The 287768-nt window shown below is 35.7% G+C and overlaps 27 protein-coding genes and 3 long non-coding RNA genes across 58 annotated transcripts; 12 read left to right on the forward strand and 18 right to left on the reverse strand.

Moving 5' to 3' along the window:
* Positions 1 to 14602: 14602 nt before the first annotated feature.
* LOC117793872 (nuclear exosome regulator NRDE2) lies at positions 14603 to 18093 on the reverse strand. The gene is made up of 3 exons (XM_034634305.1): positions 17929 to 18093; positions 17224 to 17873; positions 14603 to 17154 (listed from the first exon to the last, which is right to left on the reverse strand). Exons 1-3 carry the CDS (start codon positions 18014 to 18016, stop codon positions 14872 to 14874), a joined length of 3021 nt encoding a protein of 1006 aa, XP_034490196.1. The 5' UTR covers positions 18017 to 18093; the 3' UTR covers positions 14603 to 14871.
* Positions 18094 to 18237: 144 nt separating this feature from the next.
* LOC117783705 (malignant T-cell-amplified sequence 1 homolog) lies at positions 18238 to 19273 on the forward strand. Its single transcript, XM_034621238.1, has 4 exons — positions 18238 to 18367; positions 18423 to 18575; positions 18642 to 18944; positions 19002 to 19273. Exons 1-4 carry the CDS (start codon positions 18357 to 18359, stop codon positions 19081 to 19083), a joined length of 549 nt encoding a protein of 182 aa, XP_034477129.1. The 5' UTR covers positions 18238 to 18356; the 3' UTR covers positions 19084 to 19273.
* A 555-nt stretch (positions 19274 to 19828) lies between these two features.
* On the forward strand, positions 19829 to 34639 carry LOC117793515 (brefeldin A-inhibited guanine nucleotide-exchange protein 3). The gene is made up of 10 exons (XM_034633837.1): positions 19829 to 20130; positions 20887 to 21219; positions 21679 to 21812; positions 23365 to 24008; positions 24784 to 25104; positions 25175 to 26432; positions 26494 to 26861; positions 28344 to 28785; positions 29207 to 30460; positions 30554 to 34639. The coding sequence occupies exons 2-10, from the start codon at positions 21135 to 21137 to the stop codon at positions 32192 to 32194; spliced, it is 6147 nt and encodes a 2048-aa protein (XP_034489728.1). The 5' UTR covers positions 19829 to 20130; positions 20887 to 21134; the 3' UTR covers positions 32195 to 34639.
* Positions 34640 to 45225: 10586 nt separating this feature from the next.
* LOC117794194 (troponin T, skeletal muscle) lies at positions 45226 to 54779 on the reverse strand. 16 transcript variants are annotated; one of them, XM_034634729.1, is made up of 10 exons: positions 54658 to 54779; positions 52166 to 52213; positions 51196 to 51237; positions 49303 to 49326; positions 48093 to 48465; positions 47455 to 47673; positions 47278 to 47370; positions 47128 to 47208; positions 46939 to 47017; positions 45226 to 45757 (listed from the first exon to the last, which is right to left on the reverse strand). In XM_034634729.1, the coding sequence occupies exons 2-10, from the start codon at positions 52186 to 52188 to the stop codon at positions 45507 to 45509; spliced, it is 1185 nt and encodes a 394-aa protein (XP_034490620.1). In that variant the 5' UTR covers positions 52189 to 52213; positions 54658 to 54779; the 3' UTR covers positions 45226 to 45506. The 16 variants fall into 16 exon arrangements, with proteins under 16 accessions (XP_034490620.1, XP_034490609.1, XP_034490606.1 ...); XM_034634718.1 differs by having other exon boundaries at positions 48096 to 48465; positions 51196 to 51240; XM_034634715.1 differs by having other exon boundaries at positions 51196 to 51240.
* An 11968-nt stretch (positions 54780 to 66747) lies between these two features.
* On the forward strand, positions 66748 to 71580 carry LOC117794191 (late secretory pathway protein AVL9 homolog). The gene is made up of 4 exons (XM_034634709.1): positions 66748 to 68025; positions 68090 to 68491; positions 69946 to 70120; positions 70193 to 71580. The coding sequence occupies exons 1-4, from the start codon at positions 66942 to 66944 to the stop codon at positions 70773 to 70775; spliced, it is 2244 nt and encodes a 747-aa protein (XP_034490600.1). The 5' UTR covers positions 66748 to 66941; the 3' UTR covers positions 70776 to 71580.
* Positions 71581 to 72602: 1022 nt separating this feature from the next.
* Positions 72603 to 74946, reverse strand: LOC117794193 (coiled-coil domain-containing protein 39). The gene is made up of 2 exons (XM_034634713.1): positions 74812 to 74946; positions 72603 to 74750 (listed from the first exon to the last, which is right to left on the reverse strand). Exons 1-2 carry the CDS (start codon positions 74889 to 74891, stop codon positions 72845 to 72847), a joined length of 1986 nt encoding a protein of 661 aa, XP_034490604.1. The 5' UTR covers positions 74892 to 74946; the 3' UTR covers positions 72603 to 72844.
* Positions 74947 to 78100: 3154 nt separating this feature from the next.
* On the reverse strand, positions 78101 to 120464 carry LOC117794192 (solute carrier family 41 member 2). 3 transcript variants are annotated; one of them, XM_034634711.1, is made up of 9 exons: positions 120259 to 120464; positions 118142 to 118249; positions 83820 to 84175; positions 80772 to 81096; positions 80557 to 80703; positions 80337 to 80484; positions 79484 to 79689; positions 79270 to 79418; positions 78101 to 78538 (listed from the first exon to the last, which is right to left on the reverse strand). In XM_034634711.1, exons 2-9 carry the CDS (start codon positions 118209 to 118211, stop codon positions 78335 to 78337), a joined length of 1605 nt encoding a protein of 534 aa, XP_034490602.1. In that variant the 5' UTR covers positions 118212 to 118249; positions 120259 to 120464; the 3' UTR covers positions 78101 to 78334. The 3 variants fall into 3 exon arrangements, with proteins under 3 accessions (XP_034490602.1, XP_034490603.1, XP_034490601.1); XM_034634712.1 differs by lacking the exon at positions 120259 to 120464 and adding an exon at positions 118617 to 118704; XM_034634710.1 differs by lacking the exons at positions 118142 to 118249; positions 120259 to 120464 and adding an exon at positions 86758 to 87789.
* On the reverse strand, positions 87882 to 99153 carry LOC117794199. 4 transcript variants are annotated; one of them, XR_004618382.1, is made up of 2 exons: positions 98588 to 99153; positions 87882 to 88028 (listed from the first exon to the last, which is right to left on the reverse strand). It is a non-coding gene; the product is annotated as an uncharacterized LOC117794199 (long non-coding RNA). The 4 variants fall into 4 exon arrangements; XR_004618385.1 differs by having other exon boundaries at positions 87882 to 88109; XR_004618383.1 differs by having other exon boundaries at positions 98625 to 99152.
* Positions 99605 to 131055, forward strand: LOC117794190 (protein ovarian tumor locus). Of its 5 annotated transcripts, XM_034634705.1 has the most exons (10): positions 120816 to 121143; positions 122269 to 122520; positions 125480 to 125577; positions 125643 to 125797; positions 125882 to 126313; positions 127344 to 127480; positions 127635 to 127766; positions 127879 to 128022; positions 128083 to 129189; positions 129827 to 131055. In XM_034634705.1, exons 2-10 carry the CDS (start codon positions 122299 to 122301, stop codon positions 129992 to 129994), a joined length of 2595 nt encoding a protein of 864 aa, XP_034490596.1. In that variant the 5' UTR covers positions 120816 to 121143; positions 122269 to 122298; the 3' UTR covers positions 129995 to 131055. The 5 variants fall into 5 exon arrangements, with proteins under 5 accessions (XP_034490595.1, XP_034490599.1, XP_034490596.1 ...); XM_034634704.1 differs by lacking the exon at positions 120816 to 121143 and adding an exon at positions 99605 to 100324 and having other exon boundaries at positions 127879 to 129189; XM_034634708.1 differs by having other exon boundaries at positions 120811 to 121143; positions 127879 to 129181; positions 129827 to 130000.
* A 2448-nt stretch (positions 131056 to 133503) lies between these two features.
* Positions 133504 to 135036, reverse strand: LOC117794196 (chorion protein S38). Its single transcript, XM_034634730.1, has 2 exons — positions 134929 to 135036; positions 133504 to 134536 (listed from the first exon to the last, which is right to left on the reverse strand). Exons 1-2 carry the CDS (start codon positions 134971 to 134973, stop codon positions 133640 to 133642), a joined length of 942 nt encoding a protein of 313 aa, XP_034490621.1. The 5' UTR covers positions 134974 to 135036; the 3' UTR covers positions 133504 to 133639.
* A 1872-nt stretch (positions 135037 to 136908) lies between these two features.
* Positions 136909 to 138000, reverse strand: LOC117794198 (chorion protein S36). Its single transcript, XM_034634731.1, has 2 exons — positions 137883 to 138000; positions 136909 to 137799 (listed from the first exon to the last, which is right to left on the reverse strand). The coding sequence occupies exons 1-2, from the start codon at positions 137928 to 137930 to the stop codon at positions 137002 to 137004; spliced, it is 846 nt and encodes a 281-aa protein (XP_034490622.1). The 5' UTR covers positions 137931 to 138000; the 3' UTR covers positions 136909 to 137001.
* A 2660-nt stretch (positions 138001 to 140660) lies between these two features.
* LOC117793987 (protein kinase 4) lies at positions 140661 to 142186 on the reverse strand. Its single transcript, XM_034634452.1, has 3 exons — positions 142011 to 142186; positions 141238 to 141942; positions 140661 to 141102 (listed from the first exon to the last, which is right to left on the reverse strand). Exons 1-3 carry the CDS (start codon positions 142095 to 142097, stop codon positions 140767 to 140769), a joined length of 1128 nt encoding a protein of 375 aa, XP_034490343.1. The 5' UTR covers positions 142098 to 142186; the 3' UTR covers positions 140661 to 140766.
* A 1592-nt stretch (positions 142187 to 143778) lies between these two features.
* Positions 143779 to 146207, reverse strand: LOC117793741. 2 transcript variants are annotated; one of them, XM_034634124.1, is made up of 3 exons: positions 145799 to 146207; positions 145668 to 145728; positions 143779 to 144213 (listed from the first exon to the last, which is right to left on the reverse strand). In XM_034634124.1, the coding sequence occupies exons 1-3, from the start codon at positions 146124 to 146126 to the stop codon at positions 144171 to 144173; spliced, it is 432 nt and encodes a 143-aa protein (XP_034490015.1). In that variant the 5' UTR covers positions 146127 to 146207; the 3' UTR covers positions 143779 to 144170. The 2 variants fall into 2 exon arrangements, with proteins under 2 accessions (XP_034490015.1, XP_034490014.1); XM_034634123.1 differs by lacking the exon at positions 143779 to 144213 and having other exon boundaries at positions 144329 to 145728; positions 145799 to 146204.
* A 1457-nt stretch (positions 146208 to 147664) lies between these two features.
* Positions 147665 to 150581, reverse strand: LOC117793742. Of its 2 annotated transcripts, none has more exons than XM_034634126.1 (4): positions 150377 to 150581; positions 149963 to 150304; positions 149086 to 149177; positions 147665 to 148297 (listed from the first exon to the last, which is right to left on the reverse strand). In XM_034634126.1, exons 1-4 carry the CDS (start codon positions 150431 to 150433, stop codon positions 147772 to 147774), a joined length of 1017 nt encoding a protein of 338 aa, XP_034490017.1. In that variant the 5' UTR covers positions 150434 to 150581; the 3' UTR covers positions 147665 to 147771. The 2 variants fall into 2 exon arrangements, with proteins under 2 accessions (XP_034490017.1, XP_034490018.1); XM_034634127.1 differs by having other exon boundaries at positions 149086 to 149180; positions 150116 to 150304; positions 150377 to 150580.
* Positions 150582 to 154309: 3728 nt separating this feature from the next.
* Positions 154310 to 155491, forward strand: LOC117793483 (sepiapterin reductase). The gene has a single exon (XM_034633805.1). The coding sequence runs from the start codon at positions 154448 to 154450 to the stop codon at positions 155252 to 155254; it is 807 nt and encodes a 268-aa protein (XP_034489696.1). The 5' UTR covers positions 154310 to 154447; the 3' UTR covers positions 155255 to 155491.
* Positions 155492 to 156686: 1195 nt separating this feature from the next.
* On the forward strand, positions 156687 to 157803 carry LOC117793452 (sepiapterin reductase). The gene has a single exon (XM_034633765.1). The coding sequence runs from the start codon at positions 156780 to 156782 to the stop codon at positions 157563 to 157565; it is 786 nt and encodes a 261-aa protein (XP_034489656.1). The 5' UTR covers positions 156687 to 156779; the 3' UTR covers positions 157566 to 157803.
* A 343-nt stretch (positions 157804 to 158146) lies between these two features.
* LOC117793451 (splicing factor ESS-2 homolog) lies at positions 158147 to 159946 on the reverse strand. The gene is made up of 2 exons (XM_034633764.1): positions 159511 to 159946; positions 158147 to 159444 (listed from the first exon to the last, which is right to left on the reverse strand). Exons 1-2 carry the CDS (start codon positions 159854 to 159856, stop codon positions 158309 to 158311), a joined length of 1482 nt encoding a protein of 493 aa, XP_034489655.1. The 5' UTR covers positions 159857 to 159946; the 3' UTR covers positions 158147 to 158308.
* A 2752-nt stretch (positions 159947 to 162698) lies between these two features.
* LOC117793308 lies at positions 162699 to 163226 on the forward strand. Its single transcript, XR_004618248.1, has 2 exons — positions 162699 to 163052; positions 163116 to 163226. It is a non-coding gene; the product is annotated as an uncharacterized LOC117793308 (long non-coding RNA).
* A 9431-nt stretch (positions 163227 to 172657) lies between these two features.
* Positions 172658 to 186200, reverse strand: LOC117793883 (T-box transcription factor TBX1). Its single transcript, XM_034634318.1, has 8 exons — positions 184666 to 186200; positions 180054 to 180378; positions 179987 to 180020; positions 178320 to 178552; positions 178090 to 178246; positions 177692 to 177853; positions 175366 to 175433; positions 172658 to 174379 (listed from the first exon to the last, which is right to left on the reverse strand). The coding sequence occupies exons 1-8, from the start codon at positions 184832 to 184834 to the stop codon at positions 173458 to 173460; spliced, it is 2070 nt and encodes a 689-aa protein (XP_034490209.1). The 5' UTR covers positions 184835 to 186200; the 3' UTR covers positions 172658 to 173457.
* A 6742-nt stretch (positions 186201 to 192942) lies between these two features.
* LOC117794250 lies at positions 192943 to 194145 on the reverse strand. The gene has a single exon (XM_034634834.1). It carries the CDS (start codon positions 194033 to 194035, stop codon positions 193190 to 193192), a length of 846 nt encoding a protein of 281 aa, XP_034490725.1. The 5' UTR covers positions 194036 to 194145; the 3' UTR covers positions 192943 to 193189.
* A 4219-nt stretch (positions 194146 to 198364) lies between these two features.
* On the reverse strand, positions 198365 to 203682 carry LOC117794252. Its single transcript, XM_034634836.1, has 3 exons — positions 203512 to 203682; positions 199016 to 199129; positions 198365 to 198954 (listed from the first exon to the last, which is right to left on the reverse strand). Exons 1-3 carry the CDS (start codon positions 203567 to 203569, stop codon positions 198482 to 198484), a joined length of 645 nt encoding a protein of 214 aa, XP_034490727.1. The 5' UTR covers positions 203570 to 203682; the 3' UTR covers positions 198365 to 198481.
* Positions 203683 to 205075: 1393 nt separating this feature from the next.
* On the forward strand, positions 205076 to 206503 carry LOC117794251 (uncharacterized protein F58A4.6). The gene is made up of 2 exons (XM_034634835.1): positions 205076 to 205582; positions 205652 to 206503. The coding sequence occupies exons 1-2, from the start codon at positions 205196 to 205198 to the stop codon at positions 205931 to 205933; spliced, it is 669 nt and encodes a 222-aa protein (XP_034490726.1). The 5' UTR covers positions 205076 to 205195; the 3' UTR covers positions 205934 to 206503.
* Positions 206504 to 207455: 952 nt separating this feature from the next.
* On the reverse strand, positions 207456 to 214375 carry LOC117794249 (bleomycin hydrolase). Of its 3 annotated transcripts, XM_034634830.1 has the most exons (6): positions 210713 to 210747; positions 210570 to 210647; positions 209875 to 210506; positions 209326 to 209801; positions 207825 to 207945; positions 207456 to 207755 (listed from the first exon to the last, which is right to left on the reverse strand). In XM_034634830.1, the coding sequence occupies exons 1-6, from the start codon at positions 210720 to 210722 to the stop codon at positions 207540 to 207542; spliced, it is 1533 nt and encodes a 510-aa protein (XP_034490721.1). In that variant the 5' UTR covers positions 210723 to 210747; the 3' UTR covers positions 207456 to 207539. The 3 variants fall into 3 exon arrangements, with proteins under 3 accessions (XP_034490721.1, XP_034490723.1, XP_034490722.1); XM_034634832.1 differs by lacking the exons at positions 210570 to 210647; positions 210713 to 210747 and adding an exon at positions 214083 to 214375; XM_034634831.1 differs by lacking the exons at positions 210570 to 210647; positions 210713 to 210747 and adding an exon at positions 213855 to 213983.
* LOC117794253 lies at positions 213220 to 213717 on the forward strand. Its single transcript, XR_004618402.1, has 2 exons — positions 213220 to 213368; positions 213425 to 213717. It is a non-coding gene; the product is annotated as an uncharacterized LOC117794253 (long non-coding RNA).
* Positions 214376 to 214442: 67 nt separating the features above from the next.
* LOC117793430 lies at positions 214443 to 219969 on the forward strand. Its single transcript, XM_034633742.1, has 4 exons — positions 214443 to 214862; positions 214957 to 214992; positions 216838 to 218530; positions 219201 to 219969. Exons 1-4 carry the CDS (start codon positions 214668 to 214670, stop codon positions 219374 to 219376), a joined length of 2100 nt encoding a protein of 699 aa, XP_034489633.1. The 5' UTR covers positions 214443 to 214667; the 3' UTR covers positions 219377 to 219969.
* A 2653-nt stretch (positions 219970 to 222622) lies between these two features.
* LOC117788966 (protein quiver) lies at positions 222623 to 223483 on the reverse strand. Its single transcript, XM_034627929.1, has 3 exons — positions 223330 to 223483; positions 223001 to 223174; positions 222623 to 222934 (listed from the first exon to the last, which is right to left on the reverse strand). Exons 1-3 carry the CDS (start codon positions 223394 to 223396, stop codon positions 222711 to 222713), a joined length of 465 nt encoding a protein of 154 aa, XP_034483820.1. The 5' UTR covers positions 223397 to 223483; the 3' UTR covers positions 222623 to 222710.
* A 1992-nt stretch (positions 223484 to 225475) lies between these two features.
* LOC117782679 (cytoplasmic dynein 1 light intermediate chain 1) lies at positions 225476 to 237039 on the forward strand. The gene is made up of 8 exons (XM_034619709.1): positions 225476 to 225710; positions 226174 to 226345; positions 233486 to 233676; positions 233742 to 234142; positions 234209 to 234438; positions 234512 to 234623; positions 234695 to 234886; positions 234955 to 237039. The coding sequence occupies exons 2-8, from the start codon at positions 226239 to 226241 to the stop codon at positions 235228 to 235230; spliced, it is 1509 nt and encodes a 502-aa protein (XP_034475600.1). The 5' UTR covers positions 225476 to 225710; positions 226174 to 226238; the 3' UTR covers positions 235231 to 237039.
* LOC117784339 (armadillo repeat-containing protein 2) lies at positions 227779 to 231278 on the reverse strand. Its single transcript, XM_034622051.1, has 7 exons — positions 230866 to 231278; positions 230773 to 230796; positions 230490 to 230688; positions 229931 to 230068; positions 229241 to 229848; positions 229000 to 229180; positions 227779 to 228931 (listed from the first exon to the last, which is right to left on the reverse strand). Exons 1-7 carry the CDS (start codon positions 231276 to 231278, stop codon positions 227804 to 227806), a joined length of 2691 nt encoding a protein of 896 aa, XP_034477942.1. The 3' UTR covers positions 227779 to 227803.
* A 13410-nt stretch (positions 237040 to 250449) lies between the features above and the next one.
* Positions 250450 to 251376, forward strand: LOC117793692 (farnesol dehydrogenase-like). The gene is made up of 2 exons (XM_034634076.1): positions 250450 to 251065; positions 251137 to 251376. The coding sequence occupies exons 1-2, from the start codon at positions 250490 to 250492 to the stop codon at positions 251311 to 251313; spliced, it is 753 nt and encodes a 250-aa protein (XP_034489967.1). The 5' UTR covers positions 250450 to 250489; the 3' UTR covers positions 251314 to 251376.
* Positions 251377 to 257983: 6607 nt separating this feature from the next.
* Positions 257984 to 258891, reverse strand: LOC117793855 (farnesol dehydrogenase-like). The gene is made up of 2 exons (XM_034634285.1): positions 258281 to 258891; positions 257984 to 258209 (listed from the first exon to the last, which is right to left on the reverse strand). The coding sequence occupies exons 1-2, from the start codon at positions 258854 to 258856 to the stop codon at positions 258042 to 258044; spliced, it is 744 nt and encodes a 247-aa protein (XP_034490176.1). The 5' UTR covers positions 258857 to 258891; the 3' UTR covers positions 257984 to 258041.
* Positions 258892 to 287768: the final 28877 nt, after the last annotated feature.

Here is a 287768-nt window from a genome sequence, read left to right on the forward strand (position 1 = left end):
AATATATGTTTACACTAAAAGTTTTAGTCGATATCGATTTGAATTTTTGCAGAAAATTACTTGGTCACACTTGGTGTTAGTTTTATTATGATTACAATGGGGAAATCGTTATAAGTTTCCTGCATTTCTAGTTTGAGTAATGTAGTAATCTATATCTATATATATAAACCTGTTTGTCCTGACTGACTGACTGATATTAGTGCAGCCCAAACGGTGAGACCTAGCAGACTGAAATTTTGGCACAACATAGCTGGGAAAAATTTTTCGTGCAATAAGACGGCGTTCGAAATGGAACGGGTCTAAGTATGTGGTATTAATACACACTTCAGAAAAAAGGTAGTACGAATAAATTTGGAATAAATGAGAGTTCTATCTTCCAAACGTTAAGTGGATGGAATTTAAGCGATTTTACAGAGCATAAGGGCATGGGGGTTCATAAAAGTCAGACAGACAGAATGTCGACCAGTCTGTTAATGATGATCAAGAATATATATACCTAATGTGGTCAGAGATGCTGCCTTCTTAATGGAACATACATACATTTAAACAAATACAAATACTTTAATACTTTTCAAAGTAACGGGGATAGTAACTATGGAAATTCTAAATAATTATTTTTCTAATCTTCTTAAATAAAAGTTCTGTTGCACAGTAGTAGATTTTGAATGTAAACATTTATATATAATGGACTTAATTATAGTTAAAATATTGTCAACTACTCTTTTATGTTCGTCTTTTTAAAGTCTTTTTGTGCTTAGCCTCCATTTTTCTTAGCTTTCTTTTAAGCTAACTTTCGTGAATATATTTATTTAGTTATTTTTCTGCATTGATTAAATAATTATTTCATTATTTAAAATTAAAATAAAGAAAACTTTTAACGCTCCCCATATTAAAATTTCGTTTTCGTTTAAACATTTTGTGGGAAGAGATATCCCTCAACCGCAGCCAAAAACTTAAAGTTGATCAAAAACTCACAACTTCTTAAATTTTCTTTCAGAAACATTTTCAAGTTACTTGTTTAAATATTTTACCCATGAATTAGGACGAGCATACGGACTGCATCTTTGAATAAATTCAGTTTTTCAATACTTTTGCCTGTTTTCTGAAAAATTTACTTCCAAAATGGAGTGTTTGCATTATAATAATTATTTGACGAAATCTCACAAGCTTATGAAAATGGAAAGAAAACACTTCAATTATTATAATAACTGAATGCAACTTCTGTTTTTGTAGCATGCTAAAATGTATTTTGGAATATGGTTTTTTTTTCACTTTAAGTGCGTACGAATGTCAAGTTCAATATTAGAGATGCCCTTATTATATGGAGCAACTGTAAACAGCTGATTTGAGAACTATTAGGCCCGGTTTTTCATTGTCTAGTTAAGGGGTTTGATAACTATATTAAAAATATATTTTGAAGTAAAATGAATAGAATTTAATGCCAATTTTGAAAATATCTCTTTGATAAAATTTAAGGAGACATTTAAAAACCGGCCCTCAAAGTTAGAGACTTAAAATTTAGTATGTAAGTTCCTGGAAACCAGACGCAGATCAAGATTGTTTTTATTTTTGGATTGGTTTACTATATCATATAGCTGCCATAGAAACGATAGGTAGAAAATCAAGTTTTAGTGAAAAAAACTTTTTTTTGGTTATCCCGACCAATCTGACAGAATAAACATCTGCGCTTGACTGTTACACCGCGAGCAAATCGAGCCGAGTGTTGACGAGAGAAGCGAGCAGAGGGCGGAGTTCCCTAGTCTTGCATAGGGTGAATAAAAAAAACTTCCCTACTTTGCATTCTAAAAAAATAAGTGACAGAATTAAATTTGATTTCCAAATGAACGCATTATAAAAATGATTAAAAAAAAAAAAAATTAGTAAAATTCGCTTCATTGCTTCCGAGTGGCATATATTGTATTGAATAAAATATCAGTCAAACTGCAGTGGTGGATTTATGACTTTTATCTATCTTCAGTTTCAGTTTTTTCTCGTATAATAATCTCAAACAAACCCTTCAATTCACATCGGCCAGGATTGCTGATATGGTAATATCTCATCCGAATTTCGATAGACTATTATGTTTAATATCTTATCGGATGGTTAATTAAATCAATTATGTAAGCACCGAAAAGAGTAAATTATTAATTTTCTTATCTTATTAATTAATATATTATAAGTTTCTCAAAGTGTAATGCTTTTTTAGGATCGGCTGCGTGATATTCTAGTAATGTTCAAAAATCCAAGCTAACCTCTGAAAATAAGCTTTTAAAAAATACCAGATATAACAAATTAAAAAAAATTCAATTACCGAAAACCATTTTAAGTAGTTGTTTTAACTAGGGCCCCAGAAACTTTTTGGTCTTCGCAAGCATAGTCAAATTTTCCTTATATTTTTTTTTTCATTACGCTTAAAATTTCTTGAAATGATAGTATTTTTTTAACTGATTGTATTGTTGCACAGATTTTAATATTTTTGAGCTGTGATATCATTTTTTAAAGCATATTATTTTCAGTTTTGCCCTTGGAATAACATACCTAATAATTTTATATATATTTTTTCATTCAAAAACATCGTCTTTACGAGGAAAAGTCTAGTGACGAAAAATTTCTGATATCCAATTTTGTCACGAACAAATTAAATTTAATTTATAAATTTAAAAACAATATATATATTAAAAAAATAGTGACGTTCTGCACTGTGTTGCCAAAAAGGTTAAGCTTCTTAGTACATAATAATAACTTTTTACGGAGTGACGAATGTAATTTTTTTAAATTTATATATTTTTTCAAAATGAAAAGAAAAGTTTGTTTGTTTGTATCAAAGCGCTTAAAAAGCTTAGATTTAATGATGGGGATTTATTTCTCTTTGAAAATCTAGAAATGTTTCTTTTACGACTTTTTAAAAAACCCGCTTGGTTAGCGGAAAAACGCTAAATCCCGCTAAAATTGATATCTTAAAAAAACAAACAAGTTTTTCGTAGTAAAACTTGATTTTCGACCGAACGTTCCTGTTGCAGCTATTTGATATAGTGGACCGATTTGAACCAATTTTGATAAGGATGTATAAGACTGACTTAAATGCATTATCTGTCACATTGGTTAAGATATCACAAAAAACAAAAAAGTTTTTCGTATCTTAACGTGATTTTTGACCGACTGTAAAATGTATATATTCAGTTAACAGGTAATATCTTCCAAGCCCCTCAGCCAAATGTTATGTATCATATACCAAATAACGTATTACAGCATATTGAAAATAAATAAAAATCTGTACAGCCAGTTTGTCATAAATCGCCAAAATGTAAGCTAAAAAACCTTATTTCACCTATAAAATTTTACCTGAGTACTTTAGAAAAAGTTTAAAGGTGCGCCTAAAAGCCCTTAAACATACCTGTAGCCTCTTTAGAAACTGATGGGATTTTAATTTTAGCGCGATTTTGCGTTTTCCAGCTAAACTAGCGGGTTTTTTTCTTGCAAAAGTCGTAAAACAAACATTTCTAGATTTTCGTAGAGAAATAAATCCCCATAATCAAATCTAAGACTTTTTAGCGCTTTGATGCAAACAGACAAATAAAATGACTTTTTAATTAATTTTGGAAAGGCCACTAAAAATTTCAATTTTATTTATCTTTTGAACCAGTGACAGAATTTGGGTGATCGAGGTATCAATCGTATATTTATGATAAGAATTTAAAAGAAAATAAAAAATTTTACTGAAAGGCCCCAGCGGCCCCATTAGCTGCAATCATTTAAACTTTGCCCCTGCCACTTACACCCCCTTATCTCATGAGACAGGTGAGGTAGCAAAAGTTTTAGTATGCCATTTTTTTAGGTAGGACTAAACCTTTCGAACGGTATATAACTTGAACTGATTTATCGTAGCAAATTTTCCATATTAGCTGTATATATGTATCCCACAAAAAAATCTCTACACGAGGTAAAAGTCTAGTGACGAAAGCAATTTCTAGCCCTAAAATTTCTGATATTCAATTTTGTGACGAACAAAATTCAGTTTAATCTACAAATTTTAAATAAAAATATAAATTAATAAAAAAAAAGCGAAAATTGGCATTGTGCACGAAATTGTACGTATTACAACATATTAAAATTTAACAGAAATCGTTAGAGCCGTTTTGTCAGAAATCGCCAAAATGTAAGCTTAAAAACATTATTTCAACTGCAAAATGTTACCTGAGTACTTTAGAAAAGGTAAAAGGTTAAAGGTACGCCTAAAAGCCCTCAAACTCACCTTTCCAATGATATATAGGACATATCTGTAGCTTCTATGGTTTAAAAACTATAGGGGCTTAAATTTTAGCGGGATTTTGCGTTTTCCCGCTAAACTAGCAGTATTTTCAAAAAGTCGTAAAACAAACTTTTCTAGATTAAATTAAATTAAATTCCCATTATTACATCAAAGGTTTTTTAGCGCTTTGATGCAAACATACAAACAAACAAAAAATACTGACCTTTCATCTCATTTTGAGAAGGCTACTACAAATTTCAAATGTAATTACACTATGTAACAAGATTTTTGTCCTTGGGATGTAATTGTTATTTCCTAGTCAGTTAGGTCCCAAAAGTATAGAAAACAGCTATTGTCCCAAGATAACTTTGCTTTTGTGACCATGGCAGCGCTTTTTTGAAAAATACGTTATGTTCATGTTCAATAAAGCATACCAATTAAAGAATGCATTTGAAAACTATTTTACAAACATTGGTTAAACCCTAGATGCAGTACACACTACATTAGAGATTTGTTGTGGTTTATTGAGAGTTTTTTCTTATTTTATTACATATAATTTCGTTCAAACATGGCTTCACGAGGCTGCAAGTATCCTGCAGATGCCTGGAGACAAAAGCAAAGTTTTCGAGGAATATTAGGTGGTTCCCATACTTTTAAGACATAACAGACTAGGAAATTACAATTACATCCCAAGGACTGAGAAATTTTTTATTTTTTTTACATAGTGTTATCTGTTGAACTAGGTGTCGGATTTTGGTGATCAAGGTATCAATCGACGCGTATTTTTTAATAGAATTTAAATTTAATTATAATAATTATTTGACGAAATCTCACAAGCTTATGAAAATGGAAAGAAAACACTTCAATTATTATAATAACTGAATGCAACTTCTGTTTTTGTAGCATGCTAAAATGTATTTTGGAATATGGTTTTTTTTTCACTTTAAGTGCGTACGAATGTCAAGTTCAATATTAGAGAGATGCCCTTATTATATGGAGCAACTGTAAACAGCTGATTTGAGAACTATTAGGCCCGGTTTTTCATTGTCTAGTTAAGGGGTTTGATAACTATATTAAAAATATATTTTGAAGTAAAATGAATAGAATTTAATGCCAATTTTGAAAATATCTCTTTGATAAAATTTAAGGAGACATTTAAAAACCGGCCCTCAAAGTTAGAGACTTAAAATTTAGTATGTAAGTTCCTGGAAACCAGACGCAGATCAAGATTGTTTTTATTTTTGGATTGGTTTACTATATCATATAGCTGCCATAGAAACGATAGGTAGAAAATCAAGTTTTAGTGAAAAAACTTTTTTTGGTTATCCTGACCAATCTGACAGAATAAACATCTGCGCTTGACTGTTACACCGCGAGCAAATCGAGCCGAGTGTTGACGAGAGAAGCGAGCAGAGGGCGGAGTTCCCTAGTCTTGCATAGGGTGAATAAAAAAACTTCCCTACTTTGCATTCTAAAAAATAAGTGACAGAATTAAATTTGATTTCCAAATGAACGCATTATAAAATGATTAAAAAAAAAAAAATTAGTAAAATTCGCTTCATTGCTTCCGAGTGGCATATATTGTATTGAATAAAATATCAGTCAAACTGCAGTGGTGGATTTATGACTTTTATCTATCTTCAGTTTCAGTTTTTTCTCGTATAATAATCTCAAACAAACCCTTCAATTCACATCGGCCAGGATTGCTGATATGGTAATATCTCATCCGAATTTCGATAGACTATTATGTTTAATATCTTATCGGATGGTTAATTAAATCAATTATGTAAGCACCGAAAAGAGTAAATTATTAATTTTCTTATCTTATTAATTAATATATTATAAGTTTCTCAAAGTGTAATGCTTTTTTAGGATCGGCTGCGTGATATTCTAGTAATGTTCAAAAATCCAAGCTAACCTCTGAAAATAAGCTTTTAAAAAATACCAGATATAACAAATTAAAAAAAATTCAATTACCGAAAACCATTTTAAGTAGTTGTTTTAACTAGGGCCCAGAAACTTTTGGTCTTCGCAAGCATAGTCAAATTTTCCTTATATTTTTTTTTCATTACGCTTAAAATTTCTTGAAATGATAGTATTTTTTTAACTGATTGTATTGTTGCACAGATTTTAATATTTTTGAGCTGTGATATCATTTTTTAAAGCATATTATTTTCAGTTTTGCCCTTGGAATAACATACCTAATAATTTTATATATATTTTTTCATTCAAAAACATCGTCTTTACGAGGAAAAGTCTAGTGACGAAAAATTTCTGATATCCAATTTTGTCACGAACAAATTAAATTTAATTTATAAATTTAAAAACAATATATATATTAAAAAAATAGTGACGTTCTGCACTGTGTTGCCAAAAAGGTTAAGCTTCTTAGTACATAATAATAACTTTTTACGGAGTGACGAATGTAATTTTTTTAAATTTATATATTTTTTCAAAATGAAAAGAAAAGTTTGTTTGTTTGTATCAAAGCGCTTAAAAAGCTTAGATTTAATGATGGGGATTTATTTCTCTTTGAAAATCTAGAAATGTTTCTTTTACGACTTTTTAAAAAACCCGCTTGGTTAGCGGAAAAACGCTAAATCCCGCTAAAATTGATATCTTAAAAAAACAAACAAGTTTTTCGTAGTAAAACTTGATTTTCGACCGAACGTTCCTGTTGCAGCTATTTGATATAGTGGACCGATTTGAACCAATTTTGATAAGGATGTATAAGACTGACTTAAATGCATTATCTGTCACATTGGTTAAGATATCACAAAAAACAAAAAAGTTTTTCGTATCTTAACGTGATTTTTGACCGACTGTAAAATGTATATATTCAGTTAACAGGTAATATCTTCCAAGCCCCTCAGCCAAATGTTATGTATCATATACCAAATAACGTATTACAGCATATTGAAAATAAATAAAAATCTGTACAGCCAGTTTGTCATAAATCGCCAAAATGTAAGCTAAAAAACCTTATTTCACCTATAAAATTTTACCTGAGTACTTTAGAAAAAGTTTAAAGGTGCGCCTAAAAGCCCTTAAACATACCTGTAGCCTCTTTAGAAACTGATGGGATTTTAATTTTAGCGCGATTTTGCGTTTTCCAGCTAAACTAGCGGGTTTTTTTCTTGCAAAAGTCGTAAAACAAACATTTCTAGATTTTCGTAGAGAAATAAATCCCCATAATCAAATCTAAGACTTTTTAGCGCTTTGATGCAAACAGACAAATAAAATGACTTTTTAATTAATTTTGGAAAGGCCACTAAAAATTTCAATTTTATTTATCTTTTGAACCAGTGACAGAATTTGGGTGATCGAGGTATCAATCGTATATTTATGATAAGAATTTAAAGAAAATAAAAAATTTTACTGAAAGGCTAGCGGCCCCATTAGCTGCAATCATTTAAACTTTGCCCTGCCACTTACACCCCTTATCTCATGAGACAGGTGAGGTAGCAAAAGTTTTAGTATGCCATTTTTTTAGGTAGGACTAAACCTTTCGAACGGTATATAACTTGAACTGATTTATCGTAGCAAATTTTCCATATTAGCTGTATATATGTATCCCACAAAAAAATCTCTACACGAGGTAAAAGTCTAGTGACGAAAGCAATTTCTAGCCCTAAAATTTCTGATATTCAATTTTGTGACGAACAAAATTCAGTTTAATCTACAAATTTTAAATAAAAATATAAATTAATAAAAAAAAAGCGAAAATTGGCATTGTGCACGAAATTGTACGTATTACAACATATTAAAATTTAACAGAAATCGTTAGAGCCGTTTTGTCAGAAATCGCCAAAATGTAAGCTTAAAAACATTATTTTGTTATGGTCGGCGCTGAGCTATCGATAGACAAACAGCTGTTGCTAGCGCCACCTATGGCATGTGGCGAGAACTAGCCCATCACCGCCGACCACAACATAAAAGCTTTATGCTTTTAATAGGAGGAATAAATGATAAATCTAGGAGAAGGAGGAATCAGGGATTTGACAGATGGGTTGCAGGTTAGGAAAATTAGAGAGGAAGTCAGTCTGGTTCGCGTGATGGCTGCTGCAAGGCAGAATTCTCTTAAGCGCGAAATTTGAATGTTCATTAAAGATAGTAAATTAAGTGATAAAACAACACGAACAATACACAATCAGCCGCAGCAGCCAAAGACACCGCAACACATCACACAAACACCTCCACAACACGCAAGCAGCGCAGCGACAACCAGCGACACACAACACGAAGCACAACAGGCAGCAACACACACATTGAGACACCCGAACACAGGCAACCGGGAACACAGTGAGTCGTCCCTGCGGTAACTTGGCGCAGTCCCATGCACACATGCGCGCCAAGTGCCACAACAGTCCCGTTGTCACGTCCCACAGTACGAAGCAGCCAGTTATCAGGCGAGTGCGCAGCCGTCACCTGCGTCTTCCTCCTTGTTCACCTGCTCCATCCGCTGCTGCTTTGGCCAGACACCCACCGAAGAGCGTTGATTGAGGTCCCCTGCTGCAGATAGATTATAAATTGTATCAATATTGTTAACGTAGATGTGCGCCCGTATATGGATATATGTACTTAATTTGAAATTGCCATTGTTGATGCCCCCCCCTCTGACCCACAAGAGCTCTTTTGGTTAGGGAAGGCCATATTACACAAAACATATAACATTTACAATTTAAACACACAATCATATTATTTATACAACACACAAACATATTATAATTAATAACACTTAGATTTTAACACTTACTTGTACATTTATTCACAATTACGCACTTTACATAATTTGTTCACTTTTTAACTCGCGCCACCAGCGAATACGGGGTTGCCAGATAGTTGGGTTTTGTTGTTTGTTTACATTGCTTGTTAAGGGTATTCCGTGAATTTTGTTAGGTGTTAAATGTTAAATAGTTAACACGAAATATCGGGTACAATTTAAATAATGAAATCTTAAAGATAATTATAATTAATAATATTAATTAAATTTTATAACGTTTAAAGAAATGATTAATTAAATTTATTTATTCGGGTGAGATGGGTATGTGGTGAGGTTGGGTAAAGTTTGGAGTAGGGAGTCGGCACGAACTATTAAAAGCCGACTATAGGTTGGGAGGGCGATCGTTGAGGTGGATAACAACATCTGTTCACCTAATCCTTGCCAGCAGTTGTCCGTGAAGGTGTTATGAGACCAAAGTCTGAGTATTATTCCGGTTAGTAAAAATATAAATTATTGTTACCCGACTCGCCAAGTATCGATGGTCGTACTCATCCCTGAGTATACCGATTGTTAGCCGGCAAATCGATATTTGGCTGCGATTGATAGGTCGGTTCATAACAAATGGCGCCCAATGGAAAAGGATGCAAGGACGAAGGATTCCGCCTAAGCAGGCGGCCAAAATTGATACAATTTTTTAAATAGAAAATATCGTCGATCTTTACCCAGCGCACATCGGACAACCAGCTTTGATTGGACCGCGGGGAGGACCACAATGCCTCACCTGTCGCTGCCACGGTTGGGATGTCAGGTGTCGTGGCGGGAAGAAAGATAACGATTATGAGTAGTCAGGCCTAGGAGCTGGTCCCAGAATGGAACCCTTCATGTCCAATCTGCGTTGCCGTTCCTAGACCTGATGAAGTTCAAATGGTTTGCTATTAAAGCTCAAAATATTTCGTAGAATTATGCTAGGGAAACACCAGTACTGTGGTCCACGTTTTGGATTTGCTTGCCATTACGCTTGTTGTCCAGTCTGGTCAGTGTCTAGTATCGCTACCGTACCATAGACCAAGTGAAGCCGACGTGTTAGTAGGAGCCTGCTGGCAAGCGGCAGCAACGATTATTACCGACAAATACCCACACCCGCCCATATTCATCTCACCCAATTTGTTTATGATATTCGATAGTTCGTATTTGATGTTTATGTTTTTTTTGTTTATTTATTAGATGCTCAAAATTAATAACCGAGCTAACTATAAACATAATCGCTTATTACAGGGTATATAAATTTTGAAATGTTTTGGTCTAATAAATATTGGTAGAAGTTATTTTAGGAACATTTTCATATTTATTTATATAGGGTATAATATATATTTACACATATAAGGTGGAAATAAAATGGCTCGTCTAGTTTTTGTTATTTATTAATTTATTATGCTGAATGTTTTAGGAGATATTTAAAATAATAGTAATATAAAAAAAAATTTATGATATATTAAAATGGTTAGGAGAAAGGCAGGTATCAATGGAAAGAAAGGAATCAACGAGACCACGACGGATTTTCTTCGGAGTAGAGGGTTAGAAGGAGTGAGTCCCACGACGTTGACGCATGTCACCAATCACTCCGCTGATTTCGAGACGACGAGGCAGAGTCATTTGACTACGGTGTCTCCACAAGATGGAGTTGGATGCGCACGTCAGGAGTCCGGAACAAACTCGAAGGTGTATTACTCCGAATGTCCTATTGAGGAAGAATCTCGTGGACACCAGGATAGCCCCAAGAGAAATGTTGAGCTCCCGAGCGAGATACGATCCGCGATCAATGTTGCAGTGTTTCAGGCGCTGGAGACGGAACGTGCAATAATGTCGACACAGGTCCAGGAACACTTCCAGGAGTTCCAGGCACAGATGCGCCAGGATATGCTGGAGTATATGAGGCAGATCCGGGAAACGGTGAGGATCATGTATCCAGGGACTGACACGACAGCGAAGCCACACACATTCCAGTCCACAGACGCTGTGCTGATGGCTCCCACAACTGAGCTCTCGCATGGAGAAAATGCTGAAACTGAAGATGCCCCTCCCGCGAACGAAATAGAGACGGAGTGCGTCAAAGGAGCGATGGACGCCAGTGTACAGGAGGTACAGCAGGAAGCGCAAGCGAAGCTTGATCCGGAGTCATCACTACCATTAGTGCTTCCCATCTTTGAAGCAGCCCCAGATAGCTCCGGCAACTTAGGGTACGTCACGGCACTGGTGCCACAACTGGGAGCACCTGCCAAAATATCAGATCAACAGCATGCGGAAGAGCATAAACGCATCCTAGACGATTCCTCTTCAATCACCCGAACTGAACTCACGGAGCCTCTTTCGGATCTGTTGAAATCGCAGTTCTGGAATGGGGCTTTTAAAATCGAATTGACGTCTCCGGTGAAGCAGAGGCAAGCAACTCACCAGGGGAAGTGGGCAAAGGCGATTAGCAATTTTCGACTCCTTGTGAACGGTGATACCAATGATTGGTTCACTAGAAAGATTATGGATTGCTCCACCGTGCGAAATTTGTCGAAGAAGCAGCTGCACCAAGCCCTTGATTTCAGTCTCAGGCAATTCCAAGTACGGAATACTTCGGAGTCAGGTGGAGTTCCAGGGATAGATCCCGTAGTGGAAGCCTTATATCGGCCGCGTGAAGGCGGCGGAATGAAGCATAAGTGTTAGGCTTGGAATCCTCGACACGAAGTGGCACCTTTCCTCCACGAGATATTCGTTGTTGGTCTAGAAGAAAGATCAGGATCGAGTAGCAGGAGCAATCGGGAACGACACTCACCACATATCACGAGAGGAATCCGAGAAAAAGAGGCCAGCTGTAGTATAGCCCGGCTAACTCAGTCAGAGCATGACACTCTCTGATCTCAGGGTGTGGGCGGTGGCCTGCGTTGGCGCCTGGGACTCAGGATCTCCACTTCTCTATCCCCGGTGGTGGTGTGATGTTATGGTCGGCGCTGAGCTATCGATAGACAAACAGCTGTTGCTAGCGCCACCTATGGCATGTGGCGAGAACTAGCCCATCACCGCCGACCACAACATAAAAGCTTTATGCTTTTAATAGGAGGAATAAATGATAAATCTAGGAGAAGGAGGAATCAGGGATTTGACAGATGGGTTGCAGGTTAGGAAAATTAGAGAGGAAGTCAGTCTGGTTCGCGTGATGGCTGCTGCAAGGCAGAATTCTCTTAAGCGCGAAATTTGAATGTTCAAAGATAGTAAATTAAGTGATAAAACAACACAGAACACATACACAACTTGGCGCAGTCCCATGCACACATGCGCGCCAAGTGCCACAACAGTCCCGTTGTCACGTCCCACAGTACGAAGCAGCCAGTTATCAGGCGAGTGCGCAGCCGTCACCTGCGTCTTCCTCCTTGTTCACCTGCTCCATCCGCTGCTGCTTTGGCCAGACACCCACCGAAGAGCGTTGATTGAGGTCCCCTGCTGCAGATAGATTATAAATTGTATCAATATTGTTAACGTAGATGTGCGCCCGTATATGGATATATGTACTTAATTTGAAATTGCCATTGTTGATGCCCCCCCCTCTGACCCACAAGAGCTCTTTTGGTTAGGGAAGGCCATATTACACAAAACATATAACATTTACAATTTAAACACACAATCATATTATTTATACAACACACAAACATATTATAATTAATAACATAGATTTTAACACTTACTTGTACATTTATTCACAATTACGCACTTTACATAATTTGTTCACTTTTTAACTCGCGCCACCAGCGAATACGGGGTTGCCAGATAGTTGGGTTTTGTTGTTTGTTTACATTGCTTGTTAAGGGTATTCCGTGAATTTTGTTAGGTGTTAAATGTTAAATAGTTAACACGAAATATCGGGTACAATTTAAATAATGAAATGTTAAAGATAATTATAATTAATAATATTAATTAAATTTTATAACGTTTAAAGAAATGATTAATTAAATTTATTTATTCGGGTGAGATGGGTATGTGGTGAGGTTGGGTAAAGTTTGGAGTAGGGAGTCGGCACGAACTATTAAAAGCCGACTATAGGTTGGGAGGGCGATCGTTGAGGTGGATAACAACATCTGTTCACCTAATCCTTGCCAGCAGTTGTCCGTGAAGGTGTTATGAGACCAAAGTCTGAGTATTATTCCGGTTAGTAAAAATATAAATTATTGTTACCCGACTCGCCAAGTATCGATGGTCGTACTCATCCCTGAGTATACCGATTGTTAGCCGGCAAATCGATATTTGGCTGCGATTGATAGGTCGGTTCATAACAATTTCAACTGCAAAATGTTACCTGAGTACTTTAGAAAAGGTAAAAGGTTAAAGGTACGCCTAAAAGCCCTCAAACTCACCTTTCCAATGATATATAGGACATATCTGTAGCTTCTATGGTTTAAAAACTATAGGGGCTTAAATTTTAGCGGGATTTTGCGTTTTCCCGCTAAACTAGCAGTATTTTCAAAAAGTCGTAAAACAAACTTTTCTAGATTAAATTAAATTAAATTCCCATTATTACATCAAAGGTTTTAGCGCTTTGATGCAAACATACAAACAAACAAAAAATACTGACCTTTCATCTCATTTTGAGAAGGCTACTACAAATTTCAAATGTAATTACACTATGTAACAAGATTTTTGTCCTTGGGATGTAATTGTTATTTCCTAGTCAGTTAGGTCCCAAAAGTATAGAAAACAGCTATTGTCCCAAGATAACTTTGCTTTTGTGACCATGGCAGCGCTTTTTTGAAAAATACGTTATGTTCATGTTCAATAAAGCATACCAATTAAAGAATGCATTTGAAAACTATTTTACAAACATTGGTTAAACCCTAGATGCAGTACACACTACATTAGAGATTTGTTGTGGTTTATTGAGAGTTTTTTCTTATTTTATTACATATAATTTCGTTCAAACATGGCTTCACGAGGCTGCAAGTATCCTGCAGATGCCTGGAGACAAAAGCAAAGTTTTCGAGGAATATTAGGTGGTTCCCATACTTTTAAGACATAACAGACTAGGAAATTACAATTACATCCCAAGGACTGAGAAATTTTTTATTTTTTTTACATAGTGTTATCTGTTGAACTAGGTGTCGGATTTTGGTGATCAAGGTATCAATCGACGCGTATTTTTTAATAGAATTTAAAAAAAACATACCAAGAGACCCAAACCCTCCAACTTACACCCGCGTATCTTATGAACCAGGTGAGTTAGAAGAAGTTTTATGCCATTTTGTAAGTTAGGACTAAACCTTTCGATCAGTATATAACTCGAGCTGATCGGACAGTCATAGCAAATTTTCCATATTAGCTGTATATGTTGCTAGTCGCCTTTCGCACCCTTTGTGATGCTTTCGTTAATAGCGCGAACTGCCGTCCGCAGTGATGCCTTCTTTTTAAGACCCTGTCCAGCCGGAGCTCGAAACCAAATTTGAATGCCCGACCCGGCTCGGTCCGCTAAAACTTTCAAAAATCCCGTTCCGGTCCAAAAACGCTATCAGGGATGCCACAGAAAGCGAAACCACAACTTCATTAATTTTGGGGAGATTTTCGTTTGGTTTCGTTTTCTGTGGCACCTCTCTATAATAAATTTGATAAAGGAGGTTTCATTTATTTTTTAAATATATTTTTTAAATCTCTACTTACAACCAGTGATTTACATACTCTTATGTAGAAAAATTATGCTATCCAAATTAGAGCTATTAAACTTGGTGTGTCTACTGCTTAGAATATTTTCGGATGTTAAAAAAAATCGCCTTTCGTTTGTGGATTTCAGGTCCGAAGCCCGACGATTTTTGAAGCTAACCGCGGGCCGCGAAACACGAAAGTTTCCGCGCACATCACAAAATTGTTGATGTTATGCCTCGCGTAAGACGTTGAGTTCCTCGGGTATTGCATATATACGTAGCTGTTTTTCAGTCATTACATCCTGGAGATTGCCGACTTCCTGGGGCACATAAGTGACGCCATCCATGTAGAGTGCCTTATCCCAGGGGCACTCATCCAATGCCATTAGGAGACACGATTTGCTTCGCTCAAAGCTAGTGCGCTCATTCGAAAGGCAGCGCAGATAGCAGCGCCAATACAAGGAGTTACGACGGAGGATCGCATACTGATCCGCCTCCTCTTTGGAGCGATATGGGTTAGTGGGCAAAAATGTCTCGAACATACTAAGCACTCGATTGCGAACCAAATTCTCTAAATATCCTTGTTGCAGTTCCTCGCTAAACAGCTCGTCGATGGCACTTGATTTCTTCGTCTTGGATTTGATCTGATGAATGAAACGGCAGCGTGCCGCAATGACCATATGGAGTAGCGCCAATATTCCAGCTCTGGTATGTACAAGGTGTCCACGCAGCTTGTACCAGGGCAGAGAGCTAAGCGTTGTCCACCGATGCAGCATGGCCAGATTCCTGGGAAACTCGATCAAGGATTGTTCCAGCATAGAAACCAGTTGCTTTCGTCCATCCCGAGGAGAAAATAGGGAGAGAAGCGGCAACTGCATGATCACCAACTGCAATTCACGCAGTTGCTCACGCATAAAATGACATCGCGTCCATTCCAGTTTCATTTTCAGCTCTGTCTCGGGAATATCCACTTTGGCAAAGATGCCAAGGTTAAGGTTATTATTAAGCATCTCAAGAGCCTCAACTGAACGACCGTCCATGCAGAGCAACAAGGAATGGATGCGCAGCAGCAGCATCAGCTTGTTGGCTATAAAGTAGTTCTCCAACGGCATTGGATGTGTTGCCATGGCGGCATCCTCATTCGCCGTCTTCAATGCCACACACAAATGCCGACTGCTCTCACGAATAGCGCTTTCTAGTTCCACTGGAGCACTGTTCTTGGGTGATTGCTGAACTACCAGGGAACTGAGAATGTGCTGCGCTTGCTTGTACTGCTCGCGTGCAAATAACATTTCAGCATAGATCACATTGGCATGCAACAGATCAACATCGTCCACATCCGCGGGCATGTTCATAATTTTGTCAAAAATGCGCAAATCGCTCGACTTGTCCTCATCATCCAACGCCTCGTACTCAAACATGCCCAGTTCTGTGTAGAAGCGGGTCACACAACGATTCTCCTCCAGGCTCAACAATTGACGTTGACGTTGACGCGCATCTTTAACATATCCATCCGTCAGCTTGCCGGTGAGCTTGAGCAGCAATAGACGCAGTCGCTCGAAACGAAACCAGAGTATAATGAAGACGCGTCGCTTGGACTCATCATTGGGATCGATGAAGGCTTCGCTGCATTTGAGCAGCAGTTGACTGAGACACTGTTCGTATAGCTCGTTGCCAATAAAATGGGGCATGAAAGTGGGGCTAACATACAGCTCCTTGGCCAGCTGCAACATGGCTTCGGTGTAATGATCGCCACTATTTAATGGCAGCATATAGCTGTGACGATCACCCAGACTGGCCAGCAGCATTTCGACGGCTTCCGATTCACCGATTTGATCAATGCGTGCGGACAGGCGATCTGCAAGGCTGTTGGTCCGCACAAATGGTAATTTGGTCAGCTGAACGGCCAGTAGCATAAGGTGTAGTTGATTATCTTTTGATTTCAATGGATAAATGTAGCGACACACATCCTCTGTGTAAACGAAGCGTTGTGGATCTAGTCCAGCGTTGGCTGCCTCCTCGATTGGGCCACGCAACTCTGGATATGGCAAGAAATTGAATGCTTGACGCAAGCGCTCGACGCGTGTCCAAATCTCTGGCATGGGCATGCCTGATCGCAATACCAGCTCCTCATATTCAACCAGCGGACGTTCAACAGCTGCACGCGCCACAAGACAATCAAAGCTCAAATGCTGCGTATTGAGTTCCAGAGCCAATTTGAGTAGCGCAAACATGCGATCACAGTTAGCCGACTGGCGTAGGAAAAGCACACAATTGTGAAAGAGTTTCAGCATAAGATCATCCGTATCTGTATCTGTATCGTTATTGGTATCTGTAAGCATATCCGTATCCTTCTGTCCCAAATTCATGCGACGCATGCACTGCTCGTATATATTAAGCACGTCCGGAACATTGCAACGGGCCATGGTGCCTTGGGTGGTCATTATCAGAGCAGTCCATAATGTGTACTCAAACGGATGCCGCTCCAGCAGTTGCTCAATCTGGCTGGCCACCTAGTTAAAGTAAATATATATATTTAATTTATTTTCCATATATGAGTTTTGTATATTCTATTAGGTTACCTCGCTGTCTGGATATGTGACACTTAAAGTGGCAACATACAGCTGCAGCAGCTTTTCATTGCCGGGTAGCTCCTGTAGCGCTGTTCCCAACATATGCAGCTGATGCTCGGCCACAGCCAGTCGATTGGTCTTGGACAAGTTGTAGCTTAGCAAGTGATGCAGCTCAATCCAGTTATTTAATTGCTTCGGCTCCTTGGCGACAAGGTTTTTAAGTTTTTTAATGCGTTGCATGATTTGAGTGCTCTCTTCATCAGACAGTGTGTGGTCAACACTGGGCACAATCAGCTTGAAGTGACGTAAACTCTTCTTGGCATATCGGCGGTATCGTGGTGTCTTTTTTGCGTCTGCTAAACGTCGTTGATTTATTTTGTATTGTGGCCGCGATAGACGTGGTAAGGTGTTCAACTCTCGTTGCGCTTTGTTTGGTGCCTTATCCACGTAGAATTCCACAGTGTTATCAAACTCCAAGGGACGCTGCACGGGGACGACCGGGATTCTAGCTGGGCTGGCACTCCGGCTAGAAGATTCCGATTCTGTATCGGAGTCGAATTCCGTGGCTGCACCAGTATTAAACGACGGCAATGCAATTTCAGCAGGCAACTCGTAGCTGTGGTTGCTCTTCCAATTTGTCTCCTTATCAGTAGAGTTATCTATAAAAGGAAATCAGAATATTTGCAATTTATGTAAAACAGTAAACTACATTACCTGTAGCTGGAATCGGCTGAGCGGGAGCATCCACAACATTCGGTTCACGGTTGTCCCCACCGTCACCGTAAGCCGGAAAAAGAGACATTTTCACTTGTTACAATGCAATTATTGTTTTATTGTCGCCTTTTGAAAAAAAAAAAAACATTAAAAACATTGCATCCAAATAAGTTTTAAAAACAATCGACATGTCGTTCTATCGATATCTTAATAGTATCATCAAATACCAAAGTTGATATTCTCGCTATCGATATATCGATAAAGCGATAAGAAATACTCACGCAATATTCAGAAGCGATACTATCTGAATTTTATTAGAACGGTGGCAACGCCGTTGTTTTGTCAAATTCGCTTATTGCTCGTGCCGATTCTCGGCCACCTTAAACTGAAACTAACTTAACTGCGGCCATTGGAAAAGATTTCTCAAAATGTTCAAAAAGTATGTATAAAGCAAGCTGCAGATCAACTGACAACTAACATATGTAATTATATAGATTCGAGGAGAAAGACAGTATCTCATCGATACAACAACTCAAATCGTCAGTACAGAAAGGTATACGTGCCAAGCTATTGGAAGCATATCCTAAATTAGAGACTCACATTGATTTGATACTTCCCAAGAAGGATTCATATCGCATTGCAAAATGGTAAGCCGCTTAACTACCATACTCGAACTCGATTATTAATGATGGTAACCAATTTATTATTCTTAGCCATGATCACATTGAATTGTTGTTAAATGGTGCCGGTGAACAGGTATTTTTCCGGCATCGTGATGGTCCCTGGATGCCCACGTTGCGATTGCTTCACAAATTTCCATACTTTGTGACCATGCAGCAAGTGGACAAAGGTGCCATACGCTTTGTGCTAAGTGGCGCCAACGTCATGTGTCCCGGCTTGACATCGCCGGGCGCCTGCATGACAGCGGCAGATAAAGGCACTGTAGTGGCCATTATGGCCGAAGGCAAGGAGCACGCGCTGGCGATTGGTTTACTCGCGTTATCTACTGAGGATATGTAAGAGAATCGATGGAAACCAGCAGCTGCTTAAACTACATCTATTTCTCATTGCAGATTAAAAGTCAACAAAGGCATTGGCATAGAGACGTATCATTTTCTCAACGATGGCCTCTGGAAATCGAAGCCCGTCAAATAGACTCCTCGCATGACAGTTTCGGAGCAGGAGCAGCACCAGGAGCACTCACCATGCATTCGTCCTACGTAGTCTTCGTCATTGTCATGAGAGCAAAGATTGGTTTTGATATGCAATTTGTGTTTATTTTTTTTATTTAATTTAATACACGAGTAATGCGCAAGTTAATCTATTATTAAATAATTCGAAATACATTTAACTAATAATTGCAAAGAGTGAGCTCTAGTTGCCAACATGCGCACATCCAACTGCATGCTGCATAAACCACCTGTAGAGATGACCAGTGTGTAACACAAATGGAATCCTTTAGGCCATGTTATTTGGCAAACCAAACATTTAAACATTGTTAAACATTTTGTGTTATTTTATGCATTCGCTTAACATTGTTGTATTTGTGACAGTTCTTTTGCTGCCGGCATGCATTTTATATGCTCAGTATTGATTTTCCACTATTTGTGCAAAACAAATCAGCTGTTTGGTAGAAAAACAGGTTGAACGGACTGCATCAATATTTTGGTATTCCTGTGAATGCTTAGAAATGTGACGTCACAATTGTAACATCGACACTGGGGTGGCAGTAAATCGTACCCCGATTTTATTGTATTTGAGATAAATTATGTAAGAAATGATCGATAAATACACCATATATTTACATATGTCTGTGTGTTTGTTCATGTTCTGCTTGGAACAAAGCATTGTGACGTATGTTATAATTAGCGTTACCTTATTATTCAAAATGTGAGCGCGCTTTAATTTTGTATGGAGCATGCGCATTGTGCACATGTAACGGTTCATCTGCATGTGCGTGTGACATTTGTGTGTGTGTGAGTATGCATGATTGTGCGTCAGAAGCAGCGTAAAAGAAAATTGTTTTCAGTTTCAGTTGCTGCCAGCATTTGTCGCACAGCGCGGACCTAACGACAAAAGCAACGTTATTTGTAAGGAAATATAGACATACGACTAAAAAATACAAAAAAAAAAAATATAGGAAAAACTTTAAACCACAAGTGGTGGACAAGAGTTGAACAATAAACGCTACAAAACGGAATAGTAAAAGGCTAGAGATAGACGTTGAAGGCTGTCAAAGTCTTGGAACGGTTGTGAATTGTGTGCTGCATATGGGAAGAAAAAAAAGGACATTTAAATTTGAATTGCGTACGATGCAGCCAATGCACGTATACGTACATATACATATTGTGTGAGTGTGTGTATGTGTGTGTGTGACTGTCGTTGGCGGTGTGTAGGTGGAGGTGTATGCGCCATTTAGTGTACGAAAAGTTTTTCAAGGAAAACGGATACACACTGTTTGAACTTTCTGAAGGTGCAAAATGCAAGAGTTAATTTTTTTTTTTAGTTTTTTATTTAAATTCTTATTGTGTGTGTTTGTTGTTGCTGAAGTGGGCGTGTGAGTCATGATCAAAAAGGGACAAAGACTTGCGAGTGGTCGCCAAGAGCAACAGTAATAAATACAGTAGCTCACAGCCTATTTGATACACTAATAATATAATATAATATATACATAAAAAAAATAAATAAAATTAATACCTTAAGCTTAAATATGAAATATCAAATCTGCACTTAAATTATATCCTCTCTTAATTAAAAGATAAATTCATTTAAAATGTGTAATATGTAAGAGTAGTGGGTGAAATAAGCTTGGAGCCACTGTATTCATACACACGTACGTATATAGACACACATGCACTACGTTCAATACATACATATGTTATATTAATATGGTCACAATATGTTAAATGCATTCTGTTTCCTTTACATTTATTGATTTAACTTCACTTTTTTGGGCAGACGTTGGTGCTAATTGAGTTGATGTTGATGACATGCAAGGGAAAAGAATTTGCGCCTTCCGTTCGAGTTTACAACTGAACAACAGCAACAAGAACAACGGCAACACCAACAACAATAAATAATCAAGTACAACACAGAGGCATCAGCGAGAAACAGCGCGAGAGAGAGAGAGAGAGGGAGAGTGCTGTACACCCACATAGAGTGAAGAATCGGATGTGTGTGTGCGTGTGTGTGGACGCCTTTTCAATATGGAAGACCTTTTTCTGCTAATTATCAAGGAGTCAACGGGCACCAAGCACAACGCGCTGCGACAAACGGCGCAAATTGCTTACGGTAAATACTACTTGCATATGTGTATATGTGTACATACTTCTAGTTGAGAGTTGTAACATAACAACAACGACAACCACAACAATAAAAGCACAAAACAGCAAAGCACATTGAAAACATGCAAGAACGCAATTTCCTTCCATCGTTTTTCAGTTATTTGGTTGTTTCTGCTGCTGCTGTCGTTGTTGTTGTTGTTGTTGTCGTGTCCGCCCTTTTGCACATCCGTTGTCGTTTCCTTTGTTTTTTTTTTTGTTCTTTTCGGTTCGCTCTTCGCTACTTTCAACCTCAGCAGGAAAGTAGGCAACGATTTGTTTCTAGTTGTCAACCTCTACTCTCTCCCTCCCCATCCCCTTGTCCATTATCAGTCCTAATTGCTGCCCAGCTTATCTGTAATATTTTAACTGGGCCTGGGTTTTATGATGACAATGACTTGGAACGTTTCGATTTGCCATTTATTTGCAGATAAACTTTATCGACAACATGGCATACATAGAGATCCGTCGCATGAGCTGCGCTCCGTTTGCTTTACGGCACTGCAAATGGCCTTGGACACGAAGCGGCCAAAGTTCATCACAATGGGGCTCAATGGTCTGCATGTAAGTACTAAATGAGAGGCGGACGAGTCATTTATCGAACGGGTTCTCAGGCAATTGTGCGCCTGTTTCCGTACGGAAATAATGTTCAGACTGACTGACAATAACTTTGAAATGGGTAAACTAATTGCCCAGGTCAGAGCGCAGTGGGCAGTGTCAAGAATGCATCACGAAAGTGAATTATTTTAATTTAAGGTCATGACACTACAAAAAATGAAAAGAACAAACCATCTCTTTGACATGTTCATTTGAATGCATTCAAATCAATGTGATGATGATTTGTAGAAATAAAATATTATTATCAAAGTAAAATTATAAGACTGACTTGAATTAAAAAAAAAATCAGAAATTTAGGGTTACATAAGGGTTGGGCAGCTAGTGGCTCACAGAGCTCACCAGGCTCTTTCCGTTCTATTTGCAAATTGAAGCCATAAATTCGCCTGCTTCTTTATCTTTGAATTATAATATTATTTCTGATATTAATGATATTATATTTCACAAAGACTTAAGAAATCTTACAAATTAATGCACTAGTCACTACGAATAAATTATTTTTTGAACACATATTTATACTTTCAAATTAAATGCAAAAAAAGAAATTGACCATTTATTTTGTATATCTATAATTTTTACTATTATATTACTCTTATTGTTATTTTTTTTTTATTTTGAATTAGTTTATATCTTCCTGAACCTTCAGAAACCTTACTAGATACCAGCATCAGCGAGTCCCCTTTGTCAACCCCTTAGATGTCCTTTGTCCTAGGGTTAAACTAGGATACCCGTTACTTACTTCAATATACAATAGTACTTTAAAGAAAATACTTGTTTTGCTCTGAAAACTTTAATTCGCCGATCTTAATGCGAATTAGTGGGGTTATAGATAATACTTATACATAACGTTAATTACCACAAAATACGTATTATCTTAAAAACTGTGGGTGTGGTGGTTTTTCGCGATTTGCGGGGGCGGATAATGCTGATCAAGAATATATATACTTTATAGGGTCGGAGATGCTTCCTTCTCCCTGTTACATACATTCCAACGAACACAATACAATCATTTACTTATTTTTTAAGTAACAGGTATAAAAACCAGATAAATGTATGGCTATAGAAAAATTGTACATACAAGATAAAAAAATGAAATTTTAAGATTGAAATTTGATGTAATACCATTAGGTTTGTTGACAAATTCTTTTAAGTCAATTAGTTTTTTATTTCTAAAAATAGTTAGACCCAATTATTTATCGCATTATTTATCTACTTTCAACTTGTTCTAAGAGAATCATAGCCAACGATAATAAAATAAGGAATATAAAGAAAGGTTAATTAACTTAGTAAATTTTTCTTTGCCGACTGCTTTTAGTCGTGCATAAATAAATAAATAAAAAATAAGTTAACTGTGTATAAATAAATAATAAATAATATAAATAAAGTTTAATTGTATATAATTATACTTTAAGAATACCAGAAAAATATATTACGAAAAAAATTGAGCTCTGTTCCAATATCAGTGTTTGCTTTATTTATATTCTATATTTTCTGTTGACAGCGCGTCATCAAGGACGAACGCTTCTACATCGGTCTGGAGCCGGAAGATGATTCAGTGTGGCTACCATCGCAACTGCTGCGTGCCACAAATGGCATTCTGCCATCGACGAGCAGCGAGGACACTGTGGTGAATGTGTTGCGCCTCTTTCTGGCCATGGCCTGCTCACCGGCGTGCACGCTAAATGGTCGACTACTTATTGAGATACTTTCACGATGTGGTGAATGTTGGGAGATGGGTTCGAGAGCCACCAAGGCTGCCTCGCTGGCCGCTGCCTCCCAATGTCTACGAACATTCTGTGCATTTCTTATCGAGGAGGCCGAGGAGGTTAAGAAGACAGCGCCAGCTGGTCTAATGACACAGACTCAGGCCTCGGCCGTTTATAATGAGGTGATACCCGTGATGCAGTGGCTCTGTAGTCGCCTTGTAGAACCCAATGTCAACAATGCGTCCCCGAACAAGAAATGCGAAAATCCCAGCTCGCTTTATCTCACCGAATGCATACTAACGCTCAGCTCGGCGCTACCCCGCAATGTGCACGCCAATCCACACTTTACTTCATTCCTCTGGCAGAAATTCTGTCCTACGCTGGCCGCCGCCCTCGGCTCACCCGGTCGGATTAACTTGGACAAAAAGTTTACTTACAAGTGAGTTCAGCGCACTGTTCACAAACTCTTTTTCGCATTAATTAATCAGAAATTTTTGATTCTACAATAGAATTGCAAAGCGAATATTAAATATGAAATATGTGATAGACCAGATGAATGTTCTGTAGATGTTTTTTTATAAATTGATTCGAAAGTATGAATCGAAAAGTCCTATTATCCGTTAAAATTTCATATATTTGAATATATTTTTGTAGTTTTTTAGTAAGAAAAACTTTCTTGTATTTTGATGTATCTTTAACCAGGGCCCGTAACGATTATAAATCTTAAAAAAATTGCAAATTTTAACTTAATTTGTGATTTAAATTAATCAAAGACAAAATTGAAAAATACAAATTATTCTTATTATAAAAATTAGCATTCTAAATTATTTTTAAATTATTATTTTTATTATAAAAACTAAAATATGATTTAAAAAAAATGGAAATTACAGTTACATAATTTTTAAATAATAATTGAAATTTTGCTGTTATTTTAAAACTTTTATAATTAAGATTAAAAATAAAGAAGCTAAATTTTATATTTATGATAAAAATTGAAAATAAAAGGTTATTCTTTTTTCAGGGTACTTATTTCACAAATAGTATTTCTAAGATTTGTTTGCGATCCCTGATATCAACCAATCTTATACATCGTGATTAAACTTAGTTCAGATATAACTTGTATGTCATATTGCTGTCTATGATCTAGAGATTTAAGTATTCGGCGTGCCGAATTCTTTTTGTTTTTTATTACTAATGGTTATTTTCTTGACCAGGGATGCTCTACACATGATTGAAAATGAGGCGCGTGGTTTTTTCACTGGACCCGGCTTAGATGGACCGCAAGCGCGTTGCGTTTACTTGACGGCTATTCAGCTACTGCGCATTGCCGGTGCACATGGATCGCTGCGACCGATGCTGGAGGCGTTGTTCCATCGCATGGTATTACTGCCGGCACCGCTGAATCGCACAGAGCCATTAAGATGTGTGCGTGAGATCTTTAAGAGTCCCGAACGGCTTATAGATCTAGCCGTGATACTTTATGTGGACAAAAATACGGCGCAAGGCTGCAGCGATGAGATGGCGCTTTTCCGACTGTGCGTATAACATACAAACATGAACAATTGAATGATTTCATAAATTATCTTGTCTTTATTCTCTTTTTAGGCTGGTGGATGCTATGGAGGAGTGCGCCTATGGGGCCAGCGCGGGTAGTGCCACTGAGGCAAGTCTGCAAGCGAGCGTGGAGTGCATGGTGGCGCTCTTGGATAGTCTACAGGTGTTGTGCAGCGGTGAGCTGACAGAGTCCATGATAAGCGATCAGATTGTGCAGGTTGTGAATGCGCGACATGAGCTGCTAAAGGATGCGGACTACTCGGGACCGTTGACATACCAGAGCATGGCTCGACTGCCGGCTCCATATCGGGATGCCATTGTGGAGTTTCGGCAGAATGTGTTTGAGACGTCATCTGGATCAGAGAGCGAATGCGATCCGCCACATGAACAAGATGCGGCTTCAAATGGTTCCGGTGACACCGAAGGTCCTGAGGATGATGAGCCTAGCAGCTCGAGCGATGAGACATCTCGTGTGGAAAATCGATGGCCGTATTCCCACCTCGAGGCGCCTGTCATGCCCATTCGAACGGACAGCGACAACGATCGTCAGCATGCACGCGATTTTGCCAAGGCTTTGCGCCAGGATCTGGTGCCGAAGCTACTGCGTTTGCGCAGCTGCGTCGAACTGGATGAGGCAATGCAGGAGTTTGCATCCGCTGTTTGCCAGGAGAACAGCATGAATTTCTCCGACTTTGATTACAATTTGACGGCAATCAATGCGGATGGCATTTATTTGGCCATATATTCATCGTTGTTGCTTAGCTTGCAGCTAATGCGTGCTGGCTACTATGATCAGCAGCCGTCCAAGGATATACTGGTGCCCATGTCGGAGCAACAATTCGTTACCTCCGTGCAGAACACTGGGGTGCTCGTCTACCTCTCATCGCCCTGGCTGTGCGAGCTCTATCAGTCGGTCATCGTTTGCAATATAATGGAAGCCATGACCCGACAACAGTTGGAGGGCAGTGGACCACGTTGTGCGTTGGTCGACATGCTGTGCGATGCTGGCGGCTTGGCCACCACTCAAATGTTATCCGAATGGCAGCGCCTGCAGACGGCAACGGTGAAGCACAGTGACAATGAGCAGCATGACAAACGGCGGGAGGCGGCAAAGAAATTGTGCCGTCGTCTGTTGACTTGCTGCTGGGATTCTATGGTGATTGTGCTTAGCTCGGGTTTGGGCGATCTACAAAGCACTGCATCCAACAAGCTGGTGGCTCTCTCCAAGCGCACACTGCGCGTCAAGGCAAAAGCCAACAAGTCCAACGGCGAAGCTCTCTATGCCATGTGCTTGGACGGTCTACATTCGGTAAGGTGTGAAGCTAAGCAAATTGATTCAACCTAATCAAATCATTTAATTATTATCTTAGGCCGCAACACTTAGCAACAGCCTCAACCTGCAGCATTTGGCCGGCAAAATACTCAATTTGTTGGCCTCCAATGTTTGCCAGACAAGTGGACCACGCATCTCTGCGAGCCAAGCCATGTCCATGGATGTAGTGCTCACTGGTGGTCTCAATCTAGGCAGCTACAGCGCTGATTGCTGGCAGAGCATCTTTGCGGTGTGCCGCCATGTTAGCCAACTGGAGCACGAGATCTTCAGCATGCAGAATCCGTCAATAGCCGCCTCGCCAGGCAGCAGTCGGCGGGATCTGGAGACGGGTGAAAAGCTTAATAATGGCAATGCTTTGGATAAGTTAAATCTATCCTCTATTCCCATTGATGATGATGAAACGTGGTGAGTGATGCTACTTTTATTCTATTACAGCTTATAGCTACAGTCCCATAAATAAATAAGAAACTATCGACACTATAAATAGCACCAACTGCTTCCAAATATGTAAATCGAATACCTAAAAACACAAAAAACTTTGAAAAAAAACTGATGCTTTTTTAAGTTTAATAATATTAGTAGACAAAAGCGTAGGCAGATTTGTGCGAAGGGGCGGGCCCAAATTCTTTTTCATGATTTATCACACAAGTTGTTAAAAAATTGTTTGAAAACCACCGTTCGAAATTTCGGAGTTCTGTAAATGTCAGAGATTTTATTTTTTTGAACATATTTCGAACTCACTTATGTCAACTACGATAAATGAATATAAAATTTCAACAGAAGTTTTAATTTTAGGTATATTTTATATAATTAATTATTAAATACAGCATACATTCTTTAAAAAAAAATGCACAAAAAAGTAAAGTTTGTTTTTGAAAGTCAAAATTATTGAATTACATGATATTAATTTTTAATTTGAGTAAAATGATATGTTACGCATTTTGAATTTTATAATATATTTTTCTTTTACCAAATATTAGTTAATAATTTTGTTAATATCTGAAATGAATTAATGGCAACCGATTTCAACAAAATTATTGCTCTGACACCTTTAAATCTTTTATATACTTCTATCAAGCAATGAAAGATCCAGAGTTTGAAGTTTTTTGCGTTTTGAAGTGATGTGACACAGCTATGTGTGGATTTAGGAAGGTACAAATTTGTTAGCGGTGAGTGAAGGGTGGGGTAAGTCACGGGCAGAAGCTTATTACCTCTGTAACTAAATTATAAATTCTAAATTATAATTCTGGAAGCACAGTCTGTTTTGGTGATTCCTTCCTAGGTATATACAACTATATTTTTATTATTCCTTTCATATTAGTAGTACCATTAGCTCAAAAATTTAAGCGTGCCTCTGACATGTAGTTATAATGAATTAATTCAACAAAAACAATAAAACTGGAAGGGATGAGTTCAAGTTTTGAAAACAAAGTTGCAAGGTGTTATTTTTATTTCCTTTTTTTTTTTTTAAAGAATAAGTACTGGGCGTCTCACAGTTTAGCTTAAGTTTATGGGGTCTGTCTCGTTGTCTTTAATGCATTACACATTTCGTGATAGATTTATAATACCCTGTTCAAGTATATAAGGTGTAAAGTTAATAGTATTTAAAATGTAACATCTTCGGTCATTATAAATTTATGTCAATAAGGACCACAAGCATTCTAATCTAATTTTATTATTTCTGTAATGTAATGTTTGTGTTGGATTACATTTCTGGGTGTAGTGCGCAATTACTGTATGTTACTCAAACTTTAAACTTATTTTTAGCTAAGCTGTGAATAGTTTTCAATGAATCAATTCACACTTCCTTCTGGACCGCTAAATCAATTCACATTCAGTTTATATAAATGTGCTCTTACTTTTCTCTGTTTTCTTTTCTTTGAACAGCGTGGATGTGTATAGCTTCTTGCAAGCACCATTGCAGAGCCCCAACACGAATATCACATCCATATTGAAAGTGTACTCGGGCACCAATGAAACTGTGTTGCTTAGTCAGAGCGATACATCGAAGGTGCTCTGTGCACTCTCCCACCAAGCCGAGAATCTGTTTAGCGATGCGGCCGAAAGACTTAGCCTTCCGTCATTGTGTCAATTCCTGAAGCATCTGTGTCGCGCCTCACGTGATCAGCTCTACAAGAGTCAGGTGACACGCAAGGGTGGCAGCACACGCATTTGGTGGCCAAGCAAAGGCTGGAAAAAGTTGGATTCGCTACCCATGTCCCTGCTACTGCATCGCATTGGCGATGTTACGCTCAAAGTATTTCGCAGCTCACGACCCCTACTACATGTATTAAAAGTTTGGGCCATAACAGGACCGCATTTAATGGATGTAAGTTGTTTTTCTATATGTTTCCAAGAAGAGATATAAATAATTGTAATCGCACAATTTAAATTGTTTTTTTTAAATTTGTTTATTGATTAAAATCAAAAATAATTAAATTTTCAATCATAATAAATAATTAAGTCAATTTTTAATTAAATCAAAATTTAGAATTGCAATCTCATGGCTTACAAACCTACTTCATCATTTCAAAAATTGAAATTAAAAAAAAAAAAAAGATTGTAGTTCAATGAATTGATTATAATTGGCTTTAAATTGATTTCCGATAATAATTTCTAACTATCATCAAACAAATACAATATGAGCAATTGTGATGCAATCAAAAATTGATTGATATTTTTTTCAAATTTATTTTTTAGTATGGAAAAAATAATGTTATATTAATAATTTTGTGTTTTTGTGTTTATAGGCTGCCTGTCATCGGGATCGCATGATCTCGAAGCGTGCCATCGAGTATATACATGATATAATAACAGCATTGCTGGTGGAGCAATCGGAGCTGCCATATTTCCACTTCAATGAGGCTCTGCTAAAGCCGTTCGAGAATCTACTTAGCATGGACACGTGCGATGTGGATGTGCAGGACCAAATTGTGGCCTGCTTGTATGAGATTGTTGAGGCGCATCGCACCGAGATACGATCTGGCTGGAGGCCATTGTTTGGAACGCTTCGAAATGCTCGCAGTCGCATGTTAAACATGAGCAACATTATCGACATCTTTAGGGTGTTCCTGGACTCTGATAATACGCTAGTCTTTGCTAATGCTGGACTCGACTGTATACTTTGTCTGTTGTCCTATCTGGAGATCTCTGGTGGCGGTGGACCCAATAATAATGCCTGCGGCGAAGATAATGATAATACATTCAGACCAACAGATTTTTTGCATGAGACATTGCGCTTCTTGGAGCGATGCTCGAGCATTTTGGGCTTTATGTACAGCATGCCCAAGTGCCCAAATTTTCATTCCACATACAAGATCAAAGGCATCTCGTATACACATATCATAGACGCCAACATACCAAGCTCCATGGAGAATTTTACATATTTTGGCAACGATTATCTACAGACAAAGAACGAACAATATATGATCTCATATCGATCGCTACACATTGACAAGGACACGATTGTGAAGATTGATGAAATGGATAAGCCGTCGGGAGTGCTCAAAGTGTGGTTCTTGCTGCTGGACGGCTTAACAAATTCCCTGATTGTCTGCCCCTATTCACATCAGGCGCCAATTCTGCAAACGATCTTTAAGCTATTCAAAAATCTATTAACCACTCCAGGCATCGATTTTGGATTTTATTGCATTAATCATCTGTTGATACCCATGATACAAGATTGGCTGCGTTATATTAACAAAACATCAGCCAGCTGGCAGCTGATAGAGAAGAATTTTAAGCATTGTTGCTGTATGACCACCGATTTGGTTGTGGAGTTCATTGAGAAATCTGTGCCAGAACAACGACGTCTGGGTGCCAGTATTAAGACGCGTTTAGCACAAATCGTACATCCCGCCGATAATCTAATTTACTCCAAGCTCAAGTTTGTCACCGAACAGGTGCCAGCGACGGAGCAGCCCAATAGCACCCAGTACGATAGCAGCTCCAGCTGCGCCAGTGATGAGCACAATAATTGCAACAGTACCAGCAACAGTAACAACATCAACAGCAATAGCAATAGCAACATTAATAGTAACATTAATAGCAATAGCAATTGCAACACTACAAATCCAACCAATGTCTCTGTCAATCACAATCCGATTGAGTCACCCACAAAAATATCTAGCTCGGCAACGTTGGCATTAAAGCAACTATTGCTGGTGCTCATTGAGTGTGCGGCACAATCGCAGGAGGCGATTGCCAGGATATCAGTTTCCTGCTTGAAGCATGTTATACTCTCCACTGGCATGCTGTTTAACGAATCACAGTGGATGATTGCTTGCTCGGCTATACATCGAGCGTGTACGGTGACTATTGCGCCTCTGCGTCAGCTCTCTTTTGCATTTCACGAGAAATCCAATAGCTTCTATGGTGACTGTGCCAATGTGAAGGTTGCCGCACGACGTGATAGCACACTCGAGGAGCTGGCACGTATCTATGCCCTTGCCCAGCAGGTCTTTCTTTCGGACAACCAGCGTGAGCCGAACCAATCACAGGGACCGGGTCAGGCAGCACCACCTACAGCTCCTGGTGGAGGCGGTGGTGGCCAGTGCAAAAGCAGCTCATCCAGCTCTGCCCAGCTATCGGATGATCGCAGCTATTCATTTCTCTTATATCCACTGAACAATGGCTTCAATTCAAATCTGGATAACTTTGTCATACGTATTCCATTCAAGAATCTTGTGGTGGGTCTGCTGGCAAATCAAATGTTGCTTCAGCTGGTGGCAAAGTTGTTGCTATCACGACTCAAATGTGTCCCCCAGGCAGTCTCCACTTGTATCTTTGATAATTACGCGGCATCGGCATCAACGCCCAGTCACGATTACGATCTGGATTTTCGCTCCAAGGAGATCTTGTTGCGCTGCGTCAAACAATATCTAATGTCCGCCTTGGAGTTTGACTCGCGTCCCGGACTCAAGTTTCTAATGCAGAAAGTGTCAAATATTGAATACGCCGCCAATTTGTACAAGCAAATGACCTCATCCTGGATGATCTACTACATAGCATTGGTTGACTCCCATCTTAACGATATTGTGGTATATAATTTGGGTGCCGAGGATCTTAATTTCATATTGGAATCATGTTCAAGGCTGAACACCACCACAGTTAAAAAGAAGGAGAATTTTGTGCGCTACTTGTTTTGCCTTCAGGACGCCTGGAATTTGGTGTGTGAACTCTATCTGAGCAATTCGGCGTTGCATGACATCGAAAATGGCAAATTCCGAACCCAGCAGAAGCTGCCTATGCACATGGCCGCCAAATCCATGTGCATCGCCCTCAATGGCAATGGAGATGCGGCCAGCAGCAGCGCAAATAATCACACGGATGCCACCACCGATGGCAACGGATCCTTGGGTAGCGGTAGTGGCAACAACTCAACATCCCCAAGCAAGTGTGTGCAGCTGGAGGAGGAGAATGTGACAATGACAACGCTAATAAGTGAATTCCAACCAAAGTGTCGCAGCAATCCATTTGATACAAATCGCCAGGCGGCCAAAACGGAGGCGGAGTCCATTTCACCGGAGATCGAGCAACAGCGGGCGACGAGCATTTTAAAAGATTCGAATTATAAGCGAGCAGCGCTCGCCCAACTGGTGGTGGCCTCCATGGAGCTGCTGCGCTCGTTGCCCAACGAGGCTGAGGATAATCTAAAGCTGCTGATGACGCCCACCATTAGGGAAGCCTTTCGCCTTGTCCAGCTGCAGGGCAATGAGCTGAAGGTTAACCAGTTTTAGGCAATGCTTGTTGAGTTTTATTTTGATCTGTAGGCGCAACTAACACATGCCCCTACACCCCTTTCTATCTATCTCTATCTCTCTCTCTCTCTGTGTTTTCCTCTCTTTCTTTCTGTTTACATATGCATTATACTTTGTATCCTTCGTCTGCTTGCAAGGTAGGAAAGGAATAAATCATTTACACGCTGCCCAACGACCTACATACTATATCCACATTGTCTTGCTCAACAAAACCTAAGTTTAAAGTTGCTTTTTTGATCAGGCGTGTAGCAGTTTTGCATAACGGTTAAGGTCAAGGCTACGTTAATATCGCACGCTTTCTCAATCTTTCTCTCTCTATTTCACACACACACACACACACACAAATTGTGTCTCGTACTCAACCTATCTAACCGCCGCCTGCATTTTCTACCACAGCAGGCAAACCATTTCAAAGTAAAAGCTCAACATGTCGGCACAAATCAAACTGAACGAAAGTACAACTCAAAAGCTGCTATATAATAAGAAAAGAAGTTGAGGAGAAAGTAGATATAGATAAACATAGATGATGATGAAGCTGAAGCAGCGTAAACAACGTAGTCCTGTACATTGTAACTAATTAGCAACCTTAGCACTTTTTCTATTCCAACCCAAAACAACGCCACCACAGCACTATCCCATAAAATCCATTATAGTTAAATATAGTCGTCTGTTTCTTATGTGCACTTCCAAATGCTATAAAATTCTTTCCCTCCTCTCTCTCTCTTTTTCTCTCTACTTATTTCAAATCTTTTTTACTAAAGAAGCTTGAAAGTTTTAGAACTTTTCTAATGCGTAATGTGAAATCAAAAATATTTGTAATAGTGGAACATGTGTACTATATCATCGATCGCTATTATGTGTTGTGCCTATGTAGCTAACCTAAAAAATTAAAAGAAACCAATGAAATATAAAAGGAAAACAAAATATTTTTGATGGCCTTTATGCGTAGAGCAGCGCCATAATCGAGTTATAAATGTATGAATGTCAGCCTATATAAATACAATTTTATGTATCTTAGCTTAAGAACCGCTTCAAACTTCTATATAGCTCGTATAATTTAGCTATAGCTACAAATTATATCAATTTATACTTAAAGTCCTATAATGAAACTGTCAGCCACAAAACTGTATAAACGATGGTAAGGCAATTACTAATTATAAGGTCTGCTCCTTTAATTGTAATCAAATTAAAAGCAGATCTTAACTTATAATAAAATGTAAAAAAAATATACATACTAATAATATTGTACTTACATACATATATTGTATTTCAGCTCAATGTTATATACAAATGCTACTTGAAAGGACTAAGTGTATACTCTCTTATTATAGTTATTAATTTGCATAAAAAAACATAGTATAACATAAGTATGTATATACATACATACATCAATAACATTATATGAAACAAACGTAAACATAAAGCGAATGTTAACTAACACAAAATCAGTGCCGCCCATTAATCCACGATTACCACCATTAATAATTAGTCAAAGACATACACATACAACTCTACACACACAGACACACACACACAGACACACATACATATACATAGACAGACACACATACACACACAGACCTATAAAGCCTAGAGTACTTTATGCATACGTTTCACGTATATTGTATGTGACCAGTAGTCCCGCGCTGCCTTTAAACTAGCATACATGTTGTACCAGTGTGCGTACCTAAGAGAAATACAAACCTTACAAAATCTCAGACACTTTGCACTATCGTCGCTTCTTAGCCTCTGTTTAATATTTAATAGCTTTAAAATTCGTTTTTGCCCAGCTACAAAGCCCCTTTATATGAAATAAAAATTAGAAAAATCCATACGTAAACACACTTGAAACTACATATTGATAAAAATATATATATACATTTATATCTTTATATATACTTAGTTATATGCATATTTAAAGAGCTAAAAGAGTTATATAGCTTTATATAAATGTACTTATATGTAATATAGTTGCTTCCGGGATATATACTCTTTGTTGTAAATGTCTAAACGAAAGAAAAGATACAAAATCTTTTTTATATAAGTATATAAAACTATAAATGTATATGGAAACTATATTAGGTACAGTACTACAAATCTATACATACATGCAAGTACTATATACATACCTACTTATACATATATATATATTGTCGCTTCTTGTGTTATATACCTGGCCATCTCTAACTCTCTCTATTTAACTATTAACTTGTACTATCTTGTAACTATATACTTATAAGTGCGAAAAGTATCCATAGGAACTGTTGATACCAGAAAATGAAAGAGAACAAAGAAGCGAAGTTATATGAATTATTTAAATGCAAGCTACTTAGTATGTACTTTAACTCTCCAAGAGTGCATTCGTAATACATATGGATGAAAATACAAAATTAAACAACGCTTTCGCCACTTTACTAAAACACATTTCAGGAGTTGTTTTATTTTCAATCAAAACAAGCATGCCCTGGGATTTTAAGGAGTATAAATCATGGCTGCAAACCTAAATTTTGGGAAAGGTTTGTGTCGATGGCTCGAATAAATCGAAAGGTTTCGATTTGCTTTGCAAAACGTTTCATCTCTTAATTGTTTTTCCATTTTCCTTATCTTTTTAGGCTAATAGAATTATTTAATAAAAAAAAGATTCTTAACTTTAAAAAGATTCTAAATTAAGATAATGATTTTATTATAATATTGTTCTATTCTATTTTATTATTATATATCTATTGTTTCAAAAGCTACTCTCTCTTCGCTCGCGGTGCTACACTCAAGCGTACTCGTCTGTTGGAGATCCCGTAACTACCATGGAAAAAGCTGAAACTAGTAAGAATTAAAAAATATTTCGTACTTAGATACTTACCACGCAAAAGATTTGATACACTTGCAAAACGCTGCATTACATTTTCGTCTACTTGTTCCAATAACAGCTATATGATAAAGATAAGCCGATTTAAACCAACTTCAGGAAGGATGTGTAAGACCAACTTAAATGCATATTCTATCAGCTTGGTAACAATATCTCATAAAACAAAAAAGCTATATGATATAGTGAACCGATTTAAACAAACTTCGGTCAGGTTGTATAAGTTCTGCCACGCCACGTCATGCCTGTTACGAACAATTTTTTTTTAAATAAACTTAACAGACCCATATTCTTTTTTATGTACGGGGTCTAAAAATGTATAACATTTTGTTGGAGTTTCGAGGGGTGAATTGTTTAAGGATTCGATTCATTATCCAGCTCTAGTAACCAGAAATCTGAACCAAACCGGTTTTGTGTGATTAAATTAGAGCCGGATTGCAGAGTTGTTCTGAAAAGATCATAGTTTTTGTTCCTAATTCATCATTATCAATTTTGATCAGGCCTTTTCCGGTTTTCTCTTTTTATTTTATACCTTTTAATAAAATGTATCTTTTCACGCTGAATTTAGGATGTTTACAAATGATTGTTTTTCAATTTATCAGACTAACATTCACCAAGTAAAAATAAATTTATCCGGCAAATTTTTTTGAAAGTGAAAACCGAGCACGGTCTGTATAATAAATTCGCAACTTAAACTGTGGATATTGTTTTTCATTTTAAGCTTTAAGTGTGCGAAAAATAATTTACAACATGTCGCCCTGATTACAAAAGGTTACTCCGGTGATTGAAAATGACCCATCGGTCATAAACTTATTTGCAATGCTCCAATATAAAATTTGTTTTACTGGTGAGGTACAAATATTTTAAAATAGGTACAACTGTAATACATATTTAGTTACAGTCAATTGTTGCTATGTAAGCTTGATGACACTGTTACGCAATTTAGGGCCGGCTTTTCATTGCGTCCTTAAATTTTATCTTAAAGATATTTTTAAATTTGACATTAATTTCTACAAAAAAAACTCTGCGAGGAAAAAGTCTAGTAACGAAAGTCATTTCATACCTTCTGATATAAAATTTTGTGACGAGCAATATTTAATTTAATATATAATTTTAAAACAAAAATATATAATTTACCAAAAAAAAAAATGACAGTCTGCACCATGCGCAAAAAGGTTGAGCTTCTCATATCTACCTTTCTAACGATATATAGCTAGTTGTCGGATTTGGGTGTTCGAGGTATCAATCGACGCGTATTTTTGATAAGAAATTAATAAAAAAATAAATTTTACCAAAAAGCATCAACGGTCCCATTAGCTGCAATCATTTAAATTTTGCCCCTTCCACTTACATCCCTTATCTCATGAACCAGGTGAGTTAGCAAAAGTTTTAGTATGCAATTTTCTTAGTTAGGACTGAACCTTTCGTTCGGTAGACAACGATCTGATCGGACAGTCGTAGCAATTTTTCCATATTAGCTGTATATATTGCTAGTCACCGCTTTTCGCACGCTTCGTGCTGCTTTCGTCACTAGCGCAGACTGCCGTCCGCAGTGATACATTTTACGTCAAAATATCTTTTACATAGGTGCGGATTATTGATTGTTGATGCCAGGTTGATGCCGCGGTTGAAAACCTCCGGTGGACTTCTTTATATGCGAGCAAAGTGGAGAAAAATGTTGGTGCTTGATTTTGGTTTTCTTTAACTTAAAAATAACTAAATAATAATTCGCTAAAATTCAAATATGCCCACAAATATTATTTAGCGGGGCCCCGATTAATATAAGGCACAAAACTCACCAAAGTTCCTTTATTTTTGTCTTGAATTTTGTCATATATTTTCATTTCGATGTTTATGCCGATTTTCATGCCACCGAATGAGATGGCTGAACAAACGGACAAAAACACTATTGAAGCTACGTCCCGAGTTTTAAAAACAACTTACCCAGACGGTTTAGTTCAAGATTAGCTAGGTAGGGAAATTGGATTGTTAAAGAAATTAAAACTATTTATGAAATGAAATACCGCGGGAGTTACCGCCAACCGTTCTACATCACCCCCACCTTAAACCCCTCGGACAATGTCAATGGTCTACTGAACGACTATGTCATTCAACCCGGACATTACTTTGTCCATCGCAACAATTTGATTACATTGCCTACCACAGCATAAACCGCCGACACAACACACTTGAGATTCAATGTAAACAACATTGAATCTGGGACTCGATATCCGACATAAAGTCGACTCAGCGGTTTCGTAATACATGAGCCCCAACATAGCTCTATATTCATATACTTTGTTCTCTTATATACTAAGCCACAGAGCCTCTGCGAAAGGCTTCTTAAAACTAAAACGGAATAAACTCTGTACACTTGGTTTTCGAATCTTGCCAGAGGCAGTCAGTCTTTATTCATTTCTAATAACAAAACTTTAACATTCAATGAACACTTAACATAATACTCAACAAAAGCAACACCTAGAAGGATAACCCAAGGACGGAACTGGATACACCAGCAAGGAACTGGTAATTGGCGCAGCCGGACTAAAGAACCGAGGATCGTTCCCTGGAGAAAATGGAAATCAACTTCGCCTTATTTCTCACATTGTAATAATACCAGGTGAGCACTTAGTGGCAATGATAGGCAGGAAAAGTGAAATGTGAAAAGTGCAATAATGAACAAACTCGCCCGTGAAAAAAAAGTATAATGAAACAAAAATAATAATAAGTGAATAGTAAATTATATAATTCCTCGGCATGAAAAAAAAAAAAAACTAAAACCTAAAACTTGTATTATCGTGCGGAAATTTAGTGCAGATAACCGTCGGTATGCAAATACATACATACAATAAATTAAAACCTAAAATTGTATAACCGTGCCACGTATCTAGTGCAGATCACGCCGGTATGCAAACGCACACACATATAAAATAAAATTAATTATTAATTACTTTGTGACCGTGCCAGATTCTAGTGCCGATCACAAATCATATACACAAAAAAAAATTAATTATTAATTATTTTGTGACCGTGACAGAAACTAGTGCAGATCACCGCCGGTATGCGAATACATATCTACAAAAAATTAAAAAACAGAGAAACCTTTTAACTGTGCGGACATCTTATGCAGATACCGTCAGTAAACAAATACATATATACAACAAATTAAAATAAAAATTTTCTGACCGCACATTTAGTGCAGATATACATATATACAACAAATTATAAAAAAAAAATTTTTTTCTCATATATTCAATCTTTATTACCATTCTCTGTTCATATATAGCTGCCTAAATATCAGGAATAAAATAACATAATTAAAAGTAACGAATTATTCATCCTCTCTTGCCCCACTGTTCCTACATTGTATACTTATCATCGCAAACATATACACCAAATATTTCCACTTTGCAAACATCGAGATACGATCTTTGACAAGTGGTAAGTGTGAGCAAAGTTCACACTGTAGCCTTTAAGTTCTTAAAAGAAAAAAAAAATGCTTAAATTGCACTTTGCGGTTGCAAGGACCACTCGAAATTTGTATATAAGTACAATTGTAATTGTATTCAACAAAACTCGAGTGGACGTCCCAAATGTAATATGAAACCCCAATATCGACATAGCTAAACAAAACAAATAAAAAGAAAATATATATAAAATAGAAAACATATAACCACTTATATTCAAAAAACATAAACGAACAGGAACAAAGCACTAAAAATACACATTTTTCCCTATTCTATTGCCATTGAGTTCACACAAAATATCTTATAACACACACACACTATTTACACATTTCTTACAGACGTCAACAATAATATCGTCTACAAAAAAAGAGATAAGTTATATTGCAAAGTTACACATTACTTTATACATACATACACTATAATAATTTATAATAGATTATATATCTAAATATTAAGCTACATTTTGCACTAACTTGTCTCTTTTATACACTATATATATTACACTTACAAAATTATATATAATACCTATAGCAAAAAAAACAATTCGTTAAATTGTAAATGTCCCAAAGAGGTTTGGTGGCCAAAACAAAGTCCAGATAAGGTCTAAGAAGTAGAACCCTTAGAAGTATCATTAGCTTACCAGAAATTAGGGAGGAAGAACCCTTTACGCCTGAAACTCAACGAAATATGAATTCAGGAAACGGATCTGGAGCGACCGGGAATGATAGTCCTGCAACTAGTGGGGCGGGTATAGGAGAAGGTAGCACTGTACTAAACACTTCTATAAACATGACTCTCAACCCAACTGATATTCTCGCTCCTGCAACTAGTGGGGAGGGTATAGGAGATGCTAGCACTGTACTAAACGCTTCTATAAGCATGACTCTCAACCCAACTGATATTCTCGCTTTCGTAGAGCAACTTCCTACCTTTGAAGGAATCTCGGGAACATTGGAAAAGTTCATAGTTAGCGTTGAAGAGATAATTATGCTCATTAGGGGTACGGACCATACACCTGACGGACAGTTCCTCTTACGAACATTGCGAGACAAAATAATAGGAAAAGCGGACCAGACATTGAACATGCTAAATACTAGACTTGAATGGGACCACATTAAGGAAAATCTAAACCGCATTTACTCATGCAAGAAGACCGAACCAATGCTCATTAGGGAAATGCAAACTCTACCGGACGGAATTTCCTTTGGCAAACTTTTCTTCGATATCCTGAGAATTAGAAATCAATTGCTGAATCTTCCTTGCACGTATGACCATCAAGGTGTTAGCCCGATGTCCAAAAAAGCGTTGTATGACAAGATTTGTCTCCATGCTTTCTTGGTCGGACTTCGCGATCCCCTTAAGACAATCATTAGGGCTAGGAACCCGACCACGATCGAAAAAGCATATGAGTGGTGCCAAGCCGAACAGGGCTATTACACGTATAACCAGGTACAAAACAGGACTAAAAATTCTAACAATAACGGAGGTAGGACCAGGCCATATGACAAAAATTCCACCCAAAAGAACCATGGAACTAACTTCAACAATAATAACAACAGGACGTACAACCGTAGGGATACTAATCCTTCAAATCAAAATCCATTCAGACGGGAGGGCAACCAGACACAAAACAGTAGCAATACCTTCTTGCACTAAAATTTCCGCTTTTACTCATAAGATTCGTAACTATATATCAGAGCCTTTTTTCGGCCCAGTTAAAGCCTCCAACATCTTAAAGTCATTACTCATACCCAACAAAACCTTAGCTGTTCACACAAAGGACGAAATATTCAACTTAATAAAGATTGCCTACCTAAAATACTTCGCAGACACTAAACGTTTCAAAATCCTTAGGTGCTTGATTTTCTTATCCGACTCAACAGACCCGAACCAAACTGACAAAATAATTAAAACCTACCATACTAAAAACCAGGGACCGTAAATAAGTGTTATGTTAGCAAATTTTAACTAAATAAATCAATAGGATGGAATTATGTTAGGATAACATGCAACACACCAAAATTTCTTAATTTTGTCCTAATTAGCAATCTAAGCTAAAAACTTTTATTTCCGATTAAAAATGATAAAAAACAAAAAGTGTTATTTTTGATTTTTATTTTAAATGACACAAATAAGAGTTATTCAATAACTTTTTAGTGAAAATCAAAAACAAAAAAGTTCAGTATTAAAAAAATTTAAAAATATTCTTACTCTGGGCTTTAGCAAAAAAAACACCAAGTCCGGTTGGCACAAATAGAATGAGAATATCTTTAAATTTTCTTAACACACCGATTGGTTCAAAAGACATTCAACTGAACTTTTTATTTTTGATTTTTACTTAAAGGTTATTGAATAACTGTTATTAGTGACATTTAAAATAAAAATTAAAAACAACACTTATTTTAAATTTGTATTGAAAAAATTAAGAAGAAGTGTTATCTTTCAACTTTTAAATAAAAATTATTATTATTTAATTATTATTTTTCACTTTTTTAATAAAATCAAAAATAAGTGTTATATAGTAACTTTTAAATAAAAGTTTGGAAATTACTGTTAAGTTTCAATTTTTATTTTTAAAACTTATGACAGTTACGGTCCCTCCTAAAAACAATCACAGGGGTATTGACGAAACATCCAACCCCTGAACCGAGAAATCTATAAAAATATTTTTTGACTTTTGCTTACAAATATATCTAATCAATTGCAAATGCTTAAAGTCCCTCAGAAGATTTTAACGGTACTTTTATTTTTTTCTTGCACATGTCATGATTTTTTGTGCGTTGCATTCCATCTTTTAAAATGTGAGTTTTTTTTACTTAATTCAACTCAAAAAATAACCCACCAATTTTATTTAATCTTTTTTTTTTACAATCTGACAATAATTGACAAATTTTCTAAATTTACACAAGCTTGCCCACTGACAATTAAAAACTTTATTAGCGGCTCGAAAGCTTTTTAGGATTTCATGAAACAATTCGGCTTACCTCAGAAATTAATACTCGACCAAGGTGCCGATTTTTCGGAAGCTGTTGAACAATATAATATCGAACTTCACGTCACATCAACACCAGTTGAACGGCTGCATTCAACACTAACGGAAATATACAGAATAATCCTCAATAAGAGAAAAGAATTGAAATTAACCCAAGACCATGACGAAATTCTTGACGAATCTATAATAACCTACAACAACGTCATCCACTCTAGTACTTACCTCACACCTTAAGAATTATTTAGCTTACAAACACATATTTTTGACAAAACAATTAAGTTTAACAACGAATTTGACTATTTGACAAAACTAAACGAATTTCGAACTACACTTTACCCCGTCGTTAAGTTAAACATGGAAAATGAGAGCCAAAAACGGACGGAACAGTTGAACGAATCCAGGACAGATCACCCTGCCATACCAACGGGCAACTTGATATTTAGGAAGGAGAATATAAGGAACAAAATAATACCTCGCTTCAGTTAGCATAAAGCTTTAATAGATATCGGGATAACAATATAAACATAAAAAAGACAGAAACTATACAAGCAAAAAATTAGGAAAATAATAAAGCAAAAAACAACACTTAAGCACACTACTTAACTTACTTCTTACTTAGCTGCTACTAAAATTAAATTCTTACAGGCTAACAAACCTTTTTGAAAATCTAGAACTCGATCAAAAATTCCAAAAGGAAACACAAATTAGATTTAAGAATATCATAAATCATAAAACAGTTGCACAAGAAACGATCAATAATTTCATACACACTTATCAAAACAAAATTTTTAAAGAACTAGATTCAGAACAACATAATATAAAATTTATCCAATATATTGACCGAATAAATTAAAGCATTGACATATTGTATAACCATTTGAATAACATAGAGGAAAGCCTGCTTTTTACTAAATTAAAAATAATTCCGAAATATATCCTAAACTCAGATGAGATTCACAAAATGAAACAGTTACTACAAGAGCAAAATATCGAAATAGAATTGGATCATGAAATGTAAAATATACTTTCATTAGATTCAACAACAATAAATAAAACACTTATATTCAAGATTAAAATACCAATTTTGTCACAAGAACTATACCGGTTATACCGCCTAATACCCTTACCATTTAATAACACCAAATTTGTATTACTTTCACAATACATTATTAAAAATAAGTTAGAAATTAAGATTTTAAATTTACCTTGTATTAAACTGGGCAAATTACATGAATGCGAGACCCCGGCAATACCAACTAATTCCGTTTGCCTACATAATCTACTCAACGACAGCAAGGCGACTTGCAACATCATCGACGGCGGACATCACCCACAAATCTTCGTGGCAAAAAAAGGACTACTTCTTATCTTCTATCTCCAAAAATTTGAATGTCACTTCTGACTGCATGTCTGACAAGACCTTCAGAACTGCTCAATCTTCGCGGATGGCATCAAATACGTCGATGCCGCCACCACCATAACAGACAAAATCGAAATCAACCTACCACATATTCACAACCTGACGACAATACCCGCAACTAAGGAGCTGAATCTTCAAGACCTATATATAAGTGACCTGGAGAACGACCTGGAAGTAATTCGGATAAAGGAACAGCCACTGGACATTTGACAACCGTCTATGTGCTCATCGGAATCTTTCTCTTAGCCACAACCTTCGCATGAATCTTCAAAAGGAAAGCGATTATCTTCACACCCAACATCCTGGATCCTGTTGTCACTCCTTCCATGCCGTCGTTTGCCATGCCCTCATTATGGCGGTCGTTGCAAGTTGAAGGGGGATGAGTTACCGAGAGCCGCTCTACATCAACTCCACCTTAACCCCCTCGGACAATGTCAATGGTCTACTGAACGACTATGTCAATCAACCCGGACATTACTTTGTCCATCGCAACAATTTGATTACATTGTCTACCACAGCATAAACCGCCGACACAACACACTTAAGATTCAATGTAAACAAAATTGAATCTGGGACTCGATATCCGGCATAAAGTCGACTCAGCGGTTTCGTAATTCATTAGCCCCAACATAACACTATATTCATATACTTTGTTCTCTTATATACTAAGCCACAGAGCCTCTGCGAAAGGCTTCTTAAAACTAAAACGGAATAAACTCTGTACACTTGGTTTTCGAATCTTGCCAGAGGCAGTCAGTCTTTATTCATTTCTAATAACAAAACTTTAACATTCAATGAACACTTAACATAATACTCAACAAAAGCAACACCTAGAAGGATAACCCAAGGACGGAACCGGATACACCAGCAAGGAACTGGTAATTCGGGCTTCGGGCCTGAAAATAGTGCGGTCCCGAGCCTCAGCAAGAAGCCCAAAGCCCGGTACGCCCGAAAAAGCGCAAAATGCACTATTTCACGCTTACTTTTATTTGGATTCAAAACAATATTTCTATAAAAATTCATTGCTATTATCATTTACACATTTTTTGTATCTACATGCATCGATATGTTTATCGAGCTTAATTTTACATACCTACACATAACGAGAAAAAAAATCGAAATTGCTTAAATTAGCAAAGAAAAGATCATTTTAACCTCGTAACTCTACTCTAAACAAGTAAATTAATTTTTTTTAGAATTTGTAAAAAATTAAGGAATTTGGAAAAATCGTTTAAAGATTAATTTTTTTAATAATTTCGGTCGGGGCCGGGCTGGCCCTTTTGAACATTTTGATAGGGCCGGTCTTAAAAATTTATTGCGTGCTAAGAAGGCCCGTGTCTTTCAACGTCTTGGAGCTTTTGAACCTAACTCATAATTGTGGCTACGAGAACATATTACCTCAGATATGCATCTTTTGTAGACATTTGCTCATTCTGCCTCCACCTGTGGCTTCTGGAGAAAGGGCTTTCAGCAAATTAGCTCTATTAAAAAGTAAATTAAGGACTACGATGAGCGAAGACAGACTAAATAATTTAATGACTATCTCCATAGAGCACGAGAAAGACAGCACAATTAGCTACGAGGAGATCTTTAAAGAATTCAGCGCCATGAAGATCAGAAGTCCCTTATTTTGAGATTTTATAATTAATTTAAGAGAAGGAATCAACAAATTTAGAAAAAAGGACCCCCCGGGCCCCGAAATGGCTAACTGCGCCCCTGGTTGATGCTAGACATTTTTACAGAGTTTCGAGGTTAAGAAGGAAGGAATTGTGTTAATTTCGTTACCATACACGTACATACGCACAGAAGCGGCCAGATTGATTTCCATGCTGATAAAGAATAAATGTACGTGTAGGTATATACCTCAAAGAACTATAACACTGTGACTAGCACAATTAATATTAAGTTTTTACTTGCAGCGCTGGGAAACACATTAAACACATACGATCTGCCATGCTTCCTTCTCCCTACATTGCACCAAATACTGTATACCTGTTGACTCTTCAAGTAAAAGTATAGCCAGTAGTATGTTGAATTTAACAATTAATTTTATCAAGTTGACCACAAATATATGTTTGTTATCCGGTCTCCTGGCAAAATTTCAATGTCCGTATCAGTTTTATGAGAGTCAAGCTTGCCGTTGCTGATGTGCCACCATTATTTAGTAAGAAAAAGGTAGCCCGGATATCTATGTAGAATTCAGTTAATAATGCTAAAGCGACCCAGAACAGTGGTACAGCATACACACACACAAACAAAATAAATTGTTCATAGATATGATGGTATAACACTTTAATTATCTTGATATAGGTATTTATCTTTCTTTAGTTTGGTGTTGTTGATGTTTTATTTGGAAGAAATATACATTTCTCGATCAATGATCAATAAAAAAAGTGGTTTCATTTCATGTTTGCTTCTTCTTGAGTATTTTGAATAAGCTAATAATAACTTTTTAGTTCATTCTTTTACTTTTATTTAAAATTGTTGGCTTTTGGTTTTTCTTGTTTGGTTTTTGTTTAAATGTAGTTTTACGAAAAAATTTATTTATTTATTTATTCTTCTTCCTCCTCTTCTTCTTCCTCCTCCTCTTCTTCCTCCTCCTCTTCTTCTTCCTCCTCTTCCTCCTCCTCTTCCTCTTCATCTTCCTCGGCCTCCTCGTCCTCTTCCTCGACGACCTCTTCCTCGACCTCATCCTCATCTTCGACGATGTCCTCATCGGCCTTGGCATCCTCCTCACCCTCGGGTGTCTCGGGCTCACCGGCCTTCTTGCCTGGTCGTTCGCCGAACCACTTTGGCAGTTTGGCTGTATATATAGGGGGTGGGAATCAAAGCATATTAAAATTAGCATATCACATCAATTTATAATTGAAGTTAATTCAAAATTAAAGGACATGGAAAACGACATGACACGACAATGCACAAATTGATGACTGTAACTACATATATGTATGTATGATTCTATATGTATATACAATTATGTTGTGTCGCTGTTGTTTTCTCTGCGGTTCGGTACGGTTAGGGTAACCATATTAAGGGGTGCAGCACCATGCCAAGTCTACAAGTCTAGACCTAGGCAATTTACATACATTTTTGGCGGCCGGTATATTGCTCCTTCTTCTCATTCCAGATCTTCTCGTTCACATCCTTGGTGATCTCATCCCAGCCCTGTGTCCCAAATGTGTACGCGTTTATTATTGTGTATGAGTTTTTTTTTTCAATATTTTGAGGTTATGCGAATGTGACGAAACAGTACGAAACACGCAAGTACAGTTGACAACAATTATTAAATAAAGTGTACAGAACATAGAAAGAGATAAAAGAGAGTAGACGTTAAGTGTAAAGTCGTTAGCTACATACGAGTATGTATGTGTGTGTGTGTGTGTGAGTGGTTGTGTACAGTCCCCCCTGTCCAAAAAGAACTAAGATTCACTTTATTAACCGACTGACTGACTGATTGACTAACCCAAAGGTAAACGGTTAAGTTGTTTGGCAATATGACACAATGGATACGGGTTTGGTCACTTTGGCGGTGCCTTTATAAAAACATTGAACATAAGTACGAGTATGTATGCGAAAAAGGTACGAGAAGTACACTAAAAGACATATATCAAGTTTATACGACAGCTTAAGTCCGTTTTTATGAAATCGAGTTGGGTTACTTTTTAAATGCGATTTAATGGTAAAGTGATTTCGAAATTTTTAAAGTTAATTAAAATTGTTGTACAAGCACTTATCACTTTGAAATAATTTACAAAATCAACTGACATGAGAACACTTTAATACCACAAGCAAAACTCTTGCCGCTGTTATACAAAACAAAAAAAAAACAATTAGAATTGTCAGTCAAAACGATTTTGTTTAAATCAGATTTAGCTGCCTTATAAACTTGGTAAAAGACGTAATAATTATAGATAATAGGTACATAAACGTAAGACATTGAGATTAAAGAAGAAGATCGCAAAGTTTTGCACATTGAGCGCTTACATTTTGTGCGCTGAGTAAATCTTTCCTGTTTCTCTTGCCATGTTTTTTCTAAGTTTTCCGCATACACCGTATTATAGCCCTATATAGTGGTATATGAAGAAAAAAAAAATACAAAGAACAACCCAAATATGCTAGAGTTTCCTTAGAATAACCCATAGATAACGAAACCCTGGCAATCCGAATACTTACACCCTCGAAGAGTTTCTTCTTGTCATCGTATGAGCGGGTATCCACACGTCGCTCATATTTAGAGGCGACTTGAATCTTGGGCTGTATGAGAGTCAAATGAGAGCTACAATCAGATGGATATAATTAAGGTTGTGAATAGGTGCTACGTACCGGGTATTTGCCGGTCAAGGCTTCTGGGTCGAGACCCTTCTTCAAGGCTTTGTGCCTGAGCTGTTGCTTCTGTCTTTCCTTCAGCTCTTTCAACTATAATTGAGTTTGAGTAAGTTATTGCTTATTGCAGGCACTGTTTTGGGGAAGAAGATATGGAATTAAATTTGAAATACTCACATCGTAGTCCTGACGTTTCTGCCTTTCTTCCAAGTCATACTTCTCAGTTTCCAATTTGACGATGAGCTCCCACAGTTCCTGGGCCTTCTCACGCAGCTTCTGCTCGCCAAAGCCTTCGATAGCGAGGGGCTTGATACGGAACGACAACGAGATCTTCTTCTCCTCCTCCAATTGTTCCTTAGTCTTGTTACGTTCCATGGCGGCGGATGACAGTCCCAACTATATGTGCGTGCAATTTTCGATTTTTTTCCATTTTAAATTGACACATTTCGTTGTGTTTTTTGTTTTTTTTTGTTTTTTTGATTTTTTGTGTGTTTGTTTGTTTGTTTTTTTTGTTTTTTTTGTAAACATATAAAATACACATTTGTGGGGGGTTTACAGGTTACGGTGGTACGTGTGGAACAGGTACAGTTTAGAGTGAAAGACATGTATTGCAAATGATAGATTAGAGACATTGTGGTGTGTGTGGTTGTGTGTTTAAATGAGATTAAAAATTTATATGGCAACGAACGGATACGGAATCGAAAATAGTACGAAAATATACATAAAAGTAAAGGTAGAAACGACGAAACGAAAATACGAGAATGGTTTGGGGAAGTGTATCAGTAGGCTGCATTTATGAAGTTTAATATAATTACCACGCCTGTCTCCTTCTTGGCAATGGTGAAGTTGGGGCCCTTCTTGTCCTTGTCCTTCATGGCCTGCAACATGGCCTGACGCTTCTTTTCGGCCTCCTCGAGACGCATGCGCTTCTCTTCGATTTCGCGCTGCTTCTTCTCTTCAGCCTCGCGGACGCGACGCTCTTCCTCCTCCTTCTTGCGCTGGGCCATCTTCTGCTCCTCTTCGGCACGCGAGATCTTGCGCTTGGCCTGCTTCTCCTTCAGTTTCTTCAGCTCATCCTCCTCCTTGGCTCTCTGTTTGCGCCATTCGCTGATGTATTCTTTCAGCTGTTCATCGAGATCAGAGCGCTTCTGGTCCTGACGCTTGATGAACTCTGGATCTCCCTCACCTCTGCACGGCACATCAAAGAGGATAAACAAAAAAATATATATTAGATATCTCATAGATAAAAATACATTTCAATAGTTTGGGTCACTATGGTAACTACTTATTTAGTACAACCACTAGTAGTTGTTATTATTATCTACAAATGTATTATATGTACGAGTATATTCTTATATATGTACTAGTAGTAGGCCTACTATTTAATTAATTAATTACATTGACATCAATTAAGTAGCTTTTATCTATTTATTGCTAATTATGGATAGCGCTCTGCTGAACTAAGTACGATTATATACATATGTATGTACATATTGATACATATTTTTATACACATATATAATTATCGACTGGTTAAGATCTTTTTTTAGTAGCCATTTCTCGAAAGCATTATTAGATCTACTGAGTACAGTGAGTACAACAACTACTGGACGACCCCAGGAGTCGTACCGCATGAATTTTTAGACTACACTATTTAAAAAGTAAGGCAAGAACTCACAAAAATTTGAATTGACGATATTATAAATATATTTGGATGGGATATGGTATACATATAAGTTCGAGTGACTTGTGTTATAAATTCGCATTTATATACAATGTACAATCATATACATATAACTAGATATCTCTAGTAATCATACATAGGATATTATGTATGTGTGGAGAGAAAATGTCTATGTCATCTATGATTACGACTATGTTGTGTGAGTTTCAGGTGAGTTTTTGATTAATAATAATAGGTACTTGTAAATGGGGACATCTTAATATATCACTAATTATTTAGTACGGGTTAAATTTTACATTTCATTTTATTTTTTGTACACATTTCGTATGGCATAAACTTACTCGGCTGGTGTCTGAGGTGGTTTTCTATACGTGAGGCAAACATGGAGGTGGTTTTGATATATTTGGTGGTTTTGTGTTTCAAAAATTGTTTGGTTTTTATTTATAGATTGGCACAAATTCACGATGAAGTACGCAAAAACACGTGTTGGGTTGAGAGATTTGTTTTTTTTTTTTTTTTTACATGTAACAAAAATATTTATTTTTTTTTATACAAACAAAAAAGTCGTTGAAAAGAAAGAGAAAAACATGTATTGTTTAAAAAAAATTATTGAAAAATTATTGTTGTAAATGAACGAAAACAGTTTAAAAACAATAAATTAAATGTAAGTACGTATTTGTTGTTTGTTGTTGTTTTCTGGCATGTTGTTGTAAATTGTAAATTCTAAAACTAAATTCCAAGCAACGAACTGCAAGCTCTTTATACAAATTGTTCAAAACTCAAAACTGAAACTTGAACTTGGGCTTGAACTGGAACTGAAACTGATCTCAAATGAATGTTTTGTCGTTGGAGCATACAGAAATTGAAAATATAATAATATCGTTGTGCTTTATACAAACTTAATGGAAAGGTTGTTTTGTATTGGAAATGATTGATTTTCGAGCAATTAATCTAAATTTTGACTAAGCTTATTTTGGTTATCAAACATTCCGATTTTTCTTAAGGACTGCACACATTATCAATTATTTTATAAATATTCATTCTTATTTTGGTTTTCGCTTTTTTGGCATACACAAAGCACTTGAAAAAATTTTAAATGATTTGAACTACTGTTGCTGCAATATCTTAAAAGTCTTTGAACAAATCTGTCAAGTTTCGAAGTAGCAATATCACCGATTACTTGCATCTGGATACTACAGATGTAAGTATTAAATGTTTCTATAGCGGCACCCGAACCGCTCTAAAATGATCTCACACTACAATTTCGACTATGAATTTGATTTGTGGTAATTTAAACAAATATAAATAGTTATGATTTGGTAACGCATTTACTTACTTCCTGTAATAAGAAAGAGAAACAGAGAAACGGAAGAAAGAGAGAGAAAAACAAATTGTGATTTAAAATATTCCATGTCTTAAATTCTTAATTGATGAACAAGAAGCCAAGCCAGCGATAGGCGAAATTTTACGTTTTGCTTTTATTTATTTTTTTTTATTCTTAGAATTTTCGAATGGTTTTACTCATTTTTCAAAATTGGAGGAGAGGGATAGACATGTTACGAATACGATACACAAAACTATATATAAATATATATATATATATATTTTTTAATATATACTAATTTGGGGGACGGTTTGGGACGGTACACATAAATACAGCTTTATATACATATCGCTTGCCAATTTGGTTTTTGGAATTTACTCGAATGGTTGGGGTGGTTGTTCAGTGGGAAATATGTAGTTTTTTTTTTAAATATTATTATTGGATTTTGTGTAGGTGTCGGGTTGGAATCTAAAAGATGATTTCGTTGCTTGTTTGGTAGGTATGTGGGGGTGTGGGTGTTAGTACATTTTGTACACCAATTTGGTTCAGATAAATTCAAATAATAATTTATGCATACATATAGTGGTATAAAATATCAGACGAGTACAACAACACTGAAAACAAAAACGTAAAACAAAAAATAACAAATGTACAAAATAATAAAAACGAAAGATAAAAATAAACAAAGTTAATTACAGACAAAACACACACAAACTAGAAAATTTACTTGGGGAAATTTAGGCAATTGCACATTGACTTGTTTTTTTTTTTTTTTGGATTTTTTTTGCATAACAAATACAAGGACAAATACACACATATAGAAAGTTTGGTATGAAATTAAAATCAAATCATAATTGTTAAAAACACCAATCGAGTCTCAGTTGCTCAGTTTGGTCACAAAATTACTTACGTCTCCTCTCTGGTCTCCTCGACAACCTCCTCCTCCTCGGAACTGCTGGCGTGTTCGTAATTAAACGATAATCGTGTATGGTTTTGTGCAAAAAACAATATCACAGGTGCAATTTGGTGATTGGTTTGATTCGTGTTTATACAAAATAGTTGTACAAGTTGGTTGTGGTGGTTGTTGTTTTTGTTGTTGTTGTTGTTGATATTGATGTTGATGTTGTTGTCAAAGTTGTTTGTTATTATTGATTTCGAGAGAAACGAAACGACAACATTAGCAGTTGATTGATTATAACATTTGGGATATTTGGTGTACATGTGTATGTAGTCACGATGAGGGGTTTGGTTGGTAGTGGTTTGGTGGGGTGGGGTTGTCCATTGGGTCCAAGGAAGGTATAATGAAAAAATAAAATGTGTAAAAGGAATACAAATCAAACATGTGCCATAAAAAAAGATACACAATCCAGTTATGGAATACAGACACATACTGTGCAGGGGGGAATGCATGTTGTGTTATGTTAATAAAAATTGGTCAAAAATATTATTACTAAATATGTACTACTTGTATATGGTATATACAAAAATAAATTCTCAATCGCCTTTACTTTGGGTAGATGTACGCGACACTTTATTCATTTCGATTTCCTTATAGATTTTTTTGTTAACTTTATCATTAATTAATTATGTTTTGCAGAGATTCAAAATATTGTTCAACTTACTACTCAATCAAACAGAGAATGTCAACTGGCGCACATAGCGCATACTTAATATTCATATTGATTTTATTAAAATTATTATATTTATATGCTTTTGTTGTTCAACTTACTACTCAATCGATCAGAGAATGTCAACTGGCGCACATGGCGCATACTTAATATTCATATTGATTTAATTAAAATTATTATATTTATATGCTTTTGTTGTTGTTGCTGTTGTTGCAATTGTTATTGTTATTGCCTGCCCAGTAGCATACTTACGTGTATTCCTCATCGTCGGACATGGTTACGGTTTAGGGTTGAAAAAACCTAAAATAAACAATAACGAAATAAAAACCAATTAGTTTATGTTATATTTTATTGTTAGCTGCTAACAGTTACTGTTTGTATATACATCTAATGGACAATTGCAGCCAACGTCAGCAGCAGCAACAACAATGGCTAAAATTAAAACAGCAACAGCCTCCTCTTTTTTTATTAATGCTGTTGTTGTTGTCATTGTTGTTTTCGCCTTGATATCGCACTATATTTAGACACAATATATTTATACAGGGCAATATCTGTATCTCTATCTGAATATGTATCTGTATCTGTATTTGTATGTGTATCTGTATCTGCATGTGTATCTGTGTCTTTGTGTCTCTATGCTGTCATAAGAGCTACACATAGATGGTACCATCGTTATTTTTATATAGCCGGCGACAATGTTGTATCACATCATAATTTCCGCGCCTCTTACAAAATTCAGTTATTTCATTTTATTTTCGCTCTCTTCTTTTCTTCTATTCCTTTTCGTATGTGTGTATTTCTTTCTATCTTTAAGTAGGTGTACACATATATCTATATATATTTATATCTATATCTATATGTATGTATGTATGTATGCATGTTTATATAAACCTGCCTATATACATATACTTTTTTTTTGGTAAATTTTTCTGTTGAGTTTTGTGTGAAATACTTTGGCTTTCGACTTTCAGCTAACTGTTAAAAATAGATGCACGTATTGAATTTCTCTGACGGCAGACGAAAGCTTTCGAACGGTACGCAGCACGAGCTTTTACGATGCGAAGTCTTTATAGCTTTGGGAACGTTGAAATTTTTACCTTGGCACTAAATCAAAGACACTGCTAACTCTCTGCTAAACCCCAACAAACTGAACTAAACTAAACTAAACTAAACTAATCTGACAGGCAGATGTTAAAAGTCAAATGCAATTGTCAAAATGATAGACAGAGAGATGCATTGTTGTGCAAATAGAAGTAAGTGTGTGTGTGTTTGTACGTTTGTGGGTGTGGGTTCATCTATATGAGTAAAAGTATATAATGCAATTTAACAATATGATTTCATAATTACAGAATCTTGTAGTTCATGCACATTTCTTGCATTATTTTTACTGCAACAGAATTGGGTCAGATAAAATCATATATATTATATACACAGTTGTATATTGTATATATAAATATATATATATACTTTTATATAGAATAGATAAAAAATTGCATAGATTTTGGTGCATGTTGCGTATACGTCATAAAAATTGAACTTGCATTTGAATATTTAATGCAATTTTGGAAAATCATAGCAGTTAATCCTAATAAATGCAATCTCATGAGATTTGATCCCATTCATTGGTATATAAGAGATGAATCTCTGAATTTTTGTTATCTCTTCAAAATATCAACTGGTGATCTTTTTCTTTTTGTTAGTATTTTTGTCTGAACAGCAACATATTGAAAATATCTTGAAACTAGAGCACAGCCATCTGATGAGATTTCGTGCTATAGCCTAAATTTAGAAATATTCCAGCACCGATTTGGATATGTCAGATATCAGTATCATAGAGAGTGTATCTCTGTGTTTGTGTGTGTGAGTGTATGTGTATGTGGGAGTGTGTGGGTGAGTCTATGCTTGTCCAACTCGTGATATCGAGAGACGCCTGCGCACTCTTCAACACCGATGAATATGTGTTGGCCATCTTGCCAAGGTAAGAACATACACAGGAACACACACACACACACACACACACACACACATGCTCGCACACTGCTTATTTTTAAAATTCATAGAAAAAAGAATAAGTTTTATATCTGCGAGATCATATAACACTTGGCTCTCAGGGTGTTCTCATTTTGAGATGAGTTTTATTTCATTTTTCTTTTTTTCTTTTGTAATCCTGCTCGTTGCTGCTGCTTAAATTGTTGTTGCTGCTGTTGCTGCTGCTGTTGTTGTTGCTCCTGTTGTTGTTGTTGCTTTGTTGTTGTTGATTGGTATATGCCCTAGGGCACTTATTTTTAGTCTTTTGCAGGCATTGATAAAAAAAAATGTACAAAAAATACAGAACAGAAAAAAAAAATATATTTAAGTCAAATTCCATTTTGGAAATCGTTTGTGTTATACTTTGTTTTTAATTTTAATTTTTTTTAACACACTGCGTATGTAAATTGTTTATATTTTTGTCACTTGAAAAAAAATGTTTAAAAAAATTTGAAAAAAAAGACTAATTTTTCGAAACATATGCGAACACAGGATTATATAATAAAATAATAAAAAAATGTCGAATGCATTTTCTATGCATTTAATGTTAAATCAGTTTATATTTTATCTTATTTGAATGCTTTTTTTTTTTTGATAAGTTCAACTCGCAAGGATTTACGTTTATGATGACATAAATTCGTTGAAGATTTCTCATTAATTTTTGGTTGTTCGGTAACTTTGTTGTCTGTTTTGGCTATCACACTTGGCCAACTTACTTAGGGAAAAAGAAACAAATTGAACTCTCAACTAAAGTCCGAGCAGCTGACGTCGTAGGAGCGAATGCTGCGGTTCGACTAAACAGACTGACGATCCAAAGCGATGCTACACGTTATGTTAAAGAATTTTTTTCAGCTTGCGGAAAATGAAAAGCATTTCCCACCACTACCACTGCACGCACGCTATATACACGCATCTACACACACGTACACACACACAAACACACACACACATCGTGAGACAAGGCAAAGGCACACAGACACACACTTATTTATATATATATAAATATATATCTTGGCAGACTCTATAAACGAACGGGCGTGAAAAGGCGCGCTATATGCCGGTCCACTGGCGATCCCCAACGATGGCTAACAAGTGGTGGCGGGTGTGCGGGTTGCGGGGTGCAGGGGCAGACAACACGACAGCGACAACGACAACAACTGCGACTACAACTACAACTACGCAATCGAGCTAGAAATGCTTGGCAACCATGGCGCAGGAGCGCATAGTTATGCATGGACTGAGCACTGAGTTCTGTGGAACTAAGGAGATTACAGGGGGAATGGGGGACGGCGGACTGGGTGAGACGTGGCAAGATGTGGGCGGTAAGCGGCAATGTGTGAGTGTGTGAGTGTGCCGGCCTAGGAGCACTAACAAATTCAGGTGGGCCGACTGCCACCGCCTACATCCGCCCGACACGTCGCCTTCTTGCGGCTGAAACATAAACTTGTTGAATAAACAAAGCGAACACACACACACACACACACACACACACACACATAAACATACAGCTAAAGATACAGATACAGATTCATAGCAAAAGTTTTCCAAAACGAATACTTCCAATTGGCTGTATTCTATATACATACATACGACATACCCATACAGTGCATATATATATGTATAGTAAGATCGATTATATACTATATATATATATATATATATGTGTGTGTGTGTGTGTGTATTACGAGTGCTGGCATATATCGCATCTATGCGTTGGCGTTTGCAGTTGTTTTTGGAATCAAATATCGTTGAACATAAATTTCACAGCCATTAAATTGTTGCGATACATATTAATACATATGTATATGTACATACACACATAATTAGGCTACAGTGCTGTGCATAGAATGAAATTTGTTTCGACTACGTGCTAATACATTTAAATATTTAGCTCAAATCACATTGCACGCTGACTGCCATATACTATACTATATATATAAATAGTACTGTACTGTACATATTTATATGTAACATATATTTATATATTAAGCATTGCAGAGTTGCGACATCTCAGGGCGCAGTGCATGCCCTTAACGCCTACACATTTTGCCAATATAGAAATCTAATATATAAGTATATGTATAGACAATATATATGTTGATATGTGTAGAAATAAATACATACACATATATATAAATATATATATATATATATGCTGACGTCGATATTGGCTGCCAAATAGCCGGCCTTAGTGCACATCGGCCGTCTGTCTGTCTGTTTGTCTGTCCGTCTATAGGTTCAATTTATTCGTCATTGTTCTGCTTTTGATTTCTGCATCCCCCAACTTATTTACTAACAACTTAATACCTGGGCAGAATAGCCCACGTTAACTGACAACATATTGATTTTTTTCAATTGTATAGAAATATAACTTCTATAAGTGTGTTCTACAAGTCTCCATCAGCGCAAAACCAACCGAAATACAATAGTTGATGCTCAAAAACCACAAAAAAAAAAAAAATTTTTTTGAGGGTTTTGAAAAACGTTTTAAGTTTACTGAATTAAATTAAACTAATATTTGAAATAGAATACATTTTTGAATGAATTTGTTAATAAAATTTTAGTTGAAATTGTAAATAAATGTGTGGCAGTCGATTTTTGTGATTTCAGAAATATGTTTGAAAAAATAAAATCTCATAAGCAATTCTGTTCAAAATTAAACATTTGTGAAACACACCTGATAAGCTTCCCATTGATTTTATTAATTAAATTTTGTGTTCATTTTCCGAAATCATGTCTTAGAAGAAAACCGAAAAGGCTTTCCATTTAATAAAGAGTTGCACAAAGAACATTTACAATTAATATACTCATTATAATAATATAATAATAAATGAGTAGTTGAAGTTTAGGTTCCATTGTTTATTGTTTCAATAGCTGCCCTATAAAACATATGGGCATTTCTTTACTGTCGAATGCGATATACGTACGCATGACGATTTTTTTTTAAAGAAATTAATAACTCGAGAACGAATGAAGATTTTTTTGGTCTAGTCAGTCACTGGACTTATAATATCAATACGCAAATGGCCTAGAAAAGTGGGAGTGGTTCCGCCTTTATTTTGGATTCTGCGATATGCTAATTTTTTGTTTTTCAAACTATCCTCACCAAACTTGCAAGTTAGGCGTGTTACTATGCTCCTTACCTGTTGATAAAATTTGAACCAAATCTGACAACTATATCATATAGAAATAATAGGAATTATCTGTTGATATGTCACTTTTTGTATAAAAATCATATTTTTTCCAAAATATCTGACCAAACTGGACGCACGTATGTGATACTATGCTCATCACATTCTGGCCAACATATATCAAGATCGGAATACTATCATTTATAATATCATATGGTTCCATTATAAGAATCGGTCGTCCCCTGACATTTTGTATAAAACAAGAAATTGTAAAGATTTAATATTAATTCAATACGTAAAGACAAGCTATTGTAATTTTCAATGGGCACATTAAAATAAGCCAAAAAAATCATAATTTTCGTCCCTTTGTCTTATGTGTTGTCGCCACACTTCAAGCAATTCCGCATTTCTCAAAGTGAGGTTAGCTGCAGTTAAATGAAATTTTGAGAAATGCGTAAAAGTGCGCAACTAAAGCTTACACAATTACACAGTACATTTTCAGAATTGATTACTCTACCAAAGGCATATAGTCGCATTGCTAGCATATGCTAGGAAAAAAAATTTATTTCTTTTCAAAAATAAAATTTATTCAGAAAAATTTTTGAACGAAGCAACTTTTTAAATTATAAATAACAATACGTTGCACGTTGATTTTCTACAACGCAGATATAAAACACAAAGTAGAAGCCACAATAAATATAATCCATGTAAAATTGTATTAAAAAAGCTTCATATTTAGTGTTGTAATTTGAACAACTTTAAAAATTACTTTTATTCCAAAAAAAATCGTCATCCGGACCATAGTTCATTGTCAAGAAAATTACAAAAAACCCAAGCATTCGCAAAAGACAAAAACAGAAATTGATTTCAGCGAAGCCTACGGAAAATCTTTTAACTCGACTAATTTTAAATGTTATGCAATGATTCATCTTAATATTTTTTTTAATTTGATTTAAAAATTTAAAGTAGTTTATTTTTTCTTTAATTTAAATCGCTGTTGCAATATCATATTTTTTATGTTTTTTGTTTACTTTTTTTGAATATATATTAGTTTATTTATTCCTTAACAAGTTTTTTTCGGAATTGAGGTGTTGTCTTTGCATTCACATAAACTTATTGATGCTGGAAGAGAAAATTTGTCGAATAATCAATATAATGCATACACTCCATTTTGGAAATAAATTTTTAACAAAACAGGTAGAAAAACTATATTCATTCAAAGATGCAGTCGGTCCTATCCTAGTACAAGTTTTTGGCTGAGATTGTAATTTAATTGGAAATGCCCAAATTTATATGTATGTATTTAATACCAGCTATAAATTTAGTGGGTTGAACTTTTGGGTCTAACCAAAAACAGGGCATTTTCTGAAAATAAAAATCGATAATTTATCGAATTTAGTGGGCATTTTCTGAAAATAAAAATCGATAATTTATTGAATTTAGTGGATCGATCCGGCTGAGCTGAGCTTCGTACACTATATAAAAAAAAAAAACAATATAATCGCACAGGGTAAAACAAAACTTAATAGTTTCAACCGACATAAGAAGTTTTTAATTAAGATGCCTTTGATTGAAGTCAAGCAGACGGATGTGTCAAATCAGCCATTGATTAAGAGATCTTTTGCTGTATGTTATATATTTGGTGGTAAATTTATAACATGTTAATTTAAGCCATAATGTTGAATAAGCCATAATGTTGAATAATTACTATGATTTGATTCACTATTTACACTATGACAAGAAGCTGCTAAAATAACCACCACAATTGTTTTAAAATCTTGCGACATTTGTATTTAATTTTCATTAGAATCAATTAATAGAATATAATAAATGTTTTAGAATATAATAATACTTGGTACGCCGAATATTTTATGCCTTTGTAGAGTCTTGCGAGTTTGGTTGAGATATTTCCAGAAAGTATTATGCAACTATTATTATATACTTTATAAGTCTACCATGCGTGAGATATACATTTCATTACAGAAACATAATACATAAGTACAAAGAAATAAAAATTACTTATTAATTAGTGTTTATTGATGTCAAATATAACTTTTATTTAACTTATCATTAATTCTAAGGTCCATCATTTCATGGTCTAGTTAATATTTATTTGAGGAAATTTTTTTTAATTTGACCGCAATTTCTATAATTTTGTCGTCAAAATTTCTTTAAATGTTAAGTGATTGATTAATTAAATAACACCTTAACTAGACATTAAAAAAATATACGAATAAGTAAAGTAATGTAGTTTTTAAATTTATGATGAATGAATAACTCAAATAAAAAAACATATTCAGAATAAACTCTTCGATACCCTAGCTTTTACTTTATAAGGTAGTTAATTTAGGCTCAGTAGTATATATTTAGTGGCATTATGTTGATAATTTATAATTATTTTTCAGTTTTTTTAAATTAATATACAAGTTTTTCAGTAAATTCATGCAATCATTTGACATCTACTGGTATTCCATGATATTCCATTACACTTACTAAATTATACATATAAATACGTATAAACAATTAGGGTATTAAAATAGAGTACTATCGTTGTATTTGTGTAAAAATACTAGAATTGACAAAAACAATTTGTACTGAAATAATGTACACAGCAATGTCAGACCCTGACTACGAAAAAGTATTGTAAAGTTACACAAGGTGTAAAATTTAACAGATGTTAATAACATTACAAACGATGTTTTATGCGAACTTTGGCATATTTAGTATTATATTATAGCAGCTTTTGCTCAAAATGTCTGTCGCTAAGCGGCATGAAAATATATTTCAATTTTTAAAATCAAAACAATTATTGCAATGAGTATATAGCTTTACACCTTAAAAAGGGCTGTTGATTATTTTCTCTAGTAAATTAACACAAATTCACTACATTTTGTGAATACCCTAATTATAAAAATAAAAATAATTATGATCTTAATCGAGAATTTTTTGGTTTCGCCTTTCCAGTGACTGCGTTAATGTATTTCTTAGATATTTAATTGGGAATTGTTTGTACTGTATAACTGCATCTAAGATACAAAAATGTATAAGTTTATAAAATACATAAATAAATATGTATTCAAGTTTGTTTGCAACGAGATAACTAGGTCATTAAAAGGGAATGCATACACCTAAGGCATGTGTCATGAAAATAAATTATCGATTGATATTTCCTTAACAAATTATTATAACAATTATGACGACCTGCTTACATTAAATTTTGATTTATTTAATGAGGCTTTAATAAGGGTCCTTAAATGATTATAACGTATTTGGTACTCTTCCTATCAGGTAACATAAGCATTCTTTTCTTAGGATAGTTCTGTGCACGCGAATTTGTATGAATAAAAATTTATATCAATTACAAATAAAGCGTATATATTTGTACTATAATTGTACATATACCATATGCCAATCCTTCAGTTCGTGCATTAAAAACTTTGAACTTAAAAAGACCCAGCCAAATATTTCAGCAATCTGTTTCACATATAGTACACGTATGTGCATATGCTAGATACAATATATGGCATGTAGATAAATATATATACAGATATTTTTGTTGCCTTCAACTAAATTTCAATTCGCATCATCTTCAACATCAACAATTTCAAGAAAAACAAATAGCAATGTTTCGGGTATGGTTCTATTTTTGGGCGTTTTATGTGGGCGAAGATGCGCTCGGCTAGCCTTCGGTTTAGTTCGTCTCAGCAATACTTATTAACATACATACGTAACATGCATACATACGTGACATATGTGTGATAATGTATGTACAACCATATATTACTATATGTGTAGCTTTTACTCACGACACTGTGCTTAAATATCTATCTATGGGGGCTGCTCTTTGTACTGATTTAACGGATGCACAAAAATCAAAACTTCGAAAAAAAAATTGTGATCAATTGAATGTTGCATATTTTAATATCTGCTAAAATCATTTTGAAATTTGTATTCCGGATTTCAATGCCAATGAAACGTTCTAAAAAACAATAGTGTCGAGTTTGTATAAGACAATTCGTATCCTAAAAGTTAAATAAAGATAGTCCCATGTACTTTTATTTTATTTTAAAATCGGGTTGTCGTTTTGGGCTCATTTTCCTGATAGGTTTATAGCCCAAATTTGCAGTAACAATTCCTTTATTTCATTGTGCTAGGAATGACTATATCGCATAGGTTGGGCTAAGGAAGAGTTAAATTTAAGAAAGTTTTTGGCTACTTCTTAAACTTACATATGTCGATGATTTTAAAGAATTTTGTTGTTATAGTCGCTCTTATTTGAATATATTTTGAGTGCATTGTGTAAGTAGGTCTATAAATCTCGGTCACAAAGTGATCATGTATGTAGCCAAAACATTTTTATAAAAATGACAATAGTTGTGACTCAGTTGATACATAGAATGAAAGATACATTACAAAACAAAAGTATAGATATACAATTTTATAAATATTGAACACAAATTTCATATAAATCATTGAATGCGTTTTGTTTTCGTTAATCAAGAAAAGCAAACATATTTTGTAACGAACAAACAACTCGTTGTGTGCCAAATTTAGAATATATACTTGCGACGTCCGATTTAAAAATAAGCTCAACCAAATTAAACGAAATGAAAGAACAGAAAAATATAAAGCATTTAAGAATGAAATTATAGACAGGAAATCACACAAAGAACTACTCGTAAGGAGCTATGTGAAAAAGTAAGGATTTCATATTTATATTTGTTATTTTTTAGATATTTTAAGTTTACGTTGAGAGCTCTTAATTTATATAATTTTTATTTTCTTATTTATTATTAATTATTAACTTATCCTAGCACTAAAAGTATTGTACATTTAGACATACCTTAGGTATAATGTGCATATTTATAAATGGTTGGGTATTTTTAAAAGAAGCATAATGCCTGCTGGCTTTACGTCACTTTTCTGTGGGCTTTTAGGCACTAATATGATTATTAAAGCGCGATGATAAAAAAGGAAGATCAGCCCCCTGCTAGTTTCGTTCGACTACCCACGTCGACTGCAGTCGAACGCACTTGACAGTATGATCCAAGCACTTGCATGCCGATTAACACGCCGAAGACTTAAAGCACTTTGTGAGCCCTGTATTCAATTTTCAATTGGATTCTTCCAATGACAGCCACATTGTATAGTGAACCGATTAGAACTAAATTGATTAAGATGTCTCCAGAAATTACATCAGTGTTCATCAAGGGCGTATGCAGGTGAGGACAGCGGCCAGCAAAATTTCTGATATCCAATTTTGTGACGAACGATATTCAATTTAATAAATAAGTTATATAAAATTATAATTATTAAAAGAGATATCAAAAATGATTATTATTTAAAAAAATAATAATAATAAAGAGACTATAAAGCTAACCCCCAGTATTCATTTTTTTCCCCAATAAATACTTTTAAAAATTAATTGATTCATGCGTTAATTAGTTCATGTGACGGTTTTAAGAACGTGGGCGTACATGTAATTTTATTGGCTTATTACACTAGGCAACAGCCCAAATCTGAACATAACTAAATCCACTTTTTTTTATAGATATGGGGCACCATGGGAGTTTTTTAAATAGTATGTGTTACATTGAACGTTTAAAACATCACCAGCAAATGGTACATCGAGGCCACAAGCTAGCTCTCTTGTTCGGACAAACCATTCGGCCCCACAGATGCCTCCCAGAATTTTGGCTTGCAGGACTCTTACTGCTTGTAAATGGCACTTTGCAGCAATGCCGTAGACCTGCAAGTCATAACGCCATTTTGGGGCAAGGATGCAATTATAGAGGAGCACCTTGTTCCTCAGTGAGAGCTTGTTTCGGGCTGCCAGGACATCTTCTTGAATTTTTCCCTATATGAGCCAACAACTTGCTTGACATGATCCTTGAAAGTTAGTCGGCGATCCAAAGTGACCCCAAGGTATTTATGACATGAAGAATGTTGAAGAAGCTGTCCATGTAGGAACAACCCTGAACAAGAGTCTCTCCTTAACGTGTGGGTGACTGTGGCACACTTCTCGGCATTGATTCCTATATTCCAGTTGAGGGCCCAATCTTCAAAACATCCAAGGTATTCTTGTAGGTTGTCTGTAGCCTCGTATATGCAGGAGCTCTTAGCTCGTATTGCTGTATCATCAGCAAATGTAGCCAATAAAAGATCGCGGCGACAAGCCAGGGGGACATCCTGACCGTGGGCATGTCATGTGTAAAAAGGCTGTAAAGCGTAGGGCCCAGCACGCTGCCCTGTGGAACACCAGCTTGGATACACTTGGGGCTAGAAGAACACCATAATAAACAACCAATATATTAAGCAAATAAGTTTCGCTTTGCACGCCGTGGTTCGCACAGTCTGGAGGGGTGGGGGTAACAGCAAGTAAACATGTTATGTTAATGCTATAATAAAATCATACAATTTTAGTTATACATGTTACATCAATGTTATATTTTAAAAATTTATTTTAGACATGTTATATGAATTATATGTTAAATAATTTAATGTTAATATACATTTCTTCTGTTAATTCAATTGCTCATTGAATTATGTTAGTCTATGAATGTTACATTTGAATATATTTATGTATGTTTGATGGTTAGTATGTTAAATTTTCTTTTATTTTAACATTTTTAAAGTTAAAAGTGCCAGTTGAAATAAGCCTCTGTACGAATTTAAGTTTTTTAAGTAATTATATATTTAATTATTGGTCATTAAATCTAACTGCCGCGAAGATGTGGGTAACGAGCATATAACTGTCGAGTGGGCTGAACAGTGCAAAGCGAAACTTATTTGCTTAATATATTGGTTGTTTATTATCCGACCACAATGAAATTTTCAGCATACATCATAAAGATGGTAATCTACACGTTAAATCTCTAGCTATTCTTGTTATTGGATATTTTAGTTTTTTTGTCAATAACAGGAACATTAGGGGGGCGTGGCAAAATTCTAAAGCAAACTTGATCTGTGTGCGCAACATAGCAGTATTGTCACTGAATTCGGCTCTAGCTCTTATAGTCTCTGAGATCCAGGTAATTATATGTCCTCCATATATCATATATCCTCAAATATATTCTCTGTTTATTAACCGATCTCGACTAAATTTTCATCACACCTCAGGACACCCCAATCCTGTGTGCCAAATTTCAAGGCTATAGCTTTAAAATTGCTCTTGTTATTAGATTTTATATCGTCTACGTGGGCGGAAGTGGGCGTGGCCAAAGTTTAAAATAGACTTTATATAGGTCAACATCCTCGGAGTATTGTCAACAAATTTGGTTGCTCTAACTTTTATAGTCTCGGAGATAAAGGTGTTCAAAGTAGTGTATCATAATTGTCACGAATCTAATAGGCTCTAGTACCCTTTACCCGAGCTAAAAACATCTTATGACCTAACAAACAAATCATATTTAGCGGGCCTGGGTCTATGTTCACCGTTTGCTACCGTTTCTGCAGTGTCGATATGCGTGGGAACTGAAAACGTTTCTTACAAAGATACCCATACCCCCTAGGTCAAGCAGCTTGAAGACAAATTCCGGCTGAAAGATCTTATGAGCTTCAATAATCCCGTTTACTTTTATTTTTCAGCTTCCTTATCGGCGTTTCGGTGATTTCTTTTTTTTTGAGGGAGTCAGTTAACGTTTCTATGCTCTGCAACTTTTGATTCGTTCTTTGAATTTTTTAATTTCTTGAAATGTATTGGACAAATTCTATTTCTTTTATCTAATTTCACTCCAGCTGCATCTGTCCATAGCTTTCTCTTGTTCCATCTCTTGGAACACGAATTGCCGCGTTTGAAAGAGAGCTACAGATTTTGCATTAATAAGGCATTTTCCAGGGGTACTATTGTATTTGCACAATTAAATAATTTGAACAAATTTTTTTTTTAATATTGACAACCCACTTTCACCACGAATCATGGTGAACAAAATTGGCTCCGAAAATGAGGCCTGTGGTGAGTACTCCACCTTGTTAATTTCATCATGGATCAAACCATTCGTAAACATTTTTTACCAAATTTTCAATTTTAGCAAATAGTTTTACAGCTATTAAGTGTCGAGATAAAAAAATATGATTATTTATTTTTGTATATTTGCTTAACTTTAATAATCGATAATTATCAAATTCAAGACCGAATAACGATTGTTTTGTTTTTATCGTGGCTCAAACGAACGAACAAATGGAGAGAATAAAACAACTGAACTATATTTTCTACAATCAGGGACGCAGCTCCACTGTTGCCAACTTAGCTATTTTCTTGCTAGCTCTGCCTATTTTCAGACTTCGATTGCTAGAAAGCGGGCCAGTAGTGTTGGGTTAATTATCATTTAGTTGAACATGTTCACTTCTTTTTTTTTTTGAGCGGAGTCAACTCAGTCAGATTGCTCACTTGCTCAGTTGTTCACTTGCTCACTTATATTGATCAGCTGCTCGCTCGTTCAATCCTCTTAGCACCTCACGCAAATGAACAAAATTAACATTTCAATTCAAATATGCCTCTTTAATTCATAATTATATAAAATAAATTAAAAAGTAATTGTATTTTGCTTCCAAAATTGGAAATTCTTAAAATACATAAGAGTTGAATAAAAAAAAATAAATAATAAAATAGTTGCATCTAGCTTCCTGGCTTCCGACAACTTTAAAATGGTTCTAAAGTTCGCTTTAATCTCCAATTAGCCACTTTCAAAATTTAAGTTTAGTTATGGCGCTAATTTAATAAGCGTGCATTTTCGTTGAAAACAAACGCAAAGATGAGCAAGAACGCAAAATGCATATGCCTCTTTAATTCATGATTATATAAAATAAATTAAAAAGTAATTGTATTTTGCTTCCAACATTGGAAATTCTTAAGATAAATAAGACTTGAATAAAAAAAAATAAATAATAAAATAGTTGCATCTAGCTTCCTGGCTTCCGACAACTTTAAAATGGTTCTAAAGTTCGCTTTAATCTCCAATTAGCCACTTTCAAAATTTAAGTTTAGCTATGGCGCTAATTTAATAAGCGTGCATTTTCGTTGAAAACAAACGCAAAGATGAGCAAGAACGCAAAATGCGCTAGCGAACTACGAGCACAGAGGAAAACTTAAACGAAATGAGCAAAAATTAGCAATATTGAGCAAGTCAGAACAACTGAACAAGAATGAACAACTGAGCAATACAGAACAACTGAGCAAGAAAGAGCAAGTGAGCAAAAAAGAGCCTGTGAGCCATAAAGAACAATTTTTGTTCACTCACTCATGAGCAACAAAACACTAGAGATCAGTGATAAATGACAAATGTTGTCACAATTATGATGTGCCCGAAAACAAGATGTATTTTATAAGGTGACCTGTTCAACACTTTTGCCCTCTTTTGAGTAAGCTAATTTGACAGCTGGGATTTTGCCCGAAAAGCACCTACGCAAAATTGGTACATTCCATACCTACAATATCGAAATCGATAAGGATTTTGTTGAGTACGGCAAAATAAATAAATGAAAATGTGATTTTGCATCGCAATTTTATTTTATTTTTTTGATGCTTTCCAGCCAGAAACAGCTATTTTTCCTCTAAAGAGTTGGCAGCACTTCGTAGCTCGCTCGTTAACTTAAGTAGTAGTTCAATTGAACTTATTCTTAACGATTCGATAGAACTCTCCTTTGTACACACATACATGTACACATTGATATGAACGTGTGGTTTTACATTGTTGTGAATGCGTTGTTTTCGTTTTGATTATCGTTTTTGCTTGTGACAGTGACGCAGCAAGGGAGCGCTTTAATTTCCCCCGTAAAACCGTTTTGCCGTTTATCCGTCGTCATTGTTCCCGTCTGACTAAACGCATCGTAAAAATTGTGTTGAGTTTACGTCAAGCTAAAGCGTTAATATGGCCAGCGAGCCAGAGAACAAGCCGCCTATATTGCACATTCTGGTCGTTGGTTTCCATCACAAACTGGGCTGTCAGGTGGAGTTCTCGCATCCACCACTAATTGCCGGCTCCACGGGCCGCAACGAGTGTCCATCCGGTTGGAAATATCTGCCGACGTTGGCCCTCCCAGATGGCTCACACAATTTTGTGGAGGACACAGTATTCTTTAATCTACCCAGTCTGTTTGAGCCGGCTGAAAGCATATACGGTGTGTCATGCTATCGCCAAATACCCGTAGAGAAGCTAAAAATACGCACCGCGGACGTGACTCGCAGCACCGTACAAAAGTCTGTATGCATCTTGGCTCGACTTCCAATATATGGATACATTGAAGTGAAGCTGTCACTTATTGCCGACGCCTTCTTTGACCAGGGTGATTTTAGCTGCACTGATCTGCTGGTGAAGGCGTATCAGCAATTAAACGCCTGTCTGCTGGACGAGGAGACACGCCGCCCACTTCGTCACTTTCATGTGGGTCTCTCGCTGCGGGAGATAGTGCTCCACTGGCGCCACAAGACACTGATGCTGTTTAAGCTGCTGCTACTGCAGCGTCGAGTCGTCTGCTTTGGTTCGCCAGTGCGTGGCATGTGTGTTCTGATCTTGGGCATGGCCTCGCTAATTCCACGATTACTCGAGAAGGGTTTTCAGGAGGTGGCCTGTGTGCGAACTTCTCGACCTCTCTCCCCTATGCCCGATTTTACAGACTCGCTGCAACGCGAAGCAGATGCCGACGTTGAGGTTGAGGTCGAGGTCGAGGCTGAAGCAGAAGTAGAAGTCGTTCCGGAAGCGGAGGATTTAACACTTGTATCGTCGGCAGCATCGGCTGGCTCTCAGTGCTGCAATAGTAGTGGTAACACCTCACCGCACACAACTCCAAACTCACAGTCACAGTCGCAGGATTCCAGCTGCCCGACCACAACACCAACACATCACGAACTGCAGCGTGTGGACTCGACGGAAAGTGGCGCCAGTGCAGGCGGTAGCAAACGTAGCGGACGCAGTAGCTCATTGACTCGCGAGGCGAGTGTAGACACATTAGCATGTAAGCATTCATGAATTTAACATAATCATGCATCCCCTATTAATGTTGTATTTATCCTTATTAGCCAATCTTGCCGCATTATGCGCCATTAATCCAGACGAGTACCGAGCACCTGTCAGCATCTTTGCAAGCGGTAATCTGTGCCTGCCCTACTTGTCGCTACCGTACATGGATCTGCTCAGCGATCCAATGGTGCTTTCCTATATCATCGGTACCTCCAATGTGCTGTTCCAGCAAAAACGTCAGCTGGCTGACGTACTCGTCGATATTGAGGCGGCCAATCTGGATGCGCACGATCCGGATTTGCGGCGACAGCTTGTGCTAAGCACTGAGGATCTGCGCTACATGGACTACATATTAAAGCACGTACAAGCCCCAAAGGAAGATGCCGAGGGTAGCGAATACTGGATACGAGAACAGTTCCAGGGTTACATACTGGCACTTCTACGCACTGCGGTAGCGCCTGGTATGTTGAAACGAGGGTACTGTTTCAGCCAGTATCTCTGACTTGTCTGTATGTCGAATTTTGAATCTCAATGCAGTAGCTCGATAAAGAGATCTGTTCATGCATCGTCAAAATGACGTCAAAAAATAGTAATCCAAATTCGTAATATAAGGTCAATTCTAAGATGTATTCAAAAAGAAACTATAGTTCTAAAATCAATTCCTAGTCCCCGCTTTTAAATTAAAAAATTTCATGTTTGTAGTCGTTACATGGACGAAAGTTATGTTTTAAGGACAATTGATCCTTTGATTTTATTAAATCTTGGAAGTCCTGGTCCTAACAGTTTTTTCTTATTAATCTTCTTATAACAATCGGACTAAAAACACTCAATATTGCTATAACAACATGCTAAAAATAAAAATAAAAATATTTGTTTTTTAACTCACAAAGCGGGGACTAGGAATTTATTTTAGAACTATGGTTTCTTCGTGATAACATCTAAGAACTTGGGTTAAAATTTGTCAGTAATTTTGTGCCCATACAAATCGATGAACCCTAATAAGGTTACTGGTTCATTCAGTATCTCTGACATGTCTGTCCGTCAAATTTTAATCTCAATGCAGCAGTTCCGGACCTCGAGGAAAAGTTGTGTTATCCATGCGGAATTGTCCCTAATCGATAGAAAAACCTTGAGGACATTGTATGAAAAACGTTGTAGACTTTAGCATTGTGAGTTCCTAGGAACGAGGAAAGAGGAAACCTCCTTAAGTATTCCTCACATAAAACGTTAGAAACTCCTCGTGGAACTCTGCCGAAATATCACTAAGCGTTAAATTGAAAAAAATTTCAAATTTGTTGTTTTTCTTATATTGTTTTTTCGCCTTTTTTATTTTTAATTTTAGAATTTTAAACTACATGTATGAGTGTGAGATACTTTGACGACGGGTGTATATTTATTAAATTTCTTTTATTCATGGCTGTTCAGAGCGGAACTTGAACCCGGGATTCCAAACTGAATAGGTCTATTTGTGGAAAGTAGGCGACTCTAACCATTACGCCACTGGGATTAAAATTTCTTACCTAACAATAATGTACCAATTGACTCCAATTTTGTAGTGCGAACAAGCAGCGGCCAGTTGACGCTGGCAGAATTATTACAAAAATAGCAACAAAACGTCAAGAAATGACAACAACATCAGGGACAATCAAGCAAAGGGAACTTTCGTTCTGCAGGATATCTAACCCTGTCAGTATGTACCCTAAGCTTTTTCTGCTGTGACCTATCAAAGACAACTACTAAATTGCGATGAAATTCACGCTAAATGATTAGTAGCTAAATTTGGGTATACCCACGATATAGTAAGCAAAGATCTTACCTAATTTAACATTTATAATTATCCCATTTTCATTGGGTTCAATTAGTTTTGTAAAAGTAACAGAAATCCCATAATAAATTTTCTTATTATATTGCACAGATGTCAAGGACAATGATCATTTCAACACGCACTTTATGAACGCCTTCAAACGCACACAGTGCTATCAGGAGTGGTTTGATGTGCGACCTGAACCCGAATTTTTCGATGCACTTCCCACTGGTCATCCATTTTCGGGCACTTTATCCGTCGCGGACATGAAATTGAAGCTAGCGCAGTAAATACTTAAATAATATTTTTGGCCTTAGTTTGCATAATTTGATTTACATAATTAATTGCTTCCATATAGAACCATGCAGAACAGCGAAAGTGGACGCAAAATCAACCAGGCTGTTAATACAACTAGTCGAGCCGTTGGCGGTGCCATTTCTCAGGCCAAAGGGGCCTTCTCTAGCTGGTGGTCCTCCATTACAACTGCGCCCGCAAATAATACAGGCCCAGCGGGCTCCAGTTCCGTTGCTGGTAGCGATGAAAGTCAGATTCACAACCTCAGTCACATTGACGAGGGCATTGACGGTGCTGCGGTGTCACAACAGCCGCAGGAGATCTCAGTTACATTCCAGAACCACAAGGACGAGGCGGAGTTAGATGTGGCTGGCGTGAGCATACACATTTCCAGCCAGATCGGAGAGGATAGGCTCGAAGAAGCTCACGACTCAAGTGGTATTTCGCCACAGAAACAACAGGGTATTGTTGAGATTGGCAGAGAGGCCGAGCTGTTAGATAGGGTCACGCATGGTGAAAATGCAACGGCAGCGCCATCTCAAGCACAATCTCAATCATTGCGTGCTGGCTGCGGTGGTGATCTTGCACTATCTAGCGGGTCCACATCCGCTGTAGAACGCAATAACGGGGATGTTTTCATAGTTTAATCAACAGTCGCACAAGAGCAGCAGCTGCAGTAGCAACAACAACAACAATAATAATTAAAAACAAACAACACTGTATAAATTTACCTAAGCTATACTATGCATACTTATTTATTACAACAAAAGTTTTTATGTGCATTTTTTTCTCTTCTGTTTTGCATTACTCAAATTGGCCAAATATTATATGTATGTGTATTCGTATATTTGTAAGACACCCAAAGAGCTCCCACACACCCACTCCCACGCCCATAAATCCAATGTACTCGGATTTATAATAATACTAGTACAATGTAAAGCTATCCCGTACCAAGTACAATTTGTTACCATGAATACATGGAACCAACTTATGTGGCAATACCTCTGCGCAAGAATATCGTATATGCCATCTATAACGACACTGACATTTATATATTATAGTAATATTGTTATTACAAAGACAATAAAGTCTTCAGAGAAGGTGAAAAGCCCATACGATGTTACATTTTACTATTGTAAAATACGATATATTCGCGCAGATGGAACGCAGTCGAAAATCCAAATCTAATCCGATAGTAGCTCTATCTCTCTCATATTGATATTTCATGGGGTACTTCAAAGTCGTCAGTACAACCAGCTTCTCAGCTTAATTACTTATGTACCTGCGCGTACAACCCATTGAAAGCTGTTTACATCTTCGACTTGGAGTTACCCCAAGCATGAATTTATACATTCATTAAAAAATACTTATAAACGAAATGTAATTATTTTATTCGTACGTTTCCTCATGCAAATTAAAACGTTATAGAAATTAATAAATAATACAACCCAATATTACCAAGTGTTTTACTAAAATACGTACACCCCTTACCTATGGTGTGGTTAAGATTACAAGATTTATACATCTGCCACCAAGTGTTTTAAGCCATTAGCAGAACGAACTCTAGAGCCAGATTTGACACTTTCCACTAGTGATTGGATGTGAATCCTAATGTAAGGGAACGTATCGAGTAGACCAGACAATGTTTTGGTAGGTCGAAATTTCGCCAGCGGAAATTTTTGGTCAACTCGAAACTGGCCTTAAAGATAAGAGTACGTTAGAAACACGAAAGTATTCGTCGTCATCTGTGCTTGTGCAAATTGATTAAATGAAATGTATTTGGGGGCTCCCGTATAAAATAAGAGACTTGAGTAGAAACTGCTCATCCGCATATGGCCATTTCCAGAGATGTCAGCCGCAGTCAAAAATTTAAAATTGAGTAAAAGACCACTTATTGTAAATTTGTATTCTTGAAGCATTTCCAAGTTACTAATTTTAATAATTTACACATGAGTTAATTTACTAGAAAAACATACCGACTGCATGCTTGAATAAATTAAGTTTTTTTGTATTTTAGCCAGTTTTCTTAAAAATTGACATTATAATGATTATTTGACGAAATCTTTGCTCTAAAAAACAATTTTATTCTGATAACAAAGCTAGATATTGACTTAAGAAGTTAATATATATTTTAAACGAAGTAAAAAAAAAACTTGTCGAGTACTTTAACTTAATGATTTTTCTATTTCTATGTAAAGCTCGATCTAAAGTTTGCATTTACATCACTAATAAAAAGCAATAAGATGCATAACATAACATAAATTAGTCGCATTAATATATTACCGTAGGTTGAAATCACTGTTTGAACATTTCGCGATGGAAGCGCATTGGTTGTTTGCAATTATCTTGAAAACTAACAATTTCCCAAAATAAACCCTAGCATCAACTAAAGTGCTAATCAAGAGCTTCGTATTTTTTCAAAATAAATAAATGTTTTGGCATGTTTTTTTTTTCACTTTGAATGCGTCAGGATATCAGATATTGCTTTCTTTATTAATTATTTGTATATAAAAAAAATGTTAAAAGTATAAAAAGAAACAATTTTGTAGAACTTAGGACAGATTTTTTAAGCGCTTATTAAACCCATTATTAAATGGTTCCACTTGATAAACATCAAGTCACTGCTTAATAATGAGTAATACTAAAGTTTCTAAATATAAATACAATAGACAATTTAAAACGATGTATAAATTTTAAATCAATATTAATAAATTAATCATTTGGGTTCCTTGAGGGTCGCTTCAAGTTCTTCTTCAAAAAAAGGCAGCTTGTGCCTTTGCACCCGTAGCTTGAAATTGGCCAGTTTTATGGAGTTTTCTGTAACATTTGCTTTGGCCTCTTTAAGATTTTCTTTAGCTTGTGTCAATAACTCTTTGTATTCCCCTATATATGCATATTTGGCACTTAAACGCTCCTTTTGCTGTTGCTCAGCAGCACTGAGAAATTCTTGAATTTGCCTCCATTTGGTTTGCACAAGATTTTCCAGCTCTTTATGTTGTCCTTGAAGACGACCGATTAATGTGTTAAGTTCGAAGTGACGGTCGATTAATTGCTGATAATGCTGAGAACTCATGGAAATTTTGGTTTTATAGCTAAGTGGTAGTCGGTCTATTTGCTGGCCACATGACTCGATCTGCTTATTCATTTTATTGTGGTTCAATTGAAGTTGTTCGTTTAAAAGCGTCAGCTCCGTATTGAATTGCTCCAACTGTCTACACCTCTGCTCATGCTGTGCTCTTCGTTTAGCCAGTAACGTGGCGAGTTTGGTCAGACTGTCACTACGTGCTGCAATATCGGAACATAACGGCCGCAGTGGCAACACCAGCTCCATCTTTTCTTTCTCGCTTGCGCTGCATATATCCGAATCGAGACCAATGTTTTGCGCCTGCGAATTGAACTTTTCCACCTTATCCAGCAACTGTTTCTTCGCACGTGACAGTCGTACCTGCTGATTATTACCACGCTCCAGGAAATCTTGCATTTGTCTCTTATAAAATTGCTCTTCATTCCTCAGGTCGCTCAACAGAACCTTCATGCTTTGAAACTTTTCGACTGTGTACCTTTGTTTGTCTACTTCACGCTGCATTTTCTGTGCTTCCTTTCGCTGCTTCATTATCCGGTTAGAAATTTCTGCGCGGAGCTCACATAGTTGTTCAATCTTTCTCATTTGTTCTTTTGTACTGGTTTGTTTTGATAACAGTTCCTGTTTCAGTTGCTCTTCCTGAGACTTTATCTGTTCTAGTTGATCGTGCTCGTTGTCTGCCTGCAGCTGAAGCTGATCTTCTAGGTGTTTTCTCTCATTTTTGAGACGAATCAAGTCCGCATCTAGAGATTGGGTATCGGGTAAGTCGCAGAGGCATTTTATAATTTTATCGCTGACACTGCGCTTCAGCACATTATATTCCTTATCGTTTTGGGTATCCCACAATCCAAAACTCTCGGCAGCACTGGGAAACAACAAATGATTAGTCTCTTCGGTAATAACGACGTGACTGATCTGCAATGTCACGGGATCCAGGGTGTTTTGCATGTAGCTGGGTTGCTCACTGGTTTCCATAAAGGGGAACTCATCGTATTGGCCATGTTCCTGCTGCATTGAGGACGATGAGGGCAATGCAATGTCCTTGAGAAAGTCGAACATGACCATGACATGGCCAAAAGAGTGTTGTGTTGTGGGTGTCACTAGCCAGGACTTGTTCACCTGATACGGATATTTCAGTTTATGCAGCGCATTCGTGATTTCCTCAACATGGTTATTGCCCACATTGATTCGATTTCCGAATATCAATTGTAAAAAGAAATGCACAATGGTGACAAACTGTTTTATGGTCATTTGGCGAATTGAAGCTGCACCGCGACTAAAGAAATCACTGGAAATCCCTGGCAATGGATGATACCGCAGCACTTGGTCCAGACATTCGGCAATCAACTGTGCCTGCTCCTGCACCCATTTCTTATCCTTGTGCAGCACCATAGCACGCTCCGTCGACGCTCCTTGTCGATGGAGCAGGGGCGTCGCACTGCTTACACTGCCATTGGCTTTATTATTCGGGGTTATTCGCGGCTGGGTCAGTCTGTGGCTTGGTTTCTTCATTGGTGTTATTGTGGCGCGCAATTGCGACCTAAAAGTTTGTTAAAATCATTTAAGTTATATATTTTAAAACATTCCGGAGCCTCACTTGCCTGGTTTGTCGCTTCTTCAGGAAGCTGCCATCCTCACGGGCGTCCTCATGGAACTCTGAGGTTCGTCGTACCTGATACATTCTCCAATAACTATAACGCAACAATTACACGCAATACTCAATCAGATATAATACATTTAAACGATTAAACAATTATTTTGTGTGCGGATCGTTTGGTGGCTTTAAAATTTGGCATCAGTGCTAGGGTTGTCAAAATATCATTGATTCATCGATATATGTTTTTGCGATGGTATTTTATTGGGTGATATTTTTTTATGATCATAATATCAATATCGATATAATTTTGCGATATTATTGTGCGATACTTGTAGTTTTTTTTGCCGTTGCCGTCAAAATATTTCTTCGTGAAACATTGAAGATAAATTGTATTTTGACAAAATTCAAGCGCAAATCATGCAATAAAATAGTAAAAACTAGTGAAAACACGTAAAATATAAACTCCCGCCCAGTTATTTATATCATCGATGTTTTCTTTCGAAAAATATCCAGTAGAAATGATATTTTTTATATCGATTTAATTTGACATTGATATTCTTAAAATTATCAAAAATTGAGAAAAATCGACTTAAATATCGATCCATCGATATTTTCGGAATTTTGGAAATCATCGATGATTTTTAAAACATCGACATCGATGATTTTTTTGTTGCAAGCTTGCATTTTAGAAGGCGTCATTTCTTTGAGCATTATTTTATAAGCGCGAATTTAAAAGCGTCAATTCAAGAAATTTTGAAAAGCAATAGTTTGGTGGTGGTGTTGAGAGATTGTGAAGCGTGCGAAAAATAATGGATAGGTATATGAAAAGTAAGTAAATTTTAAAATGGGTAAAATATGAGTATATGTGTGTGTGCTCATAAATGCAATGTTTTTTTTATTTGTAATTTGAGCGACGAAAAATAACAAGGATTTGGACTACAATGCGGGAGAGGACGTAGAAATTTCTGATAACGAACTTCTAGAGGATCCGCCAAGGAGAAAAAAGGATGATTCTGTCGCTTGGAAACATTTCAAGATATGCAAAACATCAAATGAAGCAGTTTGCAACTGGTGTGGTCGGGAAATAAAACTGATATGTGGACGTCGAAAGCCAACGAAGGTTATCTGACCGTTACACTTCACTATTGTTACCAACAGTTTCCAATGCAGATCAAGCTGCTCTAGCCTTGGAGAATGAAGTCTACTCTATCACTGCACAAAGTTCACGGCCATCTGTACTATCAGCACCGCCACAACAAAACCCATAACAAAAGGAAAGATTTTCATATATTCAATCGAAAATTTCGTCAAAAGTGAAATCTTGCCGAGCAGGCGCATTTATTGTTTTAAGACAAGGCATTTATTGTTTTAAGGCACTTGCCTGAGGATGAAAATCCATTAGTATATTGGAGGATAATATTCGTAACCAATACTTATAAAACATATTACTAATTTAATTTTCTTTAGGTAAATACGGACGAGAATACGATCCCCCTTCAAAAAGTGGCCAAGAAGCTTTTGTGCGTCCCAGCATCGTCCACTGCATCGGAACGCATGTTTAGCAACGACGGACAAATCGTATCCGAGCGTAGGTGCTTCCTGAAACCGGAGGCTGTGGATCGACTTCTTTTTATAAATGAAAATATATATGTATACACTTTATCCTAATTTTGACGAGCTATTTAAATGATGAACTATTTAATATTCTAAAAGCCCATGGAGGGATATGTATTGTTAAATCATTTTTAAGTTTCGATACGATACTCTTCTTACTAATGTTAATGTTTGGATCTCAAAAATCCCAGGAAGGGATGTAGAAATAAGATTAAGTTAACTTAACTTAACTTTAAACTTACAGCCCATGGAGGGCTTTAAAATGTTAATAATGTTATACAATTAAAGCTTACAGCCCATGGAGGGCTTAAAAATTTTATGTAATAAAACTCATTTACTGACAATAAAAAATACTTTAGTTTCATAGTGATGTTATATTTATGTACATTTTTTAATTTAAAAAAAAATATATCGATGTTTAATTATCGATGTTTTTGGCTTAAAAAATTAAATCATCCGTTTGTCGAAACATCGATGATTCTCCAGCTCTACTAATCAGAGCGAAATTGTGTGGCATCAGTGGCATCACCAAGCGCAGTTTAGGGATGGGATTATATAGTGATGCAGTGCTGCCAACTTGTTAGGGAAAAAAATAGATGTGGTGGTGAAAAAGCATCACGGACAGAGTTGTTAAATTTTCTAATTTTGCACACGATACTTGTGATAAGTTGTGGGTATTTAAAATTTTGATAGCTTTGTAATAAAATACACAAGGACTTGTATGATTACGATTTTTCTTCGTTTATTCCAACATTTTTATTAATTTTAATTATTGTATTCTGTTTTACACAATAATCATTCTATGTTTATGAATTACATTAATTTATAATTATTGTTATTAATATAATTACAAATCGATCACATTTCCTTTTAGAACGTCTCATCATTCCCTGTTCGCTTCACATAACGCAAAAACAATATAATAATTACATACATTATCATTTTATATACTTAATTTTCAATACATACAAATACACAAATTATGATCTTAAATTATATTTTACAGGTATTAAAAAAAATTCACACACTTTTGCTTCTAAATTGCGGCAATAATAAATATGTATAGTTTTATTGTTGTTTTCTTATAGTGGATGGTGCGCATAGAAAAAAAATATTAATACTAATGTAAGAAAAAAAAACTACATAATTTAACATAACGCCAAATTTGCAAAAATCAAATCTGCGCTAATACTATAAATTTTATTATATTACAATTTTGTAAGCCATGTTTAAGACTATATTTATAGTTTAAATTATATTTAATTTAGCTGCTTAAAATGAAACGCGCATAATGAAAACAAAAATAACCCCAAAATAGAAAAAATCCGGTATTGTTTGGTTTTTAGTTTAACTATTTTTATGCACTTAGCTGCCCTGGTTGTCGAGCTTATTTTATGTGTATAATATTGTCCTAAAAGCTTTAAAAAATATTACGCAGCGGTCTGGCCTGTTCTGTTCTGTTCTGTCCTGATTAGACACAATTATTTATAATAGACTCGTGCATACATAATATCTTGGTGGAACAAAGGAACACAAGCAATAGCCATGTGAAAGCTACATTTAAGGATTTATCCTCGGTTAAACATTCGAAATATTTAAAAAATATTTGCATAAATATTTGTTTTGGTTTTTGTGTACTTGGATTGTTGAGTGTGTGTGTGTTTGTGTGTATTGTTTTGTTTTGGTGTCTTTCTTTGTGTATGCATAGATACATTTCTATGTTAGAATTTAGGTACATTACAGTTCTTTGTATTGTGTTGTTGTTGTGTCCGCAATTATCGTATAATTTTCAATTTTGCAATATCTTATTGCGTGCTAACTAAGAAACTGGGCGCCATCAAAAGCGATGCCACCCCACAGCTATGCAATTTAGTATGTAGGCTACCATGTGAGGAGGAGTGAAGAGTTGGGCGCTAGTTGGGCGCATTTAGTGTATCCAAATTGGAGCCGTATTGCATGTTAACCGACATCGTAAAGAGCCACGCGACTGCCAGCAAACTGCTGCCCAGCAGATCACCCAGCGCAGTCAGATATGGTATGGCCGAGTTATCCGGATCGATCTTCCATTTCCACATGGCGTGCACTATGATATGCGCAATATAGAGCAGCAGCATTACCTGTTAACAATTCGATTTACATAAGTTATACTATGTACATAAACATACAAAATGAGTGGAATGAATCCCTAGACGAATGTCGAAAATATTGTTTACAATATGAAAATTCGGAAGAAAAAATTAGGAAAACAAAGTAAGGAATCCAAAAATGAAGAAAAATAACAAAATTGGGAACACCAAATAAGTAAATAAAAAATTTAGAAAACCAAAATTAGGGAATAAAAATTGGTAAGACAAAAAAAAAGTAAAAACCAAAATTAAAAATATTATAGTTTAAAATCGCGTGTTTTCTTAACTTTATCCTATTAGCAAAAAGACAACATTTTGTTGAACCAATTAAGTAGTGATGATACCCTTTCGTAATTTAATTGCTTTCATTCGCGCCTTTCTTAGGCGTGTATTAAATAGGTTTAAGATATTTTTCATCTAGCTTTTTTATTATGAAGTTTAAAAATTTGAATATAACGGAACGATTGCACCCGGCGATCGAATTAATTTTCCTAATTTTTGTCTTACCAATATTTTTTCTTCTAATTGTTTAAATAAATTTGGCATTTCCTTATTTTTGTCTTCCTAATTTTAGATTCTGAATATTTTTAATAGTTGAAATTCCTAATTGATGATTCCTATTTTTTCTTCCTTATTTTGGTTTCCTATAATTTTATTCTTTGATTTTATTTTAATTTCTTTTTTTCCAAATTTCTAAAAAAAAATTTCGTAAATTGACTCACCTGTATCAAACTGGCTATTAGATATGATAGCATAAACACCCACGTGACAGTCGTCGTGTTCATGTTTATATAGTCGGCAGCAAATATGAACAATACATTGCCTGGTATCGACATGGCGATAAGAATGCGGGCCGTCTTAGCATAGGGAACTGTAACGAAAATAAATTATATGATTATATTCACATCTTCAGAAGGGATTTTGGTATTTACTTACCGCCCTTGAACAGTGCACGCCACGGCCACTCGACGACCTTCGTGTGCGGTGGTATAATGCCAATAATTGAGCTCTGATGCAGCATGGTTGATATCTTGCTGGCCTGTACTGATACCAGATTGCCGCCAATACCGTTAATGATCGGCTGAAAGACCACAAAGCCATTGAATACCTCAACAGCCGCATCCAATACGAGGCCTCCGAGCCTGTAAATAAGTAAAAACATAATCCAATTAGAAAGCAATTTTAACAGGCAGCCACAAGGTACACCTTTTTGGATATTTTAGAAAACAGAATGCAAAATGTAAGGATCTGATTAACTTAACAATTCCGTACAAGTTTGGTTTAGATTTTAGATAGTTAAAACCAGAGAAAAAATAAAACTTTGCCCGTAAAATCTGATATTTGTAAAAATGGATCGATATTATTCTTTTTGGTTGACTGACCGACTGACTGAGAGTCTAACATTTTCGTAGGTGTGTATCTCGCTGACTGTCATGTTCAGAGTCAAGGACAAGAGCTAACAATTAGAATTGCCATTGGCTAAGCTGCCACAATCGTCGTTTTATAAATAACTCAGACAATCAATCAAAGTAAATACATTGCCAAATTTAGCACACCTAATGCTGCTTCATGTCTGTCCCCGCCTGCTGGAAATGGATCGGCACAAAAAAAAAAATATACGAATAAAATATGTTTGTAGTCGAACGAACACGTATGTGGATAGAAAAAAAGCAGAAATTGTGCTTATCATGGCCCCATTTAAGTGTCGGTCTCTAAGTGCACTCCATATGAGTATGAGACTGCGACTGAGGCTGTGAAATGTTGATGTTCCAAGATGTATGTTACCTACCCGCTTATACAGAGCGCCGAGAGGACCGGCACCCAACCGCTCTTTAGCACCGGTCGAGTATACTCATTTTTGAGCACAATGACAACCCACATGGGAAGCAGCACCAGATAGCAGGTGACCACGATGAAAGTGATCCACAGATGGGTCTCTGAAAGAGATAAATACCATAGATTTTGATTATTGATGAAATTCGAATTGAGTTCGTGCAAGTGCAACTTACTTATATTCTCATAGAGTAGAGAGGCAATGAAAGACAGTAAACTGATCGACACAACGTCTCCAATAGAAGCAGCCAGTGGCGTGGCCAGGTTATCCGGATTCAGGCGATACTTTTGAGAGAATAAAATCACAGCGACCAGCACAAAATCTGCAATGTCAAAATGATACGGTACAATAGTTAAACAAAAGCTCAAACTGCTGTTATATTTAGCTTACCTAGGACAAAGCACGACGATGTTGCCGTAAACATGGCCGATGCGGTCAACAGCATCGCATTCTCAAAGTGGAAGCTACCTGTCATCGCCGCACCCACGCTCATTGCAAACATGGCCACCAAGAAGGAGGCCACAGTGGCCTGCACTTGCACCAGAGCTATATTGCCGACGATCATACGCACCACATTCGAACGCGATGTCATATTGCCCAGATTGACCTGAGTGGAGAGACGCGAGGCTAGACACATGTCCAGATTACCCTTCAGGCCAAGCAGTGCTGGCACCAGGATAAATAGCTCACTAACATTCTTGAAGACGTACCATTTCTGCAACATTAAGCAACATAACAATTAGATATAACTTGTCAAATAAATGGGAGGTATAAGATATAGTTAAAATATAATAAGAAATCAGTTAGTGACGTCACCGTTCTAAATTTTGAGATGCTGGTTGATTCAGATCTGAGTTTGATGTTTTTTTTTACCTTAGTTTTGAAACTCTGTGAACGTGGAATCGGTTATTGGCGGACACGGACTGCCCTTAACTGCCCCCAGACCAGAATTTATAGTTAATTAGCAGTAAAATAAATGAGTATAACGTGTTGAAAACTTTTTTTTAGCTGTTATAAATACATGAGTAATCGGCCGAAAATACAATTCATTTGCTTTGATTCTTTTGGCTTGAGTCAAGTGTATCTCAATTGATTTTTCGCAACACAACTCAACAGACACAGTATTACTTAGTTTATTTGTTGTAGAGCTCACTTATTGGAAAAATTCTTTTTTTTTTCTTCGACTTTCTCAAGTTTGATGCATTTCTATTTGAAATTTCAGAACTTTTTAGTGATCTTAGTTCTAAAGTAATCCTTCAACCTGATTGACGCAAGTCGAAATTTTTAAAATTGCATCGTTTTACTTTTTGATTGAAATTGAAATTGAATGATAGCTATAATTCACGATTTATATGTTTACAATTTAAAACTCCATCTATTCACAATTTGTAATTTTCTTGTTCCATTTGCAATCAGCTCTCGGTGTTTGGACACATTTTCTCAGCTATATTTAGGCAATTCTCTAATGTCGAATGCGACATTTGTACGCATTCAAAGTGAAAAAATACATATGCCAAAACATTTTTGAATGTTGACAAAAGTCGAAGCATACAGCCATTGATTAGCACTATAATTGGTGTTAAGGTTGATTTTGGTCAATGGTTCGTTTTTAAGAAAATAACAAAAAACCAAGGCATTCGCATGCGACTCAAAACAATAGTCGTTCAAACACTGATTTCTGCGAAACCTGAGGGAAATTTTTAATGCGACTATTTTTTAAAAATGTTGTGCATTGATGCATCTTATTATTGTCTAATATTTGTTTCAAAAATATGAAGTAGTTTATTTTTTATTTAACTCCAAAGACTTTCGCACGCGACATTTTGTTCCATCATGTTTTTTATGTGTTTTGTTTTCTTCGTATGAATTATATTTAAACTTTTTAAGTCACTAAGAAGCTTTATTACTAAAATTCAAGTGTTTTCATTGCATTTTAATTAATTTTTTTTTCCTAAAAGAAAGATATCTTCGAAAAATCCCTATAATACAAACACTCCATTTTTTAAGTCAACTTTTGGCAAAATAGTCATAAATATGGAAAAACTTAATTTATTCAAAGTTGCAGTCGGTATGCTTAAACTAATGAACTAATTCATGTGTAAAATGTTTAAGCAAGTAACTTGAAAATGTTTTTGCAAGAAATCTTCACAAGATTTAAGTTTTAGATCAATGTTACGTATTTGGCTGCGGTTGACACTTCTGGAAAATTGCACATATATAGACTTTTATAACTATCCAAAAATGGTTTCAACTCAATTAAGTCAATTAAGAAACCTATTGGCATAAATTAGAGAAATGATATAGATTTAATCATAATTTAATATTATATACTATTATTAATTTTAATTAAATGTGAAATATAAAGCTGCGGTTACCAAGGTTAATGTTTTAAGTGGGAATAGCTGCAGCCCATTTTAAAGGGTTGGTGGTGGGTCTGTTTTTCCTTTGTTATCTTCTTGATTTAATTTGAGTTTTTCTCAGACTGAGTCGGTCGTTGAAGAGACTAGAAGACTATAAAATTCTTTTGTTTGACTTTGTGTCTGGTTTTGGTGCTTGGGTTTTTTGCTTTGTTGTGTGTAACTTTAATGAGTCGACGACTGTTATTAGATTTTACAATTTAATTTGCGTGCCATTTTAGTTGTGCGCACCTCTTTTATCTACATCTTTGCATTTGCGCAATGTCAATGAAACAATTTATGAGATTTATCAGCTGTGTTTTACTTCTCCCAACAATGGGAGAGAATCTTATAAACCAACCAGTCAACCAGCCAGGTCAGCAAACCAACCAACCGACGAATCGAGTCAACCTATTTTCCAGGCCGTAACACACAGTGCCGGAGCACGCGACAATTGTGGCGTGCTTTGATAACCGTAGGCAATAAAATAACATTTTGTATGTATATGCTACCAAACCTACATTTCTTAAAACAACTTTTCTATAGTAAAACTTCTTTTAAATTTGGTTTTTTGGTACTTTTTGGAAGATTTCTTTAGAGATGCGTTTGCATTTTTGATCATTACTCGAGAAAGTACAACCGATTTTTAAAAGCTTTGCGCTTCTTGATATTTATACACAATTTTAAATTTATATAACTAGTTTTGAATTAAGAAAATTATGTTTATTACAAATATTCACGATTTTTGACTTCAAACCAGACTTAAGCTGATATTTATATAAACGAATTAATAAGACTTCATTTAAGATATTAATCATGGAAATCGATGAAGAGCCGGCTGAGTTATTCTCGAGTAATGATTAAAAAAGGAAGCTTACTTTAAAAAAAAGATTTTAAAATACCAGATTTAAGAAAGGGGTTTTTTTTTTTTATCTATTTATCGACCAATACTTTCAATAAGTAGATTTGTTAACGTATGCATTTTGGCTGTTGCCAAGTGTAGTAGTTTGAGTGAATTGATAAATTGATTGGATTACATTACCTCGACGCGCCCAAGTACAATGCCAGCTCCAATGGTTCCAATGCCAGCCAGAAAGAAAGGTATGGACACCTGGAGTAATATTGTTGTCCATTTCTCCTGCTTGATGCCCGGACGATTGAGTGCCAACTTTTCCTCGGAGCTGCCATTGATGCCCGCAATGCTGCATGCATCTGCTGCGAGAGCGCCGGGTCCGCCGCTGCCTCCATGACCGCCCCCACCTCCACCGCCGCCACTGCCACCGCCACCGCCCGCCGCCCCAGGATCCGGTTCGGAGGATGCTATGGACGTCGTGATGATTGAGCTTAGTGAACCAGTTGTTGAATGTGGAAGCCCGGACAACTTCTCATTGTCGGGGTCTGTGCAGTACAGTGATTAGAATGGTGTAACAAATAGAGGTAGAAAAAAGGGGAGAAAGAGAGAAAAAAAAGTGATCCAGTTAGTAAGGCATTGCTATCTACAGTTGTAATCGAGTATATCAGACTAAATAAAAATAAATATATATAAATGTGTGCTTGTGTGTGTGCTTGTGTGTGTGCTTGTGTGTGTGCGTGAGTGTGTCGCATGCAACTACTAAAGTCAAGAGCATTGTGTAATTAGCAAGACAATTAATTAACATCACTATAAATAACGAGTATTACTTATGAGCACCCCTTCAAAAGGCGGGGTAAGAATAAAATATGTATTTGTGTTGTTGTTGTCTGTTTGACTGACTGACTGTCAGTTGTTGATGCTGTTGTTGTTGCCGTTACGTTACGTTTTTTTTTTTTTTTGTCCAGTGGCCTAAGCACGTTTTCAGCTGCCAAATTGATTTAACATTTTGTTTTTGTGTCTGATTCTAATTTTGTTGTGCCAAGTTAATAAATTACAAATCGTTCGTCCATAAAAAAACAACAACAACAACAATACAAAGAGTAAGCAATAATTAATAAATATTTAATATGATTATCTTCCATAATAAACATGCATAATATTTGCGATTGTGCAATTATAAAATAAGGTAACCATAATAAGTGTCTGTCGCAATTTTTAATTAATGCGCTCTCTTGAAAATCGTACGGAATAACTTGTACAATGTGTGGGCTTATCATTGTTGCAATACTTGTCACTGTTAACGTTTTAATGGTTTTTCGATTTTTGTGTTTCTATATGGAATATAGGCAAAATGTCATGAGAAGTATAAAGAGAATGTTATATTGGTAATATTAACTGGAGAGCATTCATATTTTCTAAAGATTTGTTAAGACTGTAGCTTTATTAATGACCTGTGCAAATAAAAAAGGTTTTCTTGCAATTTTTCTTATGAACAATCAAGATTTAGCAACATCCGTGTTTGTTCAATCGTATATACCAGGACAAGCCGACCAGAAAAAAAAGGATACAAAAATTAACAAAGAGAACAGAATATATGACATTCGAACGCATTCAAAGTGAAAAAAACGTATGCCAAAACATTTTTGAATTTTGACAAAAGACGAAACTTATAGCTATTGATTAGCTGTTGATGTTGATTTTCGGCAATGGTTCGTTTTTAAATAAAATTACAAAAAAACAAGGCATTCGCATGCGACTCAAAACTGAAGTCGTTCTCGCGGCTCACAGTTAAAACACTGATTACTGCGAAACCTGAGGAAATATTTTAATTCGATTAATTTATGAATGTTATGCATTGATGCATCTTAAAAATGTCTTTTATTTGATTCGAAAATATTATGTAGTTTATTTTTTATTTTGCTTTAATCACTATCGCACGCGACACGTCGCTTGCCACATTTTGTTCCACCATGTTTTTGTTTACTTCGTATGTTTTATATTTTAACTTTTTTAGTCCCTAAGAAGCTTTATTACTAGAATTAAAGTGTACTCTTTGCATTTTCATTACCATTTTGTTTCTAGAAGAAAGATTTCGTTAAAAAATCATTATAATACAAACACTCCGTTTTGGAAGTCAAATTTTGGCAAAACAGGCAAAAATATAGAAAAACTTAATTTATTTAAAGGTGCTGTCGGTATGCTCAAATTAATGAACTAATTCATTTGTAACTTGAAAATGTTTCTGCAATTAAATTTCACAAGATGTGAGTTTTTTTTATTTGTTTTATCAATTTTAAGTTATTGGCTGCGGTTGACATTTCTGTAGAATTCGGAAAGTATTTAAATTTGACTTTGTCAATTTAAGAAACACCTTGGGTATCTTCTCATTAGCATTATACGCATTTGTATCCATCATTCGTTAATAATTATTCTATTTCATTTGTCGAAATAGGCTGAAAATTACGTTTATTTTGTTTTGACCAAACGTGCACAGGTTTGATAAATTTAAGAACTTATAAGAAAGCATAAATTTAAAATAGGAAAAGTTCATATTTTTTCCCTCTGAAACAAATCAAAAACCAAATCAGGAACCCCAAGTGTTATCAATCTAGCACTTATAATTGAATTATAGCCTTGATAGGGAAATCGTAATAATTCAAACTGATTTATTTTCTATTATGTTCGTTAGTAATGTCTTGGTCCCGACCCTTGAGACTTATAAGTATGTGTTCTGTAATGATTACGAATAGCTTAATTTGAGTTCTGCAAGACTTAAATTTTCAATATAAAGTTAAAAAGTTGGCATAAAGATAAGAAAGGTAGAGACACAAAAGAATGGAAAATAAAAAGATAGCGAGAAATAGAAAAATAGAGAGTGAAAGATTGATATATGTATATACATTTAATAAGAGCAAGATTGGAATAAGAAATCAACGGGGCAACAGTTTTTAGCACTAATATCGCAGCAGCATATCGTTATCGTTATCACTATTTGTATTGATATCAGATAATTAGTTACAAACTGAGGTGATGGTAACTGGTCTATCTATTAGTATATATTTAGTGCTAATGATGCTGCTGCTGTTAAATAATTGCTGCCTCAATTGTCTGTTGTTGTCACACTCACCGTTTCCATTGAAGATGGTAAATAACTTGTATTTATCATCCACAGCCGCATCTAACGGTGTCGTTGTGGTCATTGTTGATAATTGTTGTTGGTATATTGGTGGCGTGGAGTATAATGAGGACGTTGATGATGTGTTATTGTTGTTATTGGTATTGGTGTTGTTGTTGTTGTTGTTATTGTTGTTGTTGATCGAATGTATATTGATGGTTGTGGACGATGGCGGCAGCACACCATCATCTGCCCCAATATCGGCGGCTTCATTGTGGGCGGCATAGGAGGAAAGTCGTCGCACATTCAGCGGTGAGAGCGAAGATTTCTGTCGCTGCTTCAGCTCATTTGGTATGGATGGACTGGGATTGTGGGATTGTGTGTTGCCTGTGTTTTGGATGGTGTGGTCTGTGTGGTCAGTATTGCTTGCTGTTGGGTTCTGCGGTTCGTTTGTCTGCGACATTTTTGCATTAGTTCGGTTTTTGTGTCAGCGTGTTTGTGTGGGCGAGTTTGTTTTGGAATGACTTTAAGCGTGCCCAGCAGCTAAAGTTTAAGCCAATTATGCAACTGTGTGTTTGATGTGAGTATTCTCAGTTGCACAATGGAAATTCATTAAGTTAACTACAATTGAAACTAAACACTTGCTAAAAAAATAATTTTTTTGTTAAACAGTTGCAACTTATAAAGGTGCAATAATATATTATGTATATTTGCGTATATCTATTAAGGTTTTTCTTTTATTTTTTTTACTTAGTTATGCCCCATTAATGTTTTGGCATAGTTTGCAAGTGCAAAGGTTTCTTTTAATTTAAGGTTCTCAGAGTTGGAACTATCACTGAACAGAATCGAAAATCGAAATATCACACAAAAATTGATTGACTTCCTTGCAAATTTTAATAAATTAAGTTAGATGTAAGTGAGTTATAGTTTAAATACTTCTTTTAAGTTATTAAGAAAATGCGTGAAGAATATAAATTGAAAAAAAATGTTTTTGAAAGAGCCAGAATTATTTGGATTACATTGTATGTGTGTTGTCGGGTGCGTGTGTGTGTGTGTGTGTGAGTGTGTTGTCGGGTGTGTGTGTGTGAGTGTGTTGTCGGGTGTGTGTGTATTGTCGGGTGTGTGTGTGTGATGTGTGTGTGTGTGTGTATAGTATAGTGTAATAAGTCCTGTGTCCAGTTCGTTGTTTTGTGTCCTGTTCTTCGAGGCGGGTGGGGGATGGCGGGTTGAGTTGTTTGAGGAGCAGAGAGGACAGAGCTTTAGTCACCGGACCGTTGATATGGCTGCAAGCAACAACATAACGTACATATTGTTGATCTTCTTGTTGTATTTGTGTTTGTATTTGAAAGTTATAGAATTCTTAACTAAAATTGAGACACTTCCGTTTATCAATGGAAATCAATGCAAAAATCAAAATACATATGATTGAAAAATATTGTTGAGCACCCATTCATTACACGAACCAGGAGTTCCTAAAAAGGTTGAGTTCGAAAAACAAATAAATGTATATACCTCATACATAGTATATACCATACAAACATACTATCTATATCCCAGAATTTTAAATATATAAAAGTAGTACATATTAATAAGGGAAAAGCAATTAAAAAATTATTAAAATAAAGAGTCCCCTGCAGATTGATCCAGTAACAGCATTATACAATTATAGGTTATAGGTTTTTCCAGTTTTGTGTCATTGCTGCAGACTTAAGTAGGAACCAAGATATTTATTATTTCTACATTAGGCTTGAAAATCAACCGAATTGTGAGAAAAGTCTCTTAAGCATCTAACGGTAAAACTTTTGACTTGAATTCTGCACTGCAGAAGCATCCTGCACTTCCGTCTTTCGAAAATTGTTTCTCTTTTATAACATACTTAATACTTGTATGTATGAATGTCTGTTACCATCTGGTTATTTGATTTCTTTTATTTATTGACTTATATATGTATATTTTATTTTATTTATCTTCAGTTTTTGATTGGAAGTAGGGACCTGTTTTCATTCAAGCGGGTTTACCAGCCCACGCATTTTGCATTTGCATTAATGAAAACATTTAGCAGCGCATTGAAAAGCAACCAGTTTCGGCCATCCAAAAACTGTGCTAAAAAGAAAAACCTGCAGCTGCAATAGCCAAGCCAAATGAACAATCTTGCAGCCAGCGAGCCAAAAGACCATCTGCGTCAATTCGACTGCAACTAATCCTACAAATTGAAACGACAAAACACTATTGCCAAGCAATGGCAATTCAGCGTGTGTCGATTTCAAGTTTATGGACTTTTGACAAGTTATATGATTAGATTTCGGAGCCCCAACAATCATTGTTAAGACTGTTGTTGCGACAACAAAGTCTGCTATTTATAGCATCAAGTCAGCTGGTCAGCAAATCTTTCAACTTATCAAGGTAATCGGTAACTCGGTCACACGACATACGAGCATCGCAAATCCACGGTAGTAAATAAGTAATAATTAAATCCATCCTTCAACGCAGAATAAAAGACGCAAAGGAGATTAAAAGGATCGCTCCTAAATATCATATTTGATAGCGATTATAAACATTATTTTAAAATCTTCATAGCTCAATAGACAAGTTGTAAAAATCTTGGAGAGTCACTTAGAAGACTGAGATTTCATTTATATTTCATAGACCAATAATAAATTATCTCATATTCGAGTTATATTTTAAAAAAGCACGTGTAAAAGTACTACTCTTTCAAAATAGTAAAATATATTCTTATCAGTGTATGGCTTATTTCTAATCGCTTTATTTATGGTAAAAAAAAAAACACTTTAGCTTAATTTCTATGGAAAGTGTCGACATGTGCGAATTCTTTCAATAATAATATTAATGCACTTCAGATTGTTAAACGTTTCCTCAAACTATAGGCACATAAAGTAAACAACAACTCGGAAGAAGTACTGATAGAGACGGTCATTAGTCATTCCCCTGTGTATGGAGTGCCGAAATTAGTTAAAAAAAAAAACCCGTGGAAAAACCTACAACCGCGTAACAGCTTGAATGAAATCACCTACAAAAAATCCATAAGTTAGGCAATAAGATGTCGAATAACATAATTTGATTGAGATTCTATTTAACTCGGCATGCAATTAATCGAAATCGTAACTGTCGAATAAATAAAAATCTTTAAAAAAAATAGAAAATTTTTGTAAAATACATCAATATACCATATATCTCATGATCCCATGATCGTTAATATAATATTGAAATATTTTGATTTAAGTGCGTGAGTCGCCCCATCTACAGCTAAAATCTTTTCGCTCTTCTTATCTCTCAAGCAACTGACATTGGCAACATTGAAGTGACACGTTACATTCAGTCAGTCAGTCCATTCACTGTACTTTGAAGTGCTTGTGACAGAATTTAGTTTCATTTTTTCTGATATCTGTGATAACAATTGCCTCAAAGATCAAGTAGTCGCTGTTATTGTTATTGTATTTTTCGTATAATCATTTATTTTTATTTGTTTGCTGAATACAATTTTATTTGTAGACTGGCTCAAGCATTACGAATAAGCCGCATCAATCGGACTAGTCATTTGTTAAAGACAGCTGAAACGACAACAATTTAACTAATAATGACAACTTTAATGTTGTCACGTTCAAGTTCAAAGTCAGAGAATAGTCAACACGTTAAGCGTTATGCGGGGGAGCAACTCACACTTGCTAGTGACAAATTGAAAAATTGAGAAACAGACTCACAGTCAAACTGTATTACGAGTAATTTAAATAAATGTCGTTGGCCAGCCGGGTTTTTTACTATTGCCTTTTACTGTTGCTATTGCTAAATGTTGCTCTCTTAATTGTCACATAATTAAGTTGATTTAGATTCGATTTTCAATGCGGAACTTTTCGACGATGACCAAATAAATTGTGTAATTTTTTGCTTTTAAATTAAGCGAGCTTTTACACACAACTGCAGCTCATTCATCGTCAACGCTGCAGTGTCTCCTATAAATTCGCGTATTTATATGTAGCTCATTTAGTCATAACTCAAAAAAGAGAATTATTAGAAAAAAAAACTTGTTTAAAGTTTTAATTTATTGCCACCTTGCAGTAAAAACAAGAATTTCATTTGACCTGCTCTTGAAAAGTATAAAAGTTCTGAAAATGTATTTAAGAATATTTCTGTATCATGAACTCTTACTTTTTTGAAGTCTTGAAGTAAATAAGGGATATGTGTGTGTACTAGTGATGTAAATCCAAACTGAACATCAAATTGAAAATTAGGTTTTAAACATCGCCATTAAAAAAAGCAATTTTTTATTCATCAGAAAAATTATACAAATTTATCGATTTTCAATACCAGTTTTCAAAAGTAAAATAATATTTTTTAATTTTTGGGCATATTTATGGATATTACTTATATGCAACTTTTAGGACTTAGTAAAATCTCAGCTTCGTTTTTATTGCCTTTGCAAAAAAAAATTAGAAATTTCAAAGAGAAAGAGTTATTATAGACCTTCGCTCAACTGAAAGTCAACATTCGATTTGAAATAGCCGCCATGTCGTCTAAAATATTGGCCAATGTCATGGAAAATACTAAAAAAAAAAAAGAGTGCATTTTGCTATCATAGCTATGGGTGTTCATTTACGCGATATCCATCTCAAATATTAGCTGAAACAAATCTCCTTGAACCCCACTAAATAAATTTCCAAACGGGAAAAAATTTTTAGTTTTAACTGTTTTTTTTTTTTCAAAATCACTTGGGTCAGTTCTAAATGACCTAACCTGTAACACTTGTATGCTAAATTGGGGAAAACATTGCTGTGGTGCTATTTGTATGTAGATATTGTATTTTATATTTATATAACTATAGGTAATAGAGGCCCTAAAAATTACTCTGGCTCCTAATGGATTTGTTATGCGTATTGTTAATTGCTGCCATTTGTTAAAATTGTCAATTTATTGCTTTATCTATTCGTTTGCTTGTTTTGTTGTTGTTGCCTATCTGTTTAATTGATTGCCTAAATATTAAAAGTTCTGCTGATGTTTTGTCGATTTTGATGTTTTGGGAAATTAATTTTAAATCGCAACTTTAATGATGTGATTGTAATTCTTTAATTGATATAAGTATTAACGATGTCTGTTACAAAAACTTGCAAAACTCATTAGCCACCCAAATAGTGATCTTTAATGGGTGCAGGGAATAAAAAAGGGAATAACGATTAAGTTAACTAGAAAAACACAATAACATGAAATTACTTATTATGATAAATATAAACAAATCTAAGATCGTATCAGGCACAGCATATAGTGATTAAACGAGTACTTAATAAACTATATGCACATTTGTGTTCGAGTATACGAATATATGAGTATACTTGTTTGTAATAAATTAATCGCACATTAGAACTCTTTTTTTTTGGCATATTAGATTTGAAATTGTTGAGATTTGATCACTTTCAGTACGTTAATTCATATCTTTTAACAACCTATAGAAATCAGTTGGTATTTGATATTTGTTTAGCACCTGCCTTTTTGATAAGATTACAAATAATCGCAAATGGTAAATGTGCAAACGCAGACTCAGATTGACGCAAAGGGATGGCAGGCAAAACACTCCCTGATAAGGCAAAGGAAATCATCGAAAGAAACAACAAAGATCGCAAAAATACAAGCAATTTGCTACTATTTCATCTTTTAAATTTATACTAACCAATTATTGCTATTTGTTTCTTTTGTTACCATTTCTTTGGAATGGAACCATTGGTACTCCTTATATGAAACTTTCACTACAAGGGTTGATACAAGGGCAAATAACAATAGTCAGCGAGTAAAAGTATTTTTTTTTTTTTTTTTTTTACCATATTTATCTTCCTTTAACGAGTATATAACACTTCACACTTGTTATTAGCTCAAGCCAATAGGCACTTTGAAAATATTCATGCCTCTTGCATAAACCCTCGCGTACCGCGTAAGCTCCCGATATAAAATGTAACAACTGTCGCCGCTTAATGGGCTGCACAATCCGGAGACCGGACTACGGGCTATCCCCAGGAAACTCGACGACATACTGTTGACGTTAATTTGCAAACCGTGAACAATATGTGCGCTGCCTGTTAATTTCTATTTATTTCTATTTATTGTGATTAAGTCGCCGGTGTCGTCTTGAGAACATCGCCACTATTAACACATTTGAACATATACATATATACCCATATATGTGTGTATATGTACATATATGTTTAAAGTTCCCAGGTTTTTAATTAAGCGATTTGGTTTGCATTCTCAACGTTTCAGTTATGTTCTGTGTCGACTTGTACTAATTTGTTACTTTGGTTTTTGAATTATCTTAAATTGCACAAATTAAACAAGTGAAAAAATGCACATAATGTTAATATTCTCAAGCAGTTTTGTACAAGTATATCAAATAATGACATTTACATTTAAATTACAAATAAAAAAAAAAACTTAATAAATAATCTGTCTTACATTTTTAAATTTTATAATAGTATTAGACTGTCAGTATTTTGAGTAAAGGGTCAAGTATTTGAAGTGCGTTAATTACGCATCTATCTAATGCATATATGGGACGAATCAACGAACGTGCGCTCAACTTAATCATTTAAATTTATTTATAGATATTTAGCCCGTTTTACTATCAGGCATCTCTGGTGATGCTGTTCACGAGTTGGGGATTAAAACGTGCGGCGAACATGTCGGCTACGTAACGCAGCATTTCATTGAGATAAACCTGCACATATGCAAATGAAAATATTGCAAACACGTGAAGCGGCAAAATGTGGCCATCTAGATTGCTCTCAGTTCTCTCAACTCTCAGTGGAGCAGTTGTTGCATATATAGAGGCCCCAACTAATTTGAATATGAATTACATTTGCATTTGCATTTTGATGTAAACGAACTTTTAATAAATCAAATCATCATAATTGTTAGCAAATAGCACCTATTGCCGCGAGAAGGAGCCACACAAGACTCTAGAGACTTGGACATTAGGAATAGGTATGACCGATATGCTAATAAGAAAAATATACAAATATCTCTATGTATATTTGCATACTTATGTACACACGAACATATATTATGTCTATATTATTCTTGACGCCTTCGACACAATAAACGTTTCTATTGAAATTTAAATATTATTATGTGGCTCGTCGTTTCTGTTTGCTTATTTAATTTTATTTCACTCAACTTTATTGAATTTTATTTGGCAACAAGTTTTTTGACAGATGCTTAGTTTATTTATTTATTATATGAACTTATTCGGGTAGATGTATTTTTATCTGAATATGTATGTGTGTCCATATAGGCAAGCCTTTGTTAAGGCGATTCCGATGACGCAGGTGGAACAGATTGATTATTGGCTCTTTGAGCTCAAAAATTTTAATTTACCTATTCAATTATATTAATTTATGAACCTACCAACATTTTAATGAAAGAGACGAGCTCAGACGAAAGAAATCGACAAAATAAAAATAATTAAATTGTATAAAATTTAATTGGTCAAAACAAACAATTATTTGGTAGTCACAATTCGACGTTAACTACGTCATCGGCCTGAGAAAAAATGTCATTTGCAACAAATGATTGAAATTTGATGAAACCGAAACTGGAACTGTAACAAAAGTCATTCAACTTGCGAAAAGTCAACAAAAAATAAATAAAATTAAATAAAATAAGACTGCATGCCTGTTATAGTACACAACTAAAACGACAATATATCGCTTGAGCTTAGGGCCATTAACTCATCAAAGCGTTTACTACTATGGCTTACTACCAAGACAGCTTAATCAAATTATGGTCAAGAGGGTGTGCGTGAGTGTGTGGCAACAGTGATCTCATATACAAATACAATATGAAGTTGACTTAACTCATCATATAAATATCGATACACAGCTAATGCTATAATTTATATAGTATACATGTATAAAAATATTAGCAGGTGCATTATTATCTAATCTAATCAGATCAAAGATCATGATGCAATCTTTCTATAAATCATCTACAAATGAAACTTTGCTCGTAGATACATCTTTGGACAGAAGTTCATAAAACGAGTAAAAGCATTTCCATAAAAGAAACGTAGAAATTTAATCAAGTTATAAGAATAGAAATTCAATCAAGTTATAAGAGTACGAAGATTACTCTTGACATCGTTTCGTATGATTTAGATAGGTTTCTATATATGAGCATATTTTTTTCTAGCGAATATCAATCCTTTTTTATCCATTATCCTTATTAGAATAATATAAATTGCCACCTTCTTGAATGGTTCTCATATAAATTGCTATTACTATTATTACTACTAGTTTAAGTGGACCAGGCAAAAGAGAAATGAATAATCCTAAACAAGTGCAGGTGATCTGGGAATTAAGAATATACAGCCGAGAATAAACGACAGACCCCAAAAGGGGTCTGGTCATATGGCAAAGCTGGGAGAGGGGATCAGCTCATTAACAACACGCAGCAGTTCAACAAAGAAAATATAATAATGAGAAATTGCACACAAAGCAAACAGCTGAGGTTTTGTTTTGTTTAGTTTTGCTGTGATGTGTTTTTGTTTTAGATGGCGAGGGGTAAAACAGTTCACTTAGCTAGGCTAATGACAATTCTAATGCCAAACCATATTTTGTAGGCTAATTTACACAGTAAGACTTGCAAACACCCTGTAGTCACGGATGCAACATTTGGTGCATTTGTAAAAAAACTGGCAATATTTATTGGTACATTGTATTAGTTTTGTTCTACATATATGGGCTAATCCTGCGATACGGACGTTACATTCGTACGTAAACTTGCACGTTTAAATTAACACAACTGGCGTGCACATTGATATATTTTCATGAAATTTTAGCAAAATGCAGTTCATTGGAAGTACTTTTGAGCTTATAGGTAGGTTAACTGTTTTGGAAGAAAAGTTGTGCATGCTTAAAGTTCCGTTACGCCCGTTACCAAAAATGGAAATCGACTTTGAGGTTTATGTGCATTTGCTAAATTTTTTTTAGCGAATTTTGCATGATAACAAAAAAAAAGTGCGAATACATAAAATAATGTGTAATATATGACCATATCAATCCAGCTGAGAAAATACAAATAAGTAGTCCCGCTAAAAAAAAAAAACGTAATTTTTGTCTGTTACGGACGTTAAAAATATTTATGGATTCAAATGTCTTTATAAACTTGTAACCAAGTTGGTTTTATTTTTGGATCGGACTACTATATCATATAGCTGCCATAGGAACCATACGTCGAAAATGAAGTTCTAGTATGAAAAAGTTTTTGATTTTTGAGATATCTTAGCCAAACTAATAGAATGTGCATATGGACTGGTATTATACATCGTGACCAAATTTGGTTCAAGTCCGTCCACTATATCATATAGCTGCCCTAGAGCCGCTCAGTCGAAAACTAAGTTTTAGTATGAAAAAATTTTTTGTTTCTTCAGATATCTTAACCAAACTGATAGAATATGCATTTAACTTGGTTTTGTACATCTTGACCGAAGTTCGTTCAAATCAGTCAACTATATCATATTGCTGTCATAGGACCGATCGGTCAAAAATCCAGTTTTAGTATAAACATTTTTTTTGTTTTTTAAAAGATCGCAACTAAACTGATAGAATATGCATTTAAGTTGATTTTGTACATTCTGACCAAATTTGGTTTAAGTCGATTTTATAAATCATATAGCTGCAAAAGGAATAATTGGTCGAAAATCAACCTCAGTACAGAGTACCTGGGTACAGGGTATCCTTTTGTCGAGCGTGCTCGACTGTAACCGCCCACTTGTTAACATAATATACTTAAACTTATACTTAATTGAACCAGCTGTCCGAGCTACTTTTATAGAATCATCATTGGCATAGCCAGAAATATTTTTTACAGGCGAGAAACAAAAAGCTGAGACCGTTAAAAAAAAAATCTTTAATTTATGAAATTTTTCGGGTTCTCGGCAACATGTAGTAATTGTAGGCCCAGATTCTGATTTTGCATTTGAAAATCTATTATAAACACAAAAAAAATGAGAAATTTCATGCGTTACACAATTAATATTTTTCAAAAAAATTTGTAATAAAGGTATTTTTTTTCTTCATAAGATTACAGTGCATAAAAAACTCTGTTTACAAAGCTAGTTTAGAAAACAAAATTATTTTAATAATAACATAATTAATATTAAATTAAGTTACAAGTAAAAAAAATGTTTGGCCTATGAATATCGCATTTTACTTAATTTTTATCCGTTACCACCCAATACTAAGAAATGAGACAAGTAAAAAAGATAGTTTCAAAATGTCTCCTTCTGCCCAGCAATCATATCATAGAAGTATAAAACGAAGGAGAAATGTGAAGCGAATAACAAGAATATCACAATTGATCATTCTGATATCTAGTAAAGACAAAACTCATACAACTCCATAACAATACCAAAGCAGCAGGGCCAACTCAAGCCATTGAAATTGTCCATAGAACTTGAGTAATTAGCAGGCGAGGCAATAACAGCTACGGACTACGACGGGTGGATTGGCTTGGGCGACCCCAACGATTCACCGATTATGGTTATGGTTATGCATAAGATAAGGCAACCCCCCTGCAAACTACTCGACTCGAATGCAATTTGGCCGTGAAAACGAAATGCCAGCAACATAAATTAATTATTATTATTTGTATATTGTATTGTTTTTCGCTTTTTTTATTTTTTATTTATATCTTGGCAAATTAATATTAACTATGCATTAATTAAAAGTTTTATTTTTTCCTTTGGCGTTGCCTTGCCTTTTGTTTCATTTGGCCTGTGTTTGGGTCTGGGTTGGGGCTTATTTTGTTTTTGGCTTGGATGGTTTTGTTTCACTTTGATTTTAATTTGTATACTCTAAAGGGCAGGGCTCGTCTACCAAAAAAAGCGGTGCGAATGTTAAGGTTGCATTTAAAAATTGTATAATTAATAAATTATTGTTAGCAACAATGAAATGTTTGTAGTAGTACCCAGTGAACTGTATTATGTTAAGTGTTACCACGGGGCATTTTAATTGCTTTTTTTTATGTACTTGTATATATTTCTTATTGTATTTTTATTTATTGCATACGAAATGACTGCGGCTTCGTTTTTTTCTTTCTTCACAGTTGCATTTATTTATATAAGTTAAGAATTGCCTTTTTTATGTTTTTACAAGTTCAAGTTGCAATTTTAAGGTCAAATACAGCAATGAAGTTGAGCTTAAAGCTGTGAACTGACTGTAAGCCCCGAAGATCGTCCGCAAAAAAATAAATAAATTATCAAGACAGATCGATAGAATGTTGTTATTAACTAATGTTAATGGCATTTAATTCCATACATCCATAATTAATAACACTCAGAGTTGAATAAGCGATCTTAGAAGAATGGTGAACTATGGAAAAACTACAACGATTTAGAAATTCGCATAATCTACTCAAATTACTTGGGCCAAGGTCGACAACAAGACGTCTAAGAGGTAAAGGAGAAGAAAAGCTTATTGTATTTTAAAGATACTAAGCGCCTAGCACTCGATTAATGTGCTTAGCTATTTATTTAATTAGTCTCCTAAGTAGTTTATTAAATATTCTCATTCTTTTGTTTATATATAACTGGCAACACATGTGGCCTGTTTTTAATAACCTGGTTGCGAGTGTAAAGTTGTAACTTTATTTCATATTGCCAATTATGCGTTAAGTGTGCTATTTTCCATTGATTTCCGCCTGTCTTTCTACTGCCAGCCGCTAGCCAAGTAACTGGCAGAGTCTGTAACAGTTTTAACTGTTGTTTCAGTGCTTAAATTTGCTATTTTATTTTAGTATTAAGTATTATTTCTTTTCTTTAGCTCGTTACTTATTACTTTCTTACTTTTGTTAAAGCAACTTTACGCTCACTTCGCACTCACTTTGAACTTTTCGTGGGCGCTATTTAAATTTTACGAAAACTTAACACAATTTCGGCACTTAATTAATTAATTTTTTTTTTTTTTTAAATTAAATTGTATTTATTTTCTTTTGAGCACAAACAAAAACAATAAAAAACACAATTATACTGTCAGTATAATAACTGGTGACAAAAGAGTTTGCCTTGTGGATTTTGTATAAGGGGGTTCTGTAATTTTTGTTTTTCGTTTTTTTTGTTTTTGGTTTCGGTATTTATTTTTTTTAATCTTTTTCTCTCTCTCTCTCTCTCTGTCGACGTTGTCTGCACCGTACGCCGGGATATCGTACACTGAATGTCCAAAGACGGCAAACAGTTGTTATTATAACGCGTCAAAGCGTTTCATTTAGCGTCGCAGCGACGCCGACGCCAACGGCGGCAGCGATTTTAGCGACCGGTGAGCGGACGCGTTGAGTACCGTCGATCTGGTCGAATCAATAAGCCAAACGACAGACTAAACCTCCGACTGCCGCCGTCGTAGCTGGCTAAAACTTCGAGCCACCCAGCCAGAGGCACTTGGACTTCGAGGCAGTGGCATTGGCTGTTGATAAGCTACCCAAAACTTGCTCTCAACATTGTCGAGAGCAGCGTCGGCAGCGATGGCGGCAACCCGATAACGCAGTCGTTGTTGTTGGCATCACTGCTCACAACTTGTTATCAATAGAAATCAAGTTCAGTTGATGATAGCCGAAACCAAAGGCAAAGCCAAAGCCAAAACCAAAGCCAAAGCCAAAGAAATCAACAACGATACAATTGACAAGATCAATGAATGAAAATGCTGCCAACGTAAGCGGCAGCGGCAGCGTCAACGCAACGTCGACGTCATGGAGCTTCGTGTGCACCGTTAGAACGAACGTTGACGCTCTATCGATTCGGTAACGTTCGGTTAACTTACTTTGACAATCATCATTTTTGACAGTTAGTTGGCTCATTACTCATAATTAATTGTCAGTTTTAGTTTGGCAGCACATGCGGCGTATGAGTGATGCTACAAATTTACTACCACTGGACGCCGTTTAATAACTCGTACAAATCGACGATAAATAATAACTGAATTTCGTCAATACCTCTCTCTCTCTTTCACTCTCTGTCGTAATCTGTTACAAATTATTGTAACTAATAATGAGGGCATTTCAAGAGCTTAACTCATAAGTATAATCCGACACGATCCACACATTAGGGCAAAGTAACAACACAATTAAAGATTATTTATTATATTTCTAAGACTACACGTAAATACTAAGTTTAACAGTTGCTAATTTAAATCTAAAGATGCTTTATAATTGTTCTTTTTATTTCTGTGCATTATGATGAAACCTCATTTGAAATTTTGGAATGTGAGAAAACACGAAAAGCATTTTAGATTTTAGGTCACAAAATGACGTACTACTGCGACGCACTCTATGCCCTCAGCAATTGAATGAAGCATATTGTTATAAACAATCTATAGAGATCCGAGAGTACATTAACAAAGCATACAATGAATACTACAACAATCAACATGTTCGTTGCCAAAAAAAAAAAAAAATTGATTTTAGACAAAAACTGGTTTGCTCGCATCCGGATAATTGATACAAAACGCGTAGGTCAAAAAACACTAACGATTTGACCATTTCTCTAGCCATCTCGCTTGCGCCTTGTAAGCCCCGCGGCTTTAATTAATAAGTGAGTAAACTTTTTTATTTAAATATATTTTAAGTTTTTTTTCATTTTGTTTTTTTTTTTTGCGCTGGAAGACATCAACAGAATGGATTGGGTGCAGGATGTAGCGTTAAGTAGTTATGAGTTTGTTGTATCATTCATATTTCATTTGATTTTACTTGCTGTCGATGCTAATTGCAAAACAAGAGTGGGCGCTTGGAGCTGGTGGGATTTGGCGGGAATTGGGGATTGGAGGGAGTCACTTATCGAAATTGTGAAGTGCCGCAAAGACAACAAGAATAGCTATAAATAAATTACTTTAAATAAATGGAATAACAATAAAGTAATCAATAAGATCAACACAAACAAGTGACTAAACAATTTGTGTGTAGTTATTTGCAACCTAAAAAAAACGAATAATGGTGTTCAAATTGATGTTAACACTTCACATATGTTACATTAGGGGTTAATTTCAGTCATTTACTTGTGATCGATTAGTAATCAGAGCCTGCTGCAATACATGATCACTTTTTATTAAATCTGCTTAAAAGTTTTTAAAAATATTACAGTCAACACTCGTGGGTAACAACTAGTATCAGATATCGCACTATTTGTACGATGCATTGTAATTGTATGACTATGAAAATATTCAGCAGCAGGTCTCCCATTCACTCTGCTTTCAATTATAATGCTATCTGTCACGATTATAATTACAAAGTTGTGAAATTTATTAAACAATTTTTTTTATTACAAATTTAAATTTATCTGCATAAAGTTTCAAATGGGTGAACCCAAACTTGTGCTAGTAAAGTTGGAATCCCATTTATAAATTTAATCGAAAACAAATAATACTGGTTACAAGTTACACTAGGCAACAGCCAAAAAATTACAAGAACCAAACCCACTTTTATGGATAGATTTGGGGCCCGAAAAACATTTTTTATTGTGAGATTTTTTTTTTATTTTTTAAAAATCTGGCCTTTTTTGGAATCTTTTTTAGAGGAGCGCCCACATTTAACATCATTACTCGAGAATGACAAAACCGATTTTCAAAAGCTTAATTTTTTCGAAATCTAATGAATATATCTATAATTCATTAATACAAAGTTTAAGATTTAAACCAGTAGTTTAAGAGACATAAATTTTCGAATAAAGAAAATTATGATTTTTTGTTTAGCTTTTTTTCGATTTTTTTTTGTTTAAAATTCTAGGAAAAGTCAAAACAAATTTATTACATTTTATTTTCTATTTTATTTACATAGCTGCATTAATTACGCGTCGTTTAAGTTATGATTCATTTAAATCTATGAAAAGACGGCTAAGTAATTAGCATATAAACATTAAAACAAATTTTACGCAAAGGTTGATTTTCGACTGATCGGTTCCATGGAGCATATATGTTATAGTGATTCAATTCCAAGCAAATTTGGACACGCAATACGAGGTTTATAATTTGTAAGTTGGGTACAGATAACTTAAAAAACAAAAAAGATTTTCATACTAAAGGTTGCCTATCGACCGTTCGTATCGATCGTTCCTATGGCAGATATACGATATGGTGGTCCGATTTCCGATTTTTCATACTAAAACTTGATTTTCTACTGCTCGGCTCTATGGCAGCTTTATGATATAGTGGACAGATTTGAACCAAAATTGGTGAAGATGTAAAGGACAATATAGAATTTGTTTGTGAGTTTGGTTGAAAATACCTTAAAAAATAAAAAACCACTTTATACTTAAGTTGGACTTTCGAATGATCGTTCCTATGGCAGCTATATTGAAAAGGCATCCAATTTGAACCAAATTCGGTAGGGATATATAACACATTACCAGATACACAACCAGCGAAATTGGATGTGATATATCTTAAGAAACAGCAGAAGTTTTCATACTATAGGCTGATTCTTAACCGACCTCTCCTATGACAGCTATATGATATAATGGATCGATTTGAACCAAATATGTAAAATAACAACAAATTGATATTGTGTGAGATTGGTTAAGACATCTAAAAAATCACAAAAAAATTTCATACTTAAGGTCACGTTGCTCCACAAGGAAGTCATCAAAGTCGACAAAAACATGCCTAGACACAAAATAATATTATATCGCCTCCATCGTCTCTCCATAGATTTTAATGAATTATATCTTAAACGACGCGTAATTAATGCAGCTATGCAAATAAAATAGAAAATAGAAAAAAAAAACCATAATTCAAAAATTGATGTCTCTTAAGCTACTAGTTTAAATCTTCAACTTTTGTATTAATGAATTATAGATATATTAATTAGCTTTCAGAAAAGGAAAGCTTTTGAGAATCGGTTATGCTATTCTCGAGTAATGATGACAAATGTGGGTGCACCTCTGAAAAAAAAAAATAAATCATAATCAAATTTTAAAAAATTAAAAAAAAAAAACTTCTCCATAAAAAAAATGGTTTTTCTTCATATGGGGCCCCACATTTATCCAAAAAAGTGGGTTTGGTTCTTGTAATAGCCAAAAAGTTCAAATTTGTTGCCTAGTGTTATTTGTTGAACTAATCACACGATATTCTTCATTGCGCGGTATAAGATCGTATGGATGATTCGGTTTTAAACATATTGAATTAAAATGCATCAATACGTATTTTATGGAGATTTTAACCAATAATTAAAGGACAAATTAGAGTTTTAAATCATTAATATTATATCATAGAGAGTCGAATTTGATATAATAATATTTATTTGCAGGTGAGGCACACTCTACTTATAATAATCACGCATATTGATAGATAAACACACGTATGTATGACTCAGATACTTATAGGAAGTACTATCTGAGCATTGACATTCGCTATAGCGAAAATACCTCGATGAGGGGACTTTTCGTGCCATCGATAATTATGATACGAGATCTGTCAGGTACTCTTATGTACTTTCTTAATAACCAGGGCCCAAACGAACAAAGGCGGAATAGTTGGGAAATGCACAAAAGCAACTTGCGTGTATTTATATTGACGCTTATCAGATGAAACGACGACTGTTTAGTTGGGTCTCATAGTTGAACAGGGACAGAAGCCTTTGGGGCGGGGACTTACACGTTGTACGTTTTATTCAGTACGTGTTGGAGTGGGCGGTGATGGAGGTGGCAATTTTTAAGTGAATTACTTGAACGAATTGCATTTTATTTACTCGTATTTGTTTATCGTCAGACAATTGACAAACTGACGAGATCGTCATACCGAAACGAGGGAGGAAAAGAGGGCAGGCATTCAATCAAATTGTTGGATAATGTTCAATCAATTGACGCCGCCGTCGCCGCTGCCGCCGATGATGCTTTGATCCAGCGTCAATCCAATGTGTCTATCAACGATCAATTGTAATGTTTTTGTTGTTTGTTTGGGGTTTGCCATGCAAATGCCAATAGTTAGACCCCTCCTCCACACCCAAATCAGCCCTCTTTCTCGTTCAAGTGCAAATTGCATTGCACGACCATTGATCAAAACCTTAAACTTGAACTTGCAACCGCGCAATCGGTTCAATTTAAAGCCAAGTGGTTCCGATCCGCTACCTATACTTTTATATACACAGAATAATCGGATCTTATGCACACGCTATACATCAAATTAGCAGGTGAAATTGCCATATGAATTATTACAACGTTGTCGTTGATGCCGCCACCTTCTCCACAAGGCAGTTAATCACATGTAATGCACTTAATTGTACTTTGGGAAACCTAACAATTAAAATATGTATGCTGGCAAGCTGGTGTGAAGTCCATTCAGACTTCAGGATCATCGACCAAAGCCACATTATTTAACGGGCCCTTTCCACTCGAGTTGAAGTGCCAATCAACGTCGCGCCTGTCACTTTTCATTGACAATCTAATCGGTTAGCCGGCAGCTAATATTGATTGCACATGTCCGCAGTTTTATTTAAAACGATTGATTTGTTTTATCAAATCTCTATCTATCTATACAGTTAGTCAAGTAATGGCTTTGACAAAATACAAAATTCAAATATTTTACTTTAAAAAACACCTTAACCCAAATGGATCTCAATGTTTACTTTTTTACTTGTTCTAAAAACCATAAACAACTCTAGTAATTATGTAATCATATTTCCATATTAGCTGTATATATTGCTAGTCGCCTTTCGCACCCTTCGTGCTGCCAGAATGAATGTGTCAGAATGTATACAAATGACTTTAGCCTATTTCCACGACAGCACATTTGGCACATTCGACGCCATTGTCATCATTCGGTCCGAATGTGGACTTTATTTCAGTGCAAAATCCGGATTATCATTTTCGCTCATTTTTTGCCATTCGCCCCGGCGAATTTCAGTATTTTTTTTTTATCGAACACGTGATGATTATCGATACACTCGTGGAAAAAAAGCAATTAACACCTTAACCAGCTGTTTTGTTTAATAAAAACGGTAAGCATTAAATTTGCGCCAATTATAATATCAAAATAGATATTGAAATGTTGTCAGCTTTTTATATCTTAAAAAAAATAAAAAGTATTTTCTTACAACAACATGGCTTTCGACCGAACGTTCAGATGGCAGCTATATGATATAATGGGCCGATTTGAACCTATTTTGGTCATGATATATAAGTCCGACTTAAATGCATTATCTTTCAGATTGGTTTAGATATCTTAAAAAACAAAAAAGTTTTTCGTACTAAAACGTGATTATCGACCAATCGAAAATGTATACATTCATTCATACATTCCAAACCCCTCAACAAAAATGTGTGTATCATAAACCAAACGACGCGAAACTTACAACATGTTAAAAATAAATAAAAATCGTTGTTGGGTTTTTGTGCAGGGGGTAATTTCATGCTTTGTCATATACATAATATTATTTAATATACATACTATTTCGTGTATAAAGGATATGTCATCATGTCTATATCAGTGATGTCCAAAAGTAGGCCACAAAATACCTTTTCTATCACTTTCACAAGATTTGGCGTCGAATGTGCCAAATGTGCTGTCATGGAAATAGGCTTAAGTCGTTTGTATACATTCTGACAAAATTGTGTTCAAATCGGTTCACTATATCATATAGCTACCATAGGAACAATCGGTCGAAAATCACGTTTTAGTATGAAAAACTTTTTATATTTGAGATATCTCAATCTGACAGAATATGCATTAAAGTTAGTCTTTATGCAATTATAGCTGTCATTGGAACAATCAGTCGAATACTTAAAATTCGGCGTGCCGAAAGGCTTCTAAATGCCTAAGAACATGGTATTCTGCTACGATATAATTGCGAAATGATTTTTAAATTTGTAGTAAGCATATTAAAAACTTTCTTTTAAAGTATCAATGTCAGAAGCATATAGAAAATTCAAAAATTTCTTATATCTTCCAAAGAAAACCTCTTTACGAGGTAAAAGTCTAGTGACGAAAATCATTTCATGCCCAAAAATTTCTGATATACAATTTTGAGATGCACAATATTCAATTTAATATAAATTTAAGACAAAAATAAATAAATTACCAAAAAAAAAATTAAGATTTTGAGATGCCTACTGTCTTAACTATCTCGCGAACCTTAAATCAGCGGTCTGATAATACGTGGTCATAGCATTTTGTTACGTTTTTTTCCTACTGTATCGGTTTGAGGGACACATGTAAGGTGTACGACAAAAACCGACATGCAACCACGTTTGAATTCACTAAACAAATTTTTGACAGTCGCCAACGAAGGAAAAGAGTCACCGTATACAGCATCCAAACGCTCTTTGATTTAGCTGTGCGATTTTCCTTCAAAAACAAAAATTGGATCACCGATCGATATTACTCTTTTTATATTTTTTTAAAATCCGCAAATATGTTTTCTTTCATGCGCTGTCAAAACCAAATTAAGAGTCGGAATCGGCTGAAATTTTGACAGTGCCCGTCTGAAAGAATCAACTACACGATAGTAAATGTCTCAGACTGCTCACGTACTTAATTAACATATATCGCTTCATTACCGAAAAATGGTCGCATATAACAAAAACCAAATTTTACAGAATACAGAAGAAAACTACCGAATAAAGCTAAATTTTTTTATGCTAATTACGATATACTATGAAGATAAATATATGTGAATTATTGAGATTTTAAATTTCTATTTTAAAAAATTTAAAATTTTACCCTTTGCATCAAACTCTATAAAAGCCTAACTGAATATATCAACATACAAAAAACAAAAACCGTAGCATTGCAAACGTTTCGGATTTCGGTTCTTGAAAAAAATATTTATTTCAGTTACGGTTTCGAAACTAAAAATTAATCGGTTAGTTTCGGTTAACGGTTTTGGTATTATTTCCTAATTTTGCGGAAAACGTTAAAGAGAGGATCAAAACCAAAAAGAGATATTGACCGAAACAGATACTAAATCTTAAATTCGTTTTAGTTTAATTTCCTGATTAAGCCAAACACGCTGCAACTTTGTCATGTTTATAATAAAAATGCTTGTTGCGAGAAGCATAAAATATTGCTTAATGTCATTATCGTGGTTTTATCAGCCTGGTCAAGTGCTATAAATGCGTTTATCATAGCATTTATGGGAGTGGTTGTTCCTAGAATAGTCTTAAAGTGTCAACATGATTACTCAGGCCAAAAAAAAAACCATGTCAATATGATTTGATTGAAACAAACAAATAAAAAGAGCAGATTTGTGAGCCCGAAAATATATTAAAGATAATCATTATCAAACTGTTACTGGCCATAAGTATTATGATATTGAAAATACGCTAAAAATACTAGACACAAACTGAATTAAACTCAAAACTTGAGTGCGATGCTGACGCAAAAAGATACTAAATCCACAAGTCAGTTAACTTTGGTCAATACCTCATACTTATTTTGGTTTAAACGATTCAATCATACCATGACACTTGAGATACAACAGATAAAGATATTACAATTCTTAAGTACGAGCTCTCGAGTCAGTCCTCAAGTGTTACCATCTGGATGAAAAAGGCCAACCACCACTACTTATTCAATTTATGTACTTATTAAGTCTCACGTAGCAACCTTAAAAAACAACTTTTATCACAACATCTTGAGGGTTGAATGGAGGCCTGGTCCTCATTATATAATAAATTATATAAGAAATGTTTTATTAAGAATCAAATGTTTCTTAAATCTTAAAAACTGTCAATGATATATGTACATATTTATCTAATTTATGCAAATTGAAGACTTTCTAGATATTAAAAAAAACTCGCCTTTCGCAACTTTTCGTGTCTACCGTGGTTTTTGCTGAAGCCCAGGCCCTCACGAAAAAAGCTAGATTACGATCTTCAGGATTTTTGGATTTTTTGAAAAGGCCCGCGGAACACGAAGCCCGGGAGTGCCCATATCTACTTCTGTGCACTTCCAGGTTAAGAAAGCCATACTGCTAAAAGCGCATTGTCGATTACAGGGTATGTCAAATTCGACAGCCTTATATTCTTCCTTTTCCGACTTAACCGTGCGAAATGTTCGATCTTGATATGAAGTTGATGAAAGATAGGCACACTTGTTCATGGTAAACACCTTGACGTAGTTATTTACAGTAAAATCTTATCGCCAGTTCACCTAAGCCAGAATTAACCAAAAAAAATCTTATATATAGACCCCACTCATGGCGTCATTCTTTTCAATTAAAGCTTCTGGAAATCCTAATGGGCGCTGCACGCTATTCTTATCACGTCGATAGCATTTTGGATACTCATTGATGTTTTGATTGTGCGTGCAGTTGTGTGTGTTTGTAAATTGCAATGATTCGTCAATAAACCAGTTAATAAAATGATTGTACTCGTACTTCGTGATCGCATATAATTGGAGAGCACAACGACTAACGACACGCGTCATTTGGCGTAATTAGTATGTGAAGCGACAGCTTAGATACACAGATACACCAGCGCACAGATACAGATACCTATACCGACAAATGCTAGTAGATGCAGATATGTCACATTGGAGTACAAATGATTGGGGATAAGGTAACATAACAGAGCTTATGGCATTGTAACGTACTATGATGAAAAAGACCGTTTATCAGGTGTGTTCCAGAAATCTCTAGAGATTTTAAAAGGAAATGTATTTGAGCACAATCGTTCGAAATGTTGGTGTTCCGAATATGTCATAGATTAAATTGTTTTTAAACATATTTTTATGCACTTTTATTCAATTTTAAATTTTTTTTAATTCAATTCAATCAATATTTAATTTTGTCAAATCTCTCAACAATTTTTTAAACATTTGAAAGCATTCGTTGCTTGTTTTCAGGAACACCAACAATTGCTTTTGCATTGTTTAAAACCCAGCAGTACTTATTATAATTTCTATTTGAAGTCTGAAATATTTGCTCGATGTTAGAAAAGTATATAAAGCTCATACGTTATCTTATTTTATAATTTAAAATAGTGGTTCGGTTCGGGTTCGGGGAATGAGCATTAGGGGTCAGGTTGGTAAGCCGGTTCGGATATTCCAAAAGCCCGAGCCGAACCGGTTTTGCGAGGTTTGCAGCCTTACATTACAATGTGTACTATTAGATAGATATCATGAAGATAATATTAAATAAAATGACTAAAAAAATAGTTTCCGCAATTCGGATTCGCTGTATACATCAATTAACTCTTTATTATACCCTGTTCCAGGAAATATACAAGGGCATGTAACAGGCAAACGAAGATGTAACAGGTCCTATTATATGTATATCTATATCTTTGATCAGTACAGCAGAAGATTTTAACTTTTTCGCCAAACTACCGTCTTATTAAAAAGTCGGAGAACAAAAGTTTATTAGTATTTTGCAATGAACACACCCGATATCTCAAAGATTGGTTCAAGCAAACAAACACACAAGATTTTACTCTTTTCTCATGAAATGGGATACATATATGTGTTTTTTCTTGATAACCATTTGTATGATATGCTAGCACTTTTATTGAATTTATGTCCAAGGAAATCTAAAATTTTTCCACAGTGCGATCATCCAATGATGACCTTATCGTTGGGCCTTCAGTTTAGGCAAGCAAATAAATGTACTCCATACACAATTAGATAACAACAACAATTACAATGGGTTCCCGTATTTAAACGAGCCCAAAAATCTGATTACCAAGCAACACCAAATTATTCTAGAGCATGTTATACATACATAGTTGACAGCTCTGTTACATCGTATTTCCATATATGACTTCCCATCATTTCAATACCAACATGTCAATATAAGCGATAATTGCCTGATATATTGCTTGAATAATTTAATTGAAAAACGCAATAAAATAAACAACACAATAAAACCTCTACTCTGACGAAAGCATATTCTAGCCCAAAAATTTCTGATATTTTGTGACGAACAAAATTAAGTTTAATTTAAAAATTTAAAATTTCAAGTTTAAGCCCGAATTGTCAAAATAACATTTCCGCATTTTTTATCGGTTATCGGGAGGTTTTTTTCTTGCACCGTTTTCATGCCTAGTTCAAACTTTGACAATTTTGTAGCTTTTTCTTTACGGACAGTCATCAAAAATGATTTGTTCTAGTAATTTAAACAGAAAATTTATATTTTTAGTAAAATTTTTGTGGCGTGTGGAGAATTTCAAAGTTGGGGTAATTTTCGAAAAATTTCTGAACGAGAGAAGATATGCGTTTTAAATTAAATTTTTTTAAAAATAAAATAAAACTTTTTTTTATTTTTTACATTTCTTAAAAATTTTGCATCGCATTTTAAATGTTGAAAAACATGAAATTTTGCGTTTGAACGTTAACTTACGCCCTTTCCCACGCCACGCCTTCTTTTATTTTTTGGTCCAAATTTTCTTTGAAGTGTTGAGAATATATATTTCAAGTTTTAGACCGATATCTCACCGGGTTCAAAAGTTACAGATTTTTGCCACCTAATTTCCTTAAATACGCCATAGTGCAGCGTTTGCGCTTACAATGATATGTATTAATGCATGTAAATATGTATATATATGCAATAGTATGTATGCTTTAAAGTTTAAACGTTTATATATGCATGTTTTAGAATTAGGTCAATAATAATAAAAAATGTTAGCAACTTAAGTTCCTTTTTAACCATCGACCGAATTAGATTTACAATTTAGTTCAAGAAATGTTTGAAATATTGGTTCCTTATTTTATCAACAACTTTTTTTTATTAATATATACCGTAAACCATGTAATAAAAATATTTTCTCTTATATTAATTACTTGTGCCTTTTTATTTTAGATTTAAATAAAATAAAATAAATTATACTTCAAAATTATTATTTTTATGATTTTAGTTTAAATTTTAAATTTTTATTTTTAAAAGACATTTTTCAAAATTTATTTTAATTTTAATCAACTATTCTTAGTTGACATTAAATAAATAAATAAATTATTTAAAATTAATTAAATAAATTATTAAAATGTGTGTAGATTAAAATCGTTTATATATAGGCCTGTTCCGGAAGTGATCCTATTTTATCCAATTTCAAAAAATGTAATTTTTATACCCTGAGCCCATTGATAATGGGCAATATAGGGTATAATTTGTTTGGCAGAATGTCTGTAACAGGCAGAAGGGGGCGTGGCAGACCCCCCAAGGTATATATATTCTTGATCAGGATCAACAGCCGAGTCGATTGAGCCATGTCTGTCCGTCCGTCCGTCTGTTTGAACGCGAAGTTCGTTCAAATCGGTCCACTATATCATATAGCTGGCATAGAACCGATCGGTAGAAAATCAAGTTTTAGTATGAAAGAGTTTTTTGTTTTTTAAGACGTCCTAACCAAACTAATAGAATATGCATTAATGTTGGCTTTGTACATTCTGACCAGATTTGGCTCAAATCGGTTCCATATATCATAATGCTGTCATTGGAACAATTGGTCGAAAATCAACTTTTATGAAAGAGTACCTGGGCCCAGGGTATCCTACTGTCGAGCGTGCTCAACTGTAGCCGCACCTCACCGCGAGCGAAGCGAACAGGGGGCGGAGCCCGCTTGTTTGGACTTAAATTCACCAACTCATGTATGTATTAACACAAAACTGAAGTTAAATCTACTCGCTATTTAAAGATACTTTATTTACATTTTGGCATCAATGGAAAGGTCTTCAAAATGCCGTTTAAATAATAAAAAACTTTCTTTAATCCATTAAGTACCCAATGAAAATTTGAAATTTATGTAAAAATCTACTTTTTTGACTTTTTTCCTAGGGCTTAAACAAAATTTGTTTTGAATTCACAAAATTAAAAATTTACAACCACAACTATACGAATAAAAACATCTATACGTATATTCTATAGACTTTACAAAGATAAAACACCGTTCAAAATCTATCCCAAAATTTAACCTGTTTTAAAAGTAAAATAAATAAAAATTTTCTTAATACCACTTGGTCAAACAGCGCGTATGCGTAATATTCCTTGCATAACTCTCAATTGGTTGCTTGGGTCTTAAAACAATCGAATGGTATCTAACTAACTTGCTCTATAAAACTAAAAATAGTTAAAGCCTAGGACAACTAAGCATTTGATGGTGGTCTATAGCGTAATCTATAATCATGTATTGATGGCGCCATCAATTAATTAATATCTAATTTCAATTTCGTACATTATCGAATGCACATATCAACAAAGATATTGAATCACTTTCGACTTTACAACTAATAATAAAATTGGAGTTCATGTCAACTTGTGATAACAAATTTTTATATATTTTCATTATTCTCTAAGCTCGCAACTTTTAATAAGAATTTCATTGCGTCTTAATTAGTTCTTCCTCAGAAGTTTTCTCTGTCTTTGTATGAAAATTACAAGCGGGCTCTAAACCTTTTATCAGTTCGGGCCGTAATCAGAAATCATAGGAGCGCGGGCGGACAACCAGGCACAATGTCAATAAAAAGAAATTCAAAGAAAATGTTGTTCAACAACATCAACAACCCAGAACGGGCTGCTGTCGATGACTTGTCACCCGACAACGGTCGCGGCGGCGGTTTCGTCACCTGATAACTCAGAATTCCGACGCAGTAGTGACGGGCGGCTCATGGTCTGCTAAATACGCAGTTAAGACATCCAATTTAACCGATGTGTGTACAAAAAAAAAACAATAAAAATAAACCATAAATTAGATTTAAAAAAAATAATAACTTAATGATGATATTAACTGCGATAAAAAAACAATAGAAATTAAAGATAAACAAATCCAAGCCGAATCCATTATGCTCTGACATAATCATTTATTAAGGCCCGTATCGAGTAGAGCAGAAAACGTTTTGGGAGGTCTAAACTATATATAAAACAGAACGGTGCCGTAAAGGGAAGAAAACAAATCTGATAACTGTTCCATAGAAAACTTTCCGCAGACGGAAATTTCTGGTCTACTTTATTCCGACCTTTAAAAGGAAAAAAAACGCTGTGCACAATTGCGAGATACCCTACCCCCAGGTGCTGATACTCTAACATCTATTTAAATGTTGCAGTCTTGAAAATAAAAAAACTAATTCAAGCCGAATGCTATATGCTGTGACACAAGTTTTCTCATATAATTTATTTTACGAGTCGGTGGTGAAAGGGAGCGTGTAGATATTATAAAATAAACTTTATCCGTTTAGCATAGCTCTTATAGTGTCCGATATCTGTGTGTTCATACAGATGGATAGAAAGACATGTTTGATACATGCATATGGGCATTTCCATAAAAAGGTCCACAGTGAATAAAAGCTTTTATTAATTTTTTTTTAACAAAAAGTGTCGGTGAAAAAATGCTCATGGTAAGCACTTTAACGAATTTTATTTGACGTCATACTTTTTCAACGCGCAGATTTAGCTTTTCGTCTGTCTGCACTCTCTGTCGAATTATTTTTGTACTTAATTTAATAAAGTTCGCTACAGATATCAGAAATTTTGGCGCATGGAAAGACTTTCGTCACTTGACTTTTACCTGGTAGTTTTTTTTTTACGATATAATTATTGCATGAGAGTCGGAGATATTTACTTCTACCTGTTATGTAACAAAAAAATTCACGAAGATTGTAATTCATGTTATGTTAATTCACGTTTAAATCCTGTCGGACTTGAAGAGCAAGTGATTCGTTTTATACAAGCAGGCGTGCTCAAGAAATCTCTGGAGATTTTAAACAGAAAGGTTTTTGAAAACAACAGTTCGAAATGTTGGTGTTCCTTCAACCCCAGAGATTTAATCTTTTCGAGCAGTTTTTTTTATCTTAAATCAATTTTAAAGATAATTTAGTTCAATTTAATGAATTTTTAATTTTGTCAAATCTCTCAAAAATTTTTTTAGACATTTGAAAGCAATGCTTTCTTTTTTTCGGGAACACCAAAAATTGCTTTTGGGTTGCTTTAGTGCTGTTATAAATTTGTAGAGCACACCTGAATGTGTGATATTGTATTAAAAATATGCCCAAAAGTATGCTCTGGAAAATTTAGCAGAGCCGCAAATTATATATTTATAGATCTCATACATTTTATCTAAGATTGATAGCATAATTATAAATATTGTGGACTATAAAACATTCAAGAAATCACAAATATGTTAGGGCAACTGAAAAACAATCTGAAAAGCTTACAAAACTGGTTTGGTGAACAGCTATTACAGATATTATTTGATGATGTACGCCAAAGCAAGAGGTTTATCGTAAAATGCCTCGAAGAGTTCACATCGCACGTACATCAAAACAATCATCAATTCACGAGTTTCCAAAAATTTGTGTATGGAATGTCAGCTTGATTTTTACAAAATTTAAAAAAATTATTGTATGGAATGTCAGCTTGATCTTTATTTACCGAAAGTTGTTTTGCTTTGGGTCAATTTTGGGGGAAGAATAGGACTAAAAGATGGCCTATATTCAACTCTGATTTCTTGGTGGAATTGTCAAAAGTTCTTAAGTTAAGACAAATTATTATTGTTAAAAAAGGTCATCGCTAGTTTTTGATTTGGTACCAAACAAGAACAAGAATCCATTTGACTCTTACAAGTAAAAAAATTGCACCCTTAGTATAAAAATATTTTATTTTCAGTTTTTTCTTGACATTTCAAAGTCTATGTTAACTAAAGATTACAAATTTGCATATAAAAATAAGTAAAAGGATATATTATGTTCGTTGGAATGTTTGAAACAGGGAGAAGGAACCATTGTTTAAATAGTACATTTATTCAGAATGCATATCTGTTGGTTAAATTGGTTTTCCTTAAAACAAAGCTCTGTCACCACCAAAATACAGTAGGCACTCGATGAAGTCAACATTTTAATTCAAAAAGGCTAGCTACATACGTGTATATCTGTATGTACTGACTTTAACAGTGGATAGTTATCTTTAAACGATAAGAAATAGATAAATGTGCGACATAACGAGATCATAGTTTTTATAAAAATTAAATTTACATTTCAATGAAGTCATTTTGATGTCAAAATAGGTAATACACACATGTCTATTGCATTATGTTCATTATAACCGGATAAGTTTGTACGTACATATGTAAATACGCCACATCTACTATATGTACGCATATGATATGATAGCATGTTGCATTATCACTTGGATTTTCCGAACGTACCTGCCTCGCTCTCCTCATCGCTGGTATTATCGTCACTGTTTAGGAGTGGGGCATAACCGCAGTTGTTGTTGTTACGCCTGCGGCGACGACCTCCCAATATCCGTACCTCGCATTGAAGTAGCTTTTCCATGGCAACCAGTGGGAGAGCAGCCGGAGGGTGGTGGGGTGGGTTTTGATGGACGATTCACTTATTTTGAATAACTTGTAGTGAGTGTTACGACATTTTAACCAGCACCAGAGAGCAGCAATCATAAAAAAAACCGTTTCTTCATCCGTTGAAATTGTCTATGTGGCGCTATCTGCGCTAATTTAAGTTGCTAAAGGTGCTCAACAAAAATAACTAAATTGTATTTTTAATGTTGTTGGGCAGCGACTGTTTGATCTGCTATACCAACACATACACAAACACACGGACGCACACGCACACGCACACGCACACATGAATTTTACTCTCTCTAGTCGTTCTCAATATTTTCTCAAATATATTTTACTTATTATCACTTATACACACATCTTGTGTCTTACTGGAGATGCAAAAATACACGTAAACGATAAGCAGGCCAACTGGCTAACTGTCAACAGCTGAGCGTCAAAAGGCAAACTGCTCTGTCAAAATGTCAACTGGCCCACAACTGAGCAGTTAACCGACACACTCATTTGGCTTTTGTATAAAAGAAGGGGCAACTGCGAAAACAACAAACAACAAATTCAAGATCAACAGCTTGGCCCAATATACACTTTTTTCATTTCCATAAACCACTTTCCACTTTAAACTTTGCGGATGGACATGTTTCGTATGAAATAACATATTCTCAAATTGTTATTATTCTCATCATTCTCCCAACGAATACAATATTATAGTTTGCTAAACTCATTTTGTTTCGTTGGTTTAAATTGAAAAAGCTCAACGAATTGATTTGGTCACCTTTTTAAGCCGAAACTTTAGTAAATAAACTTGAAAAGCCTTTGACATTTCAATTTGTAGCAGATTTCAACATAATTTAAATATAGTGAAATCGTTTTTTTTTTACAAGTATCGATACCTAGTTAACTTCAAAACATAAATGAAAATTCGTTCACAAAAAAAAAAAATAGAAAATTGGGAGAAAAAATAAAGACATTCATGAAATTTGGATTACTGTTTTAAGGCCCGTATCGAGTTGACCAGAAAACGTTTCGGTAGGTCTAAGCTCCATGTGAAAATTTCGGTGCCGTAAAGAGAAGAAGAATTTGACTACTAATTCATACAAAACTTTCCGCCGGCGGAAATTTCTGGTCTACTCGAAACTGGCATTTAAACGCAAAATTTTCACATTAATCGATTATTATTAAGGTGTCATATAATCATATTTATTTACGAGTATGTTCAATTAACTTATCGTCTACAACATGTTTCAGGGAGCTAAAACAAAAACTGATATAGTCAGCATGCCATTGACGTCACAAAATGTTAACAAGTAAACAACTCAAATACTTCAGATATTTGTAAGTGAGCTGCGTAATATACGGTTATTTAAGGTACTTTCCAAATGCATAAGACACTTTTAAATTTTAAATTTAATAAGCATTTATCAGACTGATACTTTTCTGCTCCCATCAGATGTTTTTATCGAAGTACATGATGTTTACTGAATGTTTATTGAAAGTTTTCTTTGTTATCAATATGCAACTGCAGCAGCACATTTTCAATTACATACAATTTATTTTAATTTATTAGATAGTTTTAATTTAATTTCCTATCTGCGCTGCTCATAGCTTTCATTATCGATAATTCGATCATCAGCTGTTAGCAGAAAAATGTACTAAAGCGTTCACCAGGATGTATCAATAGCATAAAATTTTTGTGATACTTGATCAGGGAGCATGTTTTCTGGTGAACGCGACCATTGTCTCTAAATTCGGGAACAAATGTATAATAATTTTATTTTAATACAAAGATTAGTATCCGATCAAGAGAAAACACTGGGTGCGTTCCCCAAAACACATCAATGACAGAAAATCTATGAAATTTTTATGATTGTTCTGTTGAACGGCAGTGATGTACAATCATGATGCTAAACTCTCTGTCATGGTATGTCATTTTTTTATCTTTAACGATATCATGATCAACGAGTTTTATTGTATATATATATATCTATATATTATATATCTTCGAAAAAAAGAATAGACGAAAAGTGCACAAAATTTTGGCTTTTTTGACCCCCTACAACGCGAATAAGATCAAATACAAATTAAATCAGGACAACGATACTAAGAACCCTGCAGGTTGGTCGCTGTACACCTGCAGCAAGGTTATAGATACTTCTACCCAGAGCCCTGACCTAAGTCCCATTGAAATTTTGTGGAAAATCGATTTGCAAACCATTATTTGAAAAACTGTATGTCCCATTGAAAATGCTTACTAAGATTATATGTTCCACGACGAAAGGACGATTTCAGGATTTGTGAGTATACAAGACATAATAATTTGGAGGGATTTTTCAGAATATGTAAACATCTTTTCAAATAGTATTTCGGTTTAAAAAAAAAAAAACAAAGCTCCATCAAGAAAGGGGTAATTGAATTAAGTTCAGGTTTTTAAAGTGTTGCATTGATTTGAAACGCACCTTAGTTTTGTATGCGTGCGACTTGATCGCGTGTAAGCCCTTGAGAGAGCAAGAGCGCAAATGAATCGCAGCGCCCTTAGTGCACTTAAATCATTCAAAATAGTAAATACAATACTGACGCACATACATAACAAAGACAACTCAAAGCAATCTCTTATTCCAAAACACGCATGCGCCGGTAACTTGAACAGTTGTGCTAGGCACCGTTATGCGCCAACAGCGACGCGTCGACGATGCCAATAGTCGACAATGGCATTGACTGAATGACTGACTGACTGGGGGGCCATCGGCTTTAAGTATGGCGTGCTTAAAATTTGCAAACAACTTTAACAACAACAAATGTTACTAGGCTAACCTTTTAATTATAAGCATGTAAATAAATATAAATATACAATCAAATGAAATAAAATATGATGTTAATTCTTACGAATGAATGTGTATGTGTGTGTGTGTGTTAATTGCATACAAAATATTTTAAATAAAACAAAATTTTTAATGACACTATATAATGAATAAACCAAAACATGTATATGAACATACATATGTACTTGTATGTAAATTCAAAGCATTAAATTATATTATTTGGTAGATATTGTAATGCAACTACATAAATCTAAAACTAAAAGTAAATACGTTTCTAAAAATAAAAAGGATAGAAAATAAAGTGAGAGTGATATAAATAGCTTACGTATGGGCCTGCGACGCATTCTGGTAACACTATTTTCGCCGCCACTGTTAATGCTGCTAATCGGCTTCATGATGCCCTCGGGATCGAAGTGGACGATGACTACGATGACTGACAACAACAAGTGGGCGTACATTTTTGCAAAGAAAATATGTAAAAAGAAAAGAACCAAAAGAAAGATATGTATGTATGTATGAAGGTACGTTTTAATTGTATAGCAAAACAATGACAGCCTATCTTGTATTGTCGTACAGAGTACAGTTCCGGGCAAAAATATTAAGCACACTAACACATTATTAAGATAGACATAAAGTAGACACAACAAACTATGCCTAATATTCTGGCAACGCACTGTTCACCAACGCAGAGCCAAAATAACATTAAGAGTTTTAAACCGGTTGATGCAGCAACGACGTCGACTCGCTGACTGTTGATTTTCTAACAAACTTTTACACTCGAAATTGAGCAAGGTTTTTACCTTTCCTGATGAAACGACAAGTTTCAATGTTCAACAACAACTGAAACCCAAATGCAAAATCTGCTGCCGATTGACAAAGAGAAGCAGCAGCGAAATACAATAGCAAATACAAATCATGATACAAAACAAAAGAAAATGAAAAAAGAAAATAAAGGAAATTTATCTTGAGAGCAAGAGCACAAAATAGCACAGAACCGCAAAAAATACTAAGTCGCGCCTGAATGACACATGTCAAAATGAGAGGTAAGAGAGGCTAACAGGGTTGTCTCACCAGCATTAACTTATCATAGTAATAACAGTTAGATAAGATACCGATGCAGGACGTGAGTTGCACAACAACAACAACAGCAGCAGCAGCAACAACGTCAAATGTTGATAAAAGCAAATATGATTTTGTTTAATCAATTGACAGAAAAGTCAAATTTCAAAGTTGGAAAGAGAAAAATAAAGTAATAATAGAGGGCAACAATAACATTGGGAGAGAGAAAGGCAGAGAGTAACAGCGCACTTATCTGTGCAATGTCACTTGCAGATTGTGTGCGCATGTAAGTATGTATGTATGCATGTGTGTCTTTTTGGGAATGAGTTTTTGGTCGAAAGCTTGTGCAGTTTTTGGCCAAGACTTTTGACATTGACACAGTACTTGACCCCACCAACTGTCGATGATGATTATATTGATGATAACACACATAATGCTCTGTGCCTATGTATGTAAATTGACATGCAAACACCGAAGCTTACAGAAAATAAATATGTTTGTCACCATGAACTTGACCTATTTACCGATAAATATATTTCTATATATGGTTCCCATTCGTACTTACAAACATTTAAGTACATATATGCAATAGTATCAGGGAAAGAAATCGAGAAGCAGACGAATTTTAATTTCATTCACTATAAAAACACAACAAATGTGTGAGCACATGGTAGCTCACACACACACGCAACACATAAAATAAGGCTGCCGCCGCCATGTACATGTATGTAAACAAAGCGAAGCTCAGAAGCAGAATGAGAGGATGCGCCGTCTCCCTCTGTCTACCTCATTTAACATTCAACGACGTTCAACAAACTTGATTAACTGTTTATTGATTTGTCTACACACGCACACACAACACACACACACAAAACACGTGTGACTGCAATAAATTAAACTATCTATTTTTCTTTTATTTTTTTTTATTGATTTTTACCAACATAAGACGAAAAGAAGCATTAGGGAAATAACTGCACATATGACGCGAAAAGAAAACTATTTTTGAATTTCATAATCAAATGAAATGCTTAAATCACCCACCCACGAGATTTGCACTAATTTTAGTCAATGCTTAAAAAATAGTTGTTTATTGTGGTAGCACGTGTAATTTCATGGGCGATGCATACATAATACAAATAAAACAAAAACTTGCATGATTTAATGCATTTGACTGTTTGTTGTTGTTTTGTTGGTTATGTTACGCGTTTCTTTCTAGACTAAAAAAACAAAAGTATTGCCGTTGAATGTGTGCATGGAGAAATGGCAACACAACGAGAGTCTGACAGATAGACACTTGAACACCAAACAAAAATGTACACTTACAAGATAAAGAAATCAACGAAAATAACATTTAACAATTTAAATAGCGAAAAGCGCACTCACATCTCTTCCAGACAACTTTAGTCGCGGTAACAGCGCGAACTTGAAGTTTGCTCGCTTCATTGACTTACTATTTCAAACTGAACCAGAAGCAGAAGCAGCAACGCAACAGCAACAACAACGATGAAAAGCGTAGACGACAACAGCGGCGAAACTTTCCACCCCATTCTGAGCACAACAAGGGACAACAACAAAAACAGCATGCAAAATCGAAAAGGCGCTTTCGCCGACGATGTTAAAATGACATAAAGCACGCTTGCCTATCGATGACTGTGGTATCGATATTTTTGTTTTGAATTATTTCGTAAAAATTTAAAACTAATTTAAAATATCCTCAAAAACTCAAACATGTTGGCGTATTTAAAAAATCCTTGATGTAAATACATGTTCATGTACTACCATGTACAACTACTAACCAAATAACCAATAGAATGTACATTTGTGTTTGTATTTTGTGTTATTGAAAGAGTGCAACAACAGTTCAGCTTTCGACATGCAACATTTCCTTAAAGATTCTGGCATCCTTGTTTTACATATATCGATAATGTAAGTTTTCATTAATCGATGATCAATAGATCCTCATATAGCAGTCAGCCATGTCTTCATTGTGGTCTATTCAAATGAATTTAGAATAGGTTTGTGCAAGCTCGCGTTTAACACGTATACCGCAGAATATACTATTTATATTGAAAAAGTGCCGGGCAAGGGATAACAGCTATAAACACTCGTTTGTCTCGTTTTTAAATATTTTCTTCGTTTTTTAAATATCTGTGCACACATGTACATATAATTAGCTTAATTTCCTTACGTGTGTGTTCCCCGCTGCATATCATTTAAGGTGGCAAGTGAAAAATTGATAATTTTGTGTATTTCCAACTAACATTCTGGGTAAGTACGTAAATATATAATGTTATTTCGAAATCGAATTTCGTATTGTGAAATTTTTGCATTGTACTTTTTTCACGAATTGTGCAAAAGGGATTAGAAAAAAATACATACACAAATTGAGATCTATACAAACATAATTACAAGTGTGTGTATGTATGTTAAAAAAACTCTGTTTTGCATTAAAAAAAAAAACGGCGCCACGCATGTATGTACACATATATATACATACATACGAATGCGAGGCACGCGTTCGAGAAAAGTAACGGTACAATTCTAGCGTTCGTTGCACTAGTAGCATTTGCCCTTATGCGAATGAGTAGAAATAATGGAGATAATAATTGCACAAAGTGAACGACCAACAATTTAAAGATGGCGGCGTTCATCAACTTTTAAGGCAGAGAAAGAGACACAGAAATTTGATGAAAATTAGAGATGAGCGCGTGTTGGGCTTTTTAATACCTTAATACGAATATTTATATTTTGAGGGTGCAAAAGGTAAATGTCTATTGTATGCCGAAAGTTAAAAAAAATATATAAATAGAGGGTGATTTATTATGAGTTAAGATATACAAAAGTGATCTGGCACTCAACTAGCTTTTTTTTTTTAAATTATATTTTAAAGTTTCCATATATAACAAATTTTTCTTGACATGTACACTTTATGATCTTTTTTACTAACTACATCTAATGGGTTTGTCAGGTTTATTGTGAAAAATCCTAATCTAAGAACAATATCAGTAAAAATTATAAATACATTGGAAATTTGGCGAAGTTCCCATTCTAAAAGAAGTTACAAAAATAGTGAAATGTTGCACAAAACAACAATAAAAAAGATAGTTTTGTATGGAAACTTTAAAATTCAAATTAAAAAAAAAACTAGTTAAGTCCCGAATCATTTTTTTTTTCCTCTAAATTTATAATAAATCGTCCTCTGTTTCATGTTGTTCTGTTTTTTCGTTTTGAAATTTTCGGCATTAAATAGACAATTACCGAAAATGGTACATTTTTTTTAAGTGCAATAGAGCATAATTACATTTTATAGTTTTTGTATTTTTGTAAATATTCTAATCCATATATATATATATATATATATGTATATTATTATTATTACTTTCTTGTATCTAGCATATTTAATATTCCTGAAGCGACATTACTATGATGCTGAGACGCCCGATCACCTCCGGTAGCCGACAGGCTCCAGATCCCTATGATCAATTCCTGGAGAGTCGCTGCATGTACCGCAAGCATACTGCCAGGGATGCATCATGCCTGTTCCGAGTTATAGCGGAGCAGATGTACGATACTCAGATGCTGCACTATGAGGTGCGTTTGGAGTGTGTACGTTTTATGACGCGGAAACGTCGTATATTCGAGAAGGTGCGTATAACTAAATAATTTGTCTAAATACTTAATGTATTGTGTGTTAAGAAAAAGGAAATATCCTTTATGATATTCAATAAATAAATATAACACATATTCCTTTAACTTGATAACCTAAAATGTGGATCAAAAAACTCTTTTATCTATCTATGCAATATATAGTATCCCACTTCTAAAAAAATTAAGCAGTGTGTAACCCAGTACATAAATATGTATATATGTACATTTGAGTGCATCGATTTCTATGGGCCAAAAAATGGTACCCCATATTCGTAATCTACCGTCAATTCTGAGATGTTTTTTCCAAAAAATTAATGCACCCTAATGTACATACAGTTAATCAATTACTTAATTGGTTTGACAAAATAATAAATAAAATTCATTATTTTATTTTTCAATTACAAAATACCTTTAATAATACATTTTTATACCCGTCATAAAGTAAATGGGTATATTGTGTTCGTTGGAATGAATGTAACAGGGAGAAGGAGGCATCTCTAGCCCTATAAAGTATATATTAGAGTGTACATTTGGACACCACTAATTGATTGAATTCGAAATTTATGTAAAGAAATCTGATTTTTATGATTATAATTATTAAATATAAACATTCTAATAACTTAGAGGTTATTCATTTACCATTCATAACAAAAATTATATGCCTTAATTAAAAGTGCATGCTTCAGATATAGCAAATATCTTTGTCGTTAACAATACCGAGAAAAGGTAAATGAATAGCATGTTTTAGCAAATACATATGTAAGTTTTTCCCTAACTAAACAGAGTTATTTTAACCTGAAGGCCTTGTTACACTGGATCGTGGAATGAAAAACTCCACATAAAAAAGAAGAAGTACAAATTTTTTCGCATCCAACACAACCAATCAAATGTCCTATACATTTATATAAAAGTTATTATTAAAAACAAAAGAAGGATTTTGCGTGTCTCGCGAGGTTTGCGAGGTTTTTTTTCTAAGAGATGAACAGGATAAACATCGATGTTTTGAATTAAAAATTCGATTTTTATCAAAAATGGAAAACATCGATGCATAGATGTTTCCATCGATGTTTCTCCACCTCTAGTTTGCACACACTTTGAAAATTGTGCTTTGTATTTGCCCTTGTCGGAATTAATTGCATATACTATCAGTTTTATTTACGATATCTCATAAAACCAAAAAGTTTTTCATAACTTGATTTTCGATCGGTCCTATGGCAGCTATATGATTTAGTAGACCGATTTGAACCAACTTGGATCAGGATTTAGAACACTTATTTATATGCATATTCTATCAGTTTGGTTAAGATATCTCAAAAAACAAAAAAAAAAAAAATGTCCATACTAAAGCTTAATTTTCGACAGATCGGTCCTATGGGAGCTATATGATATAGTTGTCCGATCCAAAAACGAAACAAACTTGATCTGCCTGCAATATAGAGGAACCTACATACCAAGTTTTAGTGTCTCTAGCTTTTAAATTGTTCTTATAATGTGGATATGCAATTTTTTTATGTCGATTTTTGGGCGATAAAAGGGCGTAGCCGAATTTTGAAAAAAAAAACTTGATCTGCTTGCAATATAGAGGAACCTACAGACCAAGTTTGGTGTCTCTAGCTCTTATAGTCTCTGAGATCTAGGTGTTCATACAGATTTCAGTACGTCAGGGCAGACAGACATTGCTATATCGACTCGGCTATTGATGCTGATCAAGATTATATATTTACTTTATAGGGTCTGCCAAGCCTGCATCTGCTTGTTACGCACATATTCGTTGAAACAAACTCAATGAAAACAATTGACAAAATGGGGCTTCGCTTTCTGTGGCAACCCTATATATACTTTCGATCAGTGCCAACAGCCCAGACCGTGTGTCTGTCAGTCTGTCCGTTGCGTTAATCTCAGAAACTATAACAGCTAGAGAGTTTACATTTGACATTTGGTTTCGTTGATACCATCGCAGATCAAGTTATGTTTATTTTTGAATCGGACCACTATATATCATATAGCTAAAATTGAAACCCTCTGTCGAAAATAAAGTTTTAGTACGAATAACTATTTTGTTCTTTGAGATATCCCAAATAATCCGACATAAGATGCATCTAGTTAGGTCTTTGCATCCTGACCGAGTTTGGTTTAAGTCCGATTAATTTCTTATAGCTATCATTGAAAAAATAGTCGAAAGTTTAATACAGCGCTCTTCAAGGGCATGAAATCTTCGATGTGCCGACCAGCAGGATGAGTACACTCGACTCTAGCCGCATCTAACCACGAGCGAAGCGGGTCCCTAGCCAGCCTATGACCTAAGCGTTGAATATATTTAATTATCTTTGCTTTCCGCTTATTTTTTTTTTAACCTCCTCGACAGCATAGAGTGCAAATATGGTTGCAGCGGCAAAACTCTCAGTATATTTTATTTTTTGCCGAAATCATCATTCATCGATGACAGTGCAGCAAGCAAAGCATTGGGAAAAGTAGACATTTAATTAAGTTGTAATTTTGTTACAAAATTAAGTTTGTGAACACTTGAACACTTCACAAATTGTTTGCATGCTATCCGAGTTTTGTACTTAATCAGCATTGCCAACTATTTCGATGATTTTGCCTAACGTATGACCGGCGACCACAATTTAGGCATAATTTTCTTTTATTTTGTACAAACATCTGACGTTTGATTTAGTGTTCAATATTTTGCCTGTCTGACCTTACCTTTACTCTATTTTATATCCTTAACAAGTTTGAGTTATCTTTCGAGTCGATATCTACACTTTACAGTTTTGTTCTTAAATAGTTCGCTTTATATTTATAATGTATTAAACAAATATGGTAAAAGAGTTTTGAAGATAATTTGCTTGCCGAAACTTCTGAAGCAAACCACCTTCTGATCTTAATTTTAACAAATAAATCTGTCTGTATAAATGCCATGATCACTTACCTATTTGTCATGTTCATTTGACAGCATGTGCGCGGCGATTTTGATTCTTATATGTTGGACATGGCGAAACCCAAAACCTATGGAACTGTGCTCGAGTTGCGCGCCCTTTGCTACATGTATCAGTGAGTTTTCTGCAATTCTGATCAGAGAAAAAAGCACGATTTGATTTTGATTTTGATAATTGCAGCCGGAATGTTATATTGTTTGAGCCGTTTAATTTGGGCACAGCAGTCACTTATAACAAACGGTTCAAGGACGATTTTTGGGTATTTAACGCTAATGAGTATCATTTTGATTCCGTCTTTACTGTGGACTACATTGAAATGGCGGCCATTTGTCAGTGTAAGTTGTTTTTTGTTTGTCTTTTTTTTTAATGAGATCCTCAAGTCCATCTGACGACTGATTGAACTTATTTCATCATTGCAGCCATTTCCTTTAAGCTGCTCTACAAAATGCTCTTTAAATTACCTGACGTTACTTATGCTGTTGAGAGGATGTTGCATCCGCAGACATTCAATTGCAACAACTTCGAGATGGAGATCGATGGAAAAGGCTACATAACTCGCATGATCGGTGGTGATGGTCGGACCTTTCAGCTGGATTTGCCAGAGGGAACCAAGTGTATATTGGAGAACTACAAGCTGTGCCAGTTTCATTACAATCCCAAGCCGCCAAAACATCACATGGCACTACAATCTGCTGAAATGAGTTCAGTTACTCTGTCATCGATGTCAGAGGGAAGTACCAGGCGCTTGGATATGTCAATGATTGACAGTTTTCTGCCCGGCATAAGCACAGAAATGATGTATATGTGTCCCAATCGTTTAAACTCTTGTGTGCGCCAATTACTGGAAGAAGGTACGCCGATATTTGTATTTTGTTTTTATACCCTAACAATGAGTATTATAATTTTGTTCCGAAATGTGTAACCCAAAAAAGAGGCCTGGAAGAACCCATAATGTAGAGATAGAAAAATACATCAAGCTCTCTATGTTCTATGTTCGATCATTTTTTTTTTTTTACGGTCTATCGAGTTGCTTGAATTGATCTTTATTAAAAAAAAAAAGATTCCTGGAGGTAGGTAGGTAGGTTCCCTACGCAGTGCGACAAGTAGTGAGGTTGCCACTGTCGCAAGAGACGTTTGCTGTTGTGTAGTTTATTTTTGACGGGCACTGTCAAAATTACAGGCGATTCGGACCCTTAATTTGTTTTTGACAGCGTATGCAAGAAAACATATTTGCGGATTTTAAAAAAATATAAAAAGAGTAATATCGATCGGTGATCCAATTTTTGTTTTTAAATCGAAATCGCACATCTAAATCAAAGAGCGTTTGGATGCTGCATACAGTGAATCTTCTCCTTCGTTGGCGACTGTCAAAAATTGGTTTAATGAATTCAAACTTGGTTGCACGGCAATGGCAAAATTTCATGAACAATACTTTGAACTGAATTTGAACTCTCCTTACTAAGGGACTTCTTTTTACATCCTAAACTTAAAGTTGCGCTTGTTGGACAGAAACTTTCAGCAAATGAGATGACTATTACCTTCGAAATTAACCATTTTATGAACCCGGACGGCAAATAATTTTTGAAGGGGTTAAAATTGTTGGAGCGTCTTTTGAAGAAGTGTGGTGACTTATAATAAGACTAGGTTGAAAAATACAATAAATAAAAATTTTTAAAACTGTTTAACATTGTAAGGCTCATTACTTGTCGGACCACCCACGTTCATCTTGACCAAACTTGGTTCTAATCGGACTTTATAGCTGTAAGGTGAACGATCAGTCAAAAATTGAATACACGGAGGGTATGAAATCTTCGGCATTACGAAGAGAACCTTTCCTTTTTTGTGGACTAATTCTGTTTTGTATTTTTGATTATTACGCAGGCATCACTCCTTTTCCGTATAAGGTGGCCAAGTCGCTGGATCCTCATATGTATCGTAATATTGAATTTGATAGCTGGAACGATATGCGCAAGGAGGCCAAGCGGTATAATATCTATGCCAATGATTACAATTTCAAGGTAGGAACTTGGCGAATCCCAAGTGTCAGCAAGTGTCTGATATCATATCTCCATTAGAGTGCATCCAATCCAAAATTCATTCCACTTGCAAACTTAATGGTTAATCGACTTCTCTCTTTGTGTATGTACCAACCCTATTTTCTCCTATTTTCAGGTGGGTGCCAAGTGCTACGTAGAGCTACTGAGTGATACTGATCCACAAATGCATACGTGCCACATTCAAGAGATTGGTGCAGAAAAATCTCAATGCGTTGTCTATGTCGAGAAATTTGCAAAGAATTATTTGGTAGGCTTTCTATACCCACAAACACACAGCGATATTTGCTTTTTATCCATTATCTTTTTAAGTTAACAGCAATTATCTGTCTTGTTGCGTTTATTACGAATATATATTCCAGGTGCCATATGGCTCATTGCACCCTGTGCCACCCGACGAGTTCCGTCCTTGGGCGGTGCCGCATCGCTATCAGCGCCAGATGCAGCGTGTTCACCTGGCCAAGATTGTGCACAAGCCCAAGTTTCACAAGTGGAAGAAATCCAAGGTCTTTGATATGGGCAATTATTTTGAGGCCAATAATTGTGACGTTATGCAGTATCTGCAGATGGATTCCTGCTACGGTTTTCAACAAATCCACAATCAGCAAGCTGAGCAGCAGCAACCGCTTGGGCAGATTCACGATCCTGTCGAGGGCGGGGAGCATCGCCATCAGCAGCAGCAGCGGGAGCAACGTTTTCAGTCCCGAACCAATTCGTCACGACTTCAGCATCCACAGGAGCCACAGCTGTCCATGATGTCAGGTGGAGGAGCATCAGAACCAGGAACAGCACATGCCGGACCATTTGTTAACTATATGCCGATGTCAGCACGACCAACACCTGTTCAAGTGCCACCGCCGTGGCTTGGCTCACCGTTGAGCATGCCAGAGGAGATTTCAGCTGGGGTTTATCCAGGGCCACCAATACCATCAAACGGTTGCATGTTGATGCACTTTGGGGGATTTGCGCCACCACCGCCCGTTACACAACAAGTGGCGCCACCGTTTGGGGCTACCCCAATTATGTTTGGACCGCAGCCTCCATTACCAGGACCCTTAATGATGCCCCCGCTCGGTGGTCACCCCAACAACAACAGCTGCTCTGACGATCAGTCGGAGGTGCGTCGATCGATGCATGTCAGTGGTGAGGAGTTGCCTGCTGATTTGGACACTCTGCGCTATTTCTACAACATTGGAGTGGATACACACATGCGTTTGTTTAATGGTAACAACCAAAACCAATACAACACGGACCAACCACAACAACAACAACAGCAGCAGCAGCAGCAACAACAAAACCAACGTAATGATGAGACTGCTGCTTTGGTGGTAAATACCACACCACCGCCCTCTCCAAATGTTGTGACTGCAACTATAAGCACATCCTCATGCACATCGGGCACTGAACCAACCGGGGACAAGGCACGCGCCCCTCGCGGCAAGCGTGGCGCTTTCAACAAAGGTCGTACCAAGCGACCACAACAACTGTACGACCTTAACAAAGACAATCAACAACAGCTATCGCATGTCATGATGCTGCCCACCCCAACTCCATCGCCGAATACAAACGGCAATCAATTCAACTTCTATCCGCCGCCGCAGGCGCCACTTCCATCTCCACAGCAAATCCCATTGCGCCCACCGATTTTCTTTGCTTCTCACAAAGGTGGGCAGGTAAGATAATATCATTCCTTTTGGTATGTTTAACATTAATTGGAGGCATTCTTAATAACTAAAGAAGATATTCTGAATGGATGACGATAAGTAGAGTCGATATCATAATTTGCTGCCTTGTAAACTAGTCTCTCAAATTCAAAACAATATATCAGATCAAAACTAAATACAAGAGCTATCAAGTAACAGAATTTTGAGTTCTTATATGGAACTAAAATCTTAAAATCGTTCAAAACACATTTGTATTTTTTTTAGTGAGGCGATGCGTTAAACGGTTTTTTTTTTTGTTAATCTATCTGAGAAAAGTATTTGATTGTTAAAATTGCTTACTGATATTGATAACATAGATGAATAATATTCAAATTTCAGAGATACATTTAGATTGTTCCGGATTTCACTTTCGGCAAGATTTTTCCGAGTTGAATATTTAAAATCTGTTTTACTTTTATTTGCCCTTATTTAACGTGAAAATTTGCACTTTATTGAATGCTAAAAAAATAAAAATTTAACCGGGAAAGGCCTGATAGATAGAAGTCAGATCTGTTCCGTCAAGTAATTAATAAGCTAAGTGCTTAAACCTTTCGAATAAAGACAGCAAAACTAAATATCTTTTTCTCTTTTCCATCTGTCTATATAGAATCCCTATGCCTGGGGCATGCCGCCACCTCCGGGTGCAGCTAATATGATTGGAATGCCATTCGAGATGGTAAGCAATCATAGCTTGGACTCCAATGTAGTTGCCAGTGCCCAGCAGCAACCGCAGCAATTGCAGCCACAAGCCGCCTATAAATCTCCTCATCACTAAACCGCCGACTCGAAATTATTTTTATACAAATTTAACATCAAACTTTGCAAAATGTAACATGTTGCATACACAAAAACTATGTAAATTCACACTAATGGACTTAACTTAAGTTAACTTCATATTCCTTAACGACTTTTTAAAATCGCTCACAAATTATTCACCGTTTTAAATTTGTATTATATATAATGCATACAAATATTTATCATGTTTACATTACATATTTTAATAATACTTTCTGAACGATCATCCGAATCAGACATACAACGTATAAGCAAACGTCATAAGCACTACATAAAATCCTAACCATTTTTGCACTATTTAACACAAGAAATTCAACAATTTTAAATGTGTAATTTATGCAATTTTTTTTTTCAATTTTACTATTGCCCAATACTTTAACAAGCAAAAAACAAAAAGAATAATAATAATAATGTACACATATACAACATATTTATACATTTTTAAAGGTTTTTGATTAACAATAATTTGAGCACAAAGCTGCTGGCATTTATTATGTAAGCCAATAACAATTTTGATGTTTATATATATATAATATTCATCTAACAGCCAACAACAAGTAAAATTACAAATAAAAACCGCGCAAGACACACAAAAGTAACGGAAATGTTGGTTATTGAAGAGATTTTGTACGTACGTGGTATTTTGATAGCTGTGCAGTTATCTTCTTAATACAAAACTTAAAAGTTTTCACTTGGTATTAGAGCTATGAGGTATTAACCAAAACAATTTACTCATTTAAATAACCTTGCCGCTGGTCTTGGAACTTAAAGCTTTGATGATAATTAAGAAAAATATAAAAAATGCAGTATTTATCTACGTTGAAGCGAGAAAGAGCTTAATCTTTTCTAACTCTGAGACGCAGTGTTCCGATTAATTGATTTAACTCATTCAAAAAAACTAGTTAGTCAGCATTAAGTGTTTTGCAAAAATTCTATTTTGTTCTCTTTAATTGTTAACAGGTGCTTATTCTAAGAACATGCTTAAAATGTAATGAGATCCCTAGGGTTTACAAATTGATTAAAATAGTAAACAAATGTGAATTAACTGTTTTGTCAATTATATAGATACTTTGAGGATAACTCCGCCTTGCTGGTTGTTAACATCTTCCCGCAATGCTCATAAGCAGCTGTACAATTGAGGGCAGTGCATTGTCAGCTTGTTGCTGGTCACGCCTTCGAACTGGCTAAATTGGAATGCAATTTGTGGCATCATGACTAAAGTATCGCAAATCATTCTGCCCCACTCACCAGTGCAGTGGAAAAACAGTGATCGAGGAACAGCAGCCACAGAACAGCCACCTTTAGTCCATCCAGCGGATAAAATCGCATCTTAAACGCGCGCGATTCTTTTTGTGATTCGACGCGTTTTTTGCACGTGCTGAACTTGTAACAGTTTTTCGTTTTTCGTTTGTCGTTTTTGTTATTGGATTTTGAGTTCGCGGTTCTTTTTTCCACTCGATTACTTTTGCTTACAAACTGAAAACGTTTCACAAAAGTGTCGCATTTTTATGCTGAATTCTCAAATCGACAAATGGGCGGCACGAGGCGACCTAAATCTTAAATTTGCTGTCGATGCCGGAGTTGCCGTCGGAATTCGATGCGATTGTTGTGTTAAAATACTCATACTCCAACCAATTGCAGTCATTAGCTTTAAAAACGGGGCGGTCATTTGAAAGATTGAAACCTCCTTAGCTCCCACAGCAGAGGGACGCCACATGGGGAATTTGAAAAATAATTGTAAAGATGTTTCATCGGTTTGCCACTAATTGTAGAATGCAACAAACTAATCACTTAAAAATATATATAATCACATTCAAATATGTGTTTGTTTTACGATCCCATGTCGATTGTGATTATACTTAGCATAAGTTCATGTTATGACAGGATACTGAACTTAAGACATCTCATCACTTAAACATTATATACGATAACATTTTGAATAAATTCAGTATTAGAGTTATTATTAAATTATTAATAGAGTTGGCATATTCAATATTAAATTACGTTGCATAACTTCACACAGTTCTCAATTCCTATAGTCATTATTTCAACAATTACTGAAGTATTCAAGTCAACTACTTGTGTCAACTTTTTAATAATACTTATTACCTGCATATTAAATTGAGGAGTAGTTCTTTGTCTTTGAAGTTTCAAAAATTATAATTCCGCAGATTTATCATTATCTTGAGAATATAAATATACTTTGTACGTCAGAAATCAGTTATCATGTAATATATTTCGCTTTTTTTGTTTCAATTTTTTTTTATATTATTTCATGTTGAAATTCCATTCAGTTGGGGTTATTATATTAATACTTTCTGCGATAAAAAGTTCTGATAGTACGTATTTTATTTGTCTCACATACAAAAATGAATCAACGAATATTTGGTTTTGTTTTTAACTAAGAGAATGCTTATCGCTTAATTAAGTTCAGCTTTGTAGTATTTTCTGCTAGATAGAAGCAATTACGAAGATTAAATTTACTTACTGTACCAACATTGTCATTTTTAAGATCTTGATAACGCCAAAAAATTCAGATAATGATGGTGAGTAGTGCTTACACATTGTATTATTATAGTTTCATCTGTGACTTTTGTATTAAACTCTGTATCTCTACACTTTATTGATTACTTTATACTCAGATACTTACTCATCTGAACATGAATTTTGAGGTTTCTAGAACCCTAAGTAAGCCTAACCAACAGTGCTTAGAGCGTTTTTTTTTCTGTGAAGCGAAATCACACCGATATTTTAAAACCAAAACATACAAAAAACAGGTAAACTTTGCGAAACCGATATAAGTACAAAGATTTTGCGAATCCGATAACCGACAACCCAAAATACCAAAGACACAATCGAAACGTTAACAGAAAGCGATGTTTGTTTCAGTTTGATACCCTACTAACAAAATAAAAAGTTGCATTCTAATTCTATGCATTAATAGAGATGTGTTTTTTCCAATGTATTTCTACACATATTTGGCACATACCTCTTAAAGTAGTAAAAACTGAATTAGTATTGATATCTTGATATTTTTGCTTCTGATTCTTTGCATTAACAAAGATCAGCTCAAGCTACTTAATTTCCCGATCTTATGCCAATATTGATGATTTTAAGAAGGTCTTCATTCCTTTAAGTAGTAGAAATTATATTTGATAGCATTAATTTTAGTTTAATGGTATTATTAGTTATTAGATAGTTTTCTACATATAGTTTGTCAGTGTTTCAACTACTATTGTAGTACTAACAAAGGTAATATATCGTAGCAAATATTGTACCAGTTAAAGTTGTAGAATCTTAATCGAAGGATAATTAGAGTTATATTACAAATGTTTCCTCTAATGCCTAAAAATTTAACATATAATGATAAATCTTGTATTTTAGATTAAGCAGTAATTTATGTACTACTAAAGTATTAAATGAATCCTTATCTACTTTATGCTCCCTAATAAGTACCTATTGATGTTATTTAAATTCAAAACACATTGATTTTTTTCAAATTTTTTTTTATTTGTTTGCAAAGAAACCTGCGCACCCGCCTTGTGGGCGTCCAAGCCGTGTAAAAAACATAGTAACTAAGACCAGCCAGAGAAGGCCGGTAGCTGTCAGCTAGAAGCTGATACGCTTAGTACGACGGAGCCGAGTAGGCACCAGGTCCGGACTGAGCTGGACCGCCATATTGGTGGCTTTGGCCACCATAGTTGCCCTCACGCTCACCGGCAATGTTGGCCAGAGCAGAGAGACCGTGGTTACCGCCCTGGAGCAGCTGGTAGCCAGCGCTGGCAGCGGCACTATCGGCGCCAGAGGCATAGGCGGGCAGAGCTGGGCCAGAGTGCTGGGGACCAGCGACAATTGGACCGGGACGGCCATGATGACCGTTACCATGTCCGTGACCATGACCGTGACCGGAATGACCGGAATGACCGGCGTGACCATGAGATGCCTGTCCGTAACCCTGCTTGTTCTCGTTGACGAAATATTTCTCTGCTGGGGGCTTCACCACATTGACAAAGACAGGCTCAACCTTAACGCGACGTGGGTGGTGCTTGACGTAGACCTTGCGCAGCACGATTGCTGGAGGCTTGTGGAGCACAACTGGAGCGGGCTTGACAACCAATGGAGGATGGTTCACCAGCACCTTGGTGGGTGGACGTCTGACAATGATGGGAGCTGGACGATGGATCAGAATCTCGCCCTTGTTCTGTGGGTAGGTGATTGAGGAGGTAAGGGTGTTGCCCTTGGTGTTCACCGGTTTGTATGGAATGTTCTGGTCAGAGCCATAAGTGCTCTGTCCGGTCTGGGCCAGACCAGCGGCCTCACCGTTACCGGCCAATGAGCCAGCAGCGGCGCCATCAGCGCTCAAAGCACCGTCGTTGGCAAATTCACCAGCACCACCAGCGGATGCACCGGCAGCAGCACCATCTCCGCTATTGCTGTAGCTCTGCTGTCCGCTCGAGCCGTAGCCCTGACCGCCAGAGCCGTAACTCTGCTGTCCGCCGTAGCCGTTTGCGCTGGCGCATGCCTGAGAGAGTGGAAAAAGAACAGAGAGAGAGAGAGAGAGCGAGAGAAAGAGAGGGAGAAATAGAGAGAGATGCAAATTAAAGAAGGTTTCGTTTTTAATTGAGATAAGTTGCGATACTAGTGACTGGTGATTAGTGACTATTAACAGTGACTAGTGACTGGTGACTATTAACAGTAACTAGAGACTAATGACTAGTGACTGGTGACTAGTGACTAGTAACTGGTCACTAGTGACTATTAACAGTGACTAGTGACTGGTGATTAGTGACTATTAACAGGGACTAGTGACTAATGACTAGTAACTAATGACTAGTAACTAATGACTAGTGACTATTAACAGTGACTAGTGACTTTGGTGCTTGAACTGCATGGATTCATCTTTTGAGTACGTACAATTAAGCAGGCGGCTAGCGCCCATACGAAGCTGTGTCTGTTCATCGTTTTCCAGTCCCAGTTGGCGTCTCGAACTCGAGTGGCTCGCTGTGAGAACGTCTGCTGTCTTCTGCTGCCTTAACCCGGCCAGAGATTTCTTTAAATATGCTGCCACTGACCGCTTGCCACATGCTACGTGACATTTGGCCCGGTTCGCTGACAGTGTTTGCTGCCGGTTTGCCGCTGTTCCGCTCCAGCCACATTGGTCACATTGTTGTTGTTGTTGTTGTGTTTGCTGTTGCTGTTGCTGTTGCAGTTGTACTTGTTGTTCACATTGTTGTTGTGTGGCCCACACCAGCTTACGAACATGGCCAAATGCTGATTGCTTGCACGCATCTCGTCGCGCATATCTCGACGAGTTACGTAGAAAGCATTAACAATAACAATAACAATTAATCCACAGCTGCCATCTCGTTGCATTGCGCCCTGTCACATAAGCCATCAGCCATAAGCCATATCGAGGTTTTTCTGAATAATATTCGTACTCGTCTGCGCAGATTGCGATTGCCAAATGGCTGACAACCAGTTCCGCATTGAGAGCTCTCTGTGATTTGATTTAATTCGAATCGATTTAATGTAAATCCATGTCGATACAATTCCAACTGATTTTCGCTACTTCACTTGCTTTCATCAACCTCAAGAATGTATGTAAATCATTCTACATCCTAATTACTTTTTCGACCTCCCATAAGATTTGAAGATATGTACGACTCTCATAATGTTATCAAAGCTGCAAGTTTTCAATAATTTGGAGAATTTTAATAGAATTCATGAACAAGATTTTGGTATAATTCGGTGATTTTTTATTTATTGTCAAACTATAAACAGTTGACATAACGATATAGGTATAAAAATTGAAATAAAATTATTAAATAACGATAAAAACTTAAATATTTAAATGTAATAATAAACTGTGTCCCATTTATTTTCTCATATTAAAAGCGTTTAAAACTTGAATATATATATGTAAATAATGCTAATTTTTTAAAGACTATAACTGTCATAATCATTATGATTCCTTTGTTATTATTTTTACTTTATTACAATCAAGCTAGATTATAGATTGGAAATTTACCGCAGCAAACCTTTTTTTTTTTAAATCATCGGACTTTGACTCGAGAGGTAGATAATTATAAAGATTAATTTTTGATCCAGTTCGGCTAACTCAAAATGCTTATAATTTTTAGTTTGAGGAACAAGAAAGATATGAAAGAACTCTTTAAATTAAAAATATTTTCTTTTATTTGTAATTTCTGCTTCGTTTTAATATGCTTATCGTTGGATTTTTTAGCTTAATATTGTTACATTTTTTTTTTAAATCTAATTGTAAATGTTTGTAGAATACTAAAGAATCTGAAAACTTAAGCTGCATTAAGAAAAATAGTTTTCAATATTTTAAAGAGCTATTTCTTAGTAATAAATCAGTTATTACAAATATTGTTCATTTCTATCCCTTCATGAAAAAATTACAAATATCTCAGCTAAGTTAAAAATGATAGGTATATAATTTTGTAAGCAATTAAACATCCAATACTTAAATAAGTGTAAATTTCTCATTATTTATATATATGACCATCAAGTATGCATTTTATATTTTATTAAAGCTCTTCCTTTTTCGGCACACTACAATGTTCACGCTCACTTCCAAAAAAAAATGCAAACGCTAGCGGAATTCCTAAAACTCAGTTAAAACTGAACGAGCTTAATATGCCGAAAAGTCGAATTATTGTAACGGTCTTTGACCTTGGCCCAGTTGTTCTCTATGTTTTCAATATGTTCTCTACACTTTCGAAATAAATACATCAAAAGTTATTAATACAAGAAGCTGGTAAATACGAAAATGAATAATGTTGTGCCAATGATAATGAATAAATTGAAATATTGAGATAATTAGTTCTAAATACGAGTAAGGTAATAATTTAAAATCAAACAATTGTCATATATATTTTAGGCATTTTTTATTTGCATTAAAAAAACAAATTTGTAAATTAATCATCCGCCAGGTGGGCAGGACTGCTGCTCCGTCTGCAGTGCTTAATAGCTTGGGGAGCCATAGGGCGCTGGGCTGGCGTACAGAGGAGAATCAGCGCCGGCGGCATAGCTGTCGGAGCTGGAAGCGCCGTTGGCAGCGGACTGATGATGATGATGATGATGATCACCAGAGTTGCCATAGGATTGGGGCTGATTGTAGACGGGGGCAACGACTGGGGCCAAAGGAGCCTCGATCTTCTTGCCTGGCTTGTACACCTTGACGTAGACAGGGTTGAGGCTCAAAGGAGTGGGCACCTTGTTGATCACCTCCTGCTGGTAAATGACCGAAGGCTTGACTTGATAGATGACGGGATTGCCGCGCACCACAGTCGGTGGGCCGCTGTTCACATGGGCTGGTGGTGCGCCTGGCTGGTGCACAATGATTGGTGGCAGGGGCTGTGTGGCAATCACCTGATGGTTGTTGCGGCCAGATGGCACCAACAGGGAACGGAACAGATGCTGATCCACAAACTGGGGAGAGACAACACTGATTTTGCCCTGACGGATGTTGCTAGCCAGATTGTTCTCAGCCAGCGACTCGGCAATATCCTCGGAGTTCTTCAGCTTCTGGTACGTGGGATTGGAGTTGAGTGCATGCAGTTGAGCTTGCACGCGTCCCAGACGACGGGCCTCCTCGGCGGATGGCTGAATCTCGGCCTGAGCCGTCAGTTGGTTCGACGATGGCTGATTGCCGCCAGTGGCTGCATTCACATACTCCTCCAGACCGGCCGATGGACCTCCGGGCAGATACTGAATCTGACCACCGGCACCACCTGATGAACCGTAATTAGCGCTCACCAGCTACAGATCACAGATCGGAAAGAGCAAAAAATATATATCGAATAAGATATTGTTGGGGATTCATTTGAAGATATGTAACGTACCGGTGCGGCGGCGACGGCGAAAAGCCCAAACCAAAGACCAAGTTGCATTTTGTGTGTTGTGTGATGTGTGTTGTGTGTCAGCTCTCAGATGTCTACTGCTCGTTGGATGGCCGATGTGCTAGCTCTTTATAGCGACGTCTGGCACCTACAATGCCCATTTATATCGCACTCACGTTGCCGAGTCCGACACGGCCCCGGGCCCGGCACCGGCTACGTGATCTTTGCGATGCCATTGCAACAACACCGATTTCCATTTCCGATTTCAAATTGTTGTCTCTGCGCATCGCATCGGTTGATGGTCTGTTTTGTCTCTTTGCACTTTGGTCTTCTTGTGTACGAGTAGATTTTCATTGTTCTTGCTCGCTTAATTCTTGAATCTCGAATCGAGATTCTGCTGAGCTGAGTTCTGGTGTCGGAGATGCCATTCTACTTATATTTAACACCAAGACACACTCCGGTTCGATCATCGGATCCATCAGTGGATAACTTCAAAACTTACATAACTCAAAAAACGTTTCGAAAAAAAAAAACGCACTTAAAGTTAACAATTTAGTACCTTGCAGTAAAAACAAGAATTATTTCGACAAAAAAATACACAAGATATGAATATGACATTCTTACACAATATAGAACTGGACATAAGAAGCATCATATAGTCAAAAATCGTGTATTTAAAGCTATGACCGTCTTCAATTAACTGAGCGACACGTAGTGCAGTGTGTTTATAGTGTGCAATGTGATTAACTAACAAGTTTTAAGTAAACTTAAGATTTCATTAACTTTTTCAGCAGATTGACTATAAATCTTATCATGCATAGAAATCTATAAATCTTTCAAAATGATTTGTTATACATAAATACTAGTAACATACATACAGTCTTATACAGCTAGTAAAGAAAGTCTTTTGAAAAATTAATAAATTAACACATTTTTTCATGCAAAAAAATATATTCTTAATGAAAATTTTATTTTTATTATTCTTATTTACGGATAGTTACATGCAGTGCGTCAAGTAATTGTACCAGCAAATTGTAAAATTAACATATTTTGATTTTGTATTCCTCTTTTATTACACATACTATACATATGGAATTGCTTATGGTTCTTAGAGCATGTTAAAAATAATAACTTATAAAATCCTTTGGGTTTAACTACTTTAAATAATATAAAGCAAGTATGTGTATATTTTCTGAGTCAAAAGAAATACTTGACTAACTGTGCTTATGGACAAGTATGTATGCTTAAAGTACAATATATCATATTGTATCTCAGAAGTCGCTGATTTGCTCATAGATACATATGTGTGTACGTATCAGTTTAAATTACTTTAGTATGCTTAAAAGCATATCCATAATCTCATATTTAAATATATATTTGCTTTACAATTTTAAACAGGAAATCAAATTGACAAAAAATCAGAGCTGCAAAATCTTATGAACCAAGGTTGCTACTTAAAGAATAGATATTCTTGCCACATTTCAATTAAAATAACAGCTATGTTAACATAGGCATTCAATGTACCAACGAACTAAAATAATTAACTACTTTTGGTGAGATCTTAAAGTGTGGAGAATGTAGATATGACATGTGATGAGTTTATCTTGAATATTTAAATAGTTAAGCTAAATTGAGATCTAGATTTATAGGCAAGTATTGACATTTAACGAGTCGCAATTTGGAAGTGCTCCAGAATATGGTTAGCTCTGTTAATTTACGTTATTCCTCTTATCAATAGACAGTGATATTTTCGTACCATGCTTGAAAATATGAAAATTTGAAATTTATTCCGCATACGTTTGCAGACACAGCGCCAATCATTTTTGGGGCACATCGTATTAATATATTTAGTAATTAACATGTGTACATATTCAAAATTCGTCAAGCTGGTAACTTTTTGAAAAGCAACTCTAATATAAGGAATGTAAGCAAAACATGGTAAACGTTATAACATGAATTTCATTGGCATTGCCTCGTCATGTTCGTGACAGAATAATGACACAATTGACATACATAATTAACATATGTACAGACACTCTCAGCTTATTTGACCCAATAATTTAACATATTAAAAATTTTAAATTATTTTATCTTTTGACAGAAAGGAGATATAAATAAAATTTAGCGCAAATTTGAAATATCTTAATATTATTTTTCAAATGTGTTAAGCAATAAAAACCGAATATAGTTAAAAATCTACTGTGGCAAATAAGCTGAGAGACAGTGGGCAGGGACCGTAATCATTATAAGTTACATTATATAAATTACATGGTAATGATTATACTTGATGTTTTTACGTTTTTTCTTCAATAATAATCGTTGGTTATGAGTAATTTTAGAAAACTTAGACCATATCATCATTAATCATTACAGGGATATCAAATAATATTGGTGAAATTCTAACAGAGAAGTTGTAATTGAATGATTATGGTCTAAGTTTTATTAAATTACTCAAAACTAGTGACTATTATTGAAGAAAAACGTAAAAAATCGAAAAACAATAATAATGATTGCAGTGTGAATAATTTATTTCTTGGTCCAATATCAATTGGTGTTTTTTTTATTAAGAAAAAAATTGCATTATTTACAGTGTCTGCCCCCTGTTAAATAAAATTTAAACGCAGATTTGTCAATTAATGTATAATAAACGTAAGAAAAGTATTTTTATATGTATTAAACAATAAAAACCAGACATACATATGTATGTTACACAGTCAATAACATAGTGGGTCACATAAGCTGGGAGCCACTGTTTCCATGGAACTTAGAATAAGCTTAGAGTTCAATTGTATATTTCTTATTTTCATTTATTACGATTAAGACCGATTGTAAATATTATGTACTATATTTAAAATCTAGATTGAAGACTTTGTCTTAATTGGGTTGGTCAGAGACCGCGCTTGTAGAGCAGATAGGTGAGATCGCGAGTGGGACGACTGCCGTAGTCATTGAAGGCGGACTTGAAGGGCAGCGGATTATCGATATCGATATCGCGACGCGTTGAACTGGATCTGGAGGGCGTTGCAGCCGATGTGGGCGTGGCCTGCGATTGCGCCGCATGCAATGTATCCTCGCTGGAATTGATGATGCTCGACGATTGTCTAGATCCTGCCGCCTGATTTGGATTTCGATTTCGATTTTGCAGATGTTTGTATCGATTATTGTGCATTGAATGTCGATTGTTGCTGCTGTCTCGTGTGTGTACTTGTTGTTGTTGTTGTTGTTGCTGTTGTCTGTTTAAATGTCCTGGATATGTGTGTGTGTGTGTGTTTGTGTGAGTGTGCGTGTGTGTGTGTCTGTGTGAGTTGTGCATGCCTCGGTATCTATTGTTGTTGTTGTTGTTGTGTGTGTTGTGTGTGTTGTAGCGTGTGTTTTGTTGTGTGTATTCATTGTGTGGTAAAAATCGCTGTTGTTGCTCCTGCTGCCTGAGATAATTATCCTTCAGATTCATCGCTTCACCATCAAAATTGAGATGGCCATAACGACCAGATCCAACTGATTGTTGTTCTTGTTGTTGTTGATGTTGATGTTGTGGTTGTTGCATCTCTGGTGGACGCTCGGCGCCCGGCAAATACTCATGATGCACTTCCTCATGCACACCGTTGTCGCTGGTCTGATTGATGATGCGATTGTAATCATCATTGGTCTCTCCCACCTGCAGATGGATGGCATGCTTAAAGTCATCCCCCAAATGCTTCAGCCAGAAGTCATCGTTCACTTCGCCAGTGGTATAGATGCGTGTGGTCTGTCCAGTACTGTGGGGCTTCCCCATTCCAGCGTTGTTAGCGGCCATCACATCGATAACATCGTACTGATCATCTGTATTCCTTGGCGTGCTCATTGTATCTGTATCTGTATCCTTATCAGAATCGGCACCCCCCTCAGCAACATTTGGTTCCAAGTTTGAATCCAAATCCGAGCTCATCTGCTCCACGCGTGCCGCCTTGTTGAGGTCACCGCTAACGACCAGATCCGAGTCGGTGCTGGTGCTGGGCATGGTGCTGCTGATTGGACTTGGACTTGGACTGTTGTTACCATCGTTGCTGCTCGCGGTGTCATTGCTCTAATAAGGGGGTTGACCAAATGGTAATTTAGTCATCCGACTCTCGAGGGAAATGAGGTGGGACTCACCTGCGGTATTGCCAGCGTTGCCATTGCCATTATTATGACCATTAGCATCGGCAGCGGGAGCCAAACGAAGTTGGCAGGCGCCCCCATTATATAGCTGCTTGTTGTGATCGGATCGGATATAATCTGATCTGCTCGGCCTCTGACTTTGGCTCCGACTCCAACCAACTGAACCCAGCGCCCACAGAGAACTGGACTTAAATAGTCGAGTGCTGGTGCGTGAGGTTTTGCAACGACCCATCACCCAGCGCGATCAAAGACGTGATCAACAGCCAGATAGATCAGATGCATCATCAACATCATCGTGGCGAGCGCTTGACAACCTTGCTTGATCTTGATGCGTCAGTTGGCCCAGGGTCACTAAAATAATTGTAGCTGCTCTGGCTGCTCTCAATGGGTGCCTATGATCACAAACTCCATAACAATGATCTAAATTAAAACAAAAATAACGAAAGATCGCGAGTAAGCTACACATTGATGATTGCTTTTTCACGCTCAAAATGGCGGCCATTTCCGGATGAAATTCATAGTTCTTTGGTGGCAACTGTACGCGGATTAGGCGAGCCAAAGATAGCCGAGCGAAAAGAAAAATGTACAACGCTTTCAGCCTGAAATGATTTATATAAAGAAGCTAATCATATTTTTAAGAAATTTCAACTCTTAACAGTGAAGGAAAAAAATGCAATTTGTGATAATTTAATAATAATTTGTGATTTGTGATAACTATAATGATAACAATGATCGATTCACGTAAATTTACCATTTTACACTGGCAAATCTTTTTGCACAGAGTGCTTGTTAATAACTACGTGAAAGCAAAAGTATAACTACTAGTTTACACTGAGGGAATGTGTAGTATTTCGACTTCCGTTAAACAAAACCAAGAAAAGCAAAGAGCACGATTGTGGAACCACAGCCAAAGATTGACGAGCGGTTATTTAAAGTAATTTTATAATTAGGTATTTCATCAGCGCATCAAAAACATTTATCTATCTCCAAATTCATCACTTAAAAGCTTAGAAAATATCAGGAAATAATATATAGTTTTCGTTGATTAAATTGAATAAAATTTTAAGCCGGTTTTTCAGTGTCTAGTTAAATAGTTTACTAACTATATCAGAGATATTTTGACGTAAAATCTATAGAAATTAATGTAAAATTTATATTCAACTAAATGTTCTTATGACAGCTATATGATATGGTAGACCAAATTTGTTCAGGAAGTATAAGCCATTACCAAAAACATAATCTGCAAGAACTGCTGAGATATCCCAAAAGATAACATAAATATGCCGGTTTTCACACTAAAGGTTGATTTTCAACCGATCGTTCATTTGACAGCTATATGAGATGGTAATCCAGCCTGAAGCGTAAAAACGGACCGCTCCAAGTTTGAAGATCACTTAAGAAACTACTTTGTTAAAAAAAAAAAAAAAACGGAGAGTCTGAAAGGCTTATATCGAGTCTGTTTGTCGTCCTGATCAAGAATATAACTTCTACTTCTCTTACTTCAAGACTGTCATAACTGAAAAATTGTGGTTCTTCAGTTTATGATGCAAAAAAAAAAATATTATTATTTAAATACCCCGGCAGGAGTATACGTATATACCACATCAGTCAGAAAGTCTAAGAAATTTTGACGAAGATTTAAGCTGGAAAACAAAATCGACTCATTAGCTAACCCTGTCCGGGTTTTAGTTAATACAAGGTATGCATTTTTGTTTGGATTGCACAAATGTGAATATAATTAGACATAATAATAATAAGCATATTTTGAGCAATCAGTTTATTGAATCATTTGTTGAGCAGAGCTCTGAATTGAAAGGTGAAACGTAAACAGAAAACGCACCGGAGACAAAAGACTGAAAAGTTGACGGACGGACAGTAAACTGAAAAGTGCATAATATTACAAAAATAAAATAAGATTTACAAACATACATACATACATACACACATAGACAAACGACAGACAGACGGACAGATGGAGAAATATACAGATACAGATAGAATATACAAGTGGGCCAGTGGCCTAATTTAATGCTCGCCAATATTTGTTTGGCTCAGCAGAATTTGGAAGATTGTTTTGGCCCATTGCTGTAGGTAGTTGTTGTTGTTATTGTTGGCGTTGCCGTTGCCGTTGCAGGTGCTGTTGGGTCATCTTCTTTAGTGCCCGTAGCCGTAGCCGTAACCGTCGCTGTTGCCGTAGCTGCAATGAGAAGCGAATTTCAGAGAGTGAAAAAAACGCCACAATGATTTTCCATTTATTTTTTGTAATTTTTCTGTTTGTTTTTTTTATGTCTTTCTTTCTGGGTTTTTCTTTGTATTTTGTATTCTTATGCATTTTAATGTTTATTTAAAACTAGCCAACCGCACTATATTACAATGTTATGGTATACCCAGGACTATACAGGCTATAGTTCCTGGGCAGATACATGAGATGAGTATATGGCCTAGAACCAGGCACGCAGATAATCGCTAATCGGCGGCACATTGTACGTATCCACGCTGTAGCCGTCGTGAGTGTGACTATTGTAGCCATATGTCTTGGACGGCCTCGTCGAGTAATCAGCTCGGACCGCCGATTCGGGCTCGGTGGCTGTATCGAAGCCCCAACCGCCTAGTCGACCATCGATGAGCTTCTTAAGAAAGTCTGTGGTTTGTTTCTTTTGCATCGGCTCTGGATCCACCAAGGAACCGCCATACTGTGAATTTGAATTAACATAATCCGGATGCTGATAAACAATGCCCGATATTATGCTGTCCAGCTGCGTGTCGGCCACATGCTCCACCGGATAGCCACCGCCGATGCCCAGTACGGGCGTTGAATACGAGCGCCGATTAAATGACTCCAAATCGCCGGCAAATTGCAGTGGCGTTGAGTTTTGCTCTAGAGGATCGGGCACCGAGGTGGTCGACAACAGACTGCGTAACTGTGAGTCGTCGACAAACTTGTACTCATTGTAGGATCCGCCGGATAGTGGCGATGGTATCTGCTGTGGATAATAGCTAAGTGCAGCACGCTTTGTCGGTATGGAGTTGACCAGTGATGGTTGCTCCGGTTCCCGCTCCTGTTCCCGTTCCAGTTCCAGTTGTGGTTGTTCTGTTTCGGGTTGCTCTGTGCTGTTGGTATCTTCTGTGACCTCGGGTGGTGCAGTGGCTGTAATGGCACCACATCCCATATGGCACTGTCCACGCTTGAAGTTCGGATTCAGTGTCTCTGGCATATATTGTATGATCTCCGGTGCCGTTAAATCTGTTTTGGCGCGCTCCGTCTCCAGCAGATCATACTCCCCTTTAATGTCGCGCTTGTGACGACCGAAGCGGGACCAACGTTTGACATGCTTAGAGCTGGAGCTCATTGCAGGTGCTTTTTTAGCCTTGCGCTTGGATTTGGACTTGGATTTGGCTGGCAGGGACGTCTCATGCGCTCTCTCAAGCGGCACCAAACCAAAGAGACGCATCTTATGCTGCTGCTGCTGCTGTGCATCCAGATCCTTATGATAAAACTTAACATAACGAGCTGGTCGCTCCTCCAGCTGCTGTTGGCGCATTAAACGCTTGCGCAGCAGTGAACCAGGTGAACTCAGATCACGACGACGACGAATGGCATTCGCGTTAGGATTTGGATTTGGATTTGGGCTGGACTGCTGGGCTACGTACCTTGGCTTGGCCGCAGAGCAGCTACTGCAACTGCAACTGGTCTTGTGATCGGCGCGACAATCTATCAAAGAAGATGTGCATATGTTAGACTTGTGGGAATGCATGGGAATGATTGTCCACACTGTACCCACCTGCTTTGTTAACCGTAACGCGATCCACCTTGGCATACAGCTTGGCTGGCTTGTTTTTGGGTGGCACTGGCGTGCGCGGCTGTTCCACGGTAAAATCAAAGCTATAGCTTATCTTGGCCTTGGTGTGGACGGGCTTCTCCACCCGATAACCGTACTCGCCGCCCTCGTACTTCTTCGGCTTGCTCGGATTGGGCACATTCAGATGATAGCCAAGCTGTGTGGGACAGGCACAACCTTCCTCACCCGTGTACACAACCTGAACGGGCGTGGGAGCCGCCGATGCTAGCATCACTGTCACCAGGGTCACAACTGTGATCGAGTGCATCATTTCGATGGATACGAGTGTGTATCTATATATGTATATATTAATTGGTATCAAACGGCGTCTGCTTTGGTATCTGACAATCTGGCTACTAGCCAAAACTTTAACTGTCGCATTCTTTATATCGTCTTTGACTCCATCTCCAGTGCAATCTCTCACGCAGACCCAACGACCACGTCTGGAGCGTTCGTTGTCTGCTGTGGCAAGCGGCAAGCTGAACTTGAACTTGAACAATGTTTTTTCTTGTGTAGCTCTAACTTATTATTGTTGTTGCTGTTGTAGTTGTTGTTGTTCTTTCGCTTTCACAGCTAGGGCTGTTATTCTTGTTGTTATTGTTGTTGCTGGTCACGCTGACCTTTTCAAACAATTTGCTCTTGCCATGTTTTCTGTCAAAAGTCATGTTCCCAGCGTTCGTTGATTTCAGTGCCGTAGCTGCAGTTGGACTTGGGACTAGTCTAAAGAGGCAGCTAAATTCAAAAGATAATATGTACATTATATATTTGGTTAATATATTTGATCGACAACTGCTTTGCGCACTGCTTGCATTTGCGTACGCCATCTTCCACTGTAAGCCAATCGATTGGTCTATCGATGCATTTACACATGCATAACACATACATTTTGAATTTTTACCGTTACAGTTCGCTAACAAAATACAATAATGGGATTCCTGAAACTTATTTAGGTTTGACTTAAATGATTTCCCCATTGCTGCGCATTTATGTTCACACTTGCATTCAGCGTTTTCAAAACAGCTGGGACATTAGAAAACTTGGAAAATAAATATTTACAAATTAGAGATAATTTCGCTGTTGGAAAACAATTAATTAATGTTGCTGTTGATGTTGAAACCATATAAAATATTAGTTGGAAACTTCAATATTTCAACTATTTCTACAGTTAGTACTATTAGCTGCATTTTTTAAAAGTGCCCTTTTGTCTCACCACTATAGTCTATGAGGTAGTAGTATTTTGATAAAATGCAAATGCAGTTGCAATGAAAACATAGTATCAAAACTAAATCGATTTCAGGAATCCCTTTAATAAATTTGCTTATGTTGCTCAATTAATTTTTTTACTAAATGCGTTGTATACTTTTAGGGCAAAAAAATACAAATATTGCAGATTATAAAATTAGCAGTTAATCGCGTTCATTGCTTATCGCTGACTGAATGCACTTATTGTCTTTTTTTTGTGTGTGTTAGTCTCATCTGAAAGTTATGCATGTTATCGGGCGTGCTTTTCTAGGTAATGAAATACAACCCATCTATGACATAACAGCACCAAAACTGATCCATCAGTTTTGAAAGAGTGACACTTGATCTTCCAACGGTATTTAAGTAATTGATAAACAATTCTATCTTTTATCCCAAATATAATGCAGAAGTATTTTTGGTATTTTAACGGATTGGGCCGTGAATTTTAATTTTTCTATATGAAAAATATTTTACAAAAATGTACATACATATAATCTAAAAAAAATCTCGTATAGTGCATAATATACATACATATTGCAAATAACCCTTTTTGAAAAGGGTCCACAATTTAATTGCAAAACAGTTGTTTTTGTTTATTTTAAACCTTAATTAATTCATACTCGTACACACATACGTACATCCATATTTACATTAGATCATTAGCAGTAAGCTAACTAATAGGTATCGCTCATGAGCTCCTGGCGACGTGCATTTCGGTACGAGGTGACACGTCCGGGCTTGAAGCCACAATCGACGGACACCTTGTCGCCGACCTTGGCGTAGCTGTCGCTGCTGTAGTTCGAGCCATATGATGATTTTCTGGTGACCTTCTTGAATTTGGGATTTTTGTACTGCTCGGTAATGTAGCCCAACTGCTTGTATGTCAATTGCGGCACCTCATCATCATCATCATTGCTGGTTTCCTGCTCATCTTCCTCAACATATTCCTCTTCCTCCTCCTTGGCTGCATAGTTGCGTTTCTTCAGTGTGATGACCTCGCTCTTTAGCTTGAAGAGATTTTCCTCGGGCACATTGGAAAAGAACACTTTTTGCTGTCCATCAACAGGCTTTTGGGCGAACCCATACGCCAACTTCGCCTCGGGCACATTGATAGCCTTGCCAGCCTGAGCCGCCAGACTGACGCTTATGGGATCAGCCGGGGAGCTATCATCCTGTGACTTCTCGGCGGCGTATGCAATGCTAAAGTAAAATTTCAGATTAGTGATGTAAGTTCAAACAGTGCATCAAGTTGTTAAAATTATCATTAAGAGAATCGAGCTATCGATTGATCGAAGATAAATTATAAAAATTTGTTTGAACACGTGAAATTTCAAATTTTCAAGCGTCAGCTTTTTTTCCTGGGACACATCACATTCCACCGGTTCTTTTTTTTTGCATCGGTGCTCAGAGTCCTGATGAAATAAGTATAGGTGGTCTCGTCGGCATTTCGTTTATTCCATAAGCTTCACGATGAAATACATTTTTGTTATGTGAATGGAAAAATTCAACGTCGGTGGCAAGGTTTCGGTGAAAAGTGGTTTTTCGCACCGAACTTATTTCTTGGATATAAAATGCAATTTTTAGGACTCATTAAAGGTTTTGCTCCTCTTTCTTGCTCGTTGCACAAAATGTATATAACTGACATATAATAAAATTGGAACAATAAAATTTTAGTGATTTTGCAAAGAGGTCATGAAAATCAATTTACAGAACTCGATTCTTTGAAAATTGATTCATTAATGTTTTGATGTATTTTTACATCACTAATACAAATATTACAGGGTCGTGGGATCATGGTGGATCATTTACTTTTTTTCGGGTATAAAATTTGTTTCTGCTCAATGAGAGGAATAGAGTAAGATGCATAGTTTTATACTCCCTACTCCTTAACTTTGCGGCATAGTAGGACCGAAAAAAAAGGACGTCTTGAGTAAGTACAACACCTCTTAGAAATTTCATCATGCGTGGGATCGCGAATAGTTACTCACTTATCATAGCTGGAGATGGAGCTAGTGCTGGAGCCGCTGCAGCTGCTATCGCCGTTGTGTTGTTGACAGTCGCAGGTGGGTTTGCATGGCGTCTTCTGTGGAAATGATGGTATCGAATCGAATTGAGTTCAAGTTCTATCAAGGCATAAAGATTGTTGTTGATGCATTACGCGCACGTACGGCATGATAATGACGACAGAGCGATGACAGAGAACGGGAGCGAAAAAAGCAGCTCATTATGATGATGATTATGCTTATGATCATGATGATGTTGAGGTTGATGTTGATGATGATGTTGTGATGCAGTTCTTGATGATGACGCAAGCTCAACGTTGTTGCTGTTGGCCTATTACAGTGTTAACTCATGGCCTCTGATAACGCTTGCATGCGGAAACATAGTTCGATTGTTGTTGTTGTTGTGGATGTTGTTGCTGTTGGTGTTTTCTCCATTCAAAACTATGCAGTGAATTCAGCAACGATATGGATGGTAATTTAATTTTGTAACGAAACTAATGCAGCATCGTTTCGTTCGTTTGGTTACTGTATGTTGTGAATATTGGTGAATTCATTAGTGGTGAATTCAATGGTGATCGGTAATTTGAAGGGTGGTGAGTGGTAACCAGAGAGCTCACCAATCTCTCACCAGGAAGCCGTACTAGAGGGTATTGCTGAGGATTTATGCATGTGTGTGTACGTACATATGCATGTATGCGTGCTTGTTTGATTGTATGGTGCTGTATTTAACTGGGATTACGAATTAATCTTGTTATTATGGTTACTGGGCTTGATCAATGAGTCGAAGATTATGTTTGTATGTTCTGAGTGTTGTTAATCACAGGCCATAGCCATAGCCGTAGCTGGGTGGCAACATGTGTACGCCACGCCTCTTGTGACAGTTCACATGCTCCATGCGCTGCAGCCGCTCGGCCAGACGTTGTGCCGCCAATGTCTTGGCTTCGATGGCGCCCTCGAGCATGCGGCGACTCAACAGATTGTTAAACGCGTGCACATATTGAAAGAGCTCACGTACTTTACCGCAGGTCTTGGGCAGCTGGGCGGGTTCGATGAGCTGCTTGCTGCACCAGCAATTGTCGCCAATTGGCGATAGATTCACCTCGCTGGGCTCGTAATAGCGCGGCTTCGGACGCACTATCGTTGGACCCTGGCAACTCTGGCAGTAATCGGTGCCCTTCTCCGAGCAGACGCAAGCCGCAAGCAGCTGCAAATGGATAACGGATAGCGGATAATGGATAAGGGCTGCAGCAATTAAGCTTTGCGATCAGTTACTTACGCCCTGGCTGCAGTGCATCGCCAGCAGCAAAGTCAACAGCAATTTACAGGCGTGCATCTTATTTATTGTTGTTACTATTGTGATTGTTCTCTGACTGATAATGGGTTTACTGGTTTTTGGTTTACAGTTTTTGGTTTTTGGGCTCTCTCTTATCAGTCGCGTGCTGCTCTGCGCTCGTTAAACGTTTGAATTGACACCGAAGCGACCCACACGTTTTATACCCAAGATGAAAAGCTCATCGTCTCTACTTTTTTTTGCTGTGTACTTGTATTATTCGTATTCTTACTGTCTTATTGTTGCTATTGTCATTGTCTATTCTCGCTGAGTGCGATTCGAGTTAAATGAAATTTGGCATCACACGGGGACACTTTCTCATTTCTCATTTCTCGTCAGGGTCAACACTTCAGGCTGTGGTTCAGTTTAAGTTAGAGATTTAAATTTAAATTCAGTTTCAGGTTCAAATTGATGCTTAGATGCTGCTTTCGCTCGCTGGCTGCACGTGCTCAATGACCCAATGGTCAACAGTCAGCGACAATTGGATGTTGTGGGATGTGTGTTGATAAAGAAAACATCTCAAATGCAGCTAAATTCCATGAAACTCGTATCGCTAACGCTGCGCTTGTCTATCTTAGCCGCAGTCGCTACCGCTGTCACTGTCGACGCTGCTGCTGCTGTTTTCAATAAATTAACAATGAAAGTTTTTCAGAAACAATTCGAGTACGATTCGCGATTACTCGTAATTATTTGTGCTCCCGATTTGTCCGTCGCTGCCAGCGAATTGGGTCAACGTCAGCGTCTGAGATTTGCGATTGTCTCTAGGAATCAAATCAAGCTATTAACCTAATTCATGTTTATGCAGACGAAAACAATAATATGCGATGTGGATTTGTATACTAATTGAAATTCTAGCAGATGGTATTTTTTTTTTACCTAGCAACAGGCAACAGCCAAACGGCCATTTCCACAGAAACTTCCACCGCGACCACAAACAAATTCTTTTTTTGTTTTAAATTCACATAAACTTAAATAAAATAGAGACTGCAACTGTATTTATTGAATAAATTTGTATATTCTGGCCCGTTTTATTACAAATTGACTTTTAATGGAGAGTATATATTCAGGAGTGCCACAGAAAACGAAACCAACCGAAAATCTCCATACATTTTTGGGAGATTTTCGGATGGTTTCGATTTCTGTGTCACCCCTGATTATAACTATTATTTGACAAAATCCCTCTTCCAGCATCAAAAAGTTTATAAAAATGCAAAAAAAAAAAAAAACACTTCAATTCTGATATACAAGTTCTTTAATTACTAAAAAATTAAAAATATATTTATTTTTTATACATCAATTTTCAATAAAACCATAGAGAAATTTATGTAACGTCACGACATGTAACGTAATCATTAGTTTTGCAACAATTTTCGAATTAAAATTATGATAATATTTTGTGCAGTGTTTTTCACAAACTGTTTGACTTAAAATAAATATGTATACAATATATTATTGTAATTTATTAAAGCAATTTAGTGTCATTTAGTATAGGAATCGAACTTGGTTATTTTCAAGCTGAAGTTTTAGTTGTTTTTGATACTCTTGTAGAATGCGGTATTTAATAATTATTATAATTGACAGATCGTTTCTATCTCCATTCAAAGGTGAATTTTTGAACAATCGTTTTCAAGGTTGCTATATGATATAGTGGACCTATTTCAAACAAATTTCGTCAGGATGTTTAAACCACTACCATATACATAATATGTTGCTTAGGTTGTTATATCAAAAGAGTTTTTAACCAAAATTTTGTTAAAGGTTCGGTTCTGCGGTTCGAATCATAAACTAAGACATCTTTTCGGTTCGCGAACTGGCTTATATACCCCCTGAACCCAAGGTTTGGGTTCGAACCTTGGTTCAATTTCACACAAAAAAATATTTTTATTGCTATACATTTTTCTCTACATTTTAAACTAATTACATTTTTTTTTAAGAAATCAATTTTTGATGATTATTTAAATTTATTTGATGATTTGAATATGACTTATTTTAATCCGAAGTCTCAAATAATTGCGTAATAAAAGAAAACCATAAAATTTATGTAATTTATATTTTTTTACGAACCGAACCTTTTATTTTAGAAAGCGGTTCGGTTTAGGTTCGGTTTCGCAAAGTAAATAATTTGAAAGGTTCGGTTCATGATCCTTGAGAACCCGAACCGAACCAGTTCTACGAGGTTCAGTTCAGACCCGGTTTGCAGCCTTGTTTTTAACATAAAAGGTTGATTTTCTAACGATCGTTTCGTGAAAAAGTTTGTACCATATACTCTTTGCAATAGTATAAAATGACGTCAATATGCGATCTTTTCAAATCAATACGTATTCTATACAAAAACGCGTAAGAAATAAATTAATCTGTATATGATGTAATTATCTGCTCTGATTAATCTTGTCAACGTACCAAGTTTTGCTGTTAGCAGCAATTTGTAAACTATATATGCCCTAGAAATCAGAGAGTACCTAGATCGGAATATATGTATGTACCTGAAGTACCTATTCTATAGTATTTGCATGCAGTTTCTTTACTCTTTTATTGGATACCACAAAAAGATAGTAATAATCTTTGGCTTTTTGGTTTCGACCCATTGTGTTTATACTCCATTATCAGCGCCACTTTGTCTAGGCCGGAACACGGCAGTCAAATCTTAATCAATAATATAGAAAGACCAAAAACAATAGGTGATGACCAAGTCAGATGATGATCACCTGCTAAGCGCGTGTCCAGCATTCGTATAATTGTGTCTCCGTTGGGTAATTACAAGTGACCACGGTCACCGTTCGCAATGGATGCGCACGGCAACATATCTGTGGAAGTTTTATTCGTCATCAGAGATTTTTTTTCTTTCAGGGGCGTAGGCAGAGGGGGTAAAGGGGGAAAACATTTCTAGGTTTCGAAAGTAGCAAAAGCAAGATTCAATGAAAGCCAACATTAGCAAACATTTCACCCTTTAAACTTAGTTTGAAAAGTATTGAATGAACTCGAATCATGGTATTTTTCATGTAAGCATGCGTCCCTGGTGAACACAAAATTTTATAAAAAAAAATTAAGCAGTCGCTAGAAGTATTACTTGGAACTTAATACTTAACTGTCACAGTGGAACGTTTTTATTAGAGCCCATTTTTTTTTATTTTTTGTTTAAGGGGTTTGATAACTATGTTATGTTTTTTTTATTTTTTTGCTTAAGGGGTTTGATAACTATGTTATATCAGAGATATTTTGACTTTAAATGCATAGAAATTAATGTAAAATTTGAAAATATCACTTTGATTAAATTTAAATTAAAAAAAAAAAATAAACAAACAAATCCATATAAAAGTAAAGACAATGCTTAGAACTTAATTACACGTAATGAAATTTCGTTTATTGATAAATAAATGCAGCCTATATTTTTATTCGGAATTAGTATGTTAATTGCACACAAAAGGCTGTCTCCGATAAAGGCTGAATCGCATAAGATCGATAAGATTTAAAAAAAAAATCGCCGAATCTAAAATGTCGTAAAGAACAGACTCAAAATATGAATAAAGTAAATACTCCTTAAAAAAACATTTATACTATAGAAATTTCTCTATTAACGAGTCTAGATTAAACAAAGGGGGCTTCGAGTAGAGCTGACTAAGCCCTTGTTGCTCGTCGCCATCCGGGAGTATGGCGTACGGCGTATGGTAAGACGAGCTCAGAGCGGGAAACACGTCAACACTCATTAGGAAACAGCAGATAGTGGTCGCCGTACGAGTACAGTCGAGTTTAAACAGAATCTGTCTGATTCTCAGTCTGAGGCAAAGTTGAAATTTCATTTTGCACTTGTATAGTATACAGCACACGCTGGAAATTGCCGGCTTATCAGTTAGAACCGAGCCGAGCTGTCAGTCTGGATCACAGTTGTGGGATTAGTACAATTGTACAGTCGGAAGTGATCGAAACATTAGCGGCAACAGCAGCGGAAGCTTTAGTCATTTTTAGGCAATTCCTTTTGATCAATAGTTGATATCCTTGATATTTAAACTACAAATTAGTATGGCAGCCAAAAGAATGGACTTAAGGGTGCGAACGTTTTTGGTGTTAAGCGGCAGCTCCAATCCGCTTGGCCAGACGCTTGCCCAGGAGCTGTGTTGCCGCTTGGCAGCTGGATCTGTGGCCCTCATACTGGACGACAAGCAAGAGAATTTGAAATTGTTGGAGCAAATGTTGAACGAACAATTGAAACCAGGTTCAGTGCAAATATTTACTGGAGTTTTGGATGAAAACCATAGCAATGGTAATCAGCTGATGGAACAGATCTTGCGTAAGAGCTCTGGTTATGGCTTCCAGCGCACCATCATCGTGCACAATGAAGGCGATGCTGCCACCCATGTTTTAATGGAGCCACAGACGGCGCAGTCCTGGACCGAGTATGTGCAGCGTCAGTTGTACGCGCCGGTGTCACTTAACCAGCTCTGGTTGAACTCCAAGGCGTTGGCTGGCGTCGAAAAGCTGGTGATCAATGTGACCTCGTCGTTGCAGGTGCGTCCACTGGTGTACAGCACATTGTTGTGCTCGTGCAAGCGAGCTCGCGACATGTACTTTCGTTCAATGGCCTCGGAGGAGAAACGCTCGGATGTTCACGTGCTCAGCTATGCGCCTGGACTTTTGAAGACGCACGAAATCCAGTGCGATGTTAACGGCAATATTGTGGATCCCGAGGAACTGATCGGATTGTCCCAAGGGCAGAAATTGCCACGCGTTCAACCGCTACAGTCAACACTTAAGTTGATCAACATTCTGGAGGAGACTTCCTTTGTGTCCGGTCACGATGTGGACTACTATGACACATTCGTCTTATGAGTAGCAACGCAGTCGTGGCTTGTGCATCCTCCACCTGGCAACTGGATGTGGATCGCACTGACACGGACTGCTGCAGACGCGTACGTCAAAATGGCTGACGATTATGACTTACATTTTAGAACTATGGAAACGGAAATGGAAATTAATAAAATTTGGCTGCTGACTCTCGTGCTCGAAACGGTACAATGCACGTGTAACGGAAACGGAACACACGAAAACGAAACACAAAAAAAAAAACAATTTCTACTATCATTTCATTTTTGTTGGTTGGGTTATACTGAGTGGACAAAGCAGCTTGGGGAATCTCTTAAATGATCTATCTGTCTTTCACTCTCTCTTTTTGTCATTCTTGATTGCTATCTCTCTCTCTCTCGTTTATGACGTTTATGTAAGCGATCGCATCTGCCAATGAACCATTCATGAAATGCTATAAATCTGTAGACAAAGCCAGCGAGATCATTGATAAGACACAATCACGATCGCTCGCACAGCAACAGAGGCACATGACCCGTGATTAAAACAAGTAAAACGCGACAATTATGTAATAGATGCCGTTGCTATTTCTAGCTCAGGAACTGTGGCTATTTACATACATATACAATTGTATATATGAATGCGTGTTGTTTTGACTGAATGATTTTGTAATCATTGATAATGCACAAGTTTATTAACCCTAATTGTTGTTAAGTAGCAAAAGAAATAATATTTTATTTTAAATTAAAATTCAAATCACAACAATCGTTAGTAGTATCGATGTATACCACAGCATCGAAAACTATCGGTATTGTCCTATCGATTGTAACATAAGGGTACTCAGTGCCAGGGAGGAAGGCTCATTTCGGTAACAATATATTTTTCATGTATAAATTTGCTACAATTGCTTACATCCATATGGATAGAGACTGGAATGTTTTGATAGCCATAAATAACTTAAAATCAAGTTAAGCAAATCTGTGGCGAGTGCTGCGAGACCTTGAGTGTTGCAAGAGCATTCCAAGCGTTGCTAGTTGATAAGCGGCATAGAGCAACAATTTAAGCGATTTGAAATGCGACAATTAATAACAATTATCATTAAAATGTGGCGATAACCTTTTTAATGTCGGTGTCAATTCAATCGATGCTTGAAGCTGCATTTAGCCATTTAGCAACAATGTATTAAGTAGCTTCACATATGTATGTACAAATGTATACATTTATAAAAGCGAGAGATCATTTTCATTTTTTCTTTTTTACGAGCAAAAATAAATTAAATGTGTAACAAGAAGGCAGTGTTTGAATTTGTGTAATGACACTTGATAGTTAACCGTAAAAATTAAACTAGCAAGTGTCATAACCCTATAAAATCATGAAAGTCTCGGATACACAAGCAAATACACATACATATGTACATACATCATACATACATAAGATTTAAAGCTTTTGCCAAAGCTGTTTGAAAGCTGACTTGAAAAGAGTCAGTCACAAATATTCAACCAACTGTTGCAGCCGTGATTAAATTTATTTCTAATATCATTTGCCTTTCGCTATGGATCTGAATCAAAGCACTTATTTACTGGTGACGGGTGCTTCTCGTGGCATTGGCCAGGAGATGGCTCACCAGCTTGCGGGCCAAGTTAAGGAGGCGGGCTCGGTGCTGGTGCTGCTGGGACGCAGTGAGCCGCAGCTGGAGCAGACCAAAGCTGTCATTTTGGCAGATCGTCCCAAGCTGACAGTGCACACATACTCACTGGAACTGGCCACATCCAAGTCCGAAGACTTTGCCCGCATTCTGGATGAAACTCTCTCCGGGATAGACAGTAATGAGTTTGAGCGGGCCATTGTTGTCCACAATGCTGGCACTTTGGGCGACACCTCCAAGCATGCCCATGAATTGGGCGATATCGAGATTCTGGAACAGTATTATCATGTTAATCTGTTCTCGGCGCTGGCACTTAATCGTGAGTTCATGCGTGTGTTTGCCAATCAGAGGAAATTGGTGGTGAATCTCAGCACATTGGCCGCTCTGGAGCCATTCTCATCGATGGCCTACTATTGCACGGTTAAGGCGGCCAGAGAGATGTACTTTCGCGTCCTGGCACTGGAGGAGTCGTCGGAGAAAACGCTTGTGATTAATTATGCACCTGGTGTCATTGACACACAGATGACGCTTCAGGTGCAGAGTGAATCCCATGATCCTGCATTGGCGGCTGCATTCCGGGAACAACGCGAATCGAAGTCTATGCTTACACCACAACAGACGGTGCTTAAGTTCATACAAGTTTTACAGGCTCAAAAATTCAATTCAGGCGATCATGTGGACTACAGAGATTAGGTTAATATGGACATTTCCACAGAAAGGTGTACAATTTTCATCCGCAAACAGTTTTAGGTTACTTACTATAATTAAACAATTAACAGATATATTGGCCAATTAGAATGAGAATATTGAATGCATATTTAAATAAATTGGGTTTTTCTATACTTTTGCCCGTTTTCTTCACAATTGACTTTCAAAATGGAGAGTATGTATTATATCCATTGTCGGACAAAATCTCTCTTCCAGTCACAAATTAATCAAAATGTATAGAAAACACTTCAATTCAGGTATACTTTTGTAATTAGTAAAAAAGTTGATTTAAATTTATGTAACGTAACGTGTCACACTAAGGCTAATTAAAATAAAATGAAAAGAGATTTTTAAATTCAAAAACCTGGAAAATGAAGGCTTGCCTATTTCGAAGTTTTCCGTTTTTCAATTCCAACTCAAAAGCAACTTACATTTTTGTAACGTCATCGCATGTTGTTGCTTATATTTTTTAATTGGAAAGGTCGATTCTTTTCGAATTTTTTTTACTAAATTTAGTCCAACTGAATTGCTACTAAGATATAAGAAATTTTTTTTAAAAAATCGACTTTTTTCATGTTTTTTGTTATATTTTTTCGTACGAATGGAAATACCCCTAAGCTTTTTTAATATGTTTACTTTAATTTATGGTATCTGGTTTTTCTACTTTTCTATTGCAAAATTCAAGTAAAATTAAATAAACAAAAATGTTAGATCTATTTTTAAACTGTTTAAAAGAAGTCTGCTGCGCTTCGTCGTTTTGTGGGAATTTTGAGGAGGTCATCAGTCAGCGTGGATCCCGTATCAATGGGCGTAGCGTTGCAGCTGGTGCTCTTGACTGGAGTCTGTTTGCCATTGATAAGAGGATTCGGGCGCACCATTTTAGGGGTGATCTTGACTTTGCCCACCGGCGAAGGCGTTAACAGTGGTGTGTGGTGACGTAAGCCCAGTTTTCCTGAGGCTAGACGGCGAGCAGCTGGTGACATGCTGGCCAACCGTTCCATATTGGAGCGCACAAAGGGTGAGCCAATGTTGCGACGTGCTGTATTGAGTGCTTGTTGTTTCTGGTTGCGCATCTTTTCGCTAACCTTTTCCGCCAGGGCAATTGCAATGTTCTCCCGGCGTGAGTTCTCATTGATGCGAAATGAGGGACCGGTTGTATTGCGCAGCGGAGTATCACCACCATCCAGGCGAAAGGGTGTACCATCAATTTCGCCCCAGGTCATTATGGGCGAGAAAGCTTCGCCCGGCCGTGGAGACGGTGATCGCAGCAGATCAAAGCCACGTATACGTGGCGTTACTGCAGTAATCTCTGCACCTTCACCCGTTGGATTGACAGCTGCTGAGTTGGCTTGACTTTCGGATTGGGGAATTGTGGACAATCTGGTGGCATTATGTTGAATGCTCTGCTTTCGTTCAGCCAGTTGAACACGTTCCTGCTCGGTCAGTTCCACACCATCTGGCACATACATAACGGAGTTCATATTGGTGTACTTCCATGTCTCAATCTTGCGCAACGGATCGGGCTCCTCAAATTGTTGCTCAATACTGGGCAGTATCAATGCCCGCTGCAGCTGTTCCGCGGACAGCTGTTCATGATTGTACAGTACGGCGTATTTCTGTCGCAGCTTCGCCTCGGCCGTCTCAATAATCTCCTGGAAACTCTGGTTGTCCTCGCTAGTGTAGTGCTGCAGAAAGGAATCCAAGGACATTTTGCGCGCAATGCCATCCTGGCAACCACCTTCAGCGACGCTGCTGCGGCTGCTGTGCTTGCTAATCCCGGAGAGCGGCGTGTCCGTGTGTATCTGTGGAGTAGCACCTGCATTTGCTGTGCTCAGTGGTGTTTCAAATGTGGCTGGTGACATGGCTAAAAAGTGCGCACACAACAACGTTAAGGAGTACCTAACTTGGGGAAGGTGGAGGAATGACTTACCATTGTTGCGTCCGTTGTTGCCATTCCTGCTCCCAGTACTGGAGTAACGCCCAAAACTATAGCGTGCACGTATCTCTGCCATTTGCAGAAAATCTCGCCGCGTCTCGGCGTCCAGGTAATCATTTTGTGCGCGGAGTCGCTCCAGATCCGGAAAGAAGTCGCGTTGTATTATTTTCGACATTTCCTCAATGTAGCGCTCTTCGGTTAGGATTTTGGGTTTCGCTTTGCGACGTTCGCTCGCGTTGGCCAGTGGACGCTTGAATTCTGCTAGCGCCGTATTTTGTGCCTTGACCATTTCGACGGCTCGGCTGCCAGGTGTGCTGGGCGTACTTGGTGTTTCAGCCATAGTACCACAGTTGTAATTAGTTAAATTTATTGTCCAATCGAACAAAACACAGCCGAAAGCACAACAAACGTTTCATGTCAGCTGTGGGGTTGCCACACTTCTGGACAACTATCGTGAAAGTTATCGCACTATCGACTGCGCAAACAGAACATGATCGGATGCGTTCAACCACTAAGCAAATAACCTATAGACACTAAGCAAATAATACGTTTTATGCTAAGGGGTTTAACAGAACACATCGATCACAGAAAATCTATGAAATTTGTGTGATTATTCAGCTGAACGGCAGTGAAGTATATACAATAAAGATTCCAACATTATGTGATTGTGAAGAATAAGTATACATAACAAAAATAGTATGCTAGCATTCTCAGATTTTTATGCTTTGATATCGATAAGACAAATCGAAAGATTTTAATATGGGTATTCCTGAAACAGATTTTAAAAATTAAAATTTTTTTTTGATAAAGATATTTTTACAGATTTTTTCTTGTCAAATGTATACAAATAAATGGGATTGGTTCGTCTCAGATGAAAAATGTTACATTTTGCTATCTTGTATTATATTATGGGTTTTTTTTTTAAACAATAATGGTGAAAGTTGACTTTAATAAAATCAATTTTAATTATTATTAACAGGGGTGCCACAGAAATCAAAACCAACCGGAAATGTCCCAAATCTCCATACATTTTTGGGAGACTTTCGGTTGGTTTTGATTTCTGTGGCACCCCTGTTAATAATAATTAAAATTGATTATATTTTTCTTCGGTCTTTTATAAAAGTTATCGAAGGCTTTCTTGCTACAAAGGCCTTAAAGACTATTTGTACAAATTCACTGTTTATTATACAGAAACAGGCATCCAAATTTAGTAGTCTCCAGCTTTAATAGTTTTTGAAGGACATACGGGCATGGCTTTGTGGACTCGAATCTTGTTCAAGAAGAGGTCTGTCACGCCTCTTTCTGCCACTCTACGCATTGCTATTTATATAGATAAAGAGTTTATACCTGTATTATAAACTAAAACAAAACAACATACATTGTACCTATCTGAGCTGCATAACGAGGTATTAATTTCATTGCTTGCTGCAATGATGAGCAACAAAATATTTAATAAGATGCAGAAGACTTAGTAAAAACTATATAAGTTTATAAATTATTATATTTAATGTTTAAACGAAAGTTGGTGGCGTTTTAAGTCGACTACCGAAAAGGAGAGCGAGAAAAAATAAAGCGGCGATTTCGTGCTGATATTATAATTGCTATTCGACAACTAACTTCATCAAATGTTCAAACGAAAGCTTTATTATGCTCTCGCTTCGCCCTAAACCTAACTAACACTAGACTTTATGTTTTTCAGTAATAACACAGCCACAAAAAAACAATTGTTGTTCTGATCTGGGGGTCTCACTATGGTTTTTTTGTCGCTGCACACTGGGGCCGCAGGCCGTAGCAAAAATCAGATCCCACCTCCGACTGCCACTATCCCACTACTACAAGACGCTTTGGTATTAAATTCTTTAACTAAATTACCCCGGTTTTGGTAAGCACCGTACAAAACCTGATGCAACCTCGCAATAAAATGGTGGAAGAAGAGGAAAAGAACAGTGCAATTGCATACGTTTTCGCTACGAGATTAAAAATTTTTTTTTTTTTTTGTTAAATTACCGCAATACAATTTTTTTAAATACTAAATAATGTGGTTTAAAATATCAAAAGAGATAAAAAATGTAAATTACTGACAAAAAAATTGATTTTTTTTTTAAATTTCACATGAAAAATATGCACAGATAATATTTTTGAGCTTTGACCGACAAGCCTAAGTCCCCCAGTGGGCCAATCACCCTGTGTAAACTGTCATTTTAAAGTTTTGAAATCATCCTGATTGGTTAAAAAGATATTCATTTTGCAAAGCAAAATGAGAAAGGCCCCAGCACGCTGAATCCGAAGTCCATTTTACCCCTAGCACGTCAGGGTTTTGAATTAAAAAACAGTATGGCTGACACTTTTTTGAAAAATTCATTTGAAACTCGTTACTCGGGGGTTTTTGGGGTTGCTGATTACGAATTTAAAGTCAATTTTTTAAAATTCAAAATGAAAAATGTTCTTTTGAAATATTCGGCATATTGGATCCAATTTCAATTTTTAAAGATTGACTTTAAATGGACTTCGGATTAAGCTACCCAAAAATCATATAGTAAGCATACTGACACCCCCAGATCAGAACAACAATTTTTTTTTGTGTGGCTGTGTAATTATGCAATGCTAAAATATTTCAAAAATAATAAAAATTGAAAGCGCTGACGTGCGCCAACACTTAGATTATGTTTTAAGTGACCTCAACTACACATGGAATTAAAGATATAAAATGATAATCGTTGGGTTTTTATTATAATCAAGTATCTAGTAATCTAGAGGCAGCAGTGTATTTTTTTCTTAAAAAGTTACTTGCTATATGTCAGTAGATTTTAGACCTGACTACGGGGCACGTTAAAATCGATCTTATCTGGATAGAGTTTTCTATTTTGGTTTTAATTTTATCAGCTTATGTGTGAACTTATCATTGTTACAATATGATAATTGTTAAAAAGAAATTTAAATACTAAGATTTGAACTTTCACAATTTATTCACATAGTGATACCACGCATTCTCCATGATTTTATCAAGAAATTTAACTGATTTAACTTTTACAATTCATATAATCATAGCAACCAGGTTCAAATTGGGTTTAGCAAGCATAAAATAAGTTGCTTCATTATAAATTTGTTTCGTAACTAGAAACAACTTAGATTTAAAAAAAATGAGATAAAAAGTAAAAGTAGGAAAAAAGAAAACACAGCAAACAAAAAGGATATAAAAAAGGAGTGTCAGTACTTTACCAATCAATATAAAAATAATGGATACATTGCAAAGTTTTGGAATTTCTTGCTTGATGACTATCGTTATAATCCCAGGAATGCTTATCGCCTTTTTGTACGGACTTCGAATAAGGAGATCACTGGGCAACTTTATTTTAGTAATGGCTTATGACCGAATGGAACCGGGATACTTATGTTCAATTTGTTTAGAATGCGTCAACGAAGGTTGCTGTGATCTGTTTATCGTGCATCGTTTAGCTTGCGGGCATTGGTTCCATAAGAAATGCATATATGTCTGGCTAATGAAAAATACCAACTGCCCGAATTGCCGTCGACAGGTAAATTTACCTCATAGATCATATTCATTACCACCAAGCCTAGTTAATGGAGCACAACACCAGCAATACAGCCTCAACTTGTACCTAAACTACATGTTTGAGCCCTATAACCGCTACCGCTGAAGACGTACTTATACTTGCAGTTTTTGTAAGAGCAGTTGTGAAGAATTGCGAAAAAAGGAATTGTTGAAATTATCCACATATTTACCATCTAATCTTATAATTATAAGAAGTGCCTTGCTAGTCTTAATATCTTATAATAAATAGGATAATTTTAATTAAAAACTGCAGCTCTCTCTCGTTTTATTTTTCTGTGTTTTTTTTTATTCTATATTGATTTCTTAAGTAATCAGTGATAATATGATAATTATATCAAGGTCAGTTACATCGCTTAATAGAGACAAAGGTGTGCCCGCGACAATTACTATTTTATATTTATTACTTTTTATTTTTCTTATCCTATTTTATTTTTTATCCAGTTACTGTATTATAACCTGTGCGGGTATATTAAGTTTGTGCACTGTATGTAACAGGCAGAAGGAGGTGTGGCAGACTCTAGCCGAGTAGATATACTCATCGAAAAGTTCTCAGTGATGGTAAGAACTAGGCGCACCAAATTTGGAATATAAACTCCCTATAATTTCAGGCCGATCAAGTTTATTTTAAAATTTTGCAACAATAACTGTGGGGGGCGTAATTCGCAAAAAACCGAAAGTGTATGTCTTATACATCCTGTCCAAATGTAATTCAAATCGGTCAAGTATATTATAGAGCTGCCATAGGAACCCTCGGTCGAAAATTAAGTATTAGGATTAGCAACTTCTTTGTTTCTTGAGATATGAAAAAACATGCAATCAAGTGGGCTGTTACATCTTGACCAAATTTAGTTCAAATCGGTGCACTGTATCATATAGTTTCAATAGAAAGGATTAGTCGATAGTTATCGATTAATTATATTTAAGGATTGGTAAGAAAATTGTTGTTGTTCCTGTTGATAACTTAATCAAACTTGCAGATTATGAATTTGTTCTTCTATGTCCTGAGCGAATTTGGTTCCAATCTTTTCACTAAATCATAAAGCTGTCATTGGATCAATCCGTTTTAAATTTAATACAGCGTTTTGCAAGGGCATCAAATCTTCGGCGACCCGAAAGCCATTTAAAAGCCTAGGCACGGGTATCCTACTGTCGAGTGCGCTCAACTGATCCGCTCGAATTTTAAAAAAGTTCATTTTCTGCTATAATAATACGACTTTCTATCCATTCCATCTGTCATCAGTATCTGTGAAATTGCATAACTCCTGTAATGATTCACTTCTGTTATCCATTTTCAATGCATTGAGCTTTTCTACGGTGCAAATGACAATAATTCCAATGAAAATGACTCAATTTCAGTGGGAACGCCATCGACATCGACATCGACATCAACATGCCATTATCATTATCATACAAATGTTGCCTGGCTGCTGATGTTGCTGTTGCTGTTGGTGTTGCTGCTGATGCTATACTGCCAACAAATCTGTTAACAGTTGGCAATAATTGTGCTGCAGCAGAAACATCGTCATAATTTCAGTGTCTGCTTTGTCCCTTTTCGGTTGCTTTGGTTGCAGGCAACAGCATAATGTTATTTTCCGGCTATTTTGGGATGGGCCTTTTATTGTTGCAGGCAGTGTTGTCATCGATGGCATTAATTTTGGTAAGTGCGGAGCATTGGGCACAAGGGGAAATCCTAAGATGTTGAAGATATGCTTTTCAACACACAGTGGCAAACGATTTTTATGGCACGACATTTCCGAGCAACATTTTCTTGAATTACTCGCTCAATTTCCGTTGAATCAACAAGAGACCGACTCCAACAGCCAACGGTCGATTGTCGACTCCTGATTCTCGATTCTCGATTCCCGGCTACCGACAGCCGACAACCGACGACCGACAACCGACTCCCAACTCTCGTCCGTCCTCTTCGGGAACTTCAAGTATAATTGCGAACGTTAATTGATGGCCTGTTGCAATATTGTGTAATATTAATTAGCCCGTCGCGACAACCATCAAAATATAATTTGTAAATGTGTATGTACACATTTGCACCCTGCTTCTTCTATATTGGCTTCATGATTTTGTCAACTTTTTATTTCATAATTTTCACGGCTCATAAACGCAACTACTTTGTTGTCTGTCAGCTTTGTTCTTTATTCCTTTCTCTATCTCTCTCTATCTTTCTCAGACTTTTTTTTACAGCCGATCGTCGCCAGTTGGAGGCACGTGCGTCTGTCATATATGTGTGTGTATATATGTGTGTGTATGCGCATTAAAAATAACGGGGATAAGGGCAAAGTATCCTCGTCTTGGGCATGCAGCACAGATTTGTTTGTGGGCGTGTCAGCAATATGTCAATATCCACTCGAGAGTCGCGCATGCGTTCTCCCCAAATGCCCGGAAAAGGTCGTTTCGGAGTCGAAGGCATAACCACAAAGGGTTGCACCACTTCAGTGCAGTCCTCATCTCTGAATGTGGCAAGCCACCTCAAAATGTAAACGTTCGACTAAGACATACCGCTCATTATTTTCAATTTTATGCAAATCTTTTTCGAATCTATTTATTAATATCGTTAACGACACTTAATACAATTGTGTAATTCTAGAGAAGATTTAAAAGATACACAATTTTTTGTAATTTCAGAGAATTTAAAAAGTACAGCACAAACAGATAATTTTTCTTAGTTCAAAAGCATATATCTATAAAACTTTGTATACCGCTTGCGACATTCTCGAGCAATGAAGTTATAAATGCAAGCTCACCTCTAAAAGCACAAAGAAATCCAGATTTAAAAAATTAAAAAAAAAATCGTAACTAAGTAAATCGTACATAAAAATCAATAATATTTATTCAAATTTTTTCGGTTCAAGGGTTTCTGAACAGGACCGCGAACCGATATATGAGCAATTCCACAGAAATATCAACTGCAGCAAAAAACTTAAAAATGATCACATCTTGTGAATTTTTCTTCCAGAAACATTTTTAAGTTACTTGCTTAAACATTTCACACATGAATTAGTTCATGAATAAGCTAAGTTTTTCTATATATTTGCCTTTTTTGCCAAAAGCTGACTTTCAAAATTAAGTATTTGTATTATTATGATTTTTAGAACAAACCTTTTTTCAAAAATCAAAAAGTTAATAAAAATGAAAAGAAAAACTTCAATTCTAATAATAAAGTTTCTTATTGACTAAAAAAGTTAAAATAAACAAAAAATATAAAAAATACATGATGGAAAAAAATGTCGCGTGCAAAAGTAATTAAAGTTAATTAAAAAATAAACTGCTTGATATTTTTGAATAAAACAAAAGACAATTTTAAGATGCATCAATTCATAACATTTATAAATTAATCGCATAAAAATATTCCCTCAGGTTTCGCTGTAATAAGTGTTTGAACTGAAAGCCGCGATAACGACTTCTGTTTTGAGTCACATGCGAATGCCTTGGTTTTTTTGTAATTTTTTTTTTTTAAACGAGTCATTGTCTGAAATTAACATTAACAGCAATTATATTTCCAATCAATAGCTATCAGTTTCTCGCTTTGTCAAAATTCAAAAATTATGTTTAAACTAAAAAATGAAGTAAGGTAACCTACAAGATATTAATTTTTTTCTTGGATAATTAATTAAATATAAAACAACAGAAAAAAGTACAAAAAAAAAATATTTTGTTGTATTAAAATGTACAAAATTTGAACCAAAACCTTGAGTTCAAGGGGTAAATAAACCGGTATGCGAACCGAACCTAACACTTTTTCTATGGTTCGAGCCACTGAACCTTTCCCAAAATTTTGGTGGTTTGCAGCCTTGGTATGAATGCATTTATTGTAAAATATGAAATAATAGTTGTCATTTAAAATAATTCCTTGAAATACATACTTGATTAACATGGTAACAAATGTTTACAAAGCCGCAAAGGCAAATTAACTGCTACATGTGTTATATATGTTACAGGGTATTCAAAAAAATAAAACGGAAAAGTTAAAATACCAAACACACGACGCTCAAGTAAACAAAGGTTCAAGTGTCAATGAAAAGCGGAAAAAATAAGTCAAAATATAAACACGGTTTCACTTTCAAAGCGATTAGCTATGGACGCGCCTTGAACTTGTGCGGAAAATGCAGGCAACAATAAAAACAACAATGGCACAACACAGTACTGTGCAAGTTGATAAGAATAACAGTCGCAGTCGTCGTTGGTGCCACTTGAAAACCTTCCAGCCATTTGACACCATTAGGCAAGGCAAGGAGACCAAACGACCGAGCGACCGATGGATCGACCGATCGTACAGGCGACACACCGCACACCTACAACAGTGACATACAAACACACTCACGCACACACACACACACACACACATACCCATATTAATATGAATACGACATTGACATGGACCTACCGCAGTGATGCCTGGCAATAAGTATTTAAATTTTCAATGCTGATATTCATTTTACAGTGGCATCCAGAAATCATTTTTCAAAGGGTCTTAGGTCACGCTTTGGCCTTTTGAAGTGTCTGGCGTCTGTCCAGCCTATAATCATCGTTATTCTCGTATCGACTGGCGCGACTAAGCACAATTGTAATCCAAGCCCAATATTTTCATGGTGCTGTATATAGCTTGGACTATGTTGGGTTTGGCATAATAGAAATATGGCACCGACTACGTCATTTAACGATAAGTCTTATCACCAACAATGATAAAAACATTGAGTCTGATTACCAAATGCCAAATACAAGCTTATGAACTTGAATGATTCGAGTGTTATTTATACTTATATACATACATACTAATGTACATATATAGAGGCCTTAGGTTCGACAGCTAATAAGTAGGTGATACATAAGCTACAGTCATATAAAGTGATATTCAAAGCAGGTACTCAAACCGTAAACGTTTAGTAATTGATTTATATATTACGATTTATTTCAATTCAAACTATTAAAGTAATTAAAAATAAATACGAATTACATGAATTTAGACAATTGAAACATATTTTAAAAACCAAAGCAACTAAAATTTAATTTTAAAAATTTGACTTGTCAAAAGAGTCACTTGACTAACTGTTTCTGTAATCAGTGTGAACTGCAACTTCCGGTTACGTTTCATTTTGTTTAAGTGAATCACAGTTTTTACACTTGCATAATTACTCATCATGTTTAAAGTTTGTTTCAAAAATACATAGTATCAGGTGCCTATAATATAATTCTTTTAATGCCAAATTCTACTATTTCGATTCCAAATAATACATATGTTTGAATTGGATAACGTGTAAATCTAACTAAAAAAAAACTCTTAAATTTTTTTTAAAATTTTCAACAATTAAAAAATTCGTCTTTGAACAAACTGAAATAGTTAAAAATATTAAAAATCTCCTATTTCAATTATTTAGAATATAATTTATTAACAATTACTATATAAAAATATTTTATTTTATCACTTTATTTATATGAAAGTATTTTGGTCCTTCCAGAATTATTTTTAATGAAGTCGTTCTTTATGACGTAGCTATATTGAACTTCGATAACTCTGTTCTTAATACTCTTCCAGGTATTGAGTTAGATTTCATTGAAATTTCTGTCCTAGAAAAGCGCTTATAAATTTTTATAATAATGTTATGATTGCTCGTATTTATGGGTACATTTATTTTAAATCTCTCGAATATGTGTGTAAGTATGTAACACTCCCGAGTCTCATCCATCTGGCCCATTCAACACTTTTGGGATGCCTGTGGCCCTCCATACCGTCGATCGACGACACATCTGTTGTTCAGTCTTTTTGTGTTATTGTTTTTATGAATTTTATGCAAGTGTTGAGAAATTTATGTGCTCCCTGGCCGCGTCTCAACTGGAAGCCAGAATGCATGCCAATTTGCTGTTATTTATGGAACTAAAGCAACAACAACAACGGTTACACCAACAATACTATTAATACTAACAACAACAGCAACTGTAAATGGCGTTATTAAATTTTAGACGCTGCGAAAAACTTGGATAAACGGTGCCCTGTAATACACATACTACTATGACGTATGTGATTGTGCTGTGTGACAGCTCTTAGATAGTCGGATATTTGGAATTGCTCCGGATTCCGGAACATTTATAATGTGACACGGGCAAAGTTCAATAGCGAAATAATCAATCTCCTATCTCAGGTTCGCGTCACCTTTTTCTTTTTGTTCTTTTAGCTATTTTTGATCTTGTTTTATTTTATTCCCATGTTTTTAGATTTCTATGCTTATTGTGACTAATGAATGTCGCGTTTTGACGGCTTGTCAGTTGTTTATTTTTTTTTCCTAGACGCAGTCATGACAATGTGTGAAATCGCATAGTACCCAAAGTACTCCCATACTCTGGGGTACTCACACAGCCAAATGTACATAGAACTCGTACATACAAATATACCTTTGCATATATTTACTACACGTCATAAACGTGCCGTTACTAATGATAAAGGCACCATATGTCACACGCTTCAATGCTCAGGTCTCTGTCCTCTAAAAGTATATAGGAGTATTTGTAGTACACTCATGGGTATTATGTACAAACATAATCGAGTATATAGAATATTGAACCTAATGCATTACGCTTCGGACTTGGACCCGGGAAAACTTGTAAGAGATTGCACCTATTTTTGATAAGGAAGAACTCTCCATAACTGGAATGCCCGATTTCCACATGATACTTTAGAATGTGAGGAACAAGTTATGATCATATTAATCAGAGGTTTCATAAGAAACTTGTTGTTAATTTGGTCATATTTATTGATTAGATTAGCTATAGCTAGTATCAGTATGTCTAGATACGGGCTCACAAAGGTGTGGTCAGCATTGTGATTCATTTAATGATTTGTCAGCTTCTGAAATGAACTATACAATATGAATGAACTAACAAAACACTGTTCCTCAGATTTAATTTAAAAGGAGAAATAGATAATAAAGAAAACAACAGCATTCAAGCTAAAAACGATCTGATGAGTTTTGAATTTTGTTTTTGTTTTGTTTTTTTTTTTTTAACAAATTTTTAAAAAATCAACCAAGCTGTCTTTTAATTTAATTTATTTGCCAATTTTACGATTAATTGCATGAACATTACCAAGTGTAGCCAACAGACCTTGAGATATAATTTAGAAAAGTCTTAAGGAGCTTAAAAATATCAAAATCAATTTGCATTCATATATTTATACCCACTCAAGATCAGTTCAAGTGATATCACTATATAGCCTAGGGGATGTTGGGATGGCTGTTTTTTCTTCATATATAAATTAGTTCGAAAGGAAAAATTAAGCATTTTCCTCATACTTGCAACTTTACTTCCAAAAAGATATGGATGCCACCCAAGTTCTTAAAAAAGTATTTGAAGTATACGGAAACGATGCTGTAAGTAAACGAGAGGGCCAGCTAAATTCCGTTTCAAAAATTTTGATGTTTGGTCGATAACGAAATATACAGCTTCAAAATAAAAAAAATGGGAAAAAATTGTCAAACAATACGGTCTGTACTTACTATGAAAAAAAAAGTTGTTCATACTAAGACTTGGATTTCGCCTGATCGGTCGAATGACAGCTATATGATATAGTAGTTCGATTAGAACTAACTTTGGTCAGGATCAATAAGTCTAACTTATATGCATATTCTATTAGTTTGGTTACGATATCTCGTAGAGCAAAAAAGTTTTATACTAAAACCTAATTTTGACACGATCGGTCCTACGACAGCTATATGACAGCTATTTAAACCAACTTTGGTCAGGATATTTAAAACCAAGTTAAATGCATATTGTATCAGTTTGGTTGAGATATCTCATAAAATGAGATTTTGATTTTCGACCGATAGAAAAATGTGTATGTTCGGTAAAAAAGTAATATCTTTCAAACCTCTCACGTACTACAACATACCCAAATCACTGCGGACGGCAGTCCGCGTTAGTGACGACAGCATCACGAAGGGTGCGAAAGGCGACTAACAATATATACAGCAAAGTTGGAAAATTTGCTAATACTGTCCGATCAGATCGAGTTATATACCGATCGAAAGGCTTAGTCCTAACTTACAAGATGGCATATTAAAACTAAAAATTTATTTAGAAAAATTTATATGATCGCAGCTTATGGAGCCGTTGGGGCTTTTTGGCAAAATTTATTTTTTTAAAAATTCTTATCAAAAATACGCGTTGCTTGATGCCTCGATGACCCAAATCCGACAACTGGTTCAAAGGATAACTAAAATATAGAAAAAATTAATTTATTCCAAGATGCAGTCGGTATGCTCAAACTAATGAACTCATTCATGTGTAAAATGCTTAAACAAGTAACTTGAAAATGTTTCTGCAAGAAAATTTCACAATATACGTAAATAACGGGTATCCTATGGTCTCGTTTATAGCCTTTCCGACTAGTATTTTTATTTAAATTTTTTATATTGAATTAAATTTTGTTCGTCACAAAATTGGATATCAGAAATTTTGGGGCTAGAAATTGCTTTTATCACTAGACTTTTACCTCGTGTAGAGGTTTTTTTGTGGGATTGACATAATCTTTCTTCTACGAATAAAAAGGTAATTAAATTGCAAAGAGAATGCTTCAATTCTAGTAATAAAGCTTCTTAGTGACTAAAAAAGTTAAAATATAATTTATACGAAGTAAACAAACAACATAGCGAAACAAAATGGCGCGTGCGAAAGTAACTAAAGTTAAATGAATAACTACTAAATATTTTTGAACAAAACAAAAGACAATTTTAAGCTGCATCAATGCATAACATTCATAAATTAATCGCGTTAAAATATTCTCTCAGGGTTTTGTGTCGCATGCGAGTGCCTTGGTTTTTTGCAATTTTTTTTTTAAACGAACCATTGACTAAAATCAACATAAACAGCAATTATTGTTCTTATCAATAGCTAAAAGTTTCGTCTTTTGGCAAAATACAAAAATGTTTTGGCATATGTTTTTTTCTTTTTTACTTTGAATGCGTACGAATATCGAGAGACTGAGAGACCAGTTTGCATAGACCATGGACCATAGGAAAATGCTGGCGTTACGGCTAAATTTAGTATTGTGTTGTAGTGTAATCGGAATAATTTTTCTAGATACTTTGATCTTTTAGTTTCTAGATATGACGAGTTATCTGCTTTTATCTGTCAACGGGCGCAGCTTGTAATGCGCTTATCAGAGTGGGGAACTGTAGTGAGGAATGGGGAGCTGGAGAGCACGAAGATAAGCGTGAAAACAACAAACGAAACGAATTGATTCCAATGCGCACACTGATGCTCAGGTGTGTGAGTGTGTGTGTGTTTGTGTGTCTATTTCGCCGATGTGCATGTGTGAACACACTCTTTCGTTGGTGTTTCTCAATTAAATCAATGGCACTTTTTGTTTATACGAGAGGAAGAGATAGTGAGATAAGAAAGAGAGAGACGGAGATAGTGGAGGCTGACGAGCATAAACATAAACAAAGGAAGAGCCAATTGCAGGCTGCTGGCAGCCATTTTATTTGCCTGCTCGTATTTAACCGTAAACTAAGAAAATCACGTTTAGTTTTGTTAATTTATGTTTTTGCTTTTATTGTTGAAACTGTTGCAGTATTTCAATGTACATATGTATGTGAGTTCTTAATTATGTATGCATAATGCATTTATTTACATAAGTAAAACAATTATGGGTTCACTTGACCATTGCAGCGTTGCAGCTCTACACCTTGGTGAACAGCGCTTCCGTTGCAGCTCTGTGAAATAAAATGTTGTATTTTTTACTTATATTTTTTTTTACTTTGGTTTTCTAATTGGCTGCATGTATAAAAATGCCGTTTAAAAGCTTTTAGGATATCCTCTTTAATTTAAAAACAATGGAAGCTATTCTAAAAATTGATAAGCATAATTTAATAGATATTTTGTTTGTTTTTTGGCCCACTAAAACATGATAAATAAACTAAAAATCGATAATTATCGATTTCGCACTTTATCTTTGCAGATGTGCAATACTTTTTGTGTTTAGGCGTTAGGGTCTAGCAGTGTTGCAGTGCTGCAACGGTCAAGTTGACACAGTAAATGAGAGATACAAACGGGATAGAATAAATTTACTAAATCTATATTTTTAATAACGATTAAAAGACAATGCCAGTACATACGACGTTAAAAAAAAATTGGTTACAAAAAAATTAGTTACATACTAATACAATTAAGACACATTTTTGGCACACTTTAGAACTAGACACACATCTGTCCCTTAAGACTAGAAAAAAAAATACATATATTTAAGTTGAGTTGTGTTGTGTTGTGTTGAGTTGAGTATAATATAGACTTGAAAATACTTGTAATACTTGAGTTCAGGCCCCAGGCAGACTTTAATACTTTAGATGGTGATGGACTAATGATTAGCGCGGACCCAAATCGATGTAGCTATTGGGTCGCATCATTTGATGCGCTGCCGCCGCGGATCCATAGAAGCTCTGATAGCTACTCATGCCATATGCAGCCGCCGCCTGTCGCATGTGACCCGTGGTGACCTTGAGCTTGTCGTAGGGGCTGCCATAGGGGCTGCCATGGCTGTGATAATGCGCCGCTGCGTTGTGATGATAGATGGCCCCAAAGTTACTCTGCTCTGCCGCATACGGCTGGGCGATGCTGGAGTAGATGTTGGCCGCCGCCATCACCTGAGTGGCAGCAGCGGCAGCAGCAGCACCCGCTGCTGGCGGTGAAGCGGAGCTGGCCGAGAGCGGTGTCAGCGGCGTTGCCGTGTGCTGGTGCTGATAGGGATGATGATAACTGCCTGATATCTGATAATTGCTGGACATTTGATGTAGGTTTTGTTGCTGTTGTTGTTGTTGCGGATGTTGTTGCTGTTGTTGCTGCTGCTGCTGTTGTTGTTGCTGCGGATGTTGTTGCTGATGCAGTTGCTGTGGCGCCAATTGTTGCTGCTGCAAGTGGTGTTGGTGCAACTGTTGCTGTTGCAACGACGATGCCTCCAACTGATAGCCCAACAGATCCGGCGAGTTGCCCGACGTTGAGCTACTTGAGGGCGTTGCTGGCAGCTGCATGGGCAATTGTGTTGTTGCTGTTGCAGTTGCTGGTATTGTCGTTGTCGCCGTTGCTGCTGTCGCTTGCTCAACAAGTTCTGTGCAGCTCAGACTGAAGCTGTTGGGCGGCGTTCTGTCCTTTGGTTTAAGCTGTTGCTGCTGCATTTGTTGTTGTTGCTGCTGCTGCTGCTGCTGTTGTTGTTGTTGTTGTTGCTGCTGTTGCTTCATGCGTGCTTGACTCTCATGGCTCATGCTAGACATGCCCAGGCTGCTGCTGGTGCTGCAATTAAAATAAAAAATTTAAATTGTAAAATTGAAATTGCTTCCGATAAATATTTAAGTTTGCATTCGCTTCTCTGCTGATTTGTTTACAATCGACCCTCCCAAATTTGAAATACAAAAGCCAAAGCCAAAGACCCAAATTGTTTATGGCAGGCACATCTGTCAGCTGCCCCATCACAGCCAGCCAGAGATGCTTATGCTCCACTCACTCGTTTTGAGTTATTGTTGCATGTGTTTTATTTTTGTAGACGCGACGCGTCGGCAATTCCCGGAATGCCTTTAACAGCCTAAGCGGTCGACGGGCTGTCTAGTGAGCCTCTTGGCTGCCTCTGGGTTCTGATAACATTTCAAATGCGAGCTGCTCCAACTGGGTCAATTTCATAACAAATTATCTAATGAAAAAAAAAAAAAATACTAAAAACAATCACGGTTCTGATGTTTTATTTCAAAATGATTACGCGACAACCATTGGGCATTATATGTATCAATCGACTTTTAAAACCATACCTTGGTTTTCTTTGCCTTTGATTAATACTGCAGTTGATGCCATGTCCAAGTTGCCAGAATGCGTTTCTTTAACAAATTACACTAGGCAACAAATTTGAACTCTTTGGCTATTACAATGAAAAAAGAATGTTTTTCGTCATTTGGGGCCCAATATCCATTAAAAAAAGTGGGTTTGGTTCGTGTATTTTTTTGGCTGTTGCCTAGTGTTAATGGTTGGATCTATTATTTTTTTTTTCAAATTTCATGTCATAATTTTTGAGGCTTACAAAAGATTTGTTGGTAAATTTATTTGTTGTTTAAGCCTCAATATGCTACCGTTAGGTACATTTTGAATGCTCCTCTAAACAAGATAGAGAATAGAGTAAGTGGTCGACTAAAAGATACCACTCGCTCTTCAGTTACATTTTCAAGATCTGCTTCTGTTAAGTGTTTTTTTGAAAGCGATTTAACAAATATATACTTATTTGGCCTACTTACACATCGTTGGTGCCATCATCTCGAAATCCTTTCGCAAAAGGATTGCTAGATATTTTCAGTTGTGTTACCTGTAATACAAATAACATTTATAAATAAAGTGTATTTTTAAATGATTTGGCCTCAATTATATATATATTTTTTTAATAATATTCATTTGTTGGCGCTTTAACTAGATTTTCTATTATTATTTTTAGTTAGAAATGCAACAAATTAGAAAATGTTTACAAAGCATTAAAAAACAACAGAAAACTATGTAGATGTAGACACACACGCTCCAACACTCACACATACACATAGAGAATTAAATTATTTGCAATAAATTGTTGAACGAAAAGTGTTAACACCCACGTTGAGCGCATAAATTATTTAAATACTTTCAAAAAAAATGCCGCTAAAAATAAAATGCCAAAGAATTTTCATTTTGTTGGTCTTCGTGTTGTTGTTGCTCCTGTTGCTTTTGCTGTCTACCACTCGGAAAATTATGAATTCTACTCTAGCGACACGCGGGTATTACAAATTTTCAATGTAGTTCATAGAATGAAAATGTAGAGTTCAGTTATCGCGATCAGACTTTATTTATTCCTATATATCCTAATTTTTTTTTAGAAATGTAAGGTATAAAAGGTAATTAAATAGGACTATGGTTTCAATAAAATAATTATACATATGGGCATTTCCACAGCCCCATTACGTTACATTCGTACTGCAGAATGTGACAAAAAAACATGAAAACGGCAAAAATTTTAAGAAACGTCCATATATCTGAGTAGCGATTCGGTTGGACTATATTTACTAAAAAAGGTGAAAACAATCGACCTTTCCGATTAGAAGATAAAAAGCTAAAATATGCGACGACGTTACGTTACAAAATGGTAACTGGTTTTGAGTTGGGATTGAAAAACGCAAAACTCTGCGAAATCGGCAAGACTTTTTGCATACAACTTTTTTTAATATCATTTTAGATAGTGTAAGTTAATTTTCCATGTTTTTGAGTTTAAAAATCTCTTTCCACTTAATTTTAATTAGCCTTAGTTTGACACGTTTCGTTACATGACGTAACGTAACATCAATTTTTCTTGAATTTTATAGCGAAATGATGTATTAGGTCAGGTTTAAAGTGTTTCCTTTGCATGTTAATTAGTTTACTACATTCTCTCCATTTTGGAAGACAAATTTAAGAAAACGGTCAAAAATAATCAAAACCAAAATTTTAAATATAAATTTTAAATATATATACATCTATATAAATATGTATAAAAATATATAAAATATAAAATAAAATTTAACTAAGAAACTTTATTATGTTTCTAAAAAAATTTTTTGCAAGATTCGAATTTTTTTTTTTTATCAATTTTAAGATATTTTACCTGCATGGAGTTTTCTATGGAAATGCCAAAAAAAAAAATAATAATAATAATACCGTGACGTGACGTTACACGCTTTTGAAATTAAATATAAAATTGATTATCTATTTAATTACCCAATAGCTTATTATATTTACTTTGTCGTACTAAACTCTGTTTACTATAAGTTTGAGATTTCACGCACTTGCGATCATCAGCGAAGATGTAAAGAGATAAACAGCTTTATTCCTTCGAATGACAGATATTAGATTAAGATAGTTTATGAGCTTTGTTCTATTTAAATTAAAGAGTCAAAATAGAAACGATCGATCAAATGTCGCACTACTAAAAGAAACCGATAATAAAGTAATAAAGTCAGATACTGTTCTACTTATACAAACAATTAAAAATGATTACTGAAAAATCAATTTTGGCTGCAAGCTTAAAGATTACAAATATTAGAATTTTATAACAATAATTAAGATATAATTAAAATTTAATATTTTTGATTAATAAAAGTGTTTGTGTATCTATCAATCGATTAACATTATTCCTTTAAAGTTCCTTTGTTCTCAAGAGAGAATTCCATTGCTTACCTCAATTTTGCGATTTTGTATAGTAAAATAATAATAATAATAAAAGTGTAAAAGAAATAGAAAACAAACAATGAGGCCAAATTGGCATAAAATCGCAGGCAAAGTTTTGTAAAAAAATGATATGTATCTATACATAGTATGTATGTGTGTATATACGATATGTGTGCATGCATATGGACACTGTAGGGGGAGGGGGGAGCCAAAGGCAACGTCTTGACGACCAAATGTTTCGGAATGTAAATTTGAAAATTGAAAAGCGTTGGCGCTTGTCGTTTACAAGTGGTTCCGATGACAAGTGGGTCAAGTGTCCCGTCTCCCTCTCCTTCTCCGTATCCGTAACAGTATCTGTATCTGTATCTTTATCCCCGCCCGGGCATGTATACTTACTCGCTGATTCTGGTACGCTGTTACGGCCGTAAAACTGGTCTCCGGGAATATAAACGTGCGAAAGTGACTCGAATGCTCGTTCTCATCCAGAGAGGCGTTCTTTGGCGGCAAGTAGACCAAGTGGAAGCGCGGCTGGTAGCGATGCATGGAGTTCAATATGATCTGTGAATCACAAAAGAATTGAAGTGGGGCAAATAGTACACATGTGCCCATAAGTATGTATGTATGTTGAATCCTATTCGAATAATGCCTGCCGACTTTTGTTTAGCGCTTTTCAAATACAATAAATAAAATACTTTTGACGCGGGCGGTGACCAAATGTTTTGATTTGATACCCGGCATAAACAAAGCAAAAGCATCGAATTTATGGCCCCTTCGACCGGATTGCTCTTACTCACATGGCCGTTCTCATCCAGCTGATTGTTGGTCAGCTTCAGCTTATCGAATGACACAATTTGTTTCATCCAATTGGCGCCGGCTGCTGGCGAATCGGGATGCACATGAATCCGTGGCGGCGATATGGCATCCGCCTTGCCCGCCACTACCCAGCAGGAGCTGCAGAACACAAACAACAATATTGATCATTTGCCTGAATGACACCACTTATCCAGTCAATATATATACGCACTTGTGAAACGCATAGCGATATCGCTTATCATCCATTGGCACAAAGTCCATCATGCATATGTAGGTGGCATGGGGATCGAGACCTCCGATGCGCACCTGAAACGTGGGAAACATTCGACGACCTGTTTTCGTAATTATCATCTCGGTGCCCTGCGCATGAAACTGATCCCATAGTGCTTTTGTCTCCAATACCACAATGGCCTGCGCTAACGATGGATGCACTGACTCCGGTTCCTGATTACCAAAAATTAAAGAGAATTATTAATAAAAGATAAGCTTTTAAATTGAAGCAATTAAGCGAGCGTTGCTAAAAAACCGTCGGTGTCGTGTGAGCACACAACATTTTAAATAGAACCCGTCCTATTACTTCGGTCTTTTGCGTCGGTCAACTCAAGTCACTAAAATGCATACAGAAATGATAGAGTGCTGCCAGATTTGATGTGAAACTAACCGATGGCATCTTTATGTGAAAACCGATGCGAATAATGTGAATGGCAAAGTATAAACGCCCGCTTTATAGTACAGTTGAAAAAAAAGTATTATTATTTTTTTTTTTTTTTGATTACCGAACTATTTATCTATTGTTTTGCTGCCTTAGATTTGACTGAGCACTAAGGGATTTTATTCTAACAAAAAATGAATTAGGGTACTCACATAATTAAGTATTTGTGTAAATTTACAAAGCTCCATAGCTATCTATATGCATTGCAATAGTTAAATTAAGAAAAATTTTTAGGTCCCTAAGCGACAGACATTTTAAGCAAAAGCTGCTAATGCCTAAAAAAACATTAGTATCATAACATAGCCCTAATAATACCAAATATGCCAAAAATCGAATAGAATATCGAATATGTTATGTTATTAACACCTGTTAAATTTTACATTTTGTGTAACTTCACAATACTTTTCCGTAGTCAGGGCTCTGGGTCTGTCATTGCTGTTTAAAGATTTTCAGTACAAATTGTTGTTGTTGGGTCAGTATTTTTACACAAATACAACGATACTACGTTTTTGGAATACCCTAAACTATGTATCGCTTAAAATAAAAAAGCTTTTAATTGGATAATCGAAAAAATCGACTAAAACATTCGTTATACATACATTAGGTTTTGAAATATTCGAATTTCGGCAAAGATCGTGTAAGAATAAGATCTACAAAAATTTGATGATTAAAAATTTAAAATAAATGATTTAAATATTTTACTTAAATTTTTTAATTGGATAATTCAACAAATCTACTAAAACTGTCTTTGTATACTTGAAAAACATTTAATTACCGCAATTTCAACTATAATATTCGAATAACAATATAAAGCGATTATGATTATTGTTTAATCACTTTGTTAAGATTCGAAAGAAAGTCGAAAAGATGCACAACATTTATTAACAATAAAAACATTTTACCGTCACACAGTTTTGTACTGCGAGTTTTAAGTTCAACAAACGTTGTAAATTTAAATTTTTTTTTATTAAAGAAAATTAAAAAAAAGAGAAGAGTATAACATATCATCACATTTCGAGTTAATGGATCATTTGAAATCGAAATTTTGCAAAGTTGTCTAATTTACTCGTAATTAAAAGCTCATTTAAGAATAAACTCAACGAAATTGAATTGATTTAAATTTTTCTTTTAATTTTGTTATTTCCCAAAATTGTTTTGACACTTACACCTTTGTTGTTATTGTTATTGCTGCTCTTGTTGCTGTTGTTGTTGCTGTTGCTGCTGCTGTGTGACGTATTGTTTGTTGAGCTGTTGTTGTTGTCTTTTTTGTGGCTGTTTTTATATTTCTTGGCAGTCGTTGTTGTTGCTGCCGCTGCTGCTGATTCATTGCTGTTGTTGCTACTGTTGTTATTGCTACTGGTATTGCTGCTGTTGTTGTTGCTGTTGCTGACAGTATAATCGGGAACAGCAGACGCCTGCTCCTGGCAGTTTCCGGTGCTACTCCCCTGGCTGCTCCTGCTGCTGCCCGTGCTCTGGGCATCGATGTCCGCCAGCTTGGCATCGATCTGTTCCAGTGGCTTATAAGAACTGCGATCCTTGCCCGCCGTTTGAATGCATGCTGTAAAAGAGGCACGATCGGATTTGGGTTCACAGATTTGATAATGATTTAGTACATGCAAACAGGTTAATCCAACAAATAATTAATCTAAAATCAGTGGTATTCACTTCCTATTCTCAAATTAAATTATACGCTTTTCTCTTGACAGATAAAGATAATACGCATAAAGATAATATTTTATGTCTGATTGAATTAAATTATAATATAACAAGTAAGCTGAATCCTGTATTAAATTGTAATTGTAAAAGATTATTACTTTAAGGCCTGTTTCCAGCATACTAAAAATCCTTGTCAGGAGATTGCTATTTATCTCATGAATTTGTGGAAAATAACGTAAACAGTGTGATAAATCAGCTGTGCTTTGTAAACAGCGCCAAATTTAAAATTTCAACTGAAATTACAAAAGAAAAAAAGGAACTCTGACGATAAAGTGATTGTGTTGTTTGCGCCAATAATTTTATTTTATTTGTTTTTTTTCTGCAGGAACACTTTTCCATGCACTTTTCACAGAAATATTATTCAAATGCTTTCGACCTTCCGCAAAATGCATGGTCGTGCCTTCACTGCTTTATTTAAGCAATTTTGTACTCGCGATGGAATTTGGTATCCCTATTTTTAATTTTTTGCGTAAGTTTACGTCTGACGTCATCAGGAATAAATGACAGGCATATAATCCTGGTGCACTCATCATGTGCTCTCACACTCCACACAGACTACGATATGCCAATTATCGATATAAATCTGTGGATTTCGTTCAAGTTGCTGGATACACAAAAAAACGAATACAAAAACGATAAATTCATGGCAAAGTTTTATTTATATGTTGAATATAGCTCGCTTTTCGAAGAAATAAATTAAATTATTGACCCCGTGAACCCTAACCTAAGCCGAACCACATTCTTAAATAAAAGGTTCGGTTCGAAAATAAAATAATTTTTATGTTTTTATACTTTCTATTACACGAATTTGAGAATTTGGTAAAAATAAGTTATATTTAAATCTTCAAATGAATTTATTTAAATATATAAAAATTCGCAAAATACATAATTTAATTGATTTTAAAAATCAAGAAAAATTTAAGCAATCAAAATTTTTTTGTTGCATTAGATTGAACAAAAAACCTTTACCATATTTTTGGTAGTTTGCGGCTTTGATTAAAAATGCATTTTCTATGCTAAAATTAGTTATGTATATTATCAAACAAAAACTAAACGGGAATATTTTAAAAATTTGTGACATCAGCTCTTAGTCTTCTTTAATACAAATAAATTATGATATATGAATGCGTTTCAGACTATTTCAGGTACGGCGTGGTGCAAAAATTTGCCAGCAAATGAGCGGAAAAGCGAGGCACATAAATCAAATGAAGTCTGTCGAGTGTTAGGCAACAGTTTTCATGTTCTGAATGGTATATTTTGATTTATTTGATTTAAAGTGTGACCGAGGAAGACATCAAACACTTGGATGAGTGGAAGGTTGCGCAGGCGTAAGCCAGAGGATGGATAAGCGGATGAGGACGAAGATGGAGAAGGAGACGGAGACGGAGACGCACAACAAATTGGATCAGGCAACTATAATGAGAGGCATATAAAAGTAGCGACAACAACGCCAATCCAATTATAAAAGTCGTCAGTGCAACTGCTGCTGATTGAGTTGCCGGCTAAATTTAGTGTTTCAGGGCAGCCCTTGAGTTGCAAAGGAGAGAGCGAGAAAGAAGATGAGGCAGCAGGCGCCTCGCGTTAAGTACAAATTTTGCAATTAATTGCCGCATGCAGCAAGTGCCATCAGTTTTTGTTGTTGTTGCTGTTGTTGCTGCTGAAGTTGCATTCCAATTGCCTGTAGCTCTGTCGGAGTCACCGCCAATGACCCATGACAGGTCGCCGACTGTTGCTTGCCGCTGTTGCATTTGCTGGTTGCCGGTTGCTGCTGACGATTGCTGTTGCCGATTGCTGTTGCTGCTGCCGATTTCTTCTCCGCCATCAATTGTCGCTTAATGAGACAATTTTTGTTCTGGCCCCGGCTGTGATTTTGTCGGCAGTCGCTTCACGAATGAATTCTAAAATCAATTAGCGTTTGGCACAAATAATCGTTTTTCTGTCACGCCAACCCAACCATCAAAAAAAAAATAAAAACATACTACATATAAAAATAAAAACAAAAATGTCAAACCAAATTTTATCGCATGGGACTCGGGAATCTTCAGAAGTTTGCGCTAATTGCCCTCTTTGTTTATATTCTTGTTTTACGCTACGGTCAAAAGCTTTCTTCGTTATTATTATATCGCTTTTTCTTCAAATCTGTGCCAGATCACAGAATCAAAAGATGGGACTCTAAACAGCAAGTTTAACTCATGGATGGATGGATGATCTATTAAAACTTTCAACAAGTATCAGTCTCTGAGCTGATTCTCAGTCTTAAGACAACAAGTCGTATAGGCTATTTCCACGACCACTCACATTTGCCACATTTGCTCACATTTGAATGTGTCAGATTTTTGGCTTTCCACGACCAAATGAGAAACTGTTAAGACATTTGATATTCACCCAAAGAAAATCAGCTGTTCGGTTTCTGTGCACAAATTATAAAAAGCTGACAACTTTATTTTGTTCGTCACAAAATTGGATATCAGAAACTTTGGGGCTGGAATATGCTTTCGTCAATAGACTTTTACCTCGTGTAGAGGTTTTTTTCGTGTTTAATAGATAACGTTAATTACCATAAAAACTGTATTATCTTAAAAACTGTGGATGTGTTCGCTGTTTTGCGATTTGTAGGGGCGGAGAGGGCGTGTCAAAAATTTAAAACAAACTTGACCTGTTCCAACGCATTTTGAGTCTGTGGGTGAAAGTTAGGTATTTCTATCTCTTATAGTCTCTGAGATCTAGGCGCTTACACAGACGGACGGACATACGGACAAACACACATGGATATATCGACTCGGCTGTTGATGCTGATCAAGAATATATACACTTTATAGTGTCGGAGATGCCTCCTTCTCCCTGTTACATACACTCCAACGAACACAATATACCCTTTTACTTATCTGTTAAGTAACGGGTATAAAAAAACAATTACTTAGTTGCAAATCAAGTTGTTAAAGTATCGGAATTAAAAATTAATATTAATTAAACATCTGTTAGCAGATTAGTTTGGATAAAACTGGGCAACAGCCCAAATATGAAATGAAAAACAGTTTTTTTTTTTAATTTTTTAATATTTGGCCTTTTTTTCTTGTCGTTTTTTTGAGATTCTCCCACTTTTGTCATCGGTTCTCTAGAATGCCAAAAGCGATTTTCAAAAGCTATACTTTTCCTAAAAGCTAATGAGTATATCTGCAATTCATCCATACACAGTCTTAGATTTAATTCAGTAGTTTAAGAGCTATTAATTTTTGAATTAAGAAAATGTTGTTTTTTTAAGCTTTTTTTTTTCAAGGAAAACTCGAAAAATAAACTCATTTAAATCTATGGAGTAACGGCGATATAATAAAATTTTATATCTATGTATGTATTTCTTGATTTTTATGACTTCCTTGTCGAGCGGCATGACCTTTAGTATGAACATTTTTTGTGTGCTTTGAGATATCCTAACCAAGCTTACAGGAAATCAATTTGCTGCTGTCTTACACAATTTGACCACATTTGGTTAAAATCGGATTACTACACGTATATCACATAGCTGTCATAGGAACGATCGGTCGAAAATCAAGTTTTAGTATGAAAAACTTTTTTGTTTTTAAAGATATTTTAACAAATTTGGGAAGGATGTAAAGGGCAATTAAAAATACCAAATTCATGAGTTTGATTGAGATATCTCCAATAATAAAAAAGACTGTGTATGAATGAATTACAGATATATTCATTAGCTTTTAGGAAATGTAAAGAATCGGCTTTGCCATTCTCGAGTAATGATGACAAAAGTGGGCGTACCTCTAAAAAACGGCTCGAAATAAAAGCGAAATTTTAAAAAATTCTAAAAAAAAACTCTGCCATAGAAAAAAAAATGTTTTTTATCGTTTGGAGCCCCATATCTATCCAAAAAAGTGGGTTTGGTTAAATTCAGAAGAAAAACGTCCAAATTTGTTGCCTAGTGTAATCGAAAACCTATGGGAAATATTACCAATTTCTCGATAAATAAAAATTGTTAATTTTTATTTCTTAAAAAATTTTTTATTTTTATGAAAAAGCCATTTAATAAGTTCATACGAACTTATGTTAATATTATATAAACCTATGAAGATATATGAAATATCAGTTTAAAAATATCTATCTTAGGATCTTGACTCACCTTCAATCTGTTTCATGGGACTAAGTCCGCCAGTTGTATAGGGCGATGTCCAATAATCATTTGCATAGCATCCATAATCCGCCAAATTGCTGTTAAGTCCATTGTCCAGGAATGGCATTGTGGCCACCATGGCACCTGCACATTCCGTGGGTCCCATCATGTGTGTCATTCGTGCGGCCTACAAGGTATTGCCCTTTGACGATTGTTGATCAGAGCGAGTGGAATATAGGCGAGTATTTCCGAAATCAGAAACAGAACACGACAATATACAGGTATTTATTTTCAAAAACAAAAACAGAAAAAAAAAATAACAACAACAATGTCGAAAGATTATTGAATCATTTACATGCTTTTGATTTGGTATTCAGTACTTGATTTGTTTTGATTTGAAAAGTTTTTCGCGCAGTTATCAAATTTGATTATTGCAAACACACACACACACACAAGCACAAGCACTGCAAAAAATTGGGATATCAACAAACGGGCGCAGGCGATTCGGATATATGCATAAACAAAATTCAAATGAGGCCCGCGAAAGTGTTGAAAAATCGAAGCTGCCGATCAAGTTGTCAGAGTGTCGATCAGAACAACTAACTAAATAAAAAAAAGGAGACTAAAGATTGCAATCGATTCAACACCTCGACGCAATTTTCAAATATTTTTTACCGATCTTCCGATATTTAGATTTTTTATTTGATATTTTTTTTTCGGTTTTCCGTATAATTTTTAAAAGTGTGGCGTTTTATGGTTCGATCGCGTTGAGTGCCAGTTTCTTATTGACACTCTGCACTAATCCAAATTGATTGAACGAACGATTGATTGAATGATACACTCGTCGGTTGAACGCTTAATTGTTTTTGTTGTTGCTGCTGCTGCTTCTGCTGTTGATGTTGGTGTTTCTGTTGTTGTTGTTGTTGCACTTGCGAATTTAAAGCGTTGAGGTGTCTCACTTGTCACTTTTCGACCAAGTGCGAACTGATTATGTCGATTAGTGATCTGTGATCTGTGATCTGCGATCTGCGATCCGTGATACCGCGATACCGCAATTGATCCGAAATCGAATTAGAATTGAAAATCCACCAGTTGCCGTTGTTGCTGCTACTCCTGCTGTACGTGTACACGCGCTCGCATCCGTATCGTCAAGAGCTTGACTGCGGAATGAGTACGGCGCATCGGTCGCACATCCAATGGATGCTCACTGGTCTGGGATGCTGATGCTGCTGCTGCTGTTGCTGCAGCCACCAATCACCGTGCCACTTGAGACGATCACGACCGGCAGCCGCATCAGTATCCAAATTTAGCCTCTGTTTGTGTGCGTGTGTATATGAGTATGCTCGTTCATATGCATGCGCCAATGTGTAGGTGCACATTGAGTTGGCCAATCGCAGCACAGCTTCCCTTTGCTCATTGTCGAGTATACAGAGTCGGCAGAGTCGGACACTGGATGCCCTGCTCTACATTGATTGTCAGTCAGTCAGATCAGTTACCAGGATATCACTAAATCGCACGAGTTTATTATACGTTTTTACATCATTTAGTTTTTATAATAAACTCTAATAACTAGTTACTTAAATTCCAAATATTCCAAAAAGACTCTCCACAAATATTTTAGGCTCCTTTGTCGAGCTCTAGCTATTTGTCATTCTACACTGAAAAAAAATCCGGGATTTCGGGCTAAAATTAATTCAATGCGGTACACTATGGAGAATTTTTCCTTTTTTTTTTTTTGAGTTAATTAACAACTTGAGAACGAATGAAGTTTTTTTGGTTTAGTTTTTTTGCATTGGGCATATAATATCAATACGCAAATGTCCTATATTATTCTACTAACTTTTTGGTTAAATTTGATCCAAATCGGACAACTTTATCATATAGAAATAATAGAAATTATCGGTTGAAGACCAGTTTTTTGTGAAAACCTTATTATTTTTCAATACTTTCACGCCAAACTCACTAGTTTTAAGTGATTGTATGTTTATGCCATTTTAGTCAATGATAGACTACCATATCAAATAGCTATAGAGTTACAATAGCTCAAAAAAGCATCATCATTCTCGCTTTTTACCTTCGTTATGTTTCATGAAAAAATAAACTCTGCATTTTGAAATTTGAGGTTACATGCTAAAAAGTTAATTTTCATTAAATATCGCAAAATATCGCAAAATGTAATTACATGCACATAACAAGAACTAATTTATCTACAATACGTCATAAATATTATGGTGGACTTAGGTCGACTTTTTTTATATTTCCATTTAAAGTTGAGATTTCATTTCAATTTTCAACGAGTGAGATGGCTTTCTTTTTTATACAATATACATAACAGGATATGCCTTCTTTTTTGATATAAATAGCTTCATGTGTGTACTATTAAAATAAAATAAAGACTTATTGTTAAAATATTATTATAGCAATTTTTTGATCGCATTAAGATTTCACATATGATGTTCTTATTATTTCGCACACGTCTGTACATACTTAAAAAATCCGTGCTAAAATCAAGAATTTTAAACTTAAATTTAAGAATGATTTTTGTATTATCTGAGCGTATGATTTTTTTTTTATTCAAATTATGTATGATTTATTTTAAATCATAATACTTAAATCATATTTCCTAATTTAACTTTTATTCAAAAGTTTGTCGACTGATGTTAGTTGACGTTAAATAAATATTAACGTTAACATAAATATTAACGCATTTCATTGTTCTGTCATCTGATTCCTTACTTCTCATTTGAAAAACGAAAAATTGAAATGTTTATGTGAATTCAATTATTTAAGATTTAGATTTAAAGTAATCATGATAAATATTATCAGGATATAAGATATGCATGTAATGCATGCAAAGTCTTTTAAAGATACTAGTAATTGCAAAACTAACAAGGGGGCTCCGCCCCATGCTCGCTTCGCTCTTGGTAAGGTGCGGCTACAGTCGAGCACGCTAGGATACCCTGAGCCCGGGTAATCTTAAATAAAAGTTTATTTTCGACCAATTGCTCCTAAGTATGGTAGCTATATGATATATGGAACCGATTTGAACCAAATCTGGTCAGAATGTACAAAACCAACATTAATGCATGTTCTATCATTTTGGTTAGGATGTCTCAAAAAACAAAAACTATGTCATACTAAAACTTGATTTTATACCGATCGGTCCTATGACAGCTTTATGATATAGTGGACAGACTTGAACAAACTTTGGCCAGGATGGACAAGACCAAGTTAAATGCATATTCTACCAGTTTGATTAAGATATCTCAAAAAACAAAAAAGTTTTTCATACTAAGACTTAATTTTCGATTGATCGTCTCTATTGTAGCTATATGATAAAGTGGACCGATTTTAACCAAACTTCGTCAGGATGTTTAATACCAGCCCAGATGCAAATTCTATCAGTTTGGTTCTGATATTTTTTATTTCATACTAAAACTTCATTTTCGATGTATCGTTCCTATCGCTATAGGATTGTGGTCCGATCCAAAAATAAAAACAAACTTGATCTGCCTATGGTATCCAGGATACTACATACCAAGTTTGAAGTCTCTAGCTCCTATGGTTTCTGAGATCGACGCGTTTAAACAGACGGACAGACAGACGGACAGACAGACGGACAGACACACGAACATGGCTCAATCGACTCGGCTGTTGATCCTGATCAAAAATATATATACTTTTGGGGGTCTGCCACGAACCCTTCTGCCTGTTACGTTCATGCTGCCAAACACATTATAACTTTTTTTTTTGCCCATTTTCAATAGGCTTAGGGTATAAAAATTCAATGCCTATTTTGACCTATCGCTTTTGTGAAATCTAATGTATTAGCTAGTTTTAAGTTGTAATCTTTTAATTACTTCTGATGGATCAGCTGAATACAGTGATAGCTTTTTATAAGTACAAGTCAGCCCAACACATAATAAGTACCTACGACATGTGTTCACTGTTCGTATCAGATGTCATACTATCAAGGCTGCAAGCCTCCAAAATTTTGTTAAAGGTTCGGTTCGGCGGTTCGAACCATAGAGCAAGACATTGGTTCGGTTCTCGAATTGGTTTGCATACGCCCTGACCCCAAGGTTTGGGTTCGAACCTTGGTTCAATTTTATAAACTAAATATCTTATTGTTATACATTTTTCTCTACATTTTGAACTAATTAAATTTTTTTTTTAAATAAATAAAATTTTTATGATAAATTAAATTTATTTCAAGATTTAAATATGACTTATTTTAATCCGAAGTCTCAAATAATTGCGTAATTTTAGAAAACCATAAAATTTATGTAATTCTTTTTTTTTTTCGAACTGATTTTATGTTTTGAATTTTTGACATTTTTCTACAGAATAAAAAAAGTAGAAATGAAGTGTCATGATAAAAAAATACGTGCTGAACGTACCCATTTTTAACCTTCTAAACGTAGAGATGAGCTAGTACCAACTCGTAGTAATGACAAATCCTGACGGTGACAAATACACTTTACTTATGTAGTTGGAAATAATTAAACTAATATAACAAATTTTTAATTGTACCAATCCCAATTTAGGAGAAACAAACTTAAGCACAATTGATGTTCCCAACTTGTTGCTCGTAGGGTATGTAAGTCAAAATTATTTGAGCAGCAAATTACAGTAATCACTCTTGAATGGCGTAAGTTTAAAAAAACTTATTAAGCAATATCACTGCGGACGACAGTTCGCGCTAGTGACGAAGGGTGCGAAAGGCGACTAGCAAAATATACAGCTAAAATCGAAAATTTGCTACGACTGTCCGATCCGATCGAGTTATATACCGATCGAAAGTAATATTCTTGAATAACAAAATTTCAACTTAGACTTTTTCTTACTCACCTGGTTCATAAGATAAGGGGTGTAAGTGGGAGGGGCAAAATTTAAATGATGGCAGCTCATGGGGCCTTTTGGATACGCGTAATTGATACATCGATCACCTAAATCCAACAACTGGTTTCAAAGAATTAAATTTGAAACTTTAAGTGACCTTTCCAAAATGAAATGAAAAGTTAATTTGTTTGACTGTTTGTATTAAAGCGCTAAAAAAAAAACTTAGATTTGATGATGAGGATTAATTCCTCTTAGAAAATCTAGAAATGTTTGTTTTACAAATTTTTGAAAAAACCGCTAGTTTAGCGGAAAACGCTAAGTCCTGCTAAAAATGAAATCCCCACAGTTTCCAAATTACAAAAGCTACAGATATATCCTATATGGTTGGAAGGTATGTTTGAGAGGTTTTATGCATACCTTTAATTTTTTTTTCTTAATGCTCAGCTAAAATTTTACGGGTGAAATACGGGTTTTAGCTTACATTTTGGCGATGCATAACAAAATGGCTTTAACGATTTTTAATTATTTTGGATATATTGTATTATGTAAGATTTCTCCCGGTTTGGTATACAATACATAGCTTTTAGCTGAAATGTTTGGAAGATATTACCTGACCAAATTTGGTTCAAATCGGTCTACTATATTATATAGCTGCCATAGGAACAATCGGTCAAAATCAAGTTCTAGTAAGAAAACTTTTTTGAGATATGTCAACCAATCTGACAGATAATGCGTTAAAGTCAGTCTTGTATATCCTGACCAAATTTGGTTCAAATCGGTCTACTATATCATATAGCTGCCATAGGAACAATCGGTCGAAAATCAAGTTTTAGTAAGAAAACCTTTTTTGTTTTTTGAGATATGTTAACCAATCTGACAGATAATGCGTTAAAATCAGTCTTATATATCCTGACAAAATTTGGTTCAAATCGGTCTACTATATCATATAGCTGACTTGAAACAATTGGTCGAGTATCAACTTTAAGTACAGAGTGCCTGTAGAGTCGCACTCCGAGCGAAGCGAGCAGGGGATGGAGCCCCTTTGTTTTATTTTCAATTTCGTCTCTACAAAAATAAACGCATCGAAGAAAAGCCTTACGCAGTTATATAAAGAAAGAAATGGACTACGATTTCAAGGACTGATAGGAAAGCGGAGTTCGTTGAACTTAAATTTTAGCTATGGCCGTCAATAGTGGAGCTCACTGTATGCTTCAAACGCGATATGTGTTCTATCTCTCTCTCTCTCTTAGTCATTTCTCCATCGCAATGAGTGCGAGAATGTATGTATCATTGATATTCAAGTGAGACAAAGGCCACGCCTCGGAATCGCATCACTGGTCGAAGCAGTTCGCCTTAATTGATCTGCCTCTCCCTCTTTCTCTCACTCGCACTCTCTCTTGAGATGTGTTTTTGCTTTGAGGGGGCGTGCTGACTCATTGGATGCTTCAGCTCTGTAGAAGCGCAAAACTGTTTGAACTGTTCACATGGCCCTCATTTGGAAAATGCTTTTAATTGGACTGCTACCACATGGTGGTGGTGGTCGGCTATGGCCGGGCCATAAATACAAATTGCTCCATAACCTCGACACTAAATAAACCGTAAAAAGCGACCCTAGATGATCAGTTCCCCTGCTCTTCGATAACTGCAGCGGGGCATTGGCATTTTGTTGTTGCTGTTGTTGTTGTTGTTGATATTGCTGCTGCTGTTGTGGATGCTGGTTTATACACAACAACAACAAAAATGGCGTCTGTTAGCCATTATCATTAGCCTGTACTGGGACTGTGGCTGAGAATGAGAATGAGAATGAGAATAAGACTTGGCCTAGGCCGATCAAAGAGAATGCTTTACTGTGAGATACTTGTATTACGAGTACGTATATTCGTAGATCGTCAATTGGGATACGTTGTGGGATCTTTGATGCCGCTTGTAGTTTTTGTCGGCTTTAGTTCTCGGTGTCTGCTTTTCATCACCCACACTCATTCAATTAACGGTAAATGCAGCCGCCGCCATTGCTGCTGCGATTCCTGCCCCACCTGGGCCTTACCTGTACCACCGACCCATACTATTTGTTTACCTCTGCATTTTTGTTATGTATATAAACGAGTGTATTCTGGCCAATCCATTATAAATCTTAACATCCAGTTATGCCCAGGATTCACATATGTATATACATATATATTTCCCACTTGGGTGCTCTGTTGTTTCTCTGTGAGCTGTTTACAATTATTTTGAGTTAAGTAGTTTGCAGTTTGTTTGGTTTTTATCCTCTAGTAGGTCCCGCCATGGCCCTGCCCTACAATCACATCCATAATCAGAACCGAAACCCAAACCAGAATCCGAACCTATTTGATTGCTTGTTGAATTGATCTCAGCAGCAGAGTACTTGTAAATAATGAGCATTACAATTTATGAATGCTTTTAAATAGACAATATTTATTCAAATTTGTTTTTCGAAAATGCATTATTTAATGAAGTTCAAACTATAAATCAGATAATCCCCAATGAGAAGAGTATTTAAATTGATCCTGAAACTATTATAGTATCAGATCAGAGAGAACCACAAGCACAAAAGCGAAAAGTTGCCGATCTCGAGCGAGCTTACAAAAACAAAACCTATTCAGTGTTGGTGCCACCAATCCACACAAGTAAATCACTGCGGACGGCAGCTCGCGCTAGTGACGAAAGCAGCACGAAGGGTGCGAAAGGCGACTAACAATATATACAGCTAATATGGAAAATTTGCTACGACTGTTCGATCAGATCGACCTATATACCGATCGAAAGATATAGTCTTAACTAACCAAATTCCAGACTTTTGCTAACTCACCTGCCTGCCTTTCTGTCTGTTTGTATCAAGGCGTTAAAGAAACCTTAGATTTGATGAGGGGGATTTCACAAGGTCCCGATGCTCTATATACAAAAGTAGCTGTTATGCGAAGTGCACAACGCCGCACATTTTTGTAAAATTATTTATATACCAAATTTAAAATTATTCGTCACTAAAAGACATGGAAAGACTTTCGTCACTAGACTTTTACCTCGTAAAGGTTTACTTTAATAACAAAAAACAATTTTTTTTTTTTATCTATTTCTCGTCCATTTGGTGGATTTTGTTGTACTGCTCCCGCTTGAAAATTCCGTGCCCACCCCTGGTATATAAATGCATATATATACGAAGAACCAGATTGTCATATGAAAATGTAATGTTCATTTCAGAATATCGCTAAATTTCTTTGGTTGTGCCAACAGTCTTAAAACGTGATAAGTATTTTTCACTTTAAGGTAAGGTTAGGGCTCGACTTTATCTATTCAGATATGTACTATATCTAAGTACATTTCCCCTCAAGATAATGATAAGGTCCTTCTAGTTATCGACTGATGATTGATATTGGTATTGACCCTAGCCTTCAATTTGAATTTGTATATATACATATAACGTACAAATCCCGCTTGGATATTTATGATGGGTATAATTAGAATTTGGAATAAACTGCAATATGATTGACATATCATTTCGTTTTTGTTTTTGTTTTTTTTTTTGAATTGCTGCATTTTGCAAGGCGTACATATTGTAATTTTGTTAACCGAATGGAAATTAAACCAAAATGGGAACTAATAAAGAAATCAAATAATTTTCCAATTCCTGATCCAAAATCTGTAGGCCAGTTGCTTGCAGCCACATTTTAACTATTTACTTCTTGCAATTCTTTATGTTCTTCCTGATATTGGAGATGATACTATGAGACATTCGGCCAGCTGTCAGGCGTATTCCGGTGCGGAATGGTTGATGCTTGCAGCCCAGACAGCGCTGCTCCAGAAGCTCGACCAACAGATCATCATCAGCTTCTTTGAGCTTATTGCAAGAGTGCTCCGAGCAAGAAACCGAACTCTGAAGCTCACAAATAATGTCCAGCTTCTTAGCATCCGCTCTGAGATTGGCATTACTGTCCTGTTTTTTTATATTGGGCTCATAATCCACGGCCTTGCTTCTCTTCTTGCTATCACTTTTGGGGCAGCACCAATATGCGGCCAGGAAATCCAATTCATCTGAAGATGCAGAGCTTTGCTCCTCAGGCTCATGCTCCCTGGGCTGTTGCTGCTGAGGCTCCTTTATGTCATCGGAGCTGGGCGAACGTTTGTCCTTCAATTGATCGCATGTGCGGCGAACAGCACTGGGAGTGCGATCTTGGATGCCCTTCTTGACTGTCTGGTCGTAGCTGTCGACAATGCGTGACACATGGCGCTGCTTCAGATCCTGCTTGTCCAGCTCCAACTCCTTCTCGCGATACTGCTTGGGCGTCAGCACCAGCGGCTGCCAGTGTAACTCCAGCGTGGACATGCGCTTGACCCCTTCATCCTCCAGGATGCTACCGTTAGTCAGCAACCGTCCCTTATATGTCAGCCTGCTGAACGCCATTGGCACGTTCATGGTGCGACCAATTCGTTTCTTTAAGTCAGCCACATTCCGAAAGCGATCCGTCTCATAGATGCTCTTACGACCATCACGTGTGAGCACTTGAATCTGTAGTTTGCGCATCTTGCTAATGGCAACTGCAATCGGTATGTTCCTCTATTGTTAATGAAGTTTGTTGGACAATCTTCACCTTTTCAATGATGTGTGCAATTTGTTTGTTTCAATTGCTATTCTATGTTATTTACAATACAAATTTCTGTGTAGGCCTCTATTCTGTTTTCAGACAAACGAATTTTAACTCATGGCATCGCCTGCCAATAAACTACCAACTTCTAAAATCATACATACTCTGTTCTCGAAATATGAACATTTTAAGACCAAATTACTAAGCTTAAAGTATGAATCTATAAAAATCCCAGTTCTTAATTTAAGAATAAAAATCATAAATTGTTAGGAAATTATGAATTTATTATATTTTCATGCACAGTGAAGTCTTTTCTTATTTAACATTGCAAGTATCTATGCGTTAAAAGAATATTTTAAAAATTTAAGAAGCATTTGCTAGGCACAGGGTGATATGCCCACAGGGTGATTTTTGATAGTGATAGTAAATAACACATTCATTTAGAATTAAGAATTTAGACAATATCAGAAATACTAGACAAGTACTTTTTAAATAAGTACATATTACTTGTAGAATAAAATAAAACTGCAATAAGTTGATTATATATCACTCAAAATTACAATTTTTTTTTTGTTTTATTTGTTAAATATTTCAAATGTTCTTATACTTATGCTTGTGGTCTTGAAATATAAGAATTTTTGATCTTATTAATAAAAACTTGGTCTAAATTGAAATGTTCTTAAGACCAAGTTATGTTTTCTAACTTTACGAATCTTATGTTCTCAACGAATTTTTTTAGACTAAAATTCTTATTTCTGAGACCAAAACATAGATTTTAGAACCTTTTTTTATCTGTGTATGAATCTTATTGATAATTATAATACAAGGTATCTAACCGATTCGAATATCGGATTCAGATTTGGTTTTAATTTTTGGTAATCGGCTACGCAAAATCTTTGTATATTGGTTTCGTAAAAGAGACAGGTTTTTTTTTCGGCTGTTTCGGTTTTGAAATACCGGTATGATTTAGTTTCAAAAATAGGTAAAAATGAGGTGCGCCGAAATTTGTCGTCATTACTCGAGAATTCTTGTTTAAATTTCTAGGAAAAGTCGAAAAAATGTATAACATTTTATTTTCTTTTTCATTAATAACGCGTCATTTAAGCTATGATTTATTCAAATCTATGGAGAGACGGCTAAGTAATTAGCATATAAACAATGAAACAAGTTTTACGCAAAGGTTGATTTTTGACGGATCGGTCCCATAGAAGCTATATGTTATAGTGGTCCAATTCCAACCACATTTTGACTGCTTGTATAAGTTTATACGAGGTTTAAAATTTATAAAATTGGTACAGATAACTTAAAAAGTTTTTTATACTAAAGGTTGCTCATAGACCGTTTGTATCGATCGTTCCTATGGCAGCTATATGATAAAGTGGTCAGTTTTCTAGTAAACATATTTGAACCAACTTCGGTTAGGATGCATAAGACCAACTTATATGCATATTCTATTCAGTTTAGTTAAGATTTCTCAAAGAAAAAAAAAGTTTTTCATACTAAAACTTGATTTTAGACCGATCGGTCCTATGGCAGCTATATAATATAGTGAACAGATTTGAACCAAAATTGGTGAAGATGTAAAGGACAATATAGAATTTGTTTGTGAGTTTGGTTGAAATATCTTAAAAAATAAAAAAGTTTTTCATACTAAATTGGATTTTTGACTGATCGTTTCTATGGCAGCTATATTAAAAAGTCAACCGATTTAAACCAAATTCGGTAGGGATGTATAACACATTACCAGATACACAACCTGCGAGATTGAATGATATATCTTAAAAAGCAGCAGAAGTTTTCATTCTAAATTATATCGCCGTCTCTCCATAGATTTTTAATAATCATATCTTAAACGACGTGTAATAAATGCAGCTATGTAAATAAAATTTCCTAGAACTTAAAAGTAAAAAGAGCTTAAAATATCATAATTTTCTTTATTCAAAAATTTAAGTCTCTTAAACTACTGGCTTAAATCTTAAACTGTATATTAATGAATTATAGATATATTCATTAGCTTTCAGAAAAAGTTTAGCTTTTAAAAATCGGTATTCTCGAGTAATGCTGACAAATTTTGGCGCACTCCTGAAAAAAAGTAATAAAAAACCAGCCAAATTTTAAAATATTCTAAAAAAAAAAACTCTCCATTGAAAAAAAATGTTTTTTGTCATATGGGTTTGGTTTTTGTAATAACCAAAAAGTTCAAATAATACCTTTTATTTGCCCAAAATAACAAATGTTTCATCCAATTAAACGCGAAAGACCCATATGTTATTGTTTGCGGCAAAGCTTACTGAATTTATTTCTGAAGTTGAATTTGAATATTGGATTTTTAATCGCCACGTCAATAAGTTGACAGTAACTCATCAATGAGTTGGCAGCTCTCTTCAAAACAACCATTAATATACTCTGTACCCTATAGTTATTGCACTATGGCGTATTTCAGGAAAGTACGTGGCAAAAATCAATTTTGAGTTGTTCCGATTAGCAAAAATTTGAATATGGTTCGATTGAAATTTTGTTCTAGTAATTTATACAGAAAATTTTATATGTTTGGTAAAATTTTTGTGGCGTGTGGAGAATTTCAAATTTGGGGTAATTTTCGAAAAATTTCAATTTCAATTGCAAACACAAAATTTTTGTTACTTTAATTGTTTTTAACAACTTTATAATTTTTTAAAAATTTGTTATTGCATTTTAAATGTTGACGAACATGAAATTTTGCGTTTGATCGTTAAATTTCTTTAAGTGGAATAGCAATCTCTTTAGATAGATCTTTTTTTGAATGAACGAATATTTTGCTTAAACTTTCATGTATTTGTAACATTTCTAAAACTATTTTTTATTTAGTGAACCGAAGTTTCCGGTATTTCGAAATCGAATCATTCAAAAACCGGAAACCGTTAAGAAACCGATATACCAAGATTTTGCGTAACCGATAACCGAAAAACAAAATGCAAACATAACGGAAAAATTAAAAAAAAACAATTTTGAAGAGAAACTTCATTGTAATTTCTCTGAATATTGGCACACATCGTATTTCCGATATTCTCTACAATCGCAAAATAAACGTGGATCTCAAAATACACGTCCAGGGTCTCTCAAAGTATGGTGTACTCGACTGCAGCCTTTCCATAACTGGATTGATAGAACGGTATATGCGTTAGATTTACGATTATATGTATTAACAAAGTTCGAAATGAGAATGTAGGGCATTACAATTGATAAGAAAAAAATGTCAACTTGTTCAATTAGAAATCTAAATAGCATACTCGTATGTACCTATTTGCATATGTATACTACTATATACATATGTATACATAAACGTATGTATTAGCTTCTTGTATATGTGCGCGTTCTTGTACCTAAGCATATTGACTAAACACATTAATCTCCTTTTCTCACATGTATATATTATGTGTAAGTGTATTTGTATAAATACATGTGTGTGTGTGTGTGTATGTATGTATGTTGTGGATACTTGGCAAACTGTTTCCGCATTTGTCCCATTCAGAGTCAATTGGGAGACTAGCGTTTGTTTTGAGGCGTTGATAAATTTATGCACCCCATTGGCGCAGCTTCCGGTTCCATTTGGCTCAACTTCTATACTAAATTTATAGTTTGTATGCGTATGCGTATGCGTATCTGTGTATGTGTGTATGTGTTGCATCAAATGTCAACCGTTAGACGGGCTGGCTGGCTAGTGGAAGTGGTTAGCTCAATGGCACCTCATAAACTCGGCAACAAAATGTTGTGACTCAGAAAGGAAATCTTTGTTGTTGCAGATCAAAGGCGCGATAATTTCATCAGTTTGGCTTGTTTTTCTTAATTTTTTACATATTATTTTTGTTTTACTAAAAAGAAAACTGGATAATATGCAAATTGTTAAGAAATACAAATGTCGTTATTTTTGCAAATTGTACTATAAATTAGAAAAAAAATTTTACAAATGTATTTGGTTTTTCTTAATTCCTTTTTTTTTTTTTTTTTTACTGCAGATGAGTGTCATATGCAAATTTTAAATACAAATACAAATTAAAAATTTTCTTCTTTTTCTTAATTTTTATTTCGTTTTCTTTTTACTAAAAACACGGATCATATGCAAATTGTATATAAGTAAATAAACAAATTAAAAATTTTGTTGATTTTTAATTTTTTACTTAATTACTTACTTTACATTACTTAAAAAAAGGATCATATGCAAATTGTAAATAACAAACACAAATTAAAAATGTCGTTTTCTTAATTTTTATTTTATTTTCTTTTTACTAAAAAAAAAAAAAGGATCATATGCAAATTGTAAATAAAAATACAAATTAAAAATGTCGTTCGATGCTCAGCAGTCGCCGCTTGAAGCTGGCAATTAACCGCTTCCGACTTCGTTCTCTTTAGAAAGTCAAGCTGGTAATGGCACAACCCATGAGCAATGCTAGCGAGAGGATGACTGAGACGGCGCCATCGCGAGCTAACGGAATGAGCTCGTTGTCCGGCTTCAGGGCGTTGCAGCCACGTCCATCACAGGTGAAACAGTTGCCGTCCTTGATGCACAGCTTGTTGGCCTGAGCGGAGCTGAGGCAACCGCGTTGGAATGAGCCATCGGCCAGACGCTGGCTGTTGCGAATGAAGCACTTGTCACCCAGACGGTAAATGGGACAGACTTTAATGGCGGCATTGTATTCGGTGGCGCAGGTGGAGTTGGTTGAGTTGCCGGAGCACTGCAGGCAATGGGCGCGATGTTGTGGGAAGAGCACACGGTTGCAGCCCTCGGAGAACTTACACACCTGACACTCCAACTCATTGTTGCATGCTCTCAGTGTGCTATTGTCTAGCTCGCTGGCACATCCACGAATCGTGTATCCATCTGAAAAGATCGGAGATAGTATGATTACCAATTTTAAGTTAATCACTTCATTGGCACATACCCTGCACTCGTGCATAGCACAGTCCGTCGTTCGATTTGCAATCCTTGGCCAAAATGGATGTTGGATCGACGGCACACTGCACATTAGTCTTCGAGTGGCATTGTACGCATCCCTCTATAAAATGACAAAAGCAAATGGTTAAACACATATAAGTACGGTAATTTTAAGTAGTAAAAATCTACTGAATATATTGATTTTTTAACTTTGCTATTTATTTTTTAAATCTACAGGGTATCTCAAAGACATCACATTGAATTCTTAATTAACAAATAAACACAGTTGGTCCAGAAAGTGTTTTGGCAAAAAAAAAAGTAAATTAAGAACCAAGAATGATAAAATAAGAAATTAAATAAAAATCTCAAACAATAAGTCAAAACACTTTGTTAACAAACTGTATGTATATTAGCCACAAAGTTTATAAAAAAATGTAACTTCTCATTTATATACATAAATACTTATGCAAACTTATATGTTTGTACATATTTGCACACGCGCATGCACTATAAATACTCGTATTTATTTGCCATAGAAAGATAACACATCAAAGTTTGAACTAAAGATTCAAAAATATTCAAATTTAACATGACTTTTCTAGCAGTAGTAGTTTTATAAATATTTAAGCATTCAAGGAGCGGTTGTATTGATTAAAAGTGAAAAACTTTATGTTAAATAATTCATTCCTTGAGGGCATTAACTGGTTATGATGTTTTCAATTATTTATATAGCATTTTGGTTCAAATTTAGTTATAATTTAATTTAGAAATAAATTTAATATGGACATAAAAATAATCTCGATATCATTAACAATTTGTTATCAATTTAATTTTATTGACACGTAATTGTCATATTGAGCCATAACAATCCAAATGATAAATAAAATAGAACTCCATTTTAGGCTGCCGCAACAATTGTATACAAGTTTGATACATTGGACAGAAACTCCGTTATTTTTGGCAAAAACACCAAAAATACTTTTTAATATTTTTGAAATTTTGTTACCATTTCCATTAAAGTCAGCTAACCGTGGAGGGCTTTTTTCTGCTTGAAAACTTTGTGCATTTTTGAGTATGAGCCATTTTAATAATATTGTACTATATAATACTGTGCTATTAAATGTGCAGAATATTCATATTCAAGACACATTTTTTGTATTGTGTTGTATTTAATGTTTTTGATAGAAATATATTTAAGAACAACCTGATTTAAACATACTCCTGATTCGTTGATAAGATCGAGTAAGATTACGCCGGATAACGAAAATTGCTAATGTGTGTTACTGTACATATAATTATTTTAAATAAAAATTTTTTTTTTGCATATTAGCGCGATTTAAAAATATTGTAATGCATTGTTCATGTGTATTTTTAGCACAATACTTATATCGGGGTTTCTGTTTATGTGGAGTATTACATTTATCTTGTGAAAGATATAAACAAAAACAAATAGGGCCGGTTTTTCAAGGTCTATTTAAGTTTGATAACTATATCACAGATATTTTGACGTAAAATGTATAGAAATTAATGTAAAATTTTAAAATATCTATTTGATAAAATTTAAGGAGACATTGAAAAACCGGCATATATAATCATTAATTATTAATCATTTTGTACGGTTATCATCAAAATATACTTATTTCATTCATGCATTTATGTCACAAAAAAAAAAAAAGAACTGATTCTTCACAGAGTCTGATAGGGTGAAATTAAAATTATGTTTTAGGGCAACTTACGAACTTACAAAGCTTCAAGTCTCTAGATTCTAGAATTAAAATAAGAGTTCCTCTACAAGAATACAAGAAACGGTATTTTCATGAATACACACTGCTCTCGGGAGCGTGCACACTTACGAGAGCTGACTGATAAGTAATCAGTCTTACCAAACAAACACATTTTTAACCACCCATAAGGGCCGAAAAAGCTTTAGGAAGTTCTGTCAATCCTGGTAATTTTGGCGGGAATTTAGCATGATCACTTTTGCATTGTCGACACAATGAGTAAAATCGAAAATCGAGCAGTCATTACACTGATAAAAAAAATGTTCTAAAATCAAGATTTTGGTCTCAGAACTAAGATTTTTGGTCTAAAAATTGCGTCGAGAACATCAAATTCTTGAATTAAGAGAACACATCTTGATTTTAAGAACATTTTAAATAAGACCAAGTTCTTATTTTAAGAATAAATGTTCTTAAAATTAAATTCAAAAAATAAAATAAATGAAAATTATTTTTTATATTAATATTTTTTTTTTTTATTTTTAAATTTTGATTTATTTATATTTTATTCTGTTTTAGTAATTTTATAAATGTTATTTTAATTTGATACGAGAGGGATTCGAACCGCCGCCTATTGCTTCACAACTGAAGCGGCCTCTCTAACCAGAGCGCCACGGTGCCATCATTTGTTTGATACGAAATAGTACGTATTTATACTTTCCTAACAATTTAAGATTTTTATTCTTATATTAAGATTTTTTAGATTAATAATCTTAGTTTTAGTAATTTGGTCTTAAAATAATCTTATTTTAAGAACAAAATATTTAAGATGAATGTTCTTGATTTTAGAACTTGGTCTTTTTTTTCAGTGTAGTCAATAAAATTCCGCCTTTTTTTTACCGATTAAGTGTATATATACATATTACTTAGAGTTCAAAGATGAAAGCAATGAAGTGGCATATCAGCAAACCTATGTAGCATACAGCTTTTGCGCGACAAAAATAACCTGTGTTGCCAGAACATTTTGGGTTGTTTTGCAGAAAAAGCCAGTGTTGAAAGATAGTTTAGTTTTGTTTCTTGAAAATTCGGGCCTAACCTAGTTTAATTGACCTAAACTTGTTGTGTCTTTCTGCAACGCATCTGAAATTTATTTATTCATTTTATACCCTGAGCTCATGAAAATGGGCAAAAATAGGTATAATGTGTTTGGCAGAATGGGGGCGTGGCAGACCCCCAAAGCATATATATTCTTGATCAGGATCAACAGCCGTGTCTGTCCGTCCGTCCGTCTGTTTGAACGCGTCGATTTTAGAGACCATAAGAGCTAGAGACTTCAAACTTGGTATATAGGTTCCTGGTTCAAGTTTTGTTTTTATTTTTGGATCGAACCACTATATCATATAGCTGCCATAGGAACGATGCTTCGAAAATTAAGTTTTAGTATGAAAAAGTTTTTTGTTTGTTGAGATATCGGAACTAAACTGATATAATATGACTCTGGGCTTGTATTATACATCCTGACCAAATTTGGTTAAAATCAGTTTACTATAACATATAGCTGCAACAGAGACGCTCAATCGAAAAGTAAGTCTTAGTTTGAAAAAGTTGTTTGTTTTTTGAGATATCTTAACCAAACTATTCTATCGGCACTGCGCAAGAAGTAATTATTATGTTCGTGGTAGCTCACCCTTTTTGCGCACAGTGCAGAATACCAACTTTCGTGTTTTTTTTTTTTTTAATAATTTATATTATTATTTAATATTTTTAAATTAAACTTTATTTTTTTGTCACCAAATTGAATATCAGAAATTTTGGGCTGGAATATGCTTTCGTCACTAGACTTTTACCTCGTGTAGGGGCTTTTTTGTGGGATACAACATTTACTGGGTGTGCTTGTATGTGTTCTTAAACGGATATATACAGGGGTGCCACAGAAAACGAAACCAACCGAAAATCTCCCAAAAATGTATGGAGTTTTGGGAGATATATATTAATATATTGAGGCGTACCGAAATCGAAAGGAAGATGGAACAGTACCATTATTATTTTAGTATATTCTGCTTATCTGTTATAAAGTGTATTAATATACCATATATACCCATTTAAACACTTATCTTTTGCATTCTTTGAGTTGCTAATGGAATTTTAACACTGATTACTCTCAATTCGTAACAACAACCTCAAATTTAATGATTTCGAGCTTTCGAATAACTGTACATTATCTTGTTTACAAATACTTCTATAATATGATTCACGAAATTTATTTCACATGTAGATATGTACATATGATATGTGTGTACTTCGGAATCTTTAGTATATACTATCATCTTCTTTGACTCATGGCTCGACTGATGACTCATTCTTCCCGTAAGTAGAAGAACAGGCCTGATTTTAATTAAAAGTCCACTTACATTCAAAGCAAAGCACAATTAGAGTATATTTTAAATAAATTTTGATTTGTATACAAGTATATATAAAATAGAATACATACGTAAAAAAAAAAATGTAAAAAAACGAAACATATGTAAGCCAAGTGTTTGCCGGTTATATGTACAACAACAAAACACTCGAGCACAATAAAACCCTCAGTTATCGAACTATAACCAAATACAACGTATGCAGGTATGTGTGTTTAAACAATGATAAGAAACCGAGTCAGATTATAAAAAAAATTGTAAAAGAACTTTGGCAATTCAATATTATATAAGGTATTTTCACTAGTAATTTCCTTAGTTATATAAGTTATATTTAAAGAAAAAAAAACAGCAACACAAAAAAACTTTACCGGAACTAACATATGCCAAAAAGGCAACAGCAACAATCACCAACAAATAGAATTTCATATTGAGTATTTCAACAGTTGTCACAAGGTATATTTTGTATTCTTAATTATGTTCGATTCCCGAGTCTCGAGTTCTTTGTAGCGCACTACGACCGTACGGACTGAAGCTCAGATAGTAACTAAAATACAGTTTTAATAAACGCGAACGGCATTGACGCGCTTTTAGGAGAATTTATTGTTAGCGTTATCGCGATCGCCATATAACTGTTGCCGTGTGTGGCGAAGATAACCCAAATAGGGGATGACTAGTTCGAGGGAGTAGCACACAGCTATCTACATATGTACATATATAAGCAACTTTCAAGTAAATTAAGGTGATATTTTCTTCGCGTACACATATTACTTATGTGTAAATATATAGCCTATATACTCATTCGTAAAAATGTAAACATTTTTCAACAATAAGGGTATATTATCTTCAGGTCTGTCCCATTTCCTAATAAAAATCGAGCAGGTGAATCAATGAAATACTTTTAAAGTGACAAGGTTTTAAATTAACGTGTTTGCAAAAACAATTACAAAGTATGATGTGACAATGGACAGACGGACATGTCCATTTAAAAATATATAAATTTGGGGGGATGCCCCGCCTCTTTTAATGCATTACATATTTCTTCTCAAAATTCTAATACCCACTGCAATCGTCTGAAAAATTTGATATACGAAAAATGTTGAAGTAGGATACGAGCTGAGAATACGGGTATCAAGCGCATGGCTATTGTACACTATCATCCGTCTGTCTAATTGTTGTTTGTGCATACTTTCAAGTTCTGTTTGCTTTAATAATCTATTGCTTCGGTCACGTTCAATATTTTCAAACTTCATTATTCGATCAGCACCCATCGCGAAGACTTCTGTGCTACGAATCTTAAATCTGTTTCTTTTATTTATATTAAAGATATTAAATATTAGAAAAAAAAAATAACACTGAACATTTTTAAAGTTGTTTTTTCTCATCTGGGCTGTCAGAAAACTGGATTTAGTAAAAGTTACAAAAAAAAAAATGGATTTGGTGTTACAACAAAAATAAATTTTGGTATAAAGTGTTAACACGAAATTTGGTTGCTCTAGCTCTTATACCATATTTTCGAGATCATGGGTTTTTACAAATTAATTTGTATCTTTGAAAGCAGAAAGGACGCATATTGTCTGATTGTTTTTTTACGTTTATTAAAAAAAAATTATAACAAAACATGTAATATGAAAATTACATTCAAAAATGTGTAACAATTGTTTAAACATTATATTTTTGCTGTGTGGGCTTTATAATAGGATCCGCAAGCTAATCGGCCTTCTTCACAGTGGGAAAATCCGCCAGATTTGCATATATAAATTGAAATCAATATCATATTAAAATCCGTTTATGGAATGCCCTTATTATATTTTTTTTTTTGCCAATCTCATCCGCAGCTCTTGTTGGAGCAATCGAAGTAGGAAAGTTATCGATATATCGTGTCTTATCATCGCAGGCGTTGCCAGACTGTATAAAGTACTTATAGAATCAGGTGGCACAACAAAGATGCATATATGTAAAGTAGCGTAAAACTTGTAACACGATTATTTCGCTGTGCCTTATGTGCTCAGCTGCCATATTAATTCAAACTGCATCACACAAGGAAATCAGAACATGACACTAATGGTGTGTGTCTGTGACTATTGGCAACACCGCCACTACTACAATCGTAGGTCAATTCAGCAAGCGGCTGGTGACGCCGGCAAGGGTAAGGATAACTTCGTACGTCGACTGCCATTGCAGCTAGATGCCATCACTGCCAACTACTGGCTGCGTGAGCTGCTCCAACAGAAGGTGCTGAGTGAAAGGCTAGAGCGTGAGCATGGCGTTCAGCTGTTATGGTTAGCATTGTGTCCGCCAGAGCGCGACACAATCGACTACAAGTGGTCGGATATGTTGGCCCATACAATATGGGAACACATTGAAGTTGAGCACTTGATGTCCTGGCTTTCCACACTAGGTGGCGGCTTCTCAGCACTGGGCGAACAGTTTGAGAGATGTGTAAGTGAAACAGAACAATAACACCAAGTACACTAATGCCTACACAAACACAGTATTTAACATTTACAGGCCGAGACGGCTGGCAAAATCTCGCTGCAACAGCTGACGATTGGTCTGCGTCTGGGTGATCCGTTCCTGCAAGCGCGTTGCAAGCTATACTACAGCATATCGTTAATCCAGCGCGGCCAACTGCGCCAGGCCAAGCATCTAATCCGCACCCAATACCGATTTGCGCTCCAGCACAAGGAGTTCGACCAGCGCCTAATGCGCATGTGCCTCGGGATTTGGCTGCGTCTGCGATTTGAGTATGAGGAGCGCAGGAGTCGTCGAGAATTGGAGCACCCTTACTGATATATATATAAATATACGTATGTACATTCAATCTGTTTGATGTTGGATTAGGTTTATGCATAAAATGGAATTGTTCTTGGTTAACCGATAGTCTTTAAGCTGCAAAATATACAATTTAGAAATTCAAAATATGCATTCAATATACATTATTTTTATTTAATATTGTATGTGTGTATATGTACGTATCAAATGCATTTTAACATTTCAACTGCACTTGCTGTGCCGGCACCAAAACACGCACAACGTTCTCATCCTCATTTCAGAACATCCAAATTTTGTACTTAAACTACGCAGTTTTGTTTCTATGCAAATAGTTGTATATGTAGATTAATTAATATGCTAACAAAAAAAGAATTGACGTCACGAGTATGTATGTATACATATGGCTACAGACACATCCATAAATTAACATAAATATTAAGTTGTTCAGTTCTTTTCAAATATATGTTCTCAACTGCCTTTAATAATTTCAATTTAATGTAATGAAGCGAAGAGATTCGGCTAAAATAAAACTAGATAATAAAGTTTGAGCAATAATAAATTGCGAAATGTGAAATTGGTTGAAGAAAGTACTTTCATAAGTTTTCATTTGATTTCTGATACAAGCTCGTCTTATAATTAGAAGATAATCAATAAAAGTATTAATCAGAGCAGCTTCTCGACTTTATTTAGTGAAACTACAATCAAACTAAGTGTTGTTTCTCATAATTCAAATTGGTTGAGTGTGAAACAAGTTACCGCAGATGTTATTTCTGAACACCATATACATCCATATTAATATTTTATAAAGTTTAAATTTAGGATGGCTGTTTTACATAAAAAAAAACAACTTTAAACTTAAGTCGTACAGACTCATTTTTTAAAATGTTTGATTTAAACATGAACCGAAAATTCACAGGTGAAATTAATCACATTAGGCTATCAATTTGGATGCCAACTACGTATCCTAGTGGGATCGGGGGTCAATTGTAGATTGACAATGCCAGAAATGTGTTGACTTGGGTAACAAGCGGGAAATCGACGCTGCGTAATCTAGTATATTTGGACTATTACTTTGGAACGAATCTTGACTTATTCGCTATATCAACTCGGAACATAACAGGCACAAAGTGAAAAACAGCGTAACAAAACATTTAGCAATTTCTTAATGTTTTTTGTTTTGTTTCATATAGAGTTATTTCCTGTTTCCAGTAGTTACCTTCTTCGCTTCATTATATGGATAAAAGTCCAGAGACTGATTTTTGTGGCATAAAGAACATTCGTGGATGGATGGATGTGTGTGTGTGTTTACTTTGTTTCATTTGACAGCCATTTTAATGCATATTATTAGCAGACCAAAGATATTTATATATTTATATGTATATGCATATATATATACACAATTATACATATATATGTATATATATAATATACATATAACATATACACATATATTTAAAACAAAAAAAAAGTTGAATATAATAGAAAACTGGCTAAAAATTTGACATAATATTATGGCCAAAATTTAACATATAACTTGAAATTTGCGGATTATTGCTTGTAGTGCTAACTTGTTGTTATTGTTATTGTTGTTATTGTAAAGCTTTTCCATTTGGCTGAAAGCCATTTACTGTGCCAGCGTGCCCATGGGATCCCAGGCAGGCAGTACAATAGGATCCATGTCAAAGACACGCATCACATCCTCGGGCACATACTTCTTATCGACAACCACCTCGAAGCCGAACTCCCTAAACCAATCGGCGCACATGACCAGATAGCCCTTTTCACCACGATCTTCACCCCAGGAGTTCTCTACACGCAGCTTATGCGCAACGCCGTTTTTCTGTCATTGGATAGGAAAGAAAATAATCAAATTACAAAATGGTCATGGCAATAACAAAGTTGCACTTACATCTACAGAGACGGCAGTAAAGACCATGGCATGCGTCATAGCTGATTCACCATAGATAAGACGATCCGCTTTGGAGAATGTTGTTTGTATATCGATGTCGAAGACCAGCTTGAAATCGTGGCTGTACATGAAAATAAAAGAGACAGTGCACCACCCAGAGGTGGAAGTGAGACAAAGAACAAGATTATATACATATGTATGTCAATGTTAAAATAAGATTTAATAATTATAAAAAGAGACAGAGCACCATCCAGAAACGGAAGTGAGACAAATAACAAAATTATACACATACTATATGTCAAAGTTAAAATAAGATTTAATTATTATAAATATAGTAACTTAAATGCTTGACTTTAAAATACTCTTTCATACCCATTTTAAGTATATTATCGGACGTAGCCAGGTAAAGTATTTAAAATTATAAGGATTCTAGAGAATTATGAAACATGTATTTTATTCCAAAAGGGAACATTAAAATAGTGGAAAGGAATCCTTTATTGTGAAAAAGGATCAGGATAGCAGAGTTGCTCTTTGCAAGTGTTCTGTTTTCACCAGTTTTGGAACTATTCGAGGAGTCTAAAGATCATAAATAGCTGGGGTTTGTTATTTTATAAATTTTTCAAAAATAAAAAAACACAATAGTTGTTAAATTTGATCTAAAAGAAATGCGATCACTTAATTAGATAAAAATATTAGATTGTCAAATAACTTTTGTTTAACCTAATCCACTCTACAAAAAATACACAGTATATTAATAACAGCAATTTCTGACACATCATCCCCCTCTTCATATTCATCATGTCTACGTCTTTGAACTCGCACGTGGTATCCCTAACTCGAAACACATTTGATTTATGTATTTATGTTATTCAGAAACATATCGTACTTACGAAATTATGGCTCTCTAGCTTTAACTATCAGATGCACATAGTTATACAGACTGACAGTCGGACAGAACTAAATCGACTCAGCTGTTGATACTGACCAATAATATATCGCTCATTTAAGACAGTCATAACTCAAAAAACGGCGTTTCGCGAAAAACGATTTTAACATTTTTTGTTTAGCACCACCTTGCAGTAAAAAAAACTAGGCTTTCACATGAAAGATATACAAGACATAAATATGAAACTTTACCCAATATAGATTAGAATGTCAAGAATATTTCTGTATTATAAAATTAAAATTCGTATTTTGGAGTTATGACAAAGCTATAGTACACTATTTTGCTTATCTTCAGCAGGCACAGGTAATAATTAAAACTGTACTGATAAACTGATAAATGACAACAAAAGAGCTAATACATACAATAAAGTTGAATATATGATGGACTAGCTGGCCTTTTTTGTTTAATGATAAGCTGGAACATGTTCTTGGTATTCAAATATTACACATTTTCGACCCAAAAGTGCATGTTTGTAAAAATATTATAATTAAATAAAATCTACCTATTTGTCAAGCTAAGATATATTATATAAAGAGACTTGCAGATGTTACTTACACATCAACATCCTCAATGCCTTGCTTGGAGGCGAAACGCTTGCTAACCTCACAGCCAAACCAGACAGCCTCACCCGCTTTCAACGATTTTGTGACCATGGCCAGCAATAGTTCGACGGACTGATTGTTGTATAGGACAGGTCGACCGCCGACTACATTACCTAAACAGTCGACCGTGTAGGCTTGATCGTAGCTGCTAGTAGGACGCGGATCGGTAACGAGGCACACCTTGTCCTCGACATTGAAATGCGGTTTTACATAACGCTCGTAGAACTCTAGAGAACTGATTGGCCCAATTGACTGATAGTTCTTTGATTTGTCATAGTACTCCCAGGTGAAAGTTTCGGCTGGAATGCCCAAGCAAATGCCAACCACTTTGTAAATCTCGGCCATTTGTTCCTGTATCTTGCTGGCAATTTCCTGCTCACTTGGCTGTCGTTCCAACAACACTCGCAAGTGGCGCGCATATTCGCGCAGCTGCAAACAACAAGATGATGGAACATTAGTTGGTCAATTAATTACGTTATTGTTATTTTTGTTTTTCTTTTACCTTGCTCTTCAGTATGGCATTTAGACGTATGCTGGACTCGCAGCTAAAGCTCTCTGGAAAACATTTCTTTGGCATTAGACCGTGTTTGATTATTAGATTGACCAGCATATCCCACTGTCCGCCATCAGAGGTGGGATCGAGCAGCAAAAACGATACCAATCGGCCATCAACCTTCTCGCCGCGTTGTGCCGTTTTCACGATATTGTTGAGAAAATAGTTGCATCGCTCGATTTTGTCCCAGTAAAAGAGGAACGCTTGAGAGAACTCAAATTCATCCAGATTGTAGTTTTTCATGAAGGGCAGGCGTATGCAATTGAGTGCTGCAAACAGCCAGCAGCGTCCCGAGCTGCGTTGATTGGTAATCGGTTTGCCCTCCGTTTCCACCTTGTAGTTGAACACATGATTGGTCGTCTCCAGTGCCTTGCGGGACAGGCACACATCGAAGGGATCTACCCGGGAGCAGACATTCTGCGCCAGCAGATTCTTCGGTTCGCTATAAAAATTCTCACGCCATTTCTTAAGTAGCTCCTCCGTTATGGCGCTACTGCTTGCATCTTTAAAACCGATATGGCTGGCGCCGGTGTTGTTATTGCTGCTGCTGTTGCCGCCTCCTGGGATGATATTGTTGTCAGCTGAAATTACATCGGTAAGGGTATTGCAATTGTCATATACTCCATTTGGAACTGCATTTTTACTTGCAGTTGCAGCTGCTTTCGCCACCTGTTGAAGCTTCATTGAGCGGGTAAACCGATACACCGTAAGTTTTTTAAAAGCTAATACAATTACTTTTTAGATTTATTGGACAAATCACACTAGATAGATAGTAACGAGTACATACGCATAAACATTTTTTCCCCAAATATGATCTCGATTTCAGGGACTCCAATGATCGAAATTGTTGATTTATGTAATTTATTTACGAACGCAAAATGTGCCTATAATTTGATACATATTTATTATTACGATTAAATATGTCATACTTATCTTCAAAAATGCAATATGTAAGATACTGTAGTTTGAATAGTGATCAAGTTCTCACAGCGAATATTATTTTACATACAAGTTTCGGACATTCTAGAAATTTTGTTAGTAGATATAAAACGTATGTTGAGTCCGGATCCTTATACAAAATTATGACATGCGCCATTTCTTTATTGTCTCACATCAGAATTTTTCTCTATTGGATTTTGTTCAGCTTAAGGATCCCCATCTTTAAGATATGATCTGTTCTTCTTTATAACAAATCTCTTCATTCCATACAGTTTTCGGTATTCCTATTTATAAATCTTATAAAAGAAAGTCGATACTCTATTAATATTAGCAAGTCTCGGTGGTGCAATATTTTTCAAAATAATGAAATAATATTTTCTTGCAATGACAGACCTGGATATAATATTGCATTTACGCATAATTCTTGAAAATAAATTTTTAAAAAATCTGTATACCTTCCATACTACAAAATTTACGTAAGTTCATTCTACAAAATCGATGGATGTGATAAGACTTAAATGAATCATTTATTTAAATAAAACGACTGTAAAGATGTAAGTGGCGAGCAAAAAACTGTCGAGTGGCTCAACTGTAGACATTTCACACCTCACCGCGAGCGAAGCAAGCAGGGGGCGTAGACCCCTTGATTTATATACAGTATGTCAACTAATTTTTTTGCAAAATAAAAAAAGACACTCAAATGCAACATTAACTTACAAATTTTGTGGTGTGGGCACTTTTTTTGAAAATATTTTCTTTGCAGATCTGTATATTGATGTATAACTTATAGATAAAACCAAAAAAACTAACAAAAATAAGTCAAATAACAAAAATAACACAAGAAATACAAATGCTTTAATTAAAGCACTTTTGTTACTTGTGCTCCGAGTGGGTACCCTAATCTTTATAAATAATTTTCAAATAAGGTTATTTCGATTTTCGGGCAATTGCCAATTGCCAATTTTCGTTTATTTTTTTTTTATTAATTTATATTTTTGTTTTTATATTAAACTGAATTTTGTTTGTCACAAAATTGGATATCAGAAATTTTGGAGCTATAAATTGCTTCACCACTAGACTTTTACCTCGTGTAGAGGTTTTTTACTTAAAAAAGTTTTAAGGTACGCCTAAAAGCCCTCAAACACACCTTTCCAATGATATATAAAACATATCTGTAGCTTCTATAGTTTGGAAACTGTTGAGGTTTAATTTTTAGCGGGATTTAGCGTTTCTCGCTAAACTAGCGGTTTTTTTCAAAAAGTCTTAGAACAAACATTTCTAGATTTTCGAATAGGAATAAATCCCCATCATTACATCTAAACTTCTTTAGCGCTTTTATGCAAACAGACAAATAAACTGACTTTTCATTTCATTTTGAGAAGTCCACTAAAATTTTCAAATTTATTTAAATTTTGAGCCAGCTATCGGATTTTGGTGAACGAGGTATTAATCGACGCGTATTTTTAATTAGAATTTAAAAAAAAATAAATTTTATCAATAGGCCCCAACGGCGCCATTAGCTGCAATCATAAAAATTTTTCCTTTCCCACTTACACCCCTTATCTCATGAACCAGGTGAGTTGGCAAAATTTTTAGTATGCCATTTTGTTAGTTAGGACTAAACCTATCGATCGGTATATGACTCTAATCGGACAGTCGTGGCAATTTAACATATTAGCTGTATATATTGCTAGTCGCCTTTCGCACCCTTCGTGCTGCTTCCGTCACTAGCGCAAACTGCCGTCCGCAGTGATTTCTTGTGGTATTTTTGTTATAAGACTTATTTTTGTTAATTTTTTGGTTTTATCTATAAGTAATACATTAATATACAGACCTAAAAAAAAAAAAATAAATAAAAAAAGGTCCTATAACACAAAATTTGTAAGATAAAGTTGAATTTGTGGGTGTTTTTTAAATTTGCAAACAATTAGTTGACATACTGTACATCATACATATAGTACATGTATATATTTAAATTAAGTAAGAAAAACCAAACAGTGAGCTACTCTATACAAAATTACATATGTATTTATCTATAAGGAATCTTATCGGCAATACTTTCTTTTGTAAGATGTCTTGGAAACTGAAGGCGTGGTCAAAAAAACCGAAACCGCTGCGCATAAAAGAAAATTGAATTATGCGCGGCGTTAACAGCTGCAGCTTATTAACTTTGCTGTGTGTGCGTCTTGCACTTTGGAGCAATGAGTGTTCACTTTTTGCCATTTGCTTTGTTTTTCACAGTTATACACCGACAGCAGCGCAGCGGAAAATGTGGTTCCCCCTCAACCCCCAACCCAACCACCCACGCAAGACTTTTGTTTTGTTAGATGTCATGAGTGCGCATATGTATGAGTGCGTTGTGTCAGTGTGTCCAAAATAACTCTTTTATTTATTTTAAAAATCGCTTGGCAACACTGCACAACAAAGAAGAGTAAAAATAAGTGCAAGTAGTGATAAGAACCATATACAGCTATGGGTACATATGGATGTCTGACTGTATTTATGTATGTATGATCTTGTAGGGATTGTCAGATAAACTAAATTGGAAAATATTTGCCAGATTGCTTTTTATCTCGATTGTAAAAGAGCTAAGCAATAGCGCAAACCGCAGAGACGAATGAGAAGCGAATGTTGCAGAGTGCAATTAAACCAGTTTAACGGCATATACACACACACATACACATGCGCGCAGACATGAAGACACGTAAAAACACACACACATACGACAAGCAATGAAGGAACGGGGAGAAATGGAAGGAGAGCAATATGCCGTTGTTAAACTTTCGCGAAAGCCGGCGCCCTGAGTGCTGATGCCTCAAATCTAAACAAACTAACACAAAGGGTTACAAAGCAGAAAAAAATATAAATAAGAGGCAGCAACAACAAAAACATGTTTATCCAGCTTTTGTACGAGTAGCACCTCAATTGGTGGGCAAAGGCAAAGGCAAAGGCAAACCAGCAAAAACAAACAAATTTGGGTGAAATTTTACTTTCGTTGTCGTTGTTGTTATATTGGGGAGTCAGCATGTTGCTTCTCGCTCGCTCCCGCACAAAACGAGACGAAACTGTTGAGCGATGCGGATGCCTCCAACACAATCAGAAGCAACTAAATCGACGGCTAAATTTTTCTTTGATTGCTGCGCCTGCAGCTGCTGTTGGCAATTATTTTATAATTCTTGCGGAGCGTTGCAGTTTCTGTTTGTGCACTATTCACTTACACATTCTAGAATCTCGAACGTTGATGATTATTAGTTGGCGATTGGAGATGCTTGCAACTTTTGATGCCCTTTTTTAAAACACTTTTGTAACAATGTTTTAACTTAACTGTTTTTTTTTTTTATAAGTTATTACGTTTGCACGGCAAACAAATTGTTGCGACTGCTAAATTCGCTCTATTTGTTTGCAATTTCTATTTATTAATGAGAAAAATGAAAATGAAAATGTGCTTTAGACCGAAACACGAAACAGAGTCCAAGACAAATGCTAGAGAATATCGATACAGCGATAAATTACAGGGCTGCCAGACTATACTTCCAAATATCGATACATCGATATATAGAAACCAATTAATTGGTATATTTTGCAGCTTCCTGCTGCCTGTTGGTTGTTGCCTTGTCGCGTTGTTGTTGCTGCCTGCGCTGACTGGACTACGACCAGGTCGCGAATTTTGAAATCGCTCATTTCACGCTGTCATTAAACTAGAACTAGATAAAAAGAAGAATTATAAAAACGTTGCATTGAATGCATGCCATATAACGAATCTCGATCACGTTCGTTTTCCTTTTGTATGTGCGCCAGTCAAGATGAGTGGCAGCACCAGTACCAACAACAGCATCAGCAGCAACAACAACAACAACATCAGCAGCAATAACGAAGTTCCAGAGGATTGCTCATTGTTTAAGTTCTACATGGAAAAGTGTTATGTGCTGCCGTCGGAGCTTAAGAATGACATTATCTATTGCCAGCGTGCATTGCGCGATTTCCTCAAAGTGCACGGGGTAAGTAACAGTAGCAGTACAAGTAGAAGTAACAGAAAAAGCAAAATCAACCTGTGACCGTTGGCTAATTTCGATTCCCGTCTCCCATCTCCAGCTGGTGTCCGATGTGTTTAAGGAGCAGGCCGATGCGGTAAGTTGCTAAAATTGTGCATTTTGAAAATTATGTATTATACACATTTTCTTTGTTTGGAGTACAACAAAAAAAATGTGCCCAGCACAACATCAGTGGTAACTGAGGCCGAGGTGGCGGCAGGGTTGTCAACTCAACTCCAACGAGCATAATCCGTACTTCAATTCACTTGGCTCAGTAGCCTAGTCCCCTTCTGACCATAATGGCAACCACACGTCAACAATCTGCAGTTTGTGCGCTTGATTAGCGGTGAGCCCGTGTCAGGAGCTCATATATATATATATATATATATATATATATAAATGATTTCCAGAAATAAGCACAATGGGGGAAATCGACTTATCATCGATTCCTACAGCAGTGGATACACTTTTTGAGTACACAGTTAGGTCCTTATAATTAATATGAAGAAGCTCCCCATGCAATTGTTATATTTTCCATTTTTCTATTTTTCTTAATTTTTTTTTTTTTATTTTTGTTTGGATTAAGTTTATGATGATTGAGTCCGTTTTCTCCATAACAAGGTGCTCTACTTAATTTGTGCACTTCTATATGTATGTGCATTTACGTATGTAAAAACTAGTCGGAAAGGCTATAGTCGAGATTTTGACCTTAGAAAGGATACCCGTTACTTATGTCAATATATATAAAAGTACATTGCAGAAATTAATTGTATTATTTTGAAAACATTAAATCGCCATAACTGCCGAGCTGGACGCGATTCAGTGGGATAATAGACAATACTAATAGATAACGTTAATTATTACAAAAAACGTATTATCTTAAGAACTGTGGATGTGGTGGCTTTTCCCCATTTGCGGGGGCGTGGCTTAAATTTGAAACAAACTTGATCTGCGTGGGGTATATAGAAATCTGTGTGCCAAATTTGGTTACTTGATCTCTTATAGTCTCTGAGATCCTTTTGTTTATACAGACGGACAGACAGACAAACGGACAGACGGACATGGCTATATCGACTCGGCTGTTGATGCTGATCAAGAATGTATATACTTTTTAGAGTCAGATATGCCTCCTTCTCCCCGTTACATACATTACAACGAACATAATATACCCTTCTACTTATTTTTTAAGTAACGGGTATAATAAAAGGTTATTAATAAGTGTACATTATTTGATATATGTATGTATGTATTTTCAAAAGTGAAGTTCTATTATAAATGGGTAAATAGTAATTTTCCCTATCATTTTGTGGTTGTATAAATTAATAGTTTGCTTCAAATTTGAATAATTGGATTAGTCGTTACGAAACGAACTAGAATTTGACTGACATGCTTTTTGAGGAGAGACAAAAAAAGAAACAAACTAAACTCTTTTTTTTATAGCAATATCCAAATATGTAAAGTAGGGTGCATCGATTTTTTTTTTCGTAAACCAATTCGTAATCTATGGTCAATTCTAAGATAATATCACCAAGAAAAGATTGTTCTAAATTCTATAACTCGTCATCGCTTTTTGAGTTAAAAAATTTTGTTTTTAGTCCTTGCATGGACGAAAATCATGTTTAAACTGGTCCTTTGATTCTAAAAAAAATTTGTAAGTCCTGGTCCTTACAAGAGTTTTGATACCAATCTTTCCAGGATCGGACTAAAAACACTAAAGACTTGCGAATAATAACATAACTTAAAAAAAAAATACATTTTGCAACTCAATAAACGGGAATCAGGAATTGATTTTAGAACTATGGTTGCTTGGTGAAAACATCTTAGAATTGACCGTAGATTACGAATTTGGGTTACCATTTTTCCATATTTTTTGGGTCCAAACAAATCATGCATAATGTATATTAACAATTTAAAAAATGTTTAATTTTCATGACATCTGCAGGATCCAGTACAGATGCAGCGCATACTGGATGAACTGGAGGCGGAGGTGTACGAGATCAATGCAGAGCAGCAGTATTTGATGTTGCGCCTAGACGAAGACTTGGACTTATTTTACAAGAAGCTGGAGGAAAACAACATCCAGACCGTACCTGAGTTGGGCAATGAGTACATCTCTAGCCTCATAGTGCCTTTAATTGGCGATGCCAGCTACAAAATCTTTCCGCAATCGGTTCTGATGCGCGATAATGAGGAGATGCTCATCCGTAAGCATTTTCTCATTTCTCAGGATGAAGATGCTGGCATTGAGCCGCTCAAGCTTAGCGAGCTCGACGACAATGTCCCTCTATTGCTAGTCAATCCACAAACTGAGACTGGTGACCGTACTGCTGGTGATCTCAAGCCTCTGACTAGCGATGGAATCGGTGAACTTAAGATTTCGCAACCTTTGGACGTGCAACCTGATGCCGTGCTTAAATCTGACGGCATCTTACCGACACTTTTGTCAATGTCATCACCACCATCAGAGATGCAACAAATGGAAACCTTGGTCAAGAAGGAGCAGCAGCGTTCGTTGCTGATACCGCGCGGAATCCTGCCTGCAACCGAGGGTCAGTGTGCATCGATATCTTCACAGCCACCGCCATTGGCTGTGTCCAAGCAGCGTGCGTCACGTGCAGAAGTCAAGCAGCCAATGAAACGCATATCGACTTCACCGCCGCCCCTGGCGCCAATTACAAAGATCATACCAACAGCGACTGCGACTGCAACACCGACTGTGACGGACTTTGAGGGGGTCGCTCAGAGTCGCATGAATCTGCGACAAGCACTGCGGCGTGCTCGCAAGACTAAACAGCAACCGCGCAAATGTGATGAGGAGGATGCTCTGGAATTGCCCAGTGATAAGGGAACTGAGCAACCGCCGCCACAGCTTAACAGTATGGCCAACAAAAGCAAAGCTGGTAAAGTGATGGAATCAGCTGGTGCTGGAGCAGCTCCAACTGCTGCACCAACAGCAATGATAGCCAAGAAGTCAGCGCAGCAAGCACCAAGTAAACAGTACAAAACGCGTAATGCGTATGGAGCAGGACGAAAGACGACTTCACCGCCACCACTATCAGTGGCACCACAGCAGGCATCGACTTCGGCAACGGCAGCAGCAGCAGCTGCATCATCCGCCACCAGAGGCTCTTCGGGCTCGTCTGGGTCCTCAGATGATTTACATCAGGAGCTAGAGTTGGAGCAGCAACGTCTGTGTGCCTCGGCGGCGCAGTGGCGTGATGAGCCGCGTGAGACGCGGGTGCTGGCAACCGAATATGGACAGGAGCAATTCCTAGGCCTCTTTGGACTCTATACACATGACATGGTCAAAAAATTGTGCCAGCGCCATTCGAAACGCAAGCGTCGAACCGTACAGAATGCAAGCGGCGTGGACTTTCACTATGGTCAACAGCTGGCCGCCATCGATGCAGTGCGTCAAAAGAAGATAAAGGACAAGCCAGAATTTCTCTTATCGCCCAAGGAGAAGCGTCTGCAGGCCAAGAAAGCGCATAAAGCAAACGCCGTTGCTAACGCTGCTGCTGCAGCTGCCAACCGCAAGAGCAAAAGTAAAACGCCTGAAAAACTGGAAGAACATCTGGGCAACGGTCAGACGGAAGTCGGCAAACAGAAGTGCAAGGAGTGCCGAAAACGTGCGGGTAAGTCGACATACTGGTCCCCTGACATATACGGATCTTATCAAGACTCAAAAATAATTGTACGCAAATTTGTTTTTTTTCTATCTGCATTTTTTTTTTCAATATATACCATATATTGAATCAAAATTTACAATTTTATAATATAGTTCTCTAGTTTTATGTTTTGTAAATTTCAATTTATATTATTTTTTTCAATATAACAATTTACACATGAATTAATTAATCGGGTGGACAAAATTCAATTGACGCAGCTGCACTTTTTCCTTATTTTTGCTTAATTTAAAACCAATATAGAATAATAATAATGAATATCTGCATTTGATGATAAATTAATTCATGTGATAATTATTTATATTACTAAAGCCTAGTCAAGAGGTTTAATTACTATATTCGAGATTTTTTAAAGTAAAATGATATAGATATAAATGTCAAGTTTAAAAATATCTCTTTGATAAAAGTTAAGAAGACATTGAAAAACCAGCCCTATGTATGCTAAAGATACCAAATACATGAATACACCCTTGATGTTTCATTTAAAAATCTTTAATTGTCTCATGCTTTGGCTGTTTTCAGATATGTGCATTGCACATTTTGTTATCCGTATCCTTATCCTTTGTACTGGTACTAATGAATTGTTTATAGACTCGAACTAAAGCAATTTTCTTTGCAGACAATTTACTGATGTGCCAGAGCTGTCAGGGTTACTATCATATGGACTGCCACGAGGATGTCAAGGGAAAGACTCAGTCTCCGGTGCAGACGCAGATTCAGACACAGCTGACTAGCCGTTGTCCACAGTGCAAGCGCGACTGGACGTCGACGGCCAGGGCTAAATGTTTTTCTTAATAGTTGCTAAGAATTGTTTTACATATGTATATCAAAATTGGCGATGGATTTTTTTTGTGCGCTGTCACGCAGTTTGTTGTACAGTCTATTCTGATCGTTGTATTCTCCATATGTTTGTACATATATTTCTATAATTTTTCTTTTGCTTCAACCTCCAAAATTATCCGGTCGAAATTTCCAATGAAACATTTTTATTTTTTCAACAAAGCACCAAATATTACATAAAAATCCTATGTATTTTATATTTGTGCCCATACTTTCTTTTTTTTAATTTTGAAGTCTTTAGCGCCTGTTTTTTTAATTCCACACAGAATAAGCAAGCGGAACAATCGTTATTTTATGCTCTTGCAGACAGAATTATTTTTTTATAATTTAATATATACATATGTATATTTTTTTTTTGTCTGTCTGTTGTCAATGGGGTCAATGAGAAAATGTTATTCAATAATAATTTAAAAACCTCTTACAGTTTAATCTGCTGGCTGTACCATATAATAGCTGCCATATACGATCTGCAGGAGTACTAAAATTTTCGGTAAACCGAAAATAGATGTTCTTTAATGTTTAATTGAATAAATTGTAATACTACACATGTGCACAAAGTGTAAGAATTTTAATTTATTAAGATTTTTAGTTCCTGTACTTGACAAGTGGAAAGGGTCAACTTTTAAGTTTGTCAGAAGGAGTCAGAAGGAGGCGTGGCGGACCGAAAATCAGGTCAGATCTTAGAGATTCTAAGATCCAGGACTACCAAATATTTGAATGTAAACTTCTTAATAAGGAGATAGATCAATTTTATTTCAAATTATAAAAAATACTAATTACAAAAGTAAATTTTCAGATTCCTGCTCGTTTGTTATTGTATGTACGTTAGCGTGGAGTAGAAATAAATTTTTTTTTCGCAAACGCTGTATCATCAACGGATGTTACGATTTGAAAGCAATATCTGTAAAAAAAAATCTATATTTTTTGTAGGTCATCCTGAGATGGCGCATCGACGATCAATTTTGAGAAATCAGTCAAAAACACAAAAAATCCAATTTGCGATTTAACCCCCAAAGAAAATATTTTAAAAAATAATAATTATTTTTCTTAATTAGCCATTACTTTTAGCTTTTTAAAACTGTTAAGATAGGTTAAAAAACACCAGACTTTTTAAGAGCAACATCATAAATCTATGGTTTTACGCTGAGCTTTTTAGTGATCAATATAGTTTAACGAGCTCCCATTTTATATATATATATATATATATATATATATATATATATATATATATATATACATATATATAATCATATTCCCCAATTTTATGACCGGTACTCGTATCTACTATAGTGCCAAACTATTTTACAACCTTTTCACAACCATATTATACAATTAATCAACCTAAAAAATGTATTCGAATATTTGCTAAAAATAACGCGCCTCATTCATCAATTGCTCACATTTCAGTAGAACATGTCCGGCTAAAATGTAACGGATATTGCCCGATTTTGGTATTCTTAAAAATTTTGTAAATCCCATGTTTTAGAAAGCAAACAGTTAGGGCTAAGTAAGAAAAACAATATTTATTTTTAAATAACAATCTCTTGCGATTAAATCACAGTTATGTCGAATTTTTTGAGCTTTTGACCGATTTCCTAAAATATATCGCCGATGCACCACCTTAGGATGACCTCCAAAAAAATTGATTTTGTTTACAGATATTGCTTTTATATAGTATCATCCATCGAGTCAAATTCACTCCATCCTAATGTACATACAAGTTGCAAGCTATTGAAAGTGTTTTGGCAGCAGCTTTAATCGTGTTTTGGATAAAATATAAAAGAATCTGGAGTGCCAAGAAATATTTTCGGTTGGTTTCTATTTCTGTGGCACCCCTGAATAATAAAAGAGATGGAAGCTTCTTCGAATTGCAGAATTTGTAACATTAAATTTTGTGACAAAAGTTTTTTAATAGTGTCAAGTGAATTTGCATTCTTCGTGAATGCATTGCTAGTCGCCTTTCGCTCTCTTTGAGATAGTGATTTGCTTGTATTTGAAATGACAAGCACATTTGTTGCGCAGGAATCACTTAAGCGACGTAAATTACTCAGGAGTTGATGTACACTACAGTTTCTAGTTCCATTGACAAATTAGAATTCTGCAGGATTTTGTTCAGTCATTTCAAGAGCTTGTCCCAAAATAAAATCATAGCATTTCATCCAATTTAAGTGATAATGTCTAAAATGGACGAATTTGTAAAAAGGTCGACCTCTAAATCAAACAAACTAGATTCATAGAATGCACGTTTTACTGTATTCAAGCCCCTTGTCCACGGGGACTGGGGCAAAGTGCCTTCCCCTCCTGGCCCCCCTAGCTATACCCCTGGTAGTAACCAAATAGTAACAAAGGTAAGAAAAATTGTTTTTTTACTGTTATTTTTATTTGGAGTTTTTCATTCGGAGGTCGTTTTGCTTCCTGTGCAACTATCCCAATAAGGGGTCCATATAAAAATAACAGTAAACAATGTTTTCCCCTTTTTTTATGTGGAGTTTTTCCTTCCGCGGTCGATTCGCTTCCAGTCTAAAAAGCCCGATAAAAAATTTAAGCGATAATTTTGAGTTTCGGCCCTATATCCATTCAAAATGAAACATGTACTAACTAAAATTTCTATAAAGAACATAACGATTTTCGGCCCTATATACATTCAAAATGAAACGTGCACTAACCAAAATTTCTATAAAGAACATAACGATTTATTTGTAAAGAAAAAAACACTAAAAGCGATTTTTTTATCTTTTTGTTTAGCATGCATTTAAGATTAGCCATTTTCAAAATTTTCTTTAATATTTCATCCCTGTTTAAGAATCAATTTCTGGCAACAGCGAAGAATGAGTGAGTGCGCCCGGCCCTGGTAGAAATGTAATATTAATATTTGGTCGGCTGGCAACCCGGGCAATTTAAAGGGCGCCAGCTTTAAAGTTGTGGTTAATGGGATGACTAGAGTCCATTTAATTCTTGGACTCTTGTAATTTAATATTAGAACCGGAATGTGCGTCGGATTCAGTTTGTCAATTTGCATTAATTTTGAAGTCGAAGCAGCATTTGACGGCCAACGGAAATAATATAGGCTCGGTTTTTTGCGAAGAATATATTTACTCTTACGATGGCAGGGACAAGATGCAATCTTAAGACCCCTTCTCGGTCTCGGCCCTGGGACGCCTTCGTACTTACATACATACATACATAAAAGCCACGTTATGATTACCAAAAAAATACAGCTTTACAAGTTTTATTGCCACGTTCCAACAATCAATGCCAAGCATTATGAATTATCATTAAAAATGTACATTCAAAAATACAATTTCTTGAGGACTGTAGACGCTAGAGCAGCCACAGTTAGCAATGGGAGAGGCTGACGGTACTGTTCCCATCGGCCAGTAGCGCCATTACATAGATCACCTTGACAGAAGCACATGAACACCTTTTTATGGTTGTATATGGTATCAGCGCATCGGTCCATGTTGTCATCGGGTCCTCGCTGCACGCACATTCGCTGAATGGCAAGATCGTAGTCTACAATAACAATTTAATAAAGTTGTATACATTAATGTAAGAATTAAACATTTATATAATTATTACCGTCGAGGGCGTAGGTGCCACCGCCTTCGATCACTTTGCCACACCAGCCACTGGCGCAGGGAATTGCGGCAAGACCGGGTTCCCTCTCAACATCAGTTGCATTAAATCCGAAGGGATCCTTGCAGCTACCAAGTTCGCCCCGTGAACGGCACTGATAACATCGACGTAATAGCGCTTTAAGCAAAATGTGAAAAGTGAAATTAAAATTTACAATTGCGTTACGCATCCGCACACACACCACACATACATATGCGCACTTACAGTTACGTGTGCGTGTGTGTGTTAAACAAAAGACTTCAAATAGCAGCGAACCTGATAGGCACACATACCGTCTGTTTGTATTGCATTGCTGGCAATTATAACGAATATCACAGAAATGAACACAGACGCTTGCATTTTATTTGTATTTGTATTTTTTTTTAACTAAATGAGTATTCTGATCTTATTTTTATTTATCAAATACGCTAGATGCAGTGAGAGCAAAGCAGTGATGCTAACTTGTTTCAATAGTCATGTCCAAACAAAAAACGGGCTGGCAGGCTTGGTAAGCGGACTTAAGTTAATTTTCAAATTGTGATCAATTTCCAAAATGTATCAAAATTTAGAAAATGTTTGCAGGGTTTTTTTTAGAATTTTGTCGAATTTTTGTACTGGATAAAATTATATAAAATTAAACAATTTCATCCGCTGAGGCACAACAAACTCGCAGCAATCATAAACAAAATTTATCTTCATTTTATTAAATTTCAAATCATTAAATTGTCAATTTATTTTTTTCAATTTTGTCGCCACAACTTTAAGCCCGGAATAAAAATAATGATATTTTAAACGCCTGGCAGCCTTTCAATTACGGTGTTCTTTTGATTTCATGACGGCCTCCATGGGGCTGCCACTTGGGGGGTATTCCTGAAACCGATTCGGATTGGGTTTCGGTTGAAGCAAACCTGAATTAGTTTTACGAACAACCCTTTTTGCACAGTGATTTGATTTTGGTTTCGTGATTCTAAAAAGCAGACGCGAAAACACAAATTGACATCGGAAAGTGTGAAAACTGAGTAATATAATTAGATTAATATTAATTGTTTATAATGCTTAAGCTGCAACCTTACAAATTATCAGCTCCTTTTCGTAATTTAGTTTCAATTCTCACATCCCTTTCTTAGCTGTCATGTCCATCTGGGACATCTTAAGTATTTATTCTGCATTAAATATTTAGTTATTTAATTATCAAATGTTGAAATGCAGGAAACTTTCGACATTCTCCATACTAAAATCACAACAAAATATAAGCAAACACCAAGTGTGGCCAAATAATGTTATCGAAGTGAAGGGTCTCACATAATATCGAGGTGAAATCAAAACGAAATCAGCCTCAGACCAGACTTTGCGATATCTTTTTGGGCTACTCACTTACCGTATTTTATTTTGTGTGGCAGCCCTACACATTTTGCTAGAAACATCTGTGAACAGCTGATCTGCGAAACCAAATCAGTAATGCTGGGTTCTCACTAGAGATGGACACGGGCCTTTTCGGGCTTCGTGTCCCGCGGGCCTCTTCAAAAAATCCACGGGCTTTGGGCCTGAAAATCGTAAACGGGCTTTTTTTGTTTGGGCCCGGACCGTAGCTAAAAGCCCGAAGCCCAATAGCCGCGATTTTACACTTACTTTATATATGCATTAATAAAACTTTTTCTGTGATAATTCACTGTTAATATCATTCACGCATATATATTATCGATGCGCATCGATATGTTTATCAAGTTTAATTTTTCTACCTATCAAATGCGTAAATAAGAGGAAAAAACATGAATCGCTAAAATAAGCAAATAAAATAAATCAGGTTTTTACATAACAAGTAAATTTCAAATTTTGTTCGGTTTTGGAAAAAAAATTAAGAATATAAGAAAAGTAAATATAAATTTGTCTATGTTATATAATAATTTCGGCCGGCCCGGGCTTTACAAATTGAATTCGGGCCTCAAAAAGAAGGCCTGTGCCCATCTCTAGTTCTCACTGCTTCACAATGTGACATCATATTTTTGACGACTTGCGATGATTTCAATGTGCCAAGAAGTCGTCTGCAAAAGGACGCAGTTGAGCAACAACAGATTGCGAAACACCCATCGTGTGGATTTATAAGTTCAATACGAAAGGTGGAACACGATATCTTTGTTTATAATTTACATTTATTGCTTTTACATTTATTGCAACGGCGTGTGACAATGGTGTTCACATTGGAACGAAACATTTTTGCGACTCCAAATTGTTGTCGCAAAGATTTAGACGTTCACATTGCTTTGTGACGTTGTGATCCTGCTTTGCGAAGCTTTGTGAACCAGTGGGATCGCACCATTATGAAACCAAATCTGAATCTATTTTAGGAATACCCCCATTTATTTTGTTCAAACACAACAATGGTTTGAGTAATGCCAGACTTGCAAATTGTTTTTCGTTGGCAGCACCGTCATCATTTTTCCTATCGTTATCCAGTGTGTACACACTGTGTTTAGTTTCGTTGTGCTATTTCAGCGAAAAATTCATCATCTCAATATCGGGCGTATATTTTTTTGTTGTTATTTTTATTCAACAATAACTCAAAGCAAAGTAACGAGCGTCAGATGCAGCAATTTACAAGCTAAACTTCAAATTTTGTTCAAAAGGATTGAATTAGCAAGCAGAGTGCACAAAAATAATTCGAGTAAAAGCTGCAGTACGTAAAGAAAAAAAAAAAAAAAACAAGCAAACGCCAAGAGATTTTGCAAATTGTTCATAGACAGACAGACAGACAGACAGACAGACAGAGAATCAAACAGCCTAAAGTCAGCAGCAGCAGCATTAGAAGCAGAAGCAGCTGTGCTGCGTAACATGCGCAAAGCAACAAAGCTGCAATAATAAAATATTTAAATAGACATAATCTGCGCGTTTGTCATACCTACAAATTCGCGACGTCAACGTCGACGTCGCTGCCGCTGCCGCCCTGCAACGTAACAAAACGGAGTAGCGGAAGCGTCGCGTCGCTGTTGGCGTAGGCGTTTTTAAATATAGCGAACACCTTGCAAGTCTGCTGGCTCTAAGTTCAATGCAACTTGATTGTTATTGTTATTATTGCTCTGTGTCTCAGTGTGTGTGTGTGTGTGTTTGTGTTGCTCTAACATTTTTCGTGCATCCCGCAGAAGCTGCCCAGCACCCAAGCCACGGAAGAGGTTAATCGGAGCAGTTAGTGAACAACATTACTGCTATGGCAATGGACAGCATCAGCACGCAAACAATGACGGGCAGTAATGCGCTGACATCATCCTTTACCACCAAGAAGAAGGATGCCGCCGCCGACAAGGAGAACCTCTGGTGAGTTTCTTGTGTTTCAATTCTCTTTATTGCATTTGTTTCTCTCTAAATAGTTAACCGACGTTTTGGGCTCACTTGATATTTACCATATGACAGAAACTTTATTTTGTTCGTTTTCGTTTTTGACTGACACAAAACAGCTGCTTTTCATCTACCTTCTTCGATTTTGCCATCTATCGACTTTCTTTAGCTGACGTTTGCAATAATTTTCGGTTACTGCCATCTCTTTTTCTCTTTCTTTGCTTCTCTATGTGTGTGTGTCCGTGTGCGTGCGCCGGCTGCAGGTGCTAATCACCATACCCTCTAACCCACCCAACCACCCACCTGAAAAGCAGCTGATTTCTTGCCGCTATTAAATTTAGTGCATGTTGTCATTTGGACAACGCTCGCCTAACCTCAAACCACGTTTGGCTTAAACACACAAACATACATACATATTGATATGCGCATTTTATATATTTTTGCGAATTTTCTTTTGCGATGATTTAATGAGTTTGTGGCCTAAACAAGAGCTAAACGCTAATACAACAATTACTAAAGGGATTTTAGAGAGAGAGCAAACGAGCGAGAGAGAAAGAGGCCAAACTTGCCGATGATTCATTGAGCAGCAAAATCGAGGGCAATGTCGTTGGCAGCGCAGTTGGCAGCGCACACCTTTTGCTTTATCAATTTTTGTTGTGTCTAATGGGCAAGACACACAAATTTGTACACATATTATGTACAATTATGCATGTATGTGTGTATAAACACACTTGTTAAATTCATAAGTCAAGCTATCGATAGTTCCAATTCATATGGGCCGTTGACAGTCCAATTGGAATTTGCATTGTCCAATGAGCGAACAGTTGATTTTAGCTGAGTCTATGCGTGTGTGTGTTTTCTTTTTGCTGCTTGCGATTGTGTGTGTGTAGTCGATGTTGTCATCGCTTAAATATCTACATATGAACAAATCGATCGTCAGGTGGCGCGCATGTGCAGAACAGCAGGTAAAACGCAGATCCATTTCAAATGAGAATGAAATCGATATTCCAAAATCTGTTTACATTTGTGGGAAACGATCTAAACACAGTTACTATTTGTACAAGTTTCTTGGAAATTTCCGATAATCATGAATTAGAAACATTGAAAAAGATATGGAATTTTTCTAAAGCCGACAGACTTCCCTTTACAAAATCAATATTGCTTTAAACATAATTGTATACTTAATATTAATGATGTAAATCTGAGCAAAACTTAGATATTAAACATCTATTTAAAATTGTAAATGGAAAGAATAGATGACTGAATTATTTGATCTTACAAAATTTACATTTATCGACAAGAGTTAGTATGTTTCGATAATAGCATAATTCGGTATTCCTCAGTCAGCTGAGATATTTCAATATATGTATATGTATATTTATTGTGTATATTTGTATATATATTCGATACGCTTCAGATTTTGAAGTTGAAAATGTTCTACATTTCTTCGATAAATACATCGTCATTGTCGTTGTCATCGTTATCGTTATCGATATACACTGCTTGGCGTTGTTGGTGCTGTTGTTGCCTATCGAAGTTGTTTTGAATGCGCTCCAATAAATCGGTGGCTACCAGAGCAAAATCCTCCCATAATGCATCAGGTGTCGAATCCGGATCCAGTTGCGTATCCGTCTCTAGATCTTTCCCTGGCTCTGAATGCGGCTCCGGCTCCGGCTCTGGATCCTGTTCCGCTTCTGCTTCGTCATCGACGTCGGCGGCAATTAATCGATCTTCATCTAAATAATCGGCTAAGAGTTCGCTAACCTCGTCGAGAATGCTACCATTGAGACACAGGGCTGTCGCACACTGGCCATCAATCAGCAGATTCCACAGTGCCTGACAGACAATATTTGCCAGAAACCAATCCTCCTGCTCGAGTGCACCGCGTAAAAGTAACGTCAATAGCTCAGCTCCACGTAGCTGTAGAAATGGAGCTCGTTGCTCGCCATCCCCGAGCAGATTGACCAGCACTCCAATGGCGCATGTGCGCAACTCGTAATCCTGTCCACTCGCCTGTCGTGTGAGCTGCTGGACCATCAATGGCAATCCATTGGCCTTGCAGAAACATTGGCGTGCCAGCTCATTGCGTGTTAGATTGCCCAGCACACGGGCAATTTCCACCTTGGTGGACACCGATCTCGACTGACAGCGGCCCAAAGCTGTGGCCAATTCCGTCGACAGCTCGTCAATGAGACTTTGGAGTGAACCAGGCGCTGGTGGCGTTGATACTGATGTCACTGTCGTTTGCTTGTCCTGGTAAAAACATAGATTGTGAAGGGCACCCAGCGTGGCATGCAGTAGCTCCAACATCTCCATAGCCGGGTGTCCAGCTTCAGTTGGTCCATCCAACGCAGCGGCTGCGTTCTTCAACAGACGCAACAGCACCTTGCCCAGAGCGTGGACATTGCCGAGACCGGCACCAACCTCCGCATTGACACTCATATTAGCCACGACCCGAATCAGCTTGATCTGGGCATCCAGTAGTGTCTCGTTAGCCGGCGTGCGTTCGCTTAGCTGCTGCAGCACATTCAATAGATACTCCATGGCCACATCGTTGTGATAGTACTGCATGGAATACAGATTGATTCAACTGTTGTTTAATTAATTCAGAATGATTTGTGGCTGCTGCTCACCTGAACGCGTGCCGACTCGTGCTTGGCCAGAATATTGCCAAGCATGTAGCCAAGTCGGCTGAGCACCGCCAGCAGACGCTCGCTGTCCTTAGATCCCTTGGAGCAGGGACCCAGCAGCAGACCAATGCGTGCGGCATAGTTAAGCAACGTCTCGCAACAGTCGACATCCTCGGACAATACACTAGATATATTGGATAATCATTAAGGATAACAGCTGGAAAGGGACTTGAACTTGTCATACCTTAGTGTGCGCACCACATTGGCCTGTACCTCCAGCTCACCCATGGACACCTCGGCGGCACGTATTAGATGTGGACACGCCATTTGCAGCTGTAGTTGCAATCGCTGCTGCTGCTTGGCCACATCCGCTAGAGCTCGCAGAGCTGCCGACAGCTGATAAAGGGTGTGGAGTGGCGGCCCACTCAGTCGGCGTGTGGCGCCCGCCTCGTTGAGCATTTGCAAGTGTAGGATCATTAGATCAACGGCTCCATGGCGTGCCAGGCGGCATACCAGGGTTTGTTGGCCATTCAATTTTCGTATATCGGACGTTGATGTCAAAGCTGTTACTGCTGCAATCGTCGCCGGCGGCAGTGGCTCCTCTAGCCCGGCTGCCCAGTTGCGATTGAGTGCATCATCCCGATCCTGGGCGCTGCTAGCGGTTAGAAAGCGTATACAACCATAGGCATAAATGCAGGCCTCCGGCTCGTCCAATGGCGAGGCGTGACCCAGACCATCGATCAGTAGCTCCAGCACATCATTCTCATGGAATAGACCATCGTGCTGCTCGTGGCGGGCTACCTTAAAGATTAGCTTGCAGGCACCGGTCAAATTGCTGCCCGTTACTCGTAGCTACAAAGATGAAAGAGTATTGCAAATCGAATGAAAATCAATGGAGGAGAATTTTTATTGAATTGATTAATTCATCACTTACCGCAAGGACGACACGTGCTACAGCTAGAAGGACACGCGGTGACGTGCACTCGACGAGACCGTAGAGACCGCCCAATATGAAAGCGCGCTTAAAGTTGCGCTCCTGTTTGCGCACCCGAGTGTACAGCTCCAAAAGGATCTGATATTAAGATAGATGTGTCAAATGGTAGGACCAGAAAATGGTTTAGAATTATGGCAAGATTATGAGAAACTTGGAAAATATGACACTTTCAGCAGCCACTGATGGGTCAAAGTGATCGGAAATAAGTGTATACCCACAATATGTTAAAATTGCAGCAGGCATCGATTTCTCTAATTTTTCTTAGTTTTCAAATACGAAATTTTTGAGTTAACCCAACAAAGTTATTAGAATAATAAAATATGGACATATCGGGAACGAAATACTAATGGGTTTTAAAAGCAAATATAATATTCTGCCAAAATAATAAGAGACTATATTAGAAGGGAACTATATTATAAGGCAAATTATGCTGTTTATTATTTTGCACATGTCTGTGTACGAAAAATTTGAATATTTTTCTTTGTGAATCGATTCTCACCGCATTGATGTGCTGCACAGTTTCAGCGCTGCAATCCTTGAGACCGGCATGCTGCTTGAGCAGCTCGATGAGCGTCTCCGTGCTGCACTGACCCAGCAGAGCTCCATTGCGTGCAGGCGGAGTTGTTGTTGTTGCCACTTGAGCAGCTGCACCTGGCAATGCCGGCAACTGACGTGGCGGCGCCAACTTTGTATCCAGACTGCGACGATTTAGTTTCAGTTCCAGCTCCAGCTCTAGATCCGATTTGGCTTTTGCTGGCGTTGTTGGTGTCAGAGATTTGTGCATTTCGTTCTGCAGATATCGCATACTGTGAAGACAGGAGAGGAGCAGCACAAGTGTGGTTACCTGGTGCATTATAAGGCGTCTATAAACTTACGAGAAAGCACTCGGCGGACGACCTGCTAACGCCACCTTTCCGTAGAGCACACGTCCAGGCTCACGTGGCGTTATGGGTCGCCTTGTGCTGACCAAGCGTGCGCCTCCAGCGGCTGTCATTGCCGCCGTTACTGTTGCCGTTGTCGTGGACAGGTCACCCAAAAATATTTTGGCCTCGCTGATAAGCTCCGCGGATGTCTTGCGTCTGCCCATTCCCGTTCCTATACCTCCTCCCAGACCCAGACGCTGTAGGGATTGTGTGTTGCTGTTTTCGAGACTTTTTTGCTGTCGCTGCTTCTGTTGCTGCTGTCGCTGTTGTGGTTGCTGAGGTGGCACCTCCGATGGAATCTCCTGCTTTGTTTGTGGAGCGGCACGCGTCTCGCTGCGCGAACGTCGCTTCAGCAGCAGACTCATCCTGCCAATTAACTATTAACGACTGAATCCAAATTTCGTTTCGAGTCTGGACTTGGTCCTGCACAAAATGTGATCCACTTTTCACGAGTGTCGTTGTCGAAATGCGCACTGGTAATGCCAGACGTCTCGTCTCCTGTCTACCTTACTGCCAGGCTGACATTACCAACTTGGAAAATATTTTTCGTTTGGGCCCTTCGTGCACCATGCCAACCAGCCTGGAACCCAAATGGGAGGGATAACGCCGAAGGTCGGGAGGGGAGGTAGTATTGCCGGGTTGTTTGCATGTCTCTTAAGTGTAAAGCGACTCACCACCAAGCTACAGTGGCTCGAGCGTTGGTCAAAATCATTTCAATTATTTGAATATGTTTTATGTTGGTGCGTTCTTTGTTTTCCCTTTTAATTGAAGAATATATATTTAAGCATTTAAGATATCTTATTATTATCGTAAATTGAAACAAGAATTAAAATAAGAACTGTTTTAAATATCAAAGCGTTCGACTTTTCGGGAAAAATCAATTTATCGCCTGTATTATAATAGAATAACACCTCACTCAATAAGTCCCTGGCCTAACTAATAAAACAACAACTTTTATATAAAATTTAATTTTATTCATCAATGTTATATTTTTTCAAAGAATATACCCTGATTCCATCGCTTATCTAACAGTGCGATGCCATATTTAAAAATCTCTTTACTATGGAAGTGTACTTGTTTTTGACAGATTTTAAGCAAACGCGGCACCCAATTTGAGAACAGCTTTCTCATGCTCAAATTTTTATGCTAGAACTTGAAAATATATTTATCTGAGACCATTAATTCCTTGTCTCCCTCAACTTCATTTTACGATCTAAAAATAATATTTTATAGATTGTATTTTCTACTTTCCGGAACAACTGCCGAATTTGGACGATTAGAGAGTTCTTCTTCATTTGTGTTTGTACGCCCACGTTTAACCTTATCATACTACCACTAACCGTTGGTTTTAACAAAATAGAGTCTGAATAACATTTATAATGCAATTTTTTGGTTTCAAAAATGTTTATTCCATCAACAAAATTTTTTTTTTCAATGCAAGAAAGTTCAGATTTTTTCATTGTTCAAAAAAATTAAAAAGGACCTTTTTTTAAGTGACGGTTACTTTGCAAACTAATAAGCTCAAATTTGAACACAGTACTTCTAAAGGAATGAAACTTTCGAAAAAAAAGTATGGATTTTTTTATTAGTATAAGTATTTAAAATTCGATCCCATCGATCTATATTTACATCACTAATTCAGTCCATATATCATTAAAAAGAATATCAGGATTGCCAAAGAAATCAAAACTAACCGAAAATGTCCTAAAACTCGGTTTGTAATGAATAAAGTTGGTTTTGATTTGACAATTAAAAAATTGGTAAATATTGGCTATAACCAAATAGATTAGTTTTACTTAATACCCATAGATATAATTAGGTAAAGAATTAAAATAGTCCTTCAACCACTGTGTGGTGCACGACACCTTTGAATAAACAATAGAAGAGAACAGTTAAAAACCAAAAGTCGGAAAGCGGGCAATCGATATTCGCAGCTCGCAGTTTTTGGCACGAATGCGCCATTATATTGAGAAGGAGCTGGCGTCCAGTTCCCCAAATGAGTATCCGCCATTTGCATGTCATTCAGTCAGTTAGTCAGCTATACAGTTAGTCAGTTGATTTGTTAGTCAGCGTCTAAGTGGGTGAATGAGTGAGTGAATGAGTCAGTTGGTCAGCAAAAGTGGACATTTTTCAATCGAAATATTTAATTGGATTTAATTGAATTGCACAAATGTTTTGCTGAAATTGCATGCTTCGTAAAATATTGACTCTGGTGAATGTATTTTCGAAATATACATATATATATATATATATATATATATATATATATATATAGCACATTTATATAGCACATTTATATATATATTTTGTGTAAAGAAGAAAAAAGAAGGCGGTCTGTGGTCTCATAAATAGCACAGGGATGCAATTAGTTTGATTGCGTGGCATGACACAGTGTTAAGGATTGTGGATAGAGGATTGAGGATTGTGGTTCGTAGTGACATGAAATTGGGGCAACGTTAATGTAGATTGCAAAAATGTGATAGCCCACGGAACTGACTCAATTGTGGTTTTATGATTTTGGTTTTGGTGTTTTTAATATTCCCATTTTTCCATTTGTTTTTCTTTGTCGCAGGTCAGCGATATTGAATGAAGTACAAACACAAGGCAGCACAAAATTACCATCTAACAAATCAGTACTAGTATTAGGTGACAATGCCACTGGTAAGACGACACTCATCGCAAAGCTGCAGGGTGTGGAAGATCCGAAGAAAGGCTCCGGCCTGGAGTATGCCTACATTGATGTCAAGGATGAGTACAGAGACGGTGATTGTTTTTTATTTTCATTATATGATTAGATTTAACCAATTTTTTTTTTTTTATTTTTACAGATATGACGCGCCTAAGCGTTTGGGTTCTGGATGGCGATCCAGGGCACACAAATCTGCTGCACTATGCGCTAAACGAAACGAACTATGCACACACCCTCGTCATACTAACAGTCTCGATGACACAGCCATGGGGCTGGCTCGAGCAGCTGAATCAATGGATTAAGGTGCTGGCCCAGCACATTGAAAGCCTGCAGCTGGATCCCAAAGAGAAGGAGGCGGCACGTCAGCGACTGGCAACGACGTGGCAAAGCTACTGTGAGGTGGGCGATGATCTGGATCCTGGTTCGCCAGTTAAACGCACCATGCACAACAATTCAATCGATGAGGATGATCTGTTGCCGCTGACAGAGGACGCACTAATTACAAATCTGGGCCTGGACATTGTTGTTGTCGTCACAAAGGTGCGTACACCAAAATTCTCGAAAATTGTCTGTCACCTATTGAAGTTTTTTGAACTTGTTTTGTAGACGGACTACATGACAACGCTGGAGAAAGAATACGAGTACCGCGATGAGCATTTCGATTTTATACAGCAATGGATACGAAACTTTTGCCTGCGGCACGGCACCTCGCTCTTCTACACGAGTGTGAAAGAGGATAAAAACTGTGATCTCCTTTACAAATATCTAACGCATCGAATTTATGGTCTACCATTCCGTACGCCAGCGCTAGTCGTTGAAAAGGATGCGGTGCTCATGTACGCATAAAATCTATTTTATATCAAATTCATTAGCTCTAGATCCTGTTTGTTATTGTTGTTGTTTTTGCAGTCCGGCGGGTTGGGATAGCCTAAAGAAAATAAGTATTCTGTATGAGAACATGCATGCGGTCAAGGCAGAGAATCATTACACAGACATAATTAAGGCGCCGCCAACACGAAAGGTGTGTATAAGTATGCTAATAATAATCGACGAACAATTTGATAAATTTATCATTTGTTTTTTTTGATGTAGGCGGTTTCCAATCGCGAAACGGAAGTACAAACCGAGGACGAACAGGCCTTTTTGGCACGTCAGCAGGAGATTCTCAAGCAAGGCGGCCAGGTGCGGGGTGAATCACCGCTACGCTCACAGGGCGCCAGCGCTGGCGGCAACAAGACTGGACCACGGACACCCGGCAGTACCGGTCAGAGTTCTCCGAAAAAGGTTCGCACAGTTGCACTTATGTGTTTAAATATTTGCATGTTAAAAATGAAATTTGTTGTTCAATGCAGATTGATCCCAAGCTGACGCCAGCCACGCCCGGCGGCGAAGGTGTGCTCGCCAACTTCTTTAATTCACTGCTACACAAAAAGTCAGGAGGACCTGCCGGTGGACCGGCTGGCGCTGCCAGTCCAGGTGGTGGCATGGGCACTCCACGCACTTCCAATGGCACTGATGCCCTCATGACGGCCGAGAAGCTAGCGGTTCGCTCAGATGCTGCTGCCGAGTTGGATCGATTGGCGCGCAGCGTAAATAAGGATATCGATTTGTCCCAAAGTGAGTGTTGAATGTGTTCAGCTGACTCTACAACAACACCAGCATCAGCAACAACAACAACATCAACATAAACATAATCATAAATATTAACAGCAGTAGCAAAACCAGCACACACAAGATCTAAAACAACTAGATCAACAGTGACAGCAGAACACATTTAATCATAATGTAAAAGGAAAAACTCAATGACACAGACTTGAAATTTGATACAGATCTAAACATTTGGCAAGCTACTGCACATACAATGAGCAATTAGCATAACGACATGTTAAGAGCAAGTCGAGCTTAAATGAAAAACAAAGTTAATTGTATATCGGTATCGGTGTTCTATAAAACAGCCATGCAATGTTGAAATTATCGCAGTTTATAGTTAAAGTAACATTTGCATTTCGCACTGATTGTGTAGCGTTCGTTGAGTTCATAAATTGCTTAAAGATTACAAAAATTTATTGATAACAAAAATAAATAACAAAAATGGAAGACAGAAATCACCACAAACGTAAATCAAGCGCAAATGTAAAAGAACATATATAAATCGGCTATGCTTGAATGGATACATTATTCAATGGAGATTCAGCACAATCTCATCGTGCTCCTCTTCTTCCGCTTGTCCGTCATGCACGTGCTTATTCTAAAATAAAAATATATATATATATTTTTTTTTTCATTTGGTAATAGCATAGTTTGGGGCCAGAGATGTGTATAATAATAAATTATTTATATTATGTAATTTTTAAAGTGTAATTTAGAATGCGTGCAATGCTGTTGTGCGCTGAGAGATTCAAGAAGCCCATGCCCAAAGCGCCCACAGGGCGTGGCATATGCTTAAACACCCACACATTTACACTTAAATGTAGCTTGTATGTATTTTTTAATTATATTAATTAATTACACACACACACTGGCTTAATGTAATATTTGTTAGAAACATTTTTTTGGAGCCCCTAAGAGAGCAAAGAGACAAAGAACAACAAGTGAAAGCGCATCGCGAAATTTATTGAAATATTATTATGAGCTGCAAGCGAATATTAAATTGAAAATGTTGCGTATTTTGTTTTTCTTTGTGAATATCTCAAAAAGTTGATTTTAATATAGTCTGATTATTATTTTTTCTCGCTCAAAGCCACACGCGTTTAATTAATGAAGTATAAAGAGAGAATACCAGAAAAACACCATTATGAACTAATTTTACCAAGCAATTTTAAATGATAAACTACAAAATGAACTTAATTGAAATTCTTTTTATGTTGAAAGTCAAGCGCAACCAAATTGAAGTACTCACGACCAATCGCTATAATACGACTCAAAACCCATACAATTTATGAGAGGCATACTATAGGCACACATATTATAGAAAAAACTACGATAAATTCACCCATTCACTGATAAATACTTACTCAGCAAGATATATTTTGTTTTGATTGAATTATTTGTTTTTCCCACTATCGATTGAAAAAAGAAAAAAAAAAAATATTGCTTAAAATTTATTTATTAATGTGAAACAGATGAGACAGAGCGAGAAAGAGAATGATATTTGTACTTTTGTATATCGGGTCAGAATAAAAGCTTAAACCTCGCTACAATTTTACACAATTGTTTATATATGTATTTATAGTTCAAGAAGTTTTTGCCATATCTTTGGCCCATTTTGCAGGCGAAGCTGCTTCCAAGTTTCGTATTGCCTCTCGCTCTACACTGTGTCTCCTAATCAACTACAACAACAACAACAAGAACAATTTGTAAAACGTGTCCTACAGGATCTATTTTTATGTATAAACAAAATTATTATTGCATATAATAAATATTGTATTACTTATTAACAATTAACTGTGGAAATTATTTTAATGAACATTTATGGTATTTATTCTAAAAGAAGTACATAAGTACAATTACAACAGCAACATTATACAAAATATTTGAAAAATATCGACATAAGTGTTGACCTTCTATGTGAACAAAGAACAAATTTGATGTAAATGCATACAAATAAATATATACTAATATTAAATGCAACAACTACAAAATAGCAAAATAAACAGAAAAAAAGGATGATAATAAAATATATAAAGATTTCCAAATAAAAATACGAAAACAATAAGTAGTTACAAACTGTCCAAAATTTTGACACTATTAATTCATAACTTTTTTATATTACTGGGCGCAAGCACACTTTTTAGACCCCTTACTTTTAAAAAGTACAGATGGCTTCTAAGTTTGTTTCAAAGAAACAGACGCTATTATGTATATATCGAGCCGTATTTGCAAAAATGACGAAGCTAAATTTTTCCGAAATTTTTTTTTTATGCAAATGAGTTCATAAATACCAACAGCATCTGGACCAAATATATTTAATTTTAATTGTATAAATTTACGAAGATATTAGCCTGTCAATTATGAAGTAAGCGACACAGGACATACGACACGATGATTCAACATTTTTTTTTTTTTTAATTTTAGTATCGGAGCATTTACCATGTAGAACCCATAGAAACGATCGGTCGAAAATTAACTTTTTTGTTTCGTAAGACTTTTTAACCAAACTGATAGAATGTGAATTTAAGTTGGTCTTATACATCCTGAACGAAGTTGGTTCAAATCGGTCAACTATATCATATAGCTGCCATAGAGATCAAGTTTTGGTATACAAAAATTTATGATTTGTGAAATTTCTAAACCAAACTGACTGAATATGCATTTAGGTTAGTCTTATACATCCCGACCAAAGTTGGTTCAAATCGATCCACTATATCATAAAGCGAGCGAAGCAAGCAGTGTGCGGAGCCACCTAGTTTATCTTGGATTCAGCCATTCAAATTCAAGAAATTTAGAATTTTTATCAAATCTCAACAATTTCAAAAATTGCTTTGGCGTTGTTTTTGAGCTGAAAGAGATTTTTAAAAGAAATAAATGTATCATAATATCTCATTTTATAGGCTCAGAATGTTCAAACGTGTGGACGATTGTAATACTTCTCGTTGTACATTGAATGTTGACTGGCTAGTTAATCAAGAAGACTTTGATTGAATTGATAAATTAAGCATTTGATTCGCTCCTGCGAGAGATTCATAAGAGATTGGCAAATCAGAACTGGAAATGCAAAAATCTGAAGCTCTAGAGTCTAGAGCTAAGAATAATAAGCACCATAGCAATAATGTAAGCCTAAACGTTAACAGGAATGTCTTTTAATATGGAACATTTTATGAATGATGTTGCAGTCGCTTGAGATGATAATCAGGTTTCAATAAAAGAATACGTTGCTTAGGCGAGCCGTGCTGAACCAGCTCATAACATTTTCACATCATTGATGTTTTCATTTCGATAATGATTTTCACAAAACGCCAATTCCAGCTTGTGTGAGAGTGTATGTAAACAGCCGGATGTGTGTATGCCCAAGGCCTGTGCCTGCCTGGTTTCATTCTAGAAATTGTGAAAAGTTGGCGCCTGGCGTCAAAGGAACAGCTGGCAGCTTCTACACTGCCCCATGCTTGCCTTGATAGTTGCAAGGATAACACTTTACTTGACCTTTGTGTGTAAACGTTTGATAAATGATGACGCCGCCTCCGCTGCGTCCGCTTCCCCTCTACTGCCACTACCACTGCCTTCTCTGCTACTTCTGCTGCTGTTGGCACTTCCATTTTCCGCTGCCTTTTGCTACTTTGTTGATACATATTGCTGTATTGTTTTAGCTCGCATCCTTGCGTTCTGACTATGCTGCCAAGTTTCTGGTCTGTAGCTTAGCTCCTCTGTTCCCTTCGGTGTCATTCTTTTATCCTTCAGTACGCCAGGCGGTTGATACGTGCTCATTTCGCTTATTGCTAGCGGTGCCTCCTTTCTGACTTTGGGTCTTGCCAGCCCCGATTTAGCTCAATATTGACATTGGTTCTGATTTGATGTTCAGCTGCACACATACTATATGTATGTACATTTGTACCAACCATACACAAGCACACATAACAATGTATCTACGTATGTCCAATGAACATCGTCCATATGTTTCCTATTTACAAACATGTATGTTTGTCAAACACGTACCAATAGCACTATTTAATCATTTACACACACTATCGAGCAACTTTACTGAAAATAATGCTTAAACACAACTTTATACAAATTCGGTGAAATTTTGAATGCAGCTGTAACATAATCAGTTTGGAAGACAGTCCACGCTAGTGACGAAGGTTGCAAAAGGCAACCAGCAATACTTGTATACAGAGGAAGATCGGATGGACTTACATATATACAAAACTATTTTGCCAAAGAATTTTTTTTATTCTGGAATAATTCATATATTGTATTAATATTCTTCGTCACAAAATTGGATATTTATTTAATTTAATCCTTCAATGTGATACAAGTAAGAACAGAAGTTGCTTGACTATTAATCTAGAGTCTAGATTCTAGACCCTTTACTGTTTTGTACCATCTTTTGGTCGATTATAAGGCTGCATCGATAGCCCACGGAGATATCGCCTATATGCTGCCATGACTGGTATTCTTGATATTCCTGCAAAGCTAACGAGCAATATGAGCAGCTCTGTTAAGGTAGGAAATGATTATTCTGAAACCTTTAATACCAAGCGAAGTCTTAGATAAGGTGTAGCCGATCTCACATCCCTGTTAAGCAATTAAATATATCTAGTTTAAGTGTTGCCAGATTAAACCAGAATCAATTGATAATTGAGAATTGAAGCGAATGGACGTGTTTTATTTTAATCGGGTACAAAGGTGAATTTCTCTTTTCTATGCTCTTCTGATATCTTCTGATAGAGAGGGCAAAATGGATACGCTGATGTTATTGTCGTCATTAGTCGCACCTAACGTGAAGTAACAGCGGCAAGCAATCAAGAAGGTCAGATTTCTGAACTGGGATCAGCAGTAAATATGGGCAATACAAAGTTTATGGTGTGCTCAAGCAGGGAATTGCGGTGTACTGATTTCAGCTGACTGCAGGAAACTAAAGCTTTAAGTTCGTCAAGGAATTTATTTACCTTCGCACTGCTGTGACTAATTGCAATAATGTCAGCCTGGATATTAAGCGGAGTATAACACTAGCCAACAGGTGAGACTTTTGACTCAGTAGGTAAATCAACAGTGAAGCATTCTCTTGACAGATGAAGAGAGGAAGATCCCAGATATGTTGCCAAGACCAAGTGGCTTAAGCCCTGTGAACCAACTGACGGAGACGCGCAAGAAACGCGTGGAGGTAACTTGTGCATCAGGGTATGCCCCAATACGGGAACAGGCCATGCAATAATACTGTATAGTACTTTTGAAGGCTCTAACTTAAAAATGGCTCTCGAAATGATTTTTTTTTGATTTGCGAGGCGTATTTTTGAAGTGAATTGCTTTTGAAAACAACGGTTCGAAATGTCGTTTGTTTTTTCACTTTTTATTTCCAGTTTCAACACAATTTTTAGGTTTATAAATATTTTTTATATTTATCCAAATCAATAGCTTTTTTATTAAATTTTATAAATAATTCAATTTAACTCAATAAATATTACATTTTGTCAAATCTCTTAACAATTTTTTAGACTCTTGAAAGCAATGCTTGCTTGTTTTCAGGAACACCACCAATTGCTTTTGGGTTGGTTTGGCGGTGTAAAAGATTTGTAGAACACCTCTGGATTAAAAAAAACGCGGCTGGAACTTTACCTCACATAATGGTGCGGAAAATTGTTTAATACAATTTTTAAACAAATTTACGTAATGAACACAAAAAATGGGTGTAAGATGAAGAAGTGCTATAAAAAATAATTCGCGCTTCATCAAGGCCTTTACACACAGAAGTATTGCTATAAAAATTTCACACGTATGAAGTTGCTTGCTTCCCATATAAATACTTGCTAGACAATTAGTTATAAAAATGTTAAAGTTTTTCACTATCGTATTAAAGTGCTTTATATTTTAATGATTTTCGAAAAGCAGAATAACATTAAACATGTGATTTGCACTGAAACTTCAAAGTGAATTTAAAAAGAAACCGCGGATGAGCCCAAAGAAATATTTATATGTTGATTCATGATATTTCGCGGTCCATCGGAACCTATTTTTTTTATTTTTTTTTTATAAATATTTTGTATGGTTGTGCACCGAATACCTAGACAATCATCCAAAATTAAATATCAGGAAATGCTTTTGTTACACGATAACAAAATAGAGTCCTAGCCTAGAGTCCCCATCCGCTGCAATCATTTCGTGATGCTTTCATCACCAGCGTGGACTTGCGCCCACAGTGATTGCTTGGGCGAATGCTTGTGCTTCCCTCTGGCTCCACTTGCCAAAACATAATGGAAGAGCACTGGAAGCAACATGAGCTAAGACGCGTCCACCGCAAATTTAGAGCGTGCTACATATTTATTATTATGTCGATAAGAGAGTAGTTAGGCGGGTAATGAACAGGTTCTTATAGGCAAGTTTGATGTAACATTTTTATTTTGATCAGCGTTAATTCCCCTGTCGAGCAGTGCAAGTAACATAACTTTGTCAAACAATGTGATTTTGTCTTTGCTAAAGGGTGTCTGATTAATGAACACAGAGATAACTATCTTTATGTAGACTTTTATGTCGCTTTCTAATTTTGTTTTTATCTAATTGACTTAAATTCAGATCAATGAAAACTCATTTACTTAAATTAAAACACAAACGATTAAGACCAAATATGGTCACAATGTGAAAGACAACAACAGATTGATATTGTGGGAGATTGGTTAAGGTATCTCAAAAAATACAACAAATTTTCATACTAAAGGTCTTGCTGCTTCCACAAGGAAGTCTAAAAATCGAAAAAAAACATCCATACAGATAAAATAAGTCATATTTAAATCTTCAAATAATTTTTAGTTATCATCAAAATTTGATTTCTTTAAAGAAAAAAATTATTTAGTTCACAATGTAGATAAATATGTATAACAATTAAAATATTTTGTTGTTTGAAATTGAACCAAGGTTCGAACCCAAACCTTGGGTTCAGGGTATATAAACCAATTCGCGAACCGAACCGATGTCTTGCTCTATGGTTCGAACCGCAGAACCGAACCTTTAACAAAATTTATGAGGTTTGCAGCCTTGATACAAAATCTCTAGTGCCTTATGCCATTCGCTGTTAAGATGCAAAACCATCCCAAGTAAGAGAGATGCCGTCTAGTTTTGGAATCAATTCAAAATTATTGGGAGTCTTGAATAGGTAATTTTCATTGTTCTTTCTTGGGGCAATTAGTTCTTTAATTTGATATACTTTTTCCCCAAAACAGTGGACTTTTTATTGAATATTAAATAAATTTTATGCAGCACATATATTTTTCATTATGTGGTAACCTGTACAGTGTTTGTGTGGGAATATTTACAGTAAGAAGAAGAGCGGGGTCTACACAAAGTGAAAAAAGCCGCCAAAATAGTAATAAAAAAAATGCTAAATTGGCCAGCAATTTTGGAAGTGGTATTTTCTTAAAGTTATATTTTAATTTAAGAGCTATAGAAATGCGTACGCTGACAAGAACGTAGAGTTGACACACAATATATGTTTGTATTGAATTTACAAGCCATTAGTCAAAATTTTTTTGTTATTTTCCCAGTTATCAAATACAACGTGAATACTGTGGGAACGGCTTTAAAAACAAAGACAGATTTAAAAAGATACATTGTAGAACATTTTTTTTGTGAACGGAAGCAACTCTTTGTTGCCGTTTTCGTTTTGCGTGTTTACTGCGACTAAATACTCAAAAAATTAAATTTTTTAAAGTTTTGTGTCACCTACGGATTTGGTATCAGAGATTTGCAAATCAGCTCAAATCAAAATCTCTAGAGTTTTCTGTGGCACCCTGAATAATTCTTATTATTCTTCTTAGATTGCTCTTCAAATTCTGCTTTAAAATGAACTTTGTAATTTGCTATTTCGATTTGTTTGGGCGTGTTTGTTAGGGGCGTAGCATCCAAAATTTGAAGTTAGCTTCATCTGCCTGGAAATTCCCGTGTAATAAGTCTACAAACCAAGTTTTGTGTTTGTAACTCTTATCAACTCTGAGATTGTTTCGTTTATACGGACGGAGTGACGGACCATAACGAATTGACTGTTAATGCCGATCAAAAATATACAAATAGTAATGAGAATACATTAATAACAATTGCTTTGTGAGTTCTTTAAAGGAGTGTGTTGATTTTATTGTAATTTACATGACCAGCAGTCTAAGATTAATATATATTAGTACATACATACTGTTAATGCTTTGCCGTCACATTTGTCGAACTCAACAATTTGAGTTTCCGGTACACAAAGCACACATGTAACATACTTACATAAATAAATAGTCTTTGTATTTAACTAACGAGAGCATTAAATGTGGCACTTGTGTTAGCTCAAATGCACTTGCTTTTGGCCACAAATCGACATTCTCGACAAGACTAGTATATAAAGTTATTGCCAACTGTGTCTTATCGCCTTAATGTCTCCATTGCCGAGGTTACACTTTTCCTTTCGACCGCTGCAAATTCATTTCCAGCTGCCTTTTCTGTGTTAAATTTCAATTGTTTTGTTCTCCTTTATTGTTGGCCATCCGTCCGGTCATTTGCAGTTTTGCCTTAAGCACTGCCATTGGCAAAAAAGTCAATTAAAGCCATTAGGGCCATGACAATTATTCCATTCGAATTCCATGCACAGGCACAAACACAAGTGCGATAATAGTTTAAACTGACTTTAATTGCGATGTTCAAAGATCCGTTTGAAATTTAAGGGATATATCCTTAGGTACAATTATACAGCGTGTACCTGTTTTCACTTTCGGCAAGATTTTGCGGAAATGAATTTCCTTTACCTGTTCGGGTTTTCACTTTCGGCAAGATTTAACGAGTTGAATTTACATGACATTGATCTAGTGAGTTCAAATTCGGTAGAGATAAATAGATGATTTTGACATGGTTGGAACAAAATAATTGTGAAAACAAAATTTTATCAAATACTTGAATATATTAGGAGCAATTTTGTATCATCAGACAAATTATAAAATGTTTATTTGATTTTTAATTAATTGAAACTCATCACACCTCGATTGTAACCGAAACATTTGTCGGATTTGCTCAACCTGTTCCAATTTCCGAAAGTATTTGTGAATATAAATGGGTAATTTAGTAGGGCTGCCCTTGTATGTGCTGAAACGAGTAAATATTTCGGTACGAATAACAATTTGAGTGCTTTCACTATATTGTACTACAAATTGAAACAACTCTATACTATTTAAAAGGTTAATTTGGACAACATTGGGTTTAATTAAACAAAACATATTAGCTTTGTAAACAAACATTGTACCGTAGCTGACAACTCTGTAACCAATTCCTCAACCCTAAAATTAGGCAACAAATTGTTTGCCAAACGAAGCTTAAAAATCAATGATAATGCTTCCAAATCATTTTTAAATTTTTCTTATACTGGAGGGAATTGTCTTTAAATTGTAACTAATGTGAATTCTTTCCTTACAATAAGTTAATTTGCTCTGAAAATTTTCCATCACTGTTCTGCCGAAAAATATGCAGCACTAGATCGGTGAAGGGAAGTACGATGGGCAATTCGTAGAAAATTTCAGGGAAATTAATGAGAAATTCGGGTCAAATCTGATCAATCCCGACTTTTTTGGATATATATATGGGGCCCCATATGACGAAAAACATTTTTTTTCTATGCCTGAATTTTAGTTTTTTCATACCCTGAGCCCTTTGAAAATGGGTAAAAAAGGGCAGAAGGGGGCGTGGCAGACCCCTCAAAGTATATATATTCCGTCTGCTTGAACGCGTCGATCTCAGAAACCATAGGAGCTAAAGACTTTAAACTTGATACCATAGGCAGATCAAGCACTATATCATATAGCTGCCATAGAGCGATACAACGAAAATGAAGTTTTAGTATGAAAAAGTCTTATGTTTGCTGAAATACCAAAACCAAACTGATAAAATATGCATCTGGGCTGGTATTATACATCCCGACCAATTTTGGTTAAAATCGGTTAAGTATATCATATAGCTGCCATAGGAACGATACATCGAAAATGAAGTTTTAGTATGAAAAAGTTTTTTGTTTGCTGAGATATCAGAACCAAACTAATAGAATATGCATCTGGGCTGGTATTATACATCGAGCATGCTCGACTGTAGCCGCACCTCACCGCGAGCGAAGCGAGCAGGGGGCGGAACCCCCTTGTTTCTTACTTTTTTTTAGAATGCCAAGAATACCGAGAATACCGATTTTATTTAGCTTTACTATTTCTGAAAGCTAATGAGTATTTCTGTAATTCATTCACAAACAGTCTAAGATTTAAATCAGTAGTTTTAGAGCTATCAATTTTTGAATTAAGAAAATTATGTTTTTTTTAAGCTTTTTATAAACTTTTTTTTAAAGCTTTTTTTACTTTCAAGTTCGAGGAAAACTCGAAAAAAATTCTGAACTGCGGTTGCAAAGCTGCATTAATTGAGCGTCGTTTAAGATATAGTTGATAAAAATCTATGGATAGACGGCTAAATTATTAGACAAATTATTAAACAAACAAACTTTTTCTGAGAGCTAATGAATATATCTGTAATTCATTCATACACAGTCTAAGACTTCAACCAGTAGTTTTGGAGCTATCAATTTTTGAATTAAGAAAATAATGGTTTTTTAAAGTTTTTTTTTTTTTTAGTTTTTTTTACTTTAAAAATCGAGGAAAACTCGAAAAAAAATTCTAAACTGTGGTTTGAACTTCTTGTTGCATAGCTGTTTTAATTGACCTTCGTTTAAGATGTGATTCATTGAAATCTATACAGAAACGGCGATATAATAACATTTTACATCTATGAATGTTTTTGTGGATTTTGATGACTTCCTTGTGGAACGGTATTGTCTTTAGTATAAGATATGACTGTTTTTTTGAGATATCTTAACCAATATCAGAGCATATAAATTTGTTGTTGTCTTTCACATTATGACCAAAGTTCAAATCGGACCACTAGATCATATAGCTGACATAGGAACGATCGGTCGAAAATCCATATTTAGTATGAAAAGTTGTGTTATTTCTTGAGATATATCAACCAATCTCACTGGTTGTGTTTCTGGTAATGTGTTATATATCCCTACCAAATTTGGTTAAAATCGGTTCACTATTAAACATAGCTGCCAGAGGAACCATCGGTAGAAAGTCAGACTTTAGTATGAAAAACTATCTTATTTTGTAATATATTTAAACCAAAGTCACAAGTTATGCGCTGTGCGCATTCGGTGTTTTCACAAAACAGATTTCAATAAGCTAAACAATCTGATTTCGTGTATGGGATGGTCTCAACTATACGCATGCTTTGATTTGGATGATGCCATTAAGCTTTTTTATATTACTCTAAATTCTTTATTTGATATCTGCGTTCCGCTTGTATCTCCTATCAGTTTTGCGAGACCTCCTTGGTTCTCTAGAGAATTATCACATTTAAAAAATGTAAAACGTCGGGAAATCCTTACGATTTCTCTCGATATGTAATTACCAACTCCAATTTTCAGGTACTTAACAGTCAGTGCTACAAGAATTACTTACAACGTTGTAAGGTTGAATTCTCTAGAGATCCTAAACAGTTCTTTAAATTTGTAAGCTAATTCTGGCCAATCCATAGCCGATTTGTTTGCTGAATTTTTCCAAACAACATACTCTACGACTAGTCCCCATGCTGGTTACTCTTACCCTTAGATGCTGAGCATGTAATTACCATGTAATCTCGATATGTAATTACCAACTAAAATTTTCTGGTATTTAACAGTCAGTGCTACATGAATTACTTACAACGTTGTAAGGTTGAATTCTCTAGAGATCCTAAACAGTTCTATAAATTTGTAAGCTAATTCTGGTCAATCCATAGCCGATTGGTTTGCTGACTTTTTCCAAACAACATACTCTACGACTAGTTCCCATGCTGGTTACTCTTACCCTTAGATGCTGAGTAGTATAAACTGTATGTACAGCCCCGCAACCACAGAAAGTTTCTTTGTGAGCTTAAACTAATTAAGCCAGTACATACACCAGGTCCTAATGGTGAGCCTGGTTCCGTATTAAAGTACTGTGCAGAATCTTTGTATAGACCGCTACATAAGTTATTTACTTTGTAAATTGACTCTTCATCTTTTTTAAATCGATGGAAAGACTCTTATATTATCCCTCTTCACAAAAAGGGTATTAAGTGCGACGTTCAGAATTATAGGGGCGTTGCTAAGCTTTCTGCAATTTTCTTTCTTCCTCCAAATGTTCTATCTCACACACGAGCACTCATGTACGCGGATGACGTCAAGCTTTGTTTAACCTATAGTGGACCTCTCCCTGATAGGTTTTTGCAAGCGGACTTAAATGCACTGTTTCTTTGGTGTCAAGCTAATTTGCTAAATTTAAATAGCTGAAAATGTAAATTAATGACTTTCTACAGATCCTTTCGGCATATTTGTCAGTATTCATTAATGGCATTATTTTGAAATGCTTCAATGATTCCGAAAATGATTCCAGAAGCTCAGTAAATGATTTGGGTATTCTAGATCATAAACTGAAGTTCGATTAACATATTGCTGTTGCAGTCAATAAAGCAATGGGAGTTCTTGGGACTTCTTATTATGGGCCAAGGAGTTTGATGATCCTTATATTACTAGGCTTTTATATACATCTCTTGTTTGCCCGATTCTTGAGTATGAGTCATGCATTTGGTCCCCTTAATATGAATCACATCGTGCAAGAATAGAAGCGGTTCGTATTCTGTGTGCTGATTATAACAATCTATACCGTTAGATTAGTTTCGAGTGTTCTTCGCTTACTATTAAAGCCTCTATATTAGTATTTCTAACAAATCTTATTTACTAACTAATCTCTAATTTTATCTTGGTCTGATTGGGTTTTTCTGGGTTTTCCCCAATCCTTTCAACAAATGTTGGACCAATCGTTTTCTTTTTCATTTTAGATACCCCCAGAATATTTATATATATATTAACATTTACATTACACAGATATATCTTAATTTATTTGTTAATTTAAATGTATAGTTAAGTGTCGGCTGCTTATAGCTTGACAATAAATAAATTAAATTAAAATTATAAAAATAATTGTCTTATACATCTTCACCAAAATTGGTTTAAATCAGTCTTCATTATATAGCTGTCATAAACCGGTCGGTCTAAAATCAAGTTTTAGTATGAAAAACTTTTTTGGTTTCTTGAAATATCTTATTTAAACTGGTAGAATATGCAATGAAGTTGTTCTTATGCATGCTGCCGAAGTTGGATCAAATAGGTCCACTATATTATATTGCTGCCATAGGACCGATCAGTAGAAAATCAAGGTTTGGTATGAAAACTTTTGGTGTTTTTTAAGATATCTTAATCAAAATCATAAAACGTTTATCTTAACTTTTTTATATTTTAAGTTAGCTGGACCAAACTTAAAAATGAAGAACTTCGTATCGTCTTATACAACCTGTTCAAATTTGATTGGAATCGGATCCATGGGTCGAAAATCAACCTTTGCGAAAAACTTGTTTCATTGTTTATATGCTTATAAGTTATCCGTCTTACCATAGAATTGAACGGTAAACATACTTAACGATGGGTAATTAATATAGCTATATATATAGAAACAAATGTAATAGTTCAAATGACTATCTCAAATGCATATTCTGCCAGTTTAGTTAAAGTATCTCAAAAAACAAAAAAGTTTTACATACTAAAACTTGATTTTCGACCGATCGTTCCTATGACAACTATATGATATAGTCGACCGATTTGAACCAGCTTTGGTCATAATGTGTAAGACAATAGCAAATTCGAATTCTGTGAGCTTGGTTAGGATATCTTAAAAGATACAAAAAATGTTCATGCTAAAGGTCATGCCGCTCTACAAGGAAGTCATAAAATTCAAGAAAACATGCATAGATATAAAATTTTATTATATCGCCTTTTCTCCATAGATTTTAATGAGTTATATCTTAAACGCCGCTCAATTTAAAAATTTAAGCCGAATATCAGAAATTTTTTCGAGTTTTCCTTGAATTTAAAGTCAAAAAGCTAAAAAAAACAAAATTTTCGTAATTCAAAAATTGATAGCTCCTAAACAACTGGCTTAAATCTTATACTGTGTATGAATGAATTACAGATATATTTATCAGCTTTTAGGAAAAGTAAATCTTTTGAAAATCGGCTTTGCCATTCTCGAGTACTGATGACAAAAGTGGGCGTACCTCTACAAAACGGCTCGAAAAAAAACCAAATTTTTAAATATTCTAAAAAAAACTCTGCCATAGGAGAAAAAAACTAAAATGTTTTTCGTCGTTTCGTCTATCCAAAAAAGTTGGTTTGGTTAAATTCAGAATTAGGCTGTTGCCTAGTGTAATCACCTGGATCTCAGAGACTATAAGAGCTTGAGCTACCGAATTCGGTGACAATACTGCTATGTTGCGCACGCAGATCAAGTTTGCTTTAGAATTTTGCCACGCCCCCCAATTTTCCTGTAATCGACAAAAAACTAAAATATCCAATTACATGGCCAAATTAATAGTTAGAGATTTTAGCACACGTATAGATTACCATCTTTATGATGTATGCTGAAAATTTCATTGCGATTGGATAATAAACAACGAATATATTAGACAAATAAGTTTCGCTTTGCACGCCGTGGTACGTACAGTCTGGAGGGGTGGGGGTAACAGCTGGTACACATGTTATGTTAATGTTATAATAATATAATTTTAGTTATACATTTTACATCAATGTTATATTAACATAGTATAATTTATGTTAGACATGTTATATGTTACGTTAATTAATGTACGTTACGTTAATTTATGTTAATATACATTTATTCTGTTAATTCAATAGTTCATTAATTTATGTTAATCTCCAAATGTTAAATTTGCATTAAAATTTATGTTAAATTTTCTTTTATTTTAACATTAAAAATAAAAAAAAAGCATAAAAAAATAACAATTTTCTTTATTCAAAAATTGATGTCTCTTAAACTACTGGTTTAAATAAACTTTGTATTAATGAATTATAGATATATTCATTAGCTTTCAAAAAAAGGAAAGCTTTTGAAAATCGTTTTTTTCATTCTCAAGTAATGATGACGAAATTGGGCCCATCTCTAAAAAACGGCAAGAAAAAAAAGCTAGTTAAATTTTGTTGCCTAGTGTTACAGCTCCACGAATGTTTGCTTCTATAAAAGTCGTTTGCTGACCGCCGTAGAAGCTCAGATCAACTTGAACAGTTCATCTTACTGGTTATCAAGCAGCATGGATCGTTGGCAAAATCGCGTTGCCGTCGTAACCGGCGCCAGTTCGGGCATTGGATCGGCTATAGTACTGGACCTGGTTAGTGCCGGTCTGGTTGTCGTAGGACTGGCGCGTCGCGTGGAACGTGTAAAGGAACTCCAGAAGTCTTTGCCGGCTGATCGAAAAGATAAACTTGTTCCGCTGTATTGCGATGTTGGCAATGAGGCTTCGGTTAAAGAGGCTTTCGATGTAATTGAGGAGAAGCTGGGTGGCATAGATATCCTGATTAACAATGCAGGTACTCTGCACGACGGCAGACTGGTGGACATGCCTCTCTCGCTCGTGCAGCAAACAGTCCAGACCAATATTATGGGTATTGTTATGTGCACACAGCGCGCATTTGCTTCGATGAAAAAGAGGAATTTCGATGGCCACGTTGTCCTGATCAATAGCATACTTGGCCACAAGCTGTTCGCACCGATTCCGGGTAAGGTACCGGAAATGAACGTCTATCCTCCTACCAAGCATGCGGTCACTGCGTTAACGGAAATGTATCGCCAGGAGTTCCTGGCTCTAGGTACTCGCATCAAGATCACGGTATGACTCTTAAATAACAACAAACCTAATACACTTCAAATTATTTCTTATTGTTTTTTTTCTACTTACAGAGTGTAAGTCCCGGTGTTGTGGATACGGAGATCGTGCCGGACGCATTGCGTGATGTGGCTAACCAAACAATGCTGAAGGCGGAGGACATTTCGCGAGCTGTGTTGTTTACTCTTTCCACGCCTCCTAATATGCAGGTGCATGAGATGATAATCAAGCCAACGGGTGAACTTCTCTAAACAGTATTTTATTTACTTATTTTCTTAAATGAATAAATTACTTAGCGTGTTGTGCTTGAAAATTATAAAAATAAGTATGTACATATACACCATACGTAGAATTATTATGTAAAACACATCAATCAACAGGTTGTTTTTATATAATCAGAAATAATTGACAATGAACAATTTCAGTTGATTGATTGATACACATGAAACTTTTTAAGTCAAAAAGCAATACAAAATTCAATTATTTAACATTTAATTTAATAACTAGTTGTCTCAGACTCTAGAGAAATTAATTAATTTTGACAAGCAAAATTAATGTCGAAAAGATTGTTTTTTATATATGTATTTTCACATATAATAATATATTATGTTATTTATTAATATATTATATATATATTATAATAATATATATATTATAATAATCAAGGCTGCAAGCCTCGAAAATGTTGTTAAAGGTTCGGTTCGGCGGTTCGAGCCATAGAGGAAGACATCGGTCCGGCTCGCGAATTGGTTTATATATCCCCTGAACCAAGGTTTGGGTTCGAACCTTGGTTCAATTTCATAAAAAAAATTTTGTATTGTTATAAATTTTTCTCTACATTTTAAACTAATTAAATTTGTTTTTTTTTAAGAAATTAAAACCATAAAATTTTATGTAATAATTTTTTTTTCGAGCCGAACCTTTTTTTTTGAAAGCGTTTCGGGTTAGGTTCGGGTTCGCAAAGTATATACATTGTAAGGTTCACTTCATAATCCGGTTCAGGCTACTTAAAAACCCGAACCGAACCGGTTCTACGAGGTTCGGTTATAATCAGGTTTGCAGCCTTGATAATAATATATATTGAAGTAGCATAGGCATCTATTGAAACTTATTTGAGTCAACTAAACAAACTTCAGGAAACCAGAGGGCCGTAAAAAAGGGTTAAAAAAGGAGTAAAGTTTTGTGCAAATACGTTTGACAACTGACAAGCATTATTCTTCTTTCATTTTCTTCTTCATAATGCAAGCTAAACAACAACAACTCATATTTTTTTGTATATAAATTTTGTTGTATAAATACTTTTAATAACCTTGTATGTACAATGTACATAATACATATGCTGTATGTTTATACATATGTTTATTAATATGTTTATAATACATATTACATAGTATTTCTTACTAACAAATTATTTCATTGTAGCCGCAAGTCATACTGTTGTGGGCCCGACTGTGTCCATATCTGTTAGGGTGTTCCATATTTTTCGATATATTTTCCGGGCGCTAAGATATAAGGGGCGTCAAAATGACTTTTATTCTATTATAGTTAAAAAACAATTTTTTTTTATTTTCTAGAAATTTTGTAAAATGTATTGAATGCTTCTAGAATATAATCATGACATTTGTATGTTCATTTCAGTATTAACAGGGCTAAGATGGACTATTAATAACTTTTTTCGATATAACATAGAACATAGGAACATGTCTTTTTCGTAAATATTTAGATACCGCCAAAATCTTTGCGCCGGGAGCAACTTTTAAAGCCAAATTAATGAAATGAATAAGACAACAGCAAATTTATAATCTGCGAGATTCATTAAGATTCACTGCTTATCACTGGTTAGACGCATCATATTTTTCTATGTACAATTTTTAATATTCTGTAATCATTTGGTAATTATTAATAACTCATTGTTAACACCTTGCATATACTATATATGTTTTACTATACTATATATGTATAATGACAAATTAATTGCTGCTCATGACAGCTGGGAATATGAATCTTGATTGAGATTGCGAATTTGAACGCAATGTGGAAATAACTTGACCTTCGGCAGAGCTGTGCCTGTCAAAACAACTTTGACAGCTTACTGAATTAATTTGAAGACAAACAAATAAATAAGCACGCAGACCGAACACAATGTAGTGACGTATGCACGTATAACCATACAGATAAAACTTATGTCCGATAAAAGATATCAAAGTTAACACCAACCATTTATAAAATACTTTAATGCGATTTATTAGATATATTTTATAATTAGCTCGGTACCCAAAAAAAAAAAAAGGGTACCAGAGCCTAATAGATTCATGACAATTATGGTACACTACTTTAAACACCTTTAGCTCCGAGACTATAAAAGTTAGAGCAACCAAATTTACATAGGATGGGGGACGAGTCCTGAGGTGTGCTGAAAAGTTCATCGAGATCGGTTAATAAACATAGAAGATATTTTTGGAAATGTGATATATGGAGGACATATAATCACCTGGATCTCAGAGACTATAAGAGCTTGAGCTACCGAATTCGGTGACAATACTGCTATGTTGCGCACGCAGATCAAGTTTGCTTTAGAATTTTGCCACGCCTCCCAATTTTCCTATAATCGACAAAAAACTAAAGTATCCAATTACAAGGCCAAATTAATAGGTAGAGATTTCAGCACACGTATAGATTACCATCTTTATGATGTATTTCATTGCGATTGGATAATAAACAACGAATATATTAGACAAATAAGTTTGTTAATGTTATGTTAATGTTATAATAATATAATTTTAGTTATACATTTTACATCAATGTTATATTAACATAGTATAATTCATGTAAGACATGTTATATTAATGTTTTGTTAATTAATTTTACGTTAATATACATTTCTTCTGTTAATTCAATAGTTCATTAACTTATGTTAATCTATAACTGTTAAATTTGCATAGATTTGTGTATGTTTCATGGTTAGTATGTTAAATTATCTTTTATTTAAAAATTTTTAAAGTTAAAAGTGTCAATTAAATTAAGCCTCTATACGAATATAAGTTTTTAAGTATTATTATTTATTTATTTAATTAATAGTCATTAAATTTAACTGCCGCGAAGATGTGGGTAGCGAGCATATAACTGTCGAGTGGGCTCGACTGTAGTCCTTTCATACATCACCGCGAGCGAAACGATCCGGGGGTAGGCGAGCGTAGCAATGGGACCCCATAGGACAATAAAATTTTTTTATTTTTTTCTATGGTTTTTTTTTAACTAAATTTTTTTGATCTTTTATTTGTTGTTAGAGGTCTATCTACATTTGTCTTCATTACTCGAGAATGCGTAAACCGATGTTGAGATGCAGTTCGGATTTTCATTTTCGGCAGAATTTTACGAATTGAATTCACTTGACATTGAGCTAGTAAGCTCAAACTCGGTAGAGATAAAGCGATGATTTTTACATGATTAGCATAAAATCATTGTGAAAACCAAATATTTACAAAAGACTTAAGTATATTAGTTATACCGAATAAGGACATCACTACGGACGGCAGTTCGCGCTAGTGACGAAAGCAGCAAGAAAAAGGGTGCGAAAGGCGACTAGCAATATATACAGCTAATTTGAAAAATTTGCTATGACTGTCCGATCAGATCGAGTTATATACCGATCAAAAGGCTTAGTCCTAACTTACAAAATGGCATACTAAAACCTTTTCTAACTCACCTGGGTCATAAGATACGGGGGTGTAAGGTGAGGGGATAAATTTAAAGGATTGCAGCTAAAATTGGTAAATTTTTTTATGTTTTAAAAATTCTCATTAAAAATACGCGTCGATTGATACCTTGATTACCCAAATCCGACAACTAGTTTAAAAAAATAATTAAATTTTAAACTTTAAGTGGACTTCTCAATATGAAATGAAAAGTAAGTTTGTTTGTTTGTCTGTTTGTCTGTTTGTCTGTTTGTCTGTTTGTATCAAGCGCTAAAAAAGCTTAGATGTAATAATGGGGACTTATTCCATTTCGAAAATCTAGATATATTTGTTCTACGACTTTTTGAAAAAGCCGCTAGTTTAGCGGGGAAACGCTAAATTCCGCTAAAACTTAAACCTCAACAGTTTTCAAACCAAAGAAGCTACAGATATGTTTGGAAGATATTACCTGTTAGCTGAATAAATAATTTTCAAAAATTATTAAGAGAGCAATATTGTGTTTTACATTATTATTTAAAAATTATCAATTTTGTTAAATACTGAATATGTAATATTGAATAAAGACATATAACTTAAGAACCTGACAATTGCATCAAAAAGTTAATTTCGAAAAAAAGGCACCATACGCTACTTTCGCAAAAAGGGGTCGATGTTTTGTTTTCATTTAATTGTACACAGATTTGTCCTAACAGGCATTAAAAAATTATGAATTGCTTTTTTATTTTACGCGACACTAAAACTGTGGTCTCCAATATGTGCCAAAAAGTATTAACTTTTTAAGTGCAGCCCTACTTAATAACCCATTTCACAAAATACTTTCGAAAATTAGATCAGGTTGAGCAAATCCAAAAAATGTTTCAGGTTAAAATCGCGGTGTAGTGACTTAAAATTAATTTAAAAACCAAAAAAAAAAAAAAAACAAGGGGCTCCGCCCCTGCTCGCTAGGCTCGCCTACCCCCAGATCGCTTCGCTCGTGGTGATGTATAGCAGCTAAGGGTTGGCACCTTCTCAGATTAAATTACCCAAGGATTTTTTGTATCATTTTTTTTAAGTTTATCATTGCAGAACAATAGGTTTTCAATTGTTTTCTTATTTAATTTATTTCTTATTTAATTTAATTTATTTTTTTATATGCATTTTGACCCATACAAAAGAATAATTTTTAATATATTTTTTTTTTGAAAATTTGACAAAATTGTTACATATATAAAAAAGTATATTCAGAGTTGGTACCCAAATTCGATTTCGAATTATTCAGCTTTACAGAAATCTGTAATAGAAGATTTTTTAGCCAAGTCTTAGAGTTTTTTACCTAAACATGATTATTTAAATGATCAACAGTTTTAACAGATGCAGCTAATTTTTTTCAGAGAGATTAAAATTATTCAATGGATTTCTAGGTTTATTAGCGACTTAAAAGCCGACTCTTAATTGTACAAGTTAAATGTATAGATGAATCTGCGAGTATATCCTGTGTCGGTCTTGTCGTCGTCCTTCCAGGGTCGGTTCCGGGTCGCCTCCTTCGGGATTCGGGATACTTCAGTTCTGCTTGTGAAATCTATTTGCTGACGTGAGGGTAGAAATAGGTTGGATCCTGGTAACGCTGGGATAAGGATAGACTGAGTTTTGGCAACGATAGGATTTAGACGGGCTTGAATTAATTGGGTCCTGCCAATGCGAGGATATAGATGGGTGAGATCCTGGCAGCGCTAGGGTATGGACAGGCTATGAATGGATCGGCTCCTGGCAACGCTAATAAATAGATGGGTTGGAGAAATGCGAGAATATAACTGGGCGGGGTCCTGGCAACTCTAGGATAACAAGACAGGGTCCTGTCAACGCTAGGATAACTGGACTGGGTCATGGCAACGCAAGGATAACTGGGCGGGGTCCTGGCAACGCTAGAATATACAGATATCTATTGTGTCCTGGCAACGCTAGGATATAACTCGACTGTGTCCTGGAAACGCTAGAATATATAACTACTGTGTCCTGGCAACGCTAACTCATCAGATCAGATCTCTTGTCCTCTCGTCTGGAAAACAAATATTGTTCTTCACATCACTAAAGACAGGCAAAATATTTAACACAAAATCAAACGTCAGATTTTGTACAAAATTAAAAAAATATTTTCCAATTTTTATTTTAACAACAATGTACCAACCGACTCCAATTCTAATAGGTTTTGAGTAAAATTAAAGTTTATTATATTTATTTTTAATACGTTTCTTTTTAAATCTGACATCATTCCAAAAACTATTTTTTTAACTTTTCCGTAAATTTAAAATAAGTATAACTTATGTTTAAAAGAAATATGGTATTTTTAATTTGAAGTCTTTGGTTTAACTATATTCAAATAAACTTTGACATTTAAGTAGGTTTTAAGTTAAATTAGAGTTTTTTATATTTAATTTCAATACGTTTTCTAGAGAAATCTAACATAATAAAATCAAATACGGATATATTTGTTTTTACTTTGTGTTTTTTCTATTAGTGTTTCTAATTGCCTGGGCTCTGGGTATTCTACAGTCTAGTAAATAAAATATTTTTTTATTTTTGCTAGTCTTAGCGTTTTTCATAACAAGTACGGGGTCCTCGACAGTCAAGTATGCTCGACTGTAGCACTGGGAGCTGGGTGCGGAGACCATTGGGTATAAATAGATGCAGTGACTCAGTAGAAGCTTGTAGCAATACGTAGCGGGTAACATGTGGAAACTTCAGTTAAAAACTATACTGAATCAAACTCACTCAAGTAAAACAAGTTCTAGACAGGTAATCGAACTTCGGCCAATGTGCGAATCTAATACATTTATTCAATATAATAAAAGTAATAAACTTATAAGCGAATGATTTTGACTGACACAAGTAAGGTTCAAGATGCTTATACTATGTAAATAGTATTAAAGTAAGTATATTATACGAATATGTTTGCGTGAATACCCATATGTATATAAGCAACAATCTTTTCGACGTATATTTTCCTTGTCAAAGCTTATCAATTTCTCTAGATTGGTATTATTAAAGTTGACTTGATCACGAGACATAACTAATAAATTAAAAAAATATTTAAGGGGGCTCGCAAATAATTTTGTAAAACATATCATGTGTAGCAATCAAGCTGGATTTTGCATTGTCACTTGTTACTGATTATATAAACACAACCTGTTGAATAATGTGTTTTATATAAGATTTCAACGTATGTTGTACAATGTTCATACTTATATTATAATTTCGAAGCTAAGTAATTTATTCATTTATTCAGAATTAGTGATATAAAATACTGTTTACAGAAGTTCACCCGTTGGCTTGATTATCATTTCATGCACCTGCATATTAGGTGGCGTAGAAAGAGTAAACAAAACCGCCCGGGAAATGTCCTCCGCCTTCAGCATTGTTTGGTCACGGAAGGAGTCCGGCACGATCTCCGTATCCACAACACCGGGACTTACACTCTGTAAGTAGAAAAAAAACAATAAGAAATAATTTGAAGTGTATTAGGTTTGTTGTTATTTAAGAGTCATACCGTGATCTTGATGCGAGTACCTAGAGCCAGGAACTCCTGGCGATACATTTCCGTTAACGCAGTGACCGCATGCTTGGTAGGAGGATAGACGTTCATTTCCGGTACCTTACCCGGAATCGGTGCGAACAGCTTGTGGCCAAGTATGCTATTGATCAGGACAACGTGGCCATCGAAATTCCTCTTTTTCATCGAAGCAAATGCGCGCTGTGTGCACATAACAATACCCATAATATTGGTCTGGACTGTTTGCTGCACGAGCGAGAGAGGCATGTCCACCAGTCTGCCGTCGTGCAGAGTACCTGCATTGTTAATCAGGATATCTATGCCACCCAGCTTCTCCTCAATAACATCGAAAGCCTCTTTAACCGAAGCCTCATTGCCAACATCGCAATACAGCGGAACAAGTTTATCTTTTCGATCAGCCGGCAAAGACTTCTGGAGATCCTTTACACGTTCCACGCGACGCGCCAGTCCTACGACAACCAGACCGGCACTAACTAGGTCCAGTACTATAGCCGATCCAATGCCCGAACTGGCGCCGGTTACGACGGCAACGCGATTTTGCCAACGATCCATGCTGCTTGATAACCAGTAAGATGAACTGTTCAAGTTGATCTGAGCTTCTAGGGCGGTCAGTAAACGACTTTTATAGCAGCAGGCATTCGTGGAGCTGTAACACTAGGCAACAAAAACATGAACAAAACGGCTGCGCGTCATAATGCCCGGTGACACTCATTTTTGTGTCATTAGGCGATATGATACCTCTTAGAAGTTTCATAACGCCCTCAACTTTTAAGAACTTGTAAAGTGCATCAAGAGTGCATCATTTTTGATTGTCTGATAAATAAAAAAGTTACTTTCTTAAGTGGGACATCACATTTGAAGAGTCATGTTCATATCTTGATTCTGAAGAGAGAGATATGGGTAATATTTTGCAATCCAATCAAATGACTGATGTTCTTAAAATGCAATTTTTGCCTTGTAGCCACTTCAAAACTTGCTTTGAGTGCTACAAAAATTTAGAATAACGGTCAACTAATTCTTTATTGCTCTGCCCATATTGAAGACAAATAGTTGAAAATCACTTAAAAGTTTATCAATAAAGTACGAATTCATTTGTATTCAATCTTAAAATTTACTTGTGTAAGGGTGTAGGAAAAAATTTTTTTTCTTAAAAATCGGGCGATTTTTTGGAAAAAGATATTTGTCGACTTAAAAAAAAAAATATATTTTTCCTGAAGCGCTCTTTCTGCTTCTTTTCATGTTATTTAATAATAAAATGTACTTGCGAAAGAGTGCAAGCAAACATTTATTTTCTACAAAATCGCGCGATTTCAAATTTTTTTTCCAGTTTATAAAAATTTTCATTACATATGCTGAATGAAACAGCAAATGTGCCCTTTTGCCTTAAGTTATTAGACCCCGTACCAAAAAAAAAAATACAGGGGTCTATTAAGTTTGTTAAAAAAAAATGTGCGTAACAGGCAGAAAAAGCTGTGGGAGACTCTATAAAGTAAATATATTCTTGATCAGCATCAATATAAGAGCTAGAGACACCAAACTTGGTATGTAGGTTCCTGTAAATTGTAGACAGATCAAGTTTCTCTATTTTCTTGGATCGGACCACTATATCATATAGCTCTCATAGGACGGATCGGCTCGGATATTGATGCTGATCAATAAATATACATATATACTTTATAGAGTCTGCCTGTTACGCACATTTTTTTTTAAACAAACTTAATAGACCCCTGTAATTTTTTAAGGGGTCTAAATAATCAACGAACAAATTTCTTACTGTTATTTTTAAAAACAGTTTTCATTCCGCGGTCGTTTTGCTTCAAGTGTTACAAGTCCATAAGCATTTAATATTTATTGGCTTTGGGCGTTAATGCACTTCTTATAGTGTTATTAAGCCCTCAAAAAAGTGACTTAAAGCCCGGCGGGCGAAATGACACTTTAAAAGTGACATTTCGCCCGAGGGCCTTATGAGGCAAAAATTAACAACATAGCGCCCGCGGGCGTTATGACACCGGGCGTTATGACATACACCCGAACAAAACTCACTTATTTGATACATATGGAGCCACAGAAGACAAAAAACAACTTTTAATTTATTTTAAGGTAGGGGTTTATTTTTCTCTTAAGAAATTGATTATATATATTTTTTTTTTTAGCTACATTTGGCAAATATATAATAATCATATGGTCCGGATTGCCCCATATTTGACCAAATTATCGAGATCACGCAAAAACAAAGGGGCTCTCCCACCAGCTCGCTTCGCCGGGGTGCGAAAGGGCTACAGTCGAGCCCACTCGACAGTTATATGCTCGCTACCTACATCTTCGCGGCAGTTCGATTTAATGAACATTATTTAAATAAATAAATACTTAAAAAACTTCAGTTCGTACAGAGGCTTAATTTGATTGACACTTTTAACATTAAAAATGTTAAAATAAAAGAAAATTTAACATACTAACCATCAAACATGCATAAATATATGCAAATTTAACGTTTATAGATTAACATAACTAAATGAAAAATTGAAGTACAACGTACTTAAAAAAAAGTACAGGGGTCTATTAAGTTTATTTTAAAGAATATGTACGTAACAAGCAGAAGGAGGCGTGGCAGACCTCATAGTGTATATAAATTCTTGATCAGCATCAATAGCCGGACGATATAGCATTGTCAGTTTGTCCGTATGATCACCTAGATCTCAAAAACTATAAGAGCTAGAAACATCAAACTTGGTATGTAGGCTCCTTCAAATTGCAAGCAGATCAAGTCCACTACATCATATACCCGTAGGAACAATCGGTCGATAATCAAGTTTTAGTATGAAAAACTTTTGGTTATATGAGATATTGTAACCAAACTGATAGAATATGCATATAACTTGGTTTTATATATCCTGACCGAAGTTGGTTCAAATCGGACCACTATATCATATAGCTGTCATACGATCGATCGGGCGAAAATCAAGTTTTAGTGTAAAAAACTTTTTGGTCTTTTGAGATATCTCAACCAAACTAATACAGTATGCATTTTACTTGGTTTTATATATCCTGATCGAAGTTGGTTCATATCGGATCGGTCATAGGACCGATCGGGCAAAAATCGTAGCCAAACTAACAGAGTATGCTTTTAAGCTGGTCTTAGACATCCTTACCAGTTCAAGTCTAAGCAAGTAATCAAAAATTTAATCAAGCGCTCTGTAAGGGCATGGAGTAAGCTAAATATTTTTGAATTTAAGCAGTCTTTGCTTTTTTCATATTAAGTACGGGGTCTCCGGCAGTCGAGTTTGCTCGACTGTAGCACCGCGAGCGAAGCGAGCAGAGGGCGGAGCCCCCTAGTTTTTTATTGTGTTTGTTGAAGAAAAATATAACTTTTGTCTACAATAAAAAACTAACGATCTCGGCTATTAATGATTAACAAGAACTTATATACTTTTCTCTCCCTCTGCCTGTTACGCACATTTTTTTTGAAGCGAAATTAATAGACCGCTGTAATTTTTGTTAAGTATGGGGTCTAAAATCTCATTTCAAGTTCGCTTTTCGCAAGTCTGAAAATCCTAAAAAGAAATTTTCTGGCATACTTTAAGTACGTTTTGGGCTTAATTCAAGTTTGTTAAGGATCGGAACATACTAGTCTTGATACACAAATATCTTGAACTAATCCCGATGTGTACTTGTTTTTAGTACAATACAATACCATATTTAATTTCATTTATTCTTAAAACATACACTATTACCAAAAATTAATTGAACTAATCCCGATGTGTACTTGTTTCTAGTCATATTTAATTTCATTTGTTTTTAAAACCTACTCTATTACTAAAAATAAACATGTTTCAAGTACATTAAATTATTAAGTTCTTTTCAATCTTGAAATAATCTCTTCTAAGTAAAATAATCATGAACAAGCTTAGTAAAAATAGTTCTATTGTTTCTGAAGCTATCTAAACGAGACTTACAGACTTTATACTGGGTGGCCATCTAGCGGTTGCTTTTTGAACTATCGAAAAATCATCTTTTTAGATGAAGCTCATATCCACCTCAGTAGTTACGTCAATAAGCAGAATTACCGCATTTGCGGCTTCAAAAACCCACACGTCGTCTTGGAGAGGCCAATGCATCCACAACGAGTGACTGTTTGGTGCGGTATGTGGTCAGGCGGCATCATTGGCCCGTTCTTCGTTGAAAACGAATCAGTCAAGGGTGACCGCTACCGCGGCATGTTGAAAGACTTTTTCTTCCTCCGAATAGAAGATGAAGACATCCACGACACATGTTTCCAGCAGGATGGCGCTACATGCCACACAGCCAACGCACTATGGCGTATTTCAGGAAAGTACGTGGCAAAAATCAATTTTGAGTTGTTCCGTTTAACAAAAATTTGATTGTGGTTCGATTGAGAATTGGTTCTAGTAATTTATACAGAAAATTTATATTTTTAGTAAAATTTTTGTGGCGTGTGAGGAATTGCAAAGTTGGGGTAATTTTCGAAAAATTTCTGAACGAGAGAAAATATGCGTTTTAACTTTTTGCAACTTTTGATCAGTATATCTTTTAATCGAGGTGAGGTTTGGTATCAAACTTATTTTTTTTCGCTAAGCGGACTTATATTTAAAAGTTAGTTGATAAAAAAAAAAAATTATTTAAAGTAAATTATTTAAGAAACTTTTTTTTTTTTTGCTTATGCACTTATGATTTTGGGGACTTTTTCAACTATGGGTTGATTTTCAAAACTGATTCCAGTCAAGTCCACCAAATTTGACTTTTGATTTTGATTCTGTGAATATTCAAGAAGAGGTAAAAAATAAACCATTGCCACAATTGTGCCCACTGAAGATTTTTGTGTTTTAGTAACATAACCTACGGTATTTTTCCATGTTACGCCAAAGAGATAGCCTATGCTCAGGAGCAAACATTCAGAGGCTTAACTATGACAGGATTGGCTGAAGTTGATGGGAAAAAGCTCTAGCTATTGAACTGGGTGAGATATCGGTCTGAAATTTGAAGTATATATTTAGAACTCTTCAGAGGTAATTTCAACCACAAAATAAAAGTAGGTGTGTCATGACAAAAATAGGTGTGTCATTGATGTGTTACGAATATCCCACAAAAAAATCCTACACGAGGTAAAGGTCTAGTGAAGAAAGCAATTTCTAGCCCCAACATTTCTGATATCAAATTGTGTGACGAACAAAATTCAGTTTAACATAAAAATTTTGAATAAAATTATAAATTAATAAAAGAAAAAAAAAAGAAAATTGGCATTGTGCACTGTGCGCAAAAAGGGTGAGCTTCTTTGCACATAAAAATTACTTTTTGAGCAGTGCCGAATGCCAATTTTCGTCTTTTTCGCCAATCGCTAAAATGTAAGCTAAACAACTTTATTTCACCTGTAAAATGTTACCTGAGTACTTAAGAAAAAAGTACGCCTAAAAGCCCTCAAACACACCTTTCCAATGATATATAACATATCTTTAGCTTTTATGGTTTGGAAACTGTTGAGGTTTCAATTTTACCGGGATTTAGCGTTTTCCCGCTAAACTAGCGGTTTTTTTCAAAAAGTCGTAGAACAACCATTCTAGATTTTCGAAATGGAATAGATCCCCATCATTACATCTTCGCTTTTTTAGCGCTTTGATACAAACAGACCAACAAACAAACTGACTTTTCATTTCATTTTGAGAAGTCCACGAAAAATTTAAAATTTATTTATCTTTTGAACCAGTTATCGGATTCGGGTGATCGGTATCAATCGACGCGTATTTTTCATTAGAAATTTTTAAAAATAAAAAATTTTACCAAAAGGCCCCAACAGCCCCATTAGCTGCAATCATTCAAATTTTTCACCTCCCACTTACACCCCCGTATCTCATGACCCAGGTGAGTTAGAAAAAGTTTTAGTATGCCATTTTGTAAGTAAAGACTAAACCTTTTGATCGGTATATAACTCGATCTGATCGGACAGTCATAGCAAATTTTTCAAATTAGCTGTATATATTGCTAGTCGCTAGTCACTAGTGCGAACTGCCGTCCGCAGTGATACATTTCAAATTGTAGACCGATATCTCACCGGGTTCAAAAGTTACAGATTTTTGACACCTAATTCTAAGCCCTTAGTCGAAAGGCGATGTTAATAATGATGATAATAATTATAATATTTACATATTTTATGTATGTAAGTAATGACTATACCTTTCGATTGGTATATATAGTAATTCGATCTGATCAAACAGTCGTATCAATTTTTTTATTCTTCCTGTGTATAGTATATTGCTCGTCGTGTTTCGCAACCTTCAGGCTGCTTTCGAGATTAGCGCGGACTGCCGTCTGAAGTGATTAATATTATAGAAGTAATAAACTGATATGCTAATGATTTTGACTGACACAAGTAAGGCTCAAGATGCCTATACTATGTATATACCCAGCAGAACTGGACCTCAAAGAAATATTGAGGAACATTCCCTGGTCATTGAGGAAACATCGATCCGTTTGTATGAAAATGATTAAGGAATTTAACATTGGAAGTTCCTAGGAACGAGGAAGCTTACCTATAAATTTCTCAACGTTTCCCTAACAAGAAACGTTGGTGACTCCTCGGGCTCTAAAACTAAAAAAATAATTATTTCGAATGTATTGTTTTTCATTTTGAGTTTATTTTAGGTTTTTTTTTAGCTGTTTTTTATTATTATTTTTAAATTTTTGTTTTATTTATGGCTGCTCTAGTGGTGTTCGAGCCGGGGCCCCGAACTGCAAAGTTCTGCTTGTTTGCCACTCTCGGCGACTCTAACCATTGGGCCACGGAAGTTGAAATTTTTTTCTTAACAATAATGTACCAATTGATCCCAATTATGTTTTTAAAAAGCAGCGGCCATTTGACGCTGTCAGAATTATTACAACACTTACAATGAAACGTCAAAAAAATGACAACAAAATCAAGTAAACGTTAGGGAAAATCAAGAACAGAAAATTTCAGAATTATAGTAAATATTACATATTATACAAATATGCATGTGTAAAAACACATATAGTATGTATATAAACAACAATCTTTTCGACGTTTATTTTGCTTGTCAAAGCTAATAAATTTTTCTAGATTGGTATTATTTAAGTTGACTTGATCACGAGAAATAGCTAATTAAATTAATAAATATTGAAGGGGGCTCGCAAATAATTGAATTTTGTAATGCTTTTTGACTTGAAACGTTTTATGTGTATCAATCAAGCTGATATTGTGCATTGTCACTTGTTACTGATAATATAAAGACAACCGGTTGATTGATGTGTTTTGCATTATAATTTTACATATGTACACACATATTATTCATAAATGAAATAATGAGGCTCCGCCCCCGGTTCGCTTCGCTCGAGGTGAGGTGAGGCAACAGTCGAGCGCACTCGACAGTTGGCTACCCTGTGCCCATCAGTGCTGCCAGTTTAGCAATTTAGTTGCTAGATCTGGCAACTTTTAAAAAAATTTGCAACTTTTTTTTTAAAAATGCTATTAGCCACAAATCTAGCAACTTTTAATTTTTCATTTACAATTTTAGCAGCTTTATTACAAATCTAGCTATTTTTAAATTTTCTTTAACATTTTTGCCTACTTCTGTACATTTTTCAATTGATTGCACATATTACGATAAATAATGGTCACAAAGATATCGAAGCATGAATTAAACTCAGTTGCTCGATTTCATAAACTCGTTCGCTCACTCACTCTCTTATTGACTTTTGAATTTTGGTGACTTTTGAATATGGGTGTTTAAATGCCAAAAATGTATAAGCAAAATTTTCGCGATGCCTGGCTGCAGTATGATAAATTTAAGCACTGGATTCGCAAGGATATTATGATATTACGGAATATTATGATAAGAAATCATTTATTTTAAACTATAAGAAATCATGTTCTTTATTAATTTAATTTTTTGTGATAAGAAATCATGTTCATTTTATTACAAATATTGTTAGTTTGTGTTTTTTCTTATTTAAATACTAATTTTTTGTAAACTGAAATTTTAGTGATTTAGCAATTTTTTTTTTGGCAATTTTTACAAAGTTTTAAGCAATTTTTGTTTTCAAATCTAGCAAATTTTTCTTCAGAGATTCTGGCAGCACTGGTGCCCATGCTTTTGGATGCCGTTCGGCACGCCGAAGATTGGTATCCAACCCTAATGCTTAATTTGTCAGATTGGCTTAGAATAGTTTAGGCGAACAAATTGAACAAAATTTGGTCTGGATCAGAGAGCTGCAACTGGTATGTTCAAGTATGACCGAACACCAGTGCGAAAAATTCAATCAAATCAACTCAGCGGCTCAGCCGCAACGTGTTCGATCGAGCTTCGAGCCTCTCTGTTTACGATCGGGTAACGAGCGCGATTGTTTTTTTACGAACTACTCGGCTCGATTGAGGCTCGTTTATGACGAGTCTCGGTTTTGGGTATGACCTTATTTTAAACGATTAACTTACTAAGTTATTTTTGTATTTTTCAGATACGTAGTTACTAAAATTTCGGCTCGGTTAACTATTCAGGCCTATAAGAGGCAATAAAGCCATAAATACATTACCTGTAAACTCGTTTCAATCTTGGGAATTTTTTCAAAATACTTGGGAAGAACTTTTACTCTTACATGTATTAAGAACAAAATGTTGACTTTAATTTAAGGGCGGTGCACCCCCGACCCCCCCCCCCCACATTTGTGAATATAAAAAATTTTTTTTTTTAAATAGACTAAACGTCAACAATTTAAAATTAATTACAAGTTACAAAAATAATAACAAAAAATTTCAGTGTCAATACATAAAAAGTTAAGGTTACAAAAACTTAAACTAAAACGTACTTTTCTCTATTTTAAGGAAGCAAAATTTTCTCCATGTTTAAAGTTTCTGTAATGGTATTCTGAAACTGAGATTGCCAAAAGTGCTTAAATACGAGAACTTTTTAATTATTTAACCCACATCTATTTTTGGTCAAACAAAAATCCCAGCGGTTTTTGTTCTGATGGAATTTGGTGACAATCGCAACAATAGAACCGATAGAAATAGGACGTGTTCTATAATATTTCCATCGGGGAGAACCGACGAATTTGAAAAATCTAATTTGATCTCAAAACACCGACGGTTTTTTTATCAAAAATTTTCAGTGAAAAATCGCTCGTGTGTAAGTCTCTCCTCTCTCATTGAAGACCTCAAGTGGTTGAATTTCAACTTCAAGTATACTAAAAGCACGTTCTACTGATGCTGATGTTGCAGGAAAAGTTAAAAACATCCTGTAAGCGATTTCCATATTTTTGTAATTTGATGTCAAAGAATTTAAAAAATTTGTCAAAATTTTCGCTCATTGGGGAAAGTGTTCGCACTGAGCACTTCACTTGAGTGTCACTCTTAACTTAAATCTGCTGAATATTGCTTAATTGACCTCTAAAAAATGTATTTAAATTTTTTATTACAAAATTACATGTTCGTAAGTGCTATGTTATATCGAAAAAAGTTATTGACAGTCCATCTTAGCCCTGTTAATACTCAAATGAACATACCAATGTCATGATAATATTCTAGAAGCATTCAATAGAATTTACAAATTCACTAGAAAATACAACAAAACTGTTTTTTTTTTTACTATAATAGTAAGAATAAAAGCAATTTCGGCGACCCTTATATCTTAGCGCCCGGGGCGGTTGCCCCCCTTGCCACGATGCTTAAAGTTTGGTCGACATGTAACGATGGTCAAAAAAAACGATCTTTTCGAAAGCTGCCAAAATGACGTGGCTGCTGGCTCCCAGAAATAAACTCTCCCTTCATAGTAAGGTAACTATATACAATGAAATAAACTCTCCCTTCATAGTAATGTAACCATATACAAGGCCATATTGAGTCCGATCTGGAAGTATGGGCTCCAAATCTATGGGATTGCTGCCAAAACCTGTTTAAATAAGATTCAAGTCACACAGAGCAAGATACTCAGGAGAATCTGCAATGCTCCCTAGTACATGCGCACTGGGGACATAAAAAGGGATCTCGGAGTTCCCAAGCTTGGCGATGTTATGCAAATTCACGCAGAAAAATATAGAGCCAGGCTGGGCTCGCATCGAAATGTACTCGCACGACGGATATTGCTATACAGAGAAAAAAGAAGACTCAAAAGACACCACCCACAGGATTTGCCTTCCAGAATCCTGTCTTAAAAAGTTTATGTCCAAATGTAAATATATCGTGCTCCTATTGTAAATCTCACTCTACTATGACATGATATGTCATCCATTATGTTTGATTGTTTTTAAAAATGAATATTTCACTATTTTGTTAGTTAATCGTATTTTTGTTCTGGATTTAAAATTAGTTTAAGCTGTCATGTGGTAGCAGTACGCTAGTTAGCCTTAATATAAACAAATTTAAATTAATAAATGAATAAACAATATAATGAAAACATAAGTTTTGCACGCTCACGACTGCTTGACTATCGATAGGAAAAATATTTGAGCACTGGAATTAATATTGACGGGGTGTTAGTTTGCAAGAAAATAATTAATATCAACAAAATTAAAATTTTTAATTATGTATGCCAGATAAGCAGAATCGAGGGGAAAAATTTTAATGATTGCAGGTAATGGAACCGTTGGGGCCTTTTGGTAACATTTTTTATTTTTTCAAATTTTTGTATCAACAAATCCTCAAATCCGACAACCAGTTCAAAAGATAATTAAATTGGAAATTTTAAGTGGACTTCTTAAAATGAAATGAAAAGTCCGTTTGTCTGTTTGTTTGTTTGTCTGTATCAAAGCGCCAAAAAACCTTAGATGTAATGATAGGGATTTATTCCTTTTCGAAAATCTAGAAATGTTTGTTTTACGACTTTTTGAAAAAACCGCTAGTTTAACGGGAAAAAGCTAAATCCCGCTAAAATTGAAACCTCAACAGTTTACAAACCATAGAAGCTACAGATATGTTCTATACCTTAAAACGTACCTTTAAATTTTTTTTCTAAAATACTCAGTTAACATTTTACAGATGAAAAAATGTTTTTTGGCATACATTTTGGTTATTTTCGACAAAACGGCTCTAACGATTATTATTAAATTTAAGTATGTTGTAGTACGTACGGCATTCGGCACTGCGCAAAAAGTAATCTTTATGTACAAAGAATCTCACCCTTTTTGCGAACAGTGCATAATGCAAATTTTCGTTTTTTTTTTATTAATTTATATTTTTATTTAAAATTTTAATATTAAACTGAATTTTGTTCGTCACAAAACTGGATATCAGAAATTTGGGGCTAGAAATTGCTTTCGTCACTAGACTTTTACCTCGTGTAGAGTCATCGATATTACTCGGACTTAATTATGTGACCCCTGGAAATCTAACATTTTTTTTTGGTTTTGTAAAAAAGTTGAAAAAAGCATGCATGCAGTCAAAGTTAAAAGCTCAAAATAATGCACGTTGTTTAAATACTTTTGACCACCTCTGTATGTGTACATTTTAAATCTGTCCACTGTATAATTATCTGTTAATTGTTATAATATAGTATACCAATAAAACATCGTTTGTTTGAGGAAAAAAAAAAACATTTGGCCTTCTACGTTTGTGTAATATGTGCAAATCTACTTTAATGTGAACTTTTTGATAGGCATCATTTATAAAAGCTAAAGCGTTTAATCATTGCCATTTATTGTCTTATTATTATTTAAATCTTTTTGTTGTTTTTTGAATTTGTTTCTATATTTGCATGAACATATATTTTTTTTATTGTTGCTTAGGGTCTGATTTACTAGCAAAAACAACGACGACTCTGCCGAGGACAGGCAATTTAACTTGAACAGCCGCTGATGCATCGCCAAGGACATAAACATGAACGTGGACATGGACGTGGACGTGGATATAGACAGGGACACAGTCTGACAGCCATCCATCTCTAGATTCAGACTCTGTGCCCTATTAGGGGTGTGCAAAGCTTTTGTCTTTGCTGTCATTATCAACACCGCCGTTTTGGGTTTTCATCTTCTTCGCGTTTATATTCTTGTTCTACTTATGTACACATGTATGTATGCGAGAGTGTAAATATGTGTGTGTGTGAGTGTATATATTCTCTTCTGACTTGCTTTGTTTTGCGATTTGTTGCTTATTTTACCTTCGCCTTCGTTTCCACTCATTTAAAGTGTTTTGCATTTTATGCTTTGCACAAGATAAAAATCAACATTCATTATTGTCGTTGTTGTTGTTGCCACGTCTTCTTCACTATCATCTATGCTGCATCATGACAGTTGGCGTCCTTTTAAAAAATTAACACTGTAGCAAGTCAACAATTCAACAGACAAGAATACGGACAGCCCTAGACAAGACAACATAAAGAAACAAGAACAACGCAGAAATCCAGCAGTCAACAGAAATTGACTGGGAGATTCTCTGTACCCAAATCTAAGTCTTTGTAAGCAGGTAAGAAATTAAACAATTAGAACTTAACTAAAGGCTTTTTTAAACAATCGAGTTTTATTGGTCAATGCATAGAATAAAGAGAAGAGCTCAACATATTATGTATGGAATGCACTATACTAAAAAAACTCAATTGTTCATTTCGTTTTTAAAACGACGGACATTTGTATGTATACTGGCGAAAATTTGTCGTTACACCATTTAACACCTTGCTTACCTATTCTCTGACAGCTATCGAAGGTAATTGTCTACCCGGCTATCAACCTTGTTTTGATTGGATTAAATTCTAGTATGGTTTCGGAGATATCGACTTTTTTTGACGAAAGTATCCTATGAATCGTATGATGGTCATACGTAAATAAAAACCGCAAATTTACCGGAAAAAGTATTTTTCGCTAATCACTATTATTTTATTAATTAAAAAGATGACTCTTTTACCTTTTTAATGATGTGTGCATTGCATATACATAGTTCAGTCGTAAAATGCGTTAAGAAATATAAATAAACTTGCGACGATTTGCCAAATCCCTTTTTTTTGCACGGCAGAAAATAGTTAGCAATTTAAGGCAAATTTATCGATCAGCTAATTTTAGGAGAATGTTTCAATCAACTTGTGATCGGTTAAAGACAACAAATTACTTTTGAAAAAATATATGCAAGTGCATCTAATGTTAATAAGTTGTCTTTTAAGAGGTTGGTTTTTCGAGTAGAGATAAAGCCGACCTCTTTTTGACCCCGTACTTAAAAAAAGTACAGGGGTCTATTGGGTTTGTTTTAACGAATATGTACGTAACAGGCAGAAGGAGGCGTGGCAGACCCTATAAAGTATATATATTCTTGATCAGCATCAACAGCCGAGTCGATATAGCAATGTCCGTCTGTCCGTCTGTCTGTCGGTCTGTATGACGTGTCAAAGGGCTTCTAAATGTCTGAGAACGTGGTATACTGCTTTGATGTAATGGTGAATTGATTTTTAAATTTGGAGTAAGCTTATTAAAAACCTTCTTTCAAAGTATCAATGTTGAAAGCATATGAATTTCAAAAGTTACTGATATATCTAAAAAAAACCTCTTTACGAGGCAAAAGTCTAGTGACGAAATCATAATCGGTTAATAAACAGAGAAGATATTTAAAGAGAAATGAGACAATAATAAGATATAATCACCTGGATCTCAGAGACTATAAGAGCTAGAGCTACCAAGTTACATGACAATACTGCTATGTTGTGCACGCAGATCAAGTTTGCTTTAGAATTTCGTCCGACCCCCCAATTTTCCTGTAATCGACAAAAGACTAAAATATCCAATTACAAGGCCAATTTAATAGGTAGAGATTTCAAATTTAGCACACGTATAGATTTCCATCTGTATTATGTATGCTGAAAATCATTGCGATCGGATAGTAAACAAGGAATACATTAGACAAATAAGTTTGCACGCCGTGGTACGCACAGTCTGGAGAGGTGGGGGTAACAGCAGGTACACATGTTATGTTTATGTTATAATAGCATAATATAATTTTGATAATACATGTTACATCAATGTTATATTAACATAGTATAATTTATGTTAGACATGTTATATGAATGTTATGTTAATTAATTTTACGTTAATATACACTTCTTCTGTTAATTCAATAGTTCATTAATTGATGTTAATATATAAATGTTAAATTTGCATAGATTTATGTATGTTCGATGGTTAGTATGTTAAATTTTCTTTAATTTTAACATTATTAATGTTAAAAGTGTCAATTAAATTAAGCCTCTATACAAATAGAAGTTTTTAAGTATTTATTTATGTAATCAATAGTGATTAAATTTAACTGCCGCGGAGATGTGGGTAGCGAGCATATAACTGTCGAGTGGGCTCGACTGTAGTCCTTTTATACATCACCGCGAGCGAAATGATCCGGGGGTAGGCGAGCGTAGCGAACTAATATGTTTATACCCTGAGCCCATTAAAAATGGGCAAAAATGGATATATTGTGTTTGGCAGAATATATGTAACAGGCAGAAGGGGACGTGGCAGACCCCCAGAAGTATATATATTCTTGACCAGGATCAACAGCCGAGTCGATTGAGCCTTGTCCGTCTGTTTGAACGCGTCGATATCAGAAACCATAAAAGCTAGAGACTTCAAACTTTGTATGTAGGTTCCTGGATACCATAGGCAGATCAATTGTTTTTGTTTTTGAATCGGACCACTACATCATATAGCTGCCATAGGAACGATACATCGAAAATGAAGTTTTAGTATGAAAAAGTTTTTTGTTTGTTGAGATATCAAAACCAAACTGATAGAATATGCATCTGGGCTGGTATTATATATCCTGACCAAATTTGGTTAAAGTCGGTCCACTATATCATATAGCTGCAGAAGAGACGCTCAATCGAAAATGAAGTCTTAGTATGCAAAAGTTGTTTGTTTTTTGAGATATCTTAATCAAACTGATAGAATATGCATTTATCTTGGTTTTGTCCATCCTGGCTGAAGTTCGTTCAAAACGGTCGACTATATCATATAGCTGTCATTGGACCGATTGGTAGAAAAAGAAAAAATTTTTTTTTTGAAGACATGGTTCAAATCGGTTCCATATATCATATAGCTGCCATAGGAACAATTGGTCGAAAATCAACTTTTATAATAAAGTACCTGGGCTCAGGGTATCCTACTGTCGAGCGTGCTCGACTGTAGCCGCACCTCACCGCAAGCGAAGCGAGCCGGGGGTAGGCGAGCGAAATGAGCAGGGGGCGGAGCCCCCTTGTTTTATGTTGATTTAATATAAAAAAACGCAATAAAAATAAGATATTCAAGATTTCGAATAATTTTAAATTGATGTTATTGTTAACTTGCTCGCTCGGGACAGTTTTACAGTTTACAAGTGAATGACATATTGCACTAGAGATTTTATAGACATTTTGAAAATTTAAAACCTTTGTAATATTGAAATGTGTTTATACAGATAATTATGAAATTAAATGACCTTTCCAAAACAGTAACACTTTTTCTGCATAACAAGCTTTATACATATTAGTGAACTTGTTATCACAAGACTTAGAAGTAAGTCAAGTGCGACTACTTTAATGATTTGGACTGGGGAACTGAGTAAGCTAGTTAAAAGTTTTATTTACCCGTTACTTAAAAAATAAGTAAAAGGGCATATTTTGTTCGTTGGAATGTATGTAAATGGGAAAAGGAGGCATCTCCGACCCTATAAAGTGTATATATTTTTGATCAGCGTCAACAGCCGAGACGAAATTGGCATGTCCGACTGTCCGTCCGTCCGTCTGTGTGAGCGCCTAGATCTCAGAGTCTATAAGAGATAGAGCAACCAAGATTGGCACGCAGATCCCAATGACGTTGAGGCAGGTAAAGTTTGCTTTAAATATTTACACGCCCCCTTCCGCTCCCGCAAATCGCGAAAAATCACCACACCCACAGTTTTTAAGATAATAAGTTATTTATGGTAATTAACGTTGTCTATTAATATTATAATTAATAATTATTAAATAATTACACTAGGCAACAAATTTGAGCTTTTTGACTATAAAGCGAACGAAACCCACTTATTTGGATAAAAAATGATGATTTTTTGTTTAGCTTTTTTTTTTTTTTACTTAAAAATTCAAGGAAATGTTGAAAAAAATGTATTAAATTTTCTTTTCTATTTTATTTACATTGCTGCATTAATAACGCCTCGTTAAGATTATGATTTAATATTTATTTTTGGCATTCTCGAGCAATGATGACAAATGTGGGCGCACCTCTAAAAAAAAAAGTAATAAAAAAGTTAGATTTTATAAAAAATCTAAATAAAACTATGCTATAGAAAAAAAAGGTTTTAGGTCGTATCTCCAAAAAAGTGGGTTTCGTCCGTTTTATTCGTTTTTGGGCTGTTGCCTAGTGTTATAATTAATACAATACAAGCACTCAAAAGTATGCAGTAGTTCTTAAATATATATAGAAGTACTTTATTAAAATTACTATCTACATATATTTAACTAACGGGTCTTTTAATGTCGGGATCTCGACTATAGCCTTTCCGACTAGTTTAAAGCTATAAATATCAAGGCTGCAAACCGGTTCTGAACCGAACCTCGCTGAACCGGTTCGGTTCAGGTTTTTAAGCAATCTGAACCGGATCATGAACCGAACTTTTGATATTATAAGCTCCGTGAACCCGAACCTGAACCGATCCAATTTTTTTAAGTTCATTTGCAGAACTAAACGATCTACAATTGAAACTTTTCTTGGAATTTAGTGCTTATCGTGAAAAGAAGTGAACTCAATCGCGCGGAAACCAAACAAGTTTACTTAAACATAATAATAATAAATAAATAAGTCATCTTAAAACAAATTTAGACTTTTATAAGATTAGAATTTTATTTAAATTTACTTTGCTATTAAAGTCAAGAAAAATTATATACAATAAAAATATTTTTTTTTTGAATAAAATTGAACCAAGGATCGAACCCAAATCTGGGTTTAGGAAGTATATAAATCGGTTTGTGAACCGAACCTTAATCTTGCTCTATGGGTCGAACCATCGAACCGAACCTTTGCAAAAATTTAGGTGGTTTGCAGCCTTGATAAATATGAAAAACCTCACTTTGACACGCAATAAAAAAAAGAAATCAAGTACTAGGAGCCTAAGCCCAGTTAAGCAACGGACTGGATGAAAAAAGTGACAGTGAAAGAGAATAGTACTTCGAGTATTAGCAGAGGTATATCTACGAGTATGCCGCGTTGCCACAGCAGCTGCTGCAGCGACGCCACTTGAATGCGCAAACACAAAGAATCGCATATGAGGACCGGGTCCGGGCCTAGCAAGATGATGTGGACGGCAACACACACACAGGCGCACACACACATAAACTTGAACATAATATGTCTGCGTTGTCCTTGATGGAATCCTCTTTAACTCTAAGCTGCCGACTAGCTAGTCTGTCAGCCAGACTTGCAGTGAGTGTGTGAGCCAACTACTCAGTGAGATGGCCAGCTGTTTATCCTACATAAAGCATATTTACATACATATATGTAAATAGGCATAGACATAGTTGTATATATGTGTGTACAATGTACATAGTGAACTACTGTATGTATAAACGTTTATCCACATAACTTGTCATGCACCTACACACAGAAAGCTGCAGTCAAAGCGAATATTAAAAAGGTACATTACGACTTTACGTTTTGTTTTTATTCGTCTCAAACTCGAATACAAGTTGGAGTCTGGGTCAGCCTCTTATTACATATCCTGGGCAGAATATAAAAAAATATGAGTAATAAATATAAGAAATCCCGGCGCCATTTAAGAAGTATAGCTTGCTGCTTAAATTCAGTCATGTGACAAATTTGAAAACGTCCAGTGAAATGAAACGAAATGCGAAATAAAAGTAAAACGAAAATGATTGCAAACAGTCAAGCAGCCAAATAACATACCCTACGTATTTCTTAATAAGTTGTAGACCCAAAAAAAATTATATATTGGCATTTCCACAGACAGGTCCACCGCGGCCAAAAGCTTAAAATTGTTCAAAAACTCACATCTTGTCAGATTTTAATCCTGAAGAAATGTTAAGTTACTTATTTAAACAATTAACACATTTGTTAGCCAATTAGAATGATTATACCGAATGCATACTTAAATAAATTGAGTTTTTGTTTGTTTTTGTATATTTTTTAAAAAATATACCGAGCCCTATTTTCACAAACACGGTAAGCGCCAAAAAACAAATTTTATAGGAGAGAGTTTTTTTTGAGTTATCGTGTGCCGCGTTGTGCCGCGTATGCCGTCTGTCGCTTACGTTATAATTGACAGGCCAATATCTCCGTAAATTTATAAAATTAAAACTTAATATTTTTGGTGCAGATGCGGTTGGTAATTATGAACACATTTGCATCAAAAAACAAATTTCGGAAAAATTGCGCTTACATTATTTATGCAAATAGGGCTTGATACTTCTAAAAGGGAGAGTATGATACATACATCGATTATTTAAAAAAAAATCTCTTCCAGCAACAAAAAGAAAGAAAACATGCCAATTCAGATCTATTTATAATACTTAAAGTTTTTTTTTTGTTTTTCTAAATAAAATTTGATTAAAAATTCTTGTCACAAACTAGTGGGTATTTTGTCACGTGATAGAAACATATAAAAAAATAATTCCTAAAATGGAAATCTACGTTATTTTATTATGGCTTAAAAATATTTTCTTTCAAATTACTCGCCAAATTTCGCAGACTTTCGCATTTTTCAATATGAAGTCAAAGTCTCGTCGCGTTATCGCGTTGTTCTCTATAATTAATTCGAAAACGACTTCAAGTCCTTAAAACTTGTCTTATATAATAAAAATAGTGTTGACAAAGTGCATTAACAACGTAAGAAAACATTTTTGAAAATGTAAATTTTTTTCATTTAAATTTAAATATTCGAGCTAGAGAGTAAGTCTAGACTCTAGACTAATTAAAAAATCGGTCCACTATATCATATAGCTGCCAAAGTACCGATCGGTAGAAAATCAAGGTTTGGTATGAAAACTTTTGCTGGTATTTAAGATATCTCAATCAAAATCATAAAATGTGTATCTTAAATTGCCCTTTACATCCTAACCAAAAATGTTTTTGGTCACATGGATCCCCATATCTATCCTAAAAAGTCGGTTTGGTTCAGCTTAGATTTGGACTGTTGCCTATAGGCAAATTTACTATAATGTTTTTGATCTCATTAAGTTCTCTGGCGTTTTCCCAATCATTGCAACAAATGTTGGATAATTGAAATTTTTTAAATACCCTCGGATCTTACAACTTGTTAATTTTATTTTTATATCTTTCAGTTTTTATTTAAAACATAATTATAGTTGTTTATTTAAATTTAAATTTTTAATATTATTTTAAACTTTTTTCAATTTTTTTTCCAAGTTGATGTTAAATAAATAAAATATAAAAATTTCAAAAACGGCATAATTACTTATGTAACAAAAAATTTTAATGTGTAAAGGTATTCTGAGACTGCTGTAAAGTTAACCCTTTACGTTGTGTTGCCATGCGAAAAAAAAATTATGTCAGGCAAAGGGATGAGGTAATACGCTTGATAGGGCAGCTGAATCTGAATCAGAATAAGAATCAAAAACAAAACTTTAGGCGGAAGCTCACGTACGGCATATTAAATGAATTGACATGACCTTCTCTTGCGGTAGGTGAGTCAAACTTAGCCAAAAGCTAATGATGGTGCGGTCAGCAAGGTCTAATGCAGCTACTTCTTACAAAAAGTTGATCCGTTATCCTACAGTTGATTACAACTTACAGTTTATTATAAACTGAACGACAAATTCCGAATTTAATTGGATAAAAGTTGTGGTAATGGATAACAACTAGTAAATTGTAATTGACCTGTGCATATTAACCTGACCAACTTGTAAAGAGCACAGCTTTAAGGCCTCTCGATAGGGCCTAAGTGATAACAATTGACACAAAGTGCCCAAAGTCAACTGCCAACTAAAACGACAATAGCCGTACATACAAATACACATACAGAAGTGCACACATACAGGCAAGTGCATAGACCGGTGGACAGGAGAACGTTGTGGTCAAATCGGTTTAGACCAACTGCAATAACAGGCCAAAATGGCAAGTCACGAAAAAAATAAAACGATTCCAATTTTCTTGCCAATCCAATCCAACACCGACACAATTGAATTTATGTAAGTTGAGCACCACGACTCCCCAAAACGCACATTCCAGACAATAACTAGATGATATACTTCGAGATACTTAACTTTACTATACTATACAATACTATACTATACTATACACTCAGAAAAAAGTCTCGTTTTTAACCCTGAATTTCAGAAATTCGCCTTTGAATTGTTCCCAAGGGCGATATGCCTTTCATAATAGAAATTTAATTTCTTAAATATGTGGCTAATCTTTTCTGAAATTTTTTTGATAAATAGGGACTCGGACCCGTAAAAATCGAAACATAATTTCTAAAATCCAGAATTTTTTTGCAATACACGGGGTAACTAATTCTAAATCTTTGAAATTTTATTTCTATGTTTCTCAACTATTCTTTCCAAAATTGGAAATAAATTTCTAAAATCAATAAATACCAAAATTAGAAAATAATTTCTTATATTCAATGTAACTTGCTATAAATGAAAAAAAAAACTTTTCTATAAAATAAAAAATGTTTTCTATAAAGCAGAAATTTATTTCTAAGCACAGGACCAATATTTCTTAATCTAAAAAAAAATTTATTTCTAATTTTTACTGAAATAATTTCTGAAAATAAAACATAATTTCTAAAATCAAGAAATACCGCCATATATTATATGGCAATTATTTATTTAAATTAAAAATAAGTTTATAGTTTTCAATGTTACTTGCTATAAATAAGAAAAAACTTTTCTATTAGACAAATATACGTGTATATTTATTGTTATTCAACAAATTTATTTAGGTAATATAAATATGTTATGGGCATTTTTTCATCCACCTGAACACTAATGTGTGTTGTTAGCTCGCCGATTGTCGATTCCCACATGAGAAATTTATTTCTTGGGTCCTTAATTGTGAATTTTTGGCATTGGGAGCACGCTTGTCACGTGCGGTTGTCACCAAAATAGAGTGTAGAACCAAAATATTGTGCCTATCAGGTGTGTTCCAATAATCTCTAGAGTTTTTTAAGAGAATTGCTTTTGAAAACAACCTTTCGAAATGTCGGTGTTACTCAAATGTCAGAGATTTAGTTTTTTCGAACATATTTTCGAAGTAAAAAATCGGCAACCTGCCAGTTTCGACAACATTTTTAGGTTGAGAAAAATTTTATATAATTTACAAAACTTTAAAAAGTGTATTTTTTTTTATTAAATTTAAAAATAAATTAAGTTTAATTCAATAAATATTTAATTTTTAAAAAGCTCTCAACAATTTTTTAGACATTTGAAAGCAATGCTAGGTTGTTTTCTGGAACCTCAACAATTGTTTTGGAGCTGTTAAAGATTTGGAGAGCACCTCTGTATATATAGATAATTTATTAGATATGTTAATAATATTAATACCTTCCGGTTGATCCTTATAAGATTGTAAGGTATTGTTACGAAATTTGTAATTTTATTCGTATCGCTGGATTGAGAATTTGCCGGAACAACTATTTTTCAATTTGGAGATGTTTATTTAAGCAGCTCGAGGCGTAGACTGCTTGTCGATACTGTTTTATTCGACTAGCTTCAAACCAATATGTATTAACAACTAGGTGTCTTGTTTAACACTGTTGCCCTCTTTTGAGTAAGCTATTTTGACAGTTGGGAAGCAAACTTCATGTTTGCTATCTCGTTCTTGCGCCTCTATCTCTGAGAGTCGAAAGAGCACGACAAAATTTTTATATTACCAGCTGTCAACGAACAAGGCACCGTGTTTAATTCATCTTGTTTCAGACTTCAATCACCTTGGTTTACTAGGTTGTATAAATCCCACAAAAAAAAACCTCTACACGAGGTAAAAGTCTAGTGACGAAAGCAATTTCTAGCCCCAAAATTTTTGATATCCAATTTTGTGACGAACAAAATGCAGTTTAATGTAAAAATTTTAAGTAAAATTATTAATTAATAAAAAAAAGCGAATATTGGCATTGTGCACTGTGAGCAAAAAGAGTAAGCTTCTTTCTACATAAAAATTACTTTTTGCGCAGTGCCGGATTGGACTTGGATTTCGCCCGATCGGTCCTATGACAGCTATATGATATAGTGGTTCGATAAGAACCAACTTTGGTCAGAGTATATAAATCTGGCTTAAATGCATATTCTATTAGTTTGGTTAAAATATTTCATTAAACAAAACAGATTTTCATACTAAGACTTAATATTGGGCCGATCGGTCCTATGACAGCTATATGATTAACTGGACCGATTTGAACCAAATTTGGTCAGGATATATAAAACCAAGTTAAATGCATATTGTATTAGTTTGGTTAAGATTTTTCATAAAACAAAAAAGTTTTTCACAGTAGAACTTTATTTTCGCCCGATTGGTCCTATGAAAGCTATATAATACTGTCGTCCGATAAGAACTAACTTCGGTCAGGATTTTTAAAACTGACTTAAATGCAAATGCTATCAATTTGGTTAAAATATCTCACTAAACTAACAAATTTTTCATACTAAAACCTAATTTTGACCCGATCGGTCCTATGACAGCTATATGATATAGAAGTCCGATTTGAACCAACTTTGGTCATAAAACCAAGTTAAATGCATATTGTATCAGTTTGGTTGAGATATCTCATAAAACCAAAAAGTTTTTCGTACTAAAACGTGATTTTCGACCGATAGAAAAATGTATTTATTCACTTAACAGGTAATATCTTCCAAGCCCATCAACTAAAATTTATGTTTCATATACCAAAAAACGCGAAATTGTACGTATTACAAAATATTAAAATTTAACAGAAATCGAGAGCCGTTTTGTCAGAAATCGCCAAAATGTAAGCTAATAAACTTTATTTCACCTGTAAAATGTTACCTGAGTACTTTAGAAAAAAAGTTTAAAGGTACGCCTAAAAGCCCTCAAACACCTTTTTAATGATATATAGAACATATCTGTAGCTTCTATGGTTTGGAAACTGTTGAGGTTTCAATTTTAGCGGAACTTAGCGTTTTCCTGCTAAACTAGCGGTTTTTTCAAAAAGTCTTAGAACAAACATTTCTAGATTTTCGAAAAGGAATAAGTCCCCATCATTACATTTAAGCTTCTTTAGCGCTTTGATGCAAACAGACAAACAAACTTTACATTTCATTTTGAGAAGTCCACTAAAATTTTCAAATTTATTTATCTTTTGAACCAGTTATCGGATTTGGGTGATTGAGGTATCAATCGACGCGTAAAAAGAATCTTTAAAAAATACAAAATTTTACCAACAGGCCCCAACAGCCCCATAAACTGCAATCATTTAAATTTTTCCCTTCCTACTTACACCCCCGTATCTCATGACCCAGGTTGGTTAGAAAAAGTTTTAGTATTTATAAAATACTTAAGCTTTTTTAGTCATGGAAGAGAATTTGGAAGACTTAAATTGCTTAGAATTGCTTGAATGCTTTAAATGTAGTTACAATTAATTTAGATAAGCATATTGGGAAAGTTTTTTGTAACTTATGAATTTATCGAGCCCTTTTGCATAAATAACGTAGGCGCCATTTTTCCGACATTTGTTTTTCATGCAAATGTGTTCCTAATTTAGTAATGTAAAAATATATCGTAAACTCGATTTTCGCGGAAGCGATTATCGAGTACTTTAACTCGATGATTTTTTGGACGATCTATTGAGTTGATTAAATCGATTTCCATTATAAATCGACAACTCACTAGAGCTTGTTCATCGTAGTCAATTTTCAGAACTAAGTTTAGTCGTCCAATTTTTGATAAACTACAAAATTGCCTTTGTTGGTGGCCGCGATATTAACGTAACCGACAAAAAATCCTGCATGTAGGTGAAGTGCATCGAAAAGAAATTTGTAAAGAAATAAAGAAGACCAAAAAAGTGGCGTTGATATTATCAGTGAGTTGAATCTTGGCAAATTATTGAATTAGTGCAGTTTCAGATTTTCAAGTGAATGGTGCTACTAAGTACTGTACATCACTGCGGACGGCAGTTCGCGCTAGTGACGAAAGCAGCACGAAGGGTGTGAAAGGCGACTAGCAATATATACAGCTAATTTGTTATATTTGCTATGAGTATCCGATCAGATCGAGTTATATACCGATCGAAAGGTTTTACTAACTTACAAAATGGCATACTAAAACTTTTTCTAACTCACCCGGTTCATGAGATAAGGGGGTGTAAGTGGGAGGGGAAAAATTTTTATGATTGCAGCTAATGGGGCCGTTGGGGCCTTTTGGTAATATTTTATATATTTTTAAAATTCTAAAAAATTCTATCAAAAATACGCGTTGATTGATACCTCAATTACCCAAATCCGACAACTAGCTCAAAAGATAAATAAATTTGAAATTTTAAGTGGAGTTCTCAAAATGAGATGAAAAAATTGTTTGTCAGTTTGTTTGTCTGTTTGCATTAAAGCGATAAAAAAACCTTAGATGTAATGATGGGGATTTATTCCTTTTCAAAAATCCTTTAAAAAACCGCTAGTTTAGCGGGAAAACGCTAAATTGGAAAGGTGTTTGAGGGCTTTTAGGCGTACATTTAAACTTTTTTTCTAAAGTACTCAGGTAACATTTTACAGGTGAAATAAAGTTTTTTAGCTTACCGATTTTGCCGATTTTTGACAAAACGGCTCTAACGATTTCTGTTAAGTTTTAATATGTTGTAATACGCTTTTTTTTATTAATTTAAATTTTTATTTAAAATTTGTAGATTAAACTGAATTTTGTTCGTCACAAAATTGGATATCAGAAATTTTGGGGCTAGAAATTGCTTTCTTCACTAGACTTTTACCTCGTGTAGAGGTTTTTTTGTGGGATTTTTAGTACACAGCCATCTTAAAATTTTAAGAACGAAACGGTATAACTTCAAGTACGGTCGTACCTAATTTTAGGATGGCATATTTTTCTGAGTGTAGAATATGCATTTAAGCTGGACTTATAGATCCTGAGCCAAGTTGGTTCTTATCGAACTTATATATCATATAGCTGTCTTAGTATGAAAAACTTTTTTGTTTTACGCGATATCGTAACCAAACTAATAGAATATTCATTTAAGTTGGACTTATAGATCCTGACCCAAGTTGGTTCTTATCGAACATATATAGCATATATTTGTCATAGGACCGATCGGGCGAAGTCCAAGTCGTAGTATACAAATTTTTTTGTCCTAGTAAGTACAGGGTCTCCCACAGTAGAATATGCTCGACTGTAGCAACGGAGCGAAGCGAGCATTGGGCGGAGCACCATAGTTTTCTTTATAATTAAAGAAAAAAATTTTTTTAAATATGAAAGAAATTCAACAAATAAATATATATATTTTACTATCTGCCTGCATTAATAATAAGGTTACAATGTCGAAAGCAGAAGCCAATGTAAATAGTTCTGATATCCCACAAAAAAAACCTCTTCACGAGGTAAGAGTCTAGTGACGAAAGCAATTTCTAGCCACAAAATTTCTAATATCCAATTTTGTGACGAACAAAATTCAGTTTAATACAAAAGTTTTAAATAAAAATCTAAATTAATGATAGAAAAAAAAAAAGAAAATTGGCATTCGGCACTGCACAAAAAGGAATTTTTATGTACTAAGAAGCTCACTCTTTTTGCTCACAGTGCACAATGTCAATTTTCGTGATTTTTTATTTTTATTATTAATTTATATTTTTATTTAAAATTTTTATATTAAACTGAATATTTTTCGTCCCAAAATTGGATATCAGAAATTTTGGAGCTAGAACTTGCTTTCGTCACTAGACTTTTACCTAGTGTAGGGGTTTTTTTTGTGGGATATCAGAACTTTTTACATTGGCTTTTGCTTCTGCCATTGTAACTTTACAAACTTACAAACAATTCGGTTTATTTAGCTTTTATAATATAATTTTGACAAAACAGTTATTAATTTAAGTAAAATTAATTTTTAGTGTAAATCAGCTTCTTTACAAAACCTTTAAGAGCTGCTAAGCAAATTTAATATGCTGCAGCCCTGGGTTTAGTTTTCATTGGGCTTAACAAAAACATAAGCAACAAAAATACAGAATGTAGCAACACATTATTTTTAATAAAAAAAAATTAAAAAGAAAAAAATATTTTATTTAAGTCATTCTATTAACACATCCTGTTGACAGCAGCTTTGGCATCTATTCAACAAATTGTATGTTGCAGCCCTTTTAGGTTTTGTGCGAGATTAGCACAAAAGAATAACAATGACAAAGCAGCTTAACAAACAAAAACAAAAATGCAAAATGTTGCAATATTTTCTTTTAGATTTGAGTTTGAACCCACGTTACCGAGTTCTCAACTCGCTGGCTGACCAAACACTGCTATTATTAAATCAAAATAAACGCGAGCATTGAAGTTAACGCACTTGCAACCCGAATTTTGAAAAACGCCGTCTTATCCCACGATGAAATTACCTTAAGTTTATTTTCCCAAAATTTCAAGTTTGTATCTTGAGCAGTTTGGCCTGCACATTGATACATGAGTGAGTGTACTGGACGAACAGATTTATATATATAGATAACCCCTCCCCATTACGAACAATAGCTCTAGGGTATGAGCGCAGTAAATGTGAACTATGGGAGCAAGCAAAGTTCGTCGGCGCTAGGAACAGGAATCCGACTTTGGTGTTTTCGGTAATTATTTTGCCACTTCTTCAAGTGCTTTCGGCACATCTGGCCAAGTATCGTAGTCCATGCTGTCTCTACGGGACTCGAGACTAGGCAACGTGGCTGGCCAAGTTTATTTGGCCATTGCTACTAATGGCGGGGGCAACCAGCTGAACAAAGACAGCTGAAACACCCAGGCCAACGTAATGCGATAACTCTCATTGTTCATGTTGACCCTGTCCTTCATCAACAAATGCAACTGCTAACATATTTCAGACCCCCCAAAATTTCGCCATAAACATTCTCCTCGCCATCACCCTATCGGTCTATCGCCAAGCTACGCCTTGGGTATGGTATGCGTTTGTTTGCCAACTTGATGAACTATGTGCAGGATGCTCCTGCTGATTTCGCTTTTCTGCTGGCTTTGGCATAGTTCAACTGGCAACCACTCAGCAATGGGTACAAACATTTTATGCACTCACACATACATATACATATTCGCCCATATATGTAACTATATTGTAAGTGCAGTGCACAAGTGGCTCAGGGTCAGATCATAAAAAATGAACACATTTGATCACACAGCTCTTACTTGTAATAACTCTTGGCCCGCTCCTTTAGGACTCATTCCAGACGATACAACTTCAGCTATAAAATATTCACAAAAAAGATAAGAATAGTAGCAATAGAATCGAATTTATGCAGTCACTTAATACTTGTATTAATCTACAGTTTACTCGACATTAGATATTTTATAATGGACAACAAGGAAACTGTTTTTAATGGATTGCCAAATTTCGAAACCTTTCAAACACTTATTAACCTTCTCAACCAAACGTATTTATAGAACGCATGCACTAAAACCATATTATATTCTTGTTATCTTCACTTGCCAATTATGATTAAAGTAATGGGTCAACAATGGTCTATTAATGTCTATCAATAGAATAAGACCAAAAGACAACTTAATTTTTTTTACCTTTTTTTTTTTATTTATAAGGCGTCGTGTACATTTCTATTTATTTGTTGAATCTTTTGCTACTGCTGCTCTGAGTGCTCTATCCATTTTGTTTTTTGGTAAGAGGTGCCAAAGAGACGACCAAGCACTTAAGCGACATGTGCCGATCTCAAACGTGTTTACAATAGCAAAAAAACATAGTATGTATCAGGCAGAAGGAGGCGTGGTAGACTCCCTTAAGTATATATTTTCTTGATCAGTATCAACAGTAGAGTCGATTTAGCCATGTCCGTCTGTTAAATCGCGACGATCTCAGAGACCATAAAAGCTAGAGACTTCAAACTTGATATGTACCATAGGTTTCTGGATACCGGGCACAAATCACGTTTGTTTTTATTTTTGGATCGGACCACTATCGCTGCGGATGGCAGTCCGCGCTAGTGACGAAAGCAGAACGAAGGGCGCGTAAGACGACTAGCAATATATACTCTAATAAGGAAAATATTACGAATGTCCGATCAGATCGAGCTATATACCGGCCGAAAGGCTTAGTCCTAACTAACAAAATGGCAAAAACAAAAAAAAAACTTAAACTTTAGCTTACTCACCTTACTAAAAAATACGCTTCGATTGATACCCAAATACGACAACTAGGTCAAAAGATAATTAAATTTTAAATTTTTAGTGGACTTTTGAAAATGAAATGAAATGTCAGCTTGTTTGTTTGTTTGTATGTTTGCATTAAAGCGCTTAATAAGATAAGATTTGATGATGGGGATTTATTCCTCTTTTGAAATCTAAAAATATTTGTTCAAAGACTTTTTGAAAAACCCGCCAGCTTAGCGGGAAAACGCTAAATCCCGCTTAAATTGAAACCCAAACAGTTTCCAAGCCATAAAAGCTACAGAAAGCTTTCAGCTATACAGATAGCTATATATTATTGAAAAGGTGTGTTTGAGGGCTTTCTTTTCTTCCAAACTACTCAGGTAACATATAACAGGTGAAATAATGTTTTTTAGCTTACATTTGGCGGTTTTTATTCGTCTATATCAAATTTTTAATATGTTATAGTTAATTAAAAATTGTTTTTTGGTATATCACACATATCTGTAAAAATTCGTTTTGACAAGATATAACCAATTAAGTGTATATATACATATTGCTAAATCGGTCGAAAATCAACTTTTAGTAGAAAAACTTTTCTTTTCTAAGAAATCTCAACCCATCTCACAGAATATGCGTTTAAGATGGTCCCAGTCAGCCTGACCAAATTTGTTTCAAATTGGTCGTCTATATTATATAGCTGCCATAGGAACAATCGGTCGAAAATCAACTTTAAGTACAGAGTGCCTAAGCAGAGGATATCCTACTGTTAAGCGTGCCTGACTGTAGCCACACCTTGACCCGAATATTCCCAGCATTACCATATGGAAACAAGCAATAGGCATTTACTTAAACTTCAAAAAAAAATTCGGAAAAAACATACTTTTTTTCGGTAAGTTTACTACTTTTATGTTCGTTATCAGCCCTGAAAGTCTCATGAAGAAACTCGAAAAAAAGTTGCTCAGGATGATGCGGGTTAAAGTGACCAAAGCGGGCCAGGGGTAGGCGAGCGAAGCGATCAGCCAACTATTTATAAAAATAATGGGTTTTCTACCTGATCATTTTTGAACTGGTATTATTTATAAACATATTTATACCCGTTATCTAAGAAATAAGTAAAAGGGTATATTGTTTTCGTTGGAATGTATGTAACAGGGAAATGGAGGCATCTCCGACCCTATAAAGTATATATATTCTTGATCAGCACCAACAGCCGAGACGA

The sequence above is a fragment of the Drosophila innubila genome, chromosome X (assembly GCF_004354385.1).
Source record: "Drosophila innubila isolate TH190305 chromosome X, UK_Dinn_1.0, whole genome shotgun sequence".
Taxonomy (NCBI): domain Eukaryota; kingdom Metazoa; phylum Arthropoda; class Insecta; order Diptera; family Drosophilidae; genus Drosophila; species Drosophila innubila.

Bases quoted from the DNA above. Each gene is read 5' to 3' on its own strand.
- LOC117793872 (XM_034634305.1), bottom strand. From the start codon at position 18,016: ATGTCTCTTTTTCCGGCTTACGGTGACGGTGGGGACAACCGTGAACCG. The intron at 17,874-17,928 runs GTAATGTAGTTT...TTCCTTTTATAG, and splicing joins TCAGCCGATTCCAGCTACAG to ATAACTCTACTGATAAGGAG. The intron at 17,155-17,223 runs GTAACCTAATAG...TACTTTAACTAG, and splicing joins TCACATATCCAGACAGCGAG to GTGGCCAGCCAGATTGAGCA.
- LOC117783705 (XM_034621238.1), top strand. The intron at 18,576-18,641 runs GTAAGCCGCTTA...TATTATTCTTAG, and splicing joins TCATATCGCATTGCAAAATG to CCATGATCACATTGAATTGT. The intron at 18,945-19,001 runs GTAAGAGAATCG...TTCTCATTGCAG, and splicing joins GCGTTATCTACTGAGGATAT to ATTAAAAGTCAACAAAGGCA.
- LOC117793515 (XM_034633837.1), top strand. From the start codon at position 21,135: ATGGAAGACCTTTTTCTGCTAATTATCAAGGAGTCAACGGGCACCAAG. The intron at 21,220-21,678 runs GTAAATACTACT...ATTTATTTGCAG, and splicing joins AACGGCGCAAATTGCTTACG to ATAAACTTTATCGACAACAT. The intron at 26,862-28,343 runs GTGAGTGATGCT...TTCTTTGAACAG, and splicing joins ATTGATGATGATGAAACGTG to CGTGGATGTGTATAGCTTCT.
- LOC117794194 (XM_034634715.1), bottom strand. From the start codon at position 52,188: ATGTCCGACGATGAGGAATACAC. The intron at 51,241-52,165 runs GTAAGTATGCTA...CGAACACGCCAG, and splicing joins TCCGACGATGAGGAATACAC to CAGTTCCGAGGAGGAGGAGG. The intron at 47,018-47,127 runs GTAAGTATTCGG...ACCACTATATAG, and splicing joins AGAAGAAACTCTTCGAGGGT to GGCTATAATACGGTGTATGC.
- LOC117794191 (XM_034634709.1), top strand. From the start codon at position 66,942: ATGGCCAGCGAGCCAGAGAACAAGCCGCCTATATTGCACATTCTGGTC. The intron at 68,026-68,089 runs GTAAGCATTCAT...TATCCTTATTAG, and splicing joins GAGTGTAGACACATTAGCAT to CCAATCTTGCCGCATTATGC. The intron at 70,121-70,192 runs GTAAATACTTAA...GCTTCCATATAG, and splicing joins ATGAAATTGAAGCTAGCGCA to AACCATGCAGAACAGCGAAA.
- LOC117794193 (XM_034634713.1), bottom strand. From the start codon at position 74,891: ATGTATCAGGTACGACGAACCTCAGAGTTCCATGAGGACGCCCGTGAG. The intron at 74,751-74,811 runs GCAAGTGAGGCT...ACAAACTTTTAG, and splicing joins CTGAAGAAGCGACAAACCAG to GTCGCAATTGCGCGCCACAA.
- LOC117794192 (XM_034634710.1), bottom strand. From the start codon at position 87,208: ATGTCGCAGACAAACGAACCGCAGAACCCAACAGCAAGCAATACTGAC. The intron at 84,176-86,757 runs GTGAGTGTGACA...TGTACTGCACAG, and splicing joins TACCATCTTCAATGGAAACG to ACCCCGACAATGAGAAGTTG. The intron at 80,485-80,556 runs GTAAGTTGCACT...TATCTCTTTCAG, and splicing joins TCTACTCTATGAGAATATAA to AGACCCATCTGTGGATCACT.
- LOC117794190 (XM_034634704.1), top strand. From the start codon at position 122,299: ATGATGCTGAGACGCCCGATCACCTCCGGTAGCCGACAGGCTCCAGAT. The intron at 122,521-125,479 runs GTGCGTATAACT...TTCATTTGACAG, and splicing joins AACGTCGTATATTCGAGAAG to CATGTGCGCGGCGATTTTGA. The intron at 127,767-127,878 runs GTAGGCTTTCTA...TATATATTCCAG, and splicing joins AATTTGCAAAGAATTATTTG to GTGCCATATGGCTCATTGCA.
- LOC117794196 (XM_034634730.1), bottom strand. From the start codon at position 134,973: ATGAACAGACACAGCTTCGTATGGGCGCTAGCCGCCTGCTTAATT. The intron at 134,537-134,928 runs GTACGTACTCAA...CCACTCTCTCAG, and splicing joins CGCTAGCCGCCTGCTTAATT to GCATGCGCCAGCGCAAACGG.
- LOC117794198 (XM_034634731.1), bottom strand. From the start codon at position 137,930: ATGCAACTTGGTCTTTGGTTTGGGCTTTTCGCCGTCGCCGCCGCACCG. The intron at 137,800-137,882 runs GTACGTTACATA...TGTGATCTGTAG, and splicing joins TCGCCGTCGCCGCCGCACCG to CTGGTGAGCGCTAATTACGG.
- LOC117793987 (XM_034634452.1), bottom strand. From the start codon at position 142,097: ATGGGGGCGCCTGCCAACTTCGTTTGGCTCCCGCTGCCGATGCTAATG. The intron at 141,943-142,010 runs GTGAGTCCCACC...CCCCCTTATTAG, and splicing joins CAACGCTGGCAATACCGCAG to AGCAATGACACCGCGAGCAG. The intron at 141,103-141,237 runs ACACACAACACA...AGACAACAGCAA, and splicing joins AACAAAACACACGCTACAAC to CAACAACAACAACAACAAGT.
- LOC117793741 (XM_034634123.1), bottom strand. From the start codon at position 146,126: ATGATGCACTCGATCACAGTTGTGACCCTGGTGACAGTGATGCTAGCA. The intron at 145,729-145,798 runs GTGGGTACAGTG...CTTCTTTGATAG, and splicing joins CGTTACGGTTAACAAAGCAG to ATTGTCGCGCCGATCACAAG.
- LOC117793742 (XM_034634126.1), bottom strand. From the start codon at position 150,433: ATGCACGCCTGTAAATTGCTGTTGACTTTGCTGCTGGCGATGCACTGC. The intron at 149,178-149,962 runs GTACACATGTTG...TTTCCACAGAAG, and splicing joins ACTGTCACAAGAGGCGTGGC to ACGCCATGCAAACCCACCTG. The intron at 148,298-149,085 runs GTGAGTAACTAT...ATTTTACTTTAG, and splicing joins TCCATCTCCAGCTATGATAA to CATTGCATACGCCGCCGAGA.
- LOC117793483 (XM_034633805.1), top strand. From the start codon at position 154,448: ATGGCAGCCAAAAGAATGGACTTAAGGGTGCGAACGTTTTTGGTGTTA.
- LOC117793452 (XM_034633765.1), top strand. From the start codon at position 156,780: ATGGATCTGAATCAAAGCACTTATTTACTGGTGACGGGTGCTTCTCGT.
- LOC117793451 (XM_034633764.1), bottom strand. From the start codon at position 159,856: ATGGCTGAAACACCAAGTACGCCCAGCACACCTGGCAGCCGAGCCGTC. The intron at 159,445-159,510 runs GTAAGTCATTCC...CGCACTTTTTAG, and splicing joins CAACAACGGACGCAACAATG to CCATGTCACCAGCCACATTT.
- LOC117793883 (XM_034634318.1), bottom strand. From the start codon at position 184,834: ATGACACACATGATGGGACCCACGGAATGTGCAGGTGCCATGGTGGCC. The intron at 180,021-180,053 runs GTCACACAGCAG...CAACAACAACAG, and splicing joins AACAGCTCAACAAACAATAC to CAACAAGAGCAGCAATAACA. The intron at 175,434-177,691 runs GTAAGTATACAT...TTTGTATTACAG, and splicing joins CAGCGTACCAGAATCAGCGA to GTAACACAACTGAAAATATC.
- LOC117794250 (XM_034634834.1), bottom strand. From the start codon at position 194,035: ATGCGCAAACTACAGATTCAAGTGCTCACACGTGATGGTCGTAAGAGC.
- LOC117794252 (XM_034634836.1), bottom strand. From the start codon at position 203,569: ATGAAATTCTATTTGTTGGTGATTGTTGCTGTTGCCTTTTTGGCATAT. The intron at 199,130-203,511 runs GTAAAGTTTTTT...GTCATTTTATAG, and splicing joins TTTGGCATATGTTAGTTCCG to AGGGATGCGTACAATGCCAC. The intron at 198,955-199,015 runs GTATGTGCCAAT...CGATCTTTTCAG, and splicing joins GTGCTATGCACGAGTGCAGG to ATGGATACACGATTCGTGGA.
- LOC117794251 (XM_034634835.1), top strand. From the start codon at position 205,196: ATGACACTAATGGTGTGTGTCTGTGACTATTGGCAACACCGCCACTAC. The intron at 205,583-205,651 runs GTAAGTGAAACA...TAACATTTACAG, and splicing joins GCGAACAGTTTGAGAGATGT to GCCGAGACGGCTGGCAAAAT.
- LOC117794249 (XM_034634830.1), bottom strand. The intron at 209,802-209,874 runs GTAAAAGAAAAA...TGTTGTTTGCAG, and splicing joins ATGCCATACTGAAGAGCAAG to CTGCGCGAATATGCGCGCCA. The intron at 207,946-209,325 runs GTAAGTAACATC...TTTCATGTACAG, and splicing joins GGCATTGAGGATGTTGATGT to CCACGATTTCAAGCTGGTCT.
- LOC117793430 (XM_034633742.1), top strand. From the start codon at position 214,668: ATGAGTGGCAGCACCAGTACCAACAACAGCATCAGCAGCAACAACAAC. The intron at 214,863-214,956 runs GTAAGTAACAGT...TCCCATCTCCAG, and splicing joins ATTTCCTCAAAGTGCACGGG to CTGGTGTCCGATGTGTTTAA. The intron at 218,531-219,200 runs GTAAGTCGACAT...TTTTCTTTGCAG, and splicing joins GGAGTGCCGAAAACGTGCGG to ACAATTTACTGATGTGCCAG.
- LOC117788966 (XM_034627929.1), bottom strand. From the start codon at position 223,396: ATGCAAGCGTCTGTGTTCATTTCTGTGATATTCGTTATAATTGCCAGC. The intron at 223,175-223,329 runs GTATGTGTGCCT...TTTTGCTTAAAG, and splicing joins CAATGCAATACAAACAGACG to CGCTATTACGTCGATGTTAT. The intron at 222,935-223,000 runs GTAATAATTATA...TTGTTATTGTAG, and splicing joins TGGCACCTACGCCCTCGACG to ACTACGATCTTGCCATTCAG.
- LOC117782679 (XM_034619709.1), top strand. From the start codon at position 226,239: ATGGCAATGGACAGCATCAGCACGCAAACAATGACGGGCAGTAATGCG. The intron at 233,677-233,741 runs GTGATTGTTTTT...TTATTTTTACAG, and splicing joins CAAGGATGAGTACAGAGACG to ATATGACGCGCCTAAGCGTT. The intron at 234,143-234,208 runs GTGCGTACACCA...CTTGTTTTGTAG, and splicing joins TTGTTGTTGTCGTCACAAAG to ACGGACTACATGACAACGCT.
- LOC117784339 (XM_034622051.1), bottom strand. From the start codon at position 231,278: ATGAGTCTGCTGCTGAAGCGACGTTCGCGCAGCGAGACGCGTGCCGCT. The intron at 230,069-230,489 runs GTGAGAATCGAT...TCTTAATATCAG, and splicing joins CTGTGCAGCACATCAATGCG to ATCCTTTTGGAGCTGTACAC. The intron at 229,181-229,240 runs GTATGACAAGTT...CAATATATCTAG, and splicing joins AATGTGGTGCGCACACTAAG to TGTATTGTCCGAGGATGTCG.
- LOC117793692 (XM_034634076.1), top strand. From the start codon at position 250,490: ATGGATCGTTGGCAAAATCGCGTTGCCGTCGTAACCGGCGCCAGTTCG. The intron at 251,066-251,136 runs GTATGACTCTTA...TTCTACTTACAG, and splicing joins GTACTCGCATCAAGATCACG to AGTGTAAGTCCCGGTGTTGT.
- LOC117793855 (XM_034634285.1), bottom strand. From the start codon at position 258,856: ATGGATCGTTGGCAAAATCGCGTTGCCGTCGTAACCGGCGCCAGTTCG. The intron at 258,210-258,280 runs GTATGACTCTTA...TTCTACTTACAG, and splicing joins GTACTCGCATCAAGATCACG to AGTGTAAGTCCCGGTGTTGT.